Here is a 243,793-nt window from a genome sequence, read left to right as displayed (position 1 = left end):
GATTACATACATCATTTAAAATGCAACACAATCCATTATTCAGATTAAAAAATAATACTACTTTTTACTCCAATAGTAGTTTCTTTTCTAATCCCAATTTAAGTACTTTAATTCCTAAAGATATCAACAGGTCATATGGTTAAACCAATTAGAATTAAAGTTGCATAAAAATTGATGTAGTTTTATTATGCAGTGATCCAACAGAGCAATGATTATCTATATATCAAAGATAAATTATAACATCCAACTTCATAATGGATATTTAAGTGGTTGCCATGGCAATATGTGGCCATCTTTTCCTGGACCTGGAGAAAATTAACAATCTGTAGATTGATAACCAGCCTCAGTCAACAACACTGCTAAGAAGGCAGTGCACTGTTATTATGATGCTGTAACTGTGATAATGATGGGGAAACAAAATGAGAACCATTTATTGAATTGGAGGACATAAGAGGATGAGAGCCTGCAGCATGGTTGGAGTTTCGTAGCACAGAATACACATCATCCATCTTACCAAGTTGTTCAAAAAATGGGATTAGGTCTCGTAATTCAGTATCAGACATGTCATCAAACCACGAGTTTACAGGCACCTGAAGAAAAAGTAATGCAAAATATAAATTCAACAATCAGAATAAATAAAAGTAATTTAGACTGTAAAAATTTATAAATTTTCCAATTACTGATTTACAAATTTTTCAAGTTATAACACTTACACAGTAAAGTTCTTAAACTACTAATAAGTAGAATAACATCTTAACTATGTTATTTTAAATTATTTATTTTAAACAAGTCAAATAGTGCTATATTAATTTAATATCAGATTTAAATGTTAATGCTGGCTTGGCTCCATCCTTCCCAATCCAGACTGAGTCAATCCTATTATATGATTGCCTCAATCTGGATTGGGGAGGATAGAGATATTTTTGGGCTTTCTTCTCACTATGGCTAAATTAGACAGCTGCTGACAAAGGTTGCTTGACAAAAATATCCCAATTTATTTCCGTCAAATTGGAAGAAAATGGTTCTTAAAGTCATCCACGTGGGTTAAAAACCCCTTCACACATATATGCAGCAACGTGCAGTAACATGCTTCAAGCATAAACAACTGCCTTGTTTAAGACAGCTGTTTATGCTTGAAAGTAGTTTAATTTTAATATCGTGCAATATTTTTCAAGAGTCTAAAAAATATATATATATTTTTGCAGTAAATACAGCAGTGTCATATAACTGAAATATATTAATACAATTGTTAGGTAAGGCAGAACATTTCAATTGATTGTCACCCATAAATATATCTATGGCCATCAGAAAATTTGAGAATGAAAGTTTTTATTCTACTAACTGTACATTAAATCAATAATGGCAAAATAATATGATTTAAATAAATTATCCAGCAAACACTTACTGCATTATCTGGATGGAAGATGTAGGAAGCAGGAGAGTTGTCTACTATTACTACTTTATGCAAGTCACGGCCTAACCTTCCAAGATCCTGAAAGAAGTAATTGAATATGAGAAAAACAAAAATTTGTAGAGATATATACTGCAAAAACATTAAAACATATGTATAAATCTCCTTTTAGGAAGGATGTATATCTGTTTTGGAAGGGTGCTGAGAAGAGCAAGAAGATTAGCTGGAGAACTCAAGAGTATTCTTACCAAGAAAGGCTGAGGTTTTGTAATTCCAGCATCTGATAAAACAGTCACTTGTGTGGAGGTTTAATTGTGAAATGTTTATGGATTTAAAAAAAAAAAAGGTAAATGCTGATGACATCTTTACTTTTTCTCAGATGAAACACATAAGGGGCCAAATTTAAATCGAAAAAGGATGGGTATAGAATAGATGTGCAGAAATCTGCACATCTATCAGAAAGTAACTGACTCATTGTTAAAATAAAGTTAGCGTTGTGGAGTAGGCAGGCAGAGTAAATTCAAGGTTTTATATGACAGAAAACTCCAAGTTTCTAGGAGATAAAACCATGCAACCAGTGCCTGAGACAAACTAATTCAGCCAACAAAGGACTGAACAAATTGTTAGAAGGGATGGGCAAATGTATACTGATGCTATAAGGTTGCTTTCTTGTATCATTTTGCCAATACTAATACTAATCATAAATTTAAGTTCATTCTGGATTGGTGATGTCCATTCAAAAAACCTGCTCGAGGATCCTTTTGTTCAATTTTTTTTTATATATTAGACGTATACTGTAACCATCAAAGTATTCAGATACTCTCGCTGGTGATGCAAGTCCAGTTGTAGCTATAAAAAAGTCAATAAAACACCAAAAGCAGCCCAAAAGAACTAAAAGCAACTTTCCATACATTTTACCATCCATTTGCAATTTAAGTTGTTGTCTCTTGTATGTGTCATCCAAGAAAGAGTAAGGACACTATGGGCATTTGGTTTATGTTGTAAAAAAAAAAAAAAGAGCAGAATGATGAGAATGACAGCAGTCAAGAAAAAATCTGGTATGTCAAACACTTATAGATAGGAAACAGTGAATTCCAAAGAATGTGATAATATTAACCCAATTCTACAAACAGAAAAGTCTGAGGTCCAAGCATCAACTGAAGTAACCATAAATGCATACAATGTTCATAGGTAGTTGTACAGCTTTTGTTTCTATGGAAGATTTGCAACTCACAAGCCTAACATAATGTCAAAAAACTTCAACTATCATCAGGAATAATAGTTAAGGCACGTTCACAATACACTATTCAGGTGAGACACACAAGTATGAGTTTGGAGAAAGTCCAAAAAATGCTAACTAAACTGTACTGTTCCAATAATAAAATTGCAGAAAATGGTGTCATTGTGTGAGGCTGTTTCTTCAGTTTGACCATGCCTACAATCTAGGTGATGGTTTCAGGGATCAACCACCTAGATTGAAAGGAAAAAACAACAATAAGGGGTTCCTTTGTTTCTGTAATAATCAATATACTGTATGGCTATATCAAGATGAATTGATCTACACTGAATGTTAAAAAATAAGTATAAAATTGTTATAATTTTGTAATATAAATTTAATAAATTAGTTATATTAAAATGCATGCTTACTGATTATCCTGACAGAGAACCAAATGAAAATATCTGGGGGGGGGGGGAGAATAAACAAGTAGACTTACTTTGCCCAAGCAAAGAACCACATGTAGACTACAGCTACTGATCAAAAGAAATGAAAGGTAGAACCAATATGTGTACACATCTATGCAAAAATTTTCAAAAAGGGGAGACCTCTGTTTCTAAGAATACTCATTACTTTTGTTTTTGAATATTTTTATTTGGTTTTATCAGGTCAATGATAATCATAATCACTATGCATGCATTTTAATAAAATTAATTTAAAGTTGTCAAACATGTTGTGCATAGCCTCTTTCTGTACATAGTTATTAGCAAATTGGGTTTGCTACTTAGTGCATCAATCTCATATTATGGAGACTCAATTTTCCAGGATAGATGGTAAAAAAAAAAAAAAAAAAAATCCCAGATAATCGATTTCCCGGTTAATCCAAAAATACGGTAAGTCCCCGACATATGTAAGAGATACGTTCCAGGACTTTTTATGTAAGTCGAGTTTTACAAAACTCAAGGATGACTAATAAAATATTATTACTATATCCCTGATCATCATCATCAGCCATTTTCAATCCACTGCAGGATGAAGGCCTCTCCAGCAACTTTCCAGTTCCTTCTGTTTTGAGCACTGGCCATCCATTTACTACTCAAAAACTCATGAATTTCATCTATCCATCTCCTCCTTTGTCTTCCAGGTTTTCTTCTAGCTCCTCTTGGGTACCATTCTGGCATATCCCTGATATGCCAAAATTACAAAAACTACGTAATATCCTCAGAAGAATGAAGAAAAATAGTTATATATTTTTAATTAGTTTAATTAAAAACTTTATCTGGGGACAGTGGTGAAGTAGCCAGAGTGGCACATAAGAAAACAAAACATAAAAGGAAGAAAAAAAACGCTTATTATACTGTTAAAACTGATATGTATTTCGTAGCCCTGGTTTTTATAGCTGATTCATTGGTGCCGATCGCTTCACCGCATCTTGTATTATGTCTTTCTCCTTTATTGTGTTCACCGTTGCCACTGACAAATCTGAATTCCGTGCAATATTTGTTAATGTTTGGCCATTTTCATACATCATTATTTTAATTTTCTGATCCAACTCAGTCACTTTCCTTTTCTTCATAGATTTACTAGTACCGCTGTCACTTATTCTCTTAGTCAGCACCATGATAATAGTCAAAATTAAATTTTCTGTAAGAATTTCACAGGATTAAGGCGAAAACTCACTATTACCACCCCACGTGAGCTCACGTGTTTTACTGAAGCTCATTCCTGGAGGTCACTGCCATAAAACAATAAAAACAATTTTCACTTTCCGGTTGATTGAGCTTTTCTGTTAGTGCACCTAATTATAAATGGGTAGTAAACTTGATCTTATTGCATTTGCGATAATACTGATAGCTGGAATTCTGTGGGTGTTTACGTTATTATGGTGAAATATGTGTCCTCTTCACTGAAATCTTAAGTCATATAAATAACGTAACATAAGTCCGAAGCTATGTAAGTCGGAGACTTACTGTATCAAAAAATGTTCAGCAACCTAGGTAAAAAGTATGGCGATTGATAAAAAATGAACAAACTTATCAAGCACTACTTGCGTGTGCAATACGATGCTTCCCTTTATTTTTTTACAATGTCACGTATGGTTTGGTCACCAACATTTTGATTCATTAGAGATTTAACAGATGCATCATTTTCAAACTTTTGAATAATTTCAAGTTTTTGTTTAATTGAAAGCATAACCCTTACATTTGCCCATCATTTTCGCAATTTCTAAACCAAAAAAAAAAAAAAAATAGTTACCATTAAAAAAATTCTGACATCCCAGACAAATGTGTCTTTTGCTATCTGGTACCAACACATAACCAGCAGATCCTTTAACTCACGTAAAGTCTGTGGTGGATATGCCACAGATCGGAGGTGCTGTTCCAAGACAAACCACAGATGCTCGATGGGATTGATGTCTGGGGAATTTTGAGGCCAGGGCAATACCTGGAAGTCTTCCTATGTTCACTAAACCAGTCTTGAACAGTCCAGACTGTGTGGCATGGCGCATTACCGGCTGAAAGATGGCATTGTCAGAGGGAAAGACCGTTGCCGTGAAAGGGTGTACCTGGCCAGTAATGATGTTTAGGAAGACATGGACATGTGTATATGTAATGGGCAGCACCTAGAACATCTGTTCAACTCCGCCTCATATCTCTGGGAAGAACAGTATCACTACAAATGGGCCAGATGTGTGTGACGTAGGTTTGTGTGTATTATGTGTGTTCTGTTGTTGTGTCTGGCCACTTGGCTACCCAGAAGCATCAGTCACCTGGACAGATGACTCTGGGTACTCGTCCACACCACGGGAAAGTGTTCAGGTAGGTGGTAGATGTCAGAGTGCCCAGCACATGGATAACTGGACCCAGGATATCCCAGCAGAATGGTTTACGGAAAAGTGGCCCCCCGCATTTTGCCTCGCACATTTCGCCCCCAGCAGATAATGAGTAGGCTACAGAAATGTAAATACTGTACAGTCAACTCTTGATAACTCGAATTTTTATTGAAGTCCCAGCCCCTTTAGTGGAGATTCCATGTTAAACTCTCTTGATTACTCGAACTGAACTTCCGATAACTCTAACTTTTCCGAACAAATTTTCAAAATGACATTCGTGTACAAATTGTCACGTAGCTTTTAAACTAATTTCTCCCCTTTTGTATATCTTCAGGGTTCTCTTTCCATTGTGAAAGGATTAACTGGAACTGTTAATCCTTTCACAATGGAAAGAATACATACTCGACCATGAGGGCGATAGTCACATGGTTAGTGACGGATGTGGGGGAGGGAACAGTGACTAATCTTATAGGAGTCTTTTCAGTAACAAGTGAATCTTGTTCTGATTTGTCTAAATTCAAACAATAAAAGTTCCTGCATCTGGCTCTCCTGACATTTCGTGGCGCAGTCGACAGCGCGCGTTTGCTGTTTTCGCCGCCTCCACAGAGAAGTAAGATACAGAGTGGACTCTTGTTCAATTCAAAAACGTTCCACCTGCAAAGGGCGTGTTTGGACAGAGGGTTTGGAAGGCCCAGTTGTGAAAGTCGTAACTAAACATAACCATGCAGCTCAAGCTGCAAGGTTGAAAGCATTGCAATTGATTGGTCAAATACGGCAACATGCAACAACCATGAACGAACGGCCACAGCAAATTGTTGCATCAGTTATTGCAGAGGCTCATACCAATGTCACGGCATTACTTCCTAAAAAGGATTCACTTAAACGAACCATTCGTCATGTTCGATGCAACAATGGTACTCCTGCTTTACCGAGCAATCTCCAGGACCTAGTAATTCCACAAAATTATCAAGAAATTATTATCGATGGCAATGTATAACAGTTTTTAATTATATTATAAATCAACAGGGATTACCTTTATTTTAGATCTAGGAAGCTTCTTTTCCAACTCTCCTAGTCCAACTTGCTAATATTCTTGAGGATGGTGATATCAATGATTAATTGTGAGTTGCTCTATTCCTGTGAACATGACGCCCGAAAAGTTCTAGTCCGACTTAAGGAATGTAGAGAATAATCCCGCCCCCCATATCCAATTTTATTAGACCCCTAAATTTAACTCTAAAGTCCAGCTACAGAACCAAAAGAAATAATCGGTCCATATTTATTAAACATTTAGACCTTCAAAAATCTAATTTTATGCCAATCCATGTAATGGTTTCCTTGCTGCCAGAGGTATGGTGTTTGAAGACAGAAGTCTTGAGTGCTCATTGTTGAGACCGCACGGTCTGAACACTACGGTTCTCACAGTGGGGAAGATGTCCCACCTGTTTTGCAAAATTGATATTGCCATCCTCAAGAATTATTAGCGAGTTGGACTACGAGAGTTGGAAAAGAAGCTTCCTATATCTAAAATAAAAGTAATGATTATTAACCTAAAATAAAGGTAAAGGTAAAATAAATAAAGGTAATCCCTGTTGATTTATAATATAATAGAATATAGGAATTATCGAGCACTTAATAGCTCTCAATTATCAAATCTATTAAACAGTTTTTAATGTATGATTCTCAGGACGAACTGCTCCCGGGTCGCATGCTTATTTTTTCCACTAGTAACAATCTTCAGTTATTGGCGCGTAGCCAGGAGTGGTTTTCTGATGGAACAAGAAGTATGCTGCAATTTCTGCTAGAATAAAAAGAATAGTCCAAGGTTTTCAAAATCGTAATGTCATTGATTACCTTAGAGGCATTGCATACAACTTCAAGTTTGAAACAATAATAATGTGCATTTATTCTATGATTGATTACCTTTGATTTGATTACCTTTACCTTTGATTGATTCATTCTATTTAAACAAAATAAATTAGAATTAATAAAAAATTAGGTGTATTATTTACATTTCTATAGCCTATTCATTATCTACTGGGGGCAAAATTTGTCGGGGGCGAAATGTGGGGGGCAACTTTTCCGGACCCCAGCAGAACATTGCCCAAAGCATGGCACCACTGCCACCAGCTTGTTTTCGTCCCACGGTGCATCCAGGCACCATCACTTCCCCAGGTAAACAATGCACACGCACCCTGCCATCCACATGGTGCAACAGGAAATGTGATTCATCGGACTAGATGACCTTCTTCCAATCGCTCAAGGTCCAGTTTTGGTGCTTGAGTGCCCATTGTAGGCACTGTCACCAGTGAACAGTGGTCGGCATGGGCACTTGGAGCAGCCCCATTTCAGCAGTGTTTAATGTACTGTGTTGTGACACATTACTCCCGTAACCAGTATTCCAATTACCGGCGAGTTGCGCCACAGTCACCCTTCTGTTGCCACGTACCATGCGGGAGAGCCTTCACTCACCTCGAGCATCGGTGAGCCGTGGTCATCCAACACCTCGCCGGCGGTTCGTGAGTTTCCCCTCCTCGAACACTTTCGGTAGGTACTAACCACGGCTGACCATGAGCATCCCACCAGCTGTGCTGTTTCGGATATGCTCTGACCCAGTCCCCAGTCGTCTGGCCATTACAATTTGGCCTATGTCAAACTCTAAGTCTGCTGCCTTTCCCATCTGAAGAACAAGAGTAACACTGATTAACAGAGCTCAGTATCAGGTGTTTTTTATACCATGTCCCGACCCGTGCATGCACTGTAGTTCACCTGCAGTTGCTTCGATTTGCATAACAACTCACTGGTTATAATGTTTTGGCTCATTGATGTACATCTAGGATTATAATTAGAAGAAACAAGGAAGTGACCACAAATCCATATTTGTTATTTGGTTTTTTTAGGAGCGTTAGCAACTAAGGCCATATTTCTCCGGGGGATATGCGGTGGTCATTCCCTGATCTTTCTGCATCTTCCGTATTTGGTGGTCACGGGCTCGAACCCTGGTCTAATTAAGAAGCGTGTGCTACGCACTGCTGCTCATACCCGCCTGGCTATGGAGGCGCCAAGCGTCCATCAAATTCTTCAATTCTTCCGAAACCATCTTTTCAATTAGATACCCCCGAAATCCACGAATTGCATTTAACTATAACCTAATTGACAGTTTTCTAACTTCATTTTCACCAAATGCCAACAATTCATGCTTAGAAGGTTTAATAACTTCGTTGTCCTCGTTTTCCTTCTCTCGTCATCGGTATTGTCACTAGTTCTTAAATTTGAATTTTTTTTTTTTTTTTTTTTTTTTGAAACTGTCCAAAATATCAGGTGTCATTCGGATATTGTGACCATGTAAAGAGAGATAGGGAAAATTTATGGAAAAATGTGGATAACACTCCCGCGAAACAACAGATGATTATTTGTCGGGGCAAAAGAAAATCACTTTTCTAATTCTTGAACGGGGTGCTTACAGCTGATTCACGAAGGTGTCCAACCTACGGCCCGCCAGGAAACTGAACTAAAACAGCATTTTAAATTTTGTTAATTATCAAAAAAAAATCTCATTAAATGTTTTTGTTCAGTAAATGTAATTGTGTATTGTAATTAATAAAATTTTCGAATATTTTCAATTTTACTTATGTCAACAAGATATGGCAAATGTAACACACTAAAGAAATCTAACTTTGAATTTTTTGGAATATGGCCCCTGTACGGGAAATGTTTGGACACCACTGCAGTAGAAGGTGGACCAGAGCCCTTTGGGAATACACCTTGATGATCTGCTCACTGCAGACCAGCGCGACTTCTCCATACGTGGAGCAGGTGGTCGGATAGGTTTTACCAGATACCACTAAGTTGTAGAATGGTAATCCCTTTAGCCCTCTTAATTTGTGCAGCAGCACTAATTGCCTAAAGGCCAGAAATGCAAACAGGGCGTACCGGGTTAATTCTATCCTAATCCGTTTGCTATATGAAAATTTTCTCGCTCAACGGAAAGTATTTTAAATGTAACTTCCAAGGGGAATTCAAAAAAATTAAACAGAGGTCCGACTGAGTAATTTAGAATTATAAAAATGGTTGTACGGTTTTATATAGAAAATATCTTAACAATGGACAGTGAAAAATGTAAATTTAATTAAATTATTTTAAGCTTATTTGAATAGTAGATAAACATGTGAAAAAAATTTACGGAATATTACAAATTTCAAAGTGCACTGCATCCAAATGTCACACGTCACTGTTAATAAAGGTGCCGGTACACCATACCGTTGCGTACCGTCACACAAAAAAGCACTGACTATTACTATCCAGGATGTATATTCCTGAAGATAGTTAACCAAATAAAAACCAAAACACATCAAGAGGCACCTCCATAGTCAGGTGGGCAGGAGCAGCTGTGCGTAGCACACACTTCTTGATTAGACCGGGGTTCGAGCCCGTGACCACCAAATACAGAGGATGCGGGAAGGTTAGGGAATGACCACCGCATATCCTTGGAGCAATATGGCCTTAGTTGCTAATGCTCCTAAAAACCAAATAACAAACAACAAACACATTAAGATTAATATAAATATTATATAAATCATGTTTGATTGCAAAGACTAAATAAACTGACACGAAATTAAGTTAAGAAAAATCTTACCTTTACATAATTTCCTCGATAAAACACACAAGATTCCCTAAAAAGGCGTGAATGAAAAACTCCCCACTTGTCCAAGAGATCAGCAACTGGGTCCGCATACTGCAACAGAAATACAACTGCATAAAAACTTTTTGTCAGCAAGTCTTATTAAAATGTGTTACCATTTAATAAACCCATGGAATTTTGCCAGAATGAAATATGAGAATATTTCTCCCAAAAATTTGAAGTGTTCAAACTTCCTGCATCTTTTTTCTTTAAACCAATACCAATCATGTTGCATATTTCTGTGGCTCTGTAGTGTTTCTTATATACAGTATATGCACACTCCTCATAACTACTATGCAAATTTAAAGAAACAGAGACAATGAGTGAAAACAAACTTCTTTTTATTAAAAAATTTTAAAAAATATATAAAAATAAAGAGTTGCTAAAATTCAGCACTTCGTTTACTCTAAATATAGTGCAACCTCAATATAATGCAGATGCTTTAACTTCCATATTATAAGTGAAGCATGTTATAGCCAAAAATATAACAATTGGTCCCCCCCCCCATTTTTTTTAACACAAATTACATGACTATAATGTAAATTTCCTTTTTTTTTTTTTTTTTTAATTCAAATTATAGATGTGCAATTAACCAGATGTAGACATTTGACTAAAGGCAAATTTCTGCATCTGGTTAATTGCTGGAACAAACTTCCATCTGTCATTGTGGAAGTTGATAGGTTAAATAAATTTAAGGAGGAACTGAACAGGCATTCGGAGGGAATGGTGTGATTTTTTTTTTTTTGGCTGATGCTGCATAAGCTCATACACTTGCTTTCTTGCATCACATGCCACTACTACTACTAATACTACCATTACTGTGTACTTTTTTTTAATAATGCTGTACGTTAAAATAAGCATATTAAACAGCAATGCTTCATATATGGAAAAACAAAATTTTGAAACAGTCAATTTCATTATAATGATCCCACACTTTCAAATGTTTACAGGAAATCCAATTTACATTACAGTGCATAAATAGGAAATAAGGAACAACTCCATCACAAAACTAATGGCTGGCATAAACCGAGTGATCATATGTGAGGGTATGGAGATAGGGAGGGAGACAGAAAAAAAACTTTAAGAGGTATCCCTTGAATGTGTAATATGGCTGGGTTTGATTCTGGATTAGAGGCACCTCCTCTAGACTCTGAGACTTCCCTGGAGAGATTGTGCAAGGCTCAAGGGGTAGAATTTTTCTCAGCCCTGCCTGTGCTTGTTAACAGGAGAGACTGCTTCTACAGGGATGGGATACACTTAAATAGAAAGGGTGCAAGAATATTTGTTGATGCTATCGAGGCAGAGTTAGGTGGGTCGGAAAACTGCTAGCTTGGGGGGGGGGGTGATACACACACTAATAGATAAACAGTAGCCGCTGGCAGAGGTAGAAGTGATTCTTGCACTACTTCTATTGAAATGCAGTTTAGCAGCAGCAGCCTGGAAAGCAAGGCAATGAGAATTTCCAGGACTGCTGGGAGTCATAGTGGAACAAGTAAATACATGGGCTGTGTTAGGATAACTAAGAGTAGAAACAGGTGCATGTATACTTGCATATACACCAATGCTAGGAATATAGTTAATAAATTCGATGAGTTTGAAGTGCTAGTCAAGACATCAAAGGCAAATATTGTTGGGATATCAGAGATGTGGTATAACACAGACATAAGCAGTGCAGAACTGGAATTTGGGGATTACAATGTGTACAGAAAGGATAGATAGGATAGGAAGGGAGGAGGGGGGGTTATGCTGTTAGTTAAGAAACACACAAAATCTAAGGAAGTGCATCCAATTGATGCGGGTGGACAATGCAATGTTGAGTCTGTTTAGTGTGACATAAGCACTGGGAAAGGAAAAATAAGAGTAGGTGTGTGTTATAGGCCTAATGAATCTGATGAGTATAATGAGCAATTGTGCAGAGAAATAAAGTGGGCCAGTAAATTAGAGTGTCTTATAATGGGGGATTTTAATTTCCCAGATATTGACTGGAATTTATGGCTTGGTCACTCACACACTAGCAAGGCTTTTGTGGATTTATTGGATCATTGTTTTCTACATCAGCATGTTTGGGAGGCAACTAGAGGGAGTAATACTCTTGATCTGATTATCAGTAGTGATTCTTCATGCATCAAGAATCTGCAGAAAAAGGAACCCTAGGTGGCAGTGATCACATTGTGTTCAAGTGGGATTTACTCAAAGAGTTAACTACCATCAAGGGTAAAGGGAAAGGTTTTTGCTTTCTTAAAGGTGACTATGGTGGTCTGAGACAGTATTTAAATTCTATACGGTGGAACCAACTGATGATGTTACCAACAGCAAATTCAAAATGGGAAGCATTTAAAGAATTAATCTTGGAAGCTACTAGGCTTTTCATACCAACAAAGAAATATTGTTCAAGATTTAGGCCTAAATGGATGTCACATGAACTAATTAGACATGTGACAGAGAAGAAAAATGAATGGGATACATATAAATTAACATGTGACATAGAAGCCTATAACAGCCTAAATTTGCAGATGATGTTAAAATGGTAGAGTAGTTAATGATCACTGTCAAGCTGAGCTTCTTCAGAGAGACCTAGATAGACTTCAGGAATGGTCAGAAAAATGGCAGCTGTGCTTTAATCCAACAAAGTGTCAAGTATTACACCTGGGAAACAGTAATCCCAAAAAAACGTATTCACTTGGTGAAGTTCAACTAAACCCAGTACTGGAGGAAAGGGACTTGGGTGTTACAATACGGTCAGACATGAAATTCTCTGAGCATTGTAAACAGGTTGCAAGGAAGGCCCATGGTGTCCTATCGATGATCTATTGAACTTTTGCAAGTAGAGATAGGGACGTGATAATTCCATTATATAAGGCTTTTGTTAGGCCACACTTGGAATACTGTGTTCAAGTATGGAGACCGCACCTAAAGAAAGACATCGAGCTTCTTGAAAGGGTGCAAAGAAGGGTAACTCGCCTGACGAGATCGGCAAAAGGGCGTCCTTATGAAGAAAGACTTCGAATATGTGGGTTGCAGAGATTGGAAACTAGACACCTTAGAGGAGATTTGATTCAGGTGTTTAAGGCTCTGAGAGGCATCAGTAAAATGAATGAGGACAAAATTTTCAAGATTATAAATGATGCTAGAACTAGGGGACATAAATTCAAGTTACGGGGGGAAATGTTTAGATTGGACTGCAGGAAGTTTTATTTTAGCCAGCGAGTTATAAATTACTGGAATAAGTTGCCTTCATGGGTGGTAGAGGCCGACAGTTTGGGGAAATTCAAAGGTCATCTGGATAGTACTTTCGGGTAAGGGAAGTGCATAGGATGATAGGTTTAATTTCCTTTTTTTTTTTTTATTAATTATTATTATTTATTTATTTATTATTTATTTTTTATTTTTTTTTATTTATTTATTTTATTTTTTATTTATTATTATTTTTTTATCATTGTTTTGTTCGGATTTTTTTTTTTTTTTTTTTTTTTTTGGCTGATGCAGCATAAGCCATAGGCTTTCTTGCACCATGTGGCCATTACTAATACTAATGTTCTTTACTTATGTAAACTTTAGAAGGAAGGGGAGGAATCAGATTGGTCCACTTGATATCGATGGATCAACTGTTGATGATCTTGCTCAGGTAGCTAACAAACTAAATGAATATTTTGCATCGACATTCACACATGAGGAGTTATTCAGCGAGGGAAATGCCAGAGGTGTATTCAACTCGGGCAGTAAGCTAGATAATCTTGTAATAACTGAGAATAAAGTGGAGGAGATATTGTTGAAGATAAACACAAGAAAGACACCTGGGGTCGATGGAATCTATCCAGTTATATTAAAGGAGGTGGCAAAGGAAGAAAGCAAAACCTTAGCCATAATTATGAGAGCTTCCCTGGACTCAGGGGATGTACCCATACACTGGAGATATGCAAATATGACCCCAATCCACAAAGCAGCATCAAAGGGAGACACAGGTAATTACAGACCTATTAGTTTAACTTCTGTACCAGGGAAATTAATAAAGGCACTGGTTAAAGCAGCATTGCAGGATCACCTAGACAAGACTTCAGTTATAGCTCGGACACAGCATGGGTTTGTTAAGGGGAAGTCTTGTCTGACTAATTTGATTGGATACTATGTAGTCACAAAAGAACTGGATGCAAAGAATAACTTTGATATCATATATTTGGATCTTAGAAAAGCCTTTGATACTGTTGCACATGGAAGACTGCTGCACAAATTGGAGCAGTGTGGCACTGGAGGCAAATTGCTGCTATGGATAAAGGGATGGTTAAGTGGGAGAAGACAGAAAGTGGTAATCAATGGACACTGCTCTTCGTGGACTAATGTTATTAGTGGATCCTCAGGGTTCAGTGTTGGGTCCATTGTTGTTTTCTGTATTTATAAATGATATTAATGATGGTATATCAAGCTTAATGTCCAAGTTTGCAGAAGATACGAAGGTTGGCAGGGATGTTAATGACACTAATGACAGTACACTGCTGCAACAGGATCTAGAAAAGTTGAGCAGATGGGCCGAGAGGTGGAAAATGAAGTTTAACATTGACAAATGTAAAGTACTACATATAGAAAGCAGTAATCCCAGAGTAACGTATCAACTCTCTGTTACCACACTGACAGTGGTAGAGAATGAAAAGGACCTGGGGATAATTGTGCAGGCAGATATGAAGTTTTCTGAGCAGTGCAGATGGTCTGCAAGAGTAGCTCATGATGTCTTGTCAATGATATACAGGAATTTTTCTAGCAGGGATAAGGAGGTGATTATCCCCTTGTATAAGGCAATGGTCAGGCCACACCTTGAGTACCGTATACAGGTCTGGAGGCCTCATTTTAAGAAGGATGTAGAGCTGTTGGAATGAATACAGAGAAGGGCAACAAGATTAGTGAATGGAATAAAGGGTTGTTCTTACGAAGAAAGGCTTATGTTTTGGAAATTACAGTTTCTGGAGACTAGGCACCTGCGAGGTGATCTGATTGAGGTGTATAAAGCCTTGAATGGTTTGAGCATGCTCAGTGCAGATGGGATTCTTCCTCTTGCTCAGAATAATCGCCTGAGAGGGCATAAATTCAAATTGAGGAAAGACGGTTGTGGGATAGATGTGCAGCAGTTTGCCTTTAGCCAGCGGGTAGTTGATTGCTGGAACAAACTTCCATCTGTTGTTGTTGTAGAAGTTAATAGCTTAAATAGATTCAAGGCAGAACTTGACAAACATTTGGAGTGAGTGGATGAGTGAAATAAGGGTTTTTTTTTGTTTTTTTTTTGGCTGATACTATATAAGCTTGCTTTCTTGCATTATGTGCCTTTGCTAATGCTAAAACTGGAAGGTGGATTGCAATGTGCAATCATCAGAAAAATTATGGATAGGATTTCCAGTTAATGGAAGAAGGTCATTAATATATAAGAGGAATAATCATGAGAAAGAACTGAAGCTTGGAGAGTAATCACATTAGTGGCGAAGTTAGAAGGCAGAGATCCATCTACCATCATCCACAGTAAGTAGTCAGAGAGAAAACTGGATACTCAATTACAAAAAACAGTGGGCAAACCATAAGATGGAAGCTTATATAGAAGACCTTTATGCCAAACATAATCACATGCCTTGAAATGTCAAGGCATGTGATCGTGTGATTGAAGTTTCTAGAGCTCTTCCAAACTTTTCCATTGAATTTGTCCATAAACGGGTAATATAAGCCAGTACATTACCAGTGGATCAATACTGACGGAATCCATACTGGTGATGATTGATAAAATGGAATATAGTTTAGAAGTTGGCAGTTAATAGATTTCTGCATTACTTTAGAAAGAGTAAAAGTAAGTGCAATGGGACAATAATTGGATGGGAGGGATTCGTCACCCTTTTTTAGAAACTAACTGTATGTGAGCAAATTTCCGGCAGAATAGGGAAAACACCAGGAACGCGAAAGTGTAAAAAAGCAACACCAAACAGGAGTAGGCGCAGGAGTGCCGGTTTTGGGGACAAGTGGAGAAATACCATCAATACCTGGTTTTTTTTTTGGCATCAAGACTGTTCAAAATTCTTCTGACATCCATTTAATGTAAGGCCACAAGAATCATTGAATGGAGTGTATTGGGAATAAGGGGAGGTGGTTTACCAAGATCATCTATACATGAGTTAGAATAAAAGTTGGATGCTAGTTGTTGTTGTTATTTGGTTTTTAGGAGCATTAGCAACTAAGGCCATATTGCTCCAGGATATGCGGTGGTCATTCCCTGACTTTTCCGCATCCTCCGTATTTGGTGGTGACGGGCTCGAACCCCGGTCTAATCAAGAAGCGTGTGCTACGCACTGCTGCTCCTTCCCACCTGGCTACGGAGGCGCCCGTTGGATGCTAGCAGGTCAGCTTTAACGTTGTCAGAAATGGCAAAAGAACCATCTAGTTTTGACAGAGGTGGGAATAGAGATAGGCAAAAGTTGTAGCCAATAGCATTGGCAAGAGACCAGAATGCTCGACTATCATTTGGACAAAAAGGAAGTTTTATATTCTTAGCCTGTTCAAAATATAGTTTTGAGAGGGATTAATAACTGCTTTACAATCGTTGCGAGCTTTGGTGTAGGCAGAAAATGAACATAGATTTGGATACAAGCCAATTGCGATATGCAACGTTCTTATCTTGAACAGCTTTGGCACATTTATTGGAAAACCAAGGTTTAGATAAAGTGAGATTTTAGGGTGGAGTGTGGAATATAGGATTTCATCCCTACTAGAATAATTTCACTGACACAATCTTAGCAAGCACTGACATCAGAAGATTTGAAACAGTAATCCGACCAAAGCAAAGAAGAAAAGAAATTTCACATATCATGCCAAACAACATGAGGTTGAGAATGGCCATGAAAGAAAGGCTCCATTTGAGAAGAGACCACCACCACCAAGTTGTAACCTGAGATGCCTAGAGAACCACTCACCTTGACCATGTAATTCAAACAGTTATTCGTAAGAAAAAGATCACGAATGGCTGTGTGGTTAGAATTATCTGGTATTCTGGTAGGTAAATAAACAATCTACGTAAGATCATTAGTAATTGCAAAAGCCTCAGTATTTCAACCAGTTGGGTCCATGTAAATAGAAAACGGAAGCCATCTAGAGTTGCGAACATTAAAATCACCAAGGAATCTTACCTCACTGTTATTAAAGTTGGACTAGAGAAAGTCAAGTCTGAAAGAGAGGAAATCAAAGAGTTTCAAATGATTAGTTGTTGTTGTTTGTTTTTTTTTTTAGGAGCATTAGCAACTAAGGCCATATTGCTCTGGGGATATGCAGTGGTCATTCCCTGACCTTCCCGCATCCTCCGTATTTGGTGGTTACGGGCTCAAACCCCGGTCTAATCAAGGAGCATGTGCTACGCACTGCTCCTCCTGCCCACCTGGCAAATGATTAATGGAGTTGGGAGAACGACAGAGGCAACAGATCAATCTGATCTGTTGCCTTTGTCGTTTGCCAAACAACCTCATGTTGTTTGGCATGATATGTGAAAATTAAAAATTACAGCTGTGAATTACAGGCTCCAAAAAAGCGATGCGTTTGCCTTTTTATTTACCTAATTGTTATTTTAAATTGTACTTTATATGTAGTCTTATAGTTACGCTGGTTATTTTTATTTTTAATTTAGATAAAGAGTTTTTGTAGATTACTACTTAATATACGTAAAACCGTTATTTCGTTCGAATCTTGAAACCATTATTTTTGTATAGAGTAGTAGGGAATTCAAATTTTTAATTGTGGTAACTAGGCAGCTCTAACGTATAATTATATAGCATAATACACATCACTGCATTTAGGATTCTATTAGATAGCATAGTATTGACAATTAATTAATTAAATTTATTGATCTTATTAATTTAAAATATCATGCCCCACACTAGAGCAGCAAAGCAACGGGCACAAAGTGGCAGGAGTGCTGTGATTTGGGGGAGAACTGAGGGTGGTGATTCTCCAATGCATCACAGCCTAAAAAAATGTGCAAATTGTGAAATGTTTGCCGAACTCTCTGGAACAGAACATGATCTAGCCAAGGAGGATGTCTTTGTGTGTGCCAGGTGCAGAGAGTGTCTAGAAATTAGGCATCAACTCAGCGTTTACTGGGCGTCTATGAGAGTTGAGGTGTAGGGTAGATGCCCTCGAATAAATTAATATGAGGGACCCATCAAGCTCTCAGCTGCCCAACTCAATGCCAGAGCTCACTCCGGGGAATCAGGCAACACAGCGGCAATCATCAGGGCAGAATGCGCTGGTCCCAAAAGAACTAGTTATTGCTGGTGACTCTATTGTCAGGGAGACGGGGAATATATTGTGTAAAAAGGATAGATGGAATAGCACCAGGGTATGTCTGCCAGGGGGTAAACGTTGATGACATTGTAAAGCATATATCATCTTTTAAGGGCACAAAAGGTGATATTGTTGTACACGTTGACACCAATGACATTAAGAGTAGGAGATCTGCAGATTTACTTAACAAGTACAGGTCAATGTTGCAAAAAAGTCGTGATTCAAGGTTAAATTTGAAAGTGTCTGCTATTCTGCACAGACACGATAGGAGGGAATACATGATGAGAGCCTTATCAAGCACTTCGGCCTTGGAGGAAATGTGCAAAGCTCAAGGGGTAGAATTTTTTTCAGCATGGTCTGTGCTTGTTAACAGGAGAGACTGCTTCAACAAGGATGGGATACACTTAAATAGAAAGGATGCAAGATTATTTGCTGATGCTATCGAGGCAGTGTTAGGTGGATCGGAAAACCACTAGCTTGGGGGGGATTCACAGACTAAAAGATTAAAAGTAGCCGAAGGCAGAGGTGAAGGTGATTCTTGCACAACTTATAATTAGAATAAGTAGTGACCTGGAGCGAGGGTTGCTGGGGAGTTTCAGGGACTGATGGAAATCATCGTGAAAGAGGTGGGTATATGGGATGTGTTAGGGTAACTAATAATAAGGATAGGTACATGTATACTTGCATGTATACCAATGCTAGAAGTATAGTAAATAAATTTGATGAATTTGAAGTGCTGGTCAAGACATCAAAGGCAGATATTGTTGGGATAGCAGAAACATGGTGTCACACAGATATAAGGAATGTAGAACTGGAATTTGGGGAGTACAATGTGTACAGAAAGGATAGACAGGATAGGAAGGGAGGAGGAGGTGTTATGCTGTTAATTAAGAAAAACATAAAATCAAAAGAAGTGCATCCAGTTGATATAGATGAACAGTGTACTGTTGAGTCAGTTTGGTGTGACATAAGCACTGCGAAAGCAAAAATAAGAGTAGGAGTGAATTATAGGCCTAATGACTCGAATGAGTACAATGAACAATTGTACAGAGAAATAGAGTGCACTAGTAAATCAGAATGTCTTATAATGGGGGATTTTACCTTCCCAGATATTGACTGGAACTTGTGGTTTGGTCACTCACACACTAGTTCAACTTTTGTGGATTTATTGGATGACTGTTTTCTGCAGCAGCATGTTTGAGAGGCAACCAGAGAGGGTAATACTCTTGATCTGGTTATCAGCAGTGATCATTCGTGTATTAAGAATTTGCAGATAAAGGAACCACTACGTGGCAGTGATCACAGTGTACTGACGTGGGATTTACTTAAAGATATAATTACCATCAGGGGTAAAGGAAAGGGTTTTTGCTTCCGTAAAGGTGAATACAGTGGTCTCAGACAGATTTTAAATTCTGTACAGTGGGATCAACTGACAATGTTACAAACAGTAAATTTCAAGTGGGAAGCATTCAAGGAATTAATCATGGATGCTACTAAAAGTTTCATATTTATTAAGAAATACTGTTCAAGGTTTAGGCCTAAATGGTTATCAAATGAACTAATGAGACTCGTGACAGAGAAGAAAAATGCATGGGATGCATATAAATTGTCAAGCAATTCAGAAGCCTATGGCAGATATAAGCTAGTCTGTAATCAGGTCACAAAGGAGGTTAGGCAGGCGAAAGCAGATTACGAGAAATCTTTGGCAAAAGATGCTAAGAAAAACAGCAAGGATTCCTTTACTTATATAAACTCTAAAAGGAAGGGGATGAATCTGATTGGTCCACTTTACATCGATGGTTCGACTGTTGATGATCCTGCCCAGATAGCAAACAAACTGAATCAGTATTTTGCATCTACATTCACACATGAGGAGTTGTTAAGGTTTGAAAATGGCAGAATGTTATCAAATTGTAGCAGGATGCTTAATGATTTTGTAATAACTGAGAGCAAAGTGGAGGAGAAATTGTTGAAGGTAAACATAAGAAAGGCACCTGGGGTGGATGGGATCTATCCAGTTATATTAAAGGAGGTGGCAAAGCAACTAAGCAAACCCTTAGCCATAATTATGAGAGCATCCCTGGACTCAGGGGAGGTCCCCACGGACAGACTGCAGATGTGCAAATGTGTCCCCAATTCACAAAGGGGGATCTAAGGGTGACACGAGTAATTACAGACCAGTTAGTTTAACTTCTGTTCGGGGTAAAATAATGGAGTCACCGGTTAAAGATGCATTGCAGGATCATCTAGACAAGACTGCAGCAATAATTCAGACACAGCATAGGTTTGATAAGGGAAAGTCTTGTCTGACAAATTTGACAGGATATTATGATGTGGTTGCAAAGGAACTGGATGCAAAAAATAATTCTGATATCATATAAAGCTTTTGACACTTGCGCATGGAAGACTATTGTACAAATTAGAGCAGAATGGTATTAAGGGTAAGTTGCTACAATGGATAAAAGGATGGTTGAGTGGGAGAAGACAGAGGGTAGTAATCAATGGGTGCTACTCTTCGTGGACTAACGTTATTAGTGGAATCCCACAGGGTTCGGTGTTGGGTCCTCTGTTGTTTTGTATATTTATCAATGATATTGATGAAGGTATATCAGGCTTAATGTCGAAGTTTGCAGATGATACAAAGGTTGGCATGGTTGTTAATGACAGTAATGGCAGTGTGCTACTGCAACAGGATCTAGATAATTTGGGCAGATGGGCTAGGAAGTGGCAACTGAAGTTTAACCTTGACAAATGCGAAGTACTGAATATGGGTAGAAGTTTTTTTTTTTTTTTTTTGGTAGTTGTTGCCGCATCGGCTTCTGTGGCCATAGTACACCTCCCAAGGTTTTTGCACTACATTGATCCAAGCCCGAGGCGGGATTCGAACTCGCAACTTTTGGGTTGCCAGATAGGCACTTTACCCACCTGGCTAGCCCGGTCGGCAATGGGTAGAAGTAACCCCAGAGAAACGTACCAACTGTGTGGTAACACTTAAGGTGGTAGAAAATGAAAAAGACCTGGGAGTAATTGTGCAGTCAGGTATGAAGTTTTCTGAGCAATGCAGACAGGCTGCCAGGGCAGGTTATGGGGTTTTGTCAATGATATATAGGAATTTTGCTAGCAGGGAAAAGGAGGTGATTGTCCCTCTGTATAAGGCAATGGTCAGGCCACACCTTGAGTACGGCATACAGGTCTGGAGGCCTCATTTTAGGAAGGATGTAGATTTGTCTGAGCGTGTACAGAGAAGGGCAACAAGATTGGTGAGGGGAATGAAGGGATCCTCTTACCAAGAGAGGCTAAAGTTCTGCAAATTGCAGTGGTTGGAGACTAGGCACTTGCACAGTGATCTGATTGAGGTGTATAAGGCCTTGAATGGGTTGAGCACGCTGAATTCTACTTGTTCAGATTACGAACCTAAGGGGGCATAAATTCAAATTAAGAAAAGACAGAGGTAGAATAGATGTGCGGAAATTTGCCTTTAGCCAGCGGGTAGTTAATTGCTGGAACAAACTTCCATCTGTTATTGTAGAAGTTGATAAGTTAAATAAATTTAAGGAGGAACTGGACAGGCATTTGGAGGGAATGGTGTGATTTTTTTTTTTTTGGCTGATACTGCATAAGGTCATACACTTGCTTTCTTGCATCACAAGCCACTACTACTACTTGACAGAGCTTTTAAACCAGAGATGATCCCAAATTGCTAAGTCTCCAATAGGGAATATCAAAGCAGACATATGCATAAGTACCACCTCTGAAGCGAAAGGAAGTGTACAGCAAATAATTTGGACAACTGAGATGAGCAGTGGTTGAATCAACTGATAACTGGGATTCTGTCAGAAAAAGTACAAGGGGTTTGGCAGACTGTAATTGGAAATGGACATCACTGAAATTACAATTTAGACCATGTATATTTGTGAAATGATCGAGGAAGTGTTTGGGAAGTTTAGATAAGTTTGTTCTATTAGCTTGACAATTCATGGAGTATCAGAAGTAAGAAAAGGTGGCGAGAAAATGTTGCATGAAGTAATGAAATTTTTGGATATGGCAAGGATGGACCCAGCTCCTTGATATAACACAGTCTCAACAATGCACTCCACATACACACTACTCTGACTCCCTCCAGCAGAGTAGAAGCAGCGAGATATACACTAGCTGATCTGGAAGCCTCCTAGAGAGTTACCAATAGGTTGGGTCTGGTGGACTACCTAGCAGCCAGCCTGTGAACACCATTTTAGAGCGGTACCCCCTGAAATGTAAGGAAGATTGGATCTTGCCAGGATGTCAATCATACTCTCAAAAGATGTCATGCATACTGCATGATGGAAGATATGGGGGGGGGGGTTGCCAGAGCTTTGCCCTGGAGAATAAACATGGGTTCCACCTTCAAGCCCCCCCAATATGCAAAGTGGTGGTATTGCACCAGTTGATGAGAGTTATCTACCACCTAATATTACCTATAAAAACAGAAGGGTGGCATTCCTCCATGTGGTGTGGGCGCCACACCTCGACCCCTGCTCACGTTGGTTCGCACCTAGGTAGTCACCTCCAGTATCCTAGGTGCCATATTTCAGGACCTTGCACACAGGGGGTTATACCCAGGGTTACTAACAGTCCCACCATCGTGAAGGTGCAAGCAGAGGATTTGGCTGTCACAGACCGACTGGACTTTGCCGAAATTAGGTCATTACTTGAGTGTCACCCAAATATCAGTTCCATCAGTGTTTTAGAGTCCCAGGTGGCAAGCAGAGCTTGGCATATCTGAGAGAATGTCTGTGACAGCCTTAAGGACCATATGCATGATTAAATGGGATTAATGTTTTTTCGCCCTATTTTTACCAAATTCTTTTGAGAAAAGATATATATACAGGCTTGCCTCAATTAATGCGATTAATTTGTCTCGCGAGTGTCGCGCAAAACAGAAACGTGTTAATCGAATATAATAATCAATAGGAAAAATTATAATTGGTCCTTGCCCTTCTGGAATGTCCATAAAGAATTTTAAAAATACCTTTTAAATAACTTTTTAACTGTATACAATGTAAAAGATAATGAAAATAATTATGGAATTAAATGTTCATTGCATAAAATAGCAGTTCCCAAACTGTGCGCCGCAGAATATTTAAAATTTTCGAGGGAAACACAGCGATACTCAACATCTGTCGGACACCATGCGAACTACTAGCTTCACAGTTTCAGCATTTCTTATTAAGTTGTTTGAACCTAACTACTAAACGGAACTGTTAGGTATTTCTTTTGGTCTGGGTGCGCCTTGAAAAAATTACTGAGACACTAAGGGCGCTGTGAACCGAGAAAGTTTGGGAACCTCTGGCATAAAATACACAATGAAGAAATGACTGTTGCAGAAATATTTGAACAGTGTTGACTTTCTCTTTTCATCAATCAATTTCCAATAGCCGACGACAATCTTCTCTGGGCCCTGGCGAAATAAATATTGCAGAGAACCTCAAACCTTTTTGAGGTTTGAGGTTCTATGCGATACGAAAGATTTCATTTAATTCTTTTACCGTTATCTCCTTTGCTGTAACATTTTCATCTGGCTCATTTAAAAATTTGAATTTTTATGCAAATGTGCATTGACTTTATTAGCAGGAGACAAACAAGTAACAAGTCTTCTTCCGATGGAACACACCGAGGCAGGCAGCAGGCAAACATTTGTTAATTGCCCGTACGATTCGCGGCAAGCTTAACGCGCGATTCAAATCTTTTTCAACTATCGCATTAAAAAAAAAAATCGCTTTGACTGGAAATTTTCATTGTGTAAAGTGGTATAATTTTTTTTAAATGGCGTTAACTGAAAATCACGTTAATCGAACTCGCGTTATGCAAGGCCTAGCCGTACATATATAAAATTATATAAATGAGAAAGCTTATCTCCAGGAATATATTTTATAGATTAAATAAATTATCTAAACATTAAAATAATAACTTTATTTTTGACCTTTATAACCAACTTTCCTTACAGAATGCTCAAAATTTGCTGATATACGTGAGCAATTCAAATTCAACTTCTTTTCCCCTGTAGATTACACTAATAATTTAAAGTTGGTTATTTACTACGTAGAAAATTATTACAACAGCTGCAACCGTTTTAATTCTATGTATGTAAACTATGTATGTGTACTTGGCTTTCAACAGAGGCCAGTATAATGGCCTCTTAGTATGGATGCTAAATCATTGACAGCATTATGTTATGGAACAAATTGATCTAGTGTAGCTTTGTTCATATGCATGATGGCTGCAAGTTGGAAAATAACTCTATAATTTATCATCTCTTGTGCTTTTTTGATTTGTGTTGTTTCAATATGTTGGCTATAGTCATGATATTATTTATAATTAATTTAACACACAGATAAAAGCTAACCACATGAAGAAATTTAGAAGTTTTAATTTCTGCAGTTTAATTATCAACAGACCATTCCAATATCATACTGTGAGGTTGACTGATATTAGCTGTTTTGGGAAACTGGCATTATATGAATTTAATGCTAACAAGCAAGGTAAATACTAGTATTATCACATCATCAAGCAATTCAAGTTTATTACATAATGGCTGTTCTAGAAGACTTGGTTTTTAGTTTTTAGTATATCTCCCTCCCCAAAAGTTGGTAAACTAACTTTTGGTTGTGCCTAAATCTTGAACATATCTGTCAGGGCCTGCATATAGTTGTACCTCACTTTGCTCGAATACTTCATAAAGGTGACTTATTATTAAAAACTGCAACAGAATTCTAGGCAGAAAATCTTTACATATGTTAATGCTGAAATTAAAAAGTATTCTTACCTTTGCAAGGCTTGCTGTAAAGAGAACACACTCATAAATTTCACCCATTTTCTGTAAGAATTCATCTACATAAGGCCTCTTTAACACATAAACCTAGGGGGGGAGAGTGGAAATGAAGACCACTTTAGTTTGCATTAAGTAGTGAAATATTAACATAATAAATGCCATTTATGAAAATTTTTGCAGATTACTAAACTACAGCAGTAGCAGCTAAAAAATTTATTATGGCGATGGAAACCCTAAGAGAGGGAATAATCTCAAACACAGTAGTAAATTAAATGTTTAAAAAAGTTAATGCAATACAACAATGAAAAGCATTACTGTGAATTATTCTTAATTCCACAGTAATCCACAAAAGCATTTTTAAATAAGAATGTTTTTACAGATTACTACAAAAATAATATCTCTAGTGTAATGATGTTATAATTATGTGGTATTAGTGTAATGACATTATAATTGGTGATGTTATATTAGTTTGGTATCATATTAGTCTGAAAATTACCTAGCATTTGGGTTGTGTTAGGGCAAGCACTGAGCAATAGTATTCTTTTAAATTCAAAATAACATCCTAATCCATAGGTTGGATGAGTGAAGTCGTGTTTGGCAGTAGAAATATGATTCGCACATCTGAATTAAAATCAACTAGATGCGTAGGATGTCCAAGAGCATTATCTAATAGAAGCAAAATCGTGAAGGAACATCATTGTCTTTAAAATATTTTTCAACCTTGGGAATGAAGCAGCATTTCAACCAATCCTCAAAGAGAGATATTGTTATCCATGCTCTTTGCTTCGATGGCTTTCTTGATGCCCTTAAATGCATGAGGATTTCCAGAAAGGTACAAGAGCAATGGTATTAATCTGTAATCTCACGCTGCAAGAGCGTGGCCCTATCTTTTGAAGCCTTGAAACCTGGCATTGTCTTTTCCTCTTTGGCAATGTGTGTTCAATCCGGCATTTTTTTCCAATACAGAGCAGTCTTGTCAACGTTCAAATTTTGCTGCGTTGAATAGCCGCATTCATCAATAATTTTTTTCAGCACATCGCAAAATTTCTCTGCAGCTGCAGAATCAGCACTGGTGACTTCACTGCATACTTTAATGTTTTGGAAACCAGCACGATGCTTGAACCTATTAAATAAACCACCCATTGCTTACCACGAAGTTGGCTTGGGGTTCGCCGCACTTATCCTTAATATTGTCATAAATACTTCTTGCTTTTGCTTGAATGGCCATTGGACTCAGGGGCACTTGCTTCTGAATCTGAATCTGATTTTCCATCCATATTATTAATAGCTGTTCCATCTTCGATATAGCACCTGAACACTGTTGATCTTAAGTGCACTGATCCTTTGACATGTTCTTTTATAAGCACACTGTCCTTTAAAATATTATTCACTGTTGAAGCAGCGAGACCTAATTCCCTTGCAATAGATGACAAACTTTGTCCTGCTTCGTACTTCTTAATAATTTTCATCTTCATTTCTAAATCAATTTTGTTTTGTTTCCTGGCACTACCACCACTTGCACTTTTCATTGGTTGCTTTCCCTTCATCATTGTAATACGTAAATAGGAATGAAGAGAAGTTTCTGAAAATTTGTTTTTTATATGATTGAAGATTTCAGTGAAGGAGAACACATTTCACCATAATAATGTAAAAACCCACACAACTTCAGTTATCGGTATTATCGCAAATGCAATAATATCGAGTTTACTATCCGTTTATAATTAGATGCACAAAAAGAAAAGACCAATAAACCGGAAAGTTGACTTGTTTTTATTGTTTTATAGTCGTGACCTCCAGAAACGTGCTTTAGAAAAATATCACAAAGGCGTTCAAAATTATTCTTATATTTGGAACATATGATAACAATGAAAGGGTAGTGCAATTTTCATTATAAATATGACCTTTTAGAGAGATAAACAGCTTAGTAATATAGTGAAATTTGCTAATTCCAAGGACTTGGAATGAATTACAAAAAAAAAAAAAAAAAAAAAACAATGTGTTATTGGGTTCACATTACGATATTTTCACGATATCTCCATTTATTCCTACGGGATGCAAAATACGTTTCCATGATTTTTTTTTCAAATTTGCACTGGCCGGCAAAAACTTATGTAGAGTCAAATTTCCGTAATTTGAGTATTATGTAAGTTGGGGAGTTCCTGTACTTCCAAATCTACAATTTATCTTATATATGGGGCCTCTGTGGCTTTATGATCTATTCGATAGAGGCAGAACTTTTATAAAAGGTGAAGCTACCAAATTTCTTGGCTTCTTTGGCTATTTCAGTGCTGATCGATGGTATGTATGGTATACATATGGAGTTTTTTCCCCTGTCGATGCTAGGTTGGGGATGCGTGGTTGACTTGGCTTTATTGATGACGTGAATAGGGTATCCGTTTTTTTATGGCTATTCTGGTAATAGTTTGAAGCTCCTGTTGTATATTATCTTCTTTGCATATTCTGTAGGTTCTCCAGAAAAAGGACTTTAGTACTATTTTGTAGAGTAAGGGTGGCAGGATTTATAGTTTAGTATGAATCCGGTATCTGTGGGTTTTCAGAAAACTTCCATATGTAGTTCTTTTGGTTTTCTTGAAAAAGGATGTCCAGGAAAGGAAGTATTAGTATTAGTAATGGCCGCATGGTGCAAGAAAGCCTATGGCTTATGCTGACCAGCCAAAAAAAAAAAAAAAAAACGAATAAAACAATGATAAAAAAAAAAAAAAAACTAATAATTAATAAAAGAAAGGGAAATTAAACCTATCATCCTATGCGTTTCCCTCACCCGAAGGCACTATCCAGATGACCTTTGAATTTCCCCAAACTATCATCCTCTACCACCCATGTAGGCAACTTATTCCAGTAATTTATAACTCGCTGGCTAAAATAAAACTTCCTGCAGTCCAATCTAAACATTTCCCCCCGTAACTTGAATTTATGTCCCCTAGTTCTAGCATCATTTATAATCTTGAAAATTTCGTCCTCGTTCATTTTACTGATGCCTCTCAGAGCTGTAAACACCTCAATCAAATCTCCTCTAAGGTGTCTAGTTTCCAAACTGCAACCCACATTTTCGAAGTCTTTCTTCATAAGGACACCCTTTTGCCAATCTCACCAGGTGAGTTACCCATCTTTCCACCCTTTCAAGAAGCTCGATGTCTTTCTTTAGGTGCGATCTCCATACTTGAACACAGTATTCCAAGTGTGGTCTAACAAAAGCCTTATATAATGGGATTATCACATCCCTATCTCTACTTGCAAAAGTTCGATAGATCATTGATAGGACACCATGGGCCTTTCTTGCAACCTGTTTACAATGCTCAGAGAATTTCATGTCTGACTGTATCGTAACACCAAAGTCTCTTTCCTCCAGTACTGGGTTTAGTTGAACTCCACCAAGTGAATAAGTTATTTTGGGATTACTGTTTCCCAGGTGTAATACCTTACACTTTGTTGGATTAAAGCATAGCTGCCATTTTTCAGACCATTCCAGAAGTCTATCTAGATCTCTCTGAAGAAGCTCAGCTCGACAGTGATCATTAATTACTCTACCAATTTTAACATCATCTGCAAATTTAGACATCACGCCCTCTATCCCTTCATCAATGTCGTTTATGAAAATTAAAAACAACAGTGGTTCTAATACTGATCCTTGGAGAACCCCACTTCTTACATCAACCCAATCTGAGGAATAGCCATTTATCACAACTCTTTATCTCTTTTTTTTCTCTGCCCCTGCCCTGAAGCCATCCTGCTATCCATCTAAGAATTTTCCCAGTGATTCCAACTGTTCCAGCTTATAAAGCAACTGCTCATGTGGGACTGAATCAAAAGCTTTGCTGAAATCTAAATAAACAATGTCGAAATTATTCCCTAAATCCAGCTCATGAGTGACCCTTTCAAAATAGCAAACCAGATTTGTTAAACATGATTTTCCCTTTACAAAACCATGCTGAGTATCCTTAAGAATTTCAATTTGATCCAAATGATCCTGAATTCCACCCTTGATCATTGCCTCCATGATTTTCCCTACCACTGAAGTCAGACTGACAGGTCGATAATTACCTACTTCACTCTTAGAACCACCCTTATGTATGGGAAATACATTGGCACTTTTCCAATCCAAGGGAATCTCCCCAGAGTCTAGTGATGCTCGCATAATTAGCCTCAATGGGTCAATGCACTCACTTGCCGCCTCCCTTAAGATTATAGGGTATATTCCGTCAACTCCAGGAGCCTTATTGGCCTGTAGGCTCAAAAGTTTTGTTCATTAAATAATCTTGCAAAATTTCAATAACATTAATTACATATTTTTTTAACTTCGCTCCCACAATTTCCTATTGCCACAAAAGGTTTTTCATCTGTAAATATTGATGCAAAATAACTGTTGAGTTCACCTGCAACGGCAGCTGGTGTAATTAATACTATCCCCTTTCCCTTACATAAAGGTCTGATCTGGTTTGTCCTGTTCTTCTTAGCATTTATATATGTGAAGAATTTCTTAACCCCCCCCCCCTCTTTGCTCTGTTTGCTAGCGATTTCTCATAAACTGCCTTTGCCTGTCGAACCTTTTCTGTGGCTGTATTATAGATCATCTTTAATAGCTGTTAGAGGCTTCAGTACTTTTTATTGCTCTGTAACTTTTCCATGCCACCTTTTTCTGCTCAAGTAATGTGGCAACTTCACTATTCATCCAACTTGGAACTCTCCTTGTGGAGTATTTTTTTAATGGTAAATACGCATTCAAGGCATCTGTGATTAATGTTTTAAAAGCATACCACAGTTCAATTGTATTCATTCTCTGTGCGATATCTACCCAGTTAATAGAGGCCATGTAGCACCTTAAGGCATCGTAATTTCCTTTTCTGAAATTATAACCCATTCCTTTGCCTTTTACTACTGCTACCTCTTTCTTCATCATCCACCGTAGAACTCCGTGATCACTTCCGGCTACTGGTTCCTCTACTGTCGGCCCTGTTATGTCATCTGATTCATGGGTGATGATGAAGTCTAGGATATTCTTTTCTCTAGTACTTTCCCTGACATGTTGATACAAATAACAGTCGTCTAGTTAATTTAAAAATTTTGTTCCTCGTGTCGAGTTGCCTTCCAATTTACTCTCCAATCAATTAGAGGCAAATTGAAATCACCCATAATAAGACATTGATGCTTACTTGCCAATTCCATTTGCATGTAGAGGCTTTCGTCATAATCTTCACAATCACCTGGTCTGTAGATTACTCCTACTCGCATTATACCTTTGTTTCCAACTATCTCACACCATACAGATTCTATACTAGCACATGAAAACGTCTGAATCTGGGGAAAGCTATTGTAGCACTCAGGCTGCTTCTGATAAGAAGCATTACCCCACCACCCCTTCTATCTACCCTATCCTTCCTAAATACATTATACAAGCCATAAATACATTACACAAACCATACATTTATATTACTGCAAAAAATCATAGAATCAACCTCAGAAAAGTAAGGGATTGGTTCTCGTTCTCTGTGTCAGTACCATGAGAAAAATGTCCCATGTGGTAGATTTTTTTGACTCAAGTTTGGAATCAAGGAGTTCTGTAGCTTCCTTTAGTAAATTTAAATCTCTTGCCAGACCACTGAGTTCATGCTGTGAAAAAAAATTGAGGGCTGGACTCAGTGTCTCCAGGCATGTAGACTTCAGTTTCATCTTCACTTTCAGCACTCTTTGCTGCTACATTCTCCAATATAAGTTGAGGGCATGGAATTGGCAGGTTATCTCCATGTGGGACTGGCTAATGGCAGATGGAATATTAGAATACACAAAGCCCTTCTTACTCTTTGCACTGTATCCCTCTACATTAACTAAGCCAAAGTAACAGCCATCACAGTGGTTTGTAGGCTCTTTCCAAATCATGGAAATTGCAAATGGCATAGCCTTTTTTTTTATCATTTTTCCATAATCTTAATGCTTCAACACTGGTTCGACAAACTTTGTGTGGAGTCCATTATTTATTTTGTAAACAAGTTTCACTCCAAAATAAGCACAATTTACAAATTCTGTAATATCTTGTTTTTTCCTGAAGACTTCCACAAATATAACAAAATAGGTTTGGATTGTTCAAACACTTGTGTGAAGACATTTTATTCACTTTTCAGCACAATTTGACATGATCACCTCAAAAATAAATTGAGCTCACACTGATAAACACTGCTGCACAGAGCTCTCAAGGTCAAGAAACAAATGACTGAAGGCAGTGTTGCAACGTGTGAAGATTCAGTTTACAAATTTAAAGCATTTACTCTTAACTTAATACAATCAATAATACAACTCATGACATCAACTTAAATGAGTGTGGGAAAAAAATGGTATGATAGAAAAAAAAAAAAATAATAACATTTCTGAAATAAGCATAAAAAACTGAGTTAAAAACAGCTATTAGTTTACAAACATCGAAAACCATGCAGAGTAGTGTAACGTTTTCCTGACTCGATAAATCCAATAGAGTAGATTCAGCAAATCAGGAAATTTTGGATACACAAAAACAATATTGAATTGTTTGCTAGAAATAATAGTAGGAAGTTAAAAGGACTGCCACAATATTGCATTCAAGTAGTAATTTTTAAAATTTAGCTCTGAAGCATGTGTTAGAGATTTTTTCTGAATGAAACAACCAATGATCATCAAAAAAAAATCTTATTTTTTTTTATCTAAATTAAAAATATTAAAAATTGTGGACTACTCTTCTGTTAATAAAAAAAACAATTTTTCTTTAAAAAAAAGTGCATGCATTTATAAAAAAATTATGATGAAAAGAAACTTACTTGATGGATAATTCCATCAATTTCTACAGGAACTATGAAATCAGCATTATTAATGGGCTAAAAAAGGAAACAAAAATTTAGTTAACAATATGAGCAGTTTTAAATATAAAAAATCTTGTAATTGAGGTACAGTATTAAAATTATTAATGTGTATAGTGTAATACACAGGTACACTACATTTTCAAAAGTAACTGGCCACCTGCACGTTTCAACAAACTTTTTATTGACATAATATTTAATAGTACAATGGCGCACCATTGGCTTCAATTGCATACTATATTCTCATTGCTCTTCAATATTCCCTCTCAACACGTTGGTCACTCAGCTACTAATTTTATAATGATGGCCTGACCCAAAGTCAGTGTTCGAGTAAAATCTAATGGTTTTGGTAGTGTTAAACTCAGAACTATGGAGAGGCCAATGAAGCTTCTGCATGTAAATTTCTTTAAACCAAGTCACTACAGGTTGTGCAGTACGACATGACACATTATCATGATGAAACAGAAAAGACCCCTCCCCATACTGCAGCTGCTAGTGTAGATAGGACAGAATTTTATAGAAAGTCAGTGTACTCCATGACATTTATTATCCAGGAAGGACAACTAATGGTCCAAACCACAAGAAACAACATTAAGCGGGGCCAACATCTCTGAAAATTTCACAGATAGGATGATACACACTGTTGTGTCATCCCATCTTTATAAATAAACCTTCAAGCTTCCTGACTATATTTGGGTGACTCTCTGGCACCTCTGGGCACATTTTTTTTTCCAGACAACACAACTAAATAGTAGTAGTGGCATGTGATGCAAGAAAGCAAGCGTATGAGCTTATGCAGCATCAGCCAAAAAAAAAAAAAAAAAAAACACCATTCCCTCCAAATGCCTGCCCAGTTCCTCCTTAAATTTATTTAACCTATCAACTTCCACAATGACAGATGGAAGTTTGTTCCAGCAATTAACCACCCGCTGGCAAAAGGCAAATTTCCGCACATCTATTCTACATCTGTCTTTTCTTAATTTGAATTTATGCCCCCTTAGGTTTGTAATCTAAACAAATGGAATGATCCCATCAGAATTCAGCATGCTCAACCCATTCAATGCCTTATACACCTCAATCAGATCACTGTGCAGGTGCCTACTCTCCAGCCACTGCAATTTGCAGAACTTAAGCCTCTCTTGGTAAGAGGATCCCTTCATTCCCCTCACCAATCTTGTTGCCCTTCTCTGTACACGCTCAAGCAAATCTACATCCTTCCTAAAATGAGGCCTAAAGACCTGTTACGCAGTACTCAAGGCGTGGCCTGACCATTGCCTTATACAGAGGGACAATCACCTCCTTTTCCCTGCTAGCAAAATTCCTATATATCATTGACAAAACCCCATGACCTGCCATGGCAGTCTGTCTGCATTGCTCAGAAAACTTCATATCTGACTGCACAATTACTCCCAGGTCTTTTTCATTTTCTACCACCTTAAGTGTAGTACCACACAGTTGGTATGTTTCTCTGGGTTACTTCTACCCATATGCAGTACTTTGCATTTATCAAAGTTAAACTTCAGTTGCCACTTCTTAGCCGATCTGCCCAAATTTTCTAGATCCTGTTGCAGTAGCACACTGCAATTACTGTCATTAACAACCCTGCCAACTTTTGTATCATCTGCAAACTTCAACACTAAGCCTGATATACCTTCATCAGAGATCTTTTGTCAAAAGATATAGTTTCCCCTGGCTGATGTTCATATTTAGCATGGCCTTCCACTTGAATGCAATGCAATGTTTCTGATGAAGGTCTTCAGAATACTAAGCAACTCCATATTTGGTCTTATGGTATCCTGCCTCGTGAGATCCCAAATTGTCCACATTCAAAGTTACTAAGCTTGTTTCCTTCTGACATGTTGGTTGTAAATTACACCTTTACCTTTCTGCACCTTAATTTATGTGCTACCATTGTGCTCTACAATATTTTCAAAACCAACAATTTGCATAAAATATGTTTATTCATTTTAACATTAGTGGTGAACATTACCTTTCAAGTTGAAAGATGGGGTGGAAACCCCTACATTACATTGATGTATGCATTTTTTTTTTTTTTTTTTTGCCAACTTTTGTATCATCTGCAAACTTCGACACTAAGCCTGATATACCTTCATCAGAGATCTTTTGTCAAAAGATATAGTTTTAACATTAGCATGAAAACATTAACATTTTAACATGAAAACTCCAAACGTGAAATTATCAAAACCTATAGTACTTAGTAATGTGCATGGGTTGAAAGAGAAGTATGAGGGGGGGATGCCAGAAACTTTGCTCTAGAGACTAAACGTGGGTTTGTTTGTGGTTTTGGCAACAGATCCCACAGCTTACTTCTAGTTAACAAAATGAGTAGCTATCCAAAAGGTATCTTCATTACACCTTTAATATTTCACCATTAAGCCTATTCTTAACCACGTGAAATTTGACAACTCTCCACAGAGCGTACCAAATTCAATGCTCAAATCCATTAAGGTTCTTGATGCTTTAAAGTTCAGAGTAATTTTGAGTACAACTGACATCTTTCTCTTTGTAATTGCAATAATGATTGCATAAATCTCCCTGGTTTATACACATGGGCAAATGCTTCAATGTCCAAGACCCATTAATTTACAAGGGACACCAAGCTACTAAAAGTTGGTTACTGACCAACTAAGATTTCCATTTACCTCTGATATCTGTTTTGATAAAAATGGGCACCACCGCTGGTGGGAAGCCAAGCATGGAACAACAATTCCTTGCTTTGATGATACAGTTGTGAAAGTTAGCAAATGGCTGTCAATCCATGTCTCAAGTTGAAAGATGGGGTGGAAACCGCTAAAACTATACAAATACAGGAAAAAGATACTATGACTACCTCTCAGTCCTCAGTCCAACTGCAAATTCATTCACACACACACACACACACACACACACACACACACACACACACACACACACACACACACACACACACACACACACACACACACACACAGAGAGAGAGAGAGAGAGAGAGAGAGAGAGAGAGAGAGAGAGAGAGAGAGAGAGAGAGAGAGAGAGAGAGAGAGAGAGAGAGAGAGAGAGAGAGAGAGAGAGAGAGAACATTAAATGATTAGGCATAGCAACGTTAGCAGTCATAAAACCAGCAACAAATTAAGCTGAACAAAATAAAGTAAAAAAGCATAATATCCAAATGTACTACTGAATTCAATAGCATATATGAATATTTACTCTAAATAATTACTGTTCGGACATTTTTAGTGCCTTATCCAAAATAAGGCTAAATTTCTTGTGAAAGTATGCATAACTGTTGTTTAAATAAAATGGCAACTTTGGATTGTATTCTTTGCAGTCTAATGGCAAAACAAAGAATATAATTGTAGGAACTTTGCTGAAATTAAAAGCAAGGATAAAATTCCACTATAAATGTCTACAGAAAAATTTATTGAAAACATATACCCTGCTACACTTTATTATAAGGAAGTGCTAATACATGATCATTATTCACAGCATGGCTTAGAACACAGAAAGGAATGCTGCTGTGGAACTTGTCTAAGGTGAACTTCTAAATAATTTCATGTATAAACACCACTGAAATACTAATGAGAGACCTTGGCAAGTTGCCTAAATAGACTAATCATTGGGAAGTTGCTTTCCTGTAAGGGAATTCATAATGCAAAGTATACGTCAATACATCTAAATGTAGAGAGAGAAAAAAAATAATAATAAATAAATAAAAATACACTATCTGACATAACTAGATTAAATCCCACTAAACATTCAGTATCAACAAATCATTGATCTTAATATTACCTTAAAAGAACTATGGACCAATGTTTCATCCAGGTCAATGACCAGACACATTTTGTTAATATCTTGATGCTTGGCTTGTGGTAAGAGGTATTTTCCCTGTTCATAAAAAACAGAATAAATTTTTAAATTTTGGAAATGGGTTGAAACATTTTTAAAACGTATTAAGGCTATTAAAAATTGAAAAATTATAATTTTTTTCATAATTTTTGACTTATATCAGCATGAAATTATAGGTTGTTCCAAAAAAAAAAAAATAATAATAATTTTTAATTGTCTGTATATCCCAAAATATATGACAGAATAGATTTTGTGTTGCAGAACACAGCAAGCTTAAACTATGTTCTTAATGGCCTGACATAGCTGAGTGGTCAGAGAAAGTGCTGTAGCACACTCCCTTTGAGGGGTCCATGGTTCAAGCCTGTGACTGCTAAATATGATTAACCATTTCATTTATGATTTATTGTAAACTCCTCTTACCTGGTTGGTGGTTGTGCCGGAGTATAAACAAAAACAAGCACTCCTTGAAACAGCAACTTCACAAGACAGCATACCCTCGATAGAGTAACATGTTTCCAGTGAAAAAAGTTTTACTAAAATGTTAGTGTGGCTCAAGATGTGAACACAGTTATGAATTTTGCATAAGTTTTGACTGTAGGAATACTCCAAGCAAATCTGCAACAAGCAGCCTAGGCAGGAAGGTTGAGAAAACTGGTGCTATTATTCTTATGAAAAGTATTATAAGTGGCAAGGAGATAATGAGAACAGCAGATAATATCACATTCAAAGTCTCAAAAGTGATTCAACATCTCACCAAACCAAGCTTGTAAAATGCATAAATTCAAATGCAACAGAGCCTAAGCACATGTCACAAGGAAAACAGAGTAGTCTTTCATGATTTGTGAAGAAGATTTATTATCTTCATGGATATGTTAACAGGTAGAACATCCTCATTAACTCACTGAGACACCTTACATCTGCAGAAATGCACAGTATGGCAAGCTGTGTTAGCTGGAGGAATTACTTGATCAATTTTATAAAACAGTAGTGGTCATTCAGTATTGAATTTAGGCATAAGTCAAATAAGTCATGGCTTAGGGCTTCACTATCCAAGGAGGTTTCACTGTTTTCCTTTTGTAAGGATAAAAATCTATAAGTATGTATTTTGGGACCTTTATCTGAACATCCTTAAGTAACAGTACCTTCTATTTTCTCCAAGACATGGGAGTTGATTATGATTCTCCAGTAGGATGGGAACTTGCCTATATACAGCAAATGAAGTTTTAGATGTCCTCAATGATCACTTTCATGAATGTGTTTTCTCAAACTATTTCCTGGATGTTTTGGGTATGGGTGGTCTTTGGTCATCATATTACGGTTGCTTCAAAAAAAAGATTTATAATATGAATTACAGAAGCAATCATATAGATTTGATGAAATAAAGCAATAATTTTGCTGAAAGCAAAGAAATTTGGATTGGAGTAATGGACTACTTTTAAAGACAACTACAGATGGTGCTGGATGCCAATGGCTCAAATAATTCTGCAAAAACTTGTACAGCATCCACTGTACATGAAGAAATAAAATTCTTCATGTACGGTGGATGCTGCCTATTGCAATCACTTCGGGACTTAGCTAAAGTGATGAAAATAATTGATGGAACAAGAATGAAGATTTTTAGCATTGTTTACTGATGCAGAGTGGAAATGTGTCAGGGGCGGGCCGTCCTGAGGATGCAAGGGGTGCACTGCACCTGGGTGCCACTTGTTCAAGGGGTGTCTGAAAACCTAAAACTTACATACACATATGAAGAAAATTTTAAAGGGAGCAGCAAATTGTGCCAATCACAATTTTCTGCTCCCTTTAAAATTGAGTGCTACACTCCCTCGGATTCCCCTGAAATGTGTACATAAAAAGGTGAAAGTGGACAGAAAGAAAACATTAAAATCAAGCAATACAAAATACTTTGATTTAACTGTCCACTATTTCTTCAAGAAAGTCATCAATAAAAATGAAACTGTCATAATGTTTCTGGAAATCCATACAAACCATGAAATATAAAGAAAATATTTAAATCAAGAATAAGAAATGGGGATAATTCTCTACTGTAAAACAACTAGATTGGTTGGAGTAGAGATACAGTACTTGTTGGCAGGGTTGTTAATGACAGTAATGGCAGTGTGCTACTGCAACATGATCTAGAAAATTTGGGCAGATGGGCTGAGAAGTGGCAACTGAAGTTTAACCTTGACAAATGCAAACTACTGCATATGGGCAGAAGTAATCCCAGAGAAACGTACCAACTGTGTGGTACTACACTTAAGGTGGTAGAAAATGAAAAAGACCTGGGAGTAATTGTGCAGTCAGATATGAAGTTTTCTGAGCAATGCAGACAGGCTGCCAGGGCAGGTCATGGGGTTTTGTCAATGATATATAGAAATTTTGCTAGCAGGGAAAAGGAGGCAATTGTCCATCTGTATAAGGCAATGGTCAGGCCACGCCTTGAGTACTGCATACAGGTCTTTAGGCCTCATTTTAGGAAGGATGTAGATTTGCTTGAGCATGTACAGAGAAGGGCAACAAGATTGGTGAGGGGAATGAAGGGATCCTCTTTACCTAGAGAGGCTTAAATTCTGCAAATTGCAGTGGCTGGAGACTAGGCATCAGTGAGGTGATCTGATTAAGGTGTATAAGGCCTTGAATGGGTTGAGCACGCTGAATTCTGATGGGATCCTTCCATTTGTTCAGATTACAAACCTAAGGGAACATAAATTCAAATTAAGAAAAGACAGATATAGAATAGCTGTGCGGAAATTTGCCTTTAGCCAGCGGGTGGTTAATTTCTGGAACAAACTTCCATCTGTCGTTGTGGAAGTTGATAGGTTAAATAAATTTAAGGAGAAACTGGACAAACATTTAGAGAGAATTGTTTTGTAAATTTTATTTATTTATTTATTTTTATTTTTTTTTTTTGGCTGATGCTGCATAAGCTCATACACTTGCTTTCTTGCATCACATGCCACTGCCACTACTTTCTTTCATGGAATAACGATGCCAACAACCATATGAATGAAGCAAAATCAGAAACTGGCCACAGAGCATATCAGAGTTTAAAACAAATTGGGATGTTAAAATGCATGAAACGTCTGTAGCCTTAGGGCTACAGATGGTATTTTATGAATTTGTAATCCTCAGGGATATAAGACCCTTATACATGTATGCTGTGGCTAGTTCTATTGTCCTACTCATTCTTAGCCATCAATAAATATATTTCTTCTAAATTTAAAACAATCAAATGGTAAGGCTAATAAGTTATAGCTGCTAACTTCTGATTTTCAAAAAACTGGTGATCAGGTAACTATAAACAGGGGGGAAAAAACAAAAACAAAAAAAAAAAAAAAAATTTTTTTTCTGCTAAAACAAGCAGAAAATAGGAGCTCTTTCACAAAAACAAAATGTTTTCGTAAAAACAAGAAATTACATTTCACTCATAACATACACATTTTATAAATACAACCATGAGATTGTATACTAGTGTATGCTTTCAAACATTGTCATAGCTACGACTTTTGTCTCTATGGATTTTTTTTCTTAAACATCAACTGATTATGACAGCTTCAAGAAAGATACTGTTGCATACTTTTCCTCCTCAGAAACATTGAGTCAAAGTTTTGTTTATAACAATGGCAATGCTGTCTAAACTTAGCTATCAAGAGCTCCACTAGAAAAAGATTTCCAAAGCTTCGCTAGAAAAAGATCTGAACAGTTTCTCCTCATACAATAAACTTAGTGCACAATTTAATAATTATAAAGATACCATTGGATGCAGCATTCAGGGGTACCAATAACAGTCTATTTAATCCAGTGTCAACCAGATTGCAATGGTTGCTATATATTGGCAGTACTAATGTAAAATATAGATCAACTAAAATTTTAGAATACCAGAGCTTATTTACCACCAAGTCAGGCGCCTCCGTAGCCAGGTGGGCAGGAGCAGCAGTGCATAGCACACGCTTCTTGATTAGATCGGGGTCCGAGCCTGTGCCCACCAAATATGAAGGATGCGGAAAGATCAGAGAATGACCACCGCATATCCCCGGAGCAATATGGCCTTAGTTGCTAATGCTCCTTAAAAAAAAAAAAAAAAAAACTACCAAGTCAGTTTTCATATGAACAGTTGCAGCACTGAGCTCAACCAACATGAACATTCCTCTTCCCACTGCCCCTTAGCTGATTCTGCCAAAATTCTAATAAAAATCCAAGTTTAATTCATATTACTAATACATGAAGGTTTAGCTACTGAATGGTTTTAGCAGAATTTGCCACTTAATGTTTTTAATACTAAGTTACCGGCAACTTTTCACAGATCATCATCATCAGCCATTTTCAATCCACTGCAGGATGAAAGCCTCTCCAGCAACTTTCCAGTTCCTTCTGTTTTGAGCACTGGCCATCCATTTACTACTCAAAAACTCATGAATTTCATCTATCCTTCTCCGCCTGTGTCTTCCAGGTTTTCTTCTAGCTCCTCTTGGGTACCATTCTGTTATTTTCTTAGTCCATCTGTCATCATGTCTTCGAGCTATGTGTCCTGCCCAAGACCATTTTAGTTCTTTAGTTTTGATAAGAATGTCCTTTACTTGAGTTTGCTGCCTAATCCATGTGTTTCTCTTCTTATCTAACAGTCTGATTCCCAATATAATTCGTTCCATTCTTCGCTGTGTAGTTCTTAGCTTCTCTTCCATTCTTTTGGTGAGTGCCCAAGTTTCACTTCCATAAGTCATGGTGGGGAGTATACATTGATTCATTATTTTACGTTTCAGACAAACTGGGATATTGCTCTTCAGTATGTGACTATATTTCCTGAATGCTATCCATCCAAAATTTATTCTTCTCTTGACATCCAGCCATTTATCATTATTACAGCTAATAACTTGTCCCAGATAAGTATATGACTCCACTTTTTCAATTACTGCTCCTTCAATCATTATTTCCCTTGCCGTGGCATACTTGTTCATCATTACTTTTGTTTTAGCCATATTCATCTTTAGTCCAAAATCCTTACTAACTGTGCATAACTGATTAAGATTTTCCTCTAATTCTTTGGAATCGTGGCTTATGACCACAATGTCATCTGCAAATCGTAAATGGTTTAGGTACTCTCCGTTCACATGGACTCCTTTCTGCGACCAGTCTAATCTTCTGAAAGCTTCCTCAAGGGCAGCAGTAAACAGCTTCGGAGATATTGTGTCTCCTTGTCGAACTCCTTTCTCGATTTTAAATTTGCTACTGTCTTTGTCTAGTCTAATAAAGGATGTAGCACTCTCATATATTTTCTTCAAAATCATAATATATGGAGTATCTATGCCTTGTCTTTCCAGTGCCCGAAACATTGCCTTATGCTGTATGGAGTCAAATGCCTTTTCATAATCCACAAATGCCAGGCATAATGGTGTTTTATATTCATTTGCTTTCTCCATTAACTGTGATATTACGTGAAGGTGATCCATAGTTGAGAATCCTGTCCTAAAGCCAGCTTGCTCTTTCGGTTGATTCTCATCAAGTATTCTTTCTAATCTGTTAGTAATGACCCTTGTGAACAACTTGTAGATACGGGATAACAAGCTAATTGGTCTATAATTTCCAATTTCTGATTTATCTTCTTTCTTATGCAGCAAAACTATGATTGCATTATTCCACTGCTTAGGCATCACACCTTTTCTAATGCACTTTGTGAAGAGCCTTGCCAGTTTTTGTATTATGTCTCTTCCTCCCAATTTTAACAACTCTACAGTAATTTCATCTTCCCCCGGGGCTTTCCGATTCTTCATTTTCTTCAATGCATGTTCTACCTCATCAGGAAGAATATCGGGTATGTCGTATGTGTAGCTACTTTGCAATCCATCTTCCCCACTGCTGGTATCATTCCCTCGCTCCTTGTATAATTCTCTATAGTAGTCTTCTGCTATTTGAATTATGCCTTCTCTGCTGTTTATAAGTACACCATCGTTATTCTTCAGTTTCAGTATCATTTGTCTTTCTGTATTACTGCTCATGGCTGCTGATATAAATCCTTTGTTTTCCCTTAATGCTTGTTCTACTTTTCTTGTGTTAAATCTTCTTATGTCCTCTCTGAGTCTCTTTCTAATGGCTTTGCATAACTCAGTATACTCAATTTTCTCCCTGTCAGTGTTTTTCTTGCTCTTCATTTGTCGTCTTTGGTTCATCATGACAAGTGTTTCTTGACTAATTTTTTCTTCTTTGGATTTCTGTTTCCCTATAGGTTTCTTGGGCTTTATCACTTTCAGAAAGTTGTAATATTCCTCGTCGATATCTTGGTCCTGAGCAGTCTGCAGAAGCTCATACTTGTTCTTAAGTTCCAGTACATACTGCTTTTTCTCCTCCTCTGTTATTTCAAAGACCTTTGTATTATTTACTCGAGTCAGTTTTTTCCTTTCCTTTCCTACATCTATATCAAGTGTACATCTTACCATTCTGTGATCACTTCCAACATTTACCTTATTAAGGATGGTAACATCATTCACAATATATCTTCTGTTAGTGAGGATTAAGTCAATTTCATTAGTTGTTAATCCATTTGGACTCTTCCATGTCCACTTTCTGTTCACCCTTTTCTTGAAAAAAGTGTTCATTACTGACATTCCTTGAGATTCTGAAAATTCCACAAGTCTTTCACCTCTTTTATTTCTTTCACCAATTCCAAAATTTCCTATAGTTCCTCTTTCTGCACTGTTTTGCCTTTTTCCAACCTTAGCATTGAAGTCCCCCATAATAATAGTGTAGTGGGTTTTCTGCTCATCTAGAAGACTCTCAATTTCAGTGTACATTTCTTCAACCTCTTCATCATCATGGCTCGATGTTGGTGCATAAATCATTATAATCTTTAGTTTGTACCTCTTAGAAATCTTGAGTATTAGTCTTGACACCCTTGGTGATGTACTTTTGAATTCCAAAATGTTGTTTTTAAAATCTTTATGGACCAGAAACCCAACTCCACCTTCACTCCTTTCACTGTTTCCATTGGTGTACAGCAGATTTCCACTTGATAAACTTATAAGTGATTCATTTCTTCTTCTTGTTTCAGCCAAACCGATGATATTCCAATTCACATTTTCTAATTCGTTTTCCAGGTCTAATATCCTGTCTTCACCGATGAGTGATCGTACGTTATAACAGGCCAAGTTCAATTTCCGTGCATGGCAGCCTGGTCGTACCCAGAGATTCTTAGCACCCTCTGCTTCCACTCTGATCCTCTCGCTGCCGTAAGAGGGAGAGTGAAAGCTGCTGGGGACTGAGGGCCATTTGTATTGTTGTGCTCTCATTGCTGGAGGGTTTGGTCTTTTCCTCTTCATGCTGACCAGGAGTCTTGAAGAGAACCACTCTACACGTTCGTTGCCACCTAAGTGACGTAACAGGGCTTACCATCGAGAAGTTGTGCAAGAGTGGATTTTAGGGAGGCAGGCCAACCGGACTTCTCCTAAATCTTCTGTAATAGAGAGATATTGGATCCATCAGTGTTTTAGGCTGAGTGTCTGATAATACACAGGATACCTGTTCCCCTCTAAGCCCCTACAGCAGTTGAACTAGGTCAAATTTCCAACTCATGCACTATATATGCATCTTGTTTTATTTTGGACTCGAAAGGAAGATGCACACCACTACATTTACCATCAACTTAAAGAAAAAAAACAAAAAAGGATTGGCTGTCGAATAATTACAAAATTCTGGGTGAGATGTTAAATTATTTTCAAGCATATATAATGTGTACTTCCATAAGTAGTTTGGAAACACTGGAATACTGGATGCTCCTGTCACACCGAATGTTATACTATGCATTCAGTACTGGATTTAAGCATAAGTCAAATAAGTCATGGCTTGTGGCTTCACTATCCAAGGAGATCACTGTTTTTCTTTTGTAAAGATAAAAATCTATAATTACATATTTTGAGACCTCTACATGCTATGGCTTAGGGCATCATCATCATGTATAAATGGCACTGCATATCACAATGCATGAACACAGGGTATAAACCACCTGCCACATTATAATTCTGAACCAGTAGTACTCATCCACATTCCACTTTCTGCGGTGGTGCATAATATCCCCTTCAGATACAAGAAATCTCATTTTAATGATATTTCTTGTATCTGAAGGGAAATATTTTTATAAAAAGGCCACTTTTAACATGTTCTGAATCAATCACATTGTGCACACAATATGTTTTAATCAGTCAAGTTGAATCCTCATCGTGTTTACATTTTCATCCCCCACCCAATCAGGTACTGTTACTAATAGTAATAGCAATATAGTGCAAGGAAGCCACAGACTTTTGCTACACCAAAAAAAAAAGTAGATAAGAAAATACAAATTATCTGCTTCCCTTCTCACATAGGTAACTATCCAGTTGACCTTTGAATTTATTCAAACTGTCAGCCTCAACTACCTGTGAAGGCAACCTATTCTATCAATCAATGATTCGCTGGCTAAAAGAAACTTCAATGTGACTTGAAAACGCTGGCCTTTTTCACAGTGTGGCAGATAATAACCACTGCTGCAGCCATGGTGGCACTGACAGATATTTTTCCTTTTCTGTCAAGATGAAGCAAATGGCATGCCTTACAGTTTGTCTTGCTATTTTGCAAAAATTAATCAAATGAATTCTGTCAGTCAAACCTTTAGTTTGGTTCTTGTGAATATCAAGAAATTTTTGTAGGTCATATCAAACATCAAATCTTGGGTTCAGCAACAATGATGCCAGAGATCACACGAGAAGGTTTTGACTTCTTGCATTCTACATAAAAACCCTTTAGTCAATAGAGGAGAAACCACACAACACATCAATCTTATGGCTTCAATAAAAGCCTAATGTATCCTGGTTCACTCGTGCCATAACTGTGCCTCACACACAGCCAATAAATAAAAGTTAATGCAATCAGCCTTATTGAAAGAGTTCATGTAGAGGCAGTCTCTTAATTGTAACAGGATGCTTAATGATTTAGTAATAACTGAGAGAAAACTGGAGGAGAAATTGTTGAAGTTAAACATAAGAAAGGCACCTGGAGTGGATGGGATCTATCCAGGTATATTAAAGGATGCAGCAAAGGAACTTACAAGAGAGGCTTAAGCAAACCCTTAGTCATAATTACGAGAGCATCCTTGGACTCAGGGAAAGTCCCCACGGACTGGAGATGTGCAAGTGTATCCCCAATTCACAAAGAGGGATCGAAGGGTGACAAATAATTACAGACCAGTTAGTTTAACTTCTGTTCCGGGTAAGATAATGGAGTCACCAGTTAAAGATGCATTGCAGGCTCATCTAGACAAGACTGCAGCAATAAGTCAGACACAGCATGAGTTTGTTATGGGAAAGTCTGGTCTAACAAATTTGATTGGATACTATGACGTCATTACAAAGGAATTGGATGCAAAAAATAATTTTGATATCATATACTTGGATTTCAGGAAAGATTTTGACATTGTTGCACATAGAAGACTACTGTACAAATTGGAGCAGAATGGTATTAAGGGTAGTAGTAGTAGTGGCATGTGATGCAAGAAAGCAAGTGTATGAGCTTATGCAGCATCAGCTAAAAAAAAAAAACACACACCATTCCCTCCAAATGCTGTCCAGTTCCTCCTTAAATTTATTTAACCTATCAACTTCCACAACAACAGATGGACGTTTGTTCCAGCAATTAACCACCCACTGGCTAAAAACAAATTTCCGCACATCTATTCTACATCTGTCTTTTCTTAATTTGAATTTATGCCCCCTTCGGTTCGTAATCTGAAGTGGAAGGATCCCATCAGAATTCAGCATGCTCCACCCATTCGAGGCCTTATACACCTCAATCAGACCACAGCACAGGTGCCTAGTCTCCAGCGACTGCAATTTGCTGAACTTACGCCTCTCTTGGTAAGAGGATCCCTTCATTCCCTTCACCAATCTTGTTGCCCTTCTCTGTACACACTCAGGCAAATCTACATCCTTCTTAAAATAAGGCCTCCAGACCTGTATGCAGTACTCAAAGTGTGGCCTAACCATTGCCTTATACAGAGGGACAATCACCTCCTTTTCCCTGCTAGCAAAATTGCTATATATCATTGACAAAACCCCATGACCTGCCCTGGCAGCCTGTTTGCAATGCTAAGAAAACTTCATATCTGACTGCACAATTACTCCCATGTCTTTTTCATTTTCTACCACCTTAAGTGTAGCACCACACAGTTGGTACGTTTCTCTAGGGTTACTTCTACCCATATGCAGTACTTTGCATTTGTCAGGGTTAAACTTCAGTTGCCACTTCTTAGCCCATCTGCCCAAATTTTCTAGATCCTGTTGCAGTAGCACACTGCCATTACTATCATTAACAACCCTGCCAACATTTGTATCATCTGCAAACTTCGACACTAAGCCTGACATACCTTCAACAATATCATTGATAAATATACAAAACAACAGAGGACCCAACACCGAACCCTGTGGGATTCCACTAATAACATTAGTCCACGAAAAGCAGCACCCATTGATTACCACCCTCTGTCTTCTCCCACTGAACCATCCTTTTACCCATTGTAGCAACTTACCCCTAATGCCATACCTCCCAATTTGTACAGCAGTCTTCCATGTGCAACAGTATCAAAAGCTTTCCTGAAATCCAAGTATATGATATCAAAATTATTTTTGGCATTCAGTTCCTTTGTGACCACATCATAGTATCCAATCAAATTGGTCAGGCAAGACCTCCCTTTAACAAACCCATGTCTGAATTATTGCTGCAGTCTTGTCTAGATGATCGTGCAATGCATCTTTAATCAGTGACTCCATTATTTTACCCAGAACACAAGTTAAACTAACTGGGCTGTAATTAGTCGTGTCACCCTTCAATCCCCCTTTGTGAATTGGGGATACATTTGCACATCTCCAGTTCGTGGGTACCTGCCCTGAGTCCAAGGATGCTCTCATAATTATGGCTAAGGGTTTGCTTAGTTGCTTTTCCACCTCCTTTAATATAACTGGATAGATCCAATCCACCCAAGGTGACTTTCTTATGTTTAACTTCAACAATTTCTCCTCCACTTTGCTCTCAGCATTACAAAATCATTAACCACCCTGCTACAATTTGATAACCTTCTGCCATTTTCAAACCTTAATAACTCCTCATGTGTGAATGTAGATGCAAAATACTCATTCAGTTTGTTTGCTTTCTGAGCAGGATCATCAACAGTCGAACCATCGATATCAAGTGGACTAATCAGATTCATCCCCTTCCTTTTAGAGTTTATATAAGTAGAGAAATCCTTGCTGTTTTTCCTTAGCATCCTTTGCCAAAGATTTCTCATAATCTGCCTAATCTCCTTTGTGACCTAATTACAGACTAACTTATATCTGCTATAGGCTTCTGAGTCGCTTGATAATTTATATGCTTCCCATGCATTTTTCTTCTCTGTCAGGAGTCTCATTAGTTCATTTGATAACCATTTAGGCCTCAACCTTGAACAATGTTTCTTAATAGATATGAAACTTTTAGTAGTTTCCACAATTAATTCCTTGAATGCTTCCCACTTAGAATTTACTGTTGGTAACACGTCAGTTGATCGCACTGTACAGTATTTAAAAACTGTCTGAGACCACTGTACTCACCTTTACGGAAGCAAAAACCCTTTCCTTTACCCCTGATGGTAATTATATCTTTAAGTAAATCGGGTAAGTGGCTACAATGGATAAAAGGTTGCTTGAGTGGGAGAAGACAGAGTGGTAATCAATGGATGCTGCTCTTCATAGACTAATGTTATTAGTGGAGTCCCACAGGGTTCGGTGTTGGGCCCACTGTTGTTTTGTATATTTATCAATGTTATTGATTAAGGTATATCAGGCTTAGTGCTGAAGTTTATGATACAAAGGTTGGCAGGTTTGTTAATGACAGTGTACTACTCCAACAGGATCTAGAAAATTTGGGCAGATTGTCTGAGAAGTGGCAACTGAAGTTTAACGTTGACAAATCCAAAGTAATACATATGGGTAGAAGTAACCCCAGAGGAACGTACCAACTGTGTGGTACTACACTTAGGGTGGTAGAAAATGAAAAAGACCCGGGAGTAATTGTGCAGTCAGATATGAAGTTTTCTGATCAATGCAGACAGGCTGCAAGAGTAGGTCATGGGGTTTTGTCAATGATATACAGGAATTTTGCTAGCAGGGAAAAGGAGGTGATTATTCCTTTGTATAAGGCAATGTGCTGAAGTTTATGATACAAAGGTTGGCAGGTTTGTTAATGACAGTGTACTACTCCAACAGGATCTAGAAAATTTGGGCAGATTGTCTGAGAAGTGGCAACTGAAGTTTAACGTTGACAAATCCAAAGTAATACATATGGGTAGAAGTAACCCCAGAGGAACGTACCAACTGTGTGGTACTACACTTAGGGTGGTAGAAAATGAAAAAGACCCGGGAGTAATTGTGCAGTCAGATATGAAGTTTTCTGATCAATGCAGACAGGCTGCAAGAGTAGGTCATGGGGTTTTGTCAATGATATACAGGAATTTTGCTAGCAGGGAAAAGGAGGTGATTATTCCTTTGTATAAGGCAATGGTCAGGTCATGCTTTGAGTACTGCATACAGGTCTGGAGGCCTTATTTTAGGATGGATGTAAATTTGCTTGAGCATGTACAGAGAAGGGCAAACAAGATTGGTGAGGGGAATGAAGGGATCCTCTTACCAAGAGAGGCTTAAGTTCTGCAAATTGCAGTGGCTGGAAACTAGGCACCTGCAAGGTGATCTGATGAGGTGTATAAAGTCTTGAATAGGTTGAGCAGACTGAATTCTGATGGGATTCTTCTGCTTGCTCAGATTACGAACCTAAGGGAGTATAAATCAAATTGAGGAAAGACAGTTGTAGAATAGATGCACGGAAATCTGCCTTTAGCCAGCAGGTGTTTAATTGCTGGAACAAACTTCCATCTGTTATTGTGGAAGTTGATAGCTTTAATAAATTCAAGGAGGAACTGGATAAACATTTAGAGGGAATGGTTGTGTAAATTTTTTTTTTTTGTCTGATACTACATAAGCTCATACGCTTGCTTTCCTTCATCACATGTCTCTATTACTATTACATTCACCGAATGAATTTGAATAAAAACTAGGTTTTTACCCAGATTACCAAATATAAACCTGGATTACTGGATAAAAAATTGAAAATTTCCAAATAATAACCCTTGATATTGATAACAACTAACCTGTTATGATGGGGGGAACCCACCATATATTTCTTCATCTAATTGGGACAATTCAAAAAGCTTTTTCTATGCCGTTGGAAGGCGACCATGGGTGGCTGTAAATGGATTAAGCTTAGAACTTGCTACAAACTATGTACCATTTAACATCATTTTTCTATTTGCATGCCACAAAAGATCCTTCATGTGTTGCAGGTTAAAAACTGCTCTACCACCTACTTCATTTAGAAAAATGAAGGAAAGTGCACACTTCTGAAAGTCTAATTGATACATATCTTAAAAAGAATACAATCACAACATCACTTTTGCCAAAAGAATGCATTTATCTTAAAATATATGAATCCTTAAAAAATAATGTTTTACCTTGGGTAGATACTGTCCATTTTCTTCTGCATGAATTGGAGGGTTAGGCCTATTTGATTTGGAACCAAAGCAGCACAGCAAAGTATTAAGAAGGCCCTTGTGCCGAGGTTTTTTGGCAACACTTAGACCTATTTAAATAATAATAATAAATAAATAATAAATAAATAATAAAAAAAAAAACCATTGACTGTAAATAATGTAATTTCATAAAATAACATATTCAGCAGATATATATACAGGGTGCCTCAAAAATATTGGTACAAACGTTTAGGGGAGGTAGATAACATCTAAAGGAATGTGAATCGCATAGGAACCCATAACCGGAAACGTCACAAGAAAGTAGTAGCAGAAGCACAAGAAGCAGAAATGACACAAGACAGTAATTAGTGGCAAACATTTATTTGACATAATATTAACAATGGAGTACGAGATGGATGAATTTCATGATGTTACAACAGATGCTCGAAGGTTCCACCATGAGACACGATGCATGCGTGACACCAACGCAGCATGGATTGGCGGACACGGTCGAACACACCTGGAGTTTCTTTGACAGTAGCAGCAGCGCAGACGAGTCTCGCCACGAGATCCATTTCCGTCTGCACAGGCGATTCATACACAATAGATTTGAGGGCCCCCACAGAAAGAAATCAAAGCTCGATAAATCAGATGAGCATGGGGACTAGACAACAGGTCCACCACGGTCAATCCATCGACGCCCAAAATGCCTGTTCAAATGGTCACGAACACACCTTCAATAATGGGCAGGCATCCTGTCATGTTGAAACCAAATGTTGCGTCTCGCATTTGCTGGAACATCGTCAAGTAACCCTGGTAGAACTTGTTCAAGAAAGATCCGATATTTAGTAGAGTTCATGCGGGATGGTAACAGGTATGGGCCGACTAAGCAGTCACCGACCATACCTGCCCACACATTTATTGTGAAGCGATGTTGTGCCGAATGAGGGCACACATCGTGTGGGTTGTCGTTAGCCCACACACACGAGCATTGTGCCGATTGAATAAGCCTTCCCAAGTAAATAAGCCTCATCCGTGAACAAAACATAGGCTGGAAAATTCAAATCTTGAACACTTTCTTGGAGAAACTACTGCACAAAAGCCACACGTGCAGGATGATCTTGGGGGAGCAGAAACTGAACCCCTTTGGAGATGAAAGGAGTGTAAGGAATCGTCGTGCCAGACACTCTGTATACTGCAATGAGACACTCCTAAAGCAGAGGCAACGGCACGTGTGCTGGTAGTAGGATTATTCTGGACGGCATTCAACACACTTTCTGCCATGGCAGGAGTTCACGTCGAATGTGGTCTGTCTGCACTACTCCTGTTACCTCTAAATGACCCATAATCACACAAATTTTGATGCACACGTACAAACAAACGGTGGTCCGGTACATGTCTGTCTGGGAAGCATTCTCCATAAATTTGTTGAGGGGCTCGTCCATTGCCCTCTGCTAGCTCACAGTTCAAATATCAATGCATGCTCTTCGTGCAGTGACTACTGCTTGAATTATTAAATCAGAAATTTTCCCTCTCGCAAACTGATGAACAGCACCATCTACCGACTTACGGTGACGTTTCCGGTTATGGGTTCCTATGCGATTCACATTCCTTTAGGTGTTACCTACCTCCCCTAAACGTTTGTACCAATATTTTTGAGACACCCTGTATATATATATATATATATATATATATATATAAAAAATATATATATATATGTTAATGCAACAAAGAATTGATACAACAAAAGAATTTTATGGCCATTCATGTTATCACATGAATGGCCATAAATTCTTTGATGGATATTAATGAAATAATAAACTGAATTTGACTATAAATTTTAAAGGAAAATGGATTCATTTAAGTATTGAGAAAATACATTATAAAAATGCACTACTCCAGCAGAACATAATATAGTACTCCAATGGGAAAATGAATTATCTTTAAGAAACGATTTAAAAACCAATATTAAAATTAAGTTTAAAACTGATTACAGTTTGAAACAGAAGTAGTACAAGATACTTAGCTTAATCACATTTTTTTTTAGGGATATAAATGTAAAATTTTTGATTCTGTCATTTTCAAGCATTTTTAACCTTCTGGTCTCTCACACCCTCAATTTTAACAAGGACACTTGTTTGGAATCTGTGTAATCCAATTTTTGTTTTAATTATAAAAAAATTATTTTTAGCTTTTTTACTGACTGAAAATGGTAATCTATTAATTATGATTTCTAAAACCCAATTGAAAAATACTGAACAGAAACAACGAAAAGAAATGAATAATAAAAGTTTGAATCATGTTTTTTTTAGAATTTAAGGTCACTGATCCCCAGATTGAAACCTGGACATTCATGTGCTGTCTGGCAGGCACAACATGAACATTTTGTATTTTTGGAAAAATCAAAGCTCTATAGTAAGATTATATGCCTTCAGTGGCATCTCACAGCTGCCATGTGAGAAAGTTGCCTAGAAGAAAGGTAAATGCATTTGCTCATCTGGTGTCTGTTATACCATACAAAAATTTAATGTCTTGTTATTCACGGTATATCAAAATGAAAACAGAAAATACTGGCAAGCAAAGGTATACAGAAAGATTTAATTTCATTTACAAATTTTAAAAAATAACATAAATTTTAAAAAGTGGCGTCTGTCAGATTAAAGCACGCTCAGAACAGTTTTAACCTGGAAGCATGTGTGCTGGGTACAGCCTCAACCAAAACCAGAAAACTTATATGAATTTTAATATTCCTCAAATATGATATTTATCCCTATCTACATCGTCAATTGTTTGATTTTAACTGTGGAAGTACAGCTGCAAAAAAAAAATTCTTTTAAGGCCCACAAACTTAATTTTCCATACCATAAAGTTTTTCGTGCTCTTAAATTAGGTTAACCAAATGTCCTATTTTAAGTGGCACATCCGGCTGTGGAGATTAAGCACTAGGCATTCGTGGTTGTAATAATCCTTAAATTAGTCGTATTCTAAATTAGTGTTGGATTGTCCTAAGCTCATACAATGGATCTTGGAATAAACTGCAGATAAATCGTTATTAGCTAATGAATAATAAGATTAATGAACAAGTAATGAAAATTAAGCATGTCTTAAATTAACATTGCATCATTCTAAGCTTGTTCAGTAATCTGCTAGAATACCCATGCTGTTCATTGACTATTACTCTGAGGGCTTCACTAGTTTGTGGAAGGTCTTTCTATGATTTTACACTTGTATCAACAGCTTTTATCCCCCACAAAAACCTCAGTAAGGCAGTTATAGGAGACAATCTGATAAATTGTAAGCACAGACAATCATTTTCCTTATTAAATATATTTTTTTAATAGCAATGATTTTTTTCATTCAAAAATGGAATATTGTCTCTTGTTAATGTTCCAGATTAAATTTGATTTAATCAGGTGAGACATGAGCCTGAGTGAGATACCATATCTTTGGCCATTATCTTCTGCTTTCATACTCTGTGCAATCTGGAGTGTATACAAGCAACAAAATCTAACATTCTTGTATTTATTGCAATGGTAAGATAAGAAATAGACTGATAATAAATAACCAATGGTTACAGCATATAAAAATATCTCCAGGTATAATACAGAACTTTATACAGAGCAATGACAGGTATTTTTCTTGGTGCCACCACTTCCTCCATATTCACTTTTTAATGCATAAAGATCAGCTTGCTGTCCATGTGCCAGAATTTATATACCATATCACTACCTAACTTATGGCAAAATTAGATACTGCTATTCTTAATACAGTAAACCCTCAATTTAACTGACCCCAATATAACGGATTTCATGGACCGGACAAATAATAATACAATAATGTACATATTAATCTTGACCATATTATTTTTTTTAGGTTATACAAAACCTCAGTGTTATTTATTAATTAAAAATTAATAATAATTAATTATTTCCATTATTGTTTTGATAATTACCTACTGTTATTTTTATAATCAAATTCAGGAAATATTTTTTATTCTTTCTGAAAACATGTTCAAATAGCTGTTTTCCCAGATTACAGATAACAAATAAGAGCAGGTGGTGACTTGAGAGCCAAGCGTGACTGGGACACTAAACTGCAGGTCTACCGACTCCCTTTGTTTCGGTCTCAGTCTGCCTCCAGCTATCGTGCAGTCAGGTGGTATACAGAGTGTTTCTGTGATTTCTGAATTGTGAATTTATTTATTAAATAAGTTTGTAACCTTACAATTTAAAATGGCATCAAATGATAGAGGAGTTAAAAGAAAGCATGTGAACTTAAAATGTGGCACAGAAATTAGAGCTAATTGAGAAATTAGAACAAGGCTGTTATTGTTGTTGTTGTTATTTGGTTTTTAGGAGCATCAGCAACTAAGGCCATATTGCTCCAGGATATGCGGTGGTCATTCCCTGACCTTACCGCATCCTCCGTATTTGGTGGTGACAGGCTCGAACCCCGGTCTAATCAAGAAGCATGTGCTATGCACTGCTGCTCCTTCCCACCTAGCTACGGAGGTGCCTAGGACAAGGCATCTCAGTAGCATGTGTTTGCGAAATTTACAGCGTAAAAAAAAAAACTGATTCTGATATCCGAAAATCAAATGCCAAATTTCAACATAATTTTATATTGTACAGTACTGTATATTGTATTAAAGCTCTTTTTTACATTAAGAACAATAAATAGCATCAGCAAGAATATTTGCTGATGCTATCGAGGCAGTGTTACGTGGGTCGAAAAACTGCTAGCTTGGAGTGATGCACAGACTAAAAGGTTAACAGTTGGCCACAGGCAGAGGCAAAAGTGATTCGTGCACTGCTTCTATTAGAATGAGAAGCAGCCTGGTAAGCAAGGTAAGGGAGATTTCTAGGACTACTGGGAGTTATAGTGGAACAAGTAAATACGTGGGCTGTGTTAGGGTAACTAAGAGTAGGAACAGGTGCATTTACACCAATGCTAGGAGCATAGTTAATAAATTTGATGAGCTTGAAGTGCTAGTCAAGACTAGCAAAAGCAGATATTGTTGGGATATCAGAAACATGGTGTCACACAGATATCAGCAGTGCAGAATTGGAATTTGGGAAATATAATACAGTGAAACTTCTAACGGACACCTCTCGTTAACGGACATCTCTCTACAACGGACATTTTCAAATTCCCCAACTCACCTGTATTGGTTTTAGCGTGTTTGCAGCTTCTGTCTAGCGGACATTCTCTGTAACGGACGCAGACAGGCAATCTGCACTGTTTTGTTTAGATTAGCACTTAATTTGATCTCCCCATAACGGACTGCGGGAGAGCTCACGGCCCTTTTTCTAGGAACTTTTCTTTGACGTATTGCCTCAATCGTGTGTTTATTTTCTATTTCCGATTCTCTGAATTTTATCAAGGTTTACGTCGCGGTTCTAAACCCTTTTTCAAGAATTTTAAGGCACGTGTAAAACTTCTGATGAATTCGGTGTGTGCATGGGGGGGGGGAATTTTGTCGGCCTTTCGTCTTTTGAGTTTCAGTTTTCAGTTTTGTTCAGTGTCGTGTCAAGTGCACAATGTCTTCTCGTAACCATTTAACTTTAAAAGATAAAGTCGAACTCATTAATGCGTATGATCGGCAAAAAAATAGTGTTCGCAATCTCGCTGCAAAATTCAAAATCGGGAAGACGCAGGTAAGCGACATCCTAAAGGGAAAAAAATGAACTGCTCAAATAATTTTCACAACACGGAAATGATCAGGTTCAAAAATCAGTCCCCGAAAACTGTTGGACTTCAAACTGATGTTAGGTATGATTGGTTTTGTCGTGAACGTGCAAAAAAATTCCCATTAATGGGCCTATTATTAGGGGAAAGGCTTTGGAGGTTGCGAAATCTATGGGAGTAAATGAGTTCAAAGCTTCTGTGGGATGGCTAGACAAGTTCAAAACTCGGCATAAAATTTCTTGGAAAACCGTAAGTGATACTGGGGTTGTAACAGAGTGGACCGTCAAATTAGAAGATTTATGTCGTGATTTTAAAGCTAAGGATATTTACAACTGTGACGAAACAGGGTTGTTTTTTAAAGCTCTTTCTGAAAAAACAATGAGTCTAAAAAACGAAAAGTGCCAGGGCAGAAAAATTTCTAAGGAACGCTTAACTGTACTATTGTGTACAAATATGCTGGGAGACTTTGAACAACCTCTTGTTATAGGAAAACCACAAAATCCTCGTTGTTTCAAGGGCATAAAGTTGAATCTTTTGAATGTTGACTGGAAGTCTAATAAAAAAGCGTGGATGACACGAGATATCATGAGCGAATGGATGAGTCACTTTAACCAAAACATGATTCGTCAAAACAGAAAAATTATTCTTTTCGTGGATAATGCTGCATCTCACCCGCACATTGAATTGTCCAACATTCAAATTGTTTTTCTGCCACCAAACACATCTGCAGAGTGTCAGCCCTTCGATCAAGGGATAATAAAAAATTTTAAACTTCACTACAGAAAACGTGTTTTAAGACATCTCATTGCAAACATGAACGATGTAACATGTGCGAGTGACCTTGCAAAGAAAATCAGCATCCTAGATGCGATTCAATGGATTTGGTGGTCACAGGCTCGAACCCCAGTCTAATCAAGAAGCATGTGCTACGCACTGCTGCTCCTGCCCACCTGGCTATGGAGGTGCCACTTACCATTGGTTCCTGGCAAACATAATGCAAATGATTTGCATTATGTCTGCCATTAAGTATAGAAGCTACAGGTCCAATCCGGGACAGTTTGCAATGCGGGGCAAACAACTGAAATCTGGGAAGTCGGTCACTTTAATTTAGGCTGTATGGCACCACTCTAAACTTGCTCATTTGTTTTCTGGTGTGTAATTGTACACCCAGGGTGCATCTCTAGTCTAAGTGTTATAAGAAGGAGTCACCTTTGCACTCATATCTAAAAAGAAGCACAGAATATATATTAAATTGCTATTCCTTCATTTATGGCATTAAATATCAAGGAATCCAAGCACAAACTCTTTAAAAGTGCAACTCCTTGATAACAATAATATGCACTGAACCAACATCAATCTTGTATGCTATGACAATTACTTCAATAGAAATTTGGGAGTTTATTTGTATGATAAAAGTACTACTGTGACTTGTGGTGTGTCACAGCACAGCTCCTAGCTTCTTTGTTGCCCATGTAAAGGAGAATTCTCCATACTTTCAATGCCATTTCACACATGATTATCATCAGTTTTGTATATGCTTTTTGTGTTGGTTTTGCAATTTTCATGTATATGTCATTTTCACAAGAAACTGCAGATAAATTTGAACCTGTTGTTTGCCTAAAGCCTTTACTCTAAATTTACTGGAATTTTGCATTACTGACAACATATGGCATCTCTCCTATTATGGAAATACTTCATAACTGGGGACAGATTCTGCATTGATGACCTCTTACTCAATGATGAAGGAAATCTCTGAAACGGCTGTATAGGTAATCATATACATTATAAATACAGAGTAACATACTTCTTAGGGAGCAGTGCTCTTTATTTGAAGTGCAAGACTGATGCAACCTGTTCCTTAGCGTGAGATGTAAACATTTCGTTGCAAACCTAGTTCGCTATTAGCCAGGACAGTGGCGTAGAAAACTCTTATGGTCCCCAAAATTTGATTTTGGGTACCATAAGAGTAAACTGTATTGGTCTGACATGAGAATGTCAGGGACTCTGTGGCTAACCCAAAGCTTGCAACCTTCAGCAGTTTAATCTGCTGAAGGTTGCATGCTCAAGCAGGTTGCTGCAACAAGCAGGCTCTAAGACCAGTTTCTTTCACTAATTATGCATTTTTCAAAATAGAATTTCTGCTTTCTACATTTGTATTTACAGGTTTTTTTTTTTTTTACATTTAATAATTAAATACGAAAATCCACCAATTATTACATAATACTAGTAACACTCCTAAATTCTGAGTAAGATGCATAAAAATGAAAAACGATACAAAAAAAAAAATCAAATGCTAGTAACAACAGATATTTTCAAAAGTCATTGTGAAAAGCATTGCACTTGAAGGCTGCCTACCAGGCCGCGCAATGTGAAGGGATGGGCCCCACGGGTTGGACACCCTGCCTTAGAGTTAATGCCCTCTAGAATGCGCTAAGTGTTGTTCACCAATCAGTTATTATTTTTTTTAAAAAATTATTTTTTATTTTTTAAAAAAATATTTAAATATTATTTTAAAAAATAATAAAAAGTTATTATTTTTTTAAAAAAATAATAACTTTTTATTATTATTTAAACTATTTTATTATTTATTTAAGTTATTATTTTTTTAAAAAAATAATAACTTAAATAAATAATAAAATAGTTTAAAATAGGGTACTCTTAAAAAAAATTTCTGGAATTGTATTATCTTTAATAACAGCTGTTTTGCTATCCTAAAAATAAATAATTCTCGACTACCTTACGGTCATATCTCGGGTTAGCGAAGCGGACGTCACTTAAGAGGAAACCAAAACTCGATGGAAAATGGATACCCACTCTACCCTCGAAGATAATTTTTTTTAAAAAAATCAAGTTACAATATTGTTCGGTCTCCAGTGTATATATAGAATCCATTAACAAGTTACCAAAATAGCTTATCTTATATGGACAATAAAAACTAGATTGTAGGAACCTGTGTTAATCGGGATGTGAGCTTTGAGCCCGTTTTCCACTATTTAACTTATAATATAATAAACAACTCTTTAAATATTACTAACGCATGAACAATAACCATGTTGGAATAAGAAAGTTTACAATTATGAATGGTAGCATCTGCTCACAGGAACCGCAGATGACGCAAATGGAACATTATTCAAGATGACAGAAGCTTACAGCAAGTCAAAGCAGTATTCACTGTTTACTGACGTCATGAGTCAGAAAAGCTAAAGGCTAAGTTTGCCCTTGAAAACTGCTCTACCACCTACTTGCCGTATCTCGCCACGCCTTTTACCTTCGTCAAGAGACGTTTCCGTGTGCCAACTGGTTTTTGGCCACGTGCCTGACCTGGCTCCTACCCAGTCGACCAGCAGAAGAATGCTACGTGAACTTTTAGTTGTGTAATTAGCATTTTTTTATATCAATTATGAAAATACTATAGGAAATATTTCTTTCCTGTGTATTATGAAATTATCTGTACAGTGTGCAACAAAATTAATGTTTAAGTTAAGACAGAGTAGATTGGCTAACAAATTCTGATAAAATCAATCTTTCAGTTGTAACAATTACATGTTTACTTTCCAAAACCAATACTGTCTCTACGTGAAAAATCGAAATGTTTCAAGAACGGCCCATTCAAGAAAACGACTTCATACAGGTTGAATATCAAGCGTGCGCCCCTTTCCTCCAAAGTATAAAAAAGCATTATTTGTAATAATAACAGCCATGCCAATGAGATAGAAAACTGTTCTGACCATATATAATTAGATCCAGAAAACTAAACCAAGGTCATTTTCGTTACACGCAATATAACGATATAATTACGCGTCACTTTAAAATATTTATTATTCTGGTCTTTGTTTCAGAAAATCTTATATAATTTCTCCTAAGTTTGTTATTTGGTTTTTAGGAGCATTAGCAACTAAGGCCATATTGCTCTGGGATATGCGGTGGTCATTTTTTCCCTCCCCATCTCAATCCATGCATGATGAACTCAAATTTGTAATGGGATTAAAATAGGGTTTTAAAAAAATTAAGTTAATTCAAACAATTAAAAATCATTACACCTAAAAATTAAATAATTCTAGAAAAACAAATTCTACTTCAGCAGTATAAATTCTTATTTACTGAATTCATATTGACCTGTGCAATATAAACCTTGAGGATGGTTTTGCCTTTAGCCAGCGGATGGCTGATTGTTGGAACAAACTTCCGTCTGTTGTTGTGGAAGTGGGCGGTTTGAATAAACTCAAGGAAGAACTAGACAAATTACCGGAGGGGATGAACAGGTAATGCGTGAGAGGTCTCTCTCTCTCTCTCTCTCTCTTTGATTGATGCTTTTTGAGCTTGCGTTCTTGTATCATATGCCACCACTACTAATAATAACAACAGAAGCTAGCGAAGAAATACCAGCTGGTCAAAGAAAGTGTAGCGAATTACAAGTACGAACCCCAGGCAGTACTACAGACCCCAACCCGCAAGCTGTACTGGAACCGCACTATAATAACAGACAAGACAGTCCCACACAACAGACCAGACATAACTTTTGTTGACAAGAAGGAAAAGGTGATGCCCAACACTGGCAACTGCCAGAAAACCCACGAGAAAAAGATCAGGAAGTACACGAACTTAAAACATGAGATCAAAGAGATATAGAATAGGCAACAAGTAACGACCATCCCGATCATCGTGTCTACAGTATATGGTGCCAACAACCCTACACAGGAGCGTTCCTAGGGTATGTGGCGCCCAGGTGCCAATCACATTTTGAAGCCCGGGTGGCAACTGAAATTTGGCACCACCTTTAAAAATTTTCTTCATATGTGTATGTAAGTTTCAGGTTTTCGGGTACCCCTTTCACCTTCGGAACAGCTCGCCCCTGACCCTACTAACAGCCTAGCAGCAATAGATCTCCGAGAGAACGCCTACAAGGAACTCAAGAAAGTCGCAATCCTGAACACCTGTTGGATAGTAAGAGTTACTCGACAAACAGTAACAAGAGACATAACCACCCTGTACTGTATAATAATAATATCGAAACAATTCGTGGTGGTACCTGGTAGGAGAGGATAGAAGTAGTAAAATAGCCAAATATGATGAACGGTTCCGGGTTCTCCCCCCACTGGGAGTACTTCAAGTTTGGCCTCGGTTTTATCCTTATTACTGATACAATCATCCAAATAATCCAATCAAATATAAATCTCGAAATCAGCATTTGTAAATAGGGAGTAAGTTATTATTTATATATTCAATAAAGAGTCGTCCTAACTTGAGTCGCCCTTAAAAATGTTCATATTTAGAGCCGTAAAGTCCCAGTCTCTTATCAAGAGATGAGATTTCGTCAGGGAACTCCTCATGGTACAGATATTGGAGAAACGGATCTGTGTTCGATAAATCCCCTAACGACGAACCTTGACCGTTAGAAGCATTAACTCTGATATGATGATATAAAAAAAAAAAAAAAAAAAACGTAAAATGTAAACTGCAGAGCATCAAAGGTTCACCGTAAAAATAAACTTTATGCTGCAGCATATTGGATTTGCCAGCCCCATTCTATGGCCACCTATACCGCATGACTTAGCACCTCTTGACTTCTTTGGGGGTACATGAAATCCAGTGTCAATCGACGGTCTGCCAGAGCAGGTCATGGAGTTTTGTCAATGATATATAGGAATTTTGTTAGCAGAGACAATAAGGCAATGGTCAGGCCATTGCCTTATTGTTCAGTGAGTTCACCTTGAGTACTGTATATAAGTCTTGAGGCCTCATTTTAGGAAGGATGTAGAGTTGCTAGAACGAGTACAGAGAAGGGCAACAATATTGGTGAGAGGAACAAAGGGGTGCGCTTATGAAGAAAGGCTTAAAAAAAAAAGGCTACGTGGTGCAAGTTATTTGTTATTTATTTGTTTTTTAGGAGCATTAGCAACTACGGCCATATTACTCCGGGAGATGCAGTGGTCATTTCCTGACCTTTCCGCATCCTCCGTATTTGGTGGTGGTGCAAGTTGCAGCATCTGGAGACTAGGTACATGCGAGGTGATCTGATCGAGGTGTATAAGGTCGAGGTGATCTGATCGAGGCCTTGAATGAGCAGGCTCAATGTTGACGGGATACTTCCGCTTGCTCAGACTAAGAATTTGAGGGAACATAGATTCAAATTTAGGAAAGATAGTTGTAGAATAGATGTGCGGAAGTTTGCCTTTAGCCAGCGGGTGGTTGATTGCTGGAACAGACTTCCATCTGTTGTTGTGGAAGTTGACAGCTTAAACAAATTTAAGGCTGAACTAGACAAACATTTGGAGTGACCAGATGGGTGAAATGGGAAGGGTTTTTTTTTTTTTTTGGGCTGATGCCGTATAAGCTTGCTTTCTTGCATCATATGCCTCAACTAATGCTAATTTCTCACTGCCTTGTCCGTCGCACTCAACACTTACTTGGAAGTCCTCTGTTCCGTATTGAAAAATCACAATATCGATTTTACACTTACGTCTATATATAAGAAACTGCTCTTTACTCTGTTTTGTTAATCCAAATTTTGTATATACAGTACTGTATTTCAATACTGTACTAGTGACCGTTTTATATTGATTCTGTGTAATTCTCAGCGTTTTCACCATTATGTAGAGTCTACGTGCCCTGTGAGAAGTTTGTAAATAAATAAATAAATAAATTTAGTGCTGCATGGAATGAATGAGTAAACAATTTTGCAATGTAGCAATTAATTACAGACTAACTTGCAAGGAATTTTATAACTCTGTTATTAAACAAAAATATCTTCTAAACAAACAAAATCTAGTGAGAAATAACAGTCACTAATCGTGCGGACACAAGCCTTATATTGTAATTGAAAACAGTCAGTCATTTTGACATATCATTATGCATACCTTTTATTTGCCTTTTTGTCATAACAAACACTGTTATGACAAACAGGCCGCTCTTGCGGTAGTACATTGATCATAATCGACATCCTCCCACACGACCGAGTTGTGAAGACTTAGGTTCGAATCCTGTGAATAAGGCGAGGAATTTATCTGTTTTTTTTTTTTTTGTGTGTGTGTCCGAGTTAGTCAGTCTCGGGCAAACATTTCATGGTCTTATCTCCGCAAAACTCAGTTTTGGCCAGCAAACAGACCGCAGAATACATGTAATATTACTAAAAATATGACGCCTCGTATCCTTAGTTGCTTTGGTGCTTAACACATGCGCTGCTGTCACATACAGCGTTAGCATTTTAGACATGCCACTTAGCGACAGAATCGCGCGATTTGGCAAAAAAAAAGCGATTACCCAATTAAGTATTATCGTAAATAACTTTAATTGTGGTTAGCATAAGTTCAATTACATATCATCATACCTTGCAAATGATACACGAGATCTTTGTAGAAAACTGAAAGGCAAGATCGTGGACTAAAAAAAAAAAAAAAAAATTCACGACGGAACGGATTTAATAATATTATATATGTACATCGTCAACATTTTAGAATTAAACAATCCACCATATTGGAGTATTCCATTTCATGGAATACTCCAATATGGTGGTTTGTTGGAATACTCCAATATGGAATACTATTGGAGTATTCCATTTCATGGAATACTCCAATCTTTAATTTTACTTTACAAGAGGTCTGTTCAACAAGTATCTGGATTATGCTCGTTGTTCAAGGCTCACTCAGACCACAGGGCGCATTGCGGAAAAACAACGTGTTGAGACATGTCTCATCCTAACCACCATTTTGCTGCTGCTGCCAACAGCAGACTGCGGTAAGTTGTTGTAGTAGGGTTTTAGGGAAATCAGCGACTAAGGCCATATTGCTCTGTGTATACTTCTGTAAATTGCGTGTGTTGTGGTCAATTTTCTGTTTGCTGGAAGAAAAACCCCGAGTTTCCGGGGGAAAAAACCATGCTACCCTCGATTGAGACCGACTAACTCAGCCACGTTGTGAAAATGTCCCATAAAAATTCCTCACGTCATCGACGGGACTCGAACTGAGGTCTTTTCCGCCCGGTGTGGGGTGGACGGCGATTCTATCAACTGTGCTGACCACGAGGGGGCAGTCAGTTGTTCACAAGCTTACTGCAGTCTATTGTCAGCAGATAACACAGACGACACGAGGTCACATCTCGACGTATTTCAAACTGTCAAAGTGCATTGAACAATGCGTGCGTGTTAAATTTTGCTTTAAAATCGGAGAAATCATAAATGAAATATTTCACCTTCTTAAAATATCCTTTGCGGTGACAATGCCACCACCGTTTCAAAGAGGGTACGGCATCTGTCGAAAGTGATCAGCGATCTGGACGGCCTCTCAAATTCAACAAATAATAAAATCGTGTCACAAATGCAACTCCTGGTTATAAATAGCTGAAGATTAATTTTTCTTAAAATCGCTGAAGAAATTTATATTTCGTCGAATCATGTCATTCCATTCTAAAGGAAACTCTGAACATGATGCGTTTCTTCAAAGTTCGTGCCGTGGCTGTTAACAGACAAACAAGGTGAACAACGCCAGCAAGTACTTCAAATTTGTTTGAAGGTGCAACTAATGACGAAACGTATCATAACTGTAGATGAAACATGGGCATACGGATGTGATCCCGAAACTATTCATCCCAGTGAAAGACTTCTTCCTGACTCCCCCCCCCCCAACAAAAAAAATCGCAGAAGTGTGCAGCAAAGTGAACTTCATGACGCGGTTGCTTCACCACGATAATACGCCGTCACATTCTCGCTACTTGTAAGAGATGAAAAACTCGCAAGGCTTAGTGAATCGCAATTCTTCCAGGTAAGTAATTCACGTTAAGTTATCCTAAATAAAATTCACGAAAACTTATTACAAATACTGTACACATGAAGGTGGTTGACAAAAAAATCAAAGGTTTCCATATTGCTTTATTTATGTATAGGTATCAGTCTTTTGAATCTCAGGGTCATTAAAAACTACGTATCCAAATGACATTACATTGATCAGCAATGCATTATGACTCAAAATCGGGACAAGCCAACTAATGTTGGTCAGTCATGCTGTACAACTCCTTTTTAGGCACGTTATGTATTATGCACCTACTGTCTTCACCATGTCCGTCTGCATGTTACAACTCGACGCCCAGTGAACAGATTTTCATGAAATTTTATATTTGCGCTTTTCAAAAAGATTTGTTGGGCCATTCCAAATTACATTAAAATCGGACCAATAGCAATCCGACAATTATTATTTCTTTGCCCATCCGAAAAAGAATTTTATATTTCGCTCCTTTGGAACGATTTCTCGAGCCTTTCCAAATTTAATTAAATTAGAACCTGGTGTTCAAAGAAAATGCATCACTCCTTAAAATTGTAATTGTCGTCCAAATAACGTAAGTATATGGCAATATTTCTTACAGATTGCATCAGATAAAATTGACACGCGTAGGTAATGACGTAATATTGCATCAGCTGTTACTTTCAGCTATATAAGCACGCTCTGCAAGAAGAGTTGCAGTCATTCCTTGTTTGTATCAGAATGGCGAGTTACGTGCAGTTGACGCCACGAAGAAAGAGTGCTATTGTTGCTTTACGTGTGGAAGGATGTTCTTCCCATCATATTCCTTATAGCAGCGTTACCCAATTAAATTTAGTCACGGAATCCTTTTATATTTTGTACAACATAACGGAACCCCTCAAATATTTTTAGTGTAGCATAAATTTTCTTGGTTCAAAGTCAAATACTGTACCTATAAATTCTTTGTTTATTGTTATTAGTATAAAAAATACACAAAAAACGCCCCACCATGCGAAATACGGATCCAAACACGGAGCGTAACTAATCACAGCCGTTTGCGCATCGTTTGTAGGTGCTGTAGTATACAGTCGATCTAATGTTCAAGTTCTAGATTACAATTACAAAGGCAGTTTAGTACACAAGCTGTGCAGTAAAACACACTTGACCCAAATATTGTCTCGTCCGCCAGATATAAACGTATACCTACAATATTTTTAACTTTTAATGTGTAATTTTTTTTATTTTTTCGCGAAACCCTTAATTTTACCTCACGAAATCCCAGGGTTCCGCGGAACACCATTTGGGAAACGCTGCCTTATAGTGTCTTGTAATTAGTCGACAGTGAGTAGATTTCTTTCCAAACTCAAGAATGCTAGTTCTGCTGATAGGAAAAAAGGAACCGAACGCAAACCAGTCTCTACGCCAAAACAGGACCGCGTTTTGAAGCGCTTATTCCTCACAAACTGTAAAGCTTCTTCGTCTGAGCTGAAAAGAGAATGGGAAGAACAACAGGAGTGATAGCAAATATAGTAACAGTCAGAAGACCCCTCTCCAAAAATGGACTTGTAGCCCGTCGACCAAAGAAGAAGCCCCTCCTCACACAAAAAAATGAAAAAGGCCCGATTAATTTGGTGTAAGGAGCATTTCAAATGGACCCACACCCAAGCAGTGCAAGTCAGTTATTTTCTCGGATGAAAAGAAATTCAACCTGCATGGCTCTGATGGGATTTTCGCCGTAGGATGGGAGATTCGCCGTAGACGTGGTGAAGAATACCATCCAGACTACAGCGAAATTCCGCTGTAGTCTGGATGGTATTCGGTGTCTACAGCGAAATTCCGTACCAGCCAAATAATATGGGGGTGCATTTCGTATGGCGGAGTAGGTCACCTGCAGTTTATAAGAGGTTCCGTAAATGCCAATGGATAGCTGGCTATATCGGAAGGCAAATTGCTGCCAACCATTAGAAACCATTTCAACCTACCAAGTAACTGCATCTTTCAGGACGATCTGCTCCTTGTCATCGGGCGAAAAGTGTAAGTAGGCACTTCTGTAGTTACTTTAGCTTCATTTCTGCATTAGAAGTTCGAAAAAATGGTTGGAAGAACGGTCCATTACAACTCTTCTGGCCAGGAAACAGCCCGGACCTGAATCCTATAGAAAACTGTTGGAATCGTGTGGAATCTGCAGTTACCAGAAAGAAACCAAAGGCCCTTCGTGAACTTGAGGAAGCCATAATTCGTGTTTGGAACCACGAACTATCAGTTGGTTATCTTCAGAAATTGATCTTGTCAATGCCTCGGTGGTGTGCTGCAATCATCAGGGACAGAGGCGGTTCAACTAAATATTAGTTTGCACCTGGTGAACTTTTCATTTTGTTTTCCATTTAAAATGATAAACTGACGCAAACTGAGGGCTTTTGATAACATTTCAGCCATAATTGTCGTATTTACCAAAACTGTTGTATAAGGGTGCAAATGCTCATCTTGGAATATTTTGAGAGAACCTGTCAAATATTACTTAGCTTTGCCTTAACTTTTAATAAATATCTTTTGTTTATATTTCTATTTGTGATGATAGTAATTAATGTAACACACCATCGCGAAAAAGGGTTACAAATGTGAAATCCCTAGATGATGCACTTCTTTGAACACCAGTGTATACTCTTTTTTTCTTTCTTTCTTTTCTTTTTCTTATAAATCATGAATTATTACTATCTGCTAACACGGCTGAAATGTAACGCACTGAATACATTAACTAACTTATTTTACTTGGTTCATACTAAAAATAAGCGCGCCTCTTTTGTGCATTCTGAATAAACGTACATAAAAGTGTCAATTGTTTCATAAAACTCAAGTTTTCTATATTGTTTATTTATTTTGCAGTGATGACCATGAGCTGATATCAACGTTAATTAAGGATACTGTGCTACTAATGAAACAGATATCTCTCACTGACAAGATGAGGGGTCAATTGTGGGCAGAGACTGCGTCATCGACTTAAGCAGTGCAGAATAGCGTATATGGAAGGGTACCTTCATCACGCCTGTTTATCAACCTAAAGTTTATCTGAGGAAGAAGGGCTATCTGTGTTATCGTTCCATTATCAGACAACCATGAAGAAGCAGCTAAATGCACGTGCGCATCGGCTTCGTGCTTAACACGCAGAAAGATGTACACTAGATATTACAGCAAGCATATACTGCCATTTAATGGAACTACCGGTTTTTCACTTATTAACTGTAACTGGTCAGTGAAAAATAAGATGAACTTCCCCCGCCAAAAAAAGCAATGCTTATTTATTAAATTAAAGTTTACAGTTTTGAGTTAAAAAAATAAATCAATTTATTATTATAATCAATAATCAAGTTAATCTAATAAATCGATTTATTATTTCATCTCTAAACAAAGCAATACGCACTCCAATACAAGTTCCAATAAGTGAAATGCAACGAACAAAAAAAAAAAAAAAAAACAATTCATTGCTTTTGAACATAAGGCAAATACCATTTTTCAGTACTATTGCTGGGCAGCAACAGTAGTGATGACCGTTAGAGGCCAACACGTACACTATCTTCCAAAAAGTATGCCAACACATCGGTTTAACAATGACGCCACTTCCACTCACTTTAGTAGTGTACACACCCTTTTGGAGTTATGACAAACTCCGCCCATCAAATGGGTGGGCTGTCTACCAATGAACAATAGACTACAGTAGGTGCAGTCCTACATTCTTCTTGAAGAACAGTGACCACTTGATCTATCGATGTGCGACGTGTTGGTCTCGCCCTTACCGAAGTTCCAGTCCATTCCATTGGTGTTACATAAGGTTCAAATCATGCTCTGCGCCGTCCATTCCAACTTTTGTACATTCATGTCCATGACAATTATTAGTATTAGTAATGGCCACATGGTGCAAGGAAGCCTATGGCTTATGCTGCACCAGCCAAAAAAAAAAAAAAAAATTATCGAACAGCACCAGCGTTATAGTATAGGGCATTATCCTGTTGAAACAATAAGGCCTGCGTCACAGAACTGCCACATTGGAGGGCATGAAATGCTCCATAATGTTAAGATAGATGATGGCGTTTATGGGTCGCCGCACAACCACCAAAGGGTCCTACGCAATACCACAACCCCACCTGTTCAAACTTCATTGTTAACACACTGCACTCTAGTAGCGGACGCTCTCCAGATATGGAGAACGTCTGGTACTAGGGTCAATATTCATGTTCCGCACCTGCCCATCTGATCGGAACAGGTTTTGGCAAGATTCGTCTCGCAACACCCTACAGAACCGATTTTCACCGCTCTATTGATCAATTATGGCGTTTGTTGCACCGTGCAAGACCACTGATTGCCGTTGGGCTTATGAGCCGCCGCTCTCCATTGAAAACCAAGGCTATGGAGATATGCACGTAGTTATTCGTATAGACCACAATCTCTATTGAAGCCTTAAACTCCTGGCTGATTTTAGCAGGGATATCTGACGAGATTGTTGTACCTCCCGAGTACCTTCTTGTCACGTGGAGTTATTATTATTTCGTATGGCAAAAAATGAGGATACATTTGTAACAATGTCAAAAAATAAATAAATTACAATAAGCCTAAAAACAATATTTACAGAAAAAAATTATAAGTAACATTTGATGAATTAAAATGTAATGTCCAGTTTATTCAGCCACTTAATAGCATCATCAGTAACACTATGTAGATCTTGGATGGAGCCTTCAAATCTCCTCTTTGGGCACTCCGAGATGACATGCTGGATGGTCTGGGGCACGTTGTCACAGTCGCAGAATGGGTCACGTGGAGTAAGCTTCCGTTTAATGACATCACCAGTCGACTGGGTGGTTTCGGGTATCAGCAATTGCACAAATCGACAAGCCAGCAATGTGATATCCAAAAATAAAATACCCTCTCGAAATCAGTCAGCTGAGAAACCAGTTGTCTTTCGTTTCCTAAATCATGACTCCTAAACATGCACCAACGATAACACCTTCCTTCCCCCAAAGTCTGAAAGATCACCCGTTTACCCCATTCTCCTTCAGATTAGTGCAGTCGTACAGCCTGCACAGTCTTTACTACTCAACGAAGCAACACATCTTCACCCCACGTCACAGTTTTCTTTGCATTTCTTCTCTTCTGTCTGTGACTGTCTTAATACAAAGATTCGTATTTTTTGGCCAGTGTATGTATTTTATTACATTATCATATAATAAAATAGTAGCAACAGTCAGACCTAAACATATTCGTCTTGCCAAGTAACTTCCTTCGGCAGAAACAAAACATTAACAGAATTCTTTCCTAAAATCTTGTACCGCTTTCAACGACATCAACTCATCCTTACTCGGGGACATTCTATGCATGGGGTTCAACAATTTTTACCGAATTTTGAAAAAGTCTCTCAAATGATGCAAATACAGGAAGGACAATTCCTAGCTATATTTTGGCGAAAAATATCCTTCAGAAACATTTTATTTTCCAAATTTAAACATTTAATAGAGAGATTTCGTGCTAATAGCAAAAATACTACTAAAGCTTTTCGAGAAATTATAATAAAAATTAAAGTATTGATTATTACGAGAACTTCGCTTTAATATACATTTTAATAAATTAAACTCAAACTGTTTAAATAAGGTGATGGAAATTAATAGGATTTCCGCTATAAGTACTTTTTTCAGAGTCTACTTCCTTTCCAGCTTAACATTTACACCGGAAGTCTAAATTTGTGATGGTCGATTTATGTTTTCCCAAAAAAACTATGCGAGCAAGTTGAAATTTTTTAGTTGTCATTATTATAGTTGTTTTTGTATTATAAGAGTAGTATTATTATAGTATTTAACTGAAGCGAATTATCATAAATAATCATAAGTCGCCTACAAGCGCTGTCAGTCCACATGTAATAATTCTACTCCTAGTAGATAGATTTTTAAAAATTTTACATTTCACTCTGTCAAAAAGATTAATCAGACCCACCGCAAATTTCGTTAAAATTAGACCAGTGAATCCGGCAATTATTTTATTTCTATGTCCGTTCGTCCGCATGTAATAAACTCAACTCTCAGTCGACGAAGTTTCATGAAATTTTACATTTCCCTCTTTTAGAAAAATTTGTCGAGCCATCCCAATTGGTCCGATTTTGATTTCAATAAAACAGGACCAACATAAATCAGGAAATTACCAATATTTGTCTGTTTGTACATATGCGATAACTGACTCTCGCTGAACGGATTTTCCTGAAATTTTATATTTGGTTCTTTTAAAACGATTTGTCAAGTCACCCCCCAAATTTCATTACAATCGGATCAATAGAAAACAGGCAATTATTATTCTTTTTATTTTAGAGGTGTTAGCATAAATAGCTATTGTCTTCATTTTTGTCCATTCGCCTGTGATAACTCGACTCCTAATGCATAGATTTATTTAAAAAAGCGCTATGCTTGGCTGTTTTTGAAATATTTTTCGAACCGCCTCAAATTTCACTGAAATGAGACCAATATAAATCCGACGATTATTGTCTCTCGCTGAACGGATTTTCCTGAAATTTTATATTTGGTTCTTTTAAAACGATTTGTCAAGTCACCCCCCAAATTTCATTACAATCGGATCAATAGAAAACAGGCAATTATTATTCTTTTTATTTTAGAGGTGTTAGCATAAATAGCTATTGTCTTCATTTTTGTCCATTCGCCTGTGATAACTCGACTCCTAATGCATAGATTTATTTAAAAAAGCGCTATGCTTGGCTGTTTTTGAAATATTTTTCGAACCGCCTCAAATTTCACTGAAATGAGACCAATATAAATCCGACGATTATTGTCTACCCTCCCTTCTGCATGTAATAAGTGAACTCTCAATGGATGGATTTTCATGACCTTTTATATTAAGCTCTCTTAGAACGATTTGTCAAACCTTCCGAATTTCATTAAAATCGGACCAATAGAAATCTGGCAGTTATTATTTATTTGTTTCATACATATCATATAGGCCATACATATTGTAATTAAAGCACTGGATATTATATGTTGCCGTATGCTGATTGGAGGAATGAGTGGGCAGTATGCGGTTGCGCAAAAACGGTGTTCTAGGTTCGCACGTGTGTTTTTTTTTTTTTTTTTTTTTTTTTTTGTTATAAATTCTGAAATACTGCTATTTGCTAATAGCCTTAAATGCAACGCATTGCGTACATCAACTAACTTTTTTTCCCCAGGAGTTATGAATCCTCATTATCACTTGTCTGTGCTGCTCATATACAATTACCCTTTTATATTAGATACTAAATTACTTAATTTACGCTTAGGCTTTGCAATGTTTTTTCTTTATTTTAATATTTTATGCCCAAGGTTACTTTTGTCTGAGCTGGATAAAATTGGACTACTGAGGATCAATTTATCAAATTCATTAAGCCAGCGTGCACCACTAGCTTTTCAGTCCGGTGCCTTTCCTCTCCGCCCATTCTTTTCCTAATAAATTAAAAATAATATCACTTTCGAACTGGAAGGGCAGGATAAGTGCATCACAGCGATAAACAGATAAATCAACAGGAAGAAATGCCAATTATACAGTTTTCGCATGACTGAAAGAGAGGATATGGCTGAATTTAACAAGCCGAATTTCTATATAAAAAATATAGGCCATGAATTCAAAATAGCAAAAAAAATCAATAAGCTTTGTATGCCTGAGTGCAACATTTTTTTGATAACAAACTACCCATGGAAAATAAATCTGAAAACAGGAAGTCCGGAAAATTACTTTATATCAATAACTTTACACTGATAGAGGAAAGCCAAAAAGTATTTAGTTTTCCGCTATCAGTACCTTTGTCTTGAGCACAAAATCAGCAAGGTACAGCTTTGCCGAAGAGGACTTTAAAAATTCCTAGGGTCATCGACGGGAATCGAACTCAAACATCTCCAAACGAGTAGCAGATTGCGATGTATCGTGCAGACTATGCTGATAGGAAGGATTCATTTTAAGACCAACCAGCAATATTGCTTTGTAAATACTGTACATTCCTGTCCTGGCTAAAAAAAAAAAAAATGATTTTAACGCACGTCATTAAAATTAATATTTCATTATTCGAGATGTAAATGGTTAAAGGCAGCATGGCTTAACGGGACAGCCTGCAGATGTAAGAATATGCAAATAAATGTGACATCTGATCCACGCAGATTTCACATTCTAACACTTCGAAAAACTGATAAGAAAATCCCTAGTATTTATGTCTATCTTCTGTCTGAACTTTTCCATTTGTTTTTCTGGCAAAAGCACTGGATTAAAAGCCATTTAATATAAATGGGATACAGGTGGGTAGAGAAGGCCATGAACTTCCGGGTACAACAAGGTTAGACCTCTACTCATAGCCAACTGACGATGGGCAGAACATTAAATGGAATAAAACCTCCCTAAAAGATTCCAAACATCTGAATACATACAAGTTTTAAAAAAATAATAAATAACAGCTAATTTGTGGTTCTTCATTTATTCAAATTCATAATGAAACATTTACAATTAAAAGTTTTTTTTAATTTTATGTACACATTTTTAAATCAACACAAAACTTGTAAGAGTCGATTGCGAAACTACCACAGCTATAAAAAGCACACCTAAATTTCATCTGTCACGTTGAATGAAGGCAAAAGAGGTCAACGCATCTTATTTTAATATCTTGAGTAAAACTCCCATCGCAATGGCGCAGGTCGGTAAGGCAGCAGGATTTGAGTAGGTCAAGTGGCAGTATGTGTATACCTTGTGTGACAACTTACAACTGGGAGAAACATCTGAAAGGTCATGAATGGAATTTCTTTCCGGCACAAAGGAGGAAAAACTGCGTGCTCATTAGATTTACCATTGGTAATTCATAGTTCTGCGCCAAAATTTCCTAATAAATGAAAGCTTTTCTTTGAACCACAGAAAATAATAATTTATCAAAAACTAAAGCTGTAAATACCTGATAAATTTCCACATCAGGAAATATTGATTTCCTGATTGCTGGGTAGCAGCTTTTTGTCGAATGTGCTGATGACAAACAATATTTTATTCTTAATTTAAAATTGCGCTATTTTCGAAAGCGGTAATTTTTAATTAAAACAAAAAGTTTGGATTCTTTATGTTAATAATGGATAAAGAAATATTTTTATTAGTTTGATTTGAATGGAATTTGGGATGGCACGGCAAATCTTTCTAAAAGATTTGCCAAATATAAAATTATGAAAATACATTCACTAGGAGTCCAGTTATTACATGAGGATAGGCGGATATGGAGAAGACAACGTCACTTTACTCATATGCTAATGCGCCTAAAAAATTCATAAAAATCATTTACTTTACAAGATTTTTATCATGAGCTATATTATTGTGATTTTTTTAGGCGCTTAGCACATATGCGTGAAGCTCCTATTATCTCTGCCATGTCCGTCCTTCCGTCTGCATGTAATAACTCGATACCTACTCGATGGATTTTCATAATACTGTATTTTATATTTCGCTCTTTTAAAAATACTTGCCGAATCACCCCAAATTTCATTAAAATCAAAACAACAGAAATCCGGCAATTATTATTTATATTTTTCATACATATCGCAGTCTATCCATACACCATGCAGTGAAGCCAAAGCACTGGTTATGTCTCTTGCCGTGCGCTGATTGGAGGAATATGGTGGATGCGCACAAATCAAATGCACTCAGTTGGCGCTTCCCCCCCCCCCCAAGATTTTGGCATTTACGGTATAAAACTGGAGTACATTACAACACGAATGAATGGCACTTTCTCTCATCATCACCCTCTGACCGAAGAAGAAAACACTTTTTACTTTTAATTCTCTTTAATATGACGTATACACTGATGAACTTAACCCGTAATTTCGTTCCCAAAGGAATTCAAGTACAAGATAGAAATGTGTCCTCTTAAAAGAATATTCAGAATTTTTTTACCAAAATACGTATAAAATATGCAATTACATTTCTAAACGACATATTTTAACATAAAATAAAGATTACAGAAATACAGTACAAACATATTTCTGCTAACCAAATCCACTCTGAAAAATATATTTTCTATGGTTATAGTGTGGACAAGGCAGTTTAAATGAAAGTTGCAAGAAATCTATGGAGCTTCATACCCTCCTCTTCAGTATGCACTCCTGCATTGGAAACGACATTGAACATCGCAACGAAAGCGAAAATTTTCTAATGAGTCCACAACATTACAACAAAAAATGTTAGCCGAAAACAAGTTTAAATAAGGAGAAGTTATAATTTGAAAATCTTCAACGGCTTTGAATACATCAAAGGTCTATACGTCGCTGAAAAAATCGAATTGTTCACACTTGCCGCGAGGGTCGCCATATGGGAAGACTAACTTGAAGTTTCTGACGGATTATCTAAAAAGCCCATTATGGCTCGAAGGTCACACAAAAAGTGAAGGATGAAAACCAGAGAATAAGGAACTCCCACGTACAAACAGGATGATAAAGAACGCTACTGAAAACTAGATCATAAAAAAAGTACTGTAGATACACACCAGAACACAGTAAGGGGGAGTTAAGTGGGTATAAATCCATCCCTACAGATATCTTCTAAAACTTTTTTTTTTTTTTTTGTTTAAGAAAGAGGACCTCCAAGCACCTATCAGTTGTGGTTTCTATCCGCGAAACAGATCTCAACTATTTTCACACAATGTGGATTCTGTCAATATACAGACATTGTATGTCTGTACTAGTGTAATAATAATAATAATAATAATAATAAAGATATTCAAAGGTCTACTTGCAAGTTTTTTTTTTTTTTTTTTGGTAATTGTTGGCGCATCGGCTTCTGTGGCCATAGTGCACCTCCCAAGGTTTTTGCAGTACTTTGATCCAAGCCCGAGGCGGGATTCGAACCCGCGACCTTTGGGTTGCCAGGCAGGCACTTTACCCACCTGGCTAGCCCGGTCGGCATTTGCAAGTTGTGCTGCCTAAAACCCCCAGAATGAATAATAGAGAAGCCATTACTTTTTCCGTGTTAAATCGGCTAACTGCCATCCCAATTTGAAAAGGATTAAGTTTCAGTCTCTGGTGGGATTGAAACACATCCAAAGGACTGCCAATTAGCGAACCCAATATACTGTCACAGAAGACCACAAATACAGTTCAAGAGTATGTATTCCATTTTTATGGAATGATAAAAATACAGAACGACGTTAACAGATAAAGAGAACGTCTTGGATAGATATTCTATAACCTTCCTTCAAACAACATTAATAATAACAATTAAAAAAAAACTGAAATAATAGAATCCGGGCAATCTTATAAAAGTCCATATCACAAGATGAATCGCATAATTAAAAGAAACTTGTTTTCGATAAATTCAATAAGTTCAAAAAGTTATTTTAAAAATTTATTAGCAATTAAAGTGGGAGAGGGGGAGGTTGCGAAATAAAAAGTTTATTAACGTTTTTCATTATAATTACACACAAGTCAAAGTATTTTATTATTTCTTGGCGGGCTCCAGGGTTTCCCCTATTCGCCGCTGAAAGTAATCTATACATTGTGTACATTTATAGCAACTACGTACAATGATTAATTATACCTTATACACTATTTATTTTTATTTTATTTATTTATTATTTTTTTTATTTATTTATTATTTATTTTTTTTTGTTTTTTGTTTTTTTTTTTTTGCACCACGGGAAATACATTTTGTTTCTGTTTTTAGTTTATTTAATTTTTATTTTATTTATTATTTTTTCCCCTCTCTGGAGTGGGCCCCCAGAGAAATCTGGCCCACCTTTTGGCAACATCAGGTGGTTCAGAGTCTCGTATCGAGACAGTACGTGCTCCATTGGGACTGGCCCACCTTCCCGTGGTGTGGACGAGTACCCAGAATCATCTATCCAGGTGATTGATGCTTCTGGGTAGCCAAGAGGCCAGAACAGAACAACAGAACACACACACAATACACACAAACCGACGTCACACACATCTGGCCCATTTGTAGTGATACTGTTCTTCACAGAGATACGAGGCGGAGTTGAACTCACGTTCTAGGAGCCGCCCTTTACAAAAACACATGTCCACATGTATACCTTATACACATAAAAAGACAGTATACAATGATGGTACATAAATAAACACTGGGCTTCGGAGTCCAGCAGACTGATCAATACATCAGGTAAGAGTAATCCAAAGATTTCCTATGATGTTGAGTTGGGAAGAGTTATCGCCAGGCTTCAAATTCGAAGACCCGATCTCGGCCACTTAGTCCAATAGTTTACCCTAACGTTGGGAAGACCAATAGAAGCGAGACATGCCACTTGAGCGTAAAATTACCCAGAAAAAAAAAGAAAAGAAAAAAGAAAAAGCGACTACAGTAGAACAAACAAAGGGGATACTATTAGAACAGAATGAAAAACAGCCTATAAAACGATATGATACTGTACGCAAGCAAAAAGCAAAAATACGGTCTGTAGATCTACAAATATTTTTTTTTTAAAAAAAGGCAGGTCCGAAACTAGGGCTCGACAATCATGGTCACCATGGCAACTAAGAAATCCAGATTGGCGACTACTATTTTATAGGTCAGTCTAGTGGCTATTGGGCAGAACTGCCAACACTGTTTTAATTAACTGCGGTCTGTACCTTCCGAGAATTGGCACGACTTTCGACAAAAGTATAGCACGATGGACTTAGTGTGGAGGCTAAGCTGTCGATAGCGTTATTTTATGGAACTTACTGGTTGAAAGAACGTGATGAAGAAAAATTTCTTCATCCCAATCAATCTATCATTGTCTGACTCTCGACTGATCAGAAAAAAAAGGAAAAAAAAAAAAATATTCGAATATATATATATATATATATATTCGAAGGTTCGTGAAAACCTTTTACTTACAAAGCTTTATTCGTATGCACGACTTGTAAGTTGGGTATTTGTTTAAGTATAAACCCACCCTCAGCTGACGACTAGATGTTAAACAAATTTAATCAAGGCCTGCACATAACCATTCTGAAGTATACTTAAAAACTAAACCAGGCAAGTAACTAACAAGATTTATGGCACTGCTGTTCTTCAGAAAATTACACTGTTTTCATTTCTGTGTTCAGAGAGACCATTTCTAGTAATGCTATCTACAAATTTGGTAGTGGTAACTCTTACAGGCGCCGTAGCCGAGTGGTCAGGCACAAAGGTGAATAAAGAGAGAGTGAGATAATCTTTATTGCCCTTCACGGCCATAAAGCCAGGGATTTACAGCCTCCCGAAACTTCCGAGAAAATCGAACAATTATTTACAAAAAAAAAGGTACAAATGAAAACATATTTTAATACAAAGGAGAGAACTCCTCACGAGAGTTAAGTCTGATTGAGCTGGCTTAATATCGAGATAAGAGCACCAGCTCAATCAGACAGAACAGATGCAAGGTACACACATCAGTCATTGCCGATTAGTCCTGCTAGTCATAATTTTTTTTCCGGTAAGTCCGATCAACAGCGAATTTGTTCAGGTCGGCGTCAAGTGCCTGGGTTGTTGTTGTTGTTATTTGGTTTTTTAGGAGCATTAGCAACTAAGGCCATATTGCTCCGGGATATGCGGTGGTCATTCCCTGACCTTTCCGCATCCTCCGTATTTGATGGTGACGGACTCGAACAAGTGCCTGGGTTTGCTTGAGCATCTGCTGAGGGAGGAACCTGTTCGAGAGATGGCGTCGTGCTGAATGCGAGTAGAGCTCGGGATTGGCCCTAAGGGCAACAGAGGTAATCCTCCAGCCACAGGTATCCCAGAATGAAGGTGTAGCAATTATGCCTGTTATCATCTTGACTGTTGCTAGGAGGCGTTGGTCGTCGACTAAAGTGGGAAGCCGTGGAATCCCGAGAGAGTCGGCAAGCTGCGTGGTGCGAATCAGAGCTGGAAGATTGTGCTTCCTGTTGGCCCGCTTTAGGAGACAGAATTCTGCGGCAAACAGTGGTTTCTTTATTGATGGTGCCGCTGGCGCCCAAATTTCAGCAGCATAGAGTAAAGGTGGAAAGATAACTGTTCTTATGTACCTCACGGTTGTCTTTTTATCTGTGATATGAAGATGTTGTTTTGCTATCCACCGGAGTCTTGAAGCACGTATGAGGAGCATGTCTATGTACACATGCCTTGACTGACCGGAGTTTAAGCCCGTGACTGCTAAATACGGTGCTGTTTCTTGTACTCTGTCTATTTTGTGAACTTCTCTGACCATTTGGTCGTCCCGGAGAAAATTTATTTATTTATTACTTAGAGTACAGAATTAAAGTTACCTGGCCGAAACATTTTGACTCTGTTCCACCATTAAAACTAACAATTCATCAATCGTTTAAGAGATCTGAGAATGGCTGCGTGTATTTTAGATTCTCTTTGAAGTGGTAGACAATGTTGAGAGCAAACGGAAATGCTGGACGAGATGATAAAGTTCGACAGGAGTCAATAAGACTTCTGTATTCTTATTAGGGTTTGTCGAATTGCACTTCTTAAGTATGATCTATTGATCTTCTCACAACACATCATTCCTACTAGTTAAGCACAGTTATGTTATCAAGCCGCTTCACAAATAGAATACTGCCAACTCTCCGCGCATTCTCAGACCAATCTCTACTGCCTCAACTCTTCTAAAAATTCTTGAGTGAACACTTCTTCCTTGTATGACCAGACAGATTCTCCAGAACCAGCAATTACAAATACACTACATCAAAATGTCTATAACAACATTCGAAGAGAAAGCCAAAATGGCCATTACATACGTCCACATTCAAACCATTTCTTTATGGTGTTAATATTCAACCACTTATGGATTTGTCCGAGCACAATTTCTCTGGCCATGGTAACGTGTAGTTTTTTTTTAATAAGTTCCACCTCGAGAGAATTGCTGTCCTCAAGTTTTGAGACCATACAATAACCATGGATCCTCTCCGGTCTATTATTGATAGCAATAGTCCTTCCAATTACATACGAGTGTTGTGATATTATATCAAACGCCGTGATCTGAAGGTGCTTACCGGCATTGAGTCCAAATCTTATCTGAAACTTCCAGGCTGAATAATAATAATAATAATAATCGTGGTGATCTACCTGTCTTTGGCCTTTCCATAAATCGGCACATGTTGTCTACTCTTTGAAAACGGATGCGATTAATCTTCTGCTCCTCAGTAGGGGGTAGTCATTTCAAATGGTTTTACCCACACAGGCCTTGGAGTTAGTTTTGATACCATCCTTCGTTCTGTAAACCATCTAAATGTCCTACACTAAAATTCTCATCTGTATTTTGCATATTATAATTAACCTACCTTACTTTGTTAATCCCTTGACCGTGAAGGGCTTAAACAACAATACTGTTCAACTTCTCTCGTCATACAATAAACATTTCTTATTTCTAAAATCTTTTCAGAAAATTTAAGTTTATGAAGTGCATTTTTAGGGGTGATTATACCCGAACATCTCCTGTAGGATTAGCATATACTGTACAGTACTGTATATAGAGAGCAAAGAGAATTATAATTAAACTGAACGGCTAAGTTTATAGAACGTAAACCTACAGTTTTACTGAGTGATCTATAAAGTTATAATTTTAGTAATTACAGTAATTGATAAGGCGCTAACTATATTTACTTTTCACTTCATTTGATTACAGAAAAGGAAGGGCGCCTCCGTAGCCAGGTGGGAAGGAGCAGCAGTGCGTAGCACACGCTTCTTGATTAGACCGGGGTTCGAGCCCGTCACCACCAAATACGGAGGATGCGGAAAGGTCAGGGAATGACCACCGCTAATGCTCCTAAAAACCAAATAACAAAACAAACAGAAAAGGGAAAAAATCATTTAATTAAAAAAAAAAAAGAAAATAGAAATGTAACACAATGCATACATTGCCATCCCCCTACCAAAGTCAAATTCTTATGCTTCCATTAAAAAAAAAAAAAAAATACATACGGTACAAAATGTTTTTACCGTATACATATTACGTCGCGTTAATATTTTGTTAACTTTCTTCAAAAACAAACCAAGCATGTTATCCTCACTCGTCCAAAAAAAGACTATTTATGGTTTCACTTGTTCTGGCTTGAATAAAGCAATTTGACTGTTTCCTTTCAAATATTATGCCGGCATCTGAAAATTTGAACATACCTCACCTTCCATGTACTGAGGTTATTACTCCTGAACACATTGAATAATGTTATTTGCAAATTTATTTTACTAACAGTTTTCAAATTTTGAACTTCTATTTTTTCGAAATTGTTACAGTAGCAAACCGAACCATATGGATGATTCTGGCTTAAAAGGCATTTCTACTGCCAAGATCGTTGAGGATGTAAAACAAGAGGACATGGTTCTGTTATTTTGTTCAATGAGGAAATATGACATCGTTCGGATACAAACGTGAGGCGTCGTTGGCGATGAGTGGCTGTATGTATGGGTACCAGGAGTTTCTAAGAGTTTCTGGCCTGTGGTCTTAGAAACACCTCTGGTCGTACCCTGGTTAAAGTCCATGGTCAGCTGTTCCACCATTTATCAGCTTGCACAAGCCGGGACAGCCTACGTCCACCACGGCAATCGATGTGGCGTGGGTCTCGTGGGTCGTCGAACAAATCACAAGATCAGAAGTTTCTATAATACAGCCGCCCTTCAACCAGTACTCGACAAATATCCCTTTTTTCTAAGTGTATCGCATCACATCTCTTGCCCACGTCTTGTATAGTTTTATTCGATATGTAGATATCGAATATAAGGTACATTGTTTATCTTATCGATGATTTAGAGCTGCATTCAATTCTTCTGTTTCTACCGCGATTACTAATTTAGTTATATCTACTGTATATAAACCTAGTTATATCATTAAATATTTTCAGACTACTTGACAATCGCATGAGTTGTCTTTTACCTTCCCCATCCATCCCCACTGGTCTTCGGCAATTCTGATACGGATGACCCCGTAATTTTGACTATAGCTAACGGCACACTAAACTTCCGCGCAACCAATCGGAAGTAAATGGAATGGAATAGTTTCTTCCTTTGCTCTCCATTACGTCAAGTATGAATCAGAAAACAGCAAAGATTTATTGACGTATACATTACTTCGCTCTTATAGGTTGCACACGGAACTACGTTTCTGTCTTCCAATGATTTCAACCGTCTTCTCGTACAAGTATAACTTTAATAATGCATGATAGTGTTGCTTCTATAAATTCTTCAGGCTCTGACCTTTTGCCTTTGAAGAATCTGGGCTCCTTTCTTTGCATACCTCCATTTTCAATTACAGCTAACCTCTTCACCTTTCCAAGTATCGGACTGAAGTACTTCCAAATATAGACCTCCAGTTTATGATACTTTGAAGAGCATTCTATCTTTCCAAATTTTAACTGTCCACTTATTCGGAAGTAATTTTCTGATTTATACTGTTCACATGAGATAACATATATGTAAAGATATTGTGCTCGTTTTATGACCAACTATTCTTGTCATATCCCACAGTTTTTTTCAAATCAGCCATGAAGTTTAATTTTTTGAAAGCTATTCCGGATAAAACTTACAGGTGGTGCACAAAATGTCGTTACATGTTATCCACTAAAACTGAACTATTAGTTGAATTTCATTTGAAATTGGCGTTGATCTTCAGTAGTTTCTGAAAAATTCACTAGAGCAGCATTAAGTCACAGACTCGCCAATCTTACATGTGCCTGTCAGTAAGCAAAACGGTAGAGAAGTCGCGCCTCAGAAGTTCTGGTTTTGTTTGCTTCCCTTCCGTAAAGTTCTCTCCCCAAAACCCCCAAATCTTATCTGCATAACTTGTTGCGCAAATTACAAGGGCGCTTAAATAAGTATTGTACAATTATACACGCGTGTGTGCGAGTAATTGTGCATTGGGAAGAGTGAGGAATTTGCAATGCACACGTGTACTACCCATTAACACGCCTACTATCATTTTCTAGATCTGAAGATATGGATGAACAAAGCGCTAGCCGTTTCTGGCAACGGTGTGTGATGGAGTTCCTGTTTAAATCGGGTGATCAGTAGACCCAATCTACCCATCAAAAACTCTTGGCAGTCTATGGGGACCAGACTGATTGAAGTAATAACCAGAGAGGGCTCCAATGGTTTCAGGAAGGTGATATCGACATCAAAAGACAAACCAAGAGCCGGAAGACAAACGTCTGTCACAAGCAATGAAAACAAAGAACTCACTGACCAGTTCATTTGAAATGACTAGCGCATAACCACCAGGAAAGTAATGGATGTTGCGAAAATGTTAAAGAGAAGTGTTTTGACCATCATCAACAAACGGTTACGGGGTATAGAAAATGTTCTCGGTGGGTGCTTAAGTTGGTCACAAGAGAGATGATGGCTGCGAGGAAAGAGATCTGTGAAGATCTGGAGAGTTTTGATGATGGTCGTCCTGAGTGCTTTAAACGGGTCGTCATACGTAATGAGACATGGCTCTTCCATTATGACGCACAAACCAAATGACAATCCATGAAATGGGCACACCCAACATCACCTGTAAACAAAAAGCCAAACTTTCCAAATCATCAACAAAACTTATGGCCATCTTCTTCTGAATCAAAATGGCATTTTTTTTAATCGATTTCTTGAAAGTAGAATAACCATTAACAAAAAAAGATAATGCTGGAAAAGCTTAATCGAGCTCTGAAAACTAAAAGACCTGAAATGAATCAGCAGGACATCAAGTTTCATCAATATAACGCACGGAAGCACACAGCACAGATGACACTGTTTAAGAACGCGCAGCTGGAGTGGAGCATAATGCCTTACCCATTATAATGCTGAACTCGCCCCATCAGATTTATTTTTATTTTATTTTATTTTTTTTTTTTTTTTGTGGACAGAAGGCATATGTGAATGGTAAGGTGTTTCACAGTGAAATGGAACTCATTTCTGGCATTAAACATTGATGCAAACGTCGGCCTCCTGATTTTTACCAAAGTACATTCACTGCCTGGAAAGAACGCTGGAGAAAATGCAGCAAGTGCGGTGGCTCTTATATTGAGTGATATTTTCACAAAGCTGAAAGACTGTATTTTATGTATGTTAAGTATGGTTATAATATCTCTAAAAAAAGATGTCAGAGCTTATAGTGCGTTAATTATTGACCCACCCTTGTAGCTTTAGGGCCTTTTTGAAACTCGACTGGCTCCTGCGAGAAACACGATATTTCGTTTATCCAAGCAGTTTGAAGAGGAAAGGTGTAAAAAAAAAAGCAAAAAAAAAAAAAAAAAAAAACGATCTTGAGGGGCACAAGGCTCTGATTTGCAATGTAGCGTAATCCAAGAATCATTTGCTAAAAAAAATAGCAGGGTATACACTGAATAGCCACTTTATAGTAGACATGCCTACACCTGGAGTGCTCCTGTAATAGCAACACCACGCGTTCGTATATTGCGATATAAAACAGGTGGGCAGACACGTATGTAGGAGTGCTGTATGTGTGCAATTCTATGTGAGAACGGCTAAGACGAAATATTTAAACGACTTTGAATGTGGCATGGCACTCGACGTCAGACACGCCGACTTGAGCATCTCGAAAACCGCAATTCTGCTGGGATTTTCAAGCACCACCGTTTCTCCAGTGTATCGGGATTAGTTCGATAACCAAAAAACATTCGACCAACGGCGATTTTGTTGTCGGAAAGGGCTCGTTGATACAAGAGGGCAATGGCGGCTGGCAAGGCTTGTACAGAGTAACAGGAAGATAACAGTCAAATAACAACCCAGTAAAACAGTAATAACCAAAGAAGCATTTAAGAATGAACAACTCGTCGAAAATTGCCACGAATGTCACTCACATCTCGTTGAGTGCTGTTAGGTAGGTGTACCTAATAAAGTGGCCACTTAGTGTATATAGAAATTTGACACTTCACGGCCACGAGACCAGGTGTTTTACAGGAACAACAGCTGATTAGTAGGGGTGAAGTACAACATCGAGGTAGCGTCTACATCGCGAGAAGTAAAGAAAAAATTACCATAAAATGAAATTAATTAATTAAATTAAAATATTAATAATTTGCTTAAAACGATAAGCAAATTAACGATTACTGAGCTGCACTATTAGCGACTGGTTTGAAACTATGTGAAATTACGTGGTATAGTAATAAAAAAAAAGGCAATCAAAATCTCCCATATAGAAGGTGGAGAGAGAATATTGTGCAAAGTGTGCTGAAATATATCAGGGATGACATTAACGGTTGAAGGAAGACTTGACTGAGAATACGTTTTCTGTAAATTCTGTTTTCCACAAACATGCTGAGGTCGGCATCCAGCGCTTTAACAAGTGTCTCAGCTGGCAGGAAACGGACTGAAAGGAATTTTATGGTTTTGCGCGAGCACAGTCAGAAACTGCCGTGGAATTCTTCCAGCAACACTGTATTAACTTAGATAGACGGTATAAAAACCTGGCCAATAGTAGCGACGAGTCTATGGGTGCTGATTAGCATTGACAACCTTCGTATCCACAGGATTTATGCGCATCGATGCCATTGTTCTTGTTTTGTGCTGAGGGAGTTTGTTCTTACGAATTCTTTGTTCTTAATCATTTGAGAAGACAAAATTCTGATGAGAAAATGGGTTTTATTGTGGTAGGAGCGGCTGCTGTCCAACTTTCAGCGTGTACAAAAAGAGGTTTAGACGATGGGTCTCAACGTGGTTGACGAGCAAAGCCTGGAAATCCATTTAAGAAAGCGCCACAAAGAGTAGTCTGGATGGCAGCAGCGGTGTGTCTCAACGGGAAGAACATCAACTCGGACTTATTGGGGTTGATTTTTATACCAACTTGGTTAAAATACTTAGCAATGTCAAGCACTCTGTTTACGGACAGGTTCACCGTAAGCTGTGACTGCTGTGAGAATCTTGATATCGTCGGCACCACTGATAAAGCCCATCATACTGCTGAACAGTAGAAACGGCATTTCGCGCGGTTCACGTAATGATGTTCAAGTGTTGCTTCTGTCCCCGACATAGACTGACTGTCCTATTACCGAGTAGTGAGGAAAGAAGAAGCAGCAGAACATCTCCGTCAATGAGAAAGCAGCTTTCTAAGAGCGTCGAATGCCGCTGGAATGTCGATACAGTGAGCAGACTTTGCAAATGTAGAAAGGATGACATTTGTCGTGGTAGGGAAAGTGGTACTGTAGATGTGCTTGGTATGTGGTTTATGGTCCATGTTACTAATGGAACTGAACTTAGCATTTTTTTTCAATGTACGAAAGAAAATTTTGAATTAGTAGTAGCATACAATGCAGCAAGAAACAAAGCTTAAAAGCATCAGCAAAAATAAAAAAAAAAAATAAATAACAACACCTGCAATATTTTGTCTAGTTCTTCCTTCAATAATTTTCAAACTATCCAATTCCTAAAACAACAGATAGCAATTTGTTATAATCAACGACCCGCTGGCTGAAGACAAACCTCTGCACATATATCGAGCAATAATCCTTCATCAATTTGAATTTATGCTTCCACATGTGTGTAATCTGAGTAAGAATGCCATCGGCACTGAGCTTGCTCAATCCATTCAAAGCTTTAAACACCTTAATCAGATCACCTCGCAGGTGCCTAGTCTCCAGACAGTGCAATCTGAGAACTTAAGCCTTTCTTGGTATGGCCACCCTTCGTTCTCTTCACCCGTTCCAGCAGACCTAATTTCTTCCTAAAATGAGGCATGCAGACCTGTAATGCAGTACTCAAGATGCAGCCTGACCATGACGCGTGCAATGGGATAATCACCTCCTTATCCCTGCTAACAAAGTTCCCATATATCACTGACAGAACCAAACTCAACGAGCCTGTCTGCATTGCTCTGAGAACTTCATATTACTTCATACTACACAAATTACCTTCACACTCAGGGTAACAGAAAATGAAAAAGTATTTTTCATTTTCTGTTACCCTGAGTGTAGAACCACACAGTTGGTACGTTAATCTGGGATTACTGCTACCCATAATACAGTACTTTGCTTTTGCCAATGTTAAACTTCACCTGCCATTTCTCAGCCCATCGGCCTAAATTTTCAAGATCTTGTTTCAGTAGCATACCTTTATTACTGTTATTCATCACCCTGCAAATATTTGTATCACTGCAAACTTAGACATTAAGCCTGCTATATCTTAATCAATATCATTAATAAATATAAAAAAACAATAATAGGGCCAGCACTGAACCCTGGGGAGTCCACAAATAACATTACTCCATGAAGAGCAGTGTTCTATTCAATAAATGATTCAATTGGATTTGAAAGTGTTCCCATAAAATATTAGTTTTGCATAATTTTCCGAAAATGGTAAAAAGCTACATTATTTGCAAGTGAAGTTGTAAGAAGTTATGTTAACTGATTTGGCATGATGGTACATGTAGGGAAAAAGGTTGAACGCCACTGTTCCAAGGGATGTGAATATAACAGCAAAGGTCGGCAACCTACAGCACTGGCGCCAGAGGCGGCACGCGAGACCACCCAATGGCACCGTTTAATCATCATAAAATTACAATTTCATGACAGTCTCGAAAAAATTGACAGGCTTACCCATATTCCGATTTAATGTCAACATGAAGTTCCCTCAATGCATTAATAAAAACATAGCAATCTTCTACTGATTCAGAGTTGTATCCAATCCTGGAAATGAAACACTCAACCAGACCTGCGATCTTAAATCTGTTGCGTTGACCTTTCAGATCACAATATTAAAGAGATACAACCACATCGTCGTCCTCTTGAATATGCTCGGCCAACGTCTACAATTAACATTATAAGTACTAACAACTAGAAAGGTAAGTGGATGATTATAAAAACTAACATCTCACGTCTTTTCTATTAATTAATGAAACAATACAGGAAGTGAATACTGAGTCTTAGACTTCCCCATTTCCAACATGATATTCTCATAAAGTACTTTTATCTAATTTCTAGGTCCGTTGCTGTCACACTAATGGACATAAAGGTAAATTCCCGTGAAGAAATATCTGTGATGCAATTGTTGTTGTTTTAGCAATAAATGAACTAAACAACTTTTGGCAGTTGGAGGTGGTGAATCAGCATGCTTCAATGTTTTGACTCTGGCTAGCGGTGAATGAAGCAATATTTTGTCCATAGTTACATATCTGGAGAGTAAATTTTCAGGATTTAGAATCGAAGATTTTTTTGATCGGATGTGAAATGGCGGGGTATCCATCGTTCAGAAACCTTTCTCATACCTAATTCATTTGTCAAAATCTTTCCACCTGTTCAACTGGGATACCTATGCCCTCTTTATTTCTCTAATAGTTCTCGCATCATCCATCACTATGTCATGAACTTTATATTTTCTGAAGTAACTATTGTTGACGGACAGCCACAGCGCTGTTCATCATCGATGCTGGTTCTGCCACATTTAAATTCGGCCATCCAGTTTTGGATAGTTGCATAGGATGAGGCAGTCTCCTTGTGTATTTACCGTGTCTTCATGAATATTCTGCACATCCATCATGTTGCTAATTCATTCCCCCAATCCGGGCGTGGCAACAGATAATATCCAGTGCTTCAGCTACAGTATATGGATACATTAGTTATGGTAACATTAGTCTTCTCCATTGGCGAAGCGTTCATTATTAGAAATAGTGCAATATCAGGGTAACTCATTGTGAAGGCATTCACAATATGAGATTTATCAAAAACGATGCCATTTACCTACTTCGGTGATTTACTACGAACTAAAATAATGCTTGGCACTAACTTGTTCGATTACCAAAATGTTTAAATTGTTTAATTTTTTTAATATAAAAATAAAGAATTTCTATATTTAAAAAAACGTATTAAGTGAGAAAACATCATTATAATAATACATTGTATATTCTTTATCACGAACGTTTTATGCGGGAAAACGTTTTACCCGGGAAACTTCTTACGCGGGAAAATAATACATTACAATATACAGAGTTGAAATTGGGACTTAAGAAACCAAACCTAGTATAGGGGTAAACTTCTTATCTGGGTTCTACTGTATATGCGAACGGACTAAAAATAATAATAATTGCCAGATTTCTATTGGTCCGATTTTAATGAAATTTGGTATGGCTCAACAAATCTTTCTAAAAGAGTCAAACTATATACTTTTATGAAAAGCTATTCACTAAGAGTTGGGTTATTACATGTGGAAGAAAAAAAAAAAAAAGAAAAAATAATAATAACTGCCAATTTTCTAATGTTCCGATTTAAATGAAATCCGGGATGGCCAGCAAATCTTTCTCAACGAGCCAAATTATAAGCGTTCATGAAATTCCATCCACTAGGAGTCGAGATATTACATGCGTACGGATGGACGGACATGGTGAAGACAAACGCCGCTTTACGCAGGGTCTATCTTTGGAGTATTTAGGCCCTAGACAAAATATTTTCTGAGGGCCCTCACAGCCTACTTTAATAATAATAATAACAACAATAACAGTTTAATCCAAATTAAGGATTACAGTCAATATAAAAATGTAAAGCAAATAAAATTTGCAAATATTTCTATAGATACAAATTACGAATATAATAAACAACACATACATATTTAAAAAAAAAAAAAAAACATTTATTATTTTTGGCATCAAAATCAAGTATAAGTATAAAGATAAATATCATGATAGATAAATAATAAAATAATACATGTTTTAATCTTTTAATACTAAGTAAGTATGTAACGTCCAATGTAAAACAAAAATTATTAAATTCTCGAGTAAAAAAAAAAAAAAAAAAATATACATTCCGCATTATTATATACACAGAGTGGTCACTGAATTATGACCACCCCTATGAAAACTGAATGCCACCGAGCGTGATGGGTAAAAGGGATTTACCGGACTTTCATAAAGATCAGATTGTGGGTGCTCAACGAGCTGGTGCCTCGATTTCCCAAACGGCTGAATTGGTGGGGTGGTCGAGAGCCACCGTAGTTAAAGTGTACCAGAACTGGCATCAAAATGGCCAAACAACGACCCGACCGTAAAACTGCAAAGGCCAGCGAAAGGTTGATGTTAGGAGGTGAGCGCCGGGTCCGATGACTCGTACAGGCACAGCACTGTTGAAGAGTTGACTACCCAATACAGCATGGGCTAACCCAGAACAATATCTGACATGACCATGCGTCGTCGCACGCTCGCACGGGCTATACCAGCAGACGACCCCTACGGCATCCTCTCCTAAACAAGGCTCATCGGGGTAAAAGACTCGCCCGGCGCAAAGAGCATGCAAGTTGGACGTTAGAAGACTGGAAGAAGTGGAGACGGTTGTATGGTGTGGGGGCATGTTTCACTATCAGGAACTTTGACCCCTAGTGCATGTGGAACAATGTGTCTCAGTGGTCTCCGCTATCGTCAACTGCTTGCTGACTGTTTACGCTCCGCTATATTACACTTTTTCCCGAATGGCAACGGTGTCTTCCAATATGACAATGCATTGGGCACTTGTTGTGCAGGAATGGTTTGAGGAACACAGTTCTGACTTACAGCATATCGATTGGCCTCCGAACTTCCCCCGATATCAATCCCATAGAGCACTTGTGGGACACTATGGAAAGGCATATCAGGCGTCTGGATACACCAATCACCTCCATACCTGCATTGCTGACCGCATTACACACAGCTTGGTTAGTCATACCTCCCGAACGCTTCCGACATCTTGTTGTATCAATGTCACATCGGATAGCTCTGTACTGAAAGCAAAAGGAGGCCCTACGAAGTATTAGGTAGGTGGTCATAATTCAGTGATCACTCAGTGTATGTATGTGTATATATATATATATATATATATATATAAACCGATAACATTTCAGTTCATAACATATAATGTTTACATAACTACAGTATTTTGATTCTTTCCTTGTTTTCAATTCTGCAAAATTATCAATAATTGAATCAAATTGATTTTGATTCAATTATTGAGCAAGCTTATCAACCAACTTTAATTCAATTTCGAGTAAGGCTACAGCAGATAATATAATCTGCCTAAACAACTCCTTAAGCAATTTTCAAAGTGGAAAACGACCTTTCCTGGCTAGAATTACTTATGGGTAATGATAAATATAAGCCTGAACAAATTTTAATTTATTAAAAAAAATTTATATATACACATATACATACAGGGGGATGGACAAAATAATGGAAACACCAGATATGAAAGTAGTGGTTTTTGTAATGGCTGCATTGACGTATTTATCAACATGCAGTGATGCGTTTTTTTTTGTTTTTTTTGTTTGTTTGTTTCTTGCAAGTAGTACTGTAAGGGAAAGATGACAAAAAGGTACGTGAAGAAAGTGACAGATCTCTCTAAATTCCAGAGGTTAAATTGTTGGTGCACGTTCAGCAGGGCATCAATGACTAAAACTAGTCATTGATGCTCCTTGTAATGGAAAACATTCACCACGTATGAAAAAACAAAATCTGACAACAAATTGTGGCAGAAAATCGAAGATGACTGAATGAGACTGCCGGACACTGAAAAGGAGTGTAGCTCGAAAACATAAAAACTGCTGCCTCAAAAATAATTGCAGAACTTAATAACAAAACAGTTCGGCGAGAACGTCATAAAGATTGCGAAGCCACTCGTTACTGATGGCAATGCTAGAAAGTGGATGCTATGGTGTACGGTGCACAAAAAGGTGAACAAGTCATATTTTCAGAATCATCATTCACACTTTTTCCAAAATCAGGAAGAGTTCACGTTTGGTGAATGCCAAGGGCAGCGCACCATCCTGATTGTCTTGTGCTAACCGTCGAACAAGGAGATAGATCAACAAATGGCTTGGGCAGCAATAGCTTAGTTTCTTTAGCTCCTATCATCTCCTTGATATTCTCGGTGACCATGTACATCCCATGGTGCAAACATTGCTTCCCATAAACAATGCCACATTTCGAGATGATAATGCTGTAATACACACAGCCAGATGTGTCCAATTTTGATTTGAGGAGCATGAAACCCGTGCTAAGCATCTTCCGTGGCCTGCGCAATCACCCGACTTAAATGTTATTGACCAACCGGGGCATATTTGGGAGGAGAATGAGAAGCAGATTTGGTCCATTCTCATCACTCAGGGAGCCTGAAACGTTTTCCCACGAAGAATGGTCTAATATTCAAGCTGCTCTTAAGACAGTTCAAGGTTTACTTGAATCTATTCCACGTAGAATACAAGCTGCTTTAAAAGCAAAGGATGGCCCAACACTATATTAGTGCATACCTGTAACTCTTATCCCAGGTGTTTCCATTATTTTTTCTACCCTTGTTATATACTGTACATGCGCAGCTAAAATACATCTAAGTTCTTTGATACACTAGAAACTTCTAATCACCTTCGTACCTAATTAATAATGATAATAAATAAATAAAATACAACAAAGAACGAGAATAAATTTTACCTCACCTCTAAGCATGCATTTAATGCATAAAAGATCAATGTATTGATCTTTTATGCATGAATTCGTGCATTCACTATTTGGACGAAAAAAAAAAAGAAGAGTTAGTCTTGCATCCGTAAGTTGTCACTCTAACTCAGTGTTGCCATTTTAGCGGTTTTCCCGCTAGATTTAGCGGAATTGCTTCAGGTTTAGCGGATTAAAATATGAAATAGCGGATAGCGGATTTTTTAGCGGGAAGAGTATAAATGTTTAGCATTTTATATATTTTGGCAATGTAACATTTAAATTAAGAAATATTTATTTAACAAATATTAAATTAATTGTTTAATTAATTTAATTTAATTTAATTAATTTAATTAAAGTAATTATTTAATTAACAATAAAAATATTTCATAATTGAAATGTTTTATCGATACACATCATAAACATAGTAGGGATATCATATTTCATAGTTTTTTTTTTTGTTGTTTTTTTTTTTATAAAGCGAAGAATCGGTTTTATATTATTCTGGAATTTCCCTGAGGAGAACCCCAACAATTTTACGTAGTTACGCCCGCGGTCAAACGACCTGACCGTTGGGTCATAGCTTTAATTGTTGAATCAAATCTAAAAATGTGGGAAAAATTCTAATGACGCTTTTTTTGAAACCGCGAAGAAATGGCATTGAATAATTTTTATTCGTCGTATTTGATTGGCTTCCAAGAAATGCGATCCCAATTACCGACATAACATTAAAAGTCATTTAAAAACTTTCAAACATATTAAGTCAGTAGAAGAACCATTTTCACCTAATAGATCAGGCAACCAATCTAAATTAAAATTTCCCACCAAGAATTTACAAACAGTGGAAGCTGAAGCAAAGTTAAGTTTGTTTGTTTGTGCTCGCTCGTCAATACTGGCAATAGACCACCTTGGTGAATTATGTAAGAATGCATTCCAAGATCAAACAGCCAAAACTTTAAAAATTCATCGAACAAAATGCAACGGCGTTATAAAATATATCCTACACCCCCACTTTCAGAAATGATATATCTCTTTTGGGGATTACCCTGACTTCTAATCTCTCTTGGCACAAGCACATTACAAATATTGCTTCCCCTGCATCTAAAAAACTTGGTTTTCTCTTTCGCTCTCGGCGTTACTTTTCTTCCAAACAGCTGCTCACTCTGTATAAATCGCAAATTCGCCCTGCCATGGAATATTGTTCCCATATCTGGGGTGGTGCCCCCAAAACCTCTCTCCGGCTTCTTGATTCCATTCAGAAGAGGGCAGTTAGGTTAATTAATGATTCATCTCTAACAGAGTCTCTCCACTCGCTTTCTCATAGACGCACTGTTTCTGCTGCATGCGTCTTCTACAGATACTTCCATGGGCACTGTTCTTCTGAATTGGCTTCTATAATTCCTGCTCTCTCTTTCAAAACAGTCCGAACACGTGCCGCCACCAGCCAACATCCATTTACTGTCCAACTTCAAACCCACAGAACCAACTTTTCATCTTCCTCATTTATTCATTCAACTGCCGTTTTCTGGAACAACCTTCCTTCATACGTATTTCCTGAAAATTACAATGTACAGAAGTTCAAGTCCAATGTCAACAAATATCTTCTTTCGTCTTCTTAACCTCAAACCCAAGCACGGTACTAAGTACTATAGGTCCTAATACCTCTCGTGTTTGGGGTTCACATAAAAAAAGAAAGATTTATTATAGTCAGTGCTCAATGGCTTTTCAAATTATAGTTTGTTACTAGATGAATCAAACGATATTAGTGTAACAAAACTATTAGGTATTGCAATTGTGTATTATGATGAGCAATTCGATAAAAGAGTTTCTACATTCTTAGCTCTTGTAGAATTAGACCAATGTGACGCTGAAAATATTTCAAATTCAATTAAAATAACGCTGGAAAATTTTAAACTTCCTTTAAATAAATTTTCTGTTTATACTCCGGGACGACCAAACGGTCAGAAGAGTTTACAAGATACACAGAATACAAGAAACAGTACCGTATTCAGCAGTCACAGGCTTGAACCCCGGTCACTCAAGGCACGTGTATTTATGCACCCGCGCGCCTGACCACTAGGCTACGGCATCAGAGCCAGTCTGTTTTCAGTATCATTTAATCTACCTTCCATAATTACAATATACCAAAAATAATATGAAGAATTAGCTGAAACGATTTAAACCAGAATTTAAATAATTTGTGGGCATTGGGACAGATAATGCTAGCGTTATGATTGAAGTTAATAACAGCGTTTATACACATTTGAAGTCCGATGTACCGAAATTGATATTAATTAAATGCGTATGTCATTCTTTGTAATTAGCAGTATCTCATGCAACCCGCGAAACATTCCCTAGAAGTCTAGAATTCATGATCGCTGAAACTTATAATTGGTTTAGTAAATCCACTAGCTGACAAAATCAATTCAAATATTTATACAGTGCCATAAACGATGGTGCAGATCCGAAAAGCGTCTCCGTAGCCAGGTGGGAAGGAGCAGCAGTGCGTAGCACACGCTTCTTCATTAGACCGGGGTTCGAGCCCGTCACCACCAAATACGGAGGATGCGGAAAGGTCAGGAAATTACCACCGCATATCCCCGGAGCAATATGGCCTTAGTTGCTAATGCTCCTAAAAACCAAATAACAAACAAACAAACATATCCGAAAAAGATAGTTCATTCGTGTCAAACAAGGTGATTATCCATTGAAGTTGCTATAACAAGAATTTAGAATTTTGTTTGTTTTTATTCACTACAAAGTACAAACAAATGAAAATTTTAAAAATTTGGCGGGTTAAGTGTTAAAAATAGCGGATTTTGAGTATGCGGCTAGCGGGAAATATTATTAAGAGTTGGCAACACTGCTCTAACTGTGCAAGAAATATCTAATACGTTTGTAATCATCTAAGTATTTGTCCTTCATCCATGAGTGCCCCCATTCAAAGCGCGACCTCTGCTAGACATCGAGGGTAAACATCTAATGTCACGCGCTTGTTTAATAAACTAAGACAGACAAAGAAAGAACATGCGCAGACGCCTCTAAAATTCCATTTCATGTACTGTAATGCTAAATGTATCGTCTGCACCACTGTGAACGAAACCGTATTAAAGACGCTGAGCAAATTATTAAAAAAATTAAATTAATTAATATATAAATATATATATATATATAAATTAATTATTAATTAGAGAGACTAAAAATATATGGAAAATTATATACAGTACAATATATTAAAAAAAGGGAGTAAAGCTGTGCACATTAGAAAGAAGAGTGGAAAATAGGCTAGTTAATACCGAAAGAGAAAGGTATGAGTGCCCTGAGCGATAAATACATAAAAGAAAGGCACCCCCAAAAAAAGAAAAAAAAAAAAAAACAACTATTAATAAAATTATTGCTAATTATCACACAAGGATAGCACATTATCAAGGGCTAGCACCATTCAATACATCCAAACAATAGTCAGCAAACACTATCTGTTTCAATTGCTACTTTCCAGTAATTGAATGGCCTAATAATAAGTCAAGTATCCTGGATAGGAAAAATTTAACAAAAATGCAATAATTCATCAAAATTTAGCAGCTCCTGGCAAAATAACAACTAGTCCAACAGAGACTGAACAAATAAGCTGCTAAATTTTGATAAATTATTGCATTTCATTATATTTCGAATTCCACCCACATACGAAAGAATACACTAAATCCGAGGAGCGCACTTGGTGTTTTTGGAGGCCCGTGTTGTTTTTATGAAGCACTTTTTCTTTTTTAAAAACGAAATATGAACAAACCATCCCACTAATCCCAGGTATGAAACGTACTTTATTTCAATCTTTGAGATTAAATGTATTGAAGTATACATTAATTCATAAAGGCATGTACGGTATATACAACTCATAGCTAAAATTTATGTCAAATCTGTTTATTTGTACCTGGTCTGGAAGATGGGTGGAGCGTGAAATTTAGGAAATGTTTTAAGGGGGCCACAAGGCATAAAAGTTCGTGAACTTCTGCTGTTAAGCATTAAAATCTACAACAGTTAAAATTTCCAACTTCGTAATTATGAATAATAAATGTAGAATACAGTTTACATAATACAGCCGTGGCTAGAAAGTTCCACGAATGGCTTTATAAGCAGGTTAAAATTGAACTTGCCGCAATTGAGAGCACTTCTGGAATTCGTTTACTTCTGTAGATATTAGTATCCTTGACGTACGCTGCTGGACTTGGCCCAAAGACCCAAAATGAAACCTTTAACAGGGGCAAAAAAGTAGTAGGATTGGTATTTCAACTGAAAGACGCGTTTTTCGATCGAATATTCCATCACCGATAGCGTAATGTGAGCCAGAGCGGTGTCGTGATGCAACACCCAGTTGTCCAGCCATAATTTGCATCTTTTCTTTCTGACGCTTGAATCTGAAGGTGAAATAAATGTATGACCGGCAGTTTGTCCTTGGAGTACGAAACTTTAGCTTACAATAAAAATTTAATAAATATTTTTTTTTTTTTTTTTCCCCCAGTCTCGGAGAACTCGGTCTTTCACTGTCTACTTTGCCTTTTCTGCCTTTCTGGAACACACCGACTTTTTTTTTTTTTTTTTTTACCTCTGCTGAGCTCCGTCTACAAGTATGCACATCTCTTGCATCACAGAGTGATTAGAACTCATTAAAAACATTGTGGTTTATTAGGCGCGTTCGCATATATATTTGCTAAGCGGCTATTGTCTTCAACCATGTCCGTCCGCATAAAACAGGGGGACTTCCAGTGGACGGATCTTCATGAAATTTTGCGTTTTGGTCTTGTTAAAAATATATGTCGAGCCAAACCAAATTTTAAAATCGGACAAATAGAAATTCGGCAAAAAATTAAACGCGCCTGAAATTTCATCCACTGCGTACATTAAGCTAAGTGGATTTTAGGTGGAAGTTTTGAAGTCTTCAGAATTTCTCTAGTATCTGACTGGATTTGAACTCCCAGACCTTTCCAAACTAGTGACAAATGCTAAATCCGCTATACTGTCATTTATTAGGGACATTAAATGTCCCTTAGGACATTTATTAGAGAATCATCTTGTAATGTGATGACTAACGCTTTAGGTGGACGTTTTCCTCAATTTTGGAAATATTAATGGAACGAGCTGTTCAATAAATTTTCCACAGCTGGTTCAGAGTTGGTGGGCCAAGGGAAAAAAGTGAAAATTTTCAAATATTCCGAAAATCACATATACACGCATCTGGTTGGACAGCATGGCCCACTACCCTTTGAAAGATGGCATCTCTGTTGTTAGAGAAACACTAACGAGTGTTCTTGATTTCTTGATGCACAACAAAAACATTTCTAAGAGTACAACACTGCTGCTGGCTTGTGATGGCTGGTTACCTTGTCCTCAATTTTCCGGTCAATAAATAGCTTTACAACAAATACAACTATGGAACAACTCACTAGACTTGATGTTGCAGAGACAAAAATATCTAACCACAAGCAGACACCTTCAAACTTAAAATTCTGCGTTTTCCAATGTCTAGTATAATTGACTTCAAAGATTCCTAACGTGCGCTTTAGTCATCACATTACCAGACGATTCTCTAATAAATGTCCTTGCGAGTAGCTATGACAGTATAGCGAATTTAGCATTTGTCACTAGTCTGGAAAGGTATGGGAGTTCAAATCCAGTCAGATACTAGAGAAATTCTTAAGACTTCAAAATGGAGGCCTGTTTTATAAACTAGTAAAAGAATTTCCCTTATATATAAAGGAAATAAATACAAAAAAATCCCACAGTTTAAGAAACTTTGGGACTTTTTTGTATCAATGGCAGATATAAATTTATTTCTTGGTTAAAAAAAAATAATAAATAAAACTGCTGTATGGCCTTATTACTGATGTTCACCCCACCCTACCCCTGGAACTTACTTCTTCGACTGACTGAGCTAGCCACATAGAAAATCTTTCTTTTCAGCGTGTTAGAGTACGGTCCTGACAGTGATTCAGATAATAGTACAGTCATCGATTTCCCATTTGGAACTTCCGCACAGCACTATTTGTAATTAGCCTTTCAAAGAACAAAAATGAAGGAAGGAGAGGGAAAATAGTGGCATTTCTGTAGATTCTTTTCAAAGCTTCAAACATATTGATCATGGAACTTTCCAGCGCATAAAGCTATTCCAAGCATTACCACAAAAACGAAAATCTTACAACGAACACTTCGGAAGACGATTTTCATTCACATGGTTACTAACAAAGCTCCTACTTTTATTAGAAGTAGAATCTGACAACGCAGTTTTTATGCATTAAAAACTTAAGTTGACAAGAGTTCCTAAGAGAAGGCATTTACTACTAAGAATGCATAAACTTGTGCATTACAAAAGGTGGCTTGTCACTCTTACGTACAATAAACAAAAAAAAAAAAAAAAAAAAAAAAAGTTACTTAATTGAGAGGAAGAAGGTGGCGATGCCCGTAAAACTATTTGTCATCAATATTCATGTTAAAGTAGATTTTTCTTAAATTTCCTGGTGGACGTTTAAGTCATCACAACCTCTCATAAAATGCATATATGAAAATCTGGCAACAAACATTAATTCGAATCATGCAATTCAAGCCGGCCATCACTCACTTCAGTGCTCTGCAGACGCGCACATACATGCAGTGTCATATTAAACGAAGGGATGGGTTTGAGGTATGAGGCCTTAAATCTCGAACTTGGTGGGATCGAATTTATTATACCTCGGAACTTATTCGACCCAATTGTCTATGACATCAAACTTCACAAGACACTAGATATGATAGAAATTTTTTGAATGATTTTATTGTGAAAGATCTTCATGTAACCATGAATGTGTACAAAAATAACGCTACTCTTTGTACACATACGTGGCCGAACCTGCATCTAAGATCAATCAAAGACTTTTTATCTAGCAGAGGTTCATTCGTAAATGCTGATATTCGGCTGTCTTCCACGTCTTGGTCCTTCCAGATATGAAAGACTAACGATGTATTCTGAAAGTAACAGTCCAATCTACTGATTCCATTTCTATTTGTGGTGGTGGTGATTGTGGAATTTTAGGCGCATCAGCAACTTAGCCCGCCAATCACATTATGTTTGAGTGTTATATTTGTTTGTTCTTGTGCATTATTTTGTGCCTTGTTTGTGCACAAACAAGGCACAAAATGGTGACCCCTGTCATTTTTTTCTGGATCTGCCACTGCTCTGTACTCTCTTTGATGGACGTAAAAACCCGCGTTTACGGGAGAAAAAATCATGCACAACCCGCCTGCAGCCGAATAACTCAGCCACGTTGTGAAAAAAATCCCATAAAAATTTCTGGCGTCATTGACAGAATTCGAACTCCGACCTTTTTGATCCAGTGAGGGGGGTACTGTTTTACTCACGAGGGTCCAATCCAATGATTAACAGGTACATATGAATAACATCGTCAAATGGATCGGTGTATGCGAGACAAGTATCTCATACACTGCGAAGTAAGCATTGAGGAAAACCAAGGGGTTTTCAAATTTAACGATAGCATGACCCCCTAAAATGATAAATTATGCCATCCCATGAATAAAACTACTGATTTCATTTTGGGTTAGATTTGGACATGGATATGTGTTGCGTCTTAAGTGGGGCGGATCCTGAACGCTAACTTAACTCCACCTTAGTATCCTGTGATGATTAGAGAACTCTGTAAAATGGCCAGAAATTAGTGTAGTGTTAGGTTTGTGCAGTGTGTGTGTTGTTTTGTTTCTGGCCACTTTGTTACCAGGAAACAGATCACGAGGAAAGCTGCTTCCCAGTACCAGTCCATGCTACGTGGAGGCGGGCCGCAACTGTGCTCGTACTGATCAGTCCAAAAGGACTAAGGGTCCCGCATCCACTGGATGGTAGAAGCCAATCACCTATGAATGTGGTAAGAGAGGGGAAAAGGGGAGACAGAAAAGGGGGAAGGAAATTAGAATACTAGAAAGGAAATATTGTAAAGAAAACTTAGAACACAGCAAAAGAAAACTAATAATTTAAAAATTATTTTTAAATGAATAAAATGAAAAAAAATTCATATTTTTATTATGAATAAAAAAGAAAAAGAAAACAACAGAAAAATTAAGAAAATAAAGTAAAATGTCCCTCTGAAACATGGCCGCACAGATCCAGCTCCAAATGTGAGGCCAGCATGAAAAAAAAAATAATAAATAAATAGAGTTGGACAAAAAAGAAATCTGTATATTATTACTGACTTTATTGCGGTGATTATGTTTTGTCATTTAGCACTAAAAACTGTATAAACGGCCAATAATATTTTCGGTTCATTGTATGTTATAAAAAAGAAGAATTAAGTTTACAATGTAGAATTGGGCCACTGCAGTTTTCGCTATTTAACATTTACAAGTGCAGGCCCAACTTCGTTTCAAAATCACATTCAAAGAAGATTTCTTTGGTTCTACATCAGAGAAAGTGAGGAAACATGGAATCTGATTTTCTCCAAGGATAAAAGTTGCCCCCACTCCATGCACAAACGCCCATGACGTAATCAAGCAAGCGTTATTTCATGAGTAAGCGATACGTCATGAAAGCAAAAAAAAAAAAAAAAAAAGGATTTCAAGCAGCAGAGGAAATCAAACTCAGCAGATGGAAAATGTTTACATAACAGATTTAAAATTTACAACAGAACCAGTAACATGTATTTACTACAATAGTGAGCAGTTTGTTTGAAATTAATATGTTTAATAATACCAAAGCAGATTTCATTAATTTGAGGCCGAAACTAAGTTGTACGTCAGATTCAAGATGGTTCGAGGTCACTTATAATTAGTATTGCTGACTCACTATTAAACATCTCCTAAATGACAGTGCAGCATATGCAAGTTATAGCATTAGAGCTAATAGGGGAAACTTTTCCGACTCATAATGATGATTGATCAGCATTTCTGAAAAATCCTTTCCAAACACATGACAAACATAATACAGTATTGGAAAACAACGGAAACTAAAACGTAATTCATCCTCTCTTTTTATGGCAAGTGTGACTTCAAGGTTTAAAAAATTTCTCTACTCATTCCGACTACCAAACACTCATTCCGACTACCAAATAATAAGAATAAAAAATAAAATAAAAAATTGTAAAACGTAATTTTTTTCTACTGCAGCACTGACGTTTCATGATACATTTTGTTTCCACTTCTTCAGAGTGAAAACAGGTGAATTCGAACACATACCTTTCCAGATGGATAGCTAGCGGAGGAAAAGGGAGGGGGGAGCTGAATTGTACTGGTATATGATTACTGACCGCTTAGTGGCATAAGGTTGTGTCAAAACCAGGTTAGAAGTACAGTAGAACAATAACACTGATATTCAACTTGTGAATAATCTTATTTAACTTAGTAAAATGGTAATAAAGGGCTTTTCTTTATTATCGTTATTATTATTATTTTCTAAAGACGTCTCACATTTATCTTACTTCAAATAAGTCGATAACGCAAATATATGGTCGGGGTTAATGGAGCTTAGTGGATAAAAGAAGCAATTCTTTTTTGCAATTCAAAATAAAGTAATGTTAACCGCATGTTTCTTCAGATTTTATGGTTATAAACCTGTAGTTTATAACCATAAAATTTTGAAAAAAACACACTGCCCTTTCCGATGAATGTTTCTTAAAATACGTTAGAAAGGGAGCATTTAGTTTTCAAATTATAATAATGCAGGTCTACTTCTACAATAAAAATCATGTTCGTAGCACAGGTTTATTACAAGGGAACACTACTGCTGCCCCCAATATACCATTGTATAGTTAAAACATTATACCCATCCCTGTGTTTTAGCAATCAGCCATTCCTCCCGTCTGCATGCACACATGTGGTGAGAACCGGTAAACGGAAACTTTAATTTTCTGGACTGCCATCCATCCGAAGTATTTGATCGATATGGGCAAGGGACGTGATCTGACGCACTTCGATAAGGGACGACAGTATTACGGAAACTGATCTTGTGGGTTGTTCGCGGAGTGCAAAAAGATACTGGACGGAGCAGCAGTAGTAAAGAGTATAGGGTTAGTAAACAGAGCAGCAGTCGCCGAGCCAATGGTGGGAACCCCATGCCTCATCGATGGTCGTGGTGAATAAGCTGTCCCGGCTTGTGCGAACAGATAAACAGGTGGAACGGCTGACACCATGGGCTTCCTGGTGACTAAGTGGCCAGAAACAACTAAACAATGCAACAACACTTTCACAGCACAAACACAACATTACACACCTTTCTGGTCTGGTCTTTGTCAGAGTTCTGTATCATCACAGTATACCACAGAAGAGTTGAAATTCTGAAGCCGCCCTGCATAAAATACTACACATCTCTAGACAATGCCATATCCAGGTATCATCGTAAGGGGGGCATAATGACCAGATTTTTGAGTGTTTTTAGATAGATCTACGAAGACTTGTATGCGTGGTTAGGGGGTATATCCCACCGCCCGAATACGCCCATGTCTAGATACATACATGAGCACGGACTTGAACCAAGGACGACCAGCGGTGTTTACAAACCCAACCCAACGAACCCTCCTTCCTACTGACCGCCGGAGTAGGCTCCCAGTCAAGGTATCCATGGTTACGGTCTCCCATCGCTAACGACGCCTGAAGTTTGCATCTGAACGGCTTCACTGGACCACTGACGACTGAAAAAACATTGCCCTTTCCGATGAATCATGTTTCCTGCAATACCGTGTGGGCGGTAGAAGAGGGTGCACGAGAAGAATCATCCCGGTTTCCTAGTCCACGAGAAAGCAGGTGGTGACTGTTTTGGTATTGGGGAGGTTTTCCTGGGAATCTCTTGGAGCCCTCATATGCCTAGACCGCTAAAAATTACCTATCCATTGTGGCTGATCAGGTGATTGTCTTTCCGGATGACAAAGATGTGTTCCAGCAGGATAATGCGCCTACCAAACGTTGCCGGAATTGTTCGAGAGTGGTTCACCTAACACAATAGTGACCTCCATCTGCTACTTTGGCCGCCGAATTCGCAGAATATGAATCGCAAAGGGCATCTCTGGGTTATGTACATCAACAGATCCAACGTTTGGATCCTCAGCCACGGACTATTGTAGATCTACGGAACGCAATGCCGGAGACATGGTATAACATATCTCCTGCAAATAGAAATAAGTAATAATAGCAAAACGGTGATTTGAATCGTGGTAAACTAGAACGCGTGTACTATTGTACTTCGAAAATTACCACTTGGCTTAGTCAGGCGCACCTATGACTCAATCTCTCCCCTCCCCCGAGCTTGAAAACGTTTGTTTTTTCTAGAAAACTTGTGATGGAATAGGCAAATCTAGGATGAATTTCAAAAAAACTGGTAAAAGGCCCATCTTCCTGATGTATTGAGCTTAAGCCAATCAAAGATGTCTAGACACTAAACGAGTTGTATAGATTCTGGTGTTAAAATTCCAGTCAAAGTAGGCGGGTAGCCAACAACGATAACCAAAGGCTATTTTAATTGGCTAGAAAAGGAGGGGAGTGCGCAGAATGGAGAAAAGAATATATTCTCTCTCCCCAAATAAATTTAGAAAAAATATTTGTTGTACTATGTATTTGTATATATAAATACTGATACACCATTATTCCATAAGAATTTTTCAATCTGTTTATCCCACCCAGCCAACCGAATTACGTTTCTGCGTACACCCATGTCCAAAAGTAATGGCTTCCCCTCCCCTCTAATGAGAGTAACACAGGAACAGTTAAAACGTCTGAATAGTCAGAATATATAAAAAGGTATCTGCACACTTATTTTTCAGCGTTCGCCAGTTATGTTCCACATATTTGCATGAAAGAAAAACTTATCGTCCATTCTCCTCAGAAGCATGCTTGGGGGATCTGAATAAATAAAAATCATGGGAAGCAAGGTATATGAAATTACAGGTGAAAAGGAACAGTCGATCTTCAGAGTTGTTTAGCGAAAAACATATCCGCCATTTTGAATTGTTCGTCAAATAATCCCACAAAAGCAAAGATGATGGTTAAAAAGTCTACACTTAAATTTAAAAGGCAAGAATCAGGATCGCACCATTTATTATTGATAGTAATTCTGTATAACTTGGGAACCGTAATAGTCGGTGGTGAACTGGCAATAAGTAGCCAGTCAAAGTCTTCATACGGAACAAAGCACTTCATAAGGGTGTGTAGGAGGGGGGAGGATTTGCACGTACATGGCATTTATTTACACACAGCGACGCCACCTACGTTCTCAAGATGGATGCTAACCTTGAACAAAAATGCTGCTTTCGTTTAAGGTACACCCACACGGTAGGTTTTTAAACGTTAGTTGCAGCGTATGGAATTCTAAAATATAGTAATAAGTTACCGTCTAGTGGTGTGTGTGCTTTTTATTTTATTTTTCTTTAATATTTTGATTTCAAACTTCACAAATTTTAGATTTATAACCGTATGTAACCGGGACGGCCACATAAGGTCAGAGAAGCTAACAAGGAAGGATTACAAGAACATCACCGTATTTAACAATCACGCAGAACTGAATCACGGTCAGTTAAACCGCGTGCACTAATATACTCTCGCGTTTGACTACTCGGCTACGGCAGCTTCTACTTCTGTGACTGATAAACCTAAAATTTTTGAAGGATTTCTCGAAATTACCTAATGTCATCTACTTATGCCATGGTTAAGTTTCGTTCAAGGTAAAAGAACGTTTCTAATATTCAGCAACATAACGTAGCATAGATTAACCTAACCTTGGTTAGGAAATCCTTTATTTTATCAGTATAAAACTATTCTAAATTAATGACATGTACTATTTCTGGTCCATCATTATTGGTAATACAATATAATATGACAATAAGTATTCGGATACACCTCCATGAGCACTATGTCCTATGCTAGAAGTTCCCCTGATTGCGTATCGCTCATGCTAAGACATCGACATAAATCTTGTGGATCTAGCCGCGAGACAGAATACCTTCAAGAAGGCAGTATGGGTCGTGGATTGGAACCTGTGTACTTTCAACGCGGAATGGCACATCAGTAACTTTTCTGCGAGTAATTGCAAATCGTGAAGAGCCAGAGACCTGCCTGGTTGGGACATTTTATGAGAATGGATGGCAGCAGAACAACTAAGAGGATATTGAAATGGAACCCTACCGGTAGGAGGGCAAGAGGAAGACCGCGGAAAGATGGATGGATAACGTAAAATAGGGCTTAAAGATCATGGGAATAAAAAGTTGGAGAAATCTGACTTCCGGGAGGGCTTACTGGTGGAACATCGTTGAGAAGGCTAAGACTCACCCTGGGTTATAACGCTAGAAGAACAAGAATTGCAAATCGTATGAACTTTCCAAAATCCTCTGTGGCAGATGCTGTTCAAAAATGGAAAAAGGTAGATACCTCGTTGAAAAAAAAAAAAAAAGAAAAGAAAAAGGTGTGGATGGCCTCATAGACTTATGGAACTTGTTTGGTGAACCATAGAGGGTAGTTAGTCGCTTAGTACCCTAAGCGTGTCATCAACCAAACATCACGGAGCAGTTTCAAAAGGACACAATAATATCCGTCAGCATGTCAACCATTTGTTGATAGCTGCACAAGCCTAGAGTGGTAAGGCATCTGAGCATGCCCAATATCACAATCAACAATACGAAAGGCGTGTGTAGTGATGTCGTTCCCAAAGCTCACGGACTAGAACAGTGGCAGAAGATGTTATGAGTTACGAATCTCGCTATACAATGTTTTGTTCCAGTGGAGATATCTGGGTGTGGGGATGCAAGGAGAGCGCTTCCTGTTGAAGTGCTGGATGAGGCGGTCTGATAGTGTGGGGTTGGTTCGGACTTGTTCCGTTAGTAGTAGTGCCTGATTCCATGACTGACTTGAACGTTTTGGACAATTATGCGCTACCTACACTGGCATTAGTACTACGGAAACGGGTCCTTTCAGTATCAGAAAGACAGTTCGTGAGCAATAACGTAGAAAAGTTCAACTAGTTCGGAGCTCACACTTCAATGCCACTGAACACCTGCAAGGCGAAATGAAGTGACGGATTAGGCTGTGGCAAAAGTTGCCATCCTTCAACTCCGGCAGACACCCTATCGGAAGTAGTAAAATATCCAAGAGGGTGGTCATCAGTGCCAGACCAAGGTATTTCCGCGTCCCGGACAGAATGATTTTTGAGCGCCCTTTACTGGGATTATACATATATATTTTTTGCCTCATTATTGTTCTGTTTTTGGCGCCCCGGGCAGGTGCCCTAATAGCCCGTACGTTAATCCGGCACTGATGGTTATATCCTCTTAGGTATTAGGTTCCTAAATGTCTTATAAAAGTCTTCTTTGTAGCCAATTTGGTGGCACGGTGTATTTACCAATTTATTTTCAGCGAGATGAGGAGCTTTGGGTTCACTTCGATACCAAACTGCTTTTTTCGTTCTCACATCATCCTTTCGAGCCCACTTGATTTAAATCACATGAACAATGGCCAGTGTTAATATCAACTATTAAAAGAAATATTACTATTTCAAGCTGATTGTACTATTATGTAGTACAAACGATGTTATTCGACAACTTTCGCTACCTGTCTGGGTGTGGGGATGTCTGGAGAGCGTTTCCTGTTGAAGTGAAATATCCAAATGAGGAGCTGGTTTTGTAGGTAGGTAGTTGAGCTTTATGGAACAATTCGCCTACAATTTTACAACAGCAAATTTTATCAATGCTGTGAGGAATTTTTATCCGTCTATTTCACGGCGTGGCCGAGTTAGTCGGTCTCAGGCGAGAGTAGCATGGTTTTTTTTTTTTTTTTCCATTCGGAAAAACCCGGATGAAACTGACCATAGAACACACGCAATTTACAAACGTATTACCTGCGGGGCAATATGGCCTAAGTTGTTGATGCGCCTAAAACCTTACAAACAAACAACTCACTCGATTATACTCATAACATTCGAATGATTCACCCAATTACGGAAATCAGTTATGGCATATCATTTGGTTATGGAAATCAATTGTGACAACTCATTCGAACGATACAATAGAATATTTCATTCCATTGTTTTGCTTGATTATGGAAAAACCACTCGATTATTTTGTTCGAATGATATAATCAAATGATTAGTAGTCAGTAACTTCCAATCATTCCATTATGTCCATCACTAAGATAAACCGACCAGACAACAATTGCAACTTCGAGAGACAAAATTCACAGTGGGTGTACGCGCGTATTTGCTCAGGAAATCTGCCTTCATGGGTAGTGGTAGGATCGCTGTTTTCCCCACACGGGGTGGAAATGATCTGAGTTCGTGTCCCATCGATGAGGTGAGGGATTTTTTATGGGCCTTTTTCACAACGTGGCTGAGTTAGTCGGTCTCAGGAGAGGGTAGTCCGGTTTTTATCTTCCGGAAAGTAGGGTTTTTCATCCACACAAAAAGAAAATTGACCACACAACACACGGAATTTACAGTAATATACACGGAGCAATATGGCCTTAGTCGCTAATGCTCCTAAAACTCTATTACAACAGCTCAGGAAACCCTGAAATTTAAAAATACCATTTGCAGTCATATGAAAGAGGCTCCACAGGAAGCATATTTTAAAAGCAGATATATGAGGACTACGAAAAAATTTGACCAAAATAAACTATTTTCCATACATAACTGAAAAGCGGTATTACTACAAAGTCTACGAAGATTACGAAGTCAAATTTATTAGAGCAGGCCAGTGAAAAAAAAAAAAAAAAAAGGGGGGGGGGGAAGAAACGTAAATAAGAACTTTTTGTTTGTTTCTTTCTCCATTGTCCGGCAAAATGCCAAAAGTCCTACACTATTGTGCCAGTTGAAAATACAGTGAAAGAAAGAAGGAAACAAGGAAGTGACAGAACAAATAACTAGATAAAAATAACCCAGAGTAAGTGTGACTTGAATTGCGACACTGCTTTCGTTCCTCTCCATTAGGCGATGGTCAAAATTGCATGCATCAACGGTTATTAACAATTCGAATTCAGTATACACAAACCATCAACTATCATAATATCCAATTATGAAAAAAAAATTACGTGAAGAGTTATAAATCCAAATCACGCGAAATACGGGAGTAAAAGGAGGGTAATAACCTACATGACTAACAAGCATCGAACAATCCAAAAATAAAACCCAATTCTTTATATAGGTGGCGCGTCTGTCCTTGTTAACAGATTTGGTATTAAGAAAAATAAATTGATAAGGCATAGCTTTTATTATCAGCTGCGAATTATATAATTCTATTCTGAAAAAAAATTTAAAACAAGTTGACGTAACCCGATTATCGCCGGATAAAATTTAAAGTAATGCTTTGTATATGCATTATTTTTCATAGAAAACTTATAACTGTAGTACTAACTCCTAACATTAACCAGCACGCATTTTCAAATATCTTCCAAAGGAGCCAGATTTTATTATTACTATATATTAAATAAACGGCGAATTCTGCCAAAGAATCAATAGTTAGGAGGAAGGGTTGAAGAAGAAAGAAAGCAGTCTACGTTTGAACTTGATCACATATACGAAAAGTAATACAAAATGCACATGAAAATCTTTTATCCACTACCAGTTCAACTGCTATCGTTGAGCTTGTATATCCTGATTTGCAATGTCAATTTGTCATTTGCACAAACGCATTTATAATTTCAAGATAAACAATCCAGTATTGTAAACAGACATATTCTGAAGACTGGTTTTGATAAATGTATAACGTAGATTATAACGTACTGTACGCATCCAAAAAACTACGACCAGTCCTATGACCTGTGGATAACAAATAGTTCTGCTTAAAGTATTTCCCACGGCTACTTACTTATACATGATTCTACGGATTTTTAAATTAAACAAATTTGTTCGTATTTAAATACGGTTCCGTTAGACTAGAAAAATCTAATTCAATGAAAATTATACTGTATTTACTAACATTCCGCAAATTTCAGAACACTGGTGCGCAATCCTAGGACTGCAAGAGGCTTAGCTACTGACTTTGCGCCTTGGATCCTGAGAGCCGAAATCCGTCTCTGTATACGGTGACAGCGTATGTGTCTGTGAAAACTGCATGTATTCCATGTTCAGTTTGTCTGATTTGCTGGATGAAAACCCATAATTTTCGATTGGCCTGCGACCTCACCCTCCGCAAAAGCCACAAAGTAGCTTTTGCGGACGATGTGGCCTTGGCAGTGCAGGGAAATTCCAGAAATGAGTTGGAACTAAAAATTAAGGAACTATAATTGATAGCCTGGTGTAAAAAAAAAAAAAAAAAAAAAAAAGGTAAAGTGCAGCCATTATCAACCCACTGATGGAAACCTCCTCAACAATTCATGCTGAGGGAAATGGACCATAATCTGCCACGCTGGTCCAGTGCGGGTTGGCAGATCGACCGTATTCAGCAGTCAGGGGCTTGAACCCCGGTCTACTCAAAGAGCGTGTGCTACTGCACTCCCGCTCCTGACCATTGGTCTACAAATAACAAATTGGTGGTTTCCTCGAGCAAGACTGTAATGATGTTGATTAAAGGGAAACTTGATTACAGACGACCCCCCAGGCTGCTTATTAATGGAAAGCAGGTACCACTGGTATCTCAAAATAGATATTTAGGAGTTCTGTTAGATGACAAATTATCTTTTTTCCTACACTTCGATTTTTTAAGAAGTAAAGTTAAAAATTATACTGCATCTATTGTAAGGATGACAAGAACTGAGTGGGGATTAAATAAGAGAGTTCTGGGGCTATATTATAAAGTTATTTTTATTCCAATTGTAACCTATGCGGCTTCGATAGTGTATGGGAGAATATCCAATGTTAAATTTAGAAATAAGTTCATGTCAATTCAAAGATCAATGTTGTTATTAATGGTAAGAGCTTGTAGGACAGTGTCAACAAATGCTCTGCAAATCATTGCAGGAGTATTACCGTTAGATTGTGAGATGTTATATACAGCCTTTTGTTACTATTTAAGGAAAAGAATGCAGATATCATGTCTTGGAATAACTAATGATGTGAAAGTGTGTTAAAGAAGGGAAAAAAAGAGATTTTTGGTAAACTCTTGGAAATATGGCAGGATGCAAGTGTGACAGGGGCGGTTACCAGATTATTTATTCCAAGAGTTCATTTTGCACACCAAAATAAGCAGTGGTTTTTTCCTAAAATGTTGACAATCTATATATTAACGGGACATGGATCCTTAAGGAGCAAGCTATATGATTTTGGTCTGGAAACCCAGCCAAATTGTAGTTGTGGTTATAATAATGAAAGTTTGGATCATGTATTGTAAGACTGTTTAGTGTACGAGGAATATTGCCTATTGTTTAGGAATGAATTATTATATTTTGGAAGAGGCTTTGAGCCTCATTACATAGAGACTAAGTCTAATTTTAACAAATTTAGTAATTTTTGTGAGTTAGTGTTTTGGAAGAGAAGGTTACATGTGTTGTTGGTGGATGTTTTTTAGGCATTCTGTATACTGATTGATGTTGCTGATCGTTGCCACTTCATGTAGTCTGATGCTTTTAAGTTTTTGTTTTATCTTTAATAGTGTTAATATTGCTGTTGATATTATTGTTTTTTTTTGTTTTTTTTTTGTTTTTTTTTTAAGCCCCTTGAAGGTGGGGAAGATGATGCCCATTGGAATTACACTACTATCCAATGGGCGTGGAGATGGTACTTAATACCGAAAGATCCAGGCCTGGCTACAGGTACTTAGGGATGAGCACTAGGGGCAGTAACGCTTGAGTGTATGCATCCTGGTGGCGATGAGGTTTTTTTTTTTTTTTTTCCCCCTTCTACTAGTAGTAGCTCTCTTTTGGATTTATGATATTGGGTGAAGATGGGTGCTTGCCCGGGTGCCACCATGTACAGGGTGATTCACTACCAGTGCGACAAACTTGCAGGAGGTGTAGGGGGCACAAAGACGAATCGGAATCACACAGCATTGCAGGGTCCGAAATGCCTTCGTCATGCGGTAGAGGACGTTGAACGGGAGGTCGCATGAACAGCGATCCCGCTGGAAGTCAACATTTACGAACCGTTTCTGTTGAAGAAACCAAGTAGCAAAAGTCCTCCGGAGTGGATAATCCGCAGGCTCCAATGATTGGACGCGTTGCAGATGGTATGACCTCTTTTGGTTTGTTGACAGTATCCTCCGTACAGTGGATTGAGAAATACCTAATCGTTGGCCCATCGCGCGAGTACTCTTACTCTGATTGCCTTCTGCAAGACGTAGGACATTCTCCTCATTGTCTGACGTCCTCGTCGTTTGCTCTCGATTCATGGTACCTCTCGTGAAACAACCAGTCTCACGTAACCTTCTGTGCACACGTGCGAAAATCGTATGATGAGGAGCACGCCTGTGTGGGAAACGTTCCTGGTACAAGCGCAGAGCGGCGCGCCCGTTACAGTCCGCAGCTCCATATGCGAGGTGCATGTCGGCCAGTTCAACGTTTGAATACTCGTCCATCCTACTGCCTCAGGAACCGGTTCGCAAATGCTGACTTCCAGCGGGATCGCTGTTCACGCGACCTCCCGTTCAACGTTTTCTACCGCATGACGAAGGCATTTCGGACCCTGCAATGCTATGTGATTCCGATTCGTCTTTGTGCCCCCTACACCTCCTGCAAGTTTGTCACACTGGTAGTGAATCATCCTGTATACATTAATATATGACGATGGTGATGAACATCACCCTAGACCGATTAATTCGACCAACGTGCGAAAAAGCTTCCGGGGAGGGGGGAAACGCCCATTAAAACGGAATTCAAATCCTTTTTCACACGATGCATAGGAGGGCATCCGTAAACATTGTAACACCTGTGAGGATGACATCGACTGCTGATTTCGTTAAATGGTGAGATGTGAACGTCCACGAGAGTATCGTTTCCTTGTTTTTTTTTTTTTTTTTTTTTTGGAAATAACCGCGAACAACGAAGGATAATGCTTCTCGCCTACTGAAATAAATATACTTCAAGTATTCAACAACTTGATTTCGTAAAGCAGACTGATTCCCAATAACTACAAATAAGAAAGGAGGATGTTCGCTGTTCGAAGGATACTTATGCGTTCGATTGTTCTGGTCACCAGTGTGGCAGCTACATAGTATTAGATGTTTATTTTCTTTCCCCCAACCCTAAATAGTGAACTGAGGTGATTGTATTCATAGGTCGATACGCAAGTTATGAGAGCTGATAACCCGAAATACCAGACGAACAAACCTACTACCTCCGTCTGATACCGGCGAACTACAACTCCGATGGAACGCTTGTAGTTAGCCGATATCAGATGGAGGCTATTTTTATTTAAAATATGATGTACAGTACTGTTTACTATAGCAATAGTACTTAACAGTTGTCAACAGAACCGGAGAATAGATAATAATAATATTTCACTGACACAATAACAAACATTATGCACAAAAGAGAATTGTATTTTCATGCATATTACACACACTGGCCAAAAGATTATGAACCTTTGTATTAAGACAGTCACAGACAAAATATATGAAAATAAATGCAAAGAAAACTGTGACGTGGGATGATGACGTGTTGCCTCTTTGGGTATAAACACTGCACGGGCTGTTCGACTGCAGTAATCTGTTGTTGTTGATATTGTCGTTGTGGGGTTTTTGAAGCATCACGACTATTGGCCATTTTGCTCAGTGTATGTTGTCTTTAAACTGCGTGCGTTCTGAAGTCGATTTTTCTGTTTTTCTCGACGAAAAACCTGAGTTTAAATAGGGTGATTAAACCATGCTACCTCTCCTGAGACCTACTAACTCAGCCACGTTGTAAAAAAGCCAGCAAAAATTTCTCACGTCATCAATGGGACTCGAACTCTGGTCTTTTCCACCCGGTGTAGGGAGGACGGAGACCCTACCAACTATGCTATCCACGAGGGCGCAGTATCTGAAGACAGAATGAGGAAAATGCGCGATGTATCAGTCTTTGAAAAAACGTCTTATCGTGGATGCACGTTTAGCAAGAGCCACGAAGAAACAAAAGACATAACTGGTTTCTCAAAAGCATCCATCTCAAAGGTTTTTTTAATGACTGGAAAGTAAGCGGTTCCTCCACAACTCAAAAGCGTAAATGTGACAGAAAAACGATACTTCAAGAGCGAAGCTGTGGTATTCTAAGGAGGACTGTACGGAAAAATATGACATCCAGTGTGCAGCAAATAACTCCTGAATTCAAGGAGTTATTTGCTGCACACTGGAATCCAAGCCCAGAACTGCCCTATTTCAACCCGTACCATGCGCAGGAAATTGAAGAAATTTGGTATTGGCAGTAGCCTATCTATTCGGAAGCTACTTGTGTCAGAGAAAAACAGAAAAATCCGCTTGCAGTGGTGCAGAGAACGTCGTGATTGAAACAGTGAAACAATAAAAGTCATGTGGTTAGAACGAATCATGATACACTTTGTTTTGCACTGATGATAGGCAGAGAATGAGCCGAGAATCTCACGAAGCGATGGACTGCTTGCCTTGTTAAGACAACTCAAGCATCTGGAGGCGATATCATGGTATGGGGAATGTTTTATTGGTACGGACTGGATCTGTTGATACCGGTGGAAGGTTGAGTGTCATCCGGGGAGTACCTACATTTTGTATAAGATCTACTGCACCCTGCAATGTTACACTTTTATCCCGAAGGTGATGGCGACCATGGATGACGATGCAACAGCGCATCATGCCAGAATCATGTAAAACTAGTTCGGAGAACACGACAAGGATTTCCACCATCTTCCCTGGCCCCCACATTCACCTGACCTCAACGCCATTGAGTTATTGAGAATGCATGGGATAAACTGGAGAAAGGTATTCAGCAACGAAGTCCTCTTCCTTCAACTTTGTCGCAGCTATGCGATATTTTGCTTAAAGAATTGTTACAATTAGACCAAAACGAACTAAAACACCTTGTGAAATCCATGATGCACCGCACACTTGCTGTTATTCGAAACAAAGCGGCGTGATTCGACAGTGAATAAACGAAATGAGTTGCAAACAGGAAACTTACAACTACAGAATTAATCAGGACAACACACTTTTTAAAGTAAAGTTACGAGGTTTTCGGGGAAAGTGCTGATAATGTTAATGATTATTTTATTGCACTGACATTCACTCTCCAGTCAAAACAATATGACCGCCTACCTAATAATGTGAGTCATGGACTCTATCAAGTCTCTGAACGTTGTAGGAAGTATGTTGTACCATGTCATCAGGATTGCTTCCCACAGATCTGCAATAGTCCATGGTGACCGCTCCAATCGCCGTTCTATCGATCAAGGTAATTCCCGATGGGATTCACATCTGAAGAATTCGGCAGCCAAGGTAGCACCTGGAAGTGACTTTCGTGACTTCCACCTTCCAACAACCTTCCGGCAACATGGTAGGGAACATTATCCTGCTGGAACACACTTGTGCCCCTGATCAGACAAAATGGATAGGTAGTTTTTAGCATTCACAGAATAATCAAGAGGTATGAGGGTTCCAAGAGATCTCCAGGAAAACATCCCCAACCGAAACACTACCGCCACCTGCCTGTTTCTGTTGTACCTGGACATCACAGTGATTCCTCTCCTCAGTGTGTCACCGTAACCTTCATCTACCGCCTACATGAAGACATGTAGAAAGAAACGTAATTCATTGGAAAAAGACAATTTTTTCTAATCAGCAATGGTCCACCGTTCAGATGCAAATTTTAGGAGTGTTGGCAATGGGTATCCTAACTGGGCACCACTCCTGTGGTCCACAGGAGGAAGGGTTCGTTGGATCATGGAAACACCACTGGTTCTCCCCTGGTTAAAGTCTATGGTCAGCTGTTCCACCTTCTATCAGCTTGCACAAGGCGGAATAACCTAAGTTCACCGCGACCATCAATGAAGCATGGACACCCGTTATTGACCCAGCAATTGCTGCTCTGTCCACTATTCGTTCCCTGTTGGAGCACCTGAACTACAGAACGTCGCAAAGAGCTCACAAGATTCACAGATTCTGTAATAAATGCCACAGTTCAACCGGTACCGACGATCATCCCTATTTCGAACTGTGTCATATCACGTACCTTGCCCATGTCGATCAAGTATTTCGTATGGGCTGCATGCCACGAACCTGCAGTACCACATTTAACAAGTTTCACTGCGCCATGTACAGACAGGCGGGAACAGCCGATTGCTGAAACACGGGGGTGGTCGTAATGTTTTGGCTGCACAGTGTATTTCGAAAATCGCTATAATAACTTCATGAATTACATGATTTATAACTAAATCATGAATTCTACATGATTTAGTTATAAACTCAAAAATTTGTGTAATTTTAACCATCCCCGTTATAATAAATAATGAATGATTTTAACTTTCCCAATGTGAATCCAGAATATATCTTAATAAACAAAGAGACTCTCTCTCTCTCTGTTTTTTTTTCTTTTTTTTTTTTTCTCTTTTTTCTCCCTTGAGACAACTCCGAAAGTTTCGTTTCGCCATTTTCTTCTCCTCTGCTGACACAAGCGGCTATATAACTGAAAAGCACATTGTAAAAACAAGAAAATTTGCCATAGAATCCTAAGAATTGCGTCTACATTCCACTTTGATCAATAGCTATGTCAAAAAATTAAGGAGCATTAAAAAGGACATAAAAATGGGAAAGGACAAGGGAGAAAAAAGCAGGCAGATGTTTCACTGTTGGGATATGAACTACACAATTCAGTTCTTTAATAATAATTGGACAAGCAGGGCGAGAGAAATAAATTAGGTAATCATAATATACACACATTGATGGGTACTCCCCATTCATTAAGGAACCAACAAATTTTTAAAAGCCAAATCTTGTAGCAGTTAAAAATACCTGCAGAAACCCAGATTAGAGCAACTCAAAGATTCTCAACATAAAAAAAAAAAAAAAAGAGGGAATAAATAACAATAATAAAAGAACCCAGTCAAAGTTGTGTTCATTCATTCGTATAAATCTAAACCAAGCTGATGTCACTCACGCAAGACTTGGCTCATAAATCATGTTGCAGACAATATCCACACCAGGAGAACAAAGTACCAAACCATACAGCCAACATGTGATTTTCTTTCTAGACCTCTCTTTGTGGACTTCACACTAAAGACGAATAAGAGAATCCAGTTTGGAATGTCTACAAAATGATTCTGCGCTCAGATATAAAATATAAATAAACTACTCCCTAACTGCTTCGGATGTTTTCTCACATAAAAGAATGTATCAGAGAAATAAAACTGGCTACCGATCTCTAACATGGCTGTCAATGGAATGCCATTTAAAAAAATTAATAAATTGACTGTGGCTTTGGGGAGAAAATTTTCGTTCCTTCTTTTAAATTTACACGACCTTCAGACGTGAACAGTGGAGCATGACGGTCGCAGTGTTATCATGCTATCAGCTGCTGAAGGCTTTCTACATCAGTCCGCACAATATTTTGTTGGATAACCTTCGAGATATTACAACTATAAATCCCTGGCAATGGAATGTTTATATACTGTGGCATACTAGCGAGCGACAGAGAAAGATGGCTCTTTTTTTACTATTATGATAATAATACACCCAATTATTCGCTCCTTGTCTACGTATATGCGTATAAAGAATAAACAAATAAATAAATTCCTTAAACACTTGCTCATTTATGGACAAATCAAAATTTATCACAACAGCTCACCACAGCACATAAAATTCAGCATTACTTAAATTGGATTAAGTTCAACTTTTGTTCAAGTTTACATTGTGATGTTATTTTATTACGTGCAATATATCATTTTATTTTTACCCCCTTAATAAGCCATTTAGCTTTTTTATTATTTTATTTATTATTATTTTTTGCACTGTTCTAATAACCTATAACGACTGAAATCCTGGCCATTATAGGAAATCGGAATGTACGACCTCTAGTGGTCAAAGCTATATTAATAATTAAGATTGATGTGCATATATGTAATTAAAAATATGGAGATTTCTAATAATTCATCTTCAAAACAGATCTTTAAGTTTAATGAAAGGATAATATAAAAAACGAAACCATTACAGCTGCTGTAGAGACATATCTTACGAGAGAGGGATCAGATAAAACGTTAAGGTGCTTTACTTCCCCCCCCCCCCATTAAAAAAATATATAACATGACATGCATTATTTCATTTTATATATATATATATATATATATATATATATATAAAATGGAAAAGGATCGAAAGTATTGGTACGAAGGGTTATGGGGAAGTTCAAAAGTTAAAAATAACTGATTTATTTGTGAATAACTTCTAAGAGACCTTAATTTTTTTTTTTTTTTTTTAATGCAGGACTATATTACTGTCGTAATATTTTATTTTTTGTATATTAATAATCCAGTCTTCTCGTTGTACACCACGTTAAATGAAATTGTATAATGTGAATACAGTATATCTATTGAAATAATAACGAAATAAATTCAAATACCAAATCTAAGTTCCAATTCTAAGCTTGGCGTTTTACTCTAAGTTGCAAAAAAAAAAAAAAAAAAAAGGAAAAGTATTTACTGTTCACTAATATCCATAATTAGAGATAACGGACAGTAAATTATCAAGTGGCATCATCTCTGAAAATGTCACAGATTTGCAAAAAAACGTCAGATATACCCACGCTGCGTACACAAGGATTTTTTTTTTTTTTTAACCCTATGTAGAGCAATATATTATACATTATCAAAGCCGCTCTTGAAGATACAATCTGAACAGGATTTGGCTTTGAATTTTGCATCTACAGACATAAATCACATATCACTCGAAAAGTCTCAACCAGGAAGAGAGTTTGATATTAATTAGAATTTAATGAGCTCATTTTAAATAGGAAATTAAGTAATGATGCGCAAATGACTAACTGACATTGTAAATCTGGATATTATAAGCACAGGGTTAACAGTTCAAACGGTTTCATGTTGTGTATTTTTACTACTTCGAGTACACGTGATCAATTGTACAGGTAGGCGGCTTCCCCCCCCCTATATATTTTTGGATTCTTTTGACAGGAAAGCATATACGATAGGAGTTCAAAAAACATTTATATTCACCCAGAAGTAGTTGTGATAGAATGTTGAAACAAATACCATGTATTACATTTTTCAACAGTCACCAGACAAAATGACACATTTTTCGCTACCTCTCAATACACTTCCACAGGCTAGTTTTGTAGAAGTCATCTGACTGTCCTTCAAACCACAATTCGGCAGCAGAATCACCTCATCAGCAGTAACGTGTTCTCCACGAAGAAAGGACCTCAGGACAGGGAAAAAGAGAATGAAATCCGAAGGTGGAAAGGCGGGATTGTGTAAGATGCTGCAATATTTCAAATACCCATTCGTGGGAGCACCTCATTGCAGCATGCGAGGAATGCGCGGGGGCATTATCGCCGTTAGAGTACAGTCCTTTTGAAGGAAATCTGTTAGCATTACACCATGCTGATCTCCAAAAACTGACAGCATCACTTTGCCAGCACTTGGTTGCAACTTTGCTCCTTTTTGTGGGGGGGGGGGAGAGAATTGATTCTGCATGCTTCGATTATCTTGACATTTGTTTAGTTTCGGGATCATAGCGATGGATCCAGGTTTCATTCATAGTGACTAGCCGTTTAAAAAAGTCCTCTTGCTTTTCCTGGCTAGTTTTGTAGAAGTCATCTGACTGTCCTTCAAACCACAATTCGGCAGCAGAACCACCTCATCAACAGTAACGTGTTCGCCACGAAGAAAGGATCTCATTGAAGCATGCGAGGAATAAGCAGGGGCATTATCGCCGTTAGAGTACAGCCCTTTTGAAGGGAATCTGTTAGCATTACACCATGCCGATCTCCAAAAACTGACAGCATCACTTTGCCAGCACTTGGTTGCAACTTTGCTCCTTTTTGTGAGGAGGGGGGGGATTGATTCCGCATGCTTCCATTGTCTTGACATTTGTTTAGTTTCGGTTTTTTGTTTTTTTTAGGAGCATTAGCAACTAAGACCATATTGCTCCGGAGATATGCGGTGGTCATTCCCTGACCTTTCCGCATCCTCCGTCATTCCCTGACCTTTCCGCATCCATTCGACTGCTTCTACAGGGATGGGATACACTTAAATAGAAAGGGTGCAATAATATTTGCTGATACTATCGGGGCAGTGTTAGGTGTGTCGAAAAACTGCTAGCTTGGGGGGGGATACAAGGACTAATAGATTAACAGTAGCCACTGGCAGAGGTGAAAGTGATTCTTGCACTGCTTCTATTGGAATGAGCAGCAGCCTGGAAAACAAGATGTAGGGTATTTCAGAGCCTGCTGGGAGTCATTGCGGTACAAGTAAACACATGGGTTGTGTTAGGGTAGCTAAAAATAGGAACAGGTGCATGCACACCAATGCTAGGAGTTTGGTTGATGAATTTGAGGTATTGCTCAGAACATCAAAGGCAGATATTGTTGGGATTTCAGAGACGTGGTATCACACAGATAAAAGGAATGCACAACTGGAATTTGGGGAATACAATGTGTACAGGAAGGATAGACAAGATAGGAAGGGAGGAGGGGTTATACTATTAGTTAAGAAACACATAAAATCCAAGGAAGTGAAGCCAGTCGACATCGCTGGACAGTGCAGTGTCGAGTCAGTTTGGTGTGACATAAGCATTGGGAGATCAAAATTGGGGGTAGGAGTGTGTTATAGGCCTAATCACTCTGATGAGTATAATAAGGAACTGTACAGGGAAATAGAGTGGGCCAATAAATCAGAGAGTCTTATAATGGAGGATTTTAATTTCCCAGATATTGACTGGAATTTGTGGGTTGGTCACTCACACACTAGCAAGGCTTTTGTGGATTTATTGCAGCGATTTCCAAACTGGGAGGCGCGGACTAGTGCAAAAGGAGGCGCGAAAAGTTTAACAGAAATGTAATTTTCATAACATAACATATAGAAATTAAAAATATATACATATAAATAAACTTTCATAACATAACATTAAGAATTTACCGTCACCTATCTCTCTCTAACTTCGATATAAACATTTATTTGGAAAAAAATATTATATTTTGCTGAAATGGATTGATGAATTATGATTGATATGATGAATTTAGTGCGTACTATGTATGACATATATAGGTAGATTGCATAGTATAGCATTAGTTGCATGGTTGAAAATACGGTTTCAGCAGTGTGCGATTGTGTTTTTTATTGTTTTTGGCGTGATTACTTACTGATAATAATCGTTAGTAATTTAGAAGTTGTATTTTTTAAGAATGTAAAGTTAATTCTAATGTTTTTAGACGAATGGATAAATTTTTGACTGGTTACAAGAGAAAATCCACTAATAATGAAGATACTGATGCTGATACAAGTAAAGGTAGTGGGAATACAAGCAACAGGGAACAAGGAGGTAGAACTCCCAAGACAAGAAAATACGATTCATCCTATTTATCACTAGGATTCACAAGTATTATTATAGATGGCTTGGAAAACCAATGTGTTTGTTTTGTACGAAAGTTTTGGCTGCAGATAGTAATGAGACCAGGCAAATTAAAACGGCACCTTAAAACTATGCATTCTGAATACGCTGGTAAGCCCATAGAATTTTTTCACAGAAAAGTAGATGAGTTTAATGAACAAAAGCGAACGTTCAAAAAAATAGTTTCTGTTCCATCAAATGCATTTCTAGCGTCATACCAAGTTTCTTACAGAATCGCGAAATGTCAAAAAAACCACACACAATAGAAGAAACTATTTTTGCCAGCAGCTATTGATATGGTTAAAATAATGTTCGGCGAATCATATGCGACAAATACCGCTTGCTGATAATACAGCTGGCAGAAGAATCGATAATATATCTGAAGATCTTTGCGATCAGTTAGTTTCTCGACTGCGTACTTCGAAATTCGCCATACAAGTAGATGAGGCAACTGATGTAGCTAAAGATAGTCATTTAATTGCATATGTTCGATATGTTGCAGAAACTAATATAATGGATGATATATTATTTTGCAACCCCATTCCTGGAAAGGCCACATCCAATTAAATTTTTAATATAATTAACACTTTTTTTGATGAGAACGACAAAGTGGAATAACTGCATTGGACTCTATACTGACGGAGCACAGTCAATGTCAGGACACAAGGCAGATCTTCAAGCATTAGTTATCTGGACCCGAAGTTATCTGGACGCACTGCATGCTTCACAGAGCAGCTGTTGTGTCAAAAAATATGAGCGAGGAACTTAACATTTTTACAAAAGTTACGAAAGTTATAAACTACATAAAAAAAACAGTCCTTTAAAACTTAGGTTGTTTGCAAAGCTGTGTGAAGATATGGAAGCTAATTATACCTCACTTCTATACTATTGTGAAGTGCGCCGGCTATCTCGTGCAAAAGTGGTTCAAAGGGTGTTTGAACTCAAAGAAGAGGCAAATTTATTTAGGAATGATAACTTTATTGTTAAACTTGCCTATTTGGTTGAAATTTTTGGAAAATTCAGTGTTTTGAGTAAATCAGTGCAAGGATCACAAATGCATTCACTGATTCAAAAATACAAAGTGAAAGCATTCATAAAAAAATTGGAGCTGTGGAAATCAAATTTACAAAAAAATAAGTTCGACATGTTTCCACTTTTAAATGATTTCTGCGCCAGAATTAATATTGAAGCAAACAAAAATCTATTTACTGAACACTTGGATGGTTTGCTAATGCACGTTTCACATTATTTCGAAGGTTTTGATTTTACAAAGTTCGCGTGGATACAGAATCATTTGTCGATGAACAAGATGATGAATTTGGATTGACAACTATTGAAAAGGAAAAATTGATAGAATTATCATGCGATACTTCATTGAAACAAAAATTTCAGAGTGAAACCCTAGTTCAATTTTGGTTGAATCGAAGTGAAGAATATAATACTTTGTCAAGCAAAACAATGCAAGTATTGCTGCCATTCATAACATCATATTTATGCGAAACGGGATTTTTTGCATTGGCTGCAATGAAATCCAAATATCGAGCGCGTTTAGTAGTAGAAAAAGAACTACGAGTAGCACTCTCCTCAATGATACCTAGATTCGATAAACGTTGTGCTAATAAACAAGCACATCCATCGCATTAAAAACAAAATAATTTAAAAATGAATATATATATCCAAGTATGTAAAAAGCAAATAGGATAGTTAATTTATATCTAATTTATAATATTATTTCTAATATATAATATTAAATCGACACAGATCCGATTAATACCATCAAAAACGATTAAACATTACATCTGTCTGTAAATTATATAATTTTATACATTTCATATCATTTTATACATTATAACCTACCACCATTGACTTAACTCTAATACTATATATATATATATATATATCTGATAATTAAAATAAATATGATATTTAAAATAAAAAACATCAGCCAGTAGTACGGCAAAAATACAGAGCGAAACGTAACGTAACGTAAAATAATATAAAATAAACAAACAAGGAAAGGGAAAATAGAGATAATAATAAGACAAAAAAGTATCTATTTTCCCTTCCCTTGTTTGTTTATTTTATATTATTTTACGTTACGTTTCGCTCTGTATTTTTGCCGTACTACTGGCTGCTGTTTTTTATTTTAAATATCATATTTATTTTAATTATCAGATATAATTAGGCTTCATGTGGAGCTTCATATTTATATTTATTTATTTTTATTACTTTTGCCTAACTTTTACATCACTATATATATATATATATATATAGAATATCATTAGAAAAAGTAAATCAATCCAATAATAAGAATACCATCAAGGACTTAAGAAAACGCAAAAAAAAAAAAAAAAAAAAAATTATTATTATCGCTTTTTACCGACAATCTAGATGATTTCAACTGGGGCCAACCACCCAGAATGAAGGCAAAAAACGACAAGAAGTTCTCTGTTTCTGTGATGATCAATATATGCTAAGTAATTTAAATCTAAACCAAATATAAACCAGTATAGGCCGAATATAAATTGAATATAAATAAATCGAATGAAGATAATTAATTAAGAAAAATTTTGAAATATTAGAATCAAAAGGTAAGAAATATAAGTAAAATATAAATGTAAGCATATATTAATCATCGTTGATCCGACAGAGAACGTAATTTAATGATTAAAATAAGATTAAATATATAATACATACTACATTTGACCGTATCTAGGACATAATGTAATAGTCGTCAAAATAATATGTGGTGCCCCCTATGTGATGGATACGGTAAAAATAAATAAATAATTAAATTAAATTAAATTAAGAAAAACTAGTTTTTCTTCTTACTATCTGCATGTTTCTCTTTGCGTTAATTTAATTTAATTATTTATTTATTTTTACCGTATCCATCACATAGGGGGCACCACATATTATTTTGACGACTATTACATTATGTCCTAGATACGGTCAAATGTAGTAGTAGTGGCACTTGATGCAAGAAAGCAAGTGTAGGAGCTTATGCAGCATCAGCCAAAAAAAAAAAAAAAAAAAAAAAATCACACCATACCCTCCAAATGCCTGTCCAGTTCCTCCTTAAATTTATTTAACCTATCAACTTCCACAACGACAGATGGAAGTTTGTTCCAGCAATTAACCACCCGCTGGCTAAAGGCAAATTTCCGGACATCTATTCTACATCTATCCTTTCTTAATTTGAACTTATGTCCCCGTAGGTTCGTATTCTGAACAAGTGGGAGGATCCCATCAGAATTCAGCGTGCTCAACCCATTCAAGGCCTTATAGACCTCAATCAGATCACCGCGCAGGTGCCTAGTCTCCAGCCACTGCAATTTGCAGAACTTAAGCCTCTCTTGGTAAGAGGATCCCTTCATTCCCCTCACCAATCGTGTTGCTCTTCTCTGTACACGCTCAAACAAATCTACATCCTTCCTAAAATGAGGCCTCCAGACCTGTACGCAGTACTCAAGGCGTGGCCTCACCATTGCCTTATACAGAGGGACAATCACCTCCTTTTCCCTGCTAGCAAAATTCCTATATATCATTGACAAAACCCCATGACCTGCCCTAGCAGCCTGTCTACATTGCTCAGAAAACTTCATATCTGACTGCACAATTACTCCCAGGTCTTTTTCATTTTCTACCACCTTAAGTGTAGTACCACACAGTTGGTACGTTTCTCTGGGGTTACTTCTACCCATATGCAGTACTTTGCATTTGTCAAGGTTAAACTTCAGTTGCCACTTCTTAGCCCATCTGCCCAAATTATCTAGATCCTGTTGCAGTAGCACACTGCCATTACTGTCATTAACAACCCTGCCAACCTTCGTGTCATCTGCAAACTTCGACATTAAGCCTGATGTACCTTCATCAATATCATTGATAAATATACAAAACAACAGTGGACCCAACACCGAACCCTGTGGGACTCCACTAATAACATTAGTCCAAGAAGAGCAGCACCCATTGATTACCACCCTCTGTCTTCTCCCACTTAACCATCCTTTTATCCATTGTAGCAACTTACCCTTAATACCATTCTGCTCCAATTTGTACAGTAGTCTTCCATGCGCAACAGTGTCAAAAGCTTTCCTGAAATCCAAGTATATGATATCAAAATTATTTTTTGCATCCAGTTCCTTTGTGACCACATCATAATAACCAATCAAATTTGTCAGACAAGACTTTCCCTTAACAAACCCATGCTGTGTCTGAATTATTGCTGCAGTCTTGTCTAGATGAACCTGCAATGCATCTTTAACCAGTGACTCCATTATTTTACCCGGAACAGAAGTTAAACTAACTGGTCTGTAATTACTCGTGTCACCCTTCGAACCTCCTTTGTGAATTGGGGATACATTTGCACATCTCCAGTCCGTGGGAACCTCCCCTGAATCCAAGGATGCTCTCATAATTATGGCTAAGGGTTTGCTTAGTTGCTTTGCCGCCTCCTTTAATATAACTGGATAGATCCCATCCACCCCAGGTGCCTTTCTTATGTTTAACTTCAACAATTTCTCCTCCACTTTGCTCTCAGTTATTACAAAATCATTAAGCACACTGCTACAATTTGATAACCTTCTTCCATTTTCAAACTGTAATAATTCCTCACGTGTGAATGTAGATGCAAAATACTCATTCAGTTTGTTTGCTATCTGAGCAGGATCATCAACAGTCGAACCATCGATGTCAAGTGGACCAATCATATTCATCCCCTTCCTTTTAGAGTTTATATAAGTAAAGAAATCCTTGCTGTTTTTCTTAGCATCTTTTGCCAAAGATTTCTCGTAATCCGCCTTTGCCTGCCGAACCTCCTTTGTGACCTGATTACAGACTAGCTTATATCTGCTACAGGCTTCTGCGTCGCCTGATAATTTATATGCATCCCATGCATTTTTCTTCTCTGTCACGAGTCTCATTAGTTCATTTGATAACCATTTAGGCCTAAACCTTGAACAATATTTCTTCATCGGTATGAAAAGTCTAGTAGCTTCCACGATTAATTCCTTGAATGCTTCCCACTTAGAATTTACTGTTTGTAACATCGTCAGTTGATCCCACTGTACAGAATTTAAAAACTGTCTGAGACCACTGTACTCCCCTTTACGGAAGCAAAAACCCTTTCCTTTACCCCTGACGGTAGTTACCTCTTTGAGTAAATCCCACTTCAGCACACTGTGATCACTGCCACCTAGTGGTTCCTTTATCTGCAAATTCTTAATACACGAATGATCACTGCTGATAACCAGATCAAGAGTATTACTTTCTCTGGTTGCCTCTCGAACATGCTGCTGCAGAAAACAATCATCCAATAAATCCACAAAAGTCTGACTAGTGTGTGAGTGACCAACCCACAAGTTCCAGTCAATATCTGGGAAGTTAAAATCCCCCATTATAAGACATTCTGATTTACTGACCCACTCTATTTCTCTGTACAATTGTTCATTGTACTCATTCGAGTCATTAGGCCTATAACACACTCCTACTCTTATTTTTGCTTTCGCAGTGCTTATGTCACACCAAACTGACTCAACAGTGCACTGTCCATCTATATCAACTGGATGCACTTCTTTTGATTTTATGTTTTTCTTAATTAACAGCATAACACCTCCTCCCTTTCTGTCCTGTCTATCCTTTCTGTACACATTGTACTCCCCAAATTCCAGTTCTGCATTCCTTATATCTTTGTGACACCACGTCTCTGCTATCCCAACAATATCCGCCTTTGATGTCTTGACCAACACTTCAAATTCATCAAATTTATTTACTATACTTCTAGCATTGGTATACATGCAAGCATACATGCTCCTATGCCTATTCCTTGTTACCCTAACACATCCCATATACCCAACTATTCCAGGATGACTGCCATCCGTCCCTGAAACCCCCAACACCCCTCGCTCCAGGTCGCTTCTTATTCTAATAGAAGTTGTGCAAGAATCACCTTCACCTCTGCCTGCGGTTACTGTTAAACTATTAGTCTTTGTATCCCCCCAAGCTAGCAGTTTTCCGACCCACCTAACACTGCCTCGATAGCATCAGCAAATATTCTTGCACCCTTTCTATTTAAGTGTATCCCATCCCTGTAGAAGCAGTCTCTCCTGTTAACAAGTACAGTCCAGGCTGAAAAAAATTCTACCCCTTAAGCCTTGCACAATCTTTCCAGGGCCGAATTGATCGACAAGGCTCTCATCATATACTCCCTCCTATCGTGTCTGGGCAGAATTGCAGACACTTTCAAATGCAACCCTAATTCTCGGCTTTTTTTCAACAGTGACCTGTACTTGTTGAGTAATTCTGCCGGTCTCCTACTCTTAATATCATTAGTGCCAACGTGTACAACTATATCACCTTTTGTGCCCTTGAAAGATGATATCCGCTCTACAACGTCATCAACCTTTGCCCCTGGCAGACATACCCTGGTCCTGTTCCACCTATCCTTTTTACATAGCATGTTCCCCGTTTCCCTGACAATAGAGTCACCAACAACTAATAGTTCCTGTGGGACCAGCGCATTCTGCCTTGGGGTTTGCCGCTGTGTTGCGCGATGACCAAGTGCAAGCTCTGACGTTGATGTGGGCAGCTGAGAGCTTGATGGGCCCCTCAATTTATTTCCTTCGAGGGCATCCACCCTGTCCTTCAAACTCTCATATAGGCCCATAACAACGCTGAGTTGTCGCCTGATTTCCTTACACTCCTTACATCGCGCACACACAAAGACATCCCCCATGGCAATATCATGTTCCGTTCCAGAGAGTTCGGCAAACATTTCACAAGTTGCACATTTTTTTAGGCTGTGACGCGTTGGAGAATCGGCCCCCTCAGTTCTCCCCCGAGTCACAACACTCCTGCCACTTTGTGCCCGTTGCTTTGCTGCTCTAGTTCGGGGCATGGTAGTTTAAATTAATAAAATCAATAAATTAAATGTCAGTAGTATTTGAATAGAAACTATGAAATAGAAACAGTGAAGCGTATTACTATATAATTATGCGTTAGAGCTACCTAGCTACCTCAATTAAAAAATTTGAATTCCCTACAAAAACTTTGAATTCCCTATATACAAAAACAATGGCTACAAAAATCGAACAAAAATAACGGTTTTACCTATCGTAAGTAAAATCCACAAAAGCTCTTTATCTAAATTAAAATAAAAAATAACCAGCGTAACTATAACTATATGACTACGTATTAAGTACAATATAAAACAACAATCATGTAAATAAAAGGCAAACACTTATCGTTTTTGCGGAGCTTGTAACTGACAGCTGTAACATGTATGTATTATATATTTAATCTTATTTTAATCATTAAATTACGTTCTCTGTCGGATCAACGATGATTAATATATGCTTACATTTATATTTTACTTATATTTCTTACCTTTGATTCTAATATTTCAAAATTTTTCTTAATTAATTATCTTCATTCGATTTATTTATATTCAATTTATATTCGGCCTATACTGGTTTATATTTGGTTTAGATTTAAATTACTTAGCATATATTGATCATCACAGAAACAGAGAACTTCTTGTCGTTTTTTGCCTTCATTCTGGGTGGTTGGCCCCAGTTGAAGTCATCTATAGTCATCTAGATTGTCGGTAAAAAGCGATAATAATAATTTTTTTTTTTTTTTTTTTTTTGCGTTTTCTTAAGTCCTTGATGGTATTCTTATTATTGGATTGATTTACTTTTTCTAATGATATTCTATAGACATTGTGGGTGTATTGCATGATTGCTTGCAACTGCATTAACCCATAAATATTAGTTATTGTCTTTTAACTTTCTTGCTTTCCTTTTATCACTAATATAACTATATATATATATATATATATATATATATATATATATATATTATGTGAAATAAAAGTTAAGCAAAAGTGATAAAAATAAATAAATATAGCTATGTAGCTATCATTTTAAATATCATATTTATTTTAATTATCAGATATATATATATATATATATATATATATATATATAGAGAGAGAGAGAGAGAGAGAGAGAGAGAGAGAGAGAGAGTAAAACCTTGTTATTATTCTGTCAATTACGTTTTTTTTTTTTTTTTTCATTTTTTGTATTAATACATTTTTTACCATTTAAAAATGTGTCTGTATTATTTATTGAAATAAGGGGGGGGCGCCAAGATTAGATTTTTTTAAAAGGAGAACGTAGTAACATAAAGTTTGGAAACCACTCATTTATTGGATGATTGTTTTCTACATCAGCATGTTCGGGAGGCAACTAGAGGGAGTAATACTCTAGATCTGATTATCAGTAGTGATTCTTCATGCATTAAGAATCTGCAGATAAAGGAACCACTAGGTGGCAGTGATCACAGTGTGTTGAAGTGGGATTTACTCAAAGAGGTAACTACCATCAAGGGTAAAGGGAAGGGTTTTTGCTTTCGTAAAGGCGACTACGGTGGGCTGAGACAGCATTTAAATTCTATACGGTGGGACCAACTGATGATGTTACCAACAGCAAATTCAAAATGGGAAGCATTCAAAGAATTTATCTTGGAAGCTACTAGGCTTTATATACCAACTAAGAAATATTGTTCAAGGTTTAGGCCTAAATGGATGTCAGATGAACTAATGACACATATGGAAGAGAAGAAAAATGCATGGGATACATATAAATTAATGGGTGACATGGAAGCCTATGATAGATATAAGCTAGTCTGTAACCAAGTCACAAAGGAGATTAGGCAGGCAAAAGCATATTATGAGAAATCATTGGCAAAGGATGCAAATAAAAAAAAAAAAAAAAGAGTTCTTTACCTATGTAAACTCTGGAAGGAAAGGGATGAATCAGATTCGTCCACTGGATATTGATGGTTCGGCTGTTGATGATCCTGCTCAGGTGGCTAACAAACTAAATGAGTATTTTGCATCTACATTCACCCATGAGGAGTTATTCAGGGAGCGGAATGCCAGAGGTGAGTTAAACTCTGGCAGTGAGCTGGATGATTTTGTAATAACTGAGAGGAAAGTGGAGGAGAAATTGTTGAAGATAAACACAAGAAAGGCACCTGGGGTGGTGGGATCTATCCAGTTATATTAAAGGAGGCAGCAAAGGAAGTAAGCAAACCCTTAGCCATAATTATGAGAGCTTCCTTGGACTCAGGGGAAGTACCCATGGACTGGAGATGTGCAAATGTGACCCCAATTCACAAAGGAGGATCAAAAGCTGACACAAGCAATTATAGACCTGTGAGTTTACCTTCTGTTCCAGGAAAATTAATGGAGGCACTAGTTAAAGAAGCACTGCAGTATCATCTAGACAAGACTTCAGTTATAGCTCGGACACAGCATGGTTTTGTTAAGGGAGTCTTGTCTGACCAATTTGATTAGATACTATAATGTGGTCACAAAGGAACTGGATGCAGGGAATAACTTTGATATCATATACAGTAATACCCCGACTTACGCTACTCCGACTTAAGCGAACTCGGAGTTACGCGGTTCTTGATTTTTTCGTTTGGCAACGCTGCCGCCCACTATCTTCAAGGTCGTTTTTCATATGTTATCGATATCCGGTGCGACGGCGGAGATTGAGAGCGAAAGATGAACAAAATTAAACTTTGCTGCTTTTATGTTTTTTATATCAGTGAAGGGGAAACACATTTCACCATAATAACGTAAAAACCCACACATTTCCAGCTATCGGTATAATCGCAAATGCAATTAGATCGAGTTTACTACCAGTTTATAACAGATTTCACTAGCAGAAACGCAACTGGATTTTTATTGTTTTATGGTAGTAACCCTAGAAATGTGAGGTGTTAATAGTGTATCTCTGCCTTTATGGTGTTGTTTATTCAGTTGCTACATGCGCGCAGCTTTGTTTATGCATATCAAGCCTGCTCCTCGTTTTGTAATTGCGCTTTATTCCCTAAAAATGAGTAAAATACTTAATTAAAAGGTGTGAAAAGGAAGCGTCCTGGTGAAGACACTGCAGATTCAGAGAGAAAAAGAAAAGCAATTATCGATAAACAGAGGCGGACTGGATCAAAAATTCTTACCCGGGAAAATTTATAGTGGCCTCACACTATGGCTTATGGCCAAAATCACACTGGCCCACCGGGGTTTCCCCGGTAAGGCTTATGGCCAGTCCGCCTCTGTCGATAGAGAAAAAATATGAAATTGTGAAACGCTTTGAGCGAAATGAAAGACCATGTGATATTGCACGTGCTACAGGCCTAAATGAAGCAACGGCGAAAAGCACATGACAATTGCAAACTTGACAGGTTGAAAATTGAAAAGATCTCAATTGTAAAGGGCTTAAAAATTTTAGAAAACATAGACTCCAACGAAGAACGCGTTATAGCTACAAAGCAAGGAATAAAAAAAATTATTAGCTTGCTACGAAGAAATTCTGCGTGAAAAAAAGAACGCGCTGTGTCGTCAGACGAATTTGTTAGATTTTATGAAGCCATCGACATCGAAATAACTTTTTAATGTAAGTCATTTGTTTTTTTAATACATATTTTGTATTAATATGTATAAAGAACTGCAATTTTATTAATATTTTTCTTCTAAACTAGTGTTTTTGTTAGTCCTTGGTCCCAATTAAGCAAAATTTATATGTATTTATATGCAAAGTTGTACCCCGACTTACGCGAATTCGACTTACGCGATTTTCGTCGGACCCACCTATCGCGTAACTTCGGGGTATTACTGTATTTGGATCTTAGAAAGGCTTTTGATACTGTTGCACATAGAAGACTGCTGCACAAATTGGAGCAGTGTGGCATTGGAGGTAAATTGCTGCTATGGATAAAGGGATGGTGAGTGGGGAGAAGATAGAGAGTGGTAATCAATGGACACTGCTCATTGTGGACTAATGTTATTAGTGGTGTCCCTCAGGGTTCAGTATTGGATCCATTGTTGTTTTCTGTATTTATGACTGATATTGATGGTGGTATATCAAGTTTAATGTCCAAGTTTGCAGACGATACAAAGGTTGGCAGGGTTGTTAAGGACACTAATGACAGTACGTTGCTGCAACAGGATCTAGAAAAGTTGAGCAGATGGGCTGAGAAGTGGTAAATGAAGTTTAACATTGACAAACGTAAACATATGGGAAGCAACAACCCCAGAGTGATGTATCAACTCTGTGGTACTACACTGACAGTGGTACAGAACGAAAAGGATCTGGGGGTAATTGTGCAGGCAGATATGAAGTTTTCTGAGCGGTGCAGACGGTCTGCAAGAGTAGCTCACAGTGTCTTGTCAATGATATACAGGAATTTTTCTAGCAGGGATAAGGAGGTGATTATCCCCTTATATAAGGCAATGGTCAGGCTACACCTTGAGTACTGTATACAGGTCTGGAGGCCTAATTTTAAGAAGGATGTAGAGCTGTTGGAACGAGTACAGCGAAGGGCAACAAGATTAGTGAATGGAACAAAGGGTTGCTCTTACGAAGAAAGGCTTAAATTTTGCAAATTACAGTGTCTGGAGACTAGGCACCTGCGAGGTGATCTGATTGAGGTGTATAAATCCTTGAATGGTTTAAGCATGCTCAATGCTGGTGGAATTCTTCCTCTTACTCAGAATAATCATTTGAGAGGGCATAAATTCAAATTGAGAAAAGACGGATGTAGGATAGACGTGCCTTTAGCCACCAGGTGGTTAGTTGGTGGAACAGACTTCCATCCTTTGTTGTGGAAGTTGATAGCCTAAATAAATTTAAGGCTGAGCTGGACAGGTACTTGGAACGAACGGAGGGGTGAAATGGAAGCGTGTTGGGTTTTTTTTGGCTGATGCTGCATAAGCTTGCTGCCTTGCATCATATGCCTCTACTAATGCTAATGCGGTGGTCACGGGCTCGAACCCCGGTCTAATCAAGAAGCATGTGCTACGCACTGCTGCTCCTGCCCACCTGGCTACAGGCGCCGTTTAGTTTCGGGATCATAGCGATGGATCCAGGTTTCATTCATGGTGACTAGCCATTTAAAAAAGTCCTCTTGCTTTTCCTGGCACAACGACATTTCATGTGCACATTGTACCTTTTCCTTCTTCCGGTAAGGGGTCAGAAGTCCATCTAGCAGAAACTTTACTCATATGCAACTGTTGACGGATGATGTTCTTTACAGCCCTTACACAAATTTGGAGTTTTGCAGCTAGTTTTTTGACTAAATACAGCGATATTTAGTTTTTTGAATAAATACAGCGATATGAGGCAATAAGCCTGGAAGCAGGCTTATTGCCTCAATTTTTGCAATGCTTTCTTCTGTTACCGCAGTTGCTGGAGTCCTGAAATGTCTTCATCATTCATCTGGTTCTTCCACAATTGAATTGTTTATACCAATGTGCAACAACACTAACCTGGGCAGCCTTTTCCATAAACAGCGACCTTTTCTTCGTAGATTTTTTTGATTTTTTCCTTTACAGGAGGAACGGAATCACTGATCTGTATTCTACTTTATCCATTGTGCACTTCACTTTATTCAGCGCTAGAGGGGAGGGGAAATTAATTGCAGATCGAAACCAGAATTTGTGTAATTACTATAGAGTTTAAGGTATCAAACAAAAAAAAATTCGTCTTTCTATCACAACTACTTCTGGGTGAATATAATATTAATATGTCTGAGCAGATAATGATGCCGCCAAACTCGGTCTGAGAAATACTACGGATCGATGCAGTGTAATCATGTGGGACAAACAACCGATGCAACACGAACTATATAATACCTTCTTTCTGTTACAATAAAAACTCTCCCCCTCTTTCTAAAATACGTTATGTAAACTACTGACGTAGCAAAATCAGACCCTGAAGCTATATGCCTGAACATATCAGTTTTTGGAAATGGTCCTCAAGGGTAATGAAATGGTCAAATTCATTTTATTTCTAAATAAATACAAGCCACCACTACCATTCTAATAAATATTTTCATAGTCACCAATTCAAATTGTGTTTACAAGCTAATTATGAAAAATAATGCCATTTAAATGTCCACAACAAGCTGCAACGAACAGTTGAACTCTTGGAATACCTCCTCCCGTTACTTTCTTCAAAGCATCCTTGATTAATGCTTCATCTATCTTCTTGGAATTGTTGTACTTCCGATACACTCCTTCAGACTCTCCCTCCTAATAAGATTGACTAAAGCAATTGAAAGATTGGTGGAATCTTGCTGGGCAATGTCTTCATAATGAGTGTCACTTTTTCGGAAAACAGTCTTTACAATATCTGCATTATGGGTCTCGCAGCTCAATCCTGCTAAAACTAAGCATTACATGTCTTTTTCCTTTACAGAAACTTGTGGATACAAAAGTCTTCGTGAATATCCCTTTGTTTTGCTGTGGCTAGCATTTTGTTTACTCTAACAATTAAAATGAAAGTGAGTTTCACCACTTATCATCAAGCTTGAAAATTAAGTCTTTTTTTTTTTTTTTTTTTCCCAACAAGTACCATTAAAGCGTATGACACTCACTTATGACTTACTGATAGGTTGCAATTCCTCGATCAGCTGCTTCCCTTACTCCAAATTCAAATTACAGAATTTTTTAAAATCTTTCAGACAATCGAAATTTAAAAATCGAAAAAGACGTCTTCTTTTTGATTTCTTATTGGTTACTCAATAAGCTTTCACACACTTGTTCTCAATTCTGGAAGAGTACAGTCTAACGGACCATTATATATCGGACAAGGCATCTGATGGAGTTTCATGACGATGAAATATTTTTCGGGAAGTTCTTTAAGTACCATCAGCAGAGAAACCATTTTTATAATAAAATTCTTCAAGAACAGTTTGTTCTTGAAGTGATCAATTGTCTATGTCTTAAATTTCAGAATCAGCACTATTTTATACATCTCATTTCATTTTTTACTTCTTGCCATACGACTTATGAATTTCCCATCATAACTGAAATTCTGCACTGTGTTAAACTTAGAAGACAGCGCATACTCATAAACCACAAACATCTTGCGGTTGATGATACAAAAGGAAACAAGCCAAAATTACAGCTGACGCTTCCACCACCGTATATGTCGAGCTGTTGGGAAACGATGCCGTTCATCTACATGTGCTGGTGGCAGACATTTTGAACATCTGAAGAACTGTAACGCACCTTACCTCCATATATCTAATGTATTTGAAACCCTTTTTTGGTTCACACGTACTCAAACTTTCTGGGAAACAGCACATACATAATTTGACTCACTGTGTATAACAGTAAGTGTCAAGTTTGATTTAATTAGGGAGGGTCAATTTTCAACAGCAGCAAGTCCAAATTGTTACTCATTTAAATGACATACTAGATGCATAAAAATTTTTGTACAAAGCATTCTTTCAAAAAGAGACTTCAGTTCTGTCATCGAGTATAATAGAACCCCGGTTATCCGGAAAATCGATTTTTTCGAATAATCGATCTTAAATGTGCATTATATCGATTTTTATCTTACATTATACGAGGTGTGGCAATCAAGTTCCCGCACTGGTTTCGTTGCGGTCATGTTTGATAAGTTTGAAAATAAATGGAAGTGGTATGTTGTAGTTCAACCTTCCTCCAACAGATGGTGGTACAGATTGTCCAGTAGGCTGAAAGGTTGCATGTAACCAGTTTCATTAACGTTCCATGTCACGATTTTGTAATGGAGCAACGAACGAATATCAAATGTTGCTTTAAACTGGGAAAATCTGCAAAGGAAACGTATGAAATGTTAAACACTGTTAATGGTGATTAAGTCGTACCACTGTGTTTGAATGGTGTACGCGGTTCAAAAAAGCACATGAGATTTTTCACGATAACCCAAGAAGTAGGCGGTCATCAACCTCTAGAAATGAGGACAGAGTTGCAAAAGTTCTGGAAATTGTAGCAAGAGATCGTCGAATGATGGTTGATGAGATGGATATGAATAAGGCGACGATGATTAGTCAAATTTTGCAAGATTTATGGAAAAGGAAGGTCTGTGCAAAATTTGTGCCACAGCCTCACGAATGAGCAGAAGCGAAAAAGTGCCATCACGGGAAGACTACATCCAGACTTGTCAAAATAATTCTAATTTTGACTGTACTGTCATTGAAGACGAGTGTTGGGTGTTTCAGTACGGAACAGAGAAGTGTTAGAGTATGGCAGTGGACTTCAAAATCATCATCAACAAGGCCCAGAAAGCTCCATTTACCAAAGTCCAGGATCTTGTTTTTCGACAAATAGGGTGATTCACAAGGATTTGTACCTGAAGGGGTGAGAGTCAATGCTGCTATTTACGTACAGGTTCTCCAAAGGCTATTGAAGAGCATTTCCCGGGTGAGGCCATTATTTGCATGACAATGCCCTCACCCAATTTGCACTTGAAGACATTTCTGGTGAAATATGGCACTGTACGAATCAACCATTCACCCTACTCCCGGTCTAGCATTAGCGGACTTCATTATTTCTTTCTTTCTTAAGGTGAAAACTGCCCTCAAAGGAAAGAGATTTCAGGATGTTGAGGCCATAAAGAAAAACGTAACCGCCGAACTGAACATCATTCTTGGACGCCTTCTGTGACTCTTTTCAGAAACTGTTAGAACGGTGTCACAAGTGCATTCAAACAAGTGGTGATTACAGTAGAGCGTCGAAATTCCGAACTAGGCAGCATTTATTTTTTTCTTTTATGCTGGTGCCATGCCATAATTACAGTAAACGCCGGTTACTGTGATCACGTTTGCACGAACTGAATTTTGATTCTATTAAACGGCAATTCTAATAAGCGAAAACTTCAGGAATATTATTCACAGGCTATAAAAATGAAGATATAAAGCATAAATTTACACTTTTATTACCTTACCAATTAATAAAATTAAATGATACGGGAAAATCGACAAACAAACCGAATGCTGAATCGACAAACGATCAATAAACTGAATACTATCCAACTCAACTACTCTTGCTGAAAAGAGAGAGAGATCTGGCAGCAAAGAAACGAAATTCGAAAAGGGTGCAGCAAAAAATAATTATTTTCGTTAAAGGCCTATACATGTGTGTTATTGTGGCTGAAAAGTTCCATTTGTACCTATCAATGAAAATAGTTTTATTTCTAAACTTATTAAACTTTTTTTTTTTTTTTTAAAGTCTACAGAACAGTATTTTTGATAAGTTCGAAAATCCGAAATACCCCCGGTCCCAATTAATTCAGATTATCGACGCTCTATTTTGAATAAATAAAACCATTCTTGGGCTCCTTCATTTTGTGTTCTTCTTATTACACCAGTCCACGAAAAGATAACTAGGGAAAAAAATTAATCAGAGTAGATTACAAAAATCTGCATTTATTACATACACGTAGATGTTTACACCGCTTTAAAATAATTTCATAAGTTTTTTGCTTGAAAGATGCTTGCATCATTTACCACTACTAATATTAAATTTTATAAGAGTAAAGACAACTGCAAAACTTAAGCTAAAATTGTTAGCTTAAGTTTTGATTACACTAAGCCAACTACTAAGCAGCAACCTTGCTCTTCTTTCTTTATGACGTTCCGAACCGATCTTCAGGTTCGTTTTGAAGTCTTGATATCGCTCTAGTTGTCCCTTGTGGTTTCCGTGCCTTACAGACGTAAGTTATTAGTTACCAATTCTCACTTAACATCCATCTCACGTTGGTATGCTCTTAATCCATGACAACATCCATGAATACAATTCATATTCCGTCAGAGATGACAAGCCAACGTGATTTTCAAATTTTTCTGCATCAGTCATGTTCTCTGATCTTGTCCCTATTAGATTTCTTCCTCTATATCTCCAAGGTCCTTTTTACATGGCAAGCAATTTTCTGGCGATGACGTAGAGCTTTCTGAAACTGAGTCATGATTTCGAGTGCAGCCAGAGGTGTTCTACGAAAATAGCCTGGAAGCGCGTACCCATGGCCGGTGGCTATGTAGAAACAGACCTAATAAATGTCTGGTTTTCTGTTCGAAACTACCACCAGGTTCACCACAACGGAGAGACAAGAGGAATCACAGAATACCAGATGGCTGGTTTGTTAAAGATCACGTAGGAGGCGGTGGGGCTTGGAAATCTGACGGAAAGGGTCAGAATTCAGTTTCGTTATGGTTCATCTTTCTGACAGCAGGAGTTCTACGTAAATATGAATCTTAACTGGATCATCACATCCTTGTGTGGTTGGATTAGATACAACACAAATGTCCACGAACCACCCATGTATCTGTTATCTTTAACAATGAGTGTAAAATTGCCGCGAACCAGGGTTGTGCTGCCACAGGCTGTCGAGCACGTACACACCTGGTATTACATTTTCGATGGACTGCTGCTCCTAGTTAAGACAGTTATATCAACTGAGTAGTTGGCAAACTTTTGTTAATTATAAAGCGAGTTCAGGGTTAACTGATTAGCATGAAACTCCAATCGCAGGACGTGGCCTCAGGTTTCTTATCCCCGATTTAATTAATAACTGCTTTAGCCAAGTACTATTTATAAGTGTACAAATAAGAGCCAAGTTCATCCTTATCTAACAAAACTACAATGCCCCTTTTAAAGACAAGACAGATAAAAACTGAATCAGCAGCAAAGCAAATCATATCCCATATTTCTTTGCTAGTAACGTCTGAAACGTGACATAACCTTTCACTACATGTGTTGACATATTTATGTCAGATCGCTTAACTAAAAGGTGCACTAAGTTACTTTGTTTTATTGCTCGGGCATTTTGTCATCTGTCCAAGAAAAATAATCCACACAGTTCAGAGTTGTTTTTGAAAGGAAGTAAAAAAAATAAATAAATTGTAATTTTAAAACCCTTCGTTAGTACAGACAGGACTGTATTTAATCTGCTTCTTATCTGCATTACATATTAACTGAGCATGTTGTTGAATGTGATATTATCCACGTCACTCCCAGAAACAGCTAAGCACTTGTGGTAATCATAGGGTTGCTAGGTATCCGGTTTTTACCGGTACTGTCCCGTAAACAAATTGTTTTGCAATCTTTATTATTCTAACATAGCTAGAATTAATACTTTCAGCGGTTTCAATTAAATTTTTGATAAACAGATTAACATAATAATTTCTGCGTTGAATCTGTAAGAAGTATTTTTTTTTTTTTAATATATTTCTCAGTTGTTTAGATGTGAATTGACGTTTTCTCTATTAGGAAAAAAAAAAAAAAACATTATTCACATCTAAACAACTGAGGTGGTCTATTAAAATATTTATTTTCCACTTCTACTAATCACAGAAAAAGAATAAAAATTCAATTAATTTAAATAAAAAATCGAACTCGACTGAAATGTAACGCACTGTTTACATTAAGTAACAGCCATCCACATAAAGAACAAAAATTTAATTAATTGAAGAAAAAAATTTGCTATCGCCTTATCAATTAATTAGCAAGATAGCTTTATAGAACCCATAGTAGAGCTCTATAGTTTTACGATATCTAAACTTAGCCGTTCAATTTAATTACAACTGTGTAATATTTATTACTCTTCTCCCATATACTTTTCTTTTCTCTCTATATAAGGCCTATATAGAGGGGATTAGTAATGAGATTAAATCAATAAAAATTTGTTTTGAATTTTATGCAGAATAACAATGGTCATCCTAGAAATAACTTCTCTCTGCAAGCTACACAACACCTCCAACAGCATTTCTAGTCTTCACATGTCAGCTCCTTTATAGAGGTTACAGCCTTTTGCATTGTCTCTATGGATTCATATGATTTTCTTTTAGTTTCTTTTTCAGTTTGGGGAACAAAAAGAATTCACATGGAGCGAGATCCTGTGAATATGGAGGTTGCGAGAGGACTGGAATGCTCTTCTGCCCCAGAAATTCTGTAATGGAGAAGACAGAATGGGATGGTGCGTTGTCGTGGTGGAGGATACAATTTTGACTATAATTTTTTTTACTTATTTATTTATTTTTAGTAATAGTAATTATATATATATATATATATATAATTATATATGAGCATAGTAATTATATATTTATTATATGCTCAGAATTTCGGCTTTTAGCTCAAACAGATGCGCTCAAAAAAGTAATTACTGTACAATCCTGTTGGATTCCAAGTATCACAGAAAAATCGATCATAATGCACTTAACTAGTTTAGTTAATGTACACAATGCGTCCCATTTCAGATGCGTTAGAAAATAGTAACAATTCATGATTTATAACAAAAAAGAAAGAAAAAAAAAAAAAAAAGCAACGACTTTTACGCGCGAGCCGAGAACATTTCGTTTCTGCGCATCCGACCCATTGCACATTCACTCTTCCAAAAAGCTCATGGCAACAAACAAACAATATCCAGTGCTTCAGCTACAATAAACGGCATATGAAGTGTGATATACTGTATATGAAATAATAATTACTGCAAGATTTCTATTCGTCCAATTTTGATGACGTCTTGAGAATTCTGGACAGGTCGTTATAAAAGAGCAAAATATACAATTTCATTAAAATCCGTCCATTGGGAGTACACTAATTAAATGAGACCAGACGGGCAAAGAAACAATAATTGTCGGATTTATATTGGTCTGATTTTAATTATTTGTGAAAGCTCAAAAAAAAAAAAAAAACGTGCTAAAAGGCCTAACTATAAAAATTCATTAAAATCCATCCACTGGGAGAAGATTTATTACATGAGAGAGGAGTCAAAAAAAGAAAGAAAGAATAATTTCCAGATTGGTACGATTTTAATGAAATTTGGGATGGCTCCACAAATCTTTTTAAAAAGACAAATATAAAAATTCATGAAAATCCATCCACTAGGAGACACGTTATTACATGCGGACGAACGGAAGGCCATAGTGAAGACAACAGAGCATATGCATATATGCTAGTGCACCTAATAAACTAATTAACATATTTAAACTAATCATTTTAATCTTATGCTGGTGGTACACTAAAATTTTAAAACAAAAATTGTTGATGCTATAAATCTCAGGGGGGGGGGGGGGGAGAATGGAAATTTAGAAAAAGAGGGCGAAAGCAGTTCTGCCAACGTTAAATAAAATACTTGTGTATATTGATTATAATTAGCATGTACCGTATTTCCTCATGTATAAGACGCACCTTTATTCGAAAAATTTGGGGTATAAAAACTGGGTGCGTCTTATACAGTGGTCGTAGATTTTTTTTTTTACTTGCATTTCCCGCTTGTTTTCTTTGCGCTCATTGTTTCGCACTTGTTACCGGTATATTAGGTTACGTTTTGCCACGTTCTGCCCAGAAATGGCTCAGAAAAGATTTTCGTACAGTGCTGAATTCAAGTTAAAAGTGATCCAGTTTGCAAAACTGAATAGAAATCGTGCTGCTGAACGTAAGTTTGGCCCTCCTCCAACTAAGAAAACAATCCGAGACTGGCTACGGGAAGAAGAAACCCTACTGAAAACGCCACGGCAGAAGAAGGCCATTAGAGGCAAGTCAGCAAAATGGCCTGATTTAGAGAGGGAATTGAAGATATGGATTGAGGAGCAAAGGACAATTGGAATACCTGTGTCCACAAAGATGGTTCAGCATGAGGCAAGAAGAACTGCTGATGAAAAAGAAGTTACTGATTTCAAAGGAGGACACAATTGGTGCTTCAGGTTCATGAAACGGGATGGACTAAGCATGCGTACACGCACCAGACTTTCCCAAAAGATGCCTGAAAGCTATGAGCAGAAGATCCTTGAATTTCATCGTTTTGTCATTCAATGTCGGAAGACACATCAGTTTGAGTTGGGACAGATTGCAAATATAGACGAAGTCCCCCCCCACCCTTCAATTTGATGTCCCAAGTAAAGAACTGTTGATAAGAAGGGGGTGAAAACTGTAACTGTGAAGACAAGTGGACATGAAAAGAGCCATTATACAGTTGTTCTAGCTTGTTGTGCCGACGGAATCAAGCTGCCTCCTATGCTGATTTTCAAACGCAAAACAATGCCAAAAGAAGACATTCCTCGAGGAGTGATTGTCCACATTCATGACAAGGGTTGGATAGATCAGGTTGGGATGAAGATCTGGTTTGAGAAAGTTTGGAGCAGGAGACCAGGTGGGCTCTTACGCAAACCTGTCCTATTGGTGCTTGATCAGTTCAGGGCACACACAACAAAAAACACAAAGAAGATTGCTGCAGAGCAAAAAACAAAACTTGCCGTCATACCTGGAGGCTTGACATCCCAGCTCCAACCACTTGATGTCAGCATTAACAAACCCTTCAAAGTTGCCATGTGAGACGAATGAAACCAATGGATGAAGTCTTCTGGGGACAATTTGACGCCAGCAGGAAGAGTGAAGAAACCAACTATAGGAGAAGTTTGTACCTGGGTGAAAAGATCCTGGGATAATATCAAGATTGAGATCGTTGTCAAGTCATTTAAGAAGTGTGGCATTTCAAATGCCATAGATGGAACTGAGGACGAGGTAATATATGAAGACAGTGATTCGTCATCAGACACAGATGAGGACAAGCTAATGAATGGGAGTTTCGACAGTGATGAGTTGTATGAATTTTATGATGAATGAAACTTGAGCTCAATAACTTTATGTAATACATTTTTTTTCAAATTTCGGGCCCCAAAATTAAGGTGCGTCTGATACATGGGGAAATACGGTAATTACACAATACAATAATAGTAATGTTCAGAAAATTCTATGAGCGGTTATTTCTGGGCTTTTTGTAATATAAAAAAAATAAAGAAAGAAAACGAATAAATAACAGTAAAAAAAATAAAAAATATCTATATTTTGCGGACAAGTTGGAAACCTTTGTTTACAGTATGAAGGTAGTGGTTTCATCGACTAAATTATCTTTTCATCCTTCACTCCCCTCCTACTCCAAAGTAAAATATCAAAAGATATCTTAACACAACAATTGTTAGAACTACAATCGTTATCTTAATTGAATGGTTAAAGGAAGTGCTTTGTTTTCTGGTAAGAGAAACCATTGTCCTTGACGTGTTTTGATTTCAGTACTAAGGAGAATTTTTCTTTGGAAGACGATTAGGGCAAATTCCTTCACAGTTTAAGAGCAACCAATGTTTTACACAATTCAAACTTGTCTGAGAACATACACGACAAATGGAAAGTCACGCAGACCAAACTCCGCACTATATCACAATCTTAATGTTCATAACTGTTTTATCTCAATCGCAACGCAAAAAGCTCAAACGAACCACTAACTTGTTGGTAGCACAAATTCCCACATTTCACCAATTTCCGAAACATAAAGAGATGGTGGTCTCTATTAATGCAACAATGGCAATGTTATGTGGATTCTTTAGCAATTGGACAATTTTTTGCTACAAACAAGTTGGTGGTTTGGAGCATCTCTTTTTTTATAACCGTTCAGAATTGGATACTTTTTTTTTTTTTTTTTTTTTTTGGGGACCATACGACACGTGAGAATGTTTTTGTACAGTTTTGAAACACCCTATAAATATATAATTTAATTTTTTTTTTTTACCCATTGTTTGAAATTTAAAAAAAAACATATTTCGGTTAAATTTCATTCATCGGACTGTTAAAAGTTATGTACAGTGAACTTCTGGAGAAGAGCCGGATAAAAAGGTCCTGGAACGTAAAAGTGCAGAAATGGGCAGACAGGCATAACACAAAATAAAGAAGGGGGTATGTAGGGTACAGAGTGTAGGGCATTCAACAAGAGTGACTGAATCGTCCCTTCAGAGAACCCCTGCTTGGCGAAATGGTTTCACGACTTCAAGGAGCAACGAACATTTAGCTAAAAATTCAGATCGTTCCAAAAGGCCGAACGAGAATCGGTAACATCAAAAGATATCCCTGTAGATAAGTCACAGTTATAAGACTAATGAATTCTGCACCATTGCGCATGGAGGAAGACATCTAAAAGAATCGATTAAGTAGCTTAATCCCATGAACCCAAAGAGTTTCGCAAATGTTGCCGTATTCCTACTTCTTACAATACATGGCTGGATTCAAACACTACATAGATGAGGCTAACCCTTCTTATGTTAGGGAATTGTTTATTGACTTGAACACAGCTTTCGATACTCTATGGTGATCTGGGGTTTTGAGGCGATTAAGGATGCGTGTTCATTGTGAAGGTTACCTTTCGAGCAGAACACCATAGTTCGGACAAGGTTTGCACAGATCGAGAAGATTACGCAAAAAGGATGTCCACAGGGATCGATTTTCGGTCCTAATTTTTGGAATATTGTGACGGATGAGCTGTTGTGGACCTTGTCTAGCCTAACAAAAACTATCAAAGATGCCGATGATTACTGATATTGGTAGAGGCGGATTCCATGTATCAGCTAGAAACAAAGTGAAAAGTATGTTCATTGTTAATCAGGAGTGGACACGAAAAATTAAGTTGGAAATCTCCATATCTAAGTCCAAGTGTATGTTGCTCAAAAGGAGGCTGAGTGAAGTAAGATACTCCATAATTAGGGGAGAATGGATCACACTAACACATTATATGACAGTGAACTACTTAGGAGTCGTTACTGACTATTGATAGGCTGTCTTTCTTCGATCATGTGAGGTTCCTGCGAGATAAAGTAAAGAATATTTATATGATATTACAAAGAGCTCTGAGCGCAAGTTGGGGAATAGACGGAAAGAATTTAAATATGCGCCCCGCACTTTGGGAATCTTTGTTCTAGAGTACTGTATTACACGAAATATACCTTTATATGAAGGGACTGCTGTTGTCGGGGGAAAGGGGTGGCTATGATTGGTCTTAAGCTTTTCAGGGACCAGCGAAACATACCCTGAATTAAATGCTTAAACATCCGATAACCATTACAAGTTAAGTAACGTATGCAGTGCGTTACATTTTTTCAAGGCGCGTTCTATTTTTTTCCTAAAACTAATTAATTTTTTTTTCTTTTTCTGATTAACCGAAGTGAGAACTATATGGTTATTTCTTATCAATTAATTATTAAGATTAAAATTTCATAGAACACTGAATAAAACTATGGTTTTACGTTTTCTAAACTCAGCCGTTCAGTTTAATTAGAGCTGTATAATATTTATTACTCTCCTCCTGTATTACTCTTCTTTTTTTCAAGTCTCTTTTCTCTCTGTATATATGTATCTCTTCAAAAGCGACATCACGTTCACGAGCCTTGCATAACAATACACGCAAAGCATGCACGAATGGTCTAAAGCAGTGGTCTTCAACCTTTTTACCCCATGCACCCTTTTCACCATTGTCAGTATGTCATTCCTCCCCTTTCCAAAATTGTCTGACTCAATAGGTGCATTCCAAAAAGATAAAAAAGTGAAATATTTATCTTTATTTTTAATTTAATGTGACATCCAATAAAGCGTAATGTCCTGTAGATTATGTACAATTTGTAGAACTGTAGTTTGTAGAAAGATCAATATTCCTACAGTTTGAGTCTGTCAATCTGTGGTCCCAATTCCACTCCCCCCCCCCCCCCGAACAATAATGCTTTAGACCAACCCCTGGTCTAAAGCTAACAATAATGCATTAAAACTACATCGAATCTATGAATTTCTTTTTTCCATACAAATTGTATGGAAAAAATAAATACACTGTAACTGCTAGATTTCTATTTGTCCAATTGTAATGAAATTTGGGATGGCTCATTTGAAGCATTAATCTACTCGATAATAATAGTTTTAAATGTTCACGTGTCCTCTTGAAATGTTTCAAGAAATCCTTGTATAATTATTATTTTAATCGGGTATCTAGAACAATTACCCAAACTGACATCTTGTTGAAAGATCCAAGCCTTAAAAAAGAAATAAAGAATTCTAAAATAAAAAAATTGTAAAGAATGCCCTTATAAAATCTTGATTTTATAAAGTATGAATTTGATGTTATACAAATTATAAACCAAAAATCCGGCCTTAAAATCCCATTTTATTGTTAATACTGTACAATAATTGATACTAATGTTGTTATATATGGTATTATATTTTTATTGACTAATATGTTGTTTTTTTCCATCTGCAATTTAAGCTATGTTACATGCTATTTTTGTAGAAATTTATTTAATATAAAAAGTAATATTTTCCTATGTGAGCAAACCGTTTTACAAGTCAAATATTATATTATTTAAAATACTTATATCATTACATTAGTTTCAATAATAACAGCAATAATGATTTATTACCTTTTTTTTTAACAAAAGCTGAAGATAACATTTATACTGACTGGTGTTTAATATATGTCGAAGATTTTTGATTGGAGCTTACGATTTTGCTTTGGTCGCAAAATAAAATCTTAAGCTTTAAAATCTTCAGTTGCCATAAAAAATAATATTATTAATCTAGAACTGTTAAGCCACTGTTAAGTCGAGTAGTAATACTTTTTTTGCAAAAGAACCTACAGGTTCTTTTGCAAAAAAAATATACTATCAAGAATACAAATGGAATATCTGTGCCGAATTAAAAGTGGTGGCTTTGTTGACATGGTTGCAAGGTGGATACAACAAATACTGCTGCTTTTTATGCGAGTGGGACTGCCGAGCGAATGATTGCCACTACAGGGTAACAAAATTGCCAGACCGTTCAGAAACTACATCAGGCAAGAAAAATATAGCACATTGGTGGATAAGCCAAAAATCTATTTACCTCAACTGCACATCAAGCTAGGTTTGATAAAAAATATTTGTGAAAGCGATGGGAAAAAACAGGAGAAGGATTTTCCTGTTTGAGGCAAAAGTTTCCTCGAATCAGTGAGGACAAGATAAAAGAGAGAATTTTTGTGTGTCCTCAAATCAAACTGCTATTCCAAGATGAGAAATTCACTAAAAAATTAAATGCTACAGAAATAAGAGCTTGGAAGACATTCGAAAACGACTGCCGGAACTTTTTAGGCAATAAGAAATCACAAAATTACAGTGAAATTGTGAATGAGCTAATTTTAGTGTGCAGATAGTTGGGATGCAAAAAGTCGGTAAAGCTACATTTCCTACATTCCCATTTATATTTTTTTCCTGAAAACTTGGGAGACCCCCCATTCACTATTAGCTTTATGATTTCTGACTTTAAAACAGGCAGATCATTCGTATTTTTAAATTAACAACGAGAAAGCTATTCTCCATTAGCTGATTAATCAAAAATAAAATGAATAGTGATAATTTTAATTGAATGTCTCTTGTAAACCTAGTTTTTCACTCAAAATGAAACTAATTTTCCCGTTTAATTTACACTATATGTCGAGTAGTAATACTTATTTTGAATCGGTAATAAAATGTAATAAAGTTAGATACTGTATATCAAATTGATGCAGATACAGCTATAAACATTTATTAAGAACAAATATTTATATATATATATAAAACACTTTTAAAACCCACCTCAAATTCCTTCACAGCACGCGTATTGATAAACACCTTTACTTACATGAATTCTAAGTGTTATCAGTAAAGTTCCTTGTAGATGGCGCTTTACTGCTAACACACAAAGAATGCATATATATTTTCGTGTACAATATTTGATACATATTCTTAGTTTGGAATTTGGTGCAAAACTAAGCTAAATTATTTACATAAAAACGGTTTTCTATTTGCTTATAATAATATTTATGTAACGTTCCTTTATGCTAATGATGAAGAAGAACTCGTTATTATATATATAAAGCACACAGCGTTGTAAGCTCCCTTCACGGCTATAAGCCAGTAGTTTACAGGAAGATACGCGTGTTAAGGTGCATGATTTGCTAATAAATATTTCTGTTAATTAGAATGTTTAACTAATGTACCAATCTCCTGAAGGGTTTATTTATGATGGCACTGACATCTGTCAGTGCGGGATTATACTGTTGGTACTGGCTTCCTAGTGCGGGATTTCTATTCTCCCACCCCTGCTCTCTCTCTCCGTATGCTATTCTGTCAGATGACTGGGTATACGAGTCAGCGAGTATGTACTGGTGCAGACTTAAGAGTATGGTTCCAAACTCGCTTGGAATACTCAGTACGTGATATAGTTGTGTCATGTGTTGTGTCTTATGTAAGGCGGCCCCTAAACGTCAGTTCAACTCAGTACTGAGTGAAACGTTAGTTCACGATTCGTGTTTAGTTGTGGCTTGCCTTCTCCTGGGTTGGACGGGTATTGGACAGCGCTTCTCGGTAGCAAAGAACAACACATGCACTGTACAAATATAACACACATTTCTGGCCATTTAACAGAGTTCTGTATCATCACTATATGGCGAATATGGGCCCCAATATGGTACGCCAAAGCAAGAACCGCAGTAAATAAAAGAATCCTCTAAACCAGTGTTTCTCAAAGGGTGTGCCGCAAAATTTTCCAAGTGTGCCGCGAAATCTTAAAAAAAAACTAGCGTCGTTTTTATTTTAACATCATTGTCCGAATATTTTATTTTGGTTGTAAGAATTGTTTGCATAACACAGATATAATATAAGTATAAATAAAAAAATTGTTAATATTATTTTTCGTTCTATTTATTTAATTTAGAAATTTCTTCTTCTATGACTACGTAGGTGTGCCGCGAAATTTTTCTTCTTTGGAAAATGTGCCACGAGAGTAAAAAGATTGAGAAACACTGCTCTAAACAATACAGCGAAAAATACTCCTCGCCATCACCAGGGCGTGTAACACGGTGAGTACCTGTGCGCTGCAGGTCCTGGCAGGAACTCACCCTCTGGACATGGAGGTGGCGAGATGTGGGTTGATGTACTACCTGGCAAAGGGAACACCGACCACGTTTGACACTTTTACACTGGACCCTACAAACAACCACCGAACGGAAAAACAGAAAATCATGGAACACCTGAAAGAAACTTGGCAGAGGAGATGGCAAGAGACGACCAAGGGTGAAGTCACAAGGAAATTTATACCCTACGTAGACAAGACCTATCCAAAAGCCCCCAAATGGTTCTACCCGGTACTGAACACCACCTTCCTCCTGACGGGCCATGGGCCCTTTAACGCAAAACTGAATGCACTCGGACTGACCGAGGACCCAACTTGCACCTGTGGCAATATGGAGACGTGGCAACATATCATGCACAAATGTGAATGCTATGAGGAACAAAGATCAGTACTCATCACCAATATAAAGTTCGTACCAAAAGACAATGAGCTTCACCTCCTGGATTCGGAAGACGAGTACACCGCGTTCAGCCGCTACGCCAAGGAGATCTTTAACAGAGGGAGAACGGAAATCGATATCCGCAACAATATGGAAACGTGTGAATAGAAGAACTCCATTGAAACTAACCAAGGAGGAGACATTCAAGACTACAGCATGAACATACCGCATGACTACAACCGATTAGAAGAAATTACCAACAAAGATACCTCTCCATTCATGACCTGGTGCAAATGGCCAGGACTGATGCTCTCAACGAATATGACTACCTGAATTGACATCAAAGCAGTACTACAAACTGACCAGAGTCATCACTCCTCTTCCTGACTCCATAAGACGAACACGAGACTAGTGAGACACTGAACCAAGACTGTGACCTACCTGAAGTGACACTGAACTGAACATCCAAAAACCATGACTGTGACCGCAGTAACCCACCTGAAGTGATTCTGAACTGGCAATCAAAAACCATGACTGTGACTGCAGCTACGCTGTTGCCTCGCCTTTTGGCGATCTGGGTTGGACACCTAGTCTGGCCCACTTTCTCTCCATAGTCTGGCGGGGAGAGGGGACGGGACAGTCCCCTCTCCACCGTCTCCCGTTTACTTCTCCTGGTGCGGCATGGACATGCCGCACTGATATCTGGGGTCGTCTTCCCTATTGGTCCCATACTTCTGTCTTTCCCCTCCAGTCTTCCCCACTACTCTCTCTATACATCACAGTGTACGCCCCACACAACAAAAACTTAAATAAACTTCCGAATTATAACAGCCAAATCGTGCATCATTTCCGAAATTTAACCTCATTAGCGAACCACCCCTTAAAATCGCGTTATTTTTTTATTATTTTTTTTTTTATTTTTTTTTTTAAGGCCCTAGCCACTGAAATCTCAGGAAATTAGGTGGCAGGGCCTGCCAGAGTAAATAATTATGCTGGGTGTACCTGGTCTGCCTCCACGGGGTTGAGTGTGGGCAACGTTGGGCCCCAGCAGGGGTCTAGCGGCTAAATGGCCAGAGGAACAAGATACACAACACAACACTTCCAAATCCCATACACTCTTAAATCTCTGGCCTTAACAGTGATCTGTTACACCCACAAAGAAAACCACGCGGAGATGGGGGAAACCCCTGGTGCCGTTTGACACGAACACACTTTACTTATATGGCGAATACTACAACTATTGCTATCACGGTATATAATAAGACGCACTGTCCTACATCACAGTATTGAGGGTTCTTTGCTCCTTTGGAGAAGACTGGATTCAAATCCAGAGCCTGCAGGATTTTTCAAAGGTTTCAACAGAAGTTGTAATTAGTCGCTCTCAGGAGAAGGGAGCGAAGATGTTTCTCCTCATGAGTTATTTCGTATTTTTCGGCTCGCATACTTGCAAATCGGCCTATAAACACGCACTTTTACAAGTATCATACACGATAAAGACCATATAAAATGGCGCAATGACCAAACATCCGCAAAAACGAAAAAATTAGCCATTATTGAAGCCCCGCAAATTCTTGTTGCACACGGTCACGCAAGTATTCAAGCTTTTAGATGAATAGAATTCAAGGGAATTCTATTCATCTCTGTATCAAGTCCTGCTGACAAGAAATGAATAGGATTCTCTTAACTGCAAAGTTTATATCCATTTACAAATAATGGTATGCTCGTTGTATAAAAGGAAAAGTCCTTGAGATTTTTCGTTTTTTTGTAGACTCAGTTTACAAAAGGTTTAAAAAAAAATAATAATTAAACAGATAACAGACGCTTTTGACAAAATATGCAACTGATCTTCTCGTTTTAAAATTAAACATCACAAAACAGTAACAAAAAAACTAGTTCAATTTCGAGATAATATTCTGAATATAGAGTTAACTAGTAGGAGGAAGGGTAAAAATAAATGAGTAAGGGCCATTTGAAATACAATGCAACACCTCGTAGTATATAGCCGAAGTTGCTCAGCGACATTAACTTCATAACCCATCACTTTTAATTGCAAATTCTTCAAACGAGGTATATTAATCCGTTTTATTGTAAAAAAGCTTCCAGTGACTGTGTAGTCATCGGAAGCTTTTTCACAATAAAACGGATTAATACATTTCTGCTTTCTCTGTTATAACTTACTACTTGTGCTTTTTCTCCCATGTTGTTGGGTTCCTTCTATTATGTAATTTTGATAGCTCTAATAATAACACTAATTATCCGATGCCTTGAGTGTTTACTATAAGTAAACACTCAGGGCATCGTGCCAGTTAGTGACATCTACTGACTCATTCAACTAACAGAAAAGTTAAAACATTTCCACAAGCCATTTTAAGTGACTGTGATATCATCTGACAACCATTTCACTTTTACCATTGTATTTCTTGGCAACTTGGTTAACGTTAATTCCCATTAATCGTACTTCGATCACCAATGGTACAGAATGAACTGATCTTGGTATTTAAGAAATTATGATTTCTAGAAATACGTTCCGACTTTTTTTTTTTTTTAATAAATTTTTCCCTATCACATGATCAGAAATTATTTCACGTGAACCCTTCAAACTAAATTTCGATTTTGCCATAAGAAGATAACATTTAATTTATTATCAGGTATTATTTAATTTTCCTCTATAAAAGGGAAATCACGGGCAAATCGCTTATCGAATTCGATATGTAACTGACCGACCATGAAATATCGATATGAGGGTGAACTATTTCGTTAACTCCTGTTTTATAAGTGAACAGTGTTATTTCAAAGAGTTAAAAATTGCACACAATGTATTAGATATACAAATTAATGCAGCTGGACAGCAATGATCATTAAAATTTGGCGGATAATAATGTGGTCACTTACACTGAACGATCACTTTATTAGGTACACCTACCATTTTCATGAAATGGAGAACTTCAATATTAAGTGTTTTAAATTAAGGAACGTGGTATGGGCTCCTTAATACCAGTGAAACATTTGAATGTCACGGAATATCTGGAAATTGTTTCCGACCAGGCACGTCTATTAATGGCTGCAGAGTATCACATCACGGTCCACAAACAATAGAATGAATTCAGACTTCTACATTGGCCTCCCCCACTCACCAAATCTCAATCCAAATGAACAGCTGCGAGATTATGTGAAAGGAATAGAGATTCGCAACTATCCAATTTGCTACTGTAGGAAACAATTGAGTCAGCATGGATCAGCCTCCTTCTGGTGTGCTTTCTACAGTTCGTTGAGTCTATGTCGTTCTGAAAGCTAATTGGAACTCACTAGCTAGTAGGCAGGTGTAACAATAAAGTAGCCATTCAGTGTAAATTATTTAAAGATTTATCCACTTAAAGAATAAATGATTATTCAATCTTTGCTGCACCTCTCAAAAGATGTTTATGGCAATATCAGAGCCTCAGGAATTAAACTAAAAGAGAGATATATATAATTTGTAAAATAAAGGTGTTGGAAATTTCTGCGATTATAATATTGACCGCTTTAAACTGAAATCTAGTCTGTGTTTAAAGCATTAATGCAAAGCAGGAAGTAATCGTTCAAATATCATCAGACCGATATAAATTACCAGGTAATTCACATGCAGTCAAAGAGAGAAAACACTGTATTTAACTTCTATGGAACTTTTATGCAAGTTCTAAAAAATTTAAGGTTATTAGAGTGGACACAGTAAAAGATATTCCATTCATTCTAGAAGGTAACGGCAAAAAAAAACACTAAATACAGTATAGCAATTATGTTAACATTCAAAATAAGGTCACAGCAACTGTTGATGACTTATCTAACTTGAAATGACGATGCATTGCAGACTTACCACAGGGCTTGTATGAAACTAACTACAGCTATTCTGAAAGGATTTTGTAAATAAATTGCTGTTCCCACGGCATTAATGCCAAAGGCGGCATTCAAAGAATTCCCAGAACAGCACAAGGAAACTATTTCATTTAATCGTACCAGCAAGTATTGCAGCAAAAATCGTTAGAAAGACAGAAAAGTGCCGTGCTTCAATTTAATTTCTGACTCCACTCATTCTGTAGGCATTCAATTTTCCAAAATAATAACAAATACCTTTCTCACACAGAGACAATGATAATTTCAAAAATTCACCATCACTCAACAAGAGTGAATCTGGAACACTAATCACCATTAGAAGGTTGCCGACCTTTGGTTTACACTCTCCAAGGTAACCGAGGTGTGATCAAAAGGTTTGGGAACTGACTTTGTATCTTAAAATTGCGGTGTCTTAGCGAATTGAGACTTGTCGCAACATGTTTGGTAACTCATCTAGACAATAACGCATGAATTACCAATTTATCTGCAGTCAGTCTGAACGTTGAATTGGTTTGAGGTGTTTCGCATTTTAAAATGAGTGATTTCACTGAACAGAAAATTTGCATCAAATTTTGTTTCAAATTAAGGAAAACCGAAAGAGAAACCAACAAAATGACAAAAACAGCTTTCGAAGAAGATGTTGTTTGACATTTGAAGATTTTTCGGTGGTTGGAAAAGTTTAAAGGGGGGGCAGTGCTTGTCCGTTTAAGATGCTCCTCGCTCTGGGCACCATTCAAATTCAAAAACTAATGATTCAATCGACCGCGTTCGTGATCTGATCAGTGATTACTATTAGTTGTATCTGTTTACTGCTCTATTCATGATCAACGTTTAACTATCTGGGAATGTGAAAGTGATCTTTTCTAATGGCACGTGTCAATCAATTTTAGCACTTTGGAATGCGATGAGTTTCAGCCAAGTTTGTGCCTTGCATGTCAGTATCTTCGCCAACGTACTACTTCTGACCTACACTTTGTTTCTTCCATCATTACTCATGACGAATCGTGGGTATATGGCTATGGCGCGGAAACAAAGGGCTCCTCTCCATAGAAGACTCAGTCTTCTTCAAGGCAAAAAAAAAAAAAAAAAAAAAGACAATCGTGATCAAATGTGGAGGTCATGTTTATAGTATTTTTTGATTCACAGGGCATTTCATTATGAAATTGTCCCGCATGGCCAAACAGTGAACCAGAAATACTACAAAAACTGTGTCAAGGAGTCCGCTTCGGAGAAGATTATTCTAATAGCCAATAAGCTTCTTCATTTTCCAACTATTAGGTGAGTCCCAGAAATTTTTGATCCTACTTCATACGGGCTAACAACTTCAAACTATCGCACAGCATCTATCACCATGGCATCGTTTGAAGATGCTCCAGCATCTTAAAATGATGCCATGCAACTGCTCAGGCAGTTATATGAGTAACTAGCTCATAGCAGCAGTCGCCTGAAAGAGTATAAAGGAAAATTAAATTATTTATGTATTATTATTATGAATAACAAAGTAGCCACATATGGTGATTGGATCAATTTTATTTTTTATATGAGAATTTAAAAGATTTTTCTAATAGTAATTAATTAATAGTTAATTAGCTTTAGGCTTTCTTCATAAAATGCTATATAGTATTGAAATACAAAAGTAGTCGTGACGATTTTACTTATCAATAAAATCTTCGACTTGACGGTTTGTTATTTTATTTTCAATCCATTTCATCTGAAATTTTGTGTAAGCGATACTATCGACTACTGGAATTTTTATCCAGTTTGGAGATCTGTAAACCAAATCTGAAACAAGATTATTAATTCAGAAGAACTCCAATCACAAAACTGAAAGTAGCCAGTCTTGGAGGAAATTTTCCCTGACTGTTGATCACTGTCCAATAACATGACTCAAAAGTGAACAAGAAGCTTACAAAATTATAACGGATGAAAAGCCCTAAAACAATAGCACATGTGATAATTTTCAGTTTTAATGATAAAAGGTTTGAAATAGTGCGGCTTTCAGGTTTTTATTAATAATGAAAATGCCTTTGAACACAAGTCACAACCATGTCTTTCTCTAAAAGTGCTGATGATGGTATTTCAAGCAAGCTTATGCAATTTCCATAACATACAGTGACGATACATTTCATAAGGAGATCCATTTCCCATGATTTTTTCTAAAAGACATCTTACTAACTATAGTTTACGGCTCTTAAATTTTGGCCACTACCCATAACTGTCATGTGACAGACTATTTTTGCTTTAAACTCTGGAAAGAAGCCAGTCTGAATGTGATTCAGTATCTAACCAAAATCTAAATTACATTTCAAGTATAGAACTGTCTTGAAATAATTAACAGGGATATACTAAATGAATCTATTTTCATGAGATAGCAAGCACACAAACATTTATAATGATAAAGCAGAACCAATGCGAAAATATTCCCCCAATTTTTTTTTTTTTTTTTCTTGATTATCACTAATGATTGGTGAGGACTTCCCATACAAGCAGAAAAGTGGGAAACCTGGTACAGTACGTATATATATAGTTTAGCAACGCGGATGTAAAAACACAGTGGCAAATTCGCATGAAATTATTGATAAGATAATATCAATAATTATCCACGTCAGCATATATCCGCTTTTCAAACAAGAGATATAGATGGGAAGGATATATCCCACTATCCACTAAAGGCTGCTGGGTAAGCAATTCAGTTAATTTGGGAAGAAATGCAAATTCCGCCCAAAATTATAATCTACTTGGAACATGTATTCCCCTGTCTGCCCGACTACAAAATTACATTTTTGTCCAACCAACGAAAAGTGGCGAATTTACCATACCACAAGAATACGGTATGGTAGTTCCTCCACTGAACGAATTATTAAAACTGCGATGTTAAGCTAGGGTGATTCAAAATTCATGTAACCCAAAATTAACAATTGACTTTCTCTCATTTTGGTAATCACCGCAATTCTTATAAACCAACAACACTATGTACTTCCGCATGCAGAACAGTGTGGTTGTAAAATTACTTTACACAAACTCATCCACAACGGTTTGTTCGTGATGGAGTAATCGTCAACGCCGAATTTCAAGAAAAATATCCCGATTCACCACTGATCAATGCCATTAGTGATATTAGAAAATAAATAAAAAATCGGGGTACATTTCATTACTAAGCGAAGAAAAACTTGAAGATGTTAATAAAATGGTTAAGAAGTCTTATTCAAGCACACAAAAGACTGTTAAAAAACTGGGCCACCATTCCTACTGTATTCATGTAATGCGCGAACTTAAAGAACTTAAAAAAAGAAAGATTGCATTATAGTCACTGATTTGGCGTCTTGACTAATTCCAATATAATGGCATTTTTAACTGTTTTTGCTTCAATGTTGAAACTTGGTTCAACTTAGCGGTTATACCAATAGTCAAAACAGGATTTTTTTTTCTCTCCTACTGTTGAGTGCGGGATTTTTTTTTTTTTTTTTTTTTTTTTTTGCGGACTCATGGGTTTGGGCAATCTATGAGCGGTATTTTGCTGGCACCCACCGGTCTTGCACCACTACCGGTGGGTGAGGGATTTTTATTACATTTTTGTACAGACGATATTAGTAATACAAGCCCAGCAGGGTCATCTGCCCAGGTGGTGGTGGTGGCTGCTCCCTGGTGGCAGAGAGGCCTGACTTTATACACAATTCAATTACACATCACAGACGCACATATACACTTAAATTTCAGGCCGTAATATGGGATTCTGTGCCTACAGATTATATAGATGGCGATAGCCGCAAGGCTGGGTTCCACTCTTGTCATTAGTATACACATGAGCCAAAACAGGATATGGAATAATAAAACAACTTGCATACTCAAAAAATTGGGATGTGGTGTACAGTTTCATGTGGCCCAATGGTTGGGCCTCTCTTTGGGAAAGGAATGCCGGTATAAAGGTGTACCGGATTTATTTAATATACTGTACCACTTTATTGCGCTGCTCAACAATCAGCAGTATTGTTGATTTCGGCAAGATAGAATAAATTGTCACAAGTTCGATGAAACACAGGCAATGTTGACTTTTTCGGTGACCGTCTTTATTTCTAAAAAAAAAAAAAAAATGTGGCCCAGATCCCCAGACATTCACGATGTCGGATTTGTGGGGCTTGTAGAAAAGCAAAGTGTATAAAAATATTCTCAACACAGCAGAAGAACTGAAAACCAATATACAGAATGAAATTGCGAACACAAACATCCAAAAATTACGAAAGGTAGACATTTTCAACTTATTTTTTTTATAATTACTTATTATAATTAATTGATTACTATGCACTTCTGAACTGCTTGAGTAAAAAAAATGCAATAATTTACAGATGTAATAACAGCAAACGAATGCTAAAGAAAATGGTAGGCGACAGGATGGTAGCAATGTCTTGTTACTCGTAGAAATGATTATCATACAATTACAGTACTCTTACACACAATACAACGTATAATACTCGAAATACTTCGAGTACTCTGAAAAATACCATAAAACATGGTGTTGGAAGTATTCTCGATCATGAAAATGAATACCGGAAAACAAACAAATCCACTGGGCAAAATAAAGCTAATGTCATGCATTGTAATATTTCTAAAACGTATTGCAGTTACATATTACTACAGGGGACAAGATGTGACCACCCTGGTTACTATACTGCTAAAACGTGCTTCTGTTTGTAAACTGCTTATCGAAATATGGTAAACAAATCTCAGTCACATTATCGTCCAAGCCTACAGTGAGATAAAGCAAATTGTAGGACTGAGAAACCAGGAGCTCAACAGATTATAAAGATAAGATCCAATAAGATATGAGGGGGAAAATAAGTACCGGTACGCATTGAGTTCTAGAAATCTTATCGACTGCAATGCTGTCGTTTTATAAAAATCAAGCAGCGTGTACGGTCTCAGCAGAATAACTCAGAAGACCGAGGTTTTATTTTTTTTTATTTTTCGGTTGCTAACCAAAGTGAAAGGTCAAAGTACAGAATTTCGATTTTGATTTTTTTTTTTTTTTTTAAGCCATTATCAAATTATTTCCGCAGGACCTTGACGATTTCTCGGAACACAATTCAGAAACCACTCAACTATAGACATAACAGTTGAAGCAGAAGTCTCACGGAAATGGCATTTTCTGCACACTAGAAAACTATCCGAGTCTACCTCCTCCGACGCTGACTGTCACAGCAAAATAATCACTAGCTGCCTTATTCGTCAACTCAAAGTTAACCGACTATTCCTGAAATAGAGCATCACGGTTTGCAGGATGCCCACTTAAGATTCAAGCGAAGCATGACAGAACTATTCCGACACAGGTGAATATCATTATCGTCGCTTGATTCAGTAACCTTAAAGAAGTCAGCCTTAAAGACCGGCTGCTAGCATACTGATCAAGTTTTTCAAGACTGATAATCCCATAATACGAGGGAGAAACACCAGTGACTCAAGGTATTCCTCAAACCTGGCATCACCAGCCGGTCAAAACTGCATGCTCAGTTTATCCAGGTTGAGATTTTTCAACCATTATTGATGGTTGAAAAAACACTTAACTATAAAAGCACAAGCAAATTGTTTAGACGATGTTGTCGTCAAAAGCAAAGCTTCTCGGCCTTTTCACACGGCGACGTACATTTAAGTAATGTTCTCATTTTATCACACCAGTCAAGAAATTTTCTAAAGGTTTCAATTTATTACAAAAAAATTCAAGAATTGTCACCACACAGCACCACAGATTGTGACCACTGACTGTAAAGCATAAACAAATAAATTAGCATTTTCAGCCAGTTTGGTGATTAGTTTATTGTTCAATAAATTTTCTACTGGTTTTCAAAATCACAAATGGTCCAGCTGCCAAGAGAAATCACTGAATACATGCTTTATTTGTGGGATCCTATCCTCTTTTGTTATATAGCAATTTATCGTCAATATAATCTACTAAGTCCTTCAATACAATCTATTAAGCGACAAATTTCTGCACCAACGCACTAACTTCCAAGGGAGGGGAAGATGGACAAATAAATATGGATACTGGTGCAACAAGTATTTCCAAATGTGACTATCCTCCCGGCTAGCTCTATAGTTATAATCAGTGCCCTTCAAAATTGTGTGGCTGGGGTTCGAATCCACTCAGACACTTTTATGCCATTTTCACCGTAGCCGCATTAGTCGGCGTCGAGCGAGAGTTTCATATTTTTTTCCCTCGCAAATACTAAAGTTTTCATCCGGATAAACAAGCAAACTGATCTTAAAATATATGCAATTTGCAGACGCAATATACCGAATCTCGTGGCCATAGTTGCCTTTGGGACGATAACACTTGAGGCAAAAGATGAAAATATCTAACCCTTTTGATAGCCATTTGATTAATGGCTATCAAAAGGGCTGATTTTACACCACACCAGCCCAATCCACGTAACAGGTGTAATTAAATGTGTGCAGTGGGGTTTGGAAAAAAACAGATGTGGTCTGTCATGTATTTTATTCATTTTTTTTATTTCAGTACAAAGTACTGCAACGTATACCCTAACAGATATATATATATATATTTTTAATGAAAGTTAGTTCTAAGGTGGACAGCGACTGGATGTTGACTGGTTTAGGCAAGTGTTCAGACTGGTTTGGAAGGAGACGGGGGAAGTACAGCGCAAATGTTTTAGAGGGACTCATGGAAGTATATGGAAAAGGAAGGCAACAAAGTCTGAGACGAGTGGAGAGATTTTTGTATGAGATGGGCCATTAATTAACCTGGCTGCTCTCTTTTCAATACAGTCCAGGAGCTTGTGAGACGTTTGGGTGCACCACCCCAGATGTGAGAAGTGTTCCATGGTAGAGTCGTTTTGAGATTTGTACAGTAAGTAGCTCTTCAGAAGAAATGTAACGTCATGAGCGAAGAAAACGCAGTTTTTTTTGTTTTTTTTTTCATTTTAATGCAGAAAAAACAATATTTCTGTTTGCTTCTAAAAGATATTAGAAATAACGATAATCACAATAGAGATGTGACTTTTTTCTTAGAAATCTGACTATCATAAGTTGAGTATGGGAGTAATAATTTTTTTTTTTTTTTTTTTTTTTTTCACCGAAAAATACGACAGGACTGAATTTTGGAAGCAATGAAGTTAACTAAGTTTTCTTTTCTCAACTGGAGAATTACCTGGAGATCAGCATTTAAGGAACTAGTGGTGGATATTTAAGAAGCTAAAGCTGTTTGTGCAGAGCAAGGCTTTTAAAATCAAAGATGAAAACAGTGTGCTATGATCTGAAAAACTATGGATAAGCCTTCCGGTCAGTGGATGAATATCATACAAAAGGAAAAAAAGAGTTGGGGGAAAGCTTCAACCTCGGGGAACATGGCATTAGTGGAAAAACTGGAAGACAGAGTTCTTTAATATCAAGTTCTTTTTAATTCCTTTAATATCAAAGAAAACAAGAAGCATGGTTGTAATTTTTGACGTTCTTATCTCTTTTTTTTGGACTGGAGGATTGTTTTGTCTTCCTTTGCACTGACTGTCTTTTAGTTTCTGGGTTGTACTGGAACTTCTTTCATTTTTTTCAAAATATCTTCACAAATCTGGAGTATTCTCATTCTTTGATCTACATTCAAAATTTTTGGCACCATCTTGGCACACACTTATCTCATGCCTAAATTTTCAGTTAAAATTTGTCTAACTGTTCTAATGCAACCATTCTAATGCTTAAATGATGATCACTTCTAATCAATGTCCTTACCGGTCCACATTTTCATCAGTTTTTGTGGATACTGGATGACCTGGTCATTCATCGTTTTCCATATTCTCTTCTTCTAGAAATCTTTTATGCCATTCAAACATGCAAGATCTTGACATAGTATCTTCCCCATAAACTTGATGTAACAACTCAAATTTTAGTTTGTGTTCTCTTTAGTTTTGTTAAAAATTTGAGGCTGACTCATTGTTCAATTCTTTAGTCTGTCATTTTTCCATAAAACTGCAAAAGCAAATGAGCATGTTGGAACGTGACTTGCTAGACAACTAGAGAAAGGCTCAAGGTCAATTGCTGCGCCTTTGTTTCACAGGTGACACTTGGTGTGAAGTGGCTGCACACGTAGTCTCCTTATTTAATAGCCATACCTTGTATATAGAATGTTTTAGGGTTATTAAGAACAAAAATAAATAGGTTCACCTATACTTGCTGGCACACTAATGCTAGAAGTATAGTACATAAATTTTATGAATTTGTATACTGGTTAAGTTATTAAATTGAATATTGTAGGGATAGTGGAATCATGATACCACTCAGACACAGAAGATGTGGAATTTGAATATGGTGAGTGCACTACATGCAGAAAGTAAAGACAGGGCAGGAGGAGTTATGCTGTTGGTTATGAAGCATAGAATCTTAAGATTGCACAGAGTTAAAGAGTGACCAATGAGTCAGTTTTGTGTGACACATGCACTTCTGAGGGGGGGGGGAAGAAGAGTTTGTGGGTCAAATGACTGTGGTGGGTATAATGAACAGCTATACAAAGAATGGGTCTCTCTCTCTCTCTCGCTCTCTCTCTCTCTCTCTCTCTCTCTCAGGGATTTTAGCTTTCCAAATGGTCACTGGAAGGGCTGGCCACTCGTATATTTGCAGAACTTTTCTGAATTTACTGGACAACTGTTTTCTAAACCATCATGTCAGAGAAGCAACAAGAGAAAGCAATATTCTTGGTCTGATTATCAGCAGTGACTCTTTCTGCATTAAGAATATCTAGATAAAGGAACCACTAGGTGGAAATGTCTACTGTCTAGAGTAAAGAGAAGAGAATTTTGCTTTCATAAAGGCAACTACAGAAGTTACAGACAATTTTTAATTCACTTCAGTGCAACCAAATGAAAATTCTAAATGAGAATCATTCAGGGAAGTAATCACAGAAGCTACTAAGCTTTTTATATCAACTAAGAGATACTGTTCAAAGTTCAAACCTAAACTTAATGTCAAATGAGCTAATGACATTGGTGATACAAAAGAAAAATGCCTGGGATGATTATAAATTATCAACAAAAAATAGAAACCTATAAGAACTACAAACTAGTCTGCAGTTAAATCACTAAGAGGATTATGCAAGCTAGGGCAGATAAATCAATTTTCTGTTTATACTCTGGGACACCCAAACAGTCAGGAGTTCACAAGACAGAGATAATATAATAAACAGCACCATATTTAGTAATCTTGCAGGCTCAAACTATGGTCACTCAAAGCACATATACTAGCCAGCTAAGAATGCAAAGAAAAGTAGCAAAGCATTTTTTGCTTATATTATTATTATTAGACAGAAAAAGGAAGGACCACACTGGTCCACCAGATATGAATAACATAACTAGTGATGATTCTGTTCGGGTTGCTGACAAACTGAATAAATATTCTGCATTTGCATTTACACGTGAAAAAGTTTATAGGGAGGGAATAGCTAGGGCTATTATATTAAAAGCCTCAAAAGAGGTAAGAAAACCTTTAACCATAATAATCATGAGAGTGTCCTTGGATTCAGGGCAGATCCCTACAGATTGGAGATGTTAAAATATCTCTCCTATTCACAAAGGGAATCAAAGAGCACAGTGAATAATTACAAACCTATTCAAGGAAAAAATAATGGAGTCAGTGGTTAAAGAAGTAATAAAAGATCATCTTGACGGAACAGTTATACAACAATCACGGCATGGATTGTGAATAGGAGATCTTGTCTAACCAATCTGATTAGCTGTGATGATGCAGTAAACAAAGGAGTAGATGCAAAATATAATTTTGTTATCATATACTTAAGTAAAGCTATTGCTTCTGTTCCATATGAAAGACTCCTGAAAAAACTGGAGCAGTGTGGCATAAGGGGCAATTTATTGCTATGAATAAAGGGAGAGTTGAGTGGCAGAAGATCTGCTGATGCTCTTTTCTGCAGCCATTCCAACAGATCCACATCCTTTCTAAAATGAGGCTTCTAGACCTCTCAGTGAGTGCTCTTCTTGGACTAATGTGATTAGTAAAATTCCTTACAGTTCTGTGCTGGGTCTTTTATTGTTTCAATATTTATTAACGATATTGACAAAGACATATCGGGCTTAATGACTAAGTTTACAGATGATACAAAGGTTGAAAAAGTGGTTGACAACAGGAATCAGGGTATATTATTGCAGCAAGGTGCTGCATATGGATAGTGGTAATCTCAGAATAACAATACCAGTTGGGTGGTGCAATACTGAAGTTAGTGAAGAACAAAAAGACCTGACAGTAACTGTACAGTCTGACCTGAAGTTCTCTGAAAAGTGCAGACTGGTTGCTAGGTCAGCTGGTGGGGTTCTGTCAGTGATATACAAAAATTTGGCCAGCTAGGGCCAAGGAGATGAATATCCTGTTGTATAAGATGGTTATGCTACATCTTGAGTACAGTTCAAAGGTCTGGAAGCCTCATTTTAGGAAGTATGTGGATCTATTGAAACAAGTGAGGAGAAGAGCAACAAGATTCATCAGGGGCACAAAAGGGGTCTTTCTTACCAAGAGAGACCTTGAATTCTGCAAACTGATGCATATGGAAATTAAGCACTTGTGAAGAGACCTGACTGAAGTATGTAAGGCTTTTAAAGGTTTGAATAACTAAATGCTGATGGCATGCTTACTTTACTCTTGATTGGACTGAAATGACACACATAATACGGGAATATAAATTTAAATTGTAAAAGGATAGTTGCAGAACAGATGTACAAAAACTTGCTTTCAGCCAGAGGGTAATTGGTTGTTGGAACAAACTTCCATCTGATGGCTGCGGAAGCTAAGTTTGAATAAATTTACAAACTAATCAGACAAGTTATTAAAATATTAGAGGAGATAGGCAGATGATGTACATTTTTTCTTTCTTTTGTTTTTCTTTTTTATTGCTTGCTTTCTTGAATCATTTGCCTCTATTAATATAATATATAATTTGGCATTTCTTCAATACAGTTTACTTTTATTTCTTTATATAGTATTCATGATAAAGATAAGTGAAATGGCCGACCGGGCTAGCCGGGTAGGTAAAGTGCCTGCCCGGCAACCCAAAGGTCGCGGGTTCGATTCCCGCCTCGGGCTTGGATCAAAGTACTGCAAAAACCTTGGGAGGTGCATTATGGCCACAGAAGCCAATGCGCCAACAACTACCAAAAAAATAAATAAATAAAAATAAGTGAAATGACTGAACATATAAGCAAAATGTCAATTAACTTATGCAAAGAATGTCTTGAAAAGGAAATAATAAAACATAATTAGAAAAGCCATATAAATCAAAGATGAAGGTGCAAACACAAAGAGGAATACCTCATAAGATATTATAAAAAATCAGTTTGTTGTTCATAATGTATACAAATCCAACTAGAACCAATTCTGTTACATTTATTAATACATGATTCAGGTTGTACAAATTATGAATACAAGTAGATTATCATATTTCAAAAAAAATATCAGTAAAACTGCAAAGTGGAAAAGCAAAATGACACAAACAGCTTACCCCAAACAAAGCAGCCATGCAGTTATCATAACAGCAATGATATGGTAACAGGAGAAAGGCTCACAAAGCCAGAAAATAATGAGCTAAATTGCTACATATGTATAATTAGCAGTAGCATAGGAATATGATGCAAGGAAGCACGTTTATACAGCATCAACAAAAAAAAAAAAGTCTTCCACTTTCAACCATCCATTTGCTCCAAAAGTTTGTATAGTTCTTCCTTGAATTTATTTAAGCTTCAACTTCCACAATGACAGATGGAAATTTGTTCCAGCAATCAACCACCCATTCATTGGCTAAAGGAAATTTTCTGCATATCTAGTCTGCAACTCTTTCCTCAATTTCAATCTATGCCCACACACCTGCAGGTGAATAGATTCAAATCTGAGCAAGAAGCATCCCGTCAGAATTGAGCCTGCTCAAACCATTCAATGCCTTATACACCTCGATCAGATCACCTCACAGGTGCCTAGTCTCCAGATGCTGCAATTTTCAGAACTTAAGCCTTTCTTGGTAAGAGCAACCCTTCATTCCTCTCACCAATCTTGTTGCCCTTCTCTGTGCTAGTTCCAACAGCTCTACATCCTTCCTAAAATGATGCCTCCAATATCTGTATGCAATACTCAAGGGTTGGCCTGACCATCGCCTTATACAAAGGGATAATCACCATCTTGTCCCTGCTAGCAAAATTCCTGTATATCGCTGACAAGACCCCCATGGGCTATTCTGGCAACCTGCCTACACTGCTCAGAAAACTTCATATCTTGCTGCACAATAATCCTCAAGCTTTTTTCATTCTCCACTACCCTGAGTGTAGTACCACACAGTTGGTACATTTCCCTTGGGTTACTGCTACCCATATGCAGTACTGTGCATTTGTCAATGTTAAACTTCAGTTGCCACCTCTCAACCCTCTGTCCAACTTTTCTAGATTCTGTTGCAGTAGCATACTGTCATTACTGTTATTAACAACCCTGCCAACCTTCGTATAGTCTGCAATCTTGGACATTAGAACTGATATACCTTCATCAATATCATTGATAAATACAGAAAACAACAAGTGGGCCTAACACCACGGGGACTCCACTAATAACATTAGTCCATGAAAGAGCAGTGTCCACTGATTACAACTCTGTCTTCTCCCACTCAGCCATCCACTTATCCATTGCAGCAACTTTCCCTTAATGCCATACTACTCCAATTTGTATAGTAGTCTTCCATGTGCAAAAGTATCAAAAGCTTTCTTGAAATCCAAGTATATGATAAATTTTTTTTTTTGCATCCAGTTCCTTTGTGACCACATCATAGTATCCAATCAAATTGTTCAGACAAGACTTCCTGTTAACAAACCCATGCAGTGTCTGAGCTATAACTGCAGTCTTGTATAGATGATCCTGCAATGCTCCTTTAATTAGTGACTCCATTATTTTCCCTGGAACACAAGTTAAACTAACAGGTCTGTACTTACTTGTGTCACCTTTTGATCCCTCTTTGTGAATTGGAGATACATTTGCACATCTCCAGTCCATGGAGACCTCCCCTGAATCCAGAGATGCTCCCATAATAATGGCTAGGGTTTGCTTACTTCCTTTGCTGCTGCCTCCTTTAATATAACTGGGTAGATCCCATCCACCCCCAGATGCCTTTCTTGTGGTTAATATCAACAATTTCTCTTCCACTTTACTTTTAGTTATTACAAAATCCATCAGCTCCCTGTTAAGTTTAATAAAGCTTCTGTTATTCACTTTGATAGTATAAAAGAGCTACGATGCTCAATACGTTCTATGTTGTATTTCAATATTTGTAGAAGAATAGGAAAAATTTACCTCAATATGATACATCAATTATCCACTTCCCTAAAGAATTCCTCATGTGTGAATGTAGATGCAAAATGCTCATTCAGTTTGTCAGCTGAGAAGGATCATCAACAGTCGAACCATTAATATCAAATGTTCCATCCCATTCCTTCTAATCTCATTCATCCCCTTCCTTCTAGAGTTTACATAAGTAAAGAAGTCTTTGTTGTTTCTCTTTGCATCCTCTGAGAAAGATTTCTAGTAATCTACCTTCGCTTGCCTAACGTCCTTTGTGACTTGATTACAGACTAGCTTATATTTACCATAGTCTTCTGTGTCACCTGATAATTTATATGTATCCCATGCATTTTTCTTCTCTGCCACGAGTCTCATTAGTTCATCTGACATCCATTTAGACCTAAAACTTGAACAGTATTTCTTAGTTGGAACAAAAATCTAGTAGCTTCCAAGATTACTTCCTTGAATGCTTTCTATTTAGAATTTGCTGTTGGTAATATCATCAGTTGGTCCCACTGAATAGAATTTAAAAACTGTCTGAGACAGTTTTTAAATTCTGTTTTAAAAAACTGTTTTTAAACAGTTTTTTTTGTAGGCTTCCTTACGAAAGCAAAAACCCTTTCCTTTACCCTTGATGGTAGTAACATTGTTTCAATTTAAGGGCCCTTCCAGGGTCTACCTAGATTATTTTTAGGTTTAGGTTATTTGTCATCTGGATCTTTCTTGTCATATTTGGCTGAAATTTTTCAATTTAATGTTAAAACTGGACTAAGGGTTGCCATTTAGATTTTATGATTTCAAAATTTTGAATTTTGCACAGTCAACTGCTTTTTTTCCTCAATGGGAAAGTTGTTCCTCATCCTTGGTTTAATCTAAAAACATCATTGGTGTACTTCTGAAACAAATATAAGCTGATTTTATTGGAAGAAAATAAAAACACAATGGTTGTAAGCATAAGGAAATGTAGGCACTTTTTTTTTTCTGCAAAATAAATTTGGTTTTCTTTCATTTCAGAAGTATACTGATGATGTTTTTAGACTAAACAGAGGATGGGACCAACTTTTCCATTAAGAAAAATACAGCTGATTAGGCAAAATTTTAATTTAGATATGGTAAGATCAGATCTAACGGTAATACTTAGTTCAATTTTTCCACTGAATTCAAAACTTCAGTCAAACATGAAAAAAATAAATAAATAAAAAATATATACAGTGGATTCCGGTTATTTGGGCCACCGGTTAATCCGGGCAGCCGTTTATTTGGGGCAAATCTTAAAAAACAAAAACCAATCGAGAAAATAGCCAGGGTTTACTTCGCTTAATTGGGACAAAATGCCGTTTAATCGGGGCAGGAGACCTCAGCACTGGAGATTACCCTACGATTGTCTCCGACCGTACCACGTAGTTCGGTCGGATTTCTGGAGGTCACAACCATAAAACAATAAAAACAATTAGCAGTCACCTGTTTATTGGGCTTTTCTGTTAGTGCAATCTATCATAAACGGACAGTAAAGTCTATCTTATTGAATTTGCGATAATACCGGAAGCTGGAATTCTGTGGGTTATTATGGTAAAATGTGTTTACACCTCCATGGAATCTTCAATCATATAAAAAAAATAATTTTCAGAATCTTCTCTTCATTCCTATTTTTAAAGCTTCCTAATTTGTTACTCCGTTCTCACTTGCGCGTGTTGTGTTACTTGCAATTTGTGTGTGCCCTCTTCTTTGTTATTGATTGCTTATCTTTTTACTGTTTTAAATGTCAGCCCCCACCAACAAATGTCAGTGAACAGAAATGTCAACTAGTTTAGTTAGTATGTACATATTACAGTACGTATTAATTATTCCGATTATCACGTATATTCTTCCGATTTTCACGTATCATTTAATTTTTTAATTGGTAAGGTAATAAAGGGTAAATTTGTGCTTAATATATCTTTACTTTTATAGCCTGTGGATAATATTCCTCCTATTTTCGCTAATTAGAATCGCTGTTTAATAGAATTAAAATTCAATTCACAAACGTGATCATAATGACCGGCGCTTACTGCACATCGTATAGTGACCGGTACTTTACTATTTTGAGTTCGTCGTAACGTGATTTGATTGTACAGTGAACTAATTGTAAAGGGGGGGGGGGGGGTAAATTGTATTTTTAACTATTTACGTGAAACTTCGGATAATTGGGGCAGCCGCTTAATCGGGCCAAAATGCACTAGTCCCGATGTGTCCCAAATAACCGGAATCGACTGTATAAAAAAAAAGATAGACTCTGCTTCCTTTTAACTGAAACACCCTGTATATTATTAAAATATACTGCACAACATAAACAATATTTGTGATCAGATATTTAAGACTAAAACAGATGAGCAAGTTCTATAGCATGAATCAAGTACACACCAAGGCAGAAAAAATAAATCAATTTTTTTTTTCAAATAAGCAAGAAATAAAATATTTTATTTATATAATCTTCACTTGAATCAATTTTTCACACATCACTTGTAGTAGCATACAGGATTAGAGAGAAAGTATCCTATTACAACTTTCTTTTATATTATGTTTATTTGAAATCAACTGGACTGGGTCAAACTCCAGCAAGTTATTATTAATATTTGAAACATGTTACAAAGAAGCCAAGCTTATATAAGACCAGACAAAAAAAAAAAAAACATTTCCTCATTTCTTCCAAACCTTCAACCACATTCCTTAACTTTATTCAAACTACCCACCTCCATAATACTAGCTGGAAGTTTATTCTAACAATTGATTACTCTTCGGCTAAATGTAAATTTCCACACATTATGGTACCGTCCAGTCCAATTTAAATTTACATCCCCCCATGTGTTTCATCTGAAAAAAAGTAAAGTTGCCATCAGCATTTAGTTATTTGACCTTTTAAAGCCTTACACTTCAATTAGGTCAACATGCAGCCTAGTTTCTATAACTTCAGTTTACAGAACCCCAGTCTTTCTTGATAAGAATATCTTTTTGTACTCCCAACTAATCTTGCTGCTCTTCTCTGCACCCTTTTCTGCTGGCAAAGTTTCTTATATATTATTGACGTATTAAGCTGCTCACAGAATTTCATATCAGAATGTATTATTACCCTTTGATCTTCTTCATATCCTACTACTTTGAGTTTAATACCACATAATAGCATGTTATATTCTGGGATTACTGCTAAAACAAAATAACAATGATAGAGGCAAATGCAGAACCTTGCATTTATCACTGTTAAATCCCATTTGCCACTTTACAGTCAATCTGCCTAATTTATATATATCCTCGATGTATCATACCCTGATTACTATTATTAACCATTGTGCTCACCTTTGTAACTTAGACATCAGTCAAATTTGTAAGGGACCCCAACACCAAACCCTGTGGAACCTCACACATCATATTAGTCCATGATTAGCAATGGCCATTTATAATTACTTTGTCTCCTACCACTTAAACCATCCTTTTATCCATAATAGTAACTTTTTTAAGAAAAAAAAAAAAAAATTGAAAATAAGCAAGATATCTTGAAACAACTTTCATTTATTAAAAACCTAATTCAGAAAAAATCAAATAACATCAACTTTTTGAGCGGAATTATCATCCAAGCATTCAATTATAAGTTTCATTTAGTTTTCCAACAAATGGATTCTGCAGATAATTAAAATATTTTGTACTTGCTGCAGCATGCCCACAGAAATTTCTCTATAACTGTTGAAATATCGTTTCTATGTGCTAAGATGTACAAAATATGATGACCTGAAATTAAAACTCACTGTATGTAAGATAAGATAATTCTCTAAGGAAATTAGTTGACACCCTAGAGCAAAATTAAACTGGGCTTTACTGAGGCTCAGGTGCACTCCAAAATCAGTGCAAAATATTTTAGTTCCACAGGATGTAGCCTTACTGGAAGATTCGATTGTAAGAGAAATTGGGAATACATTCTGTAGCACAGACAGATGGAAAGGAACCACAGTATGTATTTTTGGACTTAAAAACTGATGAGGTGATAAATCAGTTATCAAATTTAATAAATTTTTTCCTGATTGGTAAGTGTCTGCAAGAATTTACATGTGTAGAATTATCCATGTGGAAACTAATGATTAATGCATAGATGAATTGATGACTTGGTCATGAAATATAAGGTCAAGCTAGAAAAATGTGAGATGGGAAAAATGTTATTCTGTTTGCAATTCTGCCTAGACATGACAAGAGGGATTGTACAATAAAAGTTCTGTCAATTGACCCTAGACAGGTACTATGCAAGGTTTACAGTGGGAAGTTTTGTAAGTCTGGGCTGCCCTAGTTAGGAATTTGATTTGTAAAGTGGAATTTATTTGAAGAGAGGTGGTGGTCAAGGTGTCCCTCCCTTCCCTCAATGTCATTGTAAAGGCCTTATGAGTTCAGAGAAACTGTTAATTTGTAGGAATGATACACGTTGGTGGCATGGACCAAAATTACACTTTCACCCTCATAAAAACTGTGTGTGATTTTATGCACAACATTGAAATAGGCACAAAAACCTCCAGAAGTTATAGACCACACACACACACACACACACACACACACACACACACACACACACACACACACACACACACACACACACACACACACACACACACACACACTCTTAAACAGCTATAAGGGATGTAGCAGAGCTATAAAAAGCAAGAAAATTTAATTTGTTTATAAAGGGTGTTTCATAACATGTGGGCCATACTTTCAGCATCGATTCAAGACCTGGAAACAATAAACAAACACCTGAAATCGCTTTGTGTTCAATATACCTCCCTCTTTGTGTTCCAGAAAATATACAGTAAAAAATGCCTGTTGGTGTTTGTATATGCACCAACGTTAAGTGAATCACATCCCTTTCCTCAACAATTTGAGAACTTAATGGATTAAATGAGAAACTAAATGGATCAAAATTGTTAATACCATGTGTCTCCTTAAAGCATGTCGCATGCTATAGACCCACCACTATGTGTGCAAAATATTAAACTGTAAGTAATATATCAAAGATGGTAATTATATCTTTCTAACTTGTGTGCATTTTTCTTTTATCAACTTGCCAATTTGACCTTGGGGTATTTTTTTCATCTTGCAGGAGATTATTAACAACAGAGTTAAATCACTGCAACAAAATTGTTATGGGCAGTGTTTGCTTTTCGAATGTGCACATGCAGAATTGGTGCATCTTGGAGTCTTGCCTGCTTAAGACAATATGAAACATTGCCAAGTTCAGCAGTGATTTTATTTTCATTATTCTCTGGCAAATGATCAAAACACCACGAAATTCTATACTTCCAATTTTTCACTTTAAAAGCTACCTCTTTTTTGACAAAGCATATATGATTTTATCAACGGTTAAAAAAAAAAACACTTATTATGCAATTTGCAATCAACAGCTATTTATGAACAGGTCAAATGTTATGAGAAACCAAGGTGCCAAAAGGTTGAAGCGTTAATCTTTAAACTCTATAAATAAAATACTAATAAAATATATTCACACATGCTCATATGATATAAAACTTAGTGACAGTTAATAACAGATAATTCTGTTCTGGAGCTTCAAATGCAAATGTTGTTTATTTCACTTAGTTACCACATAATATGCTTCTTACAAAATGCAGTTTGCTTTCCCATCTACTGAAAAGATATAATCAATGATACTCTGATGAATATATATATATATATATATATATATATATATATATATATACACACACACATATATACACACATATATACACACACACTGTATACACATACACAGGTAACCCTCATATAACATGGTTATTAGGTTCTGATAAAATGTCATGTGCGAAACTGTGTTATATGGAAATAAGAAAATGCACAAAAAGGGGATTACATTTCAAAAGCTAACAAAAATACACTATTTTGTTAACAAAATGTTAACATTTTGTTAATGAAATAGTGTATAGAGTAAAATACATCATTCTAAATTTTGTGTATCTTTTGCTCTCTTTAAAAAATCAGTAATCTGGGTTTGTTTGCTTTTGCTTGATAAATTTTTGTGAATTTCATCGTATGGAACTAAGCATCTTTGAAGCTCCCTTTTGAACTTTGGGCTCCTTTCATTCAAGAATCTGCATTCAAAAAAACGATTCTAATCCCTCAGCTAATGTTATGCCTTCCCCTATGCTTTTTAGTGTTAAATTTGGAAGTTTAGAATTTTCATCTGCACTATCATCATCTGAATTGATTTGATTTTATCTCCGATGCCATTTCCACCAAATCCGCTATGCTGGTCTCTTCTTCTACCAAAAATTCTTGAACATCTTCAGTAATCATATCTTTTTTTATTATTTTTTTTAGGAGCATAAGCGACTAAGGCCATGTTACTCTGTGTATATTGTCTATAAATTACGTGTGTCCTGAAGTCGATTTTCTGTTTTGCTGGACAAAAAAACCAGAGTTTCTGGGAGAAAAAACCATGCTACCATTGCCCAAGCCCGACTAACACAGCCACGTTGTGAAAAAGACACATAAAAATTCTTTCCTTTATCGACAGGATTCGAACTCAGGTCTTTTCCACCCAGTGTGGGGAGGAGGGCAATTCTATCAACTGTGCTACCCACGAGGGCTTCAGTAGTCATATCATCAAAACCTTCCCCTCCTACTGACATAGCAAGTTCTACTATCGCACCGATTCCGTTTTCTGCCCATTCGATCATATTTCCTGAATGAACCGACTCTGACTGTACATTTTCCCACATTAATTTAATGATGACAGTTTTACTTCTTTCAGCGATAAAGCTATGATTCTGATACAGCCCACAATTGAGAAATGTTTCCATGCCTCCATTACTTCAATAGATTTGAAATCTTTTTTTTTTTTTCCAAAATCCATTGTAACAATTTTCTGATGTAATGAGTTTTAAAGGTGGATATAGTGCCTTGATCTAGTGGCTGAATGAAAGAAGTTGTATTAATATAACTGTGGTAGTAGGAACATAACTTCAACGTTTGGATGACTTAAATCTTTTGGATGGCTTGGCATGCTATCCAATAGTAATAAAACTTTGAAATCTAAACTTTTCCACAAGTTCAACAGCACAGAATGTAACACGGGGATTTCCCAACAAAATGAAATATAGGGATTTCTCAATTTTTTTTTTTTTTTTTTTTTTTTTTAAATTAGCAAGTCAACAGCAGGGATTCAAAAAGCGTGGAAATGTTGAAAAATTACATCCAACATAATAGCAGGGTTTACCACGCAAAAAAATTCAAAAATTATCTGTTATGCAAGATTTACCGAAATTCTCTAACTGTGTTCTGCAAGGATTGCCACAATTTATCAATCGTGTTAGAACGAAACCATGGGCACCTCCATAGCCAGGTGGGAAGGAGCAGCAGTGCGTAGCACACGCTTCTTGATTAGACCGGGGTTCGAGCCCGTCACCACCAAATATGGAGGATGCAGAAAGGTCAGAGAATGACCACCGCATATCCCGGAGCAATATGGCCTTAGTTGCTAATGCTCCTAAAAACCAAATAACAACAACGAAACCATGTTGTAGAAGTATCGTGTTATATGGGGGTTGCCTGTAGTTACAAATCAGTACAAAACTTAGATAAGTGAATAATTTAGTTTCAAATATTATTTACTATTTTTTTATATTGCTCTAGTTTTGTTCATGAATAAAATAAAATGCCAATTATAATTGGTCTTTCCATTCACTTTTCTTCAGATTGCATGTTTCTGTTTCATATAATCTGACACACATACGTCTGGCCGATGACAGTGAAACTTCCAGTAAGGCACGAAGATAGTAAAAAATCAATTAATCGGGATTAGTACATTTAGTTTACTCAACCCTTTTATAAAACCTTAAAGTATTCAATTAGCTCAACCATGCACATTCCTAGTTTCGAGCTGCTGCAATTTACAGAACCACAGACTTTCTTGGTAAGGATACACTTTTCTTCCCCCAGCTAATATTGTTGCTGTTCTTTGTGCCTTTTCCAACAGATCTATATCTTTCTGAAAATGATTCCGAACCTATATGAGATATTCAAGATGTATCCTAACCACAGTTTTATACAATGAGATAATCATCTTTGTCTCTGTGGTAAAGTTTTTGTATATCAGTGACAAAACCTCATGAGCTGTCCTTGGAGCCTGTCTGCACTGCTTAGCACTTCACGTTGGAATGTACAATTACCCCTAGATCTTTTTAATTATCAACTACCATGAGTTTGATGCTACCCAATGTTATTCTGAAGTTATTGCTATCCAAATGCAGCATCCTCTATTTTTAATGTTAAATCTCAATTGCATTTTTTAGCACACATGTCTAGTTTATTTAGATCTGGTAGTAGCATATAATGAATAATGTTATTAACACGTTGACTGCCCAAATGCAAAATTGCATCAAAATGAATTGAAATTTTTGTGCTTTAATGTACGTGTCCATTCAATTAAGGCCGATAGATGAGTGCTGTAAAAGGAAAGGCATATGAAATGAACCACTGAGAGATATCAGCACACTGATTGAACCATAGGTTATTGCATTACGGCTAGGATTTTGCTTAGCATCCATTGCACTGTTTCACTATAAAAGCTGTATACTTGTATACAGCTTTTTGGTGAGACACAGTTCACAGTTTCATATGTTCTTTGCTTATGTTGGAGTTTTATCTAGTTCAAATTTTCCACAAAAAAAAAAAAAAAAAAAAATAGGCAACATTTTTTGAAGATTCTGCTTGCTGAATTTCAGTTCTTTAGTTTATGAAAAACAAAATATCGTCCTTAGTGTGTCTTTACTGATAAAATTTTGTGTAAAAGGTGTTTTCCTATAAAATTTTACCCTAAAGGGTTGTTATAATGGATCCACAGCCTGGGGCATCAGGACTGAAAAGGAAACATCATCAGGGATGGACAATATATTAAAGCTGAGGACAATGAATCAGCTCTTTATATGTCATCCAATACTGAAATAGGATTCTGTTCAAGTGATGCAATTCTGAATTTCATTCAAATGCATCTGTTAATGTTATAATACTACAAACTACAGATGCTAGTATTACTTGGAGTGAAAATTCTTCACAGATGAAATCCATTTACTAAAATGACAGTGCCTACTTGTTCCAGTGCCCCATGGCACACATAAAGAACCCTCACAAATGTAAAAGGCATCAAACGTGTTAATCACCTTTGTACTATCAGCTCATCTTTGTGCCATCAGCAAACTCGCACATTAAATGAAAAATATCTAAATCAGTACCATTAGAAAATATTAAAAACACTAAAAACCAAATTCTGTGGTATCCCACTCACAACAATAGTTCATGAAGAACTGTGGCCATTTATAACTACCCCATTTACTAACACTTAGCCATTCCTTTATCATAGTAGTAACTTGCCTCTAATGTTGCACTGACCCAATTTATATAACAATCATTCATGTAGAACATTATTAAGTGCTTTACTAAAATCTAAGTATATGATATAATTATTCTTTGCATCCAGTTCTTCTCTGACAACCTCGCAGCAGCTAATCAGCATGGTCAAGAATGATATCCATTTAAAAAATTCATGCTGTGACTTCCTTATAGCTCCATTCCTATAGATATAATAACGTAGCACCTCCATGAATTACATATTCATCTGGGAATTCTATTACAGATATTTTCATCTGCCTAAACTAATATTAATACAAATTATTGAATTGATAATAAATTTGAAAAATTTATATCATTTCATATTAAAAACTCCTTTAGAAAATTACTGCACAGAATGATACATGACTGTAGGCAATTGAAGAGGGCAGGTGTGTTTTCAGTTGGCTCCGGTGGCTTAACTTAAGGGAATTAACATCAGGTGTCTCTTAGACAAAATTTTTATTTAAAATTTGATTTTTGGTAATTTTTACAAAGTTACCAAAAATCTTATTTTGGTAATTTTGTAAAATTTATTTCAATAATTTTGTGACATTAATTTCTACAATAAATTTAATCCTCAACTTTTCTAAAGTACTTCTGTTAATTTCTTTCTGGTAACTTCAACAGCTTAATTTTAACTTCACCAGTGGATAAAGTTTGGTAACGGTTTAATTTCTGCAATACTTTGTTAAATGAAATTTTGTAATCTTTCTTAAGTTCAAATTTTACCTAAATAAATGGTTAATACAAGATCCACTTTAAATACATCACACAAACACATCATGATTCAGACAAGCCCAAGGACATTTCTGTCTGAGTCATGAGTGGGGAGCCACAAGTTCATCGTTTGTATAGCTTATGGTTTTGTATTCTAAGGTCAGTCTAGTAGACATATCAAACTCAACTGATGATTCTTTTCTTTGCATCTGATGTAAGGAATGTACTGATCTCAAATTAAAACTTGGTGCATTATTAAAAGAATTTGAGTGACTGAAGAAACAGGTGCTTGCCCTAGAAACATATGTAACTGGAAGCTTGTCAGAGACAAGTATCTCATAACCTGACAAGTGATGCACTACCAATTCAGATTCTAGAACAGAATATAGTGAAGTGCATATTGCTCCACTGAAGGAGATTAGTTTTTATTCAAAGACTCTATTGTCAGGGAAATGGGTAACATTTTTTGTAATAAAGATAGGTGGACCAGAACCAGGGTATTTGCTGTGAGCAAACATTGATGATGTTATCAACAGATTTTCAGATTTTAAGGGGGGAGGTGGTGGTAAAGAGAGCATTGTTATTAATGTGGGGGCTAATGGAAGATGAATAAAGGTGATGCAGTAGTTAAAAACTGCAAGCTGTAATTTCAGAAAAGGGAACTATGACAGTTTAAGGCACTGCGTGGCGTCTATTAATTGGGAGGGAGAATACATTAGAATCACGGAATACCTTTAAAAAGCAATAATCACAAAAGCTATGAATGCATATATACCATTAAGAAAATACAGCACAAGTAGGATGCCAAGATAGATAAATAGAGTAGGCCTGTCTAACACAGCAGAAAAATACAGCACAGGAAAGTTACGAAGTGTAGAATACTGAAGCCTAACAGCTACAAGTTAATCTGTAATAGTACCAGAGATTAATGGGGAGGTCAAGGCTGAATACGAGAAAGCATTGACTAAGAGAGAGCAACGAATGGGAATAAGGGATTTTTCACATTTGCAAATACAAAGAAGAAATGAATCAGATCAAATGAATTGGACCCTTGCATACTTCCTATGGGAAGGTCTCAGATAAACCAGCTGATGTTGCCAATGGATTGAATAGGCAATTCACATGGTAAAAGACCCTTATGCTTAGGAGAGGCTGTGTGAGTGAGACAAGCATATGAAATTTGCAATTTCGAAATTACAGATGACTGTTTATTAGAAAAACTTTTAAACCTAAAGGCAAGTAAGATTCTTGGGGGTTTATGACATATACACAATAATTTTGAGGGAAGCAGCCAGAGAGTGTGTTGAACCACTAAAGTTAATTATAAGGGCATAATTGGACTCTGGAGAGATTCCTTTGGATTGGAGAAGTGCCAACATATCACCAATACATAAAGTTGGTACTAAGAGCAAAGCCAGTAAGTACAGATTGATTAGTGGACTTCAATGGTAGGGAAAATCTTAAAGGCAATGATTAAGAGTGCAATCCAGATAACATTTATACAGATAGGGCACACGGAAGTACACACAACATGGTTGGTTGTCAAGGGAAAATCATGTTTAAGCTGGTAAGCCAGTTACTCGTAAGTTAGATGTAGGGAACAATTTTGATAAATTATATCAAATATTATATCATGTTTGGATTTTAGCAAGGCTTTTGACTTAGTTCCCCATGAGAGTTTATAATGTATAAGCTGGAACATGTTGGGATTACTGGAAAGATTCTAAGATGGACTGCAGTGGGAGCTGCAGGGCAGAAGGCAGAGGGTTCGGATTAATAGATATTCTTCAAATTGGTATACTGTCAGAAGTGGGGTTCCTCAAGGATCAGTTCTTGGACCATGTTGTTTCTGACTTTCATAAATAATATCAACAAGGGGATAAAGGAAGTGATGTCAAAATTTGCAGGTGCATAAAGATTGCGAGAGTCATTAATTAACAGTGCCAAGAAATGCTCCTTCGGGACAACCTGAACAGGCTTAAAGAATGGCCAGTAAAGTTGAAGCTATGTTTTAATGCAGCAAAATGCAAGGTATTACACTTGTTGAATAGCAACCCCAAAGTAACTTATACACTTGATGGGATTGAATAAAAAAACAGTACATGAAGAAAGGGATCTAGGATTTATGATACAGGCAAATATGAAGTTTTCTGAGCAGTGTAAACAAGCGGATAGGAAAGCCCATAGTGTACTATTGATGAGTTATCGAACAACATCTTGTAGAGTTAGGGAGGTCATAATCCCACTGTATAAAGCAATTGTAAGACAGCACTTGGAATACTGTGCCCATGTATGGAGATCTCATCTGAAAAAAGACACTGAGCTTCTTGAAAGGGTCCAAAGATGGGCAACTCACATGATGAGATTGGCAAAAGGGTACAAGGAAAGATTGATTATGTGGGCTACCGAGCTTGGAAAATAGGCACCTTAGAGAAGACCTGAGGGAAGTTTATAATGCTTTGCAAGGAGTTAGAAAAATGAATGAAGGCAGACGTTTCACTGTTATAATTCCAAAACTAGGGGTCATAAATTCAAATTACAGGAAAAGTGATTTGGACTAGATTGTAGGAAATTTTTTTTAGGCAGCAAATCATTGATTGCTTGAACAAGTTGCCTCAGCAGGTAATTGAAGCTGACAGTTTGAAGAAGTTCAAAGATCAACTGGATAGTTATCTTGGTGAGGAGAGAAACAATTTCAATTTTCTTATCTACTTTTTTTTTTGGCTGGTGCAGCAAAAGCCTGTGACTTCCTTGTACTATATGGCTAATATTAATATCGTACTAAAAATATTATTTTGTGAGATAAAATCTTACAAAAAAAAAAAAAAAAAAAAAAAAAACCCAAACATCTTTAATTAAGATGTTTTTGTAATAAACAAAAACATCTTGCGTTAACATCTTGTTTAATTTTACGTTAAGCTCCATTAAACACAGGTTTACACTTATAACTACTATTTACACTTATAATCTGTAGTGGATTTTAAAACCTTTTTTTAGTTTATTTGAATAAGTTAAAGGGTGTTTTACTTCTGAAATTCTGATTTTAGTTCTAAAGTCTGAATTAAAAAAAAGGAGAGGGCAAAGAAACAGGTCAAGTCTACTTTTCCAGACTGAAAATAATAAACAGTAATAATGATGTGATTGCTACAGCACAAGGTCAAATTCCTATTCACTGAAGTGAAGAATTTTGAAAATTGTTACATACCCAGTTAAGCATGTAAAATGCTTAAAGCTGCTAGGTATTCTTTCTAGTCCTCAAATATTTAATAGATACTTGTATAAATAAAAATTCCAATATTATGCTAAAAAAACAAAAAAAAAAAAAAAAAAAAGCAGGTGTGTGCGTGTGAACTATGTTGCACCACATGCAAACGCATGTGCATTTCACGAATTACAAAGTCCTAACTGTTGTTATCGGATTAAAAAATGGCAAGAGCATTTTTCTTATCTTACTATGATGTCAAAGAATTCTATTATTTAGTAAGAGCGTATAATTTGCTGAATGTAGCAGTGTAACGGCATCACTAAATAATAATTTGTTCATGCAATAAATTTCGGAGTAACATTTCTTAACCTGTGTAAAAAATCTAGATGGGTCAATTTTTGATAAAGCACATGGATTGCATTAAAAATAAAATAATATAATAATGAATAAGTACTTTTAATTTGTTAATTATAGTTATACTTTGAATATGAAAAATCAGAAGCCAAAATGATGAATTCTATGTCTGTAAATACAACTACAAAAATGATGGGCTGCAGAGTTATTATATATATATATTTTTTTTTTTTTTTTTTTTTTTTTGAAAAAAAAATCTGCAGAAATTAAAAAAAATCATTTTATGTGAAATTTCATTTTTTCATTTCCAAGGAACACCCCTTTAAGAAACTGTTTCTCTGACACTTTAATTCTACACTAGGAACAAGAGTGTCAAAAAATGTTTATTTAAAAGACGAAAAATATAAAATATACCATGCAGAATACACCTCTATCACATCATGGTTAACTTTGCAATATCTCATTGTTAGGCCATTGACTTTCTCATCTTTGTAAATACTTCTTTGATAAACCAACCACGTTACCCTGCATGGCTATCTCTCTACTGATATGTCACTGCATAATAATATAAAATTTCCTAAAGATGTTCAGGGCAGCATTCTTTCACTATTCTTGGTTTTTCTTTCACATTTTTGTATTTTGATTTAAAGTGGTCACATTGTAACTTGGTGGTTACAATGGTCATGAGAAATTAAAGATCAGAAGGCTGATTTCCTAATGAAAATGAATAAAAATTGATGCAATGAAAAGCCCAGCATATCAGAAGTGAAACCTCACAACGACAATAAATAAAATTAATAAAAACAGGATAAATGTTTTGATTATAAATGTTTTGGGATAAATTAACACACCTGTGTTAATTTATCCCAAATTAAAATAATATAATACATATTTTTATACTAGGCACACAAGTTAGATTTTTAAAAAATTGTTAAAAATTTAGTGCTCTAATTGTTTACCTCAAGACTACTATAAATAAATACAGTAAATTTACTGAAATTTGAGTTTTAACATAGTTTTAAAAAAATATTAAAAAGACAAGTCCTAAAACAGTTCTCTGTTTTTTTCCTTCATATGAAGGTAAAACTTACGGAAATAACATTAAAAGAACTTTAGTAACGAGATTAAAAGAAATTTAAAAATATCACCCATCTATTCATCCAGATTTACCAGATGAAAAGCTATAAACAGAAGGAAGGGGAGAAGTATAACAGAAGATAAGTGAAAAAAATGCACAGCACAAGGAATTTTGAACAATGAGAAATAATTTATCACTGTTTGAAATTTAAGAAAGACCATTTCAAATTCAACAAAAGCTAAAAATTCATTCTTTATAATAAAAACAATAACAGAGTTTAACACATGCCATTTAAACACTTGTGTTCCTTTTAGAGTTGTGACTGAGAAAACGTTCAGAACACTAGGGCAATGCAATGGAAAAAGTAGGACAAGATCTAAAATGAAAAGGTTTCACAGACAATCTGTGCCTATATGTAAACACTGATCCACGTGTGTGTGTGTGTGTGTGTGTGTGTGTGTGTGTGTGTGTGTGTGTGTGTGAGAGAGAGAGAGAGAGAGAGAGAGAGAGAGAGAGAGAGAGAGAGAGAGAACTTCCATACAACTAATCTGAACTAACAGGGTACCATTAAATATACATTGTACAGACAATTTTGCCGAGCGGGCTAGTCGGGTGGGTAAAGTGCTTGCCTGGCAACCCAAAGGTCGCGGGTTTGAATCCCACCTCAGGCTTGGATCAAAGTACTGCAAAAACCTTGGGAGGTGCATTATGGCTACAGAAGCCGATGCGCCAACAACTACAGAAAAAAAAAAAAAAAAAAACAACAGATGATTTCTCTACAAGGAAACTGGAGAATCACAATTTAGTAAAAGGTGAACATAATAATCAAAGAAAAACTTCCTATCAAAATGGCAAATATAAAATTATGATCTTCTTGTTAGTAAACCATTAACATGTTAATCGTCATGAGACATTTGTTTCTCTCATTTTTTTTTTAAGCATTCGGGGAAGTGACACAATAGTCATATTACAGTTCACTTTACTTTTCAAGCATCATGCTCTACTGCAGTGTCACAGACAACATATTCTTTAATCTAAAATGAATCTAGATGGCCTGAAAGACCCAAATATTAATTTTAAAATATTTGAGTCTGCCAGGACCCAAATTAAGCTAAAATCAAATATGATTTTAGCTTAATTTTTTTTTTCTTTTGATAGGTGGTAATGGAATAATTTATTTAAAAAAAAAACTCCTAGGAATCTTTTTTTTTTAATTAACATTAATACAGTAATACATTAGCAACTTGACACAAATACATTTCATAATTCATTATAAAAGAAATTACTCAACTAAAACCTATGGCTTCAGGTAGAAGTTTAAACCACTTCAGTCTGCTTCTTGTTTAATAAGAAAACAGAGTTAGTTATCATTTTAGATACTAAAAAAACGATTAAAAGACTATGGTCCTTGAGGCAGTCAGAAATTCTCTCAGGTACAACAAGCTAGCCTTGCTACATAGGAGTTTAAAACACAAATGGAACTGATATTCAGGTGACACTTGAGTCAAGTGAATCGAATTTCGGCAAAGTCCAGCCATTCTGTGACAACCAAATCCTCTGCTTGTACCCTCATAATGGAAGGATTGTTAGTAATCCTGAATATGGCTCCCATGTGCAAGTCCTGAAATACAGCCCTTAGTATACTGGAGGTGACCAACCAAAGTGAATCAAAATAAGCAGGGGTCAAGGTGTGGAATCAACATCATACAGAGGAATGCCATCCCTCTCTGTTACAATGCAATACTAGTTGAAAGATGACTCTTATCAACTGGTGCAATACCATACTTTGCTTATTGGAGTCTTGAAATGGTGGAACTCCCTGTTTAGTCTCCAGAGCAAAGCTCCAGCAATCCCCTATCTCTTCCATCATGCAGTATGACTGATATCTTTTGAGTTTATGAGCACTGTGGTGAGATCCCAACTTTCTTGCATTTAAAGGGTACAGCTCTAAACTGGTGTTTGCCAGCCATTAGAAATCCACTGGAGAAACTATTGGTAATTCTCTAGGATTACCAATCTTCTGGATCAGCTAGTGTATGAGGCTTTTGGAGCAGCTAGCATATAATCTCACTAACTGCACTCTGTTGGACTGGAGGGGGTTCAAAATTTCATTACTTCACATGTCCTCTTACCTTTTCTTACTACTGAATACATCATGAATTGTCAAACTAAGCCTGACATACCTTCATCAACGTCATTGATAAATATACAAAACAACAGTGGACCCAACACCGAACCCTGTGGGACTCCACTAATAACATTAGTTCACAAAGAGCAGCATCCATTGATTACCACTCTCTTGTCTTCTCCCACTCAACCATCCTTTTATCCATTTTAGCAACTTACCCTTAATATCATTCTGCTCCAATTTGTACAGTAGTCTTCCATGCACAACAGTGTCAAAAGATTTCCTGAAATTCAAGTATATGATATCAAAATTATTTTTTTGCATCCAGTTCCTTTGTAACCACATCATAGTATCCAATCAAATTTGTCAGACAAGACTTTCCTTTAACAAACCCATGCTGTGCCCGAGCTATAACTGAAGTCTTGTCTAGATGATCCTGCAATGCATCTTTAATCAGTGACTCCATTATTTTACCCAGAACACAAGTTAAACTAACTGGTCTGTAATTACTCGTGTCACCCTTCAATCGCCCTTTGCGAACTGGGGATACATTGGTACATCTCCAGTCCGTGGGAACCTCCCCTGAGTCCAAGGATGCTCTCATAATTATGGCTAAGGGTTTGCTTAACTATAATTATGAAAGCTTTCTTTGCTGCCTTCTTTAATATAACTGGATAGATCCCATCCGCCCCAGGTGCATTTCCTATGTTTAACTTCAACAATTTCTCCTCTACTTTGTTCTCAGTTATTACAAAATCATTAAGCGCCCTGTTACAATTGATAAACTTCTGGCATTTTCCTTCCTTAATAACTCCTTATGTGTGAATGTAGAGGCAAAATACTCATTCAGTTTGTTTGCTATCTGAGCAGGATCATCAAGAGTCGAACTATCGATATCAAGTAGGCCAATTTGATTCATCCCCTTCCTTTTAGAGTTTATATAAGTAAAGAAATCCTTGCTGTTTTTCTTAGCACCCTTTGCCAAAGATTTCTCGTAATATACCTTCGCTTGCCTAATCTCCTTTGTGACTTGATTACAGACCAGCTTATATCTGCCATAGGATTCTGTGTCTCCTGATAATTTATATGTAGAACAGGTGACAAACTACAATACTGTGGTCCTCCCTCTCTCATAAATAAAACTAATTAATTTAAGTTAGAGTTTGGCAAGAAACAAATATGCCATTTAATTTTAATAATTAAATTTTATTCTATATAAAATAAAACATGACAGAGCCCAAGCCTAACAGTTACACTGGAAATAAACAAAAAACATAATCACATACAAAAAACAAAAAATAATCACATTTTTAAAAAAAAAAAATTGCAAGCCATTCTGAAACAATCATTTATAATAATTCTACTTCTGTCCTTTGGCTATCTCTCAATCCACTTCAGATCTTGCCTGTAATCCCAATATACTACAGCTTGTATAAACTTACCATATGGAACTATCTCAAATGGCACTAAGTACATAATGTCAATATTGTTACAGACATTAACTCTAGAATAATCTATATAATAATTTGCTTATGTCTCTCTGTCTAGAAAGCTCTTTGCACTTGAATAACTCAAAGACTAAACAAGCTTTTGACCCGATTCTTTTTGCAATCGGTTTTATTCAGCAGTAAATTTGAGGAGAAAAAAATGTATTTTCCAAAAAATTATCCGACCGATTTTGAAGTCCCAAAAATTGATTTAGCACCCAGTGAAACTAACTTGCCATTTACTATGGAGAAAAGAATTTCTTAGCTTTTGTCATCACAGTCAACAAATCTCAGGGTAAGACTTTCAACGAAGTTCCCGTTTTTGCTCACGGACAACTTTACATAGCAGTTTCCAGGTCCATATAATTTTTGTGCAATAACTGTAATTTTTTTAAAGGATGGTATAGTCAGATATGTAAAAAATTATCAAATTGCATTTTTACCTGGGTCCATCCCACTATACCTTAGCTAGCAGCGAAGGGAGCCAATTGAAAAGAGGTTTCTGTAATTACTTCAATATTAATCTCTACTTCTCTGTAACAGTTTTGGTGAAATATTCACCATGGGTATTCTATTAACATCATAGTTTATCAGGCTGGTCAAGAAAGATTTTCCCTTTACAAAGCCACATTGTGATCCATTTAGGATATCATATCTCTCGTGTGGTGTGGACAGGAATACAGTATTCTATAAATAATTTCTTATGATCTTTGAAACATTAAAATGAAATGCATATTTTTTGGCCAAGTAGCCCCTCAAAAATCTGTCCTCCAGAAAATTGTTACACTAACTAGCCTGCTTACTGTCAAACTGCAATCTCTACTTTTGGGAGCCTTTCCAAATCAGGAAGCTAGAGTACAGGCTGGGTAGACCCATGTGAAAAGATAGCTCTGGCTGAATATAGCATATTATGTACTTTTTTTATGGTATTTGTAATTTTTAAATTTCTGTAATGTAAGCCTCATTCTAAATAAGCTTTCTTCTTACTTTGATGGATTTAATTTTTGCTGATAAATGCATGAAAAAAAAAAAAAAAGTTCCAAATAAAATGCAAACAACTTACATAAAAAAACTACTTCCTTATTCACTAATATTCAAGTAAATGAGATGTTGATACTTCTCCAATCCATGGGAATTGCTTTAATCTCCAAAGATGACCTCTTGATTAATCACCAATGGTCTGACACATTCCTCTGCAGCCTCTTATATTAAGACTTGGTAAATACCACTGATACCTTGCTCCTTACCCACTTTTAAACTCCGTAGTTTTTCTATTAAGCTATCTTCGGTATTATCAATATGGTTATGTTAACTCATATGTTAGGTCAGATAATAAGAAACCTAATCAGATAACCAGAAACAAATACTAACAAATATGAATTTCTCAACATGGGCCATTAAACCTCTCCTCTCTCTGCATTCTGCCTCATCCCTCTAAGAGAATCTAAATATATGGAAGGAACTTGATAAGAAATCTTTTTTTAATAGTAAAACTAGATAAAGTTCAACTTGTTAATTCACACCATTTTATATAATACTAGCACAAATACTTGTCATATGATAGGGGGGAAAATTCAAAAACTTATTTTGCAAAAAAAAAAAAAAAAAAAATGATAAAAAGTTTGCCTTCAAGAATAAGAAAATTAATTGATACTAATGTGCTGATCCCATTACCGCTCCCTTCTATCAATTACACAAAAAATTAATTTAGACTTAATTAGTATTTCAACCTTTTTATAACATGACCAAACTAAATTGTAAAAAAAAAAAAAAAAATCTGCATCCCATAAATTTAGAAGTTACATTTATAGACAAAATAATCATTGTGGATGCTCCAAAATTTTTCACATCAAAAGTAATTATCAGAAGTAATTTCACATCTATATAATTTACAAAAAAATATTTATTCATTAATAAATGTTATATTTTATTTAATCACTCAATTTTCCATATCCAAATTATAAATATAATTTTAAAAAAAGTACTTATCGATAATTTATATTATATTTTATTTTTAAATGTGATTCTTGTGCTTTATCAAAAATTTTGCAATCCACTGAGATTTTTCTGCACCCTACAGGTTGAGAAATGCTGCTGTGTTATAAAAAGAAAATGCAACCCTCATCAATTTTACACTGTAACCTAACCTCTAAATGTGCATCAGTAACAACCTTTAAAATAGTTTAGAACTCCATGCATCACCTTCCTTAAGAATTTCTGGGTGTCAGGGACATTAAAAATTTCCGCAATTAAAAACAACTGCATTCAGTGCACCACAATACACAGCTTAATTATATTTTTGAAAAAATTAACTTCGCCCATGCACTATATTCTTTACACATAGCAACACAATACTTTTTACTATATACAATAAGAGATTGTTTACCATGTAAATAATCTGATTGCATACACTGGTGTTCAAAGAAAGTGCATCATCCCTTAAAATTGTAATTGTCATCCAAATAACGTAAGTATGTATATGGCAATATTTCTTACAGATAGCATCAGACAAGATTAACACATATAGGTGATGATGTAATATTGCATCAGCTGTTACTTTCAGCTATAGAAGCATGCTCTGCAAGAGTTGCAGTCATTCCTTGCTTGTGTCAGGATGACGAGTTACGTGCAGTTCATGCCACGAAGAAAGAGTGCTACTGTTGCTTTATGTGAGGAAGGATGTCCTTCCTGTCATATTGCTTATAGAGTGTCTTGTAATCAGTCGACAGTGAGTAGATTTCTTTTCAAACTCAAGAATACTGGTTCTGCTGATAGGAAAAAAGGAACAGGATGCAAACGGGCCTATGCCAAAACAGGACTGCACTTATGCCTTAAAAACCATAAAGCTTCTTTGTCTGAGCTGAAAAGAGAATGGGAAGAACATACAGGAGTGGTAGCAAGTGCAGTAACAGTCAGAAGACGCCCTCTTCAAAAATGGACTTGTAGCCCATTATCCGAAGAAGCCCCATCTCACACAAAAAATGAAAAAGGCCTGATTAATTTGATGTAAGGAGAATGTCAAATAGATCCTCGAACAGTGGAAGTCAGTTATTTTCTCAGATGAGAAGAAATTCAACCTGCATGGCTCTGATGGGAGACAAATGATTCATTTTAGACGTGGTGAAGAATACCATCCAGCCTGTATGGTTTCTACAGTGAAATTCCCTACCAGCCAAATAATACGGGGGTGCATTTCTTATCGCAGGGTAGGTCACCTGCAGCTTATAAAAGGTTCCGTAAATGCCAATGGATACCTGGCTATATTGGAAGGCAAATTGCTGACAACCATTAGAGACCATTTCAACCTGCCAAGTAACTGAATCCTTCAAGGACAACTCTGCTCCTTATCATCAGGCAAAAAGTGTAAGTAGGCACTCCTGTAGTTACTTTAGCTTCATTTCTGCATTAGAGATTCGACAGTAATGTGTTTACATTTGTTACAGGTGAAAAAAATGGTTGGAAGAACGGTCCATTACAACTCTTAGCTGGCCAGGAAACAGCTCGGACCTGAATCCTATAGAGAACTGTTGGCATCGTGTGGAATCTGCAATTGCCAGAAAGAAACCAAAGATCCTTCGTGAACTTGAGGAAGCCATATTTCATGTCTGGAACCACAAACTATCAGTTGATTATCTTCAGAAATTGATCTTGTGAATGCCTCAACGGTGTGCTGCTGTCATCAGAGTCCGAGGCGGTTCAACCAACAAAATATTAGTTTGCACTTTTTTCATTTTGTTTTCCAATTAAAATGATAAACTGAAGCAAACTGAGGGCTTCTGATAACATTTCAGCCATAATTGTCATGTTTACCAAAATTGTTGTATAAAGGTCGCAAATGCTCATTTTGGAATATTTTAAAAGCACCTGTCAAATATTACTTAGCTTTGCCTTAACTATTAATAAATATCTTTGGCATCGTGTGGAATCTGCAATTGCCAGAAAGAAACCAAAGATCCTTCGTGAACTTGAGGAAGCCATATTTCATGTCTGGAACCACAAACTATCAGTTGATTATCTTCAGAAATTGATCTTGTGAATGCCTCAACGGTGTGCTGCTGTCATCAGAGTCCGAGGCGGTTCAACCAACAAAATATTAGTTTGCACTTTTTTCATTTTGTTTTCCAATTAAAATGATAAACTGAAGCAAACTGAGGGCTTCTGATAACATTTCAGCCATAATTGTCATGTTTACCAAAATTGTTGTATAAAGGTCGCAAATGCTCATTTTGGAATATTTTAAAAGCACCTGTCAAATATTACTTAGCTTTGCCTTAACTATTAATAAATATCTTTTGTTTATATTTCTATTTGTGATGCTAGTCATTAATGTAACATACCATTGCGAAAAAGGGTCAGAAATGTGAAATTCCTAGGTGATGCCCTTTCTTTGAACACCAGTGTACAGGGTAAATGATTTCTGATTGACTGCAGGAAACAATGTCTTAGCACAACAGTTAACAATGGGCTATGCGTTTCTTGTGGGATCAATCAAAAAATGCCAATAGCTGTGTCCATTACCCAAGGACCACAGTAAAACTGATGCTGGTGATTTTTTTTTTCAAAAATATTTTCAACAATAAAAGCAAATTTTCCAGTTTATAATGGGTTACTGTAAAACTTCATGACTTACACTTTTTTTTTTTTTTTTACATTTTTATACTTTGTTTTTTTTACATATCTGCAAAAATTTCAAACTTTTAGCTACCAGGCATTTTCTCCGTGTACAATTCATCATGTATGTGTACATCAAATTAAGACTAATTTGTTTTAAATAAGAGCAAAATAGCACACAGCAAAAGTTTTTATAGCAAAAATAGTCTGAAAATAGATAACAGTGGCAGAAGCTATACAGGAGCCCAATAATCTAATCAGAGCTAACAGATGTTATACTACAGCAAAATGAATATTAATACAATAAATTCTTTAAAATCCAGCACCATCAAGAATTGAGGGATGATAGATTTTAGAGAGGTGTACCTAGTGGTTGAAAAGTTTGCAATAAATATTAAGCATATTTCAATAAATATTGAGTACAAGCAACTGACTTTATTTACATCTGTGAACATTTATAAAGACTATCTTTTCCTTTCATTTGTTTCTTATGGACAACAGGATTTAAACTGTATAGATAATGGAATGGCCTTAATTCTTGCAGCAGAACAAACTTGCCTTTGCAAAGAGTTACCCAAATTGAACTACTTTCAACAGATAACTTTAACTATATTACAACTTTGAAAACTGATTTCATATACAGGTGAAACAGAACAATTCTTTATGCCTGTTTTGTCATTACAGACTACCTGCTATCAGGTGAGGAACCACTTAGTCCTGAAATGGGCTGTCATAGCAAGCAGTCTCATCTTTTAAACAATGGCCAGTTAACCTCTTGGTAAGGCCATGTAGTGCAATAACCAGGGAAACTCATTGCAAAGACAAGTTTATTCTGTTGTAAGAAATAAGACTACTGCATTATCTGTGCAATTTAAATCATGGTGGCCACAGAAACAGATTAAAGGACAAGATAGTCCTACAAAAATCTTATAAAGAAAGAAATGTCACTTTTGCATGGATTCTTAGAGAAAAATGCATTTATTGATATGACTGCTGTCTTAATATTTTTAGATTATAAAATGTTGATTTTTACAGAGTTTACAATAACTTCAGTTTGATTATGTTTATTTTTTTTGTAAAATGTGCTGGATTTTAAAGAATTCCAGATTTTGGAGTGGCAGCTTTTACTTCTCTTCTTAGGATTTATTCCGTTATTACAATGGTTCTCCTCAACCTAACATCGAAAAGTCATTCCTTAATTCTTTTTTACATTTTCTTCTTTGTTCCCAATCTCCGTCCACCAGTCCTCTTCTATTCATAGCTCCTCTCACACCCTCTATCCACATCCTTCTTGGTCTTCCTCCTCCATGCCATCCATTCAATGATTCCTCTGGGCAATCTGTCATCCTCCATTCTCTTCACATGGCCAAACCACTCCAATCTTTTCTCCTCTATTTTATCAATGATGGTTTTTTGAACATTCATGGTATTCCTTATGCAGCTTTTACAGTGTCAATAATTTCGCCTTGTAAACTTGGATTTTATTATCATAGTTGGATTTTTTCCCCCCATAAGATATAATTGAAGTTGAGCAAAGTACTTTGGAAACTCTTTGGAAGTACTTTGGAAGCAGTCTCATCTTTTAAACAATGGCCAGTTAACCTCTTGGTAAGGCCATGTAGTGCAATAACCAGGGAAACTCATTGCAAAGACAAGTTTATTCTGTTGTAAGAAATAAGACTACTGCATTATCTGTGCAATTTAAATCATGGTGGCCACAGAAACAGATTAAAGGACAAGATAGTCCTACAAAAATCTTATAAAGAAAGAAATGTCACTTTTGCATGGATTCTTAGAGAAAAATGCATTTATTGATATGACTGCTGTCTTAATATTTTTAGATTATAAAATGTTGATTTTTACAGAGTTTACAATAACTTCAGTTTGATTATGTTTATTTTTTTTGTAAAATGTGCTGGATTTTAAAGAATTCCAGATTTTGGAGTGGCAGCTTTTACTTCTCTTCTTAGGATTTATTCCGTTATTACAATGGTTCTCCTCAACCTAACATCGAAAAGTCATTCCTTAATTCTTTTTTACATTTTCTTCTTTGTTCCCAATCTCCGTCCACCAGTCCTCTTCTATTCATAGCTCCTCTCACACCCTCTATCCACATCCTTCTTGGTCTTCCTCCTCCATGCCATCCATTCAATGATTCCTCTGGGCAATCTGTCATCCTCCATTCTCTTCACATGGCCAAACCACTCCAATCTTTTCTCCTCTATTTTATCAATGATGGTTTTTTGAACATTCATGGTATTCCTTATGCAGCTTTTACAGTGTCAATAATTTCGCCTTGTAAACTTGGATTTTATTATCATAGTTGGATTTTTTCCCCCCATAAGATATAATTGAAGTTGAGCAAAGTACTTTGGAAACTTCATTTTAGGAAGAATGTAGATCTGTTGAAAATGGTAGAGAGAACAGCAACAAAATTAGCTGAAGATAAGCGTGTGGTGGGGTGATATTTTTAAAAGAAATTCTTGGGTTGTATAAACTGCAACATTTAGAACTATGCATCTGAGTGAAGACCTAATTGAAGTATTTAAATCCTTAGAGGAGACTAAATTTGATGGCATCTTTACTCTTTCTAGCACAACACACACACAACTGAATACATATTTAAATTAGAAAAGGATGGTTGCAGAACATGTGTGCAGAAATTTGCTTCCAGACAGGAAGTAATTTGTTAGAATAAATGTCATCTAGTGCTGAAGTGAGTAAAGTTGAAAAGCTCAACAAATTTAGGAGAAAAATCCTCGTAGTATGAGCACCATAGAGCAGTATACATAATATGTTTGTATGCACGATTGAGCAAACTAGGTTTACTACTAAACTCATCAATTTCATATTGTTAAGGAACTTCTAGAGGTGGGTCAAAAATCAAGTATCTACTAATCTGTTACTGATATTACATAATCATCTTTCAAGTTAACGATACTTGTGAGAAGTATATGCTACTAAATCACAGTTTACTTAAATCGAATAATACAGGTTCCAATACACACTCATCATGGTATTCATTTTGAGCACCTGTATAGCACTTGCTATGACTTACAACCTAAAGTAATTCATCATTTGAAAATTAATTTTTTGTATCTAAAACTTTTTTTTCCCTGTTTTCGTAAATACTACAATCAATATTTCTATATTTTAATATTGCTTTAGAATGATACTGAGTATAAGAGACATGATCCGAGGGAAAGGCTGTCTTCAAGTTTAATATCTTATGCATTTAAATGTAAATAATAATTAATGTTCATTAAAATTGTGAATTAAAAGCACACATCTTTAGGTAAAAAATGATGAATTATAAATTTAGATTACTTAAAGTAATTTTATTAAAGTTGGATTATTTTATCTGGATATTTATCCAGATTATTAAATCTGGATAATTTTTTAATTGAATAGTTTGGTTCACTCCTTAGGGGATCACCATAAAGATCTCAAGTCCTTATGCACAACTTCATGTGCTCTTATAATAAAAACATTATTTTATTCTTTTATTTTTTTTTCATTTTGCTGTTGACAAACTTTTTCTTTTACTTGTTCATAGCAGTGGGAGTAAACAACATGTAATGCAATTACAAACTATTTTAGTTAATTTATGTTAGCAATGCTTATGAAAAACTTAATCTCTAATAGTTCAGATTAGCATTAGCATTAGTAGAGGCATTTGATGCAAGAAAGCAAGCTTATGCAGCATCAGCCAAAAAAAAAAAAGTAACATAAATAAATAAAAATAACCACTTTTTAGATAATCCATATTACTCTTAATTTTATTAAATAAGTTTTTAAATAATGCAATAAACATATGCAAAATAAATTGCACAAAACTAACTGAATTTTCCTCATTTTTATTTATTTTTGTGCAGTGTTTGCTCCGTTTAAGGCTTTAATTTAAAAGCACTAAATTTCCATACTCATCAACTTATGTTTTCTCTCCTGTCTTCTGCATTGTGAGGGGAACCAATGTCACTGTTGCCATGACACAAACTAATAACACAATTTATTTCCTTTAAAATTCACCATACTATCTAAAAATACGTCATTATATTATAATAAAATAAACTTTTAACATGATATCATGTAATTTATGTACATATAGGCAATAAGTTATATGGTACACACGGTGCCAATTATTTGACATATACTGTATATATTCCAACATCGATTATTGCTAAAATCTCAGATATTTGCAAGCAATTTTGCAGTGCCATATCAGTGTATATGACTCTGGTTTACATAATACAGTACATAAGTATTTAAAACTCAACGCATTAGAGTACACTTAATTTGACTTCTTAATTAATTACAGCATTATTCTAAAAATAAAATTTTTAATAATCGAAAGCCTCAAATGCAATATAAAATTGAAGGGCAACATTTTATAATTTTGTATGACTGGCAATTTCGTATTCAATCACGTTTAGCATAACAAATACATAACGATACACTGGACTAGAGCGACAAAAAAAAATTGCAGCACGCGGTCGGTCAACAGCTGTTAAATACCTGATTGCACTATGTACGTGCATCTATGATCAAAACATCCTTATTACTCGTAATTGCAACATTTAGCAATTAATAAAACAATGAAATGTTTAATTATATGTCATTTAAATGATTGTTTACTAATGCAAATACTACATGATATTTATATGCATAAATCTGAGATTAATAACTCAACAAATTCACCCCAAGGCAAAGCCTCGTGTTCACGTTACATCGACTGCACGTACACTAGTGCCAAGTGATTTTCTGCATTGAATGACAGCTTATTAATAATATACATTAGGGAAGCAAATAATAAATGCAATAAACTATTAAATATGATTATTAATTGGGTGCATGCAATTCACCAAGCCCTAAAATTTTACAGTATGCTACGCCCTTCAAGGAGTAAAAAGCTACAGGTTTGAATTGCAGCGCACCCAAGAGCGCCATTTTGTATAGTACCGACCTCTTTCTGGAGGAAAACTGGTCAGTTGTTCCTCATCCCGGCTTGCTTGAGTAATTATGGACGTATTGTCCATCTAGCCTTCCTTCGTGGGCGCCGTCCCGACGGTTTATTATCCAAACTGCAACAACAAAAATCGGGAAAAACTGTCAAATGATATCCACAATATCGCCGACGGTAGACATACTATGGTAAATATTACTCTTTCAAGGCGCATGCGCAGAGGGAATATACACGTGACCTCTGAAAACTAACAGCATGCCTTCAATGCTATTTTACCTACTATAATCCTGGTAGAGTTATGTGAAGCTTTGAAGGCGTAAGTACTGTTCCGTGAAGAAGCGTGACGAATATGATTAAAATGAATTACTTGAAACGTTGCTAACTACTATTCAAAAACCTGCAAAGTTTCTTAGATGCAACGAATAGTTGAGAATAAAAGTGCTTTCACAAAAACCTATATTTTCGAATACGAGACATGAGTGCAAAAGTCATGTTAAGAAAGAACAAAATAAATATATAAATAAAGCAGTTGTGGAAACATTTCATTTTTAATGACCTTCTTGAAGAAATTACGGGCTTCAGCAGCTGCCCAGCAATAATAATCTTTCATTAATTACCATAATTAAGTTTAAGAGATACGTACATAGCATCACATGAATGAAGGCTTAAACTTCTAATTTGGCTATGAACGTTTTGGCTTCCTTGAGTGAGTACCAGCAGTCCTTTGATAATGTGCAGGTTAAAGTTCCTCACATAGCCAGTTCGAAGCCTATACAGCACAATAAAGATGCAATCGTGCTTTCCGTCCATAGATGCTTTATAACAGGTCAATCCTACTATTGGACTAAAACAGATAGTCACAGAAAGCGTAACTAGGATACTGGAGCCACAGGCGCCATTTCGTCGTAGGCGCCAAATGGAGTTAGAAACTTAAAATCCTAAAATTAATAATTTATAATTTATTTTAACAATAGAAAATTGTTATTATTTAAATAAATTATTATAAAAGTCTCTTTTTTTAATTACCATCTTATGGATAATAATTTAAGTTAGAGGCTTGGTTGGTTGAGTTTTATTGGCGCATCAGCAACTATGGCTATAATGCGCTAAGTTAGAGGCCATAAATTTAAAAGGTATTGATTGATTAATATAATTATAATTTAATTATTTTTTGAACATAAAGGTACACATCTGATATTTGGCGACCAGTGTCAAAATTCCTAGTTGCCCTTCTGTTAATCATTGCTGGATTTAGGTATCTGTGTCCCCAGCGCACATATTTTTAGAGGCCATAAATATATGGTCGCGGGATCACTGGGCCAAAAATTATTGTATTGATTCCCGGTAGCCTTGGAGCATAACGCTCAATACACGCATCTTCTTTTACATACCCTTGGGCGTAGCATAGTGGATTTGTGACTCCCTTACTTCCTGTAGAAAAGGCCTGGGTCCAATCCCCTCGCCAACCAAAGTTGAGAAATTCTCTCCTTCAAGATGGGAGGAAGCATAATGTGTATTTTTTTAATCACATGTCTGAATTAATCGGTTTCAAGGGAGTCTTCAGTTTTGTTTTGTTTTTTTGCCTGCTAAAAATACACAAATCCGTCATAGAATATATGTAATTTATAGACACGATTATTGACACGTCGTGGCCTGTCTTAGTTTCCTCTGCACAAATTGCAAGCCCTCGTGGGCATGCAATTTACTTATTAATACGATAATAATAATACATAATAATAATAATACGATAATAATAATTATCGTATTATTACGTATAATCATTGTCTTCCCCACATCTGGTGGAAAAGACCTGAATTCGAATCCCATCAATGATGAGAGGAATTTTTATGGGTCTTTTTCACAACGTGGATGAGTTGGTTGGTCTCAGGCAGTGGTGGCATGATTTTTTCTCCCGGAAACTCGAGCTTTTCCTTGCAAACAGCAAACTAGCCACAAAGCACATGCAATTTACCATATTATATACGGCACAATATCGTCTAAGTTGCTAATGTCCATAAATTGTACACAATCAGGTAAAATACCATTAAGGTGCAAGGAATTAATAACTATCTTCTATTGAAATTCTGTCTGCAGACTAAATCGAAAACAGAATTTCCGATTTATAATACTTCTTGAAGTGAACGCTAGGTCTTCTTCATATGGAAACAGAACTATTTGATCCTGGGCAAGAGCGCCGACTAAGGTTACGGTTAAATCATGATAATAAATAAAATTAATTTTAAAAGTATAAATAAAATAATTAGAATAAAATAAAAGTGCCGACCACATTCTGAGCTGTTACATCTGAATCCCATTTACAAATAACGAGCCCTCGTGTGTAGCACAGTTGGTAGAATCGCCGTCCACGCCGAGTGGAAAAGACCTGAGTTCGAGTCACGTGGGTGACGTGAGGAATTTTTATGGGCCTCTTTCACAACGTGGCTGAGTTAGTCGGTAGCGTGGTTCTTTTTTTTCTCCTGGAAACTCGGGTTTTTCGTCCCCAAACAGAAAATCGACCACAGATACACGCAATTTACAGATGGTATGCACGGTCTGCGCGGGTATGTGGTATCGTCACCGTCCCCCCCCCCCCACACACACACCGAGTGGAAAAGGCCCGGGTTCCAATCCTGTCGATGACGCGATGAACTTTAATGGGTTTTTTTCACTCCGTGGCTGAGTTAGTCGGTCTTTGGCGTAGATAGCAAGGTCCCCCCCTACCCCAGAAACTGGGGTTTTTCGTCCAGCAAAACAGATAAATCGACCATAGAACACACAATTAACAGACATAAGACACACAGCACGGCAGATGAATTTACTTATTCCGGTCGCCTAAAAATAATAGTTTAGACAGTATACACAGAGCAATATGGCTTTAGTTGCTCATGCTCCTAAAAAAAAACCCTACTACAACAACAAATAATGCATATCATATTATTATTATTATGTATTATTGTTATCGTATTATTATTATTATGTATTATTATTATCGTATTATTATAATTATGCTGCAAGGAAGCCTGAGGCTTCCTTGCAGCATAATAATAATAATACGATGAGAGAGAAAGAGAGAGAGAGAGAGTCAGAAGTAGAAAGGAATCACCAAGAAAGAGAAGAATGATGATATCCCGCTCAGGACCCTGGGTGTGTCAAGCCCATACTCACCAGATGTGAGCCCCTAGGGTTCTCTTAAACATTAACAATATTTTTCTATTATATTTTGCGGAAAAAAAATTTACAAATTGTACTTTCGTAAGTTAAATAATAAGAAAATGTATCTTAAATTTTTTATACATTTCGTGAAGAAAATAGTCTAGCCGTAGGCAAACGAGCTACATATCCCCATGGTCTGAGAGATTGTTAGGTTCGAAAATCAAGGGGGTAGGAATCAATTGGGAACAATCAATCTTTTAATCCTATGTACCAGATATATCGGGCATATAGGCCTGCCTAAACGCTGCCAGTATATATTTGAACAGTGGCGAAACTACCAGACAACCATGTCCGCCATTGCCGGTACCCCTGGACAATTAGTTTGAATTGGTTAAAAAAGAGCACAGTGGACCACTCTTGAATATCGTGAAACGGCTAGAATATTAGTTTCGCTATTGTATTTCTGCCAAGAAAGGTTCAGAACACAGCCGTTTGAAAAAAACAAAAAATAACGAGGAGAAAGTCATATATTACAAAAACATATGAAAATGTCTTTCTATTCTCACAAATATAAGGAATAATAATTATTATTTTATTATCATTATTATTTTTATTACGATTACTTAGGTATTTCATTCCTGCAATATCGGACCATCCTTATATACTCACTGGTAAAAAAAAATTAGAAACCTTTTGAAACTGGCGTCAACAGACAAAAGTACAATATGTAACTTTCAGTTGCCACACGTTATGCTCACAAGTTCCTTAGTATCAGATAAATACAGTACTGTATGCTTTCCTGGGGCTTCTTAGTCGATCTGGTAATGGGGAAGACAGGTGATCTTTCTGATGTTCAGAATTCATCAGATGTGATATATATTGTTGGAGCACATTTAGCAGGAGCCCCAATTAAGAAAACAAAGGATATCACTGGTGTGGCGAAAGCAGCTATCTCAGAAGTGTACAGTGAGGGGAAGACGAACGTTGAATGCAGAGCTAAAACGAAAAAATGCAGCACAAGTGGGTACTCCAATAACAACAACGAGACAGCAGAATTTAAAGCGAATTGTGCATCAGAATAGAAGGTCATTATGCAGCAAATGACTCCACAATATGAGAGATGCCTGATGGTGTGCGTGATTTAATCTAAAAGATATTTCTTGGCTAAATACCTAAGAGTATGAAGGGTGAGGAAGAGCATTTAGCCAAGAAATATCTTTTAGATTAACCCACGCACACCATCAAATATCTCTCATATTGTGGAGTTATACCTCATAACTGGGCAGTCACCAGTGCTGTAGGCATAAAATTAGCAGAAGGTATAGTACTCTATAAATGTTACGAAAAGCAGAGTGTATACTGTGCATATCAAGCTTATTAATCGAATTCGCTTCGGTCGCATAGAAGTTTCATAAAACTATAAATATTGCCTAAGAATCAAATTCTAATAAATTTATTTTTTTAATTTTCAGTAACTATTTTAATAATATTTGTTTTCTCAAGTCTTTCAAAAACCAGAAGGTATACGCTATTCACCTAAAAAAAATCCAGAGGGTATACGGATTATACCCTCCACCACAGCCCTGGTTGTCACTTTTGCAACAACAGGGTACCTACCCACCCACCGAATGGGGGTCAAAAAGCTTTGAAACGGTGCCTCTGGGTGGTGGTATCCGCCTAAAATAAGTAACAATAGTCTTCTCCATAAGTGAAGCGTTACTTATTCGAGGTAATGCAATACCATGGAAACTCGTTGTGAAGGTATTCACAATGTGTATAATTAAAGCGATGCATTAAAACTATCTTAGGCATTTAGCCAAGACTCCACAATATGAGAGATGCCTGATGGTGTGCGAAGGTATTCACAATGTGTATAATTAAAACGATGCATTAAAACTATCTTAGGCATTTAGCCCAGAAATATCTTTTAGAATAATTTTGTTGATAAAATTTTAAAAAGCTGTAATCAATTTATGGTGTAATAAAATTGCTGATAACTAATAAATATTATTATTAAATTAATTTGCGTACTTAGTTTATGTATTTACGTTTGTTTGAGTGAAATTTGTATTATATTATTTTGTATTATTTATTATAGATTACATTTATTATTTATTTTATGGTAAATTGTATTGCATTATTATTAGTAGTTGTTGCATTATTATTCATTGTATTAATTATATTGTGACATATCAATAAATATATTATTGAATTGAATTATAATTATTACAGATTATTTTTATCACAATTTATACTGTTTGACATTGCTCTCTATATACAAGCTAGATATTCTAGCGTAACACAGGAGTACTTGCAAATTTGTAATTTTTTTGCGACCTTACAATTTAGTTGATGAGTTTATAATGAGGCATATTTTTCAGCAGAATGAAATTTAAAAAAGTATACTTTGAATCAAAGCAAATTAACCTAAGTGTTATGATGAAGACGAATGAAGGAAGTCGGAACCAAACTGCAGATGCTTCCTGGAATTAGATGCACTTAATAGGAGTCTCTGTCTCGTTCTAGTTCTGAGAAATTCAGGGGGTGAACGAATTCTTTTACTTGCAGGCATTAATGATTAACCGAAATCTTCATGGGGATTGGCGAAAACACTAAAATCGTCATGGGGTTTCGTGGGCTGCATACAAAAGTAATTTATCTTTTGAAAGTCCATAAACGTTGTATACTCAGAGGATCTAAAACAATCTCACGTTTTCGATCCCGAATACCTTTTGATTCTTAATCTTTGAATCCCTTTGTTTTACTGTTCTCAATAATAAAATTCTTATCTACAAACAAAAAATAATTATAATCCTCCTTCTACGTTTGAAAGTACTTAGATTTCAAAAAATAAAATTAAAAATCTATCAACTTATCTCACTGTACGCAGTCCGCTCGATACAATCATAATCACTTATTTTTCTGCAAGAGAATTCCATAATGTCCCCCTACAACCTCTTCCGAGTGGTAAGTCTCTAACAACTTACCTCTAAGAATTAATGTGACGGTGTGCTTGTATCTTTTTTTCTTTTTTGCTATGTATCTTATTCGTGATGCATATCTGTGTACCTCCACCTCTTGGTTCCAAGACTACTGTTTGCATGCTGCTGATCTGAATTTCCTCTTTTTCATGTTTCTAATTATACTTTTTTGTTTTTGTCATAATTTTTAAGATATATTTTTAACTAAATAGTCCAGAAGTTCCCTAACTTTTACACCTTCGCTCCCCCTAAAAATATTTAAAAAATTTGACGCCACCCCTTCCAGGACATGTGTAAATAACATTACCGTATCAGAAGTATTCGTACACCCATCTCAACGTAATAAAACGTGCGAAGGAGACCAGGGTCGAAACTAGACTGTTTTTATAGGGGATATAGGCAATATAACGAAGATATATATTATGTGATTGACAGTAACTGAATTAATATCATGAAACACACGCAATTTTTGTCTCAATGTACTCAGGCGTTTAGCGGACGATCGTCTTCCCCTACCCCACGTCTCGCTCGTATATGCTGACAGGTACGGCGCTGGGGTTTTGATACCCTATAGGCAGAAATGTATTTGGTGCCCTTGAAGATTGTAACGAATACTACAATTTTATAGTAAAAATTTTGAATTTCTGTTCCCCAAGACGTTGGCGCTCCCAGCTTACCGTGTTTCGCCGGCCCTGTGCACAGCAGGAACAGGAGTCTGAAATACGCGTTGCAATGCAACCCGTATTTTATTAAATTAAACAATTGTAGTATACTGTCAACACTTTAGTAATGCAGTTTACTTATTTATTCCGGGATTTTAATAACCATTAAAATATAACGTGTATTTAACATTTCTGCTGTGATCAATATAACAAGCAAAGTTATTCACAATTTATTTCTAGTAAACCGGTGACAAGGAAATTTTTAAAAAGCACCGACTTTTATGCGCAAATGCAGAACCGTGGAGTGGAATTCATTAAATCATCCAACAGTAACATACAATACCATGCTTTAGTTGCAATATGCGATGTATGGATAGTATATGTGATATGTATGGAAAAAAAGAAAAAAAAAGAAATAATTATTGCCGGATTTCTTGATTCAACTTTAATGAACTTTGGGATGGCTTGTCAAAGCCTTCTAAAAGAGCCAAACATAAAATTTCATGAAAGTCATTCACTGGGAGTCGAATTATTATATGCGGGCGGATGGATGGACAAAAAAGTAATATTTGCCAGATTTCTATAAGTCCGATTTTAATTAAATTTGGGATAGCTCAGCAAGTTTCTCTAACAGAGCTAAATCTAAAATTCCAGTTATTCCATGGGAACGGACGGACGTGGTGAAGACAATAGGCACTTAATGCATATATGCTAACAAGCCTAAAAACCGATGTAATGGTTACTGTTATTTTGTATTTTACCCAAAGTGACCAAAAAATACGAACCCTTGTATTACGACAGTCACAGACAGAAGAAATGCAAATACTGTAGATGCAAAGAAAACTCTGGAGTGGGATAATGACGTGTTGCCTCGTTGAGTATAGAGACTGCACAGGCTGTTCGACTGCAGTAATCTTAGGCCAGAATGGGGGAAACGCGTGATCTATCAGACTTCAAAAAAAGATCATATCGTGGGTGCACGTTTAACAGGAGCCACGATTCAAGAAACAAAAGACATAATTGGTTTCTCAAAAGCCTTCATCTCAAAGGTTTTTAATGACTGGAAAGCAAGCGGTTCCTTCATATCTTGAAGGCGTAAATGTGGCAGAAAAACAACACTTCAAGAGCGAAACCATCGGACTCTAAGGAGGACTGTAAGGAATAATCGGACATTCAGCGTGCAGCAAATAACATTTGAATTTAATCAAGCTCAGAATTGCTATATTTAAACCTATACCGTCCTCAGAAAGTTAAAGAAATTGGGTATTGGCAGACGCCTGCCTATTTGGAAGTCACTTGTTTCAAAAAAAAAAAAAAAGCTGAAAAATTCGCTTGCAGTAGTGCTGAGAAAGTAGTGATTGGACAGTGAAACAATTAAAGAAAGTCATGCTGTTAGACGAATCATGATACAATTTGTTTTCTAGTGATGGTAGGCAGATAGTATGTCCAGAAACTCACAAAGTGATGAATCCTGCCTGCCTTGTTGTGACAACCTAAGCATCTCCAGGTAATATCATGGTATGAGGAATGTTTTATTGGCACGGACTGGGGATTTGTTGATATGGTGGAAGGTCAAATATCATCCAGGCAGTACCTAAATTTTGTATCAGATCTACTGCACCCTAAAATGTTACACTTTTATCTCGAAGGTGATGGTCACTTTATGGATGACAATACAACAGCCCATCGTGCAAGAATAGTTCAGAGAATATGACACAGATTTCCACCTTCCCTGGCCTCCACATTCGCTAATGTCAATTCTGTTGAGAATGTATGGAATATGCTGGCGAGAGCTATTCGGCAATGAAATTCTCTTCCTTCACCAAAACTCATCCAAAAGACCTTAGAGAATCCATCCCATGCTGCACAGTGGCTGTTATTCGAAACAAAGGCGGCCCGATTCGATATAGAATAAAGGTTCGTACAGTGTATTTTTTTTTTTTTTTTTTTGGCCATTGTGCATATTTTGTAATTAATAAGCATAACAGCTAAAATTGTTTCAGGCTATGAATAATGAATAACTAATTATTCTACAATTTACGATTTGTTTTTTAACAATAACTGAGTCAAAAAGAAAAGTTGAATGAGTCTGAAAAAATGTCAGCAAAACATTATTCGCTGCAGTACCATGAAATCAATCCTTAATCCAACAATTGCGAACAACAGATCCTTTGATAATCCAGAAAAAAGTGGCCAGAAGGATAGAGAGAAAAAAGGGTGGAAGAAACAGTATATATGTTATACATGAGACCGCTTCATGCATCGAAAAGTCCATCAAATTAACTTGCTTTAAGATGTTCAGAGGACTCAAACCACTTACCAAATGAAAACATCTAGGGACACTTGTGAAGTGCAAAATCAGGCCCAGTCGAGAGGAATTTCAAACTTTACTTCTTGACCACTTTGGCAGCTGCAATATCAAATTCCCCATTTCCAAGGTAATGGTAGTGTAAGTAAGCATGAAGTGTGTTTGTGAATGATGAGGTATCATAATAGCTTCTAGGTGAAAGTTAAGCCTTTAATGCGAAATTGATGTTTTAAACATAGTTATTCCATCTACTTTTGTCTTTAATAAATGTAATCAATTAAGCAAATACATAATTATTTCCGAATAAAAGGGCTACGATCTAGGATGAACATGAACAAAGACGGGAGGCCAAAAATTGCTATATTAGGATACAAACTCAACAGGCATAGTTATTGGAGTTAAAATTATGTATCGGCAAATAATTAAAAATCATTACTGCACTAGAAAATAAATATTTGTACCAGAAAAATTTGAAAAAACAGTTTTTGCATTTATTTACATCACTTATGTTTGTTACTTCCACTTACACACACTCACGGCGCAGCCAAGGTTATTGTTGAGGTGTCAAATAAAACTTAATGAGTTACCACACTGTTTGTTGCTACGATCACAGCAATCGATCAAATATTTCCGAAGATAATTAAAAGGGAAATCACGGACACCTTTTTCGATGACCCTGTATTGAAAGCAGGAAACACGTAATAAAAATATAAATAAAAGCAGAACGGATCTAGGCTAAAACAAGGGACTCTTGATGCAAAGTCAATAGGTGCACTTCGAAGTTCGAAGGATCCTTTGGAAAGATGACTATAGAGGAAGCTCTATAGTCATCTTTCCAAAGGATCCTTCGAACCGTTTCTTGGGGGCTTCTCCTTTAATAAGAAACGCCCAACTAGCGCTTTATGCGCCTGTGCATAAATCCGCGCCTGGCAAGTGCCCCAATAGTTTGAGATGTTAATATTCCGTCCTTCTCAACTGTACTGTAAATTTACTTGGAGATATACAGCAAATTACACCCAGACTGGGCTTGGCATGATGGCAAAGCACGTAACTGCCAATCAGCGCGACGAATAGGAGCATGATAGTTGAGAAGGACCAAATGCCACCGAGAAAAGCTATTGTGATCCCTTTTATCAATTATATTTCTATTATACATATCTCCGGACTTTAATTTATACGATTTATATAAAGTGTAAATAGTGTTTATATTTTTAAGTGTAGAGTATTTGTTTAACAACAAACATTCTGCCAATGTATTTTTCTCATTGGCAGATTGTGCGTCATAGTCTAATCGATGTGAAATGTATTCTGTAAGCGATCCCAGAATTTCTTTCTCTTATAAAGAAAAACTTATTTACTGTCAGAATACGGACGACAGCACATGAGGGGAGGACATTGCATATGTCCTCCCCTCATCTCCACGAGTAGAAACCAGGCCATTTTACATCACAGTATAGTGGAAAAGGTGAATGAAAATCAACCTGTAGGGAGCATCCGTTTCTGCTTTCTGTACTTATGCGCTAAGCTGCCAACAATTTGGGTTTGCAAAGGCACCGAGTTAAGTGTATATCCTATCGTGTCCCAGACGTGTTCTACTGGAGACAAGTTCTTTGAAGACCACACTATCACGGAGATATTTGCATGCACGGCAAGTCCTTAAGGAATGGATTGCAGCAGACTGAAAGTGGTCCAAATCCTAACAGAGGGGGGGGGGGGTGCCCACCTCTACCCAAGAAAGGAGAACGCCACCTCTTTACTGTCCTTTTCCTGAACGTTAATTCATGCACCCGACTTTCCGGAACTCTAGGCCCAGCCGTGGCAAGACAATGCTTGCCATATGGGCAAGCATTGTCTTGCAGGAATATGATATCCAGGTTGAAACTTATGTAAAGTACCAAACTGCAATTATTGTAGCTTGCGTGTTATTAATATTAGCAATGTAAGAAAGTAAGCTCATACAGCATTAGCCAGAAAAAAATTCCATTTCATCTATTTATCCTCTCCAATAGTTTGTTTAGTTTTCCCTTTAATTTATTCAAGCTCTCCACTTAAACATCAGACGTAAGTTTGTTCCATAAATCAACCATCCGTTGGCTAAAGCTATAAGCCAGTAGTGGAGGAAAGGGACTTGGTTATTACGATACGGTCAGGCATGAAGTTCTCCGAGCATTGTAGACTGGTTGCAAAGAAGGCCCATGGTGTCATATCGATGATTTATCGAACAATTGCAAGTAGAGATAACATAATCCCCTTATATAAAGCCACAATTGGAATAATCCCAGGACAACCCATTATATTAGACCACATTCGGAATACTGTGTTCAAGTATGGAGATCGCACCTAAAGAAAGACTGTCCTTCTTGAAAAGCTCCAAAGACACGTAACTCGCTTGGTGAGATCAGCAAAAGCGCATCCATATGAGGAAAGACTTCGAATATGGGGGGTTACAGAGCTTAGAAACTAGACACCTTAGAGGAGACTTGATTGAGGTGTTTAAGGCTCTGAGAGGCATAAGCAAAATGAACAAGGACGAAATTTTCACGGTTATAAATGATTCTTAGAACAAGGGGCCGTAATTTCAAGTTAAGGGGGGGGGGGAGATGTTTAGACTGGATTGCAGAAAGTTTTATTTTAGCCAGCTAGTTATAAATTACTGGAATAAGTTACCTACATGGGTGGTAGAGGCTGACACTTTGGGGAAATTCAAAGTTCAGCTAAAACACATAGGTTGTCTATTTCCTTTTCTGTTATTATTATTTTTTTTTCTTATTTTATATTATTTATATTTGTCATTTTATTTTATTTTATTATTATATATATACATATATATATATTTGATCGGTGCAGCATAAGCCAAAGGCTTCCTTGCTAATACTAAAGGCAAACTTCCACACATCTATTCTGCAACCACCCTTCCACAATTTTAATTTATGCCCCTTCGTATGCGTAGTCTGAGCAAGAGGAAGAATTCCATCAGCATTTATCTTGCTCAATCCATTCAAAGCCTTATACACCTCAATCAGATCACCTTGCAGGTGCCTAGTCTCCAGACGTTGCAGTTTGCAGAACTGAAGCCTTTCTTGGTAAGAGCGCCCCTTTGTTCCCTTCACTAATCTCGTTGCCCTTCTCTGTACCTGGTCCAACAGCTCTACATCCTTCCTAAAATGAGGCCTCCAGACTTTTATGCAGTACTCAAGATGTGGCCTAACTATTGCTCTCGTACAATGGTTATATACAATGGGGCAGCTAGAATGGCACCTTTAAAAGTGGGAAGAGAACGATTACGGTGGATATGGACAAATTGTTTTTTTAAACTGATGTGACAATAGCTTAGTTTCCTTACACATTTTTGTCATGCTAATTGTAAATTAACTGCATGTCTTTTTATTGTGATACAATTTGTTTTCCTTTATATGAAAAATAAGGGCAAACAAAATTGTAAAACTATTTCGTAGCTGCTTTAATAGAAGGTAACTCTTATTAAGTGTATATGCCTGCAAGTTCTACGATAGATTGCAAATTAATAGGCAGTACAGTGTAATAATAATTAATTTGGAAATCCAATTACAGTTCTAACCATTTCTTTTCTTTTGGTTAACGCTGATGATTTTCGTACGAATAACAAAATCCACAAAAAAAAAAAAAAAACAAAGATTCTAAACAATAATCAGATTAGCTTTTGACATCGAAGAGTATAAACGGTTGATTTAGATCACACTATATGCTATAATCATATACTTTTATCCGATAAAAAATGCACCGAATTAGAGTTTCGATTATTATTATTATTATTATCTGTATGGTACAAGGAAGCCTGAGGCTTATGCTGTACCAGCCAAAAAAAAATTTCTAAGTTACCCTGAGAGAGAGAGAGAGAGAGAGAGAGAGAGAGAGAGAGAGAGAGAGAGAGAGAGAAGTAGAAAGGAATCGCCAAGAAAGAGAAGAATGATGATATCCAGCTCAGGACCCTGGGTGTGCCAAGCCCATACTCACCAGATGTGAGCCCCCCTGGGGTTATAATTAATAAAGTACTATATTTTCTTGTAGGGTACATATCTGGATATTTTGTCTGATGCTGCATAAGCTTGCTTTCTTGCATCGTATGCCTCTACTAATGGTAACCAGTAATTTATAAATTTGCTCGTACCTGAAAGCAATTATAATAAAAATTATCTCGCTTAATTTTCGATTTTCTATACGTTTATTCTGAAATGCTTAGCATGAATCCTTTTTGCACAACTAATTACAATGCGTTCTTTAAAAAAATAAAAATAATGTATATATATATATATATATATATATATATATATATATATATTATTATTATTATCAGTGTATTAGGTGGAGGTGCTGAACTGTCAGGTGTAATTACCATGGAAAAATTGGAAACACTTGCAAAGTAAAAACAGATTACCTGAAATAAAATGAAATTAAAGTTTAATATAAAAATAAATGATAGTACCTAAAGCCGTGGGTCCTAGGACTTTAACTGCTTCGTCAATGGGATCGGCAGCGAAAATCGTAGGAGCCACCGCAATAAGCCCGGGTCTCTGAATCTGTTATGATGTACACGTTAAAAAGGATGCGTCGTATACATCATAGCCGACCTGACAGAGACCAAAAGGTAGGATTAAAATTAAAGAATATATAAAAAATAAAAATAAATAAATAAAATAAAGCTAAAAAGCTAAAATAATGCCAATAGGATCCTGTAAAAATAAAATGCCGATAGGATCCTGTAAAAATAAAAAAATGAATGAAATCCAAAATAAGAAAACTTACTGCTGTGGCTCCTGCTGCCGACCCCGTTGATGAAGTACATGTATTTAAAGTCCTAGGACCCACGGCTTTAGGTACTATCATTTATTTTTATGTTAAACTTTAATTTCATTTTATTTCAGATAATCCGTTTTTACCTTGCATGTGTTTTCAATTTTCCATGGTAATTACACCTGACAGTTCAGCACCTCCATCTAATACACTGATAATAATATATTTGTCTGTATTTCATTATGGTTACCGGTTTTTTCCTGCTATAACTAGTACCCCGGGTCCATAACCCAGGTTAATATTTTTAATACCTTTTCTTGTTTGCTAACACTTTCAGTAATTTCATTATATCTTATTTTTATCAATATTATTTATATATACTGTATATATGTATATGAAAAGCGTTCTTGTCCTTCATAAACTGTCCAAACCTTGCCATGAGAGCCGAAGTTATACCTGCTTCACTGACATGCTTTATTTTACTTGGCTTTGAACTACTGTATACAAAGAACTACAAGGCCAAGTTGGCGGGTTATTTATGGACAAAGAAACGGCTGGGACTAATTAACTGGATGACAAACTTTGGATAATTCCGTCACATTAACTTCCAACAACAAAACACAGGTTGAATCGTCAGCAAGGTTTCGGTAATTTTCATTGGACTGATAACTCAATATAACATTCTTTGAGTTTGTATAACCCAAAAAATCAAGGCATCATCTTGAGCCATCTGGTTTTCAATAACCTTCACGTTGAAAACTGCCGAAATATACGAGCTAGCTGTTAGCATGTGAGAGGGGTGAAACATTTTAGGAACAGAAATAAATTACTAGGTAAATAGCCAGTAAAATAGCTGGTTCAGCAAACTGACAAAATGGTTTGATTAGGAATTGTATAAGTGTTTAAAAACTGCTATATACGTCACTGTTATCGATGAACCATTTCATGCTTAAGAAATACTTATGGATTTTGTCCAGTGAAGGTCCCAGAATTTTCTAAAGGGAGAGGGCTAAAGCAGGAAGGATTGAAGAAGTGTTCAATGAATTATAATCTTTAATCATCCTGTAGCAGTAAAAAATCCACACTATCTTGACCATAAGGGGAGATCTATAGCTCCTTTGGCCCCTACCTGGCACACCCACTGATTCTGTCTTATTACAAAATACCGTACTGGGGAAATATTTTGAAAAAGAAATTAATTTTGTTTCGTTCTGGCCCTTTTATTTTTATTTTCTCCCTCTTTCTAGTGATGTAATAATCACTAGTTTTAGGAAACGATATTTTCGTTCCCCGTGTTACTCACTAAGCAGAAAAGTGTGGGTAACAGCTGCTCAAGTAAAGATTGCGAAAGCGATGTAAAATGAAAGGGAAGAAGAAATATGTACAGTCATTATAGTGTCGTTTCTGTGTGTGTGTGAGTGAGTGAGAGAGAGAGACTAATGCTAAAATTAGTGTATTCAATTTTATTCCATTTCATTTATTTTTTAGTATTTTAATTAAGCTTCGAAATACAATGTTTTTATTTATCGACTTAAGGAGGTTTTTTAGTTTTAAGTCAGAGCATAGCAACTTAAATAAATTCCCGTTAATTACATTTGACTTTATATATGCACTTTTCCTATCAAACTGATTAAAATCTTTGTATGTCAATATTATTCAAGAAAAAAATACCACTCTATAGTTTATTTCCAAATAATTGCATATTATTCATGAGAAAGAAAATTTCCAGATGTGAATAATACGTTACACAGATAGCAGTTATATCTCTAACAGAAATAAATTTTAAAATTAATATTCTTCATTTTGTGATTATGTCGACAGGGGGCCTTATAGCAGTCTTTTGCTTTGGGTAGTACGTTTTGTAGTTGGTGGAAAATTGGAAACATTTCTGTTTTTAGGACTAATTGAATTTCGAAATTTATTGCAAAAGCCAAAAAATGTAAGTCTAATAACATTAATGAAAAATACAGTAGTTATATTAATGTTATTTATATCATTTTATCCATAGGATTTGTAGAATAATTGTTTCAAAAGTTTTAGTCATTAATTATGTATCGCGATTTGTTGATCAGCAATATTTTTTCATCATCTTGATGATTGTAATGCTAATTATAATGCTATGTGATCGGTAAGGAATTCCGAAAGTAAGAGGTGAATAAAAATATGTAGAAACAACAGCTGAATGTCATTTTATAGACCTAATAATTTTATTGTTTTTTAAATCTATATTTCAGTGCTATGGTACATGGATAAACAAAAATTCTGCAGTCATTTATAAAATCTATTACATTTTCATGAACAGCATAAAACTGAGGTTGATTTTATTTATATTTATATTTGCATATAGAAGGTTAAAAATTCAATTTTAAAATTTTAGCATAGTATAAACCAATTGTATTTTTCTAAAATTTTAACTAGTTCTGCTAAACCGGTGCGAACTTACACTAGTCTCGCATAATAATAATAATAATGATAATAATAAAATTGCGGGGTGCAAAGTCAGGGCCATAGGATGGATGACGTATGTATCTGACTTTAATCCTAGCTAAGTACTCAATGATAGTATAGCAGTGATTGACGGTCTAGCCCGCTATGGTTAGGCTTAGTTACAGTGTTTACCATGAACTCGTTTTCCAATTTTAGGGTTTTAGTTAGGGTCTTGAACTCGTTTTCCGATTTTAAAATAGCTGCAAGGAGGATAACCCCCCCCCCCTTAACGATAAAGACTAACGATTGGTGGCTAGGCATGTCAATCTATGCTTAACGATAAAGACTAACGATTGGTGGCTAGGCATGTCAATCTATGCTAGTCTCAACGATCAATCGGAAGGGGTACCAGATTCTAAAGCCTAACCATAAAATGGATCAAGGTTTTCTTTGTCAGTTAAATTCATCAAAAAAAAAAAAAAAAAAAAAAAATTAGAAAATAATAATAACAATAAATAATAAACAAATAAAATAAATAGGTCTTGATTTTCCAGAATTTGATATAATTTTAAAAAGGTTTCTAAAAGATCTAGCATTAAAGGTTTAGGGTAATTTTAATGCAGTATGAGAAGAATTTAAACAACTTCATGGATAACCCTGTGAATAAACCTATAAATATAATCAATCTGCAAATACGAAATAATCTTTTATAATAAGTAGGTACGATTTTGATGAAAAGAGAAACCTAATCATTTTAGATTAGAGTTATTCAGTTTTGTATATGAATAAGGGAAAAAAAGTATGGCCCCCTAATGGACATGTAAATTCCAAGTGAGAAAACACTAGCGATCTGTTTAATAGAATAAAGAATAATAAAAAAAGAGATGTGAATTAAGTAAATTGAAAAAAATTTCACTATTCATATTTTTTATTAGCGTGTTTGATAATGAATATGATTTGAGAGCGAATCGAACTTTTCTTTATTCCCATGCATAGAAATTTTAATATAATCAAATATCACTAGCAGTATTTTATAATTTTGCATAAAGCATATAGATTTAAATCAAGAAAAATCAAATTTATTTTATTTTATTTTTTATTTTTTGCCGTGTCTGATTATTTAAAAATCACTTTCCTGTTTTTTAAACCTTCTAACCCCCACTTCACCCACGGCGAATCAGTAGGTTATCAGAGAATCAATTTATGATCAAGAGTTTTATAATTTATTATTATGTCTTAATTATTGTTATTTTTTGAAGTTTGGTTTTGTTGAGTGTGTATTTCTGCACTGGTCTTTCCTATTAATATTTTTAAATGCTGTTATACTTTTTGTAGCATAAACAAAAACGAAGAACAGTGTGTGTGTGTGTGTGTGAAGAGAGAGAGAGAGAGAGAGAGAGAGAGAGAGAGAGAGAGAGAGAGAGTGTGTGTTCATTTAAAAGATTGAACTGCAATATTTGAGCAGCAGCTCAGCGTATTAAAACTCCGTTATTAACCATAAATACACTTGTGTAATGTAAATAAAGTGGTATTTTAAGCACTTCCAAGAAAAAGGCCTCCGTTGTCCATTTATAATCGGGTAACTGCTCGGTTTTCTAAAAACAAGCGTTTCTTTGGTCGATTTTACTGCAAGAACTTAAATGTCGATTCTAGCTACAAAAATAAATTATAAGTACGTCGATGAAATACATACTGAAAATATCAAGTTGTGCATGTCTCAGGTTCGAATCCGAGCAACGAATAAATCTTAAATTATTTTAATAACAATATAGGTGGAGTACCGCATATTATGTTGGAAACGCCCTGCGTGTTACCTAGGGGTGTGGATCCGGAAACTACTGGAATCGACCCTACCGGACTGATTTGCACCTGGCGCCACCAAATGTTTTTTTTTTTTTTTTTGGTTCATTAGCTTTAGCATGTACTGCTTATTGTGATCACTTTGGGACACAGCTTAACTGATAATATCCGATGGAACAATAACGCAACTGTTCACAGTGCTGTCTGTTGATGTCGAACAGAAATGTGTACATAAAAAGATGGAGGTGAATAGAAAGAAATTATTCAAATCAAGCAATATAAAATACTTTAATTTGCCTGTCCACCCTTTCTTTGAGAAAGTCATCAATAAAGATGAAACTGTCATAATGTTTCTGGAAATCCATACCAACCGTTAAAAACAAATTAAAAAAATGCTAAAATCAGGAATTAGAAAGGGAAATAACAGCAGTGACTGGACACACGCAATGTGCCGGAATTCAAGAACAAATCGGAATTTTACTTAATCACTTCCACTGCACATGCGTGGGTATTGAAGGCAAAAAAGCAATAACAAATTGATTACAATAAATGTTTTTTTTCTGTGTATTCGTATACGTCTGATCGGGACTTCAAAAAAGTAATCACATTACATGAATGATAACATTACATGTGATTACAATAAGTGGCGTGCAGCACACTGTTTGCGTAAAACGCCTGCTGTGTTGACCATATCTGTTCGTCCGTCTGTCCGCATGTAATAACTCAACTCCTAGTGGATATATTTTCATAAAATTTTATATTTGACTCTTTTATTTATTTATTTATTATATCACATAGGCTATTCATATACCGTATATTGTAGCTTAAGTATTGGGTATTATATTTGTCACGATGCGCTGATTGGAGGAATGAATTAGCATTCCGGCACTCACTCAACGATCACATTTGTCTTTATACGAATACATACAGAAAAGGGCGACATTTCTCTCTTTATAAGATGCTTGTTGGACTATCGTGTCTGCAGCCACAAAAACATTGAAAATCTGTAGCCACAAAAACAGATTTACTACCGTAAATACTTTTGTGGTTGCAAGATTTGAATTGCAGAGATAATGCAATGGTATTAATTCTCGCATTAGAACAGATTTGACTTTGCCATGAGTTGCCCTGGTATAGCATTACATTCCGAAAGATTCTTCTTCTTCTTCCAGTCACATATCTCCCTGAGAAGCTGTTGTGGTCACAAACAAATTCCTCCAACTGCATCGATCGTGTGCTCTACGAGCAGCATCGCAAAGTGTCATGCCCAGAAGTTCACTGATCCCATCCTTCCACCGAATTTCAGGTCTTCCTCTGCACCTAAAAAGACAAATGTAGAATAGATGTGCGGAAATTTGCCTTTAGCCAGCGGGTGATTAATTGCTGGAACAAACTTCCATCTGTCGTTGTGGAAGTTGATAGGTTGAATAAATTTAAGGAGGAACTGGACAGGCATTTGGAGGGAATGGTGTGATTTTTTTTTTTTTTTTTTTTTGGCTGATGCTGCATAAGCTCATACACATGCTTTCTTGCATCACATGCCATCACTACTACTACTATTACCTCTTCCCCTCGGTTTTTCCTTTCTTTATATTCTTCAACAGAAAGTTTTCTCTTCTTATAGGCCGCCGTAGCCTAGTGGTCAGGCGCGCGGGTGCATAAGTACACGTGCCTTGAGTGACCGGGGTTCAAGCCCGTGACTACTAAATACGGTGCTGTTTCTTGTATTCTGTCTATCTTGTGAACTCCTCTGACCGTTTGGTCGTCCCGGAGTATAAACAGAAAATTTATTTATAGGGCCAAAAAACTAGAGTTTTCTTTTGTTGATGTTATGAAGAAGAATTTTAGGCCTACCAATTTTATTCAATACCCACTCATATGTTCTTCGATCCAAGTAAGAAACACGCATTGTTCTCCTATAACACCACATTTCAAATGCCTCAATTTTCTTCCTGTCAACTCTTTTCAGATTCCATCCTTCACATCCATAGGTAGCAACTGGAAAAATTAACGAATCAATGATTCGTTTCGTCTTTAGGGGCAAATCATGATCTCTCCATAATTTTATCAAATCAGCGACCAACGTTTTAGCAATTGCCTGTGGTCTCTTTACATCGTTTGAGCAGTCACTGTTTTTATTTATTCTTGACCCTAAGTAATCAAATTCATCAACTTGTTCTTTATCTTGCACATTAACCTTCACTTTACTGGAATCGAGATTATCACCAATCACCATAATTTTAGTTTTACACACATTTAGAAACAATCCTTTTTTCTTACTTGCTTCACATACTCTCCTCAGAGTTTCTTTAAGGTGATCCTTAGAATTACAAATTAGCACAGTATTATCTGCATAACGAAGGTTGTTTATCTTCAGTCCTCCAATTTTGATGCCATTTTCTAAATCTTCCAAAGCTTCACGCATGATATCTTCGGCATAAAGATTAAAAACGTGAGGTGATAAAATACAGCTCTGCCTGAACCGTTACCTATTGTGAAAAAGTCAATGTTTCTCATGTTCGTTCTCACAGTTCCATCCTGTTCCTGGTACAGTAGCTTAATGAGTTGAATTATATGGATTGGGAAACCCATAATAGTCATCGTTTCCCTTAGTTTCTCATGTTGAACACAATCAAATGCTTTTGCATAATCCATAAAACACAAAAAAGACTGGAACATTGAATTCGTTGCATTTTTCAATAATCAGTCGTAGACTTAAGATCTGAATGAAGATAGGATACCCTATCTTTGGCTATCCTATCTTCAGAAAGAAAGGATACCAAAAAAAAAAAAAAAAAAGGTTAATTTGTTCAAAAGGTGAGACTGTGCTGTGGCAGACTGTTTCAGAACTAACTGGGCCCTCATTAGACAGCAGGTAATCTCTAGTGTAGTGACAACACACAGACAGTAGAAGTTGTTCGAAGCGAGGTGCCATGAGGTTCAAAATCAAAATTTTTAAAGTTGTAATACAACTAAAGCTATCTGATTTCTCTCAGTGTTGTCGCTAGAGACTACTTGCTCTCTGATGAGGGACCGGTTGGTCCTGAAACGGGCCGTCATATTTGTCTCATCTTTATAAGCAAATGGAAACTGACGTGAAGAATGTTCACGAAAGACGGTTGACCGCAAACATCTTACAGTTTCTCTGAAGCTATATACTTTTAGCCGAATTCATTTATCTTTTATTCAGTAAACTTCGTAACTTAGCGGGAACTGCTCTTGTAAATTACAGTTATGTGGCTGGTCATACGGCGCTTGCGTGAGCTGGTGACCAGTTTGACGTCATTGAGAGCAAAGAGAGATGAGAAGGCCGCCGTAGCCTAATGGTCAGGCGCGCGGGTACATCAGTACACGTGCGTTGAGTGACCGGGGTTCAAACCCGTGACTACTGAATACGGTGCTGTTTCTTGTATTCTATCTATCTTGTGAACTCCTCTGACCGTTTGGTCGTCCCGGAGTATAAACAGAAAATTTATTTATTTATTTATTGAAAATGCCTAGTTGATTTGGAAAAATGTATGCTTCATTAAATCTATGGTTAAAATCTTCCACCATGCAATAAATTTAATTACACACACAACCAAGTATTTTTTTCCGCCGTTATAACCAGTCATACAGCGCATCAGATGCATAACTACAGTATGGAGAAAACAATAGGTGGCTCAAGGTCATTTATTTGTTTTCCTACTCCATACTAAGGCTATGGAAGAAAAGACGTAGTGAGTGATGGTGAGTTGCCAGTTGTTTTTCTCTCTGCTATAGTTATAACGGTTGCAAAAAAAAAAAAAAAAAAAAAACGAAATTAGCTGTCCTTATTATTACTTTCGAGAAAATGGTTGAATTTCTCCAGTAGATTATTATTAAAGTGCGTATTATTAAAAGTAAAGTATTGTTAAAAGTAAAATTATTAAAGTATTATTAGTAGTATTATTAAAAGCAAAATAATCATTCCACAAGAAGAATACTTAATTTTTTCTTATTCTCCATTTTGTAATTTTTTTTTTTTTTTTCTGAAGCACAATCATTGATATTCTGACGTTTGCTGTGACTGTTTATTTTAATTTGTTCATATTTAACAAATTTTACTGTTATTTACATTTTGACCACTTGTACAATCTTTTAGTCAGTATAAACGTTTAATATAGATTAACGAATAAATGTTCTCCTTTACACAGTCCATATCACGAGAATCTCTCCAGCGCTTCTAACTCCGCTAAATTAATACTAAAAGGCAGGTTCCCCTGACGCTGAAACCCGGCTTATGATTTCTGGCAATAAATGTAAAATTTAAACTGTGAGTATAGTTTCAGTTCTAAATTTTGAGATCGGTTGTATAATTTTTAACATTATTTTATTTTATTATTTCATATCACACAGGGAGGCGTGCCACTATCAAGAGTTGTGTACTCCTGCACTACGGTTCCCTCTAAGCTGCGTGCTTGCGCGGCCGCGCACTGATTTCTATGAAGTTGCACAGGTGCTTTTACTTCTCGCGCACACAGCCGAAATACTAGATGGCGACAGGAGTATTAGTGGAAGAATGGATATAGGAAGGGGGGATAGCTCATGCCACAAGATTCGCTATTGCATGACATGTTCCTACATCTTTTATTTACAAATACATAGTGCATACTGAAAAGTTATATGTTAATTTTTATTTATATGAAAAAAAAATTATTAAGATTCTTAGTAAAGCTTATTATTTTAGTACTCACCTCTAGATCCGTATTGGTAAGGGTTAAATTTACACAAAGGAAAGTAAAGTGAGTAAAAGTAAAAGTTTCTAATTATATTAATAGATTAATTAATTTAAAAACGGTCTCCAGGAGGAGGAAGTGCACCACTTTTTCCTGGTTTTCATTTATAAAATTATATGAAGAAGATTCGCGTGTTGAAAAACCAAATTTCATATAATTTTCATATAAGTTTTCTTCTTCATATAATTATATAAATGACAACCAGGAAAAAGTGGTGCACTTCCTCTTCCTAGAGACATGTTTTTAAATTAATTAATCTATTAATATAATTAGAAACTTACTTTTACTCTCTTTACTTTCCTTTATGTAAATTTACCCTAACCAATACGGATCTAGAGGTGAGTACTAAGATAATAAGCTTTGCTAAGAATCTTAATAGATAATCAACAGTACTTCAAGCTTTTAGCTGTAAAATTAGTCATTATTATGAAAAAAATTATTACATTACGAATATATCGTATTTCTGTAGCGGTTGTAGTTTATACTGTATGTTATTAAGGCGGGTTTATTGTTATAAAAATAATATAAATACCATATAATAGGGAAGGTCAGCATTTTTACATTCCGTCCACTCAACTACACACATACACAGTATGTGTGGGGGTAGGTGTATAAGGAATGTTGTTGTTGTTATTGTTATTTGGTTTTTAGGAGCATTAGCAACTAAGGCCATATTGCTCCGAGGATATGCGGTTATCATTCCCTGACCTTTCCGCATCCTCCGTATTTGGTGGCTCACGGGCTCGAACCCCGGTCTAATCAAGAAGCATGTGCTATGCGCTGCTGCTTCTGCCCATCTGGCTACAGAGGCGCCTATAAGGAATGTATTGTGGTCGTGAAAATTTTCAAAGTCAGCTTTTTACGTATTAATTTTTACTAATATAATATACGTAATTTTTTACGTAAATACGTAAATATATTTTACGTAAATATATTAAAATATATGTAAATATATTTTACGTAAATATACGTAAATTTTTACTAATATAATATACGTAAAAATATGTGAGCAGAATGTCGGCGGATCTACTGATCCGGATTTTTTTTTATTTTTATGTATAGCCAAAAACGTTTAGTATTACTTAATATTTTATTTAAGAAGGTAAAATATGAAAAATTAAACTTTTTTAAAAATTTTTTATAAACTATTTTAATAATGTTGTGATTTGTGTAAAATTGTGTAAAAATTTGTGATTTTTCCTAATATTTTATAATAACTTCATTTACAAAATACAGAGAATTAATAATATTCTTTAATTTTAAAAATTTTCAGATAAAAAATGTCCAAAAGAAAAATTTAAGACGTAAATACTGTAAATATAAGAAACTTGCAAAACATTTAAAAAGGATTGGCTTTTAAAACAAATTGATGCTGAAATTCCACAATAAAACAAAAAGCAAAGCCTAAGACTAGGAGATATTTTTCAATACATATTTTTCAATATTTTTCTCGTGTACTGTTTGTGCAGAAGCAAATGTTGCAGGAGAATTTAGTACAGGAAGTAAATGGGAAGAATGGAAACTAGATTATTTAAAATGACATCTAAGTCAGAAGCTACATATAGACGCAGTTACCAAGTTACGTAATCTGAAAAAAGGTGGAATTTTAAGTATTTTGACGGAAAAGAACGTAACATAAAAAAAGGAAAGAAGTGAACGATTGAAATCAAATTTTGATACGGTTAAGGTTTTAATTAATGATGTGATATTAGCCATAAAAATTAATGCATCAATGAACTCTGTACAAGACATTCATGAACACATGGAAAAATTTATAGATATACCTAAAAATTGGAGAAGCAAAAATTATTCATTTGAATTTGTTGAATGTATAAATTCTATTCTCATAAAAAATACTGTATCCTGAACGAAATAAGAAAATCTACTTTCCACACGTTAATTGTAGACGAAAGTACTGATATTTCAGTACAAAAAGTATTAATTTTGTATTTTAAATTTCGAGTGAAAAATGAAATATATTACAAAACAGTATATGGAGGTATTTTGAAGCTTACAAACTGTGACAGTATGTCCATTTTAGAAAAAATAAAAAAATTTTGCGACGAATATAATCTTAATATTCAAAAGATGGTAATGTTCACGTCAGATGGAGCAAGTACTGTATAAGGTTGGAAGGAAAAATGGAATAGCAGCGACTCTCAAAAAGGAATTATTAATAAAGGAATATTAATCGAATATTGCAATGAGCAGGTTAACGAATGTAATGATCCTATTAGTAAGTACTGTTTACAAATTTTGACAAATTCATATCATGTGGCATTAATTGCGCTCAATGATGTATTAGGAGAGCTTGCATCGCTTTTCAAATATCTACAAAAAAGTTGTTTAAACATTATTGATGCACATCAATATGTTAAAGCTAAAATAAACAAATTAAGAAGCCAATATCTTGGAAAAAATATTTTCTGGAGTGAAAATGTGAAAGAAGTTTTATCAAAAATTCAAAGTGATGTTAACATTTCCTCTATAATTCGCTTTATCAAACTTGCATTTAGATGACAGATTTCCTGTCGATGAATTAAACGATTGGAAAGTATTTGATATTAATGCTATCACAAATGAACGCAATAATTTTGACTTTGGGAAACTTAATGTCTAAAATATCAGAAGAATATTCGGAATTAAATTAAAATTTCGTACTTACTAATTTAGAAAGGGATAGTATCCTCATATTATCCCTATTAGACTTAGGAAAGCAAAAAATATGTAGGAAGGTGATAGTAGGAGAGGAAGAGGTGCCGTCGAAGGAACAGTTACTCAATAGGCAACGCTTCCCCAGTAGAGAAGATTGTTGTTGCCTATTCTCGGAAACTCTTTGGCTATCAGACCCCCCCCCCCCTCCCAGACGACACCGGTTCGGAGCTTGTGGCTCACTCATCGGTGGGCGGGCAGGTACCCCGGTAATGCAAACATGCCATCACGGTTGCGAAGTTAATTCCACAATATGAGAGATGCATGCCAAATGGTGTAGGTAATAATAATATTTTGAAGACTAAATGAACAATAAATGTAGATGATGTCTACAAAGTATGGACTTCTACAAAGAACAGAAGAGAAAATTTCCAAGAAAAATAAATAACTAACTGTAAAGTGTAAATTTATTGTTAACATTTATTTTTTATTATTATGTATGTCCCTACTTATAATTAAAACAATTTGTAAAAATATTGCACATATTTAATGTTGTCTGAAATTTTTTTACTCAGGTGCATTTCTGCACCGCGCAGCTATAAGAAAAATTAGAGGGAACATTGTTCTGCGCTAGCACTGTTTGAAAATTTTGCACAAATCACATAGATTTAAGACAATGAAAAATTATTTTATTCATAAAATTTAGCAACAGTAGTAATAATATATTTAGCCCTTTACACCAGAGAATGCAGTTAGACACCGGAAATGGCAGATGGCACTCGAGACACGTGGCCGTCCCTGGCGGTCGAAGTTCACCAATACTAGTTTCCGTGTTGTTCACTGAAGGAAGGAGGGATTTATTCTTTCCATCAACTAATCAATGCTCAAAATTCTAAATTATGCATTGTACAATCATAAATTTTACGTTTGAAAGGTATACTTTATATAACTTTTAAAATTTATCAGTAAATTTTAAAATTGATTAACAAAAGTTTTGTTATTTAACGTTGATAAGAGTCAGTTAACAAGACGTTAATTCATTATTGATAGGTTGTACTATTGATAAAATCTTCATTATCAGTTGTTGACCCTGAAAACTGTCGGTAAAGAATTTGGGGATCGCAAGGAATATTGGCTTCGATGGAAATTTTGAAAATTACAATGAAAGATCGTTGGTCGTGAAAAGGGTCGGTAAATAATTTGAGAATCAATATGGATATTGCTTTCTGATCTCTTTAAAAAAATCTCAGAAAGGAGTTCTGTGAATCGATAGCTTCTATTCTTCGCTGAAGTATTCCTACCATAAGTGGATCTGAGGGCAATGGTGCATTTTCGAAAGCTTTAATTTCAAGCTTCCCACTTACGTTCCAAATCCTGCATTTTAACGCTCGTGTGGGGATCAAGGGGATCACTCTGAGTCAGAGTCTTATGGCCAAGGCCATTTTTACGGGGTGCAGTGGCGCAGTTGCTCCAGGTCCCCGAGGTCTAGGGGAGGGGAGGGGAGGGGTACCCTGTAATAACGCAATTGAAGAGTAATACTTAGGAACCTAAAGGATGTTGAACAAACTAAGGAAAGGGAAAAAAATAATAATAATGAATAAAAACTTTTTAACCCACAGAATTCCGTTGAAGACTGGAAGAATGTTCAAAGACCTCCTCATTCTGTGCTGTTATTAGCCGATATTGGGCGGAGGGAGTAGGGATCCCCCCCCACTCCCCACAGTGGTTTAGTCTGGGTATATGAACCCGTAAAAAAATGCAGATCGACTTTTGAAACCATATTTGTATAGACATCACACACAGCTCAATATTACCTTAGATGTTAAAACGCTATATCAATAATGTTGTTCCAGTTATGCTAAACCCCGCCGTAGCCTAGAGTTCAGGCGCGCGGGTGCATAAGTACACGTGCCTTGAGTGACCGGAGTTCAAGCCCGTAACTACTGAATACAGTGCTGTTTCTTGTATTCTATCTATCTTGTGAACTCGTTTGGTCATCCCGGAGTATAAACAGAAAATTTATGTTTTTATTTAAACCATGTGGATTAGAACAACTGGAATAGTGAAGCCAATTATAAACATTCAAGCCATCAAGGAAAATTATAGCTGTTAGAAATTTTGGATTGTAGAGCGGGAGAGTGAAGGTTTAAGAAAGGGAAGTCCAAAATTCCAGAAAATAGTTTGTAGAGGATGTGAGAGCGAATATATGCGCAAATGCTTTGTCATTCTTTCCATTGGAAAGAATAATAGTCAGAATGTTGGTTAATATGCAATAAGAGAAAGCAAGTGGGGTTGTACACAGTGAGTATACAATTTTACACTCACTGGCCAAAAAAATTAGAAACCTTTTGCAATTGGCATCAGCAGATAATTAAACGTCTTCTTCCAGTCACATAGCTCCCTGAGGAGCTGTTGTGACCGCCAACAAATTCCTTCAACAGCATCGAACATGTACTCTAAGAGCGGCATCGCAAAATGTCATGCCCAGAAGTTCACTGATCCCATCCTTCCACCTAGTTGTAGATCTTCCTCTTCACCTCTTCCCCTCGATTTTTCCTTCCATTATATTCTTCAACAGAAAGTTTTCCCTCCTTACTATATGTCCAAAAAATTTGACACATAGTAAGTTTTCTTCTGTTGATGTTACGAAGAAGAATTTAAGGCCTGCCAATTTTGTGCAATACCAACTGATTTGTTCTTCGATCCAGGTAAGAAATACGCAGTATTCTCCTGTAACACCACATTTCAAATGCCTCACTTTTCTTCCTGTCAGCTCTTTTCAGATTCCATCCTCACATCCGTAGTTGCAACTGGAAAAATTAACGAATCAGTGATTCTAGTTTCGTCTTTAGGGGCAGATCTTGATCACTCCATAATTTTGTCAGATCAGTGACCAATGTTTTAGCAATTGCCCGTCGTCTCTTTACATCGCTTGAGCAGTCACCATTTTTATTATTCTTGACTCTAAGTTATCAAATTCATCAACTTCGCTAATTAAACGTACGGTATGCAAAGTTAAGTTGCCACATGGTATAATCACAAGTTCCTTGGTATCAATAAATGTTGTATGGTTTCCTGGGCTTCTTGGTCGATTCGGTCATGGGAAAAACAGGCGATCTTTCAGATTTTTAGAAAGGTGTTATTGTTAGAGCACGTTTAAGGGAAGCCACAATTGGGAAGACAAAGGATAGATAGATATGTTATGTTAGGATAATTAGCAACTAAGGCCATATTGCTCCCGGGATATGCAGTGGTCATTCCCTGACCTTTCCGCATCCTCCGTATTTGGTGGTCACGGGCTCGAACCCCGGTTTAATCAAGAAGCGTGTGCTACGCACTGCCGCTCCTGCCCACGTGGCTACGGAGGCGCCGAAGACAAAGGAAATCAGTAGTGTGTCGAAAGCAACCATCTCAAAAGTATACAGTATAGTGAGTGAAAGACGAAAGGAGAATGCAGATCTAAAAGGTAAAAAAAAAAAAAAAATGCAGCAGAAAGAATAGGATTGTGCGTGAGAATAGAAGGTGCAGTGTGCAGCAAATGACAGAAAATTTCAATTTAAGCAAAGAAAGATCCATTTCTAACCAAACTGTGCGGCAGGAACTGAAGAATATATCATTTGTAGTCGTGTGCCTATGTGAAAGCCTCTTTTTTCTGTAAAAAAACTGAAAGATTCGACTGGAGTGGTGCCACCAATGCCATGGCTGGACCCCGAACCCCGATTGGCACTTTTTCGAACTGACGAACCCCGATTGGCACTTTTTTGCACTAATGGTAGAGTGAAAGTGTGTCGTGTATTTCATGAAGCCATGCATCCAGACTGTTGTGTCCACCACTCAAGCGGTTGAAGGTGGCACCCTTGTATGGGGTATGTTTTTTTGATACGGATTGGATCCGCCTATACCGTTTAGAAGGTTGTGTTACCTATGATGAACATTTTTCTGGCTAATCGGACCAATTTCTCCAACAATGCTTCATCTTTACCAGGGTTGCTAAGGCTTCTTTGAAGACGACAACGTAGCTATCCTTCTTGCAAAAAATGATTCTGAATGGCTCGAGAAATGTTCCGAAGATTTACAGCATCTATTGTGGCCACCTAATTCTACAGATTAGAATCCAATTGAGAATGTCTGGGATACGTTGGAAAAAGTAATTTTGGCTTCCCATTTTTTACTGACCACAATGCAATACCTGACAAATATTCTGATGGAAGAATGGCCAAATCTGCAGCTTGACTACCCTAAACACCTAGTGGAATCCATGCCACGACATGTACTTGCTGTAATTTTGGATATCGAATAGAGATACCCTTTTAGATATCGAATAAAGGTTTTTGGCCAATGAGTGTGGATGAAAATATAGTTTGTTGAGATTAGAAGTGAGATCACATATATATTTAAAGACGCGTCTTCTTGTGGTAGATTGAGGGAATTCTTATAAAGGATTTTTCAGTCGAAACTGTAGTTTGACCGAGAAGTAGTTTCTCCTGTGAGTTATTTCTGGTTTCCCATCCGCATGATATCCAAATTTACGAGTGAACGCTAGAAGAATCATAATGTATGTATGTGTGTGTTGGTGCTAAAGCAACTACCGCTCTGAGGCGTCTGCTTGCCTTGTCTATAAATTTTTTGAATTAGGTGGTCGGTTTGCCTGTTTCCTGACAAAAAAAAATAAAAAAAAAAAAAAAATAATAATAATAAAAAATAAATAAATAAAAAATAAATAAATAAAATAAAAAAAAAATCCTAACTTTCCAGGAGATAAAACCATGCACCTTCAATGGAGTCACATGTTGGATTATATGAATTCTACGCATTGTAACTAAAGTAGTCGATGCCCTGAGGAACTCCAAAAAATAAACGCACAGATCACGTATTTTTTTTTTTTTTAATGAATTGCATTCGTCTCGATTTTAACATTTATAAACGTCTATATCGTAGTTACGTATTTCTTTAAAATACTGAACATCCCTAGCTATCCTTCTACTTCAACAATATTTGTATACGAAATTCGAGGATGTAGATTTAATCACCGGACTGAAGTGTTTACTCTTGAATAACGCGCTGTCCATATATTTTTAGACTATCACTATTCAGGCGAAAAGCAACAGCAACCTGCTGAAAGACGACTGATAAAATCGTTCGGCTAATGTAAAGCTGATAAAATATATCAGCCAGAAGTTGCCTTAGCAAAGTTCTCTTTTGACCGATAAAGCGTTAAAGCAGAACCACTCATTTACTTTCTGATAAGTCGCGTTAATATATCAAGATAAGTTAGACGAGGAAAACAGAACAGAAAAAGTCCGATTTCTTGTATCTGTCGTCAGAATTTAACATATACGATGAAAATATTAAAACTACTTGAATATGTCGACTTAGATGAAATATGTCTTGAAATATAAAAAAAAAATAATAATTTGCATTATGCAATAAAATTTGTAATTTAAGATTTAAAAAACTGATGTATTTTAGAATTGACTTTTAATCGGTGCATATAAAATTCAAGAAAGTGTGAATTTCGATCTTCTACGCAGTAGCATATACAGTTCATTCCCCATAGGCCCTCGTGGGTAATACAGTTGGTAGGATCGCCTTCCTCCCAACACTGGGTGGAAAATACCCGAGTTCGAGTGCCTTCGATGACGTGAGGAATTTTTATGGGCCTTTTTCACAGCGTGGCTGAGTTAGTTGGTCTCAGGCGAGGGTAGCATGGTTTTTTCTCCCGGAAACTAGTTTTTCGTTCAGTAAATGGAAAATCGACCTCAGCACACACGTAATTTATAGACAGTATATACGGAGCAATATGGCCTTAGTGGCTGCTCCTCCTAAAACCCTATTACAACAATCCCTCTAGGATAGGGGTCAGCAACCTGCGGCTCTCTGAACATGTAACTGCAGCTTTTTAACCTTTAGCCCACATGAAGCACAATTTGAAATGATGTTAGAGGACTTAAAAATCAAGGACATGTGGAGTACAAGACTAAAATGCCTTAAAACTGAAATTAAGGATTTGGAGAGGCAAAAGGCTGCCCTTGCGATTCTACACAAATGGACGGCGATAGATGAGTTGAAAATGCAAGACCAAATTGTGTTCGATGCGTGGAGTAGCTTACAGGACACGTATATAAATTTGAAAATATTTGCGTTTGGACTTCTCAGTTTTTAGTTCGACGTATTTCTGCGGGCAAATATTTTCGATGGTTTGGTTCGAAACTTTTTCAGGGCTGCAAATTTCCTGTGATTCCACTGCATATGCATTCTAATTTGTTTTTCGGATCATATATATGTAATTAAGTTTCATCACCATCACTAATTGAGACAAAAACCCTATCTGGATTAGCACGAATAAATTTTAAATTCTCCTTTGATGACTAACCGCTGATGTTTGCTATGAATGGAAAGGTTTCCGGGAAACCATCTGGCACAAACTTTTTGGACATTTCCAAATGCTTCTGTATATTATTGTTAAAATACTTCCATGGGAAATGTTTATCTACTTTAATTTTCATGTTTTCTAAACATTGTTTTTTATTCAACAGTGGCAATTGTTTCAGAGCTGATTGCTTCAGATGACCGACCAGACCTTGAATTATTCTCAACTGGCTCCTGCCCTCTTTTCAAATCTGCTGACCATCTTGCAACAAAGCATAACTGGATGATACCTCCCAAACACTCTTACCATTCTTTTTCATGGATTCCTTTAGCACTTCAGCCCTCTTTAGTCCAAAATTTGATTACTGAACGATTCTGTTTTTGCCGAATATTCATTCTTCTTCCATATACCAGCATAAAAAAGTATATTTTAGAAGCTGCATAAGATATTGGCATACAATTTTTTTCATGTTATTTTGTAAGACATTAAGTTACCAAAATAAACTACACTGTAATTTATTAATATAGTTTATTTAGAAGACTAAATGCACAAGGCATATAAGTAAAATCAAACGATGCCTTAACACTACTTATGTAGTTAAACTATGGTGTAGTTACACCAGTATTATATAGTTAATATAATATATAATATAGTTTATATACGTTATTCTCAGAAAGTTTTTGAAAATTCTGAACATCATGTGTTTGAAATGTTTTATTTTTTTTTACGATCTAAAGGAAGCGTAAACATGAGACAAGAATCTGGGAAGACAAGGAAGTTCACGATGGAGAAATCATCAGATGACCAGCAAGAATAAGTCAGAGCAGGTCAGGATATTGTCAATGATATACAGGAATTTTTCTAGTAGGGAAAAGGAGGTGATTATCCCTTTGTATAAGGCAATGGTCAGGCCACACCTTGAGTGCTGGATACAGGTCTGGAGGCCTCATTTTAGGAAGGATGTAGAGTTGTTTGAGCGAGTACAGAGACGGGCAACAAGATTGTTGAGGGGAACGAAAGAGTGGTCTTACGAAGAAAGGCTTAAGTTCTGCAAATTGCGGCGTCTGGAGACTGGGCACCTGCGAGGTGATCTGATTGAGATGTATAAGGCCTTGAATGGGTTTGAGCAGGCTCAATTTTGATGTGATTCTTCCTCTTGCTCAGATTACGAACCTGAGGGGGCATAAATTCAAATTGAGGAAAGACAGTTATAGAATAGATGTGCGGAAATTTGCCTTTAGCCAGCAGGTAGTTGATTGCTGGAACAAACTTCCATCTGTCGTTGTGGAAGTTGATAGCTTAAATAAATTCAAGGAGGAACTGAACAAACGTTTAGAGGGAATGGATGTGTGAAATGTTTTTTTTTTTTTTTTTTGGCTGATGCTGCATAAGCTTGCTTCCCTGCATCACATGCCTCGTATAGTGCTACTAATATAGATTGTTTGTTTGTTTGTTATTTGGAGCATTAGCAACTAAGGCCATATTGCTCCGGGAATATGCGGCGGTCATTCCCTGCCCTTTCCGCATCATCCGTATTTGGTGGTGACGGGCTCGAACCCCAGTCTAAATCAAGAAGCGTGTGCTACGCACTGCTGCTCCTTCCCACCTGGCTACGGAGGTGCCTACTACTAATATAGAAGTAGTATCTAAGGATGCATGGGTGATTGCATGCTAGATAACGGGAATAAATTGGAACAACATGCATTCGTCCGTTATTTAATACTTACACCATAGTATAGATATAAGAGTAAAATATTTAATCATAGTTAAATTAAACTTCTGTATGTAAGACTAAGGCTTGTAAGGGGCCTGCATATTTTCCCATATTCTTGAGTACCATCGGATTAGCGGAAAATTGGAGAACCACGTAAACCTGATTGGGGGGCTGATATTAAAGGAAAGAAGGGGCCACATCCATAGTTTTCTCATTATTCTGACAAAGGTGCCACTTCACAAACCAAAAGGTTTGTGAAGGCTGGGCCTTCAAGGAGTTCCAAGCATTTTATTATTTGTATCTGGATTTATAAATTAAAGGTTCCAGTAATACATATTAACTTTTTTGCCCATGAGTGCTGGTGCCTGGATTCGTTTGCCTTCAGACCACCATCTTAGCATGGCCCCCATAGGCAGGCTACGGGGAATTAACTTTGGAAGCTATTTTAGATGTATACTTTTCTCTCATTTTAAGTTTTAATAATAAGTTTGTGAAGAATAAGTCTAAGTTTATTGTGTTTCGGGTTTTATAAAAAATAAAATCTTTATCCATCTGTCAATTTATCTGAGGATCAATGTATTCACAGTCAGCTTACAGTTTTGTTAACTTAAACTGGCTATATACAGCAAAATGTGGAGAAGGAAAAGTACACTGAATGGACAGAAATCATGGGAAACCTACCTAGTAACGGCTAGGCTCACCTTTCGCCCGGATAAGGGCAGTAACATCGCGGGGCATCGAGTCCACTAGTTCACGAAAGTGTTCTACAGGTATTTCTATCCATACTTTCTACACCGCTGTCCATAATTCTGTTGCATTCCTGAGTGGAGGATCCAAAGCTCAAACGGACCTTTCCACAGCATCCCAAAGATTCTCTACAGGATTCATGTCCGGTGAACGGGGAGGCCATTCTATGGTGGTATGATAGCTTAAATGGCGGAATGCTCTGTGGGGAGGTCCATTGTTCTGCTGGAAGAGTCCATTGCCCTGTGGGTGCACGATTAATTACTATCTTTATTGCAGGCAGTGATTGGATACATGATTGCCTGATGCAATAATACCCACAACAGCGACAATGCTAGGGGTTACGATGACCATGAAGGGATGCAGATGGTCTGCAAGGATGGACACGTAACCTGGACCGTTCAGTGATGCGTCTAAATGTACCAGAGGTCCCAACGTGTGCCAGTTGAACACGCCCAGACCATTACCGACCATCCACCTGCCTGAACAGTTCCTTGTTGACATGACGGCTGCATAGCTTCGTGCGGTTTCTGCCAGATACACATCCTCCCGTCCGCCCGAAATAACTGGAAACGGGACTCATCGGACCAGGTGGTAGATGACTCTCATCAACCTGTGCAATACCACCACTTTGCTTATTGGAGGCTTGAAGTGGTGAAACCCATGTTTAGTCTCTAGAGCAAAGTTTCCGGCATCCCCCCCCCATACTTCTCCTTCAATCCATGTACGGATTGAACTAAGTACTATAGGTTTTGATACCTTTCATGCTTGGGGTTTTCATAAAAAAAAAGAAAAAAAAGGAGACTCATCTCCAATCATCCAAGGTCCACTGCCGATGTTCTTTCGCCCAGTTGAGGCGTAGAGTCCTGTGTCGTGGTGTTAGCAGTGGGACTCTGGTGGGTCGGCGGCTTCCATAACCTGTTGCTTCTAATAATTACCTGATGGTGTTGGTGAAGACGTTTCTAGCACCTCCCTCGTTGAAGTCGGCGGTGATTTGTGCCACTGTCGCTCTCTGGTTGGCTGAAACAATGCGAGACAGATGTAGACGGCCACGTTCATCCACCACCTTTCTCCTCTCACAGCGCTGTCCACAATGAGATGTTATTCCGGAAATGGCGTATTACCGATAGACAGTTGATACTGTCGAACGAGGATAGTGCAATTTTTGTACCACCTCCGCGATAGAGTGACCCATGCGTCGGCACTCCCTATCATCCCTCTTTCAAAGTCGGTTAACTCACGACATTTATCCATACTGACATCGAATTGCCGTCTACGTGTATGCAGTGTACCTATATACCTGCTAAACGGTGGGTTCGTGTACTAGCGAGAGGGGTGACAGCGTCGCGTTGCCCAGGTACCAAGTATCCCATGAACTCTGTCCTTTCAGTATACAATGGTGATACCAAAAAAAAAAAATGTAGTGCAGGATTTCCAATGTTTTCGAGAGTAGAATCCATTTTGACAGTTCTGTAAGGTTTTGCAACATCAGCGAATTCAAGCCCGGGAAAGGAGAGAGGGATCCTTGATGTGGAAAAATTTACAAAATTATGATGGCATATGCACCTAACAAAGGGTATGTTTTATATTACACCAAGGTGGCGGGGGGAAGTCTGCTTAAATGGATCGTGTTTAGCATTTAGATAACGTTGCAGTTTCATCTGAAAGCACTTCCATGCGTTTGGCTCGTTGCGTCTCTTCCTCGTTTGCTATGATTATCAAAGTAAATCAGTACTTGCCCTTGTGGGTAGCGCATTGTAACTCAGGCCTTTCCCTGGTGGAACTGGCTTGAGTTGGAATCCCGCTAATGACGCGAGGAATTTTTATGGACCTTTTTCACAATGTGGCTGAGCTATAAATTATTCTTATAAATTTAATTAAAATCAAATTTCTTCTCTTTCTCCTTGGTTACCACTAGTGCCAGACCACCCAAGATGTTTAAATTACGAGTTGGGATTGAAACGAATATGGCAGGTGCTTCCTCACCTTCTTCCCCCACCACATTACGAAACATTACGAAAAGCAAAAAAAAAAAAAAAAGATATTTAAACCGCAATCTAGCTGTATATTCATAATCAATTATTATTATTGTGCATTCTTTATCGAGTTTATTGTTTTTATTTTTAAATTAGTGGGAATCTTCATTTTATTAGTTTCCCTAGTGTTCTTAAATCCTTAAAAATTTGGCTTCTCATTTCTTGTGTATTTCCAGTTTCATATTACCTGACTTGAAATAGTGCAAACCTTATGAACTCTTAACTTGATAAAAGAATTAGTCAGTGCTGCCATCTATATGTCAACCTTCGAAACAGTTTCCTATTTATGTTATAAAATTTATAAAAGAGTGGAGTTTACTACTTGTGAGAGATCAGTCTCTCTGCGCATGACCAAATCAGTTGTTCCTATTATCTGAAATGGGGAAGTAAGTTCAACACGTGGTTTCATCGCGTTAATTCCTTCAGTCACTGAGTTCTTAGTTAACGCCACGAATTTGGGAAATTCAAACTCTTGGAAAACGTGAAATATTTTTCTTTGACCTGTGATCGTATTTGAATTTAAAGATTATAAAACATTTGGGAATTAGAAAAAAGATAAGAGTATAATGAAACATAAAATATTTCATGTTAAAAAAATATATAATTCTTATTAATTTCATTTCCGTAAATAGTTCTTTCTCTTAAGTGTGATGTCATTTCTTGTCATTACACTATATTTTCTTGTTTTGAGATTTCTCAAAACATAAGAAAATACAGAGATTTCTCTCTGTTCATATATAGAGAGATTTCTACAGAGATTTCTCTCTCTCTCGTTTTTTTAATTGTTAAGAATTTTAAAAGTTAACTTTTGTTTTAGTACTGAGATTAATTCGGGTATATTTGGTACTTTTATTTTTATTATAAATATAAAAATCCTGGTCTTATGACATCGAAAATAACTTGTTTTTTCACAAAGTTTTTTGGGCAATAAGAAACTCGGATTATGTTTACCTTTTGCTTGACTTAGAATTCTTTTTATGAATCATTGTGAAAATACACCAGCACAGTTGTTGCTTGTTTGATTGGTATACTCACTTTATCATTTAACGTTTCTTTATCAAAATGTTGAATAACTTTGAATGCAATTTTCTTGGATACACTGTATTCAGATTTTACTGTTTGGCACAGATACCGGTACCACGTGTACGCAGTAAAGCTTGCCAACACGAGTTTAAATCTCGCGCTATGATTTGACTCCTCCTACTACATAAATACACAAATGGAATATTCCTGTCACGTTACCAGTGAGGTTATTTTCATATTTTCAGTTTGTCATGGTTGTTAACACGGAGGATCTTCGTGAATTTCGCAGGGGAAGGGAGCTCAGAACTTGTATTTTTGCTACTTCAGCACACCCCTAATATTTTCATATATATCGTAAAAAAACAAAAAAAAAAAAAATCTTTAAAAAGTCTGTAATCTTACTGAGGCATAAAATATAGTAGGTGTTTGATAGAGTGTGGATATGTGTTTTGCAAGGAGCGGCTCCCAGAACGTCAGTTAAACTCTGCCTGGTATCTTGGTGAAGAACAGTACCACTGTAAAAGGCCCATATATGTGAGTAGTGTAGGTTTGTGTGTTCTGTTGTGTTATTCTGGCAACTTGACTACCCAGAAGCATCAGTCAACTAGAGAGGTGATTCTGCACACTCGTCCACACCACGGGAAGGTGGGCCAGGGCCAATAGACTGCCTGTGGTAAAGGTAAACTGCAGCCATTATCAATCCATTGCAGAATGGAAGTCTCCTCATTGATTCATGTTGAGGGAAATGGATCATAATTTGCCACGCTGGTCCAGTGCAGGTTTTGTCTGATCGACCGTATTTAGGAGTCAGGGGCTTGAACCCCGGTCTACTCAAAGAGCGTGTGCTACTTCACTCCTGCTCCTGACAACTCTGCTGTGGAGGCCCACCCACAGGAGGTAGTGCTAAACCAGTGGGTGAAGTAATTCTCTGGGGGCCCACTCAGAGAGAGAGAGAGAGAAAACCTACTCCCGTGGTCTACGAAAAAAAAAAAAAAGAAAAACAAAACAAAACAAAACTAGAAAGATAACTTACCGTTGAGAGCAGAAAATCTTTCCTATCAAACCCAAAACGAAGGTTCTAATCTTGATTATCAAATATACAAGTACATACTGCATTGGTGACAAGTTTAACAAACGATAATTACAATATTTACAGCAAAGTTTAACAGAAAGTTCAAGAGTAACAAGGTGCGTGATAGTAACAGTATACAAGGTTTAGCAATTCAGTTCCATGATTGAATCCATTGCACGCATATCAAACTATTCAGGACTATGATGCAATTTGCCTGTGGCAGCTGACTTACGTGACTACTTCTCTCTACAATGTTATCTGCGTATCGTAAGTCATTCGCACGCAGTAACGTTAGTTGTGTTGTTCAAGGGATTATCAGTTTTAATTGATGGAACAGAGAGCGAGTATTGAATTTTGTTTCAAGTTGGGAAAGGTATAACTGAAACCTATGCTCTTTGCATCTGGCGAGTCTTTTACGCCGATGAACCTTGGTTAGGAGAGGATGCCGTAGGGGTCGTTTGCTGGTATAGCCCATATGTGCGAGCGTGCGACGCATGGTCATGCCAGATATTGTTCCGGGTTGGCCCATGTTAAATTGAGTAGTCAACTCTTCAGCAGTGCTGCGCCTGTTCGCCTGTATGAGTCGTCGGACCCGGCGCTCACCGCTAACCTTTCGCTGACCTTTGCAGTTTTGCCGTCGGGTCGTTGTTTGACCATTTTGACGCCAGTCCTAGTGCACTTTAACTACGGCGGCTCTCGAACACCAGTTCAACCGTTTGGGAAATCGAGGCACCAGCTCGTCGAGCACCCACAATCTGTTCTTTATCAAAGTCCAATGAATCCCACATTCTGTTCTTTATCAAAGTCCAATAAATCCTTCCTTTTACCCATCACGCTCGGAATTTTACTACCTACTGAACCACTGACACCCTATCTATGCTACGTAGGTTGACTAACTCCGCACTCTCGTACTTAACGTGGGCAACGGGTCGCATTCAGTTTTCATAGGAGTGATCATAATTCAGTGATCACTCAGTGTATATACTGTATTGTTCAACCGGATGTTGCTTACGAATGAAGAAGAAGACGAAGTTCACAGAACCTAAGTTAATGGTGAACAGTAAATGGTAAACAATAGTTAATTTATTTTAAATAGTACATGAAATAATAATACGAAATCTTTGCATTTGCATAAATCATAATAAAATTAATATTTTTAATAGTATCGTTTTTATTTTGAATATCTATTATCAGCCACAGCTATCCTGTATAAAACAGCAGTTGTCGATAATCTCTTCAGTACGTTATAGATTGCGAAAAGATAAATAGATATAGTCGCGCCTCGTTAAGATAAAAAAAAAAAGAAAAAAAAGAGTCATTTATTTTATTCTGTATTGAACAATATTTTCAGGGCCGCTTTAAGCACGCCTAGAACCCGGGGCTGGACAGAGTTTTGTCGCCTTAAGAGTTTATTTAGAATTGTTTTAATTTTAGGGTTTATCTTGCAGTAGTAAACATAATACTGTATATTAGATTAATAGAAGCAGGATTTTGTTTTATTTGCTTTTTAATTTTTTTTTTTTTAAATTTCTATGTATTTATTTTTTAACATGAATAATTTATATGTAAGTACTGGATTATTATTTAATATAAGTAATTATAATTATTATTTAAGATAAGTAATAATTTAAATAATTTATTATCTACATATAAATTATTCATAAATTAGTAAATTGTAGTATAAGCAAACTTGTCCCCGCAGGGGAGGGGGAGAAATTACTTCTCTTTTTAAATGGGCCTTGAATTCTTCGCGTGCAAATATTTACTTATTTAATGTTCCATCGTGGTTAAACAAACGACCGATAGATGGTAGTAAAGTCGCATTGTGTTTGGATAGTACTGTAGTGAGTAATGTCATTTTCAAGTTTGATTTATTTATTTATTTTTTTCCTAAAAATAGTCATTTGATGTTAAATGGTGTTGGAGAGCAGATAGGTTGTATGCTATGAGGAATTTACCTTTCCAGCTAGATTGAGACTTTTGAGTGGATTGCTCGCACAGTATAAATTTGAATCAATTAGATGACAGCTTTTTATACATATCAAATTTTTCCATACGGGAGGGGTAGCAATATTTTTGAAATAATTTTTACTGAGGATTTAACTTATACTGAGAATTTTCGCATTAAGGAACCATTACCATGTAGCGATCATAATATTATTCCTGTCAGACATATCCAAACAGATACAAGAGTAGAGGGAACGGTTTTAATTTTCGCAAGGAAATTTATGATGGTCTTAGGCATGACCAATTTTTGTCATAACGGCCTCCTTAGCCGAGTGGTCTGGAGTGCAGTAGCACACGCTCTTTGAGTAGAATGGGGTTAGTAGGCCCCTGACTGTTAAATATGTTGTCGATCTGCCAACCCGCACTGGACGAGCGGGGCAGATTATGGTCCATTTCTCTCAACATGAATCGTTGAGGAGGCTTCCATCCTGCAGTGGATTCATAATGGCTGCAGGTTTAGGCATTACCGGTATTCAGATTATATTCAATTGGAAGAGCTGGCGATTCTAGCAAGTACAGATGTTAAATGGGAAATTTTAAAAAAGAAAATTTGAAAACTGGTCAACCAACTCCTTTATACATTTTAAAGACTTATTGTTTAAGTTCTATACTTAAGGTTGCTTCATTTTCAATCTCGAAATCGGGACGCACAGAGGAACTCTAGGATACTTTCAAGACATTGACTTGATGGAATAAGCCTCTCTATCTCCATACTGTGGTACAAAGAAGATTTCATACTACTGATTTGTTGGAGACTTCTGAGTTCACCAATTTCTAAATGAAAAAGCGCAAATTGATATCATATTTCTTGATACAAAGGTAGCTTTTGATAATGTATCGATACCTGAACTGGAAAATATATTGATAATTTTTGAAATTATTAAAAATTCTTGATAATTTTACAATATCAAGAATTTCGTGCAGAACACACCCTCACTTAAGCATTTCCCAAGGAAGTGTTTTGTCAGCTTTGCTGTCAAAACACCCTTAAAGGACTCTTAAAAGGCTAAGTAATTACTGTACTGTACAACAGATTTACTTTGTGATTCCATTAATAGTGTAAACGATTGTTTCTGTGGAATTATTGCTCTTATTTATTTATTTCTTTATTTTATGTTACTATCTAATAAGTTTTGATGGATGAGCCACTCTCCTAGATTATTTTTGTACAGAGACGTTTGATCAATAAACTAATAATAATAATAATAATATTGTGCCGTATATAATATGTCTGTAAATTGCATGTCGATTTGCTGTTTGATGGACAAAAAACCCGAGTTTCCTGGGGAAAAACCATGGTACCCTCGTCTGAGACCGACTAACTCAGCCACGTTGTGAAAAAGCCATAAAAATTCCTCGCGTAATTGACAGGATTCGAACTCAGATCTTTACCACCGGTGTGGGGAAGTCGGTGATTATACCGACATTAAGGAAGCAGCAAACCATTGCTATTTCTCTGTCGACAATATTAGAACAGCGTTGTCTCAAAAGAGTGAAGATGGGTAAATATCTCTCTAGCTTACAAAGGAGATTCCAGGAGTGAAATGGGAAATTACAGATCTTAACGTTAGCTTGTATTACAGGGAAAATTATGATCATGATTAAGGAAGTATTTCAGAAGCGTCTAGAGGAATGGTATTAAGGGAGAAATACAGCATAGATTTGTTAAAGGGAAGTAATGTTTAATTAATCTTATAAACCATTATGAAGTCGTCAGAGAAGAATTGAATGTAAAGAATAATTTTAATACTGTATAGTCTAAATTTTTGTTTGTTTGTTATTTGGTTTTTAGGAGCATTAGCAACTAATGCCATATTGCTCCGGGATATGCGGTGGTCATTCCCTGACCTTTCCGCATCCTCCGTTTTTGGTGGTGACGGGCTCGAACCCAGGTCTAATCAAGAAGCGTGTGCTATGCACTGCTGCTTCTTCCCACCTGGCTACGGAGGCGCCTTTTAGACTATGTACAACTATGTCGACTTGTACATAGTCTAACTCTTTCGCAGCCTGAGGCATAAGCCCTCAATGCATTACATTCTATACATATCATAACACAACTATTAAATTAACAAATCTGACAACTGAATTAATTACTTCAAGCGTGGGAGTGATACATCTTACTCTTCTTGCAGATGCATGATTACTAAATATGCTGTCTTCTTGTATTCTCTTTATCTTGTGAACTCCTCTGACCATTTGGTGGTCTTGGAGTATAAACAGAAAATGGTAAAATTTAGGAAAAAAATAATGGTAATGTCAAATAAATGCAAGTGCGAAGTGAAAAAATCTTTTGGTCAGACGTCCATGGAAAACTAGCATATCTACAAAAATTAACTACATGCTAGCATAACAAAATGGTCCACTGACAGAGCAATACTAATCACATCGGGTATCTTCTCCCAAGAGGAGGACTTCGTATATTTGACCTCAAGTGACATATGGATCAACTATCTGGTGCATAGCAGTACAATCCAACCTTCAATTCTCAGGCTGAAGTTCTGGATGTTAAAGTGGCTGGCTCATAAACTCAAGCTTCCTACTGTGCCTCTTGGACATCTCTATTTATGTCTCTTGATATTTCTTCTATTTGACAGGAAACGCTATACAGTATATAAAAGATATTTTTTATTTCTATTTTTTAATTTTATTTTATATATTTTTTATTATTTTTTTACTGCAGGTAGTTGAAATGTGGACTGTCTTAACTACAGAATAGCTGGAACCCACTGTATTGCACTACCTCTAGCAGGTGCAGGATGGGCTACTGTACATACTTGGTTGTGGCCCACCTCCCTCTGGTGTGGACAGACACTAAGTAGGCTTTTCAGGTGATTGCCTTCTGGATGACTAATTGGCCAGAAACAACTGAACAACGTAACCACACTCCACTGCACAGACATAACATTACACATATTTCTGGCCCATGACTGAGTTCTATGTTCACAATGTACCAAGGCAAAGTTGAACTGGCCTTCAGGTGTTTGCCCTACATAAGATACAATACATGTCGACATACATAAAGGACAAATTTACAACAGCAATATCATTTATTGAATTATGTCTATAATAGATATCATTAATCCATGGTACTTTACACAGTGAAGACCCTGCCTGACCCCCTATGCCACTGCATACAGTGTCAGGCAGGATCTCTGCCTAGCACACAACAGAAACAATCTCTGCAAATTCTGCACACAAAAAAGTGCACTAAATTTGAAACAAATTTGGAAATGGACATAATTAATAGCATCAAATATATATATATATATATAGTGTTTTTTTTCAATCTCTTAAAAAAAATTTATATATAAATTAAGCAAAAATATATGCACATTTGCATGCATTTAAATGGAACACTGCCTCTTAAACTGGAAAATGCAACAGGATAATAAACTCACATTTATATTTTATGTCTAATTTTTTTTAACGGCATTTTTTTTTTTTTTTTTTTTTTTGAAAATAAAAGGTGTAAAAAACACCATCATCAGCCATTTTCAATCCACTGCAGGATGAAGGCCTATCCGGCAACTTTCCAGTTCCTCCTGTTTTGAGCAATGGATATCCATTTACTACCCATAAACTCATGAATTTCATTTGTCCATCTCCGTTGTTGTCTTCCAGCTCCTCTTGGGTACCATTCTGTTATTTTCTTAATTTTTGTATTTAGACCTTTTGTATAAATTGGAACAATGTACTATTGGCAGAAGATACAACGGTGAACAAATTATTGGTTAAATGGTAGATGAAAAAAGATGGTTATAAATGGCTATTGCTCTGAGTGGATCGCGACCACTATTGAGGTCCAAAAGTATTCAATACCGAACCTTCTTTGTTTCTGATACTTGCTAATGGCATTGATGAATTTTTTAATTTGTAATAGAGGTAAGGTTCTCAATTTGAGGATGAGTAATTCTGTCTTATCTTATCATTTGGGAAGTATCGGACTAATAAAGAAGATGTAGGAGTAATTTTATAATCCGACATGAAGGCTTCTTAATAGTGCAGACAAGTTGCCAGGACAGCATATGCGTTGTTTCATCCTTTAATGATTTACAGGAATTGCTATTACGGAAAAATAGGTCATTTGTCTTATATGAGGCATTGGTAGAGTCATACCTTGAGTATTGCATTCATGTTTGAAACCCCATTTCAGGAAAGGCAGCATATGCGGGCAAAGGTGCAGCAAAGAGCAACAACGTTAGTTATTGGCATAAAGAAACATTATGCAGATAGGAAGACTTCAGTTTTGTGGGTTGAAAAATCTCGAGACCAGACATCTGCTTGAGATTTAATTGAGGTATTTCTTTTGAAATACCTCAATTAAAGAAATATCTTGAATGGTTTGAGTAAACTATATAGTCTCTTCAGTCTTACTTTGCAATGAATATTGTTGTGCCAAGATTAAAGTAATCTTTACACAAATCCAGACCTTATAAATAATGAGGACATCTGTTTAATAATGAGGACATATGGCACAAACTGGAGGACATGCTTAAATGGAAGAATTTAAGTACTTGTACATATCGATAGCTGTAGACTGTATATGAAAAAAAAAAAAAAAAAAAAAAAAGAAAACCCATCTTTTAGCAAGAGCAATTAAATGTTAGAATAACTTGTTTCCTTTTACCTTTTAATGCAATAATGATATCATGAATGAGTTTGTTGGTTTTCTCACGCATCAGAACTTACGCTATATTGTGCCATTATGTGTTATGTTTGTAATAAGTATATGTTCACGGTCACTTTTAGACTGTGAACATGTTCATGTTCAGTTTAAAAATGTCTATAGATCATAATATATTGACTTAAACGCATGAAGGATACGATATTTTGGCAAAAGTATGCGAACACCCCTGGGAATCCCAGCGTCAGGATTAGGAACCAAGTCAATTAATTGTGTTCACGCTAGAAATAAGCAGATGAAATTCAGTAGATGGATTGAAATATTGAGCTTAAAGTAGAATGTCATATTAGGGCTACCCGAGAACTAATTCATCTGTCAATGTTTAATATGTCCATAAATTGCCTATGCTCTCTGGTCTATTTGCCTATTTTTATGGACAAAACACCCAAGTTTCTGGTGGGGGAAGACCTTGCTGTCCATGCCTGAGACCTACTAACTCAGCCACAGAGTGGAAAAAGCGGATAAAAGTTCTTCGCATCATTGATGGGATTCGAGACCGGGCCTTTTCTATCCAGTTTGGGGAGGACGATGATTATAACCATTGTGCTACCTGCGCGCGACAGACATTGAACTTAGGATCCTCCAACGGAGAGTCATCATAGGATGCCATATTAGCAGTTAATCTTTTCGTGCAACACCTAGATCAACGGGAATCAACGTAATTATGAAATGGAAGCGTGATGTGCTACTACAACCGCTAAACGTTCGGTAAATCGCAGAAATTGACAGAAAGAGGCTGGAGGGTGCTCAGAAGAGGTGGTACATAGATCCCGTCAGTCGTCATGGAATACTCTCAGGTAGGTGTCCAGGTAGGCCACAGGAACTGATATTGATACAAGCACACGATAAATGCGGAGCTACATCGCATCGGACTCTAAGGAAGAGCTGCGGGTGCCAAAGTAAATATCACAGAACACAATAGAAGCATCGACTTTCCTGAACACAACCAATCGTGATTGGACCCTGGAACGTATGGAAGCTGTATTATGGAGTTACGAATAACGGTACGCAGTTTTAGGAATCAGATGGATGCGTTTGGGTCTGACGGATGCCCGGAAAATGAATGCGGTACATTGACATGTGGCAACTGTATGGGGAGGACATATCTTTGTTTCAGCATGACAATGCACCATGTCATACAGTCTGTAATGATTTGGTTTGAAGACGTGGCCGCACGAAAGCTTCATTGGCTTCCCACAGACCAACCTTTGCCACATTGAACATCTATGGAGTGAACTAGAATGTCAGCTTCGGGTGAGGCCAACACGCACGCAATCAGTAACTAAATTTACCGCTGTATTGACGCAAAAACACTGCCTTCTTATTATCAAAAATTGGTTCGGAATCTTCTGACAAAATACTTGTTAAATACACTGTGCTAAATTATTAGTCTCTGACATGATAAATGTTCGAATAGACTACCTAACTTGTTGTGCATCCAATTGATTCTTCAAGTTTTTCTGCTCAAATGACTGTACATCTAAACACGTTTAGATGTACACAAAGGATGTATAAAAGGGTGACTGCTCCACTTAGTGAGCTAATTTCCTTTTAAAAACTATAGCAAATTACATGCTTATACCTTAACGTGATCCATTTCTTCCCCCTGAACCACTTTTATCCTTGTTATCCTGTTGTCTCATACCCTTGTAGAAGTTTTTATCAAAAGTTTTCTTTAAATTATTAAAACATGTAATGGTCTCCAGTTTATACTATGGAAATTTTATTTGGCATCCCAACCCAAAATACCTATCGTATTACTTGGAAAGTTTTGAAATCAAGTTTATCCGCTTCTTACGTTACAAGCAATGCTTTGAATACTATACATCAAATTAACCTTCCCCATCATTCTGTGTAATCTTTTGGACTCTTTTTACTATCCGTTCGATGTCTCTCCTCAAGTACTCTTCTCATCCATAAACTAATTCACTCCCTTATCGTCTCCATCTCCAAGAGAGGGTCTAGTTGGGGTTGAGGATAACTGAGGTAATTTTACCCTTAGATTAATCCAAAAGTATGTTCTTGCATGTTATGCTGTTACCCATCCAAAATATTAAGTTGCATCCGCCATTGTACACTTTTTTTTGCTGTCCCAAATTTCCTTCTTCATTCCTTGCTAACATGCTAGAAGTGTCCGAAATATATTTCTGGTGACAAATTTAACCATCCTTTTCTCAGCCCAGAAGTTCATCAGCAACTGCAAGCTGATCGTGGACCAACGGTCCTGAACAAGAAATGTCTTGTTTTCGGTGCAATCGAAAACGGACCTATTTTTTGGACAATTCCGAACACTGCTGTCTGCACAGGATAGTGTAATAGCATGAGAGGATTGTCCTTCCACCACACACCACACGATTGTCCTTCCACCACACCTTCCCCCCGCTTCTGCTTTTGTTTGGAACTTTTAAAAAATACCTAGGGAGGAAATAATTGGTGATAATGATGAAACTAAACGGTGCATTGAAACCTGGTTGAATAGAATTGTCTCTGAATTTGACTACAGAGGTACCACTGCTGTCATGACGGGATAAATGCCTGAAAAACCTTACTTTTCAAGCAGCCCTAGAAGCCTATTCTTATGCATACAATTACATTGTATGTATTAGAATTGTATTCTGCTTTGCGACGTTAGCAAGGGGAGTAATAATATTCTTAAAATATTTAAAAAATAAAGTGAACTTTATTTGTTCTTTTAAATAATATAGTCTCCCATCTCTTAGAAAATCAATCCTAGTTACGGTTAAACTTTACATAAAGGCAATGAATTGGATTTTTAATTCTTTAAAAGGAAATGCTGAAAGCTCACCAAGAGTTCATATAAAATTTCAGTTTTATACCTCCTGGTGTTCGAAATTAGCAATAGTTTACCCGTAGATTTCCTTGTATTTTGTAATCCAGGTCAAAAACAGATTGACACATCTAGAACTGAGTAGACACATAACAGACTTTCAGGGTCAGAGCTGTCACTTAGTACATAGTAACTGCAGGTTGTTTTCTAGAATTATAAAAAAGAAAGACCCGATCTATAAGACAGGCTTAACTTACTCAAGGCTGTGTGAACCACATACTGTATTTGGCTATTGTTTGACAATTCAATAGATAGTTTTATGTTTTTTTTTTGTTTCGTTTAGTAATAGCTATAGAACGGAAGTAGAAGGAAAACATATATAATTTTGCAGTTATGATTTTGTGATTAAAGGTTTTCAAGGTTGAAGGATTAAATATTTTCTAATTAAGGGGGAGTGAAGCTTTCTTGGAATTTTAAAAAAAATTAAAAAAGAAAGTCTCAAAATCTCCCTTAACTGCATAATAATTATTAGACTTCGGTTTTTTGGTTAACTCATTACTTCTTCGAGTAAAGGTGGGAATGGTCCTTCATAGACAAGATCCGGGTTTAATGATTGTAAAAAATCAAACTTTCTCTTTCTCTTTCTTATATTCCCTGAAACAGCTTCATCCATATGTAGCTCTACCATATTCATCATTTGACAGATACGTTATACTGGGGTGACTGAGGAGGTCAATAATCAAAAGCATAATAAATGAGTTTCAAACTGGTCCGGCTTGCCACCCAGGCTGATTCTTATCTCCAGCGTCAGGTATCTCTGGTTATCGGAAGAGCGATAGATATGGCCACGTCTTCAAATAAGCTATTTTGAACGCAGTCTGTCCTTAAAGGGGAAACAATTTTTAGGAGTAAATTCAAAGAAATCAAACAAGAGGAAAATCATGAAGGCACAATGTAATTTCTGTCTAAATTTTTACATTGTTCGTATTAAAATAAGGAGGAAAACTATGTTACTAACAGCTAAAATACAATAAAACAGCACATAATTTTCTAGTTTTATCATTCTTTTAATGAAGAAAGAATGAATTTAATGAATCATTCTTTTATAGAATTTGGTTTTAATTTTAAAATAATTTTTGTATAATTATGGTTGTTCCATTTTATTCTTTTAGATATTTCTTTATTTTGCTTTGTTTTTTTAAACTATAATTTTCTTATTTTCTTATTCCCATGATGCTATATATTCTGGAATTTTGAGAATAATGCAGAAAATTTCATTCTCTCTCATACCGCGGAGGCTTTGGGTTCGATTTCTGAAGTTCAGAACTTAAATCTGGAATTAACATTTTTACAAGTTTGACTTTTACCACCTCAATTCTGAAGCTTAAAACCGTATGTTGACGTTATATTGGAATTTAGTATGTTAAATTTGATTGGAACACAAAATTTCATGCCCCAGTCAAATTTTTAATTTAGCTTAAAATGAAAAACAATTAAAAAAAACATGGTTGCAACTTAAGTTTGGACATCATTGTACTTAATAATGCAGTTGGATAAAGTGATTTGTATATAATAGTGCAGTTGGATAAAGTGATTTGTATATAATAGTGCAGTTGGATCAAGTGATTATGCGCTCGTGGGTACAACTGGTATAATAACCGTCCTCCCAACATCGGGTGGAAAAGACCTGAGTTCGAATTCAACCAATGACCCGAGGAGTTTTAACCGGCCTTTTTTCATGACATGGCTGAGTTAGTCGGTCTCGGGCGAGGATAGCATGGTTTCTTTCTCCCAGAAACTCGGGGTTTTCCTCCAGCAAACAGCAAATCGACCACAGAACACACAATACAGACATATATACGGCGCAATATGGCCTAAGTGGCTAATGCGCCTAAACCCTATAACAACCATCGACAACAAAGTGTTTATCTTCAGTTTAAACTTTCAGAGAAAACACGTTCCAGGTTTAAATAGACAAATAAAAATAAGCAACTCAGAATATCTCAAAGCTAAAAACTAGTAGAAACTGAAACTTACAGTTCCTTATCTTTATTGTTTATGCGTAGTACCACACGTAGGGTCTCTACATGGTGCTATGTGGTACCATGAATAGATCCTACATGTGGAACTATGAATAAATGCAAATAATAGTTAAACTAATTCATAAACTAAATATTGTAATTGTTGACAGTTATTTACTTTTGTCCTATCAAAATACAACCAAACCAAACTATTAGGCCACCCGAAGATTTTAAATTCATATGCCGTGCTGTGTGTCATGTCTGTTAATTGCGTGTGTTTTATGGTCGATTTATCTGTTTTGCTGGACGTAAAACCCCAGTTTCTGGGGGGGAAACCTTACTGTCTACGCCCGAGATCGACTAACTCAGCCACGGAGTAAAAAAGCCCATTAAAGTTCCTCGTGTCATCGACGGGATTCGAACCCGGGCCTTTTCCACCCGGTGTGGGGAGAACGGCGACGATACCACTGTTCTACCCGCACAGACTGCCATCGAAATACATACATGACGATTGGAAGCATTTCTGGAACTCTTGTACTAATATCGATTTTAGTGCTCTTGACGTTTGCTGCTTGACTTTCTATAATTTATCCCTTTCACTGAAGTTTTAATACTTTGAAATAGGAAGAAGTCAGATGGAGCAAATCGGAGGAATAGTCAGAATGTCCATCTGAAGAATCCGTTTTACCTCCAAATTGCCTCACCGATTACTTAGTGTGAACCGGTGCGTTCTAGTTGTAACCAGTTCCAGCGTCAGGTTTTTAGTTGCACACGGGTGGCTGAAAATACTGCCGTATTTCCAAAGATCATTGAAAATGTCCTTGTCACGCATTTACTTAAGTCTTCAAGTGAACAGGCCATTGATGTTAATCAGCTTGTGTACAGCGCGTTATTAGGATGTCATTTGCTATTTATGAGCCATTTGTTGAATGTCTGTGTCCAGTAAGCAGGAGCAGAATCCTACTGGAACACCCAGCGCTATCTAACATCGTTTAATTC

General features: G+C 36.7%; 1 protein-coding gene across 3 annotated transcripts; it reads right to left on the bottom strand.

The window, feature by feature from the left end:
* Nucleotides 1–229: 229 nt before the first annotated feature.
* LOC150082246 (carboxy-terminal domain RNA polymerase II polypeptide A small phosphatase 1-like) lies at nt 230–193,016 on the bottom strand. Of its 3 annotated transcripts, XM_090380073.1 has the most exons (8): nt 192,826–193,016; nt 49,494–49,621; nt 35,879–35,974; nt 32,051–32,107; nt 25,242–25,334; nt 10,097–10,195; nt 1,406–1,492; nt 230–590 (listed from the first exon to the last, which is right to left on the bottom strand). In XM_090380073.1, exons 1-8 carry the CDS (start codon nt 192,896–192,898, stop codon nt 360–362), a joined length of 864 nt encoding a protein of 287 aa, XP_090236199.1. In that variant the 5' UTR covers nt 192,899–193,016; the 3' UTR covers nt 230–359. The 3 variants fall into 3 exon arrangements, with proteins under 3 accessions (XP_090236199.1, XP_090236200.1, XP_090236201.1); XM_090380074.1 differs by lacking the exon at nt 25,242–25,334; XM_090380075.1 differs by lacking the exon at nt 35,879–35,974.
* Between the last annotated feature and the right edge of the window lie 50,777 nt (nt 193,017–243,793).

This window comes from Mastigoproctus giganteus, chromosome 8 (assembly GCF_048544385.1).
Source record: "Mastigoproctus giganteus isolate SK-2022 chromosome 8, ASM4854438v1, whole genome shotgun sequence".
Taxonomy (NCBI): domain Eukaryota; kingdom Metazoa; phylum Arthropoda; class Arachnida; order Uropygi; family Thelyphonidae; genus Mastigoproctus; species Mastigoproctus giganteus.
The sequence above is the reverse complement of the archived record's forward strand: the minus strand, read 5'-3'. Positions and strand labels throughout refer to the sequence as shown.

Excerpts from the sequence above, each read along its gene's own strand:
- LOC150082246 (XM_090380073.1), bottom strand. The coding sequence starts at position 192,898 with ATGGACAATACGTCCATAATTACTCAAGCAAGCCGGGATGAGGAACAA. Across the intron at positions 49,622-192,825 it reads CAGTTTTCCTCCAGAAAGAG|GTCTAAGTGTTGCCAAAAAA; the intron begins GTCGGTACTATA and ends TTATTTAAATAG. Across the intron at positions 35,975-49,493 it reads ATGGACAGTATCTACCCAAG|GGAAAATACCTCTTACCACA; the intron begins GTAAAACATTAT and ends TTTTATGAACAG.